Here is a 288,358-nt window from a genome sequence, read left to right on the forward strand (position 1 = left end):
AATGTACATTGAGTCTTACCAACCAAAGGTTAAACCATATTTAGCATTTTAGAGCATTTGTTATTATTGTTCTGAATATTTATACCTTATACCCAATATTATACAGTAATTATTTGCTTAACATTAAAATATATTATTCATATTGTTAAAAGTTCACAGAACTGTAATTTTAATAGCCTCTTAAATATTTTATTATGTACCTGTATTCTAATTTTCTTACTTCATCTGTTGGTGTCAGACATTTAGGAAGCTTCTATTTATTCACATTAGCAATCATTGTGAAAAATGGTTTATAAAATATTTCAGAGTTTGTTTTTAAGAGGGAGTCTCTGAAATGAAATTAAGACATCAATAGAAAAGAACTAAATGGCTTATTTTTAACTGGAATTGTGTATCTTTTGATTTAATAGTTTTAAAAATCATTTTAAACCATAGCTGTAATCAGATTATATATATAAATACAGTCTTGTAGCCTGTTTTTAAATCTACATTGTAAGCAGTGTTGCCTATCATTACATGTATTTAACAACACCTCTTTACTATATGCATGGTAACATTTTAATGAACATTGTAGATTGGCTTCCTAGAGATAAAATAACCAGCTTAACGTTCTTCATATTTTTATATATGCTGTTACACTGTGTTTCAAAAAGGGGAGATTATACAGGGCAGGGCAAAAGTAGGCTTATAGTTTGTATGGAAAATAATACACTCATTAATAAATACATAAATAGGGATAGACAGTGTTTTGTGTACTCACAACTGCAAACCTACTTTAGCCCCACCCTGTCTACACTCTCACCAGCAGCCAGTGCATGACCGCACATCTGTAAAAGGCAAAGGGTGACCAGGCTAATGACCATCCAGAGAACCAGTCACGCTGGAAACTACTTAGGCAAATGCATGGAGTCTTTGGGGAAAGAATCTTCCCAGTGCAGGGCTTTGCAACCGGAACCTCCCAGGAAACTGTCGTTTTGCATTTCAAGTCAGTTTATATTGCAATTGTGCAAAGGCTGGTTGGGAGAGAAATGCAAACAACACAGGCCTCCCCCACAGAGGTGTCTGTCATTCCAGGCCATCTGTCATTGCAGACCATCTTGGCTAAATCTCAGGCGGAGGTTTAAAGGCGCCAATGGCTCATTGTCATACACCTGTAGGAGTCGGTTACTGCTCGAGCATTGATTTATCCACTTTGGAATTCCTTCCTATTGATTTATTAGGCCCATACATCTTCTGCTGGCTAGCTTCTGTCTATAAAAGGTGGCTGAAATAAGCGTTTCTCTTGCATGTATTTTATAGCTCACTGACATTCATTTACTGACTCCCTTATTTGCCCAGTGTTGGTATTAATGCTAGCGGGTGCTACAGCCTGGCCTCCTCTTTGTGCATTTTGGGCCCTGCTAAGTATAATATAGAAATGAAAATAAAATAGTATTATCAAACTCGTACCAGAATAGAGAACATGCTGAGCAAAATAGTTTCCACATCCCTTGAAACAAAGGAAGGACAGGGATAGAAATGGGTTCACACAAGAAATAGAATACATTGCTCAAAAGCGTTTGCCATAAAAACATTCCGTGTTGTTTTTACTAAAATAGTGGGAAATCTGGGGTAGGTGATGGAGGCTGAGGAGGAAGTTAAGACAGAATATCCTGTTCATAGTCATGGCAGAGATTTGTGAGAAAATCCAATCAGTGGCAGGATTGATGTTGCTTAGCTCACGTAGAGGAATCTGAGAAGCTGCTTCAGGGAGAAAAGAGGAAATCTAAGGGGTGTTCGTTTCTATTTACTGATCTTCGGTCTGTGCAGCCGGTGACTTGACTGCAGCAGGGACTCTTTGTTCGTTACCAGCATGAGGTGGTAGAGCTCTTGCAAGCAAATTGAAATTCAGAATCTAGAAATCGTATGACTTTGTGCAACTGATTCCTCCTCCCTGCTGCCCAGTTTCCAAATTTCTTAAATGAGAGAAAGAAGAACGATTTTGGAAGAGGGAACAGAAGCACCCTGAATAATGTACCCAAGTTGCTTCCATTCAAAATGCCAACCACCACTTATTGCTTGGCCTGGAAGGGAACATTCAAATATTAGAACACAGTGAACAGTGGTGGCCCCACTGTTCCAGAGAGGTGGCCCCGTGTCCCCACTGCCCTGCCTCCCCGACACTGTGCAGAGGTCTTTTGTTGGTGCCTGTTACAGTGTTTTTCCCCCCTGGCTTTGCTTGGACTAGTGGCCGAAGAAATGGGTGGGGATAAAACTCTGTGTGATGAGAGCTGACATCTGCGAGTTGAGGTGGAGAAAAACAGAAGGTCTTTTCCCTTCTTGGGTTGCGATACCACCCAGTGGAGAACAAAGGGGCCAAAGCCCTCAGGGACAGTCCTGTGGCCTCCCGGCCACCAGCAGGCCAAATTGTGTCTATTCTCACTCTGAAGCCGGGTAATACCGTGTAACCCAGTCTTTCAGCAGGGTTCCGGAGCTCAACAAACTCTGCTAATCCTTCTTCCACCTCAGGAGGCAAGGCTTGCTTTGTGCTGAAATGTGTGTGCTGCAGAAATGTAAATACGCTGAGGCAGGTCTGCAAAGGCTTCCACGTTCTCACGGAGGCTGGATGCTCTGAGACCACATCAGGCAGCCCTGCAGTGTCGGAATTTTCTCACAAGGGCTGAAGTCATGCAGAGCCCTTCCCAGCAGGCTGAGTCTGGAGCCTTTTCAGAACATCCTGAGCTCTCCGGCTGCATCCACATGCTAAATAAAGGACAGAGAGCCAGGGAGCTTTCTCCGCCACTCACCTGTATGAGCTGGGGCCAGCCCCTTGTCCTCTGACGTTTCTCTCCCTCAAGGTGAAAGCAGTAACGTGTCTCATTAAGGATGATGCTATGGTGCTTTAAAATCATTCAGCAAGGTGTTAAAAATCCAGCTTGTATCTTATTTGTCCCGCATCCAGTTAAACACTTAGTACTAGGGCACATCACACCAGGTAGGAGGGTTTAGGTAAAAGCGTCCTGCTCTGGCCACACCCCACCCTACTCCAGGGGAGGGGCCTCTGACATCACCCAAAGATCATGCCCTCCCTCTGGACTGGTTCAGGCACTGGAGAACCCGGCATCAGCCCCCCAAATGACCTTGAGTCAACTTGAAGGACCTGCCTGGACCTGCCTGGGCTTTTTCTTGGGGTCCAGCCTCCTGAGGGTGAGCTGTAGCTCTGAAGTACACCCCCCTGGGCCCAGGTGGCACTGTTTGTGTTGTCCCAGCACAGGCTCCTGGGGCCGCTCCCAGAGCAACTCTGAGCTGGGATGGGAAGGGAAGGGCAACAAGCCACAGGCTGGGGGTCAGGGGCTGGGGTTAGCGTTCCCCCTGTTTCCATATTGTGGCTAAACTTCAAGAAGCCTGAGAATGCTACATTTGAAATCGTCCTTCCACATTGTTATGAAGGGATACCTGTAAAAGGCAGAGAATGCGTGGTATTATTTTAAACCATTTTTAGATTTATTTATACAGTTTTTGCAGATTGGTTTCTAAATGTGGCATGTGAGCTTCCATTTGTGTCCTTACACCTGGAACAGCAAGTATAAAGGAGGGATGTTAGGACAGGTTGCATGAAAAGTTAAAACAGTGGTTCTCAGACTTTACTGTACATAAAAATCACCCAGGGTACTCCTAAAACATCTAATTCCAGGCCAAAACCCTCCAGATACTCAGGTTCAGTTAGCCTGAGGTAGGGCTCAAGAAAGCGCATTTTTTACTAAATTCACAAGGGTTTTGATCGAGGGGGTTCAACGACCACCTCTTGGGGAGTCACGGAGCTTCTGGGTGGAGTCAAGGATTTCACTGACTAAACACCCAAGAGAAACAGCTAAAGGGCAATTTTAACTCATTATCTGAGCAAAGTAAAAAACCGACTTTTCTACAAAACCAGAATCGAATTATCCAGAGGAGGGTTGTCCCATACAAAGTCGTTCCCCTGGGAGGTGAGACACTTATCTTAAGCAGGCGGCCGTCGGCCACAACATCATGACACTGATATCATAAAATTGCCTGTGGAGGTGGATTAGAGCCACATCTGAAAGCCAATCTCATTACTTCACATCACAGTTTGCATGTGGCAAAAAAAGCATTACCCAGAAGGATGATGCATATTACTTAGCAGATTTAGTTCCTATGTTTTCCAAGTCAAATACGTAATAAAGGAAGATCTATTATGTAAACACACCTGTTTATGTCAGCCTCCTCCTGACACTGTACTACAGTGGCGATGAAGAAGGGAAGCAGGCATAAATCTGCCCAGGCGAAGAGAGCAAGAGAGAAGGTTCGAGAGAGAACGGGAGTTGATATTTTGAAAACTGGAAAATGGATGGGGAAGTGGCCATGGACGTGGCAGACCCAAGAAAGCTGGAACCTGAGTCTGTCCTGAGGAGAGCTGGTTGGCAGGGGGTGGGGTGGGGGGGGGTGGGCGGCAGGCACTGATTTTACTGAGACCCCTGCCCCAGGAATGAGGGGCATCAACCAGCTCAGAGTCAAGGGTGCTGGAGGGGGTGACCAACAGGGGATTTGTTGGAAGCATCTTTCAGGAGCAATTAGACCCCAGGTCCTGCCCCCAGCTGGGCAACAACCTCCCCCAACCCCAGAAGAAGATGTGAGGGTCATTCTCTGAAACCCTTATCTGGAGAGACCCTGTGTTCCAGAAGATGAGTCAAGGCAAGGGTGGAATTCCTCCCTAAATGGGCTGACACATGAAAGGACGCTGGATACAGAGACCCCCACTCCCTTTGGCTTGATGGCAAAATGCAGACTTAGGTCTGCCAGGTGGGAAGTTGAGGAGTATGAACCATCCAAAGGAAAGGGCCAGAAAGATCTGCAATGGAGGATCCCCAGAGAAGTGCGCTAGTCCCCACTTTACCCTGTGGGAAAGCCTACCAGTCAGCAAGGCCGCAAGGCTTCCGATGGGCTTCCTACTGACTCATTCTGACGTGTGAAGAGATCGCTAAAGGGTACCTGACGTATGAAGAAAGTTTACCGGGAAGGACAGAGACTAATAACAAGGGAAGTGGGGAGAAGGTAGGCAATGCAGAGAATGGATAAAAAGTGATAAAACTTATGAAAACAGTTTTAAAATTCTGTAGTTAATATCCTCAGAAAGGCCAGAGAGGATATTAAAACTACACACGTGCACACACACAGACAAGAGCAGGATGCTGTGGAAAGAAGAACAGCTCTCGGAAACATAGTTGGTCTCTAACCCTTCACCTGGCTTCCGAGACACTGTTCCTCCTCCTTCACTGGTCATGTGTTTGCAAGCTTCTTCGCTAGTGTTTTTTTTTTTTTAATTTCTCACACCTCTCTTATGTTTTATATCTCAGTCCTTGCCACTTTTTCCCTTTCTATCTTCAACTAACACCCTTGGTGATGACCCCATACTTCCCACGGGGGCTGGGCCAGGCGGCCTGCTGTGCACGGCGAGGCAGAGAAGATTTAGGTAGGGCCTTGAACAACACAGGGGTGAGCACAGCGAGACTGGAATATAGGATCTGCTAACAGAAGGCAGCCATGAAGCGTCGAGCCCTGGGGCCTGGCTGAGTAGCTCACTTGGTTAGAGCATCGTCCCGATGTGCCAAGATTGTGGGTTCAATGCTTGGTCAAGGCACATACAAGAAGTAACCAATGAATGCATAAATGAGTGGAACAACCGATCAATGCTTCTCTCTCTAGCAAGTCAATTAAAAAAAAAAAAAAGAATGGAGTGATGAACTCAGCATTGTCTACTCCATGGTGGGAGACTAACCTTGTACATTAAAATTCAACAATTCAGCTTACTGTTTGACGTGGAGGTAATTTTAGGATGTACTGCAAATTTTTATGGAATTTTGAAGGACCCATTATTACACAATTCCAGTTTGAACAATTTCTAAGCCATTGTTTCTCGGCCACTGCTTAACTCATTTATAATTTTTCTTTTCCTTTGCTGTGATCCTTGCCTACTGAAGCTTTCAAAAATCGCACGTAGCATAGAGGCTAAACCCTCGTGAACTCCCATTTTGCCCCCCACAGTCCCACCAACGCCAGTGATTTGTGGGCACAAAGATGGCATCGGCAATAGATGCTGAAGTAATTAAAACATGTCAATGGTCCAGGCGGTAGGAATCAGTTCAAGCCCCACTGGAGCATTTAGCTGTTTTACTGCTGCTTCCTGTTAGGCCTCTTTCAGCTTATAAATATTAATTTAAATACTACCAACAAGGACAGTAAACGGATTTAGGCATAAAACTTCCTGTCCGGGGTGATTTATATCCCATAAAAGGGGAGCAGGATGGAGAAAGCCTGCTTGGCTAAGTTTACGAGAGACAGTGAAACAGTACCATCAAAACAGAAAGGCTTTCAGCCTGCTATCGGCGGTGTGGGCGTCGCCCTTCCGAACAAGCAGCCGCCAGCAAGATGCTGTTCGCCTTTGTCAGGCCCTTGTGCTGTGGAGGAAGAGTTCCACCACACTGCTAATTGAACTTGTCCAGATTTATAGGCTCAAGGCCTGTGCACGAGAGAGATTATTAGGACTTAAAAGATAATAGCGCCGGTGAGAAAATTAAAACTGCTTTCACCACTTATATTTCAATAGTGCATAACTTCCCCTCTTTATACATCCTGAGATGTGCTGAGAATTTGTGTGAAAGGAGATCTGTCGGAAGAGCCTATGCAGGGGTGGTTATATACCGGGGACTCCAGTGCCAGGTTACCATGCGTACAGCCAGGACTGCGGTGCAGTGGGCTACCCGTGTGAGTCGGAAAGTGACGTCTCCCTGAAACCGCTTTCTAGGTGAAAGGTTATCCACCTGGCACTTCTAGACGATTGCAGTTGGGAGACATTTCTCCATGGGCCTTTCACCTGTTTCTACCTCCTGCAAGGGAAGCTTTGACTTAGCTCCAATCTCTTCATATTGTCTGTAGAGCCAACAGCCTTGGAAGAGAGGGATGGGAGCAAAGGGCACATCTGAAGCTCAGAATATTTCTCCCATAACGTAACCCTCTGTGTGTACAGGTGCCACTTGGCCACATTCATCTTGCCTTGTGGGAACTGGGGCTCAGGGAACTGGCTGAATGCTAGTACCCTGCCTACTGTTCTTGCTGTAAGTCATAGACTCCTTTGTCCCTGACCCGGGAGCCTCATGTCTTCTTCTAGCATCCATGAACAAGCTAGCTTAACTTACGAATAGGTAAAATCTGAGACCCTTCACAACCCATAAGAGTCATCAGTACTGTAGACTTAGAAAAACAGTTTGTGTAATTTTTCAAATGAAAAGACTAGCACCTACCTTAAGCCATGTGTCACTATTGCCCCAAACTCCCACACCTCAGAGAGCACAATTTTCCATTGGCCATAACCAATCTGAAGTTAGGATCATAATGGTTGTTGGGAACAGTTATCCAGGAAACTCTTCTCTTCTTGAATCTTGGGGGTGAAAAATCCTCAGCCTTCTGACAAAAAACAAGATAAACTAAATGATCAGGTGACCAATGAAGTCCCTTTCAGCTCTTCAGTTTGTGAGTTTACTTAAATATTAAATATTTATGGTAAATAGAAACACCAGCAGATTAGTATATATACAAAAAATTAGAAATATATGTTCATACAGTAGCATATAACTCAAGAATACTTTTAACACAATTTCCTGAAGTTTATGTACTTTCTAACTTACTACAGCTGAGACCTTTGACAATGTCTTCTTTCTCCTCCTTTTTATTTTTCCTTTGCTTATTTTTCAAAGCACTGTTGAAGTGCTAGTGGGTGGAGGAACAAGAAATTGAATGATCTGTGCCCCCCATCTAGCTGACTATACAGTAACAAGAAGGACTCACACACTCCCAAGACAAAGGAGTGAAGGAGGAGGAGGGGAGAGGTGCCAGGTGAGAGCGTCCCGTGCACACAGCTGGCCATGGGATGTTGAGTGAGCATGTCTGTGTGGAACATGTTACTTGACAATTGTACGCCAGTGTCTGGTTGGTGTGGGGTGAGGTCCAAGATATATGAAGTTCCTTCCTTATATCTTGATAACTAGAAAAAAAAAATGGATTTGCACCTGGCTAATTTTACATCTGTTGGAAGTCACCTAACACTATCCGTTTAAGTTCTTTTAATTTCCAGCATTAATGTAATCTGATTTTTTTTAACAGTTGCTGAGTTGGTTATATTATAAAACTTTACCCTTGCCTCTCACAATCTAGCTTTGGCTCTGTCCTAAAATCCAGTGGGGTTATTAGGATCCAATCTGTTCAACCTATTGTCTGGTGGCAGATTCCATGGCCCCATTTAAAAAGCTGGAGGTCACACCAAGGGACAGATGAACCATTATGCCCACTCTCCACTTGTCCCCGCATGAAAAGAGTGAGCCTTCCCATAACAAAAGATAAGGCCCAAATTTTCTCCCATGGCATCTTCAGAGATCACAGCATTATTCCTTTTAGATCTCTAAGGGGAGAGGTAAGCTGAACATGATCTCTTTTCAACAGGCAAGGATGGGATTTCTGCAAGGCCTGAGACTGGTAGAGCCCAGGGTTAAAAAAAAAAAAAAAGATGAGGTGACCTGAGGTTCCACAGGGAGATAACGCCAAGACTTTAAAGTTGTGGGGATGTACATGTGGCAGAAGCCCCTGGTGAGGACAGACACTCCTAAGGGGACAGTGTGGCTGAACAAAGCTGCAGTGATGGAATTAACATGAAACAAAGGCCCTCTGAGAAAGATCAGTCTGAAAAGAAATGAAGAACACATAAAACTTTGTTTAATTTATGGGATTTATATGCTGCTGACCAGTAAGTATAAAGTCCCATTCCCTGGGTCCTCACTATCACTCATGTATCACTTGTCAGTAAATGCGATGCACTTGGAACATAACAGCTCCGGTAATATCTCTGCTCCCAGCGCAGCTTTACTGCACCCATGAAACTCTGTAATCTTTAAATTCCCTCACTGTTAACATCTGCTGGAACATTATTGGTCCCAGCATAGCCAAGCTGCTCTGAAATTACATTTAGCAGAGTAGTTAATGCTAACAGTATCGTTCTTGACGCAACCGTGTTTGAAAAGAGCTTTATAACTGGCATAACGGTTGTACATCCTGTAGGTTTTATTCCTTTCATACCTGTTTTGTACCACAGTCTCATGGCTTGGAGCATGCCATTTGAGAAAGAGCATATTTTATATTTATTGTTCAGTAAACACCATATTATATCCTGATTTCTTTTCATTCCATAGCCTAAAATCGCTTTTTCTAGTGCCTTTTTAATGAAATGAAATTCCATTGCAAGATATGATTATAAGCATTTAGAGATTTGAGGTAGGAAATTAATCACATCTTCTGTAAAATGAAGATATTTTATCACCCTGTTAAGGTGCTGTGAATGTTTTAAGTCCAAATGATCCTATACATAAGCAAGATAAATAGGTTGCTTATGGCTTTTGTTAATGAGGGTGTATTCATCCTGTGATGATGAAGTAGTTAACATTAAAAAAAACTTTTCCCTGAAAAACTATCTTTGTTATAACCCAAAGAATATAAAATTGCACTGACATTACTTTAACATAAATATCTCAATGTATTTATTATCAATGTATTTTATATCAATGTAATTATTTATATTAATATTATAAAACATGCTATTTAAACTTGTTTAAATGTAGGCATTTATATGATTGATTTAATGCTAAACAGTAAATAGCTTGGTAAATATTAAGGATTGTTCTTCCCCAAAGAATGTTCTCTCTAAAATTAAAATACTAAATTTTTATTGAATTTCACAATTAAGTAAAACTGTATATTAATAATTTAGTGTTAAGCAAAATCAGATGAATTATAAAGTTCTAAGCTTTTTGAGGACAGGAAACACATCTTGCTGGCAAAGTGTGGAGAGAGGTATTTTTAAACAAGTTAGTCAAATGTCTGGGTAAATGAAGAAAGACCGCTCAGGAATGTTCACACTGTTAACTTTAACAAGCTCTCATATAACTTTCTTCCAATGAACAACATGTTTACCAAAGTGGTGCCATAAAACCTATTATAGTCCAAGATAATAATTACATAAAAGTTATTACTATATATAGGTTGGCTGTTGAATATGTCAATATTTGTGTCATGTGTAACTGACAGTCAGTCTGTATCAGAGAGCAGATTACATTCTTCTCCGTTTTTGCAGGGTTTATGCCAGGATATAAGCAAGATTAAGTCTTTTCTAATAAAAAGGTGTTGGTCTTCTCTCTCTCTCTACCCCCCACCCCCAGCAATAATACCTGAATCTTTCCTCATTCCCCATGCCAAAAACAGTTACAACCTTGACTCAGAATATCTGGGGCCAGAAAATCTTTGCTTTGCGCTAGTGCCCTCTACTTGCTAGCCAGACTTTTTGCTTGGGTTCCAAGATTACTCTTTAGTCAGTACCTCTTTGGCTGGATTTCTGGGTGCCCCCACAGTCCAGGCCTGTGGTTTGTGTGTGACCTGAGGCGTCCCTTCTTCAAGCAGCAATGCCCACTGAGCACATGCGTGCAGGGTATGGGCCAGCAGTATCTTGAGTAGTCCAACTGCGCTCTGTCTCGATTCTAGACTCCAGATTGTCCTTTGATCATCGGCTTCCCTTCCTGATCCTAAAACATCCCCTCGCCAGCTTTTATTCTCGCTCTGTTTCTTACTTTTAGCTCCCCCCACACAAAACTCTTTCCCTGCATTGACTCTTCAAGGTCAATGGGATCAAAATATTATTTCTTTTGTATTATTTGGCTGCCTTTCATGGCATATACACCAATTTATAATAAAAGATCTACACAGAGAGAAACAAAACAAAAAGTCTTAGGTTTTAAAACACATTCACAGAGAAATGTACCGATGTAAAATTTTATGTTATCGTTGAATGCTTACCTTTATTATGCTTAGACTATGCCAGTAGGACTTTGCCATTTGTTTCTTCCTCACTCCTTTTTCTTGCCCTCTCTCCAATAAAGATGCTCAAACACTAAAACTAACATGCCATGTAGAGTTGAGGTCACACAGGGACCCCTAACAAACCAGAATATGACAGGTTAAGGATGCAAAACCGAAGCTTTGTGTGAGACATTCAAATGACATAAAATCAGTGGATTCAGGTAGCAAGGGTTGTCTAGCCTTCTATTTAGGGGAGCAAGATGAATAAAATTTGAAAACCACTTGTCAAAACTACACTTTGGCCTGGGAAATGTTATTGCTATTTTACCAATGAGGAAATTGAAGCTATTAGAGATTAAATAATTCGCCTTGGCTAAAATCTTCTGTTGGTTGAGAGAGGGTAGAAATACAATAGCTGAGAACTCCTGGGAGGTCCCCAGGTAGCATCTGCAGGGACTGGGCATGGTGCCCAGAGCTCTCGTAGGGAGGCCTCTTCCCGAGTCCCATCACCACAGGCTGTAAGCACTGCTATGTGTATGAGTTGTTGCCCCACAAGGACTCTCTGTCTCCCGGATCACTTCGAAGGCCCATACAAAATTAAAGGAATGGAAAAAATTATCCTCAGTTCAACATCGTAGTCATGCTTGGCATTTGTGTGCGTATCAGACTGTACAGAAGTTTGAGATATGGAGAGATGTCCGTTGCAACAAAACAAATAGCTAGAGCTTGAACATGACAAATCTCTTCTATTAACAGCCTCTTAGTCATATCGTTTGCAATGCTTGGCCTTCACTCACATTTTCTCACTCTCTTCATCCCGCCTCAGACCTGCCCTCTATTTTTTGATCGCCATATTTGCTCCTTCTTGTACAAAGTGCTTTGGCTCTTTTCATCTCCTACCCCCAACATTTGGAAAAAGTTCCAGTGCTAATTACTTTCATTCTTCTCTTTCTCTGTTGCTTCCTCTTCAGTGTTTTCCTTCAATCCTTCCCTTAGAGAAGGAACTGGGTCATGGGGGAAAAGAACAACATTGAGATGAAGGCGTTTTTCCAGACTAATCATACTGATCAAGTGTGGCAAGGCAGTTATTTTAATCTGATAATAATTTGGGAGTCACTTGTGGATTTGAGTTATTCATGTTATCTCGAAGTGTGAATTATCTTTACTCATTTGAAGTTTACTACATTTGCTCAGGTCTATTTGACTGTGTAAAATTAATCATTTAGTGAAATCGCCTTGGGACAAAATACAGAATCCAAACATTCATTAATAAACTAATACAAATACAGTTGAGACAAAAATAGCATAGGGATAAAATACTCTGCAAAATAAGTTCTGTCAGTGAAGGTGATATTGAATAAAGAGGGAGAATTTCTGGTACTCAGACTTAGGATAACATTGGTCAGAAGGAAGCAGAGCTTCCATGTGCTCCTCTCATCTCTTTCCACAGGCACGTGGTATGAGTTTCTCAGTGTTTTTTCCTAAACAAGATTTTGAATGCAATGAACAAGAGGATCCAATTTTAAGAATCTTGATTCTTTATTAATCACTGATTAAATAAAAGTTCCCCAGAAGGAGGAAAGCTGGCAATTCCCACTCTATCACTCTTACTTCTATTCCATTATTATGTCATTATTGACAGACTACTCGGTGGCATATTTTTTATTCAAAAGATACTTGAGTACCTGTTCAAAGAAGGAAGGAAGGAAGGAAGCGAGGGAGGGAGGAAGGCAGGCAGGCCGGCAGGCAAAGAGAATACTTTCCTTGCCTCTAAGAACCCCAGTCTCATTGGTAAATAATCAGTCTCCCTTCAGTAGGTAAAATCTGCTTGACTCCATATCCCTCTTTTACTATAACCTTCGCAGTGAAGGAAACCAGTGGCTCTTCCTGAGAATGCTGGAATAGTTCTGCCTTTAGTCAGAGACGATTTAGAAAGACCTACCAGTTGTTCAAAGGTAACACATCCAATTGTGGTGGTGACTTGCCGCGCTGCTGTCCCTCCAAGTGTTGGAGCCTCGCCCAGTCCCAGCCCTGACTGCAGGATCACAGCTCTTGCTGCCAGCGCCCCCCGCAGGCTTTCTGCATCTGCTGATTGCCTGCTCTTCTGTTTTCCTGGTTCTGGCTTCAGCCTTGCTGGGCTGCCTTCCTCATGAACCTCCCTTTCCCTGTCTGTCTCTGGAATTTTCCAGACCAGCACCCTGACCAGAGTCTCTCTGGTCTGAGGGTACATAGGGCCAGGCCTTCCTTTAGTGAGAAAAAGAATGCAAACAGTCCTACAGATCACCCGGGCTGGTCACTGGTTCTGCTGACGGGACACCACGTGTTACCAAGACATGACCGATTCCCTACAAGAGCAGGAATTTGAGGCATCCAGTGCAGGTCTTTGTTCCCCAGTGCTCTTGGCCTGCCCTGAATCCCAGTCCTCGTCCAGGTACCTTACCGCTCCTGTGCGTGTGTGGAAGGGCGACCGAGAGAAAAATGGATGACAGTCAGAAAGAAACCATCTGACAAAGCTGAGGACCACTTGCTTCTCCAAGGCAGCTTGCCTCTCCCTGCCTGGGCTGCCAAGTGAAGGGTGTGATTAATGAAGAGATGTCAGAGAGATAATTCTTCCTAGCCAGGGAGAGTGGCAAACCATTTTTTTTTTTTTTAGAATTATTAGAGGTTGAGTGGAAAGAAAACAAGAAAAAGGAGCTTGTCATGGTTTTAAAGGGGCCAAGAAAAAAGAGCGGTGCTGCCGCCCACCAAAGTCTGGACCCCACTCCACCTGTACCCTCAGGACCTACCCCTTCTTGCTCTTCGAGTTGCTGCGAGCTACCTCCCTTGTTATAAATAGCAGCACAGATGTTGACAGAAAAATGCTCCCTTAATTACCATACAAACTGCTTTACTTGAGTGAACCATTTAAGTCAGCCTCCAAAGGAAGTTCACTCAAGCAATTCCACAGATTACAGCTAATGAACAATATTTCCTCGCACCTATTTAGTGCTCATTAAAATGTAAAAGCCTTTCATTTTAAACAGACGCACAATAAATAATTCCTTTCTCCCTCTCGGTCTCTGGATAAAAGCAGGGAGGAGAGGGGGCTGAGGGAACCCGGCTGGCGGGGGTGGGGACAGGAAGGGATTCAAGGAGCAGAGAAGGGGGATGGGCAAATGGAAACCCAATAAATGGCGGAGGGCTCATGAGTCTCCCAGGAAGCCACAGCTTGTCTGGTGGGAGGATGTCTGCATTTGGAGCTCAACACACAGAGCCCAAGACCCATTCACCCAGGAGAGCCGGCCAGCCAGCCGTGAACAGGGACGGCAGGCAACAGTGACTATGGGCAGCGCTGGGAGGCACAGAGAGGCCAAGTCAGGATAGAGCTGGGGGTGGGAAGAGCCCTTCCAAAGTCATACATTGCTGGTACTGTGTGTCCTTAGACTGTCCTGTGTTTGTTTTTGTCTTCATTTATTTTTAGGGCTGAGGTTAAAAGATGAATTATCAGAGAAACCTCGAGAGGCTACTTGTTGCAAATGGGAAACAACGAGAACATAGAAAATGTTTTCTTGTTCCTGTAGGACCTTAGTACTTGGATCACCTAACACATGTAGCATAAAAGATGGAGGCATTCTTGTTGTTGTTGTTGTTGTAATTTAAAAAATATGTTTATTGATTTTAGAGAGATGGGTAGGGAGAGAAAGAGAGAAACATCACTGTGAGAGAGAAACATCAGTTGGCTGCCTCCCATACACTTCCCTGCTGGGGATTAAACCTGCACCCTAGGTACGTGCCCTGACCAGGAATCGAACCTTCAACCCCTCGGGGTACAGGATGACACTCCAGGCAGCTGAGGCACACCAGCCAGGTCTAGAAGCTTTCTTTGTGTGTCTGAGTGAGCTGAAAGGGGAGGATGGTGGAAAACAGGTGGATTTCTAGAGGACCGTGTTTGTTTCTTTGAAGACAGCACAGGAAAGTGAACCAGGGAGTTGGCGAAGTGTAGGCGTTGGATGGATTTAAGAAACCTCTGCTATATACTGAAAATGCTTTCCCTTTTAACAGAGCTGTTAACTCCAGATGTTGGTGGGATTTCCAAATGATGAAATGTGTTAGTGGTGGTGCATATATAGGTCGGGAAAAGCCAAGAGGAGACTGTCACCAAATCAACAGACACAAATGAAATCTACAGGACTAGTGTGTAATGAACTGTCTCAAACGTCAGTCAGCTTGCTGGATTGTGTGTATAACATTACGTTGGCATAATGGTCAGCAACAATCAAGATATTTCTTTTCTCCCCTTAGTTCTTTTTTCTCTTATTTCTTTCCCCTTTCTTTCTTTCTTTCTTACTTTCTTTTTCTTTCTTTCTTTCTTTCTTTCTTTCTTTCTTTCTTTCTTCCCTCCCTCCCTCCCTCCCTCCCTCCCTCCCTCCCTCCTTCCCTTCCTCCCTTCCTCCCTCCCTTCCTCCCTTCCTCCCTTCCTTCCTTCCTTCCTTTTTCTTTCTTTTCTTTCTTTCCAAGGGATCTTGATTCTATTAAGGAACATTGTCTTTCCAGCCAAATTTGACAGGATACCTTTTGACTCAGGGTGACTGGAAACCACCATTTCTTGTTCAAGATGGTATCCAGTTATTACACAGGTCTTGAGTGACAGATATTATACCATGTGCAGAGGATACAGAAATGAATAAGAGATGTCCCCGTAAGGAACCCACAGACATACAGAGTCATCATGCTGCTGTCATCATAGGGACAAAGAGTGCTGGAGAAGCTGGGACAGGTGGGAGTTTTAGGAGAGTTCACATGGAAACTTAACGTTCTGTAGTGCAGCAGCAACGTGGTTGTGGTCCTATTCCAGAGCTCCGCAAGTGCTTGTAGAGTCTTTGTACAGTTTTATTCACAAAAGCTAAATGTTGGTTAGGGAGTGGCCGGCAGGCCCCGGGGGCATGTGTGCACGAGGGACCAGTCCCGTGACAGTAGATGGCACTGGGAAAGAGGAGGGACGTCTGTACAAATCACCTGTCTCAGGGCAGAATAAAGAGCACCCAGAAATTTTTTGCAGCTGGAGACTTTTCATCATTATTTTATATAAACATGGGCACAATCTTAAAGTCTGAGAGTATATAGAGGAGTTAATGTGGATATTATTAAAGTTGACAAGAGTTATTTAGCCCTCTTGAATATTTATGGTTTATTTCCCATTAGGACAAATTCATTTCCAAAGGATGAATCAATTTTTCATATTTTTCTGCACTACTGATTTAAACAGAGCGTTTTCACTTTTCTTCTCATCCAGAGCTATAAAAATGTGGGAAACATATTGTAATAAAGTACAATACTTGCTTAAAGCTATGTTATGGCTTAAAACAAAGTAAAATGAGAGGATAATAATATTTCTGGGAATCAAAGATATTTCCTCAGTTAAGAGTACAATCACATTATGCTACTTTTTAAAAAAGCCCAGAAACTCAATTTCCTACATGTCAGACCATTATATATATTTTTTCTTCACATGTATATATGATTAATTAACTTTAAGTTTTACTATGATACTGCTTCCTTGATAAATCCTTTAAAGAATTTTAGGAAAATACTCCATATTTTGTCATGTATAATGTGCACTTTTTTGCCCAAATTTTTGAGTTAAAAATAAGGATGTGCATTATACATGGGTATAATGATTGCATGCCATGGGTCTAATAATGGATATAATAATCCCATGTATATTGTGCAAAAAATGTGGGGGTGCAGTTTGCACAGGAGTGCATTATACACAGGAAAATATGGTAAGTAGTACATGTTACTTCTTAATTTCTGTCTTTAAGCAAGGAAAATTATGTCAGTGTAGTCTGTACTGTCGATAGTAAACAGAAGATGAGAACTTCTTGGGGGCTTTTTCACTTACATTTTTAGTTATCTTCTATATATTACTCTACCATTTACATAATTAACAGATTTCTTTTTCCTAACAAATATCAATGCAGCAAAAAAGTATAATAATTAGTGAGAACCCCCAAAATACAAAATATTATTGATCTAACTTTTTACCGACAAAATATATCTTCAATGTAAAATGTTTTTTTAAATTAAGTTATGAACTACGATGATATGTTGCTGATGACATTGCCTTAGGACAGTGGACACTTTCAATACTAACATGTCATAGGGCATTTTAGCATCATCTGTGTCTCTAACTTAAAATGTCGTTTTGCCTCTTTGAGCTAGTGCACATTTTTGTGAATCCTATCTCAGCAGATTACCTGAAACAGTGCACAAAGTATTTCCTCAGACGAAAGAGCTCTTAGACTGATCATGGGAACAGAAAAAAGGCCGATCGATGGTAAGCAAAAACACAAAACAGTCCACTGAACTCCACACTACAGTCCTTATTCGAATGGTTTCAGCCTCTTGTTTTCCAGTAATAAAGTGAGCCATGGTTAGAAAGGGAAATATATATCTTCATATAGATATAGATATAGATATAGATCTCTTCATACATAGTTTAGCTGATGCAAATCAATAGTCTATAGCCAAAATTTTGTTGTTAAATTGTCCAGGTAAGGACCTACTAATGGTAAATGACATCATATCAAAAACTCTGGGATATTGCCTCAGTCACCTGTAAATTCCTCCAAATGCCTACGTTTGGAAAGAAAGTATATTTCATTGATTTACAAAGGCCATATAATTATAGATATGGTTGGGCTCGGGAGCTGTAGGCTGAGTCCCCAGTGGCCTTCATTTTCCGCCTGAAATGAATCTGCAGAGAGAGGGAGACTCTGGTTGTCGCCAGTTCAGGGGCTCGAGGGGAAGTTTGTCAGAGATCATCTGAAAGGCAGCCTTGCCTGAAAATACCCCCCAAACCTCCAAAAATAAAATCTCACCCCACATCTTGTTCACATGATTTCCCCCCTCAAACACCGCCACTTTAGTTTACTCTTTCTCATATTCGCCCTTCCTCCTGCCTTGTGGGCTTTCAGAAGAGCCGTGTGCAGCCACTCAGAGTTACGGTTTTCTGCCTGTGACGCGGATGGCAGGACTACAGGCCACCCTCGCTGTGTTGGATGGAACGCGAGAAACAGAAACGGGCGGCCAGTCTTACTTGCCTCGTTCGCCTGGCCCGTCACAAAAAAGCCCACGCGTTGTTTCTCCCAGCGCGGGGTGCAGAGGCGCGCGGGGCCTCGCCGGGCCCGCGCTAGATGGATGATACCGATGGCGAGGGAACACACACATCCTGCCTGAATATGAACAACAGATTTGTCAGCGGGTGACAGGCTGACAGCCCCGCTCCCGGCTGCTTGTCCACTGTTGTTATATCAGTACCTTGTCTGAGGAGTCAGCACACAGGCAATCTGCTTCCTCCGTTTGCGGGAGGCAGGTTGCCAGTTAAAAACAAGTATTGGCTTCAGGCTGCCATGCCAGAATGCATTGAAAAGATGCAATTTAAGCCCTCGTGTGCTCCTCTGGCGACGGATCACAGGCCTTGGAGGCTCAGTCCTCCAGATTAGGTTTGTAAAACAAAGACGGTGACTCAAAATGAGATCCATGCTGGCAAAACATTGCAATTTAGCCTCCATAAGCGTCTCCGCAGGACTCGGTTATGAAAGAAAAACCATGCTTGATTTGAGCACCGTGAGGGAGAGACTCCAGTGAAAGTTTGCCCTGCGTGCCTCCTATTGTGGTTATTTCGAAGGTAGTTAAAAATGTGTCAGTAAAATACCCTGTAGCCCATAACACCTCCAAGTCAACAATAAGGACTAAAAGGTCCCATTTTCACTAGTTGGGCTCTGTTGATATGGATGAAAATCAATAATGAAATGTTTAACAACATAGAAATGGCAAGAATACATTTTTCAGACTTTGTTGCAGTCATTGTAAAGACTATCAAGTAGCCAAGTTTTTCCGGTAGTTTTAAAATATATAGAAATAGGTTAGGCAAAGTAGAGAGGAAGCTAATGAGAAACTGTTGTATACACTATTTTTAAATGTCTAAGAGAATGAATTAAATACGTTACTTACAGAGAGGTAAGTGGGAGAAGCCGTGAACTTCAGAAAACACTGCGGCTTGCCTCTGCGTGCTGGGGATGTATCACTCAGAGGGCAGAGCGTCACTCAGTGCTGTGAGCTGCTTCATTCGGGCCCGCATGGCAGTCTCTGACAGGTGGAGCTAAACGCATGAGAACCCAAAAAGGCTTATACCATGGTCTTTAATGGCTCTTTTGGAGATGATAAGCCTGTCAAATCATTAAGAAACAGTATTTAAGGGTCCCTATGTACACATTTGTACAACAGTCCCCAGGGATTTAGGGAAAGCTATTAGAATTTGTTGGATCAATAAATATCATCATTTCATTCAAGTCCACAGCAAAATAAAGTGCTGGCTGTGGGGTCTTCTAGGATTCTGTTCCCGCGTCACAACGTGGTAGTTCCAGGGACCTTGCGTTCTAGCATCGCCGGAGGCCCAGCCCCCACACACCATCTATATGCATTTGTTCTGCCATGTGGGCAACTCGGGAGGTGCCAACATCCTTGCCAAACACAATCTTTAATTGGCTGGGAAAATTCATGTTTACAAAAAAAAACCCCCAAAACAACAAAACTGAAAAAGTAGTAACAGCACTGCATTAGAAAGCAATCATAAGAATTTGAGTAGAAGTTCTGAACCTATTTTATTGCTGCCAAAGCTTAACAGCCCAAATATCTAGTCATAAATGATTAAATAAGTTATCCTACATGTAATCAGAGCAATGCTCTGTGGCTACGAACAGTGGCATTGTGGGAGACAGAAGGAAAAAGTTCCTGCTATTCTGAAGTGCAAAAAAGCGGTTTACAAAACTTTATGTGAATTTTGGTGACTTAAAAAAATGTGTACGATTAGTTAGATAATAGATAGAGGTATAAATATACATGTGGATGGAGGCCTGGAAGGATATGTAAATTATACTATAAAAAAATGGATGTAAAAAGTAGGGTAAAGGAAATTTATGTGGTTTTCTTTGTGCTTTTCTGTATTACTGAGATTTTGCTGCATGATAATGTGCCTTTTCTATTAGCGGAAACGTGCTATTAAAATAAAAAGCTATCAACAGTAAAGATGCACATTTAAATGAAAGAATTGTGGCACTTGGTTAATTGTTACTTTTTAACATTCTGTTAGATATTTGTGAAAGGCATAATGTAATGCTATTAAACAAAATAATGTGAAACCTCACAAATTACAAACTACCAGGCTAAAATTGTGATGTTAAGACAGGTTCTTTGATCCCATTTCAGTCCTCCATTTTTTTTTCCCTTGAAACCATCAACTAATTTGAATTTTTAAGAACTGTAATGAATTCTCTTTTTCCAAATGTGTTTTGGGTGACAGAAGCTAATGCCTTTTGTGTCATTCTTGGTCTTGTCGGCCCCACCTGAGATAATAGAGGTTGCCAGTTCCTTCCCCTTGGTTCCCCATGTTCATTCACATACACATACAGATAGAAGGTCTTTCTTTATAAAACCAAAATGAGCTTCTAATATGAATAGTACTCTGCACAAGAGTGTCATTCGCTCATTATAGCACTCACAGCTTTCTGAACCCTGTGAGATGGACCCTGCTATTATTCCCATTTTACAGAATCCATGCCCTTGACCAGCATACTCTATTTATTCCAGCTTGGCTTTCTCTTCATGCCGGGCTCTCCCCTCCCCTGGCAGTGACCCCTGGTTGCTCATTTCTAAGTGTTGGTGAGAGCAGGGAGCAGGTAAGGCTCTGCTCAGAGCTGTGCACAGCATGCGCCTTGAGGGCTCTGTGTCCGTGGGTTGGGCACTGAGAGAGGTGGGTCCCCAATTCTGCGGAGCAGGCGGGTCAGTGGCGGCTTCCGTCTCAGGAGGTGGGCTGTGGAATCTCAGCCTGTACTCTGAGAACCCTCACCAGAAACTGTGTCACTTGCTCTAGGTCAGAGCAAAATACGCTGCTGTTCAGGAAGGACAACTAGTCTCTTTCAAAAGGTAGTTTGTAAGTGACTTACCCTGCCTGTTGGCTGCAGCTCACTCCACTCCTCATGATCCTTGGCTCAGGCCTCAAGGCCTGTCCAGTGCTCGCCAGGAAGACCGTACTTTTCCCAATGATTTCCAGTGTCTTCTGCAAACCTGTCTATTGGATCGCTTCTCATTTACTGCAGCAGGTGGCTCTCCAAGGTGCTGCCAGCAAGGGCCTCTGTTCGCACTGTTACAGTTTTCATTGTCATTTGCTAACATCTTTTTGTGTTCATTTCAATGGGATCTGAGGTGGATGCATGTGCCTGGTCTACTGTCCTGAGCTGAAGGCCAGGCGCCATGTCTGTCCTGCTCAGCACTGGGTCCCTGTGCTGGGCCCTGTCTTTGACCTCCCTGAACATGGAACTAGCACGTGTTGGTGTTATTAACGCAGTGTGCATTGGTGCATTATAATCTCAGGATTACTTGTTTTGGCAAGGGAGGGTATAGAATGGCACAAAAATGTTTTTAAATATTTGCTTAATAAGACTTAGAAAGGCTCTCTGGACCTGTATTCCCGTTAAGATGTCCCAAAGGTACCTTCATTTCTGAAAGTCTTTGTCTTTCTCCTAAACTGACCTTGCTTTCCATGGACCTCATTATGCAACCAGTGGGCCACTTTAGGAAATGCAGTCTTCTTGGATTTCCACCTCACTGTCCTTGCTCATTTTTCCTATGTCACCAAAGCCTGTCCAGTTATGCTCCTAAATACCTCTTAATAGGGTCCCCTATCCTTGCTATGACATAACTTAGTTTAGTCATTCATGAGAAGTGGGACATTATCTTATCCACTGCTTTTATCTCCAGTTTCTAAGTTAGAGATGGACAAACTGTAGGCACTGGACGTGGTGACTGAATGAATGAATGCACAGCTTCCCACACGTGTTCATTCTGGTTCCCCCTGAATCTGTCCTCCAGGCCGCTGCCAGGTTTACCCTAAAACATGTGGGGATGCGTGATGGCCTCATGGTTATAAGCATGGGCCCTGGACTGCCGGGCTTAAATCACAGGCCTGCCACTCACCTTAAGGTTCTGTGCCTCCGTTTTCCCATCCGTAGGATAGGCACGTTGCAGTACCAGTCTGACGGAATTGTTACGGGGCATGGCCATGCGGATGGATCACGTTTTACTCCGTGCTTTGTGAATGTTAGTCATTTGCAGCGTCATGCTCACCATTGTGCTCAGCCTGCCATCCCTCTGCTGGGAAACCTTCATTGACTCCCACTCCCTGCTGTCTGCAGGTGAGAGGATGAAGCCCCATCTTCTTAGGAGGGAGACACTGGTCCTCTCTGTCCGGCCCCGCTGTGCCTCCAGTGTCACCTCCTGCCGCTGCTGCCCACACTGCTTCGCTCCACTCCCTTTGCTCCAAAATTCCTATCCTTCCTAAGAACAGACCGCGCTCTCCCAGCTCCATGCTCCCTTTCCTTGGATAAGTGGTTGTCCTCCTCCCTATTTGCCATGGCCCCCCCCGAGTCCTTTAGGATGCAACCTCCATATCCCACATGAAGAAGAGTGGGTGGTCCCCACTGCATACTTAGGGGATGCTTTGTACAAGCCTATCTCATACTTGGGATCAAATTCAATTACAAGCATTTGTTTGTGTATTTGGTTCTTCCATTATTATTTGAGGTTATCTAAGGCAAGCGATGTGGTTTATTTAGTTTCATTTTTTTGCCTTTCCTGCTCAGCTCCTGGCATTATGGCGGGCACATGGTAGTGGGCAAGATATGCTTCTTGAATGTCAACATCAACTACAATAACAGATACCATCACTAAGGTGATAAAAACCAATGAAAGTAACATTCTGAGTTGTTTGCTATCCACAGTAGTGTCTCTTCTAAAGACAAAATAATTACTTTTTGTTTATACCACATTTTCTTTTGCGATGTCATCTCAATTTAGGATTATCCTATTTGCTACAACCTCAATGTTATGAAGTTCCAGCCAACTGTTAGGAATTAACCCTGCAACGCACATTAAAAAATAAAAGGTTGAAATTGTCACATATATTTCTAATGTAAGTATTTCCATTTGAAAGAGGGTTTAACAAACTTAAAAGTTTATTTTAAAATAGCAACCTCTTTCATGCTTGTATTTTCATGATTCAGTGGTTAAGAATAAATAAGTATTTTTTGAAATTCAGAGCAGTGGATAGATTATAAAGCTCTTTATAACATAAGATAAAAGAAAGATAAATGTTTTAATTATACAAAATTAGCTAAGATTTCAGGGACAGATTGTATGTTACTTCAATGTTACCTTGGTACATTTGTGTATATTTTACTTTCATGAAGAAAAACAAGCATTAGAAACTTTGCTGTTTTGAACATCCTAGCTTTTATGGAGGTATTCTGTAAGCTGATATGAAGCCTATTTAAGTATATTTAAGATCTCTCATTTAGAGTTAAGTGGAAGAAGAAAAGGCAGAATTGTCTTTGCAGATGTTGAGAAGGAATTCATTGCAGGCAATCATCGTTTAATATCCAGTGCTGACTGTTTGAACAAGTGCTTTCTCTCAACGATAGATCAAAAGAGTTGGCACTAACAATAATCTCTTAGAATGCAAACGAGGAAAGCAAGGATATTAAAACAATGGAAACATTAACATAAAAAATCAGCCATTATAGCAAAGAACAGCAAAGGGAGTTGAGAAATTATTTTTGAATTTTTTTTTTGTGGTTGATGTTAACAGTGTCTACAGAGGGACTATTGTGTTAAAAAAAAAAAAAGGTAGAATACAGCTTGAGCTGTAAATATTTACCCATTTCGATGTGACATGTGGCACATGAGTTGTTGGTATTGCTGTAACTACCATTTGAAATGAAAGAATGGGAAATTTTGCCATTTAAATGCTCGACACTCAAAACAACAATTTTCTTAGTACTGGATGTCCCATATTCTCAACAAATGAGACGGCTTTTTAGATTTTGAACAACCCATACATGTATTTTCACCTTTATTTAGACTCTGTTCCCTCCGTCTGTAACAGCAGCCTCCACCTCTGTGTCTGGAAGCCTTGCTTTTCTTTAAGGATCAGCAGAAAACCAACCTGTCTTAATCACCTCTGTAAGCACGTATCTGTAATTTTTGAACATCTGTAGCTTTACATGAATTATTTGGGTGCTTGACATGAACTCTTCTGCACAGTTCCATAGCATTTCAATTTTTAAAATTTTTATATGTGATGTTATTTCTTTGATCTTTATTATCATCCATTAGGAAAGCAGGGGCCAGAAATAAAGAAAAATTAAGCTTGAGCAATTTCAGGTTGCCCCAAACAACCCAGCGCGTGCCAAGGCCAGGGCTCCTACCATGAGCCACTGCATCTCAGCTCTTACTCGCATCTTGTCTTCTGAGGCTGAGCGTCACGTGAGGCCAGGCAGAAAACCCAGTAAACCAGCTGCTCTCAGAGTTTCCAAATGCTGTCAGGTTTTACACTGACATAGAGCCCCAAATGCCTCCCCCCACCCCAGTTTTATAAACATACTGAATTTTATCATTGTTTCCATGACACATGTATTCAAATCCAGTCATGATTAATCAATATTCCATAAAAGTGACTGCAGCCTCCTGAAATAGACAGGTTGCTAAATCATAAAGTGCCTGGGAACATAGTGAAGAGCAAAGCACTTTGGTTGACAAAATTCAATGAGCACTTGCTGCCAAGCAGGGTCAGCATGGATGCCGCTATGCAAAGAACCCTGTTCCACCCGTATTTTTGTTGTGTAGAATTGCTTCTCCTGTAAGAGACACTGGAAATCACTCAGTGCCCACTCTAGCAGAGGAGGTGAACATAGTGGGCTCTTCTCTAGGGGGGTGACGGATGGTTTCTGGTTTTGAAATTTCTTCTTCTTCCTTCCTCTCCTACAGGCAAGCATGATGGAGACGTGGCTTTGATCCCTCTTTACATTAATTCTTTTTTTTAAAACAGAGATAAGCCTTTTTGTACCCAGCTTTGGTTTTATTTGTATTCCTATTATTAAAGTGGTCTTTTGGCAACCAGCAGTTTCTTTTCAGCATTTATGAGGATTTGGCTGTTATTTCTATTTATTTATTTTACTTCAGTGGTGGGGAGTCCAGAGTTCAGCTATAGCTCAGGGTCCATCAGACAGTATTTTCTGGGTTGATTATGCATGAGGCTGACCCACACCTTGGCTCTGATACCAGCTTTATGGGCCTCCTCTTGTCTCTGAGCCTGTGGAAAGCCGCATCACTGATACCTCCCAGAGTGGGTGTATGTAGCGGGAGAGACTAAGGCTTTGGGTGAAATTGCCAAATCCTATATTTGTACACCAGCAGGCAATAAGTGAAGGAGCTTAAGCATTGCATTCCTAGGGTCTGAAGCCTGCAGACCCTGCAATCAAACACCGAGACCATATTCCAAAACAATTGGATCCGATGACAGCTTATGGGCAGAGTCAGTTTCACGAAGGATGCTTGCCAGTAACACAAAGTGAAAAACAGGATCTCGTCGTAATTTCTGCTCGATGAGTCACAATTTTGTTGATGATAGCTGAGCTCTTATTCAGATTTCGGAAACCACTTTGTGGACTTAGGCACCACTCGTTCCCACCGGGCACCCTCGGAGGGCAGCTGGCAGCCTCCCCAGAGAGCGTGCAGCCCGGCGCTGGTTCAGCGCGTCCAGGAGCCTGCCCAGCCGCCTCCCCCGGCCACACTGACAACCTGAAGATTGAGTTAAGCATGAGGTCCGAGCAGCAGCCGGGGCTAATGGGTCACCTCCCATTTTGGTGTTAAAGTTGGGATTTATCATCCTCCCGGGTGATTGCAGAGACACCTCGGAGTCAATCCTTTATTTCTAAATCAGGACAACGCCGTTACCAGCAGGCCTGACACCAGGTAAATGCTCATAAAATGCCAGCTGGCCTCGCGAAGAGATTATGCGCGCTGGAGGGAACGCGATTTCATGTTTTCCTGTCACCTCTGGCAGGCTATTTGTTTACACGTTTCTGTGAACTTTCCCTCTTAGTTAAGAAAATCGGCCAGAGGCAGCCCTGTGTGAAATATTGACACTCATTTCTACTTGTATTTAAGTATTTTCCTTTAAATACAGTTGTCAGGCAGCTATTTTGATTTGGCATTCTCAAGAATTTGAGGCAATTTTAAACATTCCTAACTTTTGTGCATAGCCTTTGGGCCTGTAAAATTTCTTTTCTTTGTTCATTCGTTTATTCAGTCAGTCAATCAAATTTCAATTATGGGTCCATTATTATTGTGTAGGATGCAACCAAAAGCAGATCCATACCTTTTGTGCTGATTAAATATTACCTTTACTCTGTGTTTAGAAAGGGATAAAAAAATTATAAGGCTAAGGTTGGTAGAAAGAGATGAGATTCAACCTGATTCTAAATGGACACTGATTACTTTTTCAGATGTAAGTAAGGCTGGTACTCACCACACGCCCCGTTATGATATGTCAGTTGTTCATAGCTGGCATCCATTCAGATAAGATGGGTATCCACCCTCACTGGCCAATGCCTATGCCCATCTTGTTATGAAATATTTAAATATTATTCCTGACTATATATCAGGTGTCTCTGAAAAGATTCTAAGTCCCTTGTGGACAGTAAGTACACTCTGCAATTCTTATCAAGTCTCCCAATGACCAGCTCAGTGATAAGCCTATGGCTGATGCCCATAAGTACTTAGCAAGGGGCACTTAATTTGGCGGTCAAAGGTAAACACAGTCTGCACATGCAGAACATGACCATCGTTGGTCTCGTTTTGCTCTGTAATAAGCAGTTTACCTAATGACCTGTGATGCACTTGGGTTATTTTCACAGCTGCAAAAGTCAAATTAAAAAATAGACCCAGAAAGGGCCACAAGCAAACCCTAGGCTACTCATTAACAAAAGAATGGACAGAACGGCCATGGCCAGTGTGAAGGCGCCCCAAACCTGCCCTGGCCCAGCCTACTGCCAGCCTGGTCTGGCAGTGCGGCCAGGTCGGACTCTCAGGCGTGTTAGAACATGCCTGCCCACCATCCCAGATCTGGGCCGGACTGTTTCCTTCAACAGATTCACAGAGGGACTCAATTTATTCAGATTGAGGTTTAATAACAGCCCTACTTTGATTAGTTCAATGTTTTCCATTAAAATAAATGCTTTTCTGTGTATCTTTTACTCAGTCACCATTTTCCTTTAAATTTTTTTAAACCAATCAATCCATACTTTTCCCATTCTGGAAATAAACGGTAATTCTTGAAATAATTCTATTCTTTCTGGATGTTTGTGTCTTTAAAATATTCTCGGGATTCTTAAACCCTTTCTGTGGTCATTCCATGGCAAACTCTACATTATTCATTGTCTATATTTTTCATAAAGTCAGTCCCTTTAGCCTTTAATCATTTGTCTTGATTTTTTCTGAATCTGATCCAGTTCTTCACACTATATATGGAGTTAAGGTCACAACCCTGGACCTCAGTTTTTTAAAAGAAAAAACGATTACTTTCTTCTTCCTTGTTCTGGGAAATCATGCCTGGGCTCTTGCCTGTAGTCACACTGTCAGGTTAGTGTTGTCCTGTGCCTGCCATCAGGAGCCTCATAGTCATGAACGCATACCAGGGGACGCTGTCCACTATAAGTTCTGTGACCCCCCCAAAGTTTGAATTTGTGGTGATTAAGACATGGCGTGGGCTTGTATGGCTGTGCATTGTAATGATAGAAAATTAACAGCAGGAACAAGTTACAGGGAGATAAAGTACTTAGGAAAAATAAAAATTTCAAAGTTCTTGATATACAAATGTTATTTGCATACAAACACTGATTTGAATGTTAGTTTAAATAAAATTTTATTCAACAGTAAATTAAATGATTAGTAATTTACCTGTAAACAATAACATTGTATGCCCCTGGTAAGTAATGTAGGCTTTCTGCTAGTTTAGAATAATTTTTCCCCAATTAGTCTGCATTATCAAAGTTAAGTGTTACCTAGTCTTTTAGTTAACTTAAAAGTTAAAAGTAAAATCTCTGTGAAGCTCATGAGAAAATTATGTGTGAAATCCCTGCACAGAGGAAGCACTCAGAAACACCCCGTCTTTTCCTGTCCAGCTGCTTCACCTTGTAAACCTGTGCACAGAAACCTGAATAGCCAGATGAGGATGCTGAGCCGGTGAGAGATGGGCCAAACTTAAAGCCAGGTCTCCCAGTCCTAGCGCAAGGCTCCTTCTGCTGTAACTCACTGCCTCCACATCCCAGATGTATAGTGAAAGGAAAGCAAACCATTGGAACTAGAGCTGCTCTTTGCTCTCCACAGTTTTCTTCCCTTTTCTGGTCACTTCCTTCCTGCACAGGGGCCCAGGGATTCGGGGGGTGGGGGCTGGGCGAGCAGAGCCACTGCCAATCCTGGGGAGCCATCATGGCAGGGACCGCTTACCAAGCAACTGCAGCAGAACTCAGGAGCCCAAGACTGATGAGCGCGCAGCTCTGAGGAGGGCTAGAAGGAAGGAAGTGACTTCTAGTCATATTTTACGGATTCACCATGCTCACCTCTACTCTGGGATACATAAAAGTTGTTAAACAGCTCAAGGAAAACCATTGTGTTGTATATTCATGGACATACTCAGAAAATGAAGTAACAAATACTCAGAACTCTTCAGTCTTACGAGAGTCCCTTGAAGGAATGGGTCTCCATATAGATAGGGTTCCCTGGGTAAGAATTTGATAGAGTTGGGCTCTATTTAAGAAAAAATAAAAGTGAGTTTGAGTCATTTCAAATACTCCATTGCCACAAGGTGGAATTTTATTAAAGTATGACAAGGTGTAAAAAATAGCTCCTTTAAAACAATAAGCTCTTCGATGATTGTAAAGAGAAAATTCAGTTGGTCAGGTTACAATAGTACTTTCTCAGTGTTTTATAACATATTTAAATATTAGCCAACATCCAGCAAAATATTAGTACTCTATGGAAATAACAGAAAGCTTAAGTTAACTTGTACCAAAGAGGAACATTAATTATAATGAAAAAGGGTATTTTATGGGACTGAAAATAAGCCTCAGAAAAGAATTATAACCACGGTGGAACATTTTCAGGATTCCTCCATGAGCCTGGGCAGACTGTTACTTTAGCTCCCGGTCTGCTAACATAGAAATCTAAAACCTGGACCATTACCTGTCATTATGATTTTAGATTTGCTTTATCTGAATCTGTGATGGATATTTAATAAATACTGGCTTAAGCACTTCAGCTTTTACTTGTCCCTCTGTGAAGTATTTAATGACCTGTAAATAAGCACTCGAGAGAACGTTACCTGAAGGGCCTTGTGATCCTCGATAGCATGAGAAACCTCTGTGTAGGGGAAAGAGATGTCATGCTCTCCTACAGAAAAGTGTCACTTTCTCTTTACACCAAAGCAGGGGACCTCCCAGTGATGGTTTCTGGTCTTGTGCAGAGAGAACATCTGGCAACCTTCACCCAAGCTCCAGGGCCATAGGAAACCCAGGCATTTTCTTCCCATCTTCGTTCTCTGCTCCGTCCATGACCTGTTCATACTGACTTTCTCTGCTTTCCAGTCTAGTTTAAGAGACAAGGCACACCAAAGTCAGAATGAAATCTCTTCCTTTGAATTCCAAATTCCTGAGCATTGTCTTAGGGAGACGGTGAAGGGAGGTGGCAGATGACCCCCTGGGGCCCACCATAGAACACTGGGCATGGATGTGGGCCAGCATTTGGAGACTCTCTCATGGGGTTCTTCTAGGACCATCTTTCTCAGGTGCATACTGATCCTCAAGTGCCTCTTTTAGAGTGGAGTTAGAGAATCTCATTTCTTTAAGGGCTCCCTGGTTATTCCTAGGGACTCTGCTATTTAGTCAGTACTGTTCTAGAATAGAGTCTTGAAAAGATACTGTGAAAAGACAAAATTTCAACCTAAGTGTCTTATATAAGCAGCCTACTGAGGATTAGCATTAATCCTGGGCCAACTGCCCTTCCAGTGGGCTCTCTGTCATCCCTTCCACAGAGATAGTAGCCATGGGCGAGGCCAAACACCCTGGTGGGTGTGGCCAGTGGTCCCAGAATGGTTTCCAGTCAGCTAGGAAGGAATTACTGAGAGTAAATGGTTGAATTCTGTACTTAATTGTTTTAATAGGTTTTGGTTGAGCAGATTTTTAAAAACCTAATTTTTGGAGTCATAGCAGAAGTTTATTATTAAGGCTAAGTCCATCAATGGCTATGATAAGAGGAAGATCCTAATATCACTGACTTCATTGAGAACTGTTAGCAAAGTACTAAAAATGTATGAATGTCTCTCTCTGACCTTCTCCCAACCAGAACAGTAAAAAAATAAGAACAGTTTACCATTTCATTAGAACCAGGAAAAGAGAAGTAACACAATTTAAAATACCTACTATGTACCAGATACAGTGCTAGGGTATTGTATGTTTATTATTACATTTAACCCTCATAACTCAATGAAGTAGCTACTATTTCTAACTTCAGCAAAGGAGCCTGAAACTTGCAAGATAACCCCCAAATCATTTACAGAGCATGAGGGCTGGGCATTGAATTCCTCCTGGAGAATCCCAGTGCTTATGCCATTTATATCATACAATGTCAACATCCACAGTGGTAGCTGTTGGTAAAAATACACTTTTTTCTAGTCAGACCCCATCATTCCTCTAGGAGCAGCTACAGTCTCACTTATTCATGTAGCTTTCCCTGACATTCCTTAGATTTTTTCCTCTCTGCACCATCCATTTGATGCTTATGAACATGTTTTATCATTTTTTCTACATTTTAGTATTTGTAAAATGAGAGTGCATCTTACATAAGTGGTAGATTATAGTCTTTCTTCCTTTCTTTTCTCTTTTCCTTTCTTTCCTAATAGTACATAAAATTAAGGTGTATCTTAACATTGTTGGCATCCTAGAGTCAATGAAATACAGTAGATCTCCTTCGATATTTAGCAGTCCAATGTGTCACATCAACACTGTGCAGAGACAGTGTGATTACGGCACCAATAACGATGGCAGGAATGGTTCATGCTCACAAATAGCCATGAGCTCCTCTGCCATCTGCAGCTTCTGTGAAATCCCATTGGGCCCATGTGACCAGTGCAGGCCATTGGGTCCTGAACAGAAGTAACACGTGACACCCTTGGGCCAAGGCAGGTAAGTGCTGTGTGCCCCTTCCCTCTGTCCCTGCCACAGCAAAGTTGGGGGCCAACAGGAATTACATCCTCATTGTTACACAGAATTACAGGGGCATACACTCACCTGTAGAGTGGACCATGAAGGCTCCTTCTGCTGGGTTCCTACTAAGCAAAGACCCATTACTTTTCACACCTGACACTACGGAGCAGCTCTGGGAGCTGGGTTCGTTCCTTTTTATGTCTGTTTTCTGTTACCTGCGTGTTTGGCCAAACTCCACAGGCAACACTCTTTACCCCATTGGGAACGAGGGATGGGGGCAGTGATCTTTGAAAGAGGAACACAAGAGAAAGCATTTGATTTCTAGCATCCGGATGTTTGGTGAGGTTGGGGGAGTGACCAGGAACACAAGCCACCAAACACAGGGCTGCTCCTCCACAATGGAACAGTTTCACCTCCTGCGGGCCCCTTGCTTTCTGAGAAGCAGTGAGGACACTCTAATTTCCAGAACCAGACAGCTCTCCAGCTTCCCTCCAAGTTCTGCTTCTTTTCAGACTGCAGTTCTGAATTTGCTTTTTGTATTGTCTCAGGAAAACCCTGTTCGTGAAAATGCCTTACAGTATCTCCGAAATTCCGGGATCTGAAAAAGTGAAGAGAAAGACTATTTGCTTTTAGATAATCAGATTCTCTGAAATTTAATCCTATATCCTATTTATGGCTGTGCTAGCCATTCAAAATTAAAATGAACCTTTCATTCCTGTGTATCATAAATGGGCATTTATCAGGATTATATGATTTTGCAATCCATCGGAATACGGAACCAGAATTTGTTTTCTTTCCGTTTCACTATGTAATTACCAGGCAACAATAACAAAAGTGACATGTTTGAAGAACAGATAAAATGCTGTAAATTGGCCAGTAATGGTGATATTTCCTCATCTTCTGAAAAACCCATTTATTCTCTCTCACAACAAATCAAGGCGTTGTCAGCCGCACTCGTCCGGCGGCCAGAGGGCCCCTGCCAATTTCTGGCCTGAGCAGGGCCTGCATGCAGATGAGGCCCGAATGGAGGCCTGCCACGCTGGCAGCCGGCCTCGCCGCGATTTCTACATCACCCGTAATGGGGCCGAGCCCTCCCAGGCACTGAGAGGGGCGAGCTGACATGCTGGACAAACTGTTAATTTTTTCCTGAAGAAGCTGCTCCATTGCACATCTGTCACTGAGGCGCAGACAATTACTCGCCGAGCAGAGTGGGGGGTCATGTGCTCGTTTCCAGCTGTGTGTGCTGTTAGAGGACCTCGCGGAGAAGGACAGTGGCCTGAGAGTCAGCATGGGCCAGTTTCCTGTGTGCTTGGCGGGGTCGGGGGGGGGCTCATTTGGGAAGGCTTTCCCGTGGTAATAAGTGGCGGGGGACGAAGATGTGTGTGGGCAGGGGGGGTGGTGGTTAGAAGTGGTCCCCGAAAAGGACAGGTCTTTAAAAATGCAGAGGGCCAAGAACCAAGCCTTCAGGACCGGACCACTACACTTGGGAATGAGAACCTGAAGACACCAGAGCCACTGTATGGGAGTATTGTGACTTCACACCTTGCACGGCTGCTTGCAAGTGCTTTGCGTCCATTTGAAGAATTATGTTGTGAATTCCGTACCTCATACATGCAACATGCATTATATGTTGTTTCCATAGTGAGTGAAAGCCATCAACCAAGAACTTGAGAATTATAGGTTAGCCACACAACCTCTGCACAGAACCTTACCTTTCTCCCTAAGCTCATTAGCTCATTATAACTATGGAATTCTGGCATTGGAAGAAATAAGGGATGTAAGAATTGGTTTGCTTTTTGGAAAGCATCTTTTTAAGTATATAATGAGTGAGTAAACTGTTTCTCATTCTTTCTGTTTTTATTAAAGAATGCTGTCTTCAGAAAGAAATGATCATTTCTTCGAAATGTAATAGGAAGTGGAAAACAGGTAGACAGTAGTTTTGGCTGTCCTTTTTACTTAGGATGTTAGCATGACATAGTCCTGTTTCCATCATGGCATAGCTGCAAAATCAAGTGTTAGACTCGCATTGAAAATGCCAGTAATTTATTTTGAAAATTCAAACTAAAAAAAAAAAAAACCCACCTAAAATAGCCTTTAATTGTTACCTAACTTCATCTTTGAAAAATTAAGGGGTAAACACAGGATATTCTGCGAGTGCAACGGGAACAGGGTCTGTGAATGAGAGGAAGATTTAAACTGACGATTCAGAGAGAGGAGGCAGCTCTAATGCACAGATCAAACTGAAAGTGGCAACAGTCCATCATACTCCTGGCAGTCGATGGCACTAACGCGCAAGAGACAGATCTGGATCTACTTACAACGTCAGGTGTGCTAAGTAATGAGTCTTTGCTTAGTAGGAACCCGGCAGAAGGAACCTTCATGGTCCACTTGTCAGTTGAGTATACATTACTGCAAGCCTGTTAAAGAAATGAGTATTTAATACCTATTGGATTAAAAAGAAGTCCACTTACAGCAAGACCTACTTGGTTTTTAGGGAGAAAAGATCAAATTTTATCCACATAATGAGATGCTTCTTAGAGCAAATAAATTCAACGCTTTAATGAGTATTATAAAATATTTAAAATATCCAGGCATATTTATGAGAAATATAATTTCCGAGAAGGAAATGGAGTGGCTGAGATATTTCAAGTGGGAATATCTCAAGAGAGAGAGACCTGTACTCGATGCTTTTGAACCCTAGAGTCTCTGAGTGGAAAGAGACCTTAAGGCAGTTAGTCTGGCCCAGTTTCAGAGAAAACAAACAAAAACAGGAAAAAGCGGTAGAAAAAGTCACAAAAAGCTGAGAATCAATGTAAATCAAAAATTTGTTTAGCAATTTTTTTCTTTAAAATTTTTTTGGAAAATACCTTTTTCAGGGCTTAAAGTAACAATGAATTTAAATGCACTGCTAAATGTTAATCGTAAATGGTTAGCACTTTAAAAATAATTTTTAAGTATTTTCAACTTTTATTAGTTTTAGAGGAAAACATTTAAAGCACAAAGACAATAATTGCTTATAAATAACATTCTTAAAAATTCAGTTTATACTTGCATTCTGTTTTGTATCATTAATACAGCTTTCTACCAAAAAAATAATGAAACAAAAACATCTCAAATATTCCTTGCTAAACAACTTCATTTAACAATACCAATTTAGATCACTTTTTGTTTTACAGAAAGGCAAAGTCCAGAAAGAAATGGTTTTAAAATGCATGTCACCTTTTATGAAATATCGCTTAAAGTGAAAATATATTGAAGCAATTGTCAGTTCAATTAATTATGAGAATTATCAATTCACAATGTTAAAATAGATGATAATATGTAATAATTTGCAATTATGTCTGTAATTGCATACTGATGAGGTCTGTAAACATACCTATATTTGTACATTGTTTATCTTTAATCCTTTCTTCTCTTTGATAGCCACAATTCAAATAATTTTTTTAAAAAATAGTATTCAAAAGCTGAGACCAATTGGTAAATTTTAGTTAGCAGTGGATTTTCTTTTAAAAGAGTACCATATAATTTAACAATAAAAGCTAACAAATCTAAGGGAAACATAGCCCTAACAACCATATTCGAGGAGAAGAAAGAAGGAAAGAAGAGAGGGAGGGAAGAAAGGAGGGAGGGAGGGAGGAAATGACCTGAGCACACAAGTGGGTCAATTTCAAGTATAAGGAGTATATAAAGACAAAAAAATTGATTCGCTAATTCATGCTCAGCCTTTCTTGGCTATTGCTGGGGAACGGATGATTTGGATAGTCTGGAAGAGACTTACGTACTCTAAAATTTTTAGCGCAACCAATTAACTTGATATGAGACTTTAGATACTGTAGAAGAATGGTTTTATGAAAGAGCAGAGAAAAACCTTACCTTTTCAAGGAGATATGAATGATACATTCTTAATTATAAATTGCTTTGGATGCTTTGGGTTCTATGGGCATAGTAACTGGTAAAACTTAACTGTAACTATATATAACAAATAAATTAGTGGATTTCATATATTAAGAGATACATAGTTTGCATTAAAAATTCCATTTTTCAGTTGTGCTCACTTCTCTGATTAAGATCAGATACGAACAGAAGATTGGGTCTGCGTTGACTTTTCTTAAGAACTGGATGGAGCAGGTTGTGTGTGCCTCTTGTGTGTCTGTACACGGCATGGGGGAGCGTGGCGTTGCCACTACCCGGCTTTGAGTATTGATTCATACATTAAGTCCTCTGTGAGCTACACACCGGGCTCTAGGTGTATCGGTTAAGACCTTTCTTCTATTAGTGGAAACTACAAAGTTGCACTTTTATGGGGGTGGTATGTTAAGAGGACAATAGCCAAGTGCAGTGAGCTACTTGCTGCTTCAGAAGATTGGTACCCAGTACCCATTTAGAAGGACAATGAGGAAAAGCATTGATGGGAACAGCAGCATTTAATGGTGGAGTCTCCCTGTGCCATTTGGTGTCTGCTCTGCTCTTTTTTCCTTGGCAGTGCTAGAACCTGGAGAAGTCAGAAAGCAGCCGCGTGGTCAGGAGTTTGGGGTCAGCCTCACAACAACCTCATTGTGTATTATCAGTGGCTCTGGATGTGGCTTTTCAAAATTCCAGAATCTTAGAAGATCTCCAGAACTTAAGGGAAAAAAAATTCTTAGGGACAGACCCCAGAACACTATAAACTACCATGAAGAAGTTTTAAACAGGTATACAGACGATCTTTCTCATCTTTTCCCCTTACACCAAGAGACCATTTAACAAAAGGCAACTTTTTTAAACGGCAAATTTCTAAGCAATCACACAGCAGAGTTACTTTATCCAATAAGAATGCTTCGAAAGATTAACACAGCTGGTAGTTTGCACTTCCTTTAATCAACCTCTTACCACTATACCCCTAAGAAAGAAGATCATGCTTAAAAGAAATGTATACATTTGGCAAGTGATTAAGGCTTTCCAACAGGAGTCTGTCCTTCCTCTCCTGCTTGGCGGTATTTTCTTCAGAGGGGCCACCTGCGAAAGGTCTATTACATGCACAAACCCCTCTCCCTTCTTTAAACCGCTCTTGTGGGTTTACAAATTTTCAAAAACCTATTAAAGTGGAGTACAGAGGAATTTCAGGGCAGTGAAACTACTCTGTATGATATTATAATGGTGCTTACATGTCATTATACGTTTGTCCAAATTCATAGCATGTGCAATGCCAACATAATGTAAACTATGGACTTTGGGTGACAATGATGTGTCAGTGTAAACTCATAAAGTGTAACACGTACCGCTCTGGTGGGGGACATTGTGAGAAATCTCTGTACCTTTGCCTTAGTTTTGTGGTGAGCCTAAAACTGCTCCCAAAAATCAAACCTTAAAAAGCCCACTGTCAAGGCGATTCATATGTGTTATCCTGGCCTTTACTCAACCAAGAAAAGTCATTACAAATAGAATATTATTATTAGTCCTTAATAATGAAGGTGATAATAAATCAACATGTAAACTAGAGAATTTAGAATCTCTGACATAATGAAGCAGACGGTTCAAAAAAAGCAATAGTAGGCACATAATAAGAGTGACTTGCTTTGCGTGGTTTTAAAGCAACTGCTAAGATGTTAGGAAGGGCAAGTCAGTTCCATTCATTTCTGTTCACCTCGTAAATGGGTTGGATCATTGCCAGAAATCTGAATTCTTGGGAGAGCCATTTAAATCGTCAAATAAATTGATTCAGCATTCTAACTTACAGCAATGGTTACAATTTAAAATCAGTTTACTACAGTTGAGTTGATCTTAAAAAAAAAATCAACCTTTGGGAAGAGAGAGGTAGAAGACAGTCTTGATAATAGAATTTATACTTCAGTCATGATGAATTTAAAAAATACATTTTTCTTTCAATAATTATTTTATGTTCTAAATGAGGTAAAATGTATAAAATATGCACTAAAGTAACATTGAGGGCACTCTGGTGATAGCAGTGATGAGGTTTATTTTTGTCAAAACGTCAGAAGGAAACATTAGCTGTGGTTGGTCACCTGTGAACTTCACACTACATTGTCCAAGGTTAGGGTAATGGGTGACTCTCCCTGTTACAGACTCCATACACCCACACACTCTCTCTCTCTCTCTCTCTCTCTCGCACGCACGTACGCCAAACTCAACAGATGTAAAATCGACAAACCTTGCAATCAAAGATTTGCTGAGGACTTCATTGAAGCAATGATGGGTCTTTTGAGTCACCCTCCATGTGGATGACATGACACACAACCTTTCCGACCTATCCCACTTTAGAAACCCATGGGTGTGCTCACATTTGCCGGGGTACCACACGCACACGTGTGCATGAATCAGGCTAAAAGCATTAGACATTATTGACATACAAGACCAAAATAAATAAGAAAAATGACCTATTTATACCTAGAGCAGCTCAAAATTGCTGAAAAAATTGGAAAGGGAAGGTGTGTACTTTAGCACCATGAACTGTGATGAAATTGCATTTCTATCACTGTGGTAGGAAGGTATGTAGTTAGGAAGTTAGAGTGACAAGTCTGTGGCCACGTATAAAGATTTCTGCTTCAAGAGCAGCAGCTATGTTATAATTTTAGAACAATGGGATGGAGAGAGAACAAGTAAAAACTGTGGACCGTTTCTTCTTTGCTTTTCTTAGGCGGATTTTCCCGAGGTGGCGACGGTGGGGGTGGGGGCTGCAGGGCTGCCCTTCGGTAGAGGAAATCCAAGTCCTAATCCTTTCGGCCTCTGCATGGCTTGAATCGGCTCAGCAAGACCCTTGCCGTCGCGTCCGAGGCCGGAGCCAGGTGTCCACCCCATACTCTGGAGCATCCGGTTCCCGACGTTGTTTTCTGAGATGGGCGGGGCGTTTTCTCCCACAAATCCTGAAATTATAAAGTGACAGAAGAAGTTAGCACAGGTAGGGAGCATCTCGGGCTAAGAAAGCCATGTTCTCTTACAGTTTTTCTTTCAACAAGATACCCAGGACGGGGGTGGCTTGTTGTAGTTGAGAGATCCACAAAAAAAAGAGAACTTGGTCAGAGTGTCAGCTCTACCACTTAGTAGCTGATTAAGTTTGCCCCGACCCAGCAATTACTAAGGGTTTATTAAATGGATAAAGAAAAATGAAGCTTGGCTATACCCTTAACAATAGTCACAGTCCTGTTAATGTTGCTGTTTTAAAAGAACTTTGTTTTATTTTTCAATTACAGTTTACATTCAGTATTATTTTATATGCAGGGGTGTCCAACCCGGGGCCTCTGGGCCACATGTGGCCCAGGATGGCTGTGAATGTGGCCCAACACAAAATTGTGAATTTACTTAATTATTATGAGACTTTTTTTGTGATTATGTGTTGCAGTGTATCTAATATATGGCCCAAGACAACTCTTCTTCTTCCAGGGTGGCCCAGTGATGCCAAAAGGTTGGACCCCTGCAGCGTAGTGGTTGGACAATCACACACTTCATAGAGTGTTCCCTCTGATTTTCCCAGTTTCCACCTGGTGCCATAGAAACAGATTCACAGACACAGAGAGCAGACTGGTGGTTGCCATGGGGAGGGGGCTGGGGGATGGGTATAAAAGGTGAATCCATGAAGAAGTACAGACTGATATATAAAACGTAAAACAGGAAACTTTTACTTATCAAAAAAATAAAATAAGTAAAAGCCTTGCATCAAAATACTTCCTTAATATACTAACACAAAAAGCCATTAAATTTTTATTTTGAAATTATTATGGTGGTGACCAAGATAGACCTCCAAGGTATCTAATTTTCAACTGAACAGCTACTGATCAGCTACAGTAGGTTAAACAGGGTGCTTGCATTCGGTCCCACATCCCTGATTTTTAGTGATTGCTGTGAATTAATTGATTTCTACTCTATAAACTAAAATCAGATCAGGGTTCTAATGCTGTTCTAGGCTACAGATCCATTTAATCATATTTATGATACACAGGCTTGCAGAAGTTCAGATTTAAAATTTAATATTTAGGAAAAATACAAGACCCATTTAAAACATTCCTGCAAAAACTGCATAAGTGTGAGAAATGTTCAGTTCTACAGGGAACAGCAAATGGCAATGGACTCACTAGCACGATTTTAAAATGTTGATACTTCAGGTGCGGTGGCTTAGGAGAGTTGTGTTTTTATGTAGACAGGAAAGAATCCACCATCTCTGTTAAAAAAAAAAATGCTGGTTTCGCTTCTCTTTTTAATGAAAAGAAAATGAAGCATTATCTTGTACTTTGAAGAGAAACAAAATAGGAGAAACATTAAATTTCTCAAATGCGAAGTCTTTCCATAGAAACACTGATTCATGAAAAAGCAAAATGGAACAAAAAAAAAGGCAGTGGGTTTTGTATACAACCTTAAAAGAAAAACTTCACTTTTCATGGAAAAAGACTCTAAAATGAAACATACTGCTGGTCTCCCATCCTCCCTTTCTTCTCTTTTATGAGATTAAGACACGGGAGGGAACACCTCCGCTTCCGCACCACCCACTCCGAGCACAGTTTCCTGTCTTGCGCTCCTGGCAGCGCTAAATCCTCCAAGTCCTTCCCTGGAAGGCGCTCCTCCCGCGCCGGCAATTTGAGCAGTAACCTTGCGCAGGCCCCTGCTCGCAGCCCTCTCTCCATGCTGGGATCTCTTATATTGACTATGGTAGCAGAGTCTGTCCTTCCTCTCCAATCTTCCAAAACCTACTGTGGATGGCAATTCACTTGCGTAATTGGCTCAAGAGATGAAAATCTTGTATCAGCCTCTCTTAGCTGCTAATCTGTCCAGCTGACTGCAAGCCTAATTGGCAGCTTGTTTAGTAATTTGGCTGCTAAAGTGTTGTATTGATGTTGGATAAACAGCCCGTGGAAGGGGAGAGGAGTCCCTGCCCCGCTCAGAAGGCCTCACGCGGGCCAGGCTTCCTCTGTGTTCCCTCCCTCTTCCCCCCCCCCCCCCCCCCTGCACCGGTAGCTGAGGGGCAGGGCTGCTGTTATTGGTGGTGGTGCCATTCAACTTGCAAGTCATAACACTGTCCTCTGTTCTCAGCAACTAATTTAGGAACATGGCTTTTCCTTACTGTCAAAAAAAAAAAAAAAAAAAAAGAAAGAAAGAAACAGCAATAAGCACAGAAAGTGGTAGGTGTCACTACTCTGTCAAATTTATTTTTTTATTATTTCATTAGTTACTATAGTTAAGCCTTACTAATTCAGACCATTCTACATTTTATCAGCAATATTGCAGGTGTTTTTCATGTGAATTTTGTTAATTAAAATCAATTCAAATAGTTAATTGCTTAAAAATTCAAGGCAATTTTAAAATAGTAAAAATTTAATGTAAAACTAGGTATTTTTTTCTGAAGTGATAAAAATTTGGTACAGAATGAAAGACATGATCTATATTGACATGTTTGGAGAAGGGAATGTTTTTATTAACAGATGTTTTGGTTATTCAGAAATACATTTCATATGAAATGATTATGTATCAAAAAATAAGGTTTTCAAAAAACTAAAAAACAAATCTCAAAATAAAACTGCGTTGGTTCTGAAGGTGCACAGGGATGTTCATTTGCTATAATGTAGTCCGGGCCAGTTAGGGTCTGTCTACCACGCACCCAGCGGGGCAGTAACAGACCTCAGAGAGACGGGGTGCCTTGACCGCTGCACAGCGACCCGTGTACACAGCGAGTACATTGCCCAGATTCAGCCTTTGGTTGAGCTTACCCTAAAAGCATACATACACTTTCCTTTACCTGCATTGCCTTGCTATGAGAATTAATGACAAATAAACAGTTTTGGTAGAGGTGCTGATTCAAATCATTTTTAAAAATTGGATTATGTGTGAATTGTAACATGAACTTCCCTGCATTTGCATAAGGACAGTATCCAGCATACACACATCGGAAGGTTGGTTTAACTTAGAATATAATAATGCCTGTAGCTCTTCGAGATTACCAATGTTTCCAGCATCGCTATTTCTTCCAGTCTTCCTTCTCAGACTGAAATGTTATTGATTCTGCTAATACATATGACTACATATACATATACATATACATATGACTTTATAGATGAACTTAGGACAGCCGAGTCTAAGTGTTTAGTGTTTCACTGACATTTGAACCTAAAATACATCACCAAAATTTTTAACTGTCATTTCTTCTGCCGCATTTTTCCCAAATGACTGAGACTTTATTCTCTTCACACATTTCAAACTCCTGTAAGAATTGCCAGACTGAACTAGAAGAGCAAGTCTGTCTGAAGAGCGTATTTCAACTCTCCTGAACTACTACAGGATTCACTTTGATTTAAATCCAGCTACTCTAGCTTTCTTTGGCTGGTGTATAAATTACAACTTATGTTTTAGTTGCACTTATTGTAAACAGCATATACTGAGTTTTTGTGTCTTATTCATTATGGTAATCCCTAAATTTAACTGACTCATTTACTTCATTTATATTTATTGTGATTACTGATATATCAGTATTTATTTTTGTTATGTTACTTAATGCCATTTACATTGCTTTTTCTATACATTTTTGCTTCTTTGTTTCCATCTGACTTTTATACATCCAAATAAATCATCTTCATCATTATTTTTATTTATTCAGTATTAGTTTAGCTTTATGCACATTGAACAACCTCTTTGATCCCAATTCTTTCTTGATATATTTATTTTAATGTATTGTTTCCTTTTTTCTATCCGAGGTATTAAATTTAGTAATAATCAGTCTACCTGACAACGTCTTTATTTCATCCCCATGCCTGGAAGTAGTTTAACTGGATATACAACATGAGGTTGATCCTGTTCTTTCCCCTCAGCCCTTTGAAAACATGACCTCACCTTCTGGACCATACTCCTCTTTCTAAGGCTGCTGCCAGTGCAACCTCATTCCTTGCTAGGTTATACCTTTTCTCCCTGGCTGCTCTTCAGCTCTGCTCTTTGGAGTTCTGAAGTTTTATTACAATGTATCTAAGTATGACTTCATTTATATTTACTGTTTCTTAATAAAAAAAAACCAACAAAACCTTTGTACTTTTTGCAGAGGAGAGTTCATGTTTTTCTTCAGTTATAAAAACTGCTGATACCATTGAAATCTATCAATGTTTTTCTAAATAGTACATGCCCTTATTCTTTCTACTCTTTCTGGAAGTTCTGTTAAGCAGATATTGAACTGCAGTCTCCTTCAGGTCTCCCAGTGTTCTTTTATATTTTCATAGTTTTATCCCTCTGTGTCCTTTCTAGGTTTTTTCTTAAGATCCCTCTTAAAAATCACTGTTTTCCCCCCAGCTGTATCTAATCTGCTGTTTAACCCATCCAGTGAGTTTAAATTGTCAAGAATTTTTCATAATAAATAAAAATACTCTTAAATGTCTTTTCATTTTGCAATTATTCCCATTTGTTTTTGAATTTTTAAAAAAATAACCAATTTCTTCAGTTTTGGTTTATGGGATCACCTTCAGTAGGTTTCATCTGCGGTGAATTCTGGAAGTGTGGGGTCCAGGCCATGTACCTGTAGAGTGGTTTTGCATTTGCCTCCAAGGCCAATCTTTATGTTACTTTTCTGGCCTGCTGGAGTTTTAAACTAGCAGCTCACATGAGGGTGGGCTCCTGGTTATAAAGCTTCCGTGTTCTACTTGAAGCCCAGGTGGCAGGCAGGTTCATCACTTGCTGAGCCTGTGGGTGAGTTTCATTTCTTGTCTGCCCTGTTCCAAGTATTGAGCTCTCCCAAGGTTCTCGCACGATGAGGCCAGCTCCCCAGCTCGGCTCCCTTCCCGTGGGGCGGGTGCGCTAACCCACCTGCCTCGAGGTTTCTGGCACTGACAACACTGGGCATGGGGGAGGGGCTGCTTAGGACCATTTTTGGTCTTGAACATTCCCCTTCCTGCATTCTCAGCTGTGCCTCTAAAAAGAAGGCTTTCCACCCTGTTAAGCCGTGTGCAGGCAGCATGTGGTATGAGGACTTTCTCATCATTTAGTGTTTCTGTTGGCAGGAGCAGCAATCGTTTTCTATTGAGTGCATGTGTTTACTCTTTCCTTAAGTGTCTCCTGTACCGAATGGTCGTGGAGAGCTGTTCAAGACTCTCCTAAACATGTATCTGAAGGCAGTTTGGTGATCCATGTAGTAAGTTCAGAGATAGCTTGGTCTCCAAATTAATGACAACCATCGCCCCCAAAAACTACCTGTTTTAAAATTCTGGAAGAGATAAAATAATTTACAGTGGTCATAGAGATCCAGTGATTAAAAAAAAAATGAAAGTGTAATTATTGGTGAGATACGTTTGGGCAACTGAAGACATAATAGCACCTTGAAAAGGAGGTTGGCGGCACCAAACGATTCCTTATTATGTTCAGTGTGACTTTTAATTAAAAGCACCCTGCTAAAAATCTTTACTTGTTATCATAATTTAAAACCTGCATTTAATGCCATAAGTAATCACAAATACTCTTTTATTATTAGAATTTCAGGAGAACGTGGGGGAAAAAGCTGAAAAGTCATAAAAGGCTGCAATGCAGCCTCTTGCCAAGAACTTGCATGTTCAAGTAAGCACAGTTACCTTGGAGTAATATCTATACTGAGGTATTAACCTTCAATAGTTATCTTTTTGTATAATTTAAAATGTAGAGAAAAGATTGCCTCCTACAGTATTTTCCCTATGATATTATTTCACTAGAAAGCAAATGATACTAGCAAGTACTAATTTTGGATAACAATGAGTTTAGTAACATATAGTAGACAAAAGGTTTTTTTTAAAAAATGTAATTGCCACAATAGGAATATATATTTAAACCTTTTTATTATCAATTCTCAGTAAGCCATGACTTCGACCGAAAAGACAGACCATACCAACATTGCTGACTGCCTTTTAAAAATGTGTTAATATCCCTCCTATTTTGTTCACTGCTCTTCTTCACCTTTACAGATGACATTTTTCAAACAATAAAATGCACTCTGCTGGCAAACCTTCTGGCTTCAACAGTTCTCAATTTTAAAATAGTAAATCTACATCCCTTGCTACTAAGACATCCACTATCTCTGGCTCTGTGACTTTGAATGAGGCAGGGAACAAGCCATACATTTAAAAATCGATATCTAACCTTATCAATATTCATTTTACTTTGTCAATACAAAATACAAAGGTGAAAGAGCAGTAAATAAGCTAAAGCACTGAAATAAATTTGGTGTTCCTGTCACAATTAATAAATGTTCGAGCAGTAACGCTGCTGGCTGGCCCGTGGCCTTATCAAGTGGCTTTACTTCTGCTTCATGCTGCTACTAAACTGCGGTGAGCAAAATTTTCAGCATGTTAGCAGGTAAAGATCATCAAATTCTGGGTTATTAATTTCATAGGAGACTAAGTGTCCTATTTTAAAAATAGTATTATGCATACAACATAATCATAATATTATGCATACAACATAAAAGAGTATTTATTATGCATAACTTTATCTTCAGGGTCTTAAATGATTGTATAAACCCAGTTTGGAATTAGGAAGTGAAAGTGCCTTTTTATAATTTTCTGACAATTCTTTTGTTAAGTCTTTTCTTAACCTGCTGTTGGACTGCATAATAGTTCACATATAAATCAGAGGGGATCATCAAACAATATTCAAGCTGTCAGCCTTTTAACACCTTTTCCATATTTTAAATGAGAGTTATCTTCACCTGAATTTTTCCTGCTTAGATTGAATATTGACTTAAAGGCTGAAGGAGTTATGGAAATATATCTCAATTCAGTGTGTTTTGGGGGGAGGTCTACAAAGGGACTATAAAAAGGTGAAAAAATTCTCTTTATTTCTACTTGCTAGCTCAACTTTGGCAGCTTACAAATATAACTGACTATTATGTGATTGACAATACCAGAATTTGAAAATTATAATTTCAGAGACAAGATGATCTAGGATTCATAACCTCATTATCAAAGTGTATTTATGCAAAAGCATTTCTTACTTGAATCTGAATAATAAGCTTCAATTTAGAGTTGATTCATTAGTATTAGAAGATATTCTTTTAAAAGCTGAGGTCTTTTAAATAATCTCATTCTCTTCCTCTTTGAGAGGAACAGTTATGCATGGATTTTTAAAATGTACTGGAAATGAAGAACATAATTTCCCTGCTCCACAATTTTTTGAGGAATTATAAAAATGCATTAAACTTCTATGAATCTTATTCCTTGAAGCAAAAAAAAAAAAAAAAAAAAAAAAAAAAAAAAATCTGGTAATGTCATCACAATCCTGAATCTTAAGAAAACCACAGCAGATTTGAGATAAAATGCATGGACTATGCTGGTACAAGTTCCTGAATGCTTTAGGCTAAAGTCTAATTTTATACCTACACTCCATATAAATGATTTTCTCTGAGGCTGCTGAGGTGTAACATCAGGACCACCTTGTAGAAATAGCTGTATCATTGCCCTGGACGACCCCACGCTTTCCCTCTGGCGCTGGGCGGGGCGCGGGTGCAGCCGCGGGGCCTGGCGTGTTCTCGGCCTGACTGCGGCACACGGGCGCTTTGGTCATGTTCCCTAGACTGTGCTGTTTCTGCCACTAACGCTGGACTCATCGAGAGAGAAGAGAATCCAGGGCACCGTTCGATTGGAACAAGGACATGCGTGAACCCTACACCTGCCTTGTAAAAGACTGAAATTGAAGAACTTAATGACATGCATTTGATCTGAAAGTGGCAACCTGTTCCCATATAAAGAGATATGTTAGAAGGATTCTAATTAATATCCTGTATCTCTGCATAGCAATGATCAGTCTTCCATGAAACTTAAGATATACAATCGTGTGTTCAGGTGAACATATGCCAAGCGATAGGCTTTGCATATGTATTCTTACAAAAAGGCCACAGGTAAGCTGTCATGGGTTTGAGGGCCGTGCAGACAGAGATCTGAAACATCCTCAGCCGTTTGATATTATAGGGGGATACGAAGATCCTGACACTTGTTGGAATTTTGACTTTGTGGTATAAAGTGAAAATAATAATAACAACCAGTTCATAAAGTTTTTGCAAAGGTAAAATAATAAAGTTTCTAGTACATTGTAGGTACCCAATGAGTGGTAAATACAGTTATTTTATATAGAAAGACACACATTCTACAAACAGGTGATTCTAACTTCCAATTTCTGAAAATTCAGTCCAGCTGGAAAATCAGATATTAAGTAACCTTCATAATTTCATAATGTAGCCCTTTATATGGATGAAAAAAACTGGGTTGTGAGTGCTGCAATTTTAAATTACTCTACAATTTTTGAGTGTTGAGCTATGGACTAGGTCCCCTAAACAGAGAACTTGAGCTTCATATCTTTTATTTCCTTTGAAATCCCCATGTCAGGAGTGTGTGTATGTGTGTGTGTGTGTGTGTGTGTGTGTGTGTGTGTGTATGTAAACTTTATTTTCCTTTCTTGCTGCTGCTTTCCTGTGACATGAACCTTATTTTTATATTCTATACTTAATCATGGAAAAAATAACTTTTCCTACAAACTTGTCCCCAATGAAGAGGATGCTTAAAAATAGGAATGGTTAAGGATTCCATGCAAGAGACCAAGGCTGTTCTTCTTTGTAACTGACCAGGTATCTCACAGAAAACATTTTCTCCTTAGTCATTTTCCTGTATCACAAATCCTTTTAATTGTTGTGCATTCCTCTGTGGGCATCTTTTGTTAATAATACCCAGTTCAGCTTTCCCTCACCACAGGTTCCCCCATCTCTGCCTCCCTGACCCTTGCTCTTGCATGAGATCTTGGCAATACACATGAATCTTATCCATCTCCTTCACAGCCAAGCTGTCTGTGCCCTTCTAGGAAGGCTTTCTGTCCCCTCTGGTCCAGTGACTTCTCTCTGTCAGCACTTGTGGTTTTCTCTATGCCACACTCATTGGAATAACATGCTCTTCCCCAGTGACTGGTTTTCGAGGTGGAAATGCTGAGAGATTTTTCATTCTAATGCTAACATTGTCCGGGAAGGAAGGGCGACTCTAAGATCGCTGCAGAGCTGGGACATTGCCGGCCAGCTTTCCAGCCGCTACACACAGGCGTGTCCAACCTTCGGGTGTCTCTGGGCCACACTGAAAGAAGAGTCTCTTGGGCCACAAGTTAAATACACTGTAACACATAATCAGAAAAAAATCTCATAATGTTTTAAGTAAATTTACGAATTGGTGTTGGGCCGCGTTCACAGCCGTCCTGGGCTGCATACGGCCCATGGGCTACAGGTTGGACATCCCTGTGTGGCTACAACATGAGGCCTGCGTTTTGAGGTTGATCCTAAACTTTGGTATTCATGACTATTTAATTTCTTCTCAGGTTGTTTGCCTTTTCATCGATGTATGCCTTCCCACCCCCGTGCAATTCTGTACATTTCTTGAGGCCAAAAACACAGCCTTTGAAGTCTCTGTGCTCTTTGATACCTTGCACAAAGTCTTGCATTGGGGCAGGTGTGTAGCAAATATTTTATTGATCAGCTGCCTCAAAAATCAACAGAAGGAACGTGTAATCCATCCTGACACCAAATGCAAATAATTGAACAGTTGCTTGTAACTGTGCCTCTTCTTTGGCGCAAGTGATGAAGAATTACCTGTATTTTACTCTGGCTGATTTATGAACTTCACATGTGTGCTCAGCCCTGAACCCTTTTCCTTTTACCTGCTGCCGGAGGTCCAGGCAGAGGTGCGGCTTTCCTCCTCCGTTTGACATCTCCCGTGCACAAGGATCCTAAATGCATGCTTGTTTGCCTACGAGTAATTATCAGAAAAAAGTATTAGCAAAGGAGGAAAAGAATGATAGATAAATACACAGCTTGTATAATCGGAACCTAAATCAAAACATTCTCAACAAAGATGGAGCAGCATCGTAAAACCACCAATCTTGTTTATATCGAAACATAATTACGTTTGTTGACAAGCGTTCAGCGGCTAAATGCGCCATCATAAATTGTTACTGGAATGAATAATATAAAAGGAATGCTTTTTAATTTTCAAAACTGGCAATCTTTCTGGCTCAACATAAAATCAAGCACTGTTGCTTCTGACAGGAAAATAGCTAAGATTAATTATCTAAAGAGATCACAATATTGTTGCTAGGTTATCAATTGGTTACTAATGCTTTACTGTCAGAACAACATTTATTACAGGAAAAGTATGATCAATTTCTTTTAGGATATTATGCAGCAGTGAATTCTCTTAAAACATTTTAAATAGGAAGAAGGAAACAGTGATGTGCTCCCTTATAATTCATATGATTAGAATTCTTCAGTTAATTATCAGTTAGGTGAAGAAACGTAATTTGAATGAATGCATTAATGCCGGTCTGCTGCTGTTGAACAGGCTAATGTGATACTGGATTATATTTGTAAAGACATGGTATATAAGAGCCTTCTGCTATTCTTGGAACTGGTTAGAATTAGATTATTCTGTCTAATCATGTATTCCTAAATTAGAGATTTTTGGAAAAATTAGAAATGGCTCATTGGAACTCAAGACAAAGTAATGCAAACATTGAAAGGAGTTTAAAATCTTCAAATTTTTCAAGCTATGAAGGACTCTGTTCATTCCTTGGATCACAGTCCCTGACATGGGGCTGAGACAGTGTCTGGCAGTCATGAAGCTGAAATAAATGAGTCGTGTTCTTTCAGTATTTCATAGAGATATGTGGTATTATCCTCAAGTTTTATAGGGCCCAATTGGAAAACATCCATATTACGAGAGAAAAATTTAAAAGGAAAAATTAGCCCAGGCTGGTGTGGGTCAGTGGATCGAGTGCCGGCCTGTGCACCAAATGGTTGCTGGTTTGATTCCCAACCAGGGCATATGCCTGGGTTGTGAGCCAGGTCCCCAGTAGGAGGCGTGTGAAAGCAATCACACACTGATATTTCTATCCCTCTCTCTAAAAATAAATAAATAAAAGGAAAAATTAACTCAGGTAAGAACCCAAATATATGTTTATACACATGCACTCAGGTATTTAAATATTATAAAAAACTGGAGCTGTGATATAAAATTACTCTAAATCTAAATTCTATTTATAAGGCACAAACTAAAGTACAGTTAATGATCAGATAATTCAAGGGGTATACACAACCAAAGATACACCGTGAAAATCTATCAATATAGGTTAAGAGCAAATGGCCATTTGTCCAGTATTCTCTTCCCCTGGTATTGAGTACATAGTGTTTTCCTGTTACAGAATAAATATTTATAATTATTTAAGTATTCTTTAAAATTATTTCATTCCATCACTAACTTTACAGAAATACGTGTGTGTATACATATCACATATATATGTTGAAATGGTCATTAACATGCCTAACTGTGACATTTTCAATGGATTTTGTGGTGTGGTCTTGACTCACCACAAAATGCCAAGGAAAATCAGTGGTTATGATGATCACATCTTTTAAAACTAAAAATAGATATTAAAAATAAAATTGAAATAAAATCAGAAAAGACACATCTTTTTAATCCAAAATGAATGAATTCACTCATTCCGCAAGCATCTATTGGTATCTACTGCTGACTTATTAGCGTAAGACCCGATGGTGGTGGTATAAATTGGGGCCCTGGAGGGAGAAGACAGAAAGACACAGCAAGTGAAATGTTCGGGTCCTGTCATGGGAAGGCCGTGAGGCCTGGGTGGGGAGACAGAGCCCTGAGGTCTGGAAGCAGTCAGAGAGGTGGGTGGCTGTGGTGGGCACACCCCACATTAGCAACTGTTACAAGAGATGGTACTTTTTTAGTCTTTGTAACAGTTCTACATATGTTGCATTGGATGTAACTTTTTCCCTTTGGTTGGGGGAAAAAATGTGTGCTTCAATGGAAAACGATATTTTTAGAATATACCCTTCCAGTCGCGGGAGCTTTTCCACAGCCCTAAGTTATAGACAGTGGAAAGCGAAGGAAGATCACTCGCCTCCAGAAATGCAGGTGCACTGTTTCCTGGGGAAGGAGGACAATCCTTTCTCCTGCAGAAAAGCCAGTTTTGCATTCATTTGCTCATATAATTTCAGTATTTCTTACTCCACAGAAATCTGTGCTTGACTTCTCCTTTGAACCCCTTATAACATCTGCCTGGTTCCCTCATTAATTAATGAGTTAAATAAAATCTCAAACACACATTCATTTTACATCTGCCTAAGAGTCAGGGTTTTACCTTTTTGTACAAAAGCATCCTTTAAAATTCTCATCCGGCTTGCAGCCTCCCCCTGGCTGGGGTCAAGCGTCCCTTTGCGAGGCACACCAGGCAGGGTTGGGGAGAGGCCCAGCTACATTCTGAAAACAGGAGTAAAGTGGGGATCTGGACTCTGAAGCACCAGCTCCTTTCGTTACTGAGCTGCGGAAGCCGACCCAGGGAGTTGTCTACTTTCCCATCCTCCTCTTCAAACACAGTGAATATTCTTGGAGCTGAAGCCACTGCTGGTGGGTTTTCTACACTCATTGCTGAAGGTATTTCTAAATGATGAGTGCATTCTGTCAAAATTGTGAATAGTTCAGGATGTCTGGGGAGCAGTGATTACAGAAGGGCTACAGTTGACCCTAGAACTTGTGGGTCTTAGGGGCGCTGACCCCCGCAAAGTCGAAAATTCATGTATAATTTTTGACTCCCCCAAACCCTTGACTACTAATAGACTGGAAGTCTTATCAATAACATAAACAGTTTATTAACCCCTACTTTGTATGACAAATATCATATATTGTATTCTTACAGTAAACTAAAGAAAAGAAAATGTTAAGGAAATCATAACGATGAGGAAGTACATGAACTGTTTTTATTGGGGAAAAACATCTGTGTATAAATGGCCCTGTGTAGTTCAAACCCGTGCTGTTGAAGGGTCACCAGAGAGTGTCACTGAGGGGTAACGCCAGAGCTGGGTCCTGGGCCGCATACACCACGCATGCCCCGTGAAGGGGTCTGGATTTTATAGCTGATGTGGGCCCACTGAAGGTCAGTTTGTGGGAGAGAAAGATGACCAACTCCTGGGATGCTGGCAGAGGTGAGGCTGATGGAAGGGAAGGTGACCAGGTTTGTCACATTATGGACACACGCCCTCCTGGGATCTTCCTCTCAGGTATAATAATGAAATAGCAACACCAAGTCACCACACAACGAAACTCCTCTGCATTCCGGGATCCTACCGAGCTGCTGCACAGGGGCGGAGAGGCCATCCAGCAAGGGGCAAAGCTAACGATTATTTAAGCAAAAGAAAACAAAGCCTGCTTTTATTCCTATCAGATACATTTAAAGCTCAATCTGAGCTCAAAAAGTTAGTCCAGATTGTCCTTAAGAAATACATTTTAAAGAAATACTTAGAAAAAAATACTTGAGTGTCTGACACATAGTAGCTGCTCATTGTGGCCATTAATACTACTGGTTGTATGTAACTGGAGTCTTCTAATTGCTTTAAAATCACTCTCCCAAGTCAATAGCCTTTAAAACTGTATATTTTACATTATTTATTATTACCATTTACTATTTAATATTTGTAGTACTGTTTACAGACTCCAGGAATACATCCTCTTCTAAACCTCTTTCTCATCTGCTGGACTAAGAATTTCCTTTTGGGCATCTTTACACAACAAACTGAATATGACATTTTTATTCAACTCCTCTCCCTCATCCCCAACAAAACTACATAAAGGAAAAGAGAAAAACGTTCAAAGGAAATAAAGTTTAAAGTTAATAAAGTCAGTACATTGAACCTGAAGGCCCGAACCATAAGAAAAACAGCTAGCTGTATTTCAGTAATTCTATCAAGAACTAACTGCCTCGGTGCATTGAGAGCTCTGGGTTATTGATCAGCACGAGCACCGCATTCAGGCTCACCCTCCGTCCCCCACCCCCCACCTGCCACTGCCTTTCCTCTCGGCCCGGTGCGATGGAGCTGCTGCAGATAACACTGAGTATGGTCTACTCTGTTACTTAGTTGTCACTCTTAATGTAAAACATAGCAGTTATTTTTTAATTTAAAATCAATGAATGTCTCAAAGTCAGCCTTGTTGCTTCAGTCTAAATGAGTCATTTGTCTTTGCAAAGCAGAACACCTGGATTACTATTCAAGGTGATAGTCGGCAATTTTTGTTTGTTTGTTTGCCGTGGTGCTCAGGAGACTGACAATGCGGTCTGATGAACAGACCCAAGTTAGTAAGGAACAACGCTAAGACCCTTCTGTACGGAGCCATGTGGGAATCAACTCGCTCAGCGTGCTTGCTTCAGTCAGAGTATCCGCCGGTGGCAGAGGCAGGGTGGACAGGGCAAAGCCTGGTAACTTTGTGCCCACTGACACCTTTAACACCAGGGGTGGACAAACACATGCATTTAAGTGAAAAGGATACAGATATAATGCTGTTTCACTATTAACATGCACTGGCACTTAGTTACGATTTGAAACATGGTTTCCCATCATCCATTTAGATGGGGTGGTGGTAGGAAACTGGACATTTTATCCAAAGGGGGGAAAAATTTTAAAAAATAAACTTCAAAAAACTAAAAGCAGGAAGAAAAGAACCTGAGCGAGAAGTACCTTGCCTGACAGCGTGGCTTCCGGCGTGGGCTGACAGGGACGCAGGCAGGCGCGTCAAACACAGTCACATGCGAGAGAAGACAATGGGAGTGTGTGTCTTCAGTCTGTGCCTTTACAACCCGGGGCTTTTCAAGGGATGAGGCCCAGTTAAAGCTGCGCCCTGGATACAGGGTGCTCCCGGCAGCCTCAGGCAAGCTGCAGAGGACAGACGAGCAGATGGGACTGCAGCCCCGGCATGTGGCGCGAACACTCAGTGTCAGACAGATACGAGCCTGGACAGGGCCTCGGCTAGGCAGAGAGGATGCAGGCAGGCCTGTGGTGTCACCAGGGAGGGGCGGCGGGGCTGGGAAAGCCCGGCCTGTGTCTGCGTCCTCTTCTAGCTCCAAGCTCCCCTCTCCTGCCCTGTATTCCGGCTACTAGGTTTCAACATGAAAGAAATCACTCGTATCGAGCTCTTTCCCTTTCGCACCAAAATGCAAATTAGGTATCAAGGACCCTCAAACAATCATTTCTTAATTCCTAGGATCACAGCAAGTCCTTGTTTCTAATGGTGTTTTCTTCCCAAGCCCCTTCTTGTGCAAGAAGAACCCTTTGCACCTGGGGTTGTCGATCACATACTGACCAGTTCTTGGTTTTGGAGCCTTTTCTTGCTGGGGTTTTGGTCTCACATGCTACCACCAGAGCAACGTACTCGACCTCCTTCAGAAGATGTCCTTTCTGTGTTTCCTGACCTGGCCTGTCTTTGGAAATCTGCTCTTTGTCCCTTCAAAGTTCTCGCCAATAGAAACGTTTTTCTCTTCTTTAAACTTTCCTAACCTCACGACCGTCCCAAGTGCTTTTGCTCTGTTTCATGTCAATCTACACGCCTCTCTGTTGTCGCACCGGTCATCGTAGAGGATGGCTTCACGTCATTTTCAGAATAGAGGGGTTCGTTGCATACAGACTGCAGACATCTTGAGGCCCAGAACCATGTTCAAGTCACAGAGCCTAGCTTTGCACCTGCCGCATGTTAGGAGCACAAGAAATGTTTGTTGAGCTAAAGTGTAACTACTGTTCATTTGGTAATCCGTCATGCATTTTTTTTTTATAACACTTATACTTTCTTGAACTGTTATTACAGTTCACTCAAAAACATTCATTTAACAATGAACAAGACCTGACCGCAAATCCGGCATTCTACTAGACGTTAAATGAACACAGGGAGTAAGACAGCTCCTACCATCCAGGGCTCAGAGCTGAAGGGAGGAAACCCACGTGGATGAGGAGTTACTACACAATGTCACAAATCCACAGACCACCTTTTTGGGGAAATTGAGGAAAATTCATTTCGCCTGAGTTGAAGTTCGTGTACTGTGTCTCCAAGCAGAAGCTAAGATATTTGAGGCATCTTGGGGTATTCCCTTATTCTTCACACCATGGCACCTAGGAAACAGTAGGCACTTAGTACACTAATGCTAATTGAATTTACCTGATCCCTAGCTATAACTACACGTTATTGGAATCTCTATATCACTGATATTTAGTTTAACACTAAGCTTACTTTAATTTCCTTAAAAGTGATAAATCTAGTGTTGGCTCTTTGGATAAAAAATTACTCAAAATGAACATGATTCTTTTGGATAGCTCCATTAGATGCAAGAAGATTTGTGTCTACATTTAAAATATGGGATGTTGATCCTGAGAACATCTTGAATTTTATGTAAAAAACCAAAATTATCCAGTCTGACTGTAGGTTCATATGTAATCTCACATTCCCTCTCTGCTACTGGACTAAGAAATTCTCTAGACTGGTATAGTTGCCATAATATCTATTAATAAAATTATGTCCTAATATTCTTAACTCTTCTGAGTAAAGCCTATGTATCACTCATTTTAATATCTATTTCATACATCACAGTATATAATATTTTAATGTTTGCTGAACTGAATTTTTACTGTAGTCTTCTATTTGATATTTCTGACACTAAACCAAGATTTAAGTTCAGTCCTGAGGTAGCATTTGGAATAGAGGTAGTGTTTTTCTTTGTTTCAACCAGCTTCAGGGAATGGAGGAGTTAAACGGTCACAAGAGAATATAGTTTATTTTTTTATCATTTTGAACACATGTTGGCTTCTTAAGTCTTAGAGTTGATCATCTGAATTACCAGGAACATCCAAACTCATTGAGTGCTAACTCTGAATGAGGTATTATGTTAAATATTTTCTCATACTTTCTCTTGTTTAATCCTCACAATAACCCCTTACAGTTCTGAGGAAGCTGAGATCCAGAGAAACAGTCATTTGTCAAAAAAAAAATCACATAAACAAAATGAAGTTACTGTATTTGAACCAAAGATTGCTTGCTTCAAAAGAATCACATTTTCTTTATTCTATACTACATCATTCAACTTAGCTCATTATACTCCACTTAATAATGTCTTCTGAAAATAAAATATGTGCTATAAAACAGGACTGAGAAATAAAGAAGACATGGCTTTCATTTCCTAGGGATGAAAGTCTGCCGATCACGTGGGACAATGATTCCCACTCAGTATGCAAGGGGAGTCCCAAACCAGCACCACGAGGGGCCCCCGGCCCCCAGGTGCAGGCACACGCCCTGCCCGAGGAGGCACAGGTGCCTTGCAGGACATGCATGATGTGACATGTCTGGGGCTGTCAACAGCTCAGTATGACGGGACCTGGGACATACAGGCATGAGAAGAGATGATGCCTCCTTGCACGCATTGCGTCATGTCAATAAACTCAACAATTCTGCCCATTCACAATTACTTTAAATTCTCTGAAAAGCCAAGAATGAAGCTGCCTGTTTGACTCAATTAATCATTTTATGTACTAAACTGATCGTTGAACTCAGTGGAAAAAAGCCTGCCCCCAGTTCTTGGTAGGTGCGGTTCTGGGTTTTGCTGCAGCTGCCATCGGAAAGGTACTGTTTTAGTGAAGAGATGGGACCAAATGCAGATCCACCTCCAGGCAGCTCTCCACGTTGACAGGCTTTGCTCATTCCACAGTGTCTGCAGTGACTGTAGACTGAACTGGTAGACACAGGCTCTGGACTGAGCTCAGCTTTGCTTTTCTGTGAAGTGTCCCACAGCTGTCCTTATTGAGAGGGGGCTTACTTTAAAGTCATAATTCTATGTGCCGTAATGTACATTTGCTGAGTATGGCTATTTATGTATATCTCCATATTGAGGAAGCAATTAACACAGGATATTTTAATCATACGCCAGAGTGTCTAAAAGATGTGACAGATATAAGGAGCTATTTCCACCCTGGAATATGTCAGACGGCGCTACCATTTGGTGTAAACATACTTGAATTTAGGTTATATTATTGTTGGTGGATGGGATTCAGTTGGGAATCTATGACCCAGTTGAAATGTCACCTCCTTAAGAGAGCCCTCCCTGATTGCTATTGCCAGAATAAATCACATTCACCATGTTTCCTACCTCAAACTATACAGGAACATGAACTGATATTCTGGCTACAGTGTATATTCCTCGAAGACTGTGGGGCCCACATCTGATTTATTTTTTTAAGTAAATTCCTTTTAGCATTGACAAACCTTGCCAATACAGGCACTTACTAAATAGGTATTGAATGAAACTTATCAAGGCATGCTTGGGTTTTTTATATTAATTTGTTTTTATGATGGTACTTTAATTGAAGTTCCAATTTCAATAGTAAGTAAATGATTCCTTATGGAAATAGAAAACCACAAAACATATTCAGGCCACACCTTAGGCTTCAGGTGAGAAACATCTATAAAATCAAGTTTGAACACCTAAACCAGCAAGCGCCTTAGTCCTCTTTCTAGGGAATTTGGCATTTTACCAAATGTTATTTTATGAAGAGAATGCTTTCAGTTCCTCCCTTTCCATGATAGGTTTTTGGCAGACAAATGAACATTATGTCTGTAAAACGTTTACAGACTTGTTAGCAAATGTTGACTAGCCTCATGAAATAAACCCTAACAGCCAGGAGGCTGTGATGGCTAAAGACCACGGTGCTCAGTGACCGGGAGGAAGAGGACTTCAGGAGCCTCCTCATCCCTCGCAGCTGAAGTACTAGCAAAGGTGGAGTGCGCCAGCTTACATTCGAGGATGGTGTTGCCATCAAGGTCTTTGAACAAGACGTCCTTTGTAATTTAATTAATTCAAGTCTGTTACTGTCCGTGTTTGGTTAGTCTATTGCCTTGAAATGTCTGTGGGGAAATACTCTAGAAAAATTAATTTCAATTATAAACTGAGTATTTCCTCATTTTTTTAATATAATGCTTTTCTTTAGAAAAAACATGCATATTCCTATTTTTTAAAAATTTCAGCAACTAAATGCCAAGCGATCAAACAGCAATCACATAGTTGTTATGACTAATATGTCCCAAAAGGAGACATGAAAGTGAGCGAGGTGTGCAATAACACCACAGGAAAGTCTAAACAAAACAAAACTGGACTGGACTTGGATCAGTTCTCTGGATCTAAATACCAATCAGAGGAAACACAAGGGACAGAGGAACATGTTAAATGGCAGCATGTGGAAAAAAGCAGCAGCATTCCTGAGGTGGCGGAAATTTCACGGGATGCATCTGACTTCTTCAACTGCAAACTTCCAAGGAAAAAACAAGGCAGGAGATAAGGGAGAGGGTGGAGAATGTATAAATCAAAGGGAACTTAACAGGAAGAGTTCATTTGGGTCCCAACTCAAACATTGTATAAAAGGTTTTAAAATAACCAGGAATGTGAATATCATATATCTACATACAGACACATATACACAGTAACATGTATACATACATACATACATTAAGAAATTACTCCTTTTTTGAATAGATGTGATAATGGCACTGGCTTTTAAAAAAAATAAGAGGTTGCTATTTTTACAGAAATGTATTAATATATTTCAGTTGAAATAATATCATAGAGGGGCTTCGGGATTAGAGGAAGGAGTGGGTAGGGATGTAGAAGAAACAACACTGGCCACACATTGATAATTATCTAAGCCAATTGGTAGATACATTGAGTTCATATTTTTCTCTATTCTACATGATGAATTTTTTTAACAATAGTAAGATATTGTTAAAAATTGCTTTTATCATCCTCTCTTCACAAGTGAAAAGGCATCTTTTCAACTCATAAGACTGACAATATAAAGTCATTATAGGTTTTTTAAATCTTACCGAGACTCTCCATAATTTTAAATGATCAAAATTGAAATTAAGTTATCCATGAAGTCTATGTCTTCTGGTCTGAATATACCCCTGGACTATAACTTGATGTAAAAAGATTACAGAACTCCCTATCTGAGGTTTATTGTCCTTAGAAAGGATAATGCATAGTTTTTATTCCATCTTTCTAATTAGTAATTTAAGCATATGTTCAGCATTTAACTCTAAATGTTTGCCTTTTCCCCAAGCTCGGAGACAGCTGTCCAAGAAGTGAATGCCAGAAAACATTTAAATATCAACATCTGTTGAATTATGTTAATTTAGTGTAATATAATTGGGCATGAGTTGGAACTGATCGGAAGTATATGAAATAAACAAAGGTAAATTCCCAAAAATATCTTGGTATACAAACAAATCACTATGGAGTGATGAAAAAATATTTCTAACCAGAAAGGACAAAGTGAAACACCGATCATGAAGAGACTGACTCTTTTAGAAACATAGTTCTAACTCTGAGACATTATTTTGTGATTTTTAAAGTTTATTTTACTATTGTCTCATAACTGAAGGGTAATGAAAATTCGCTAAAATGAGCAACAGTTAAAAGTAATATTTGAATATTCTTGATCACTCACTTTAACATTGAAGCATCCTAATTACACTTACATATGCAGTAAACTTTTTCGATGCAAGGCTGACGCATGTTATGTCATGAGCAGTTAGATACCGCCACATTGGATCTGTCTCGTAGATACGACACATACTCTTTTAAAATGAAGGTGTTTACAAGTGGCAGGTGAACTGAACTTGATTTATTCCGGGGACTGTAAGGTACAAATGATCATGGAGCAGCTGTTGCTTATTGTGTTGCTGATTTAAAATATTAATTTTTACAGCAACTCCTTTACAAGGAGATTAGGAATGCCTGTGGTCTGGGGAGGCGTCTCGCACGCACTCACCGCGGATGAGCGGATCCCCAGGCGTCCCCGTAATGACGTGGTGACCAGGCAGCAGGAGTGACGCCAGCTGCTGTGCTGTGGCCCTGCGGGCGCGCCTGCACCACGTCCTCGGGGAGCCGGCTCTGGGAGGAAAGGTCAGCCTGTGCCCGTGCCCATTTAATCACAGGACCAATTGGGAGCGTGCCAACTGTGAAACAGACACCTGTCCTTAAGGAGATGGACTTCAGGCGACACATTCATTGCGGCCACAGGTCACTGCAACAGCTTTCACAATCTAACCGTTCTCCATTATTCGTGACGATGGCCAAATCTCACTGCTGTTCTAGGGGTGACAGACTGAGCATACATACTCTTAAGTCACTAGAAAATAATCTCGTTCATTGGCCAGATTTCAAGAAAGAGTGTTTCACTGGGGAGCCCATGGTGGTTTTTTATTTACCACACACTGGACACATTGCACATCTCCAAATGGCAAATCCCTGTCTTTCTGTAGGGCTAGTTCATATCAAACTGAAAGGCAACCTTGCAAAATTTGAATTGGCTAATAACTAATTTTATATATAATCATACTAAATGCAATGTAAAGTAACACACTAATCATTAGCTTAAAGTTTGGGCGAGGAAGGCTAAAATTTCAGGAGGGCGGAGAGCGGAGGTGGGAACAGTGTCTTTTCAAGTGCAGTAATGTGGTCGTGTGGAGTGAAATGGATTCATGAAATGCCCTAGAAGCTGTTTTATGTTGTATACATGACATGTTTCCAATTATCGTAGTCTAAGGGCCTCTATACCTAGAATCTCTTCAACTTTTTAAAAAATTAGAACACATATGCAATTAAATATACTCCAATTTCAAAAAGTAGGGAATGTATACATTTTAATTAAAGGGAATATGTGACTTTCTTTTTGTTCATTGACGCATGCATATAAATACATTAAATTAACCTAAAAGATGCTTTTCTCTCTGAAGGACTGGATACACTTTTATAAAACAATGAAATTTAATGCTAATTTTAGGTCTGGGAAGAAACTATGGGAAAGTACTAGATGTTTTATTGTTAAAATTAGTATTGAAAAGTAGATTCAAGCAGTTATTTTGGACATATAAATATAGAATACCTAAAATATAAAAAGTTAATGATATAGCTTGCTTTAAAGTATGGTGTTGAGTCATTAGTTTCAGTATGACAAAGGATTTAAGAATTCTAAATTTATTAACATAGGACAGTTAACTTCTCATCTTAAATAAATAAAATAATGCATCAATTACTTTTGTTGATACATTTAATTTTGTTAATACGTGTCTGTGAAAAGCAACACTAAACAAATTCGTCCTGTCATTAACCAGTGCTCTAATGAATGCGTATCCTATCCCAATTAACAGCTGCTCAAAAATGTAGTAATTAATAGTTTCATTTATTGTTGGCAAAGCTGCAAAATGACAAATAGTTTTGTATCTGTTGCAAATTAGGCCTCCTTCCCAAATAACAGATGACACTATGGGGAACACTGAGCAAAGTGAACCCTCAAACATCTTTGGAGCTGGAGAAGCTCAAATAAAGCACAGCTGTAAGTCTGTCCGCTGTATCTGCAACAAAAGCCAGCGATTTGCATCATGGGATGAAAACGAGCGCGCTCCGTATCAGCGGGAGTGGACGTGGCCCTCCTCCCGGATGAAAGAGGGCTGACTTGTGCATGGGGGCGGGGCGCGGGGGCGGGGCGCGGGGGCGGGGGAGATGTGATGGCTTTCTGGTTGGCTCTCTGAGTAAGTCTATCATAGTTTTCAGAAAAATTTTATAAGACTCTTTTTACTACTAACCAGACAATGTGACAGGAAAAAGCAGTTATTTATAAGAAACTACAGCACACACAGATCCAGAGGTTATCAAAACTTTTCACACTAACTAGATAAATGCAATGCTTGTAAGAACAAAGTAAAACGAATTAACACATTTGAAAGTATCAAGTAGAATTGAGTAATAATGGCAATAACATGTTTTTACTTGATTTTAAATTATATATCAGGTGCTAAGATGATTTAGCTTGCGTGCTTCACAATAGTAAATGACAAAAATCAGGGAAGGGAGGAAGCAGGCTAATTAAAAAAAAAAAAAAAAAAATCCCAGATATAAAAGGAAAGGCCCTGACATGATCTAAATAATTCAGTAGAGTTGCCGTAAACCATCAATCTTTTGGTATAGATTCTTAGAACAATAAAGACTAATCATTAAAATGTGTTAAGAACACTACATTGCTTGGTATTAGGCATTGCTTACTATGTGTTTTTACTGGCTTTCAGTTTGGGAAGCCCACGTTTAACGTTCTGGTGCTAAGCAAAGGTTGCATCATGAGAAACACTATGTACTTATTTATTCGTAGTTTCAAATGAGGTGAAGGCAGAGAGAAAGATCTTCCTAATTTTGAGAAACATAAAATTATATTTGAATACTGAAATAAAAAGAAAAGCTAGGATGTCAAGTCTGGAATTTAAGAGAAAGATATGGGTTGAAGAAATAAATCTTGATGACTGTCACTAGTATTTCTATAAAACCCTTACATGCATTGCCCTAAGGTTTGGCTGAGTGTATATGCATGTGCTTTGGGTGTACATTTGTGTGTGTGTGTGAGTGTTTCGTTGCAGCTAATCATCTTTTGAAGGCAGTGCTCAATCAGACACCATGCCTGTTAATTATTAGTTATTGACAGTGACAGATAATAGGTAGAGCTTTTTAAAAATAACAAGCGTCTGTGCTTTCATGCACTTATTTATTGAATGAATTTCATGTTTTGCTGAGTTTCTGTTTTCAAAGGGTTTGAGGTGTATAAAGCTGAAAGAAAGGCGTGCCCAAAACTCTAAGACCCTCGTTCAGTGTGAGGTAAGCGGTAACACACAGCAAGATGATGCTGGAACCGCACAGTGGGGCAAGGGACAGAGCAAGGAGGAAGCAGGAGCCTGAGCAGAAAACCAAACCCAACAGGCTGATCAAACGGAAGGACCAGAAGGGAGCGATGAGGACAGAGGCCACGCGGAGGAATGTAGGACAGGAAGCATGCAACTTCAAGGGCTGCAGAGCAAAACCTAAGCGTACACGGCAGATGAATACAGTAGATGAAGATACCATGGTGGAGAATTTTCACATCACTCAACATCTGGCACATGTACTCTATGATGAGGACTCCCACAGGGAACAAAAAATAAAGCAACAAACTGAACAGAAGATGTGTAAGACTAATCACTGGAATCAATTGATACCAGTGATACTAAATGATACCTCTGTTGATGGCGTTTGTTTAAATGTGTTTCCATTACACCTATGTTAAGGATCAAAAGTTTGATTAGGGGGCCAAAAAAGTATCCTATCTGAGAAGAAGGAGAATGTTTATTATGTTTACAACAGACGTATGAACAAACAAATGCATTAACATCTGAGTAATAACTATTTGCACACACATGAAGGACGAGTCCCGAGCAGCCCCAACGATGGTGGGAGCAAACATGAGGTGTGGAGGGGAGAAGCGAGGGGAGAAACCCAAGGGCTTGCTGTAAGGGGGAGGGGAATGGGAAACCTGGGAAACCGAGGTCATTGTCGATGAGGCGGAACTTCCTGAGAGAATGCTGCTCAAAGGAGACCTTACTAGGCTGTCGCCCCTTTGGGACTGTGGGACAGAGGTAGGACCTGGGAAAGACTCATCATTGACTTAAAGAGCCTAGATGAACAGTGAAGTGGACGTGGAGGGGAAAAAAGGAAGGGAAGACATGCCACAAACTGGACACCTGGAAAACTACCAAATTGCATGATAGTTGGTGGCGTTGGGAACAATGTCTCTGAAGCCCCTCTACAAGGTCCTGAACATTGCCCTGAGGAGCTGGGGGTGAGGTGCACTGCGTGGGCAAGCTCTCCCCGCAGGGCCGGATTAAATCGGAGCCTCGTGCAGCGAGGAGGCCCATCCCGGAGCTTGTGGTTGCCATGCAATTCCCAGACCTCTCCTTCGAGTCGTTAGCCACGGACCTGCCTGGTATTTGGGGGACTCAGTGATCCTAAAATTTACTGATGTAACGCATTCCAGTTCTGTTCTCTAACCTTTAGATTTTCCACAAGCTGAGAAAGCAAAGTGCAGTCACTCATCCAAAAGGAGTAAGAAAAGTCAAGACAATCTTAAACATACTAAGAAAGAGTGACTTTTAAGGGAGAAACAGAGAATAGTGCATATAAATAAAAAAGTGAAGAGCTGCTGTCTTGCAATTAATAAAAAGTGTTGCAAAAGTTAAATGAGTAAGTCTTTCTGTCCTGGTATTTGGCCTCTACAAAGTGCCCCGCACCTAGCACACCTGCTCTCTCACAGAGAGGAGGGAATACACTGTATCCACGAACAGGACAAAGAGGATACACAAAGAAATGATCAAAGAAGCAAGGCCAGCCCTTAGAAATGAAAAGTATCAGAGAATATTTTTAAGCAATAAAAGATTTGGGACCTGAAATTGCCCATAAATCTTTAAAGATGGCAATATACAAAAGGAAAGTTTTAAAAAAAAATTGGAGAATCATTTGAGGGTGCTCCAAAACCCAAATAATGGCAGAAGAGAAAAAAAGGCGACCATTGAAAACCAGACATTGGAAAGAATGCCTTCAAATTCCTAGTCATAATGGTTCCCGAGCCAGAGTTCAATTCCCAGCTAAGTCAAGCCCTGTGAGCCTAGAAGAAAGGCTTTCAGGCAAGCGGAGCCCCTGGAGTTTAACGCTGCCGGCTCTCTTCACAGAGAACTCAGGACAAATAATGGCAGGGGGCCCAGGAAGCAGGACACCCCACAAGGAGAGGAAGGGAACCCCGGGAGAGCAGTGAGGAGAGACCCCAGAACATCGGGAGTGCAGCAGGTCGGGACAGCAAACCGTCCCTAAAGGGCCTGGAGGACAGAAGGCTCCTAGAGGGTCGCCCCGCAGACAGGAAGGAGGGCGGTGGCTCTTCTGGATAGAGGGGGCTACGGAGAAAGCAAAGCATGTGCAGAAAAATTACACGCCTATGGAAACCACCTACATACATATAAACATGTTAATGCAAACAATGGCCACTGATTTGATCTGATTATGACATAACTGGCAGGGGGAGAGAGAAGGTGCAGGTATGGGATGTGTGTGTGTGTATGTGTCTGTGTAGGACGCACAACAGTAGCTCAAGAACAGTAGCTCAGCAAAACCAAAGACCTTCAAGAAAAAGTAATATGAGCATGTAATTTAGGTCAATACCAGAATAAACAGCTAAAAAAAACTGAAGTGGTTTTCCATGGAGCATAAAGTTAGGGAAAGGGGAAGGATAGGGCTGGGGCTGCTATACCTTGTTCTGTCTTAAACTGTACAAGAAAAAGTACGATAGAAATAGAAATTTAACAAGTGCTTAGGAAACACACAGATAGAAATTACAACACCATACTTTCAATAACAGCTTACATTTAGGCACTTACATTTTAAATGCCTTATAGGTATTAACTCATATATTCCTTACAACAGTGTCATGAGGCAGGGACTGGAATTTCCTCTGTTTTACAAAGAAGTGGCCTGAGGGACAGAAAGGCTGAGTGCTTTGCTCAGGACCCCTCGGCTAGTAAACGGGGAGACCAGGATGAGAAGTCAGATGCTAGTGTCCGAGGCTGCACACAGGGGCTAAGAAAAGGTCTCAATCCACGCGCGGGGCTGACTGAGAATCCACTTTAAAGCCACCCTACAGATCTGTTATGCACAAGTATTCACTGCCCACGTGCCAGATACTGTTTTCAGGGCTGGACCTGCACCAGTGAGTAAGGCGACGGCTTTGTTGTCACAGGGCTCCCAGAGAGGGTCCGCAGGGTCCAGGAGAAGGTCACGTAAGGCGGAGTCCCAGGGCTCTGCCCTATCATTTCCTGTGCGGATTTGCCATCCACGTGTCTTCTCTGGCAAGCTATCTCCATTGCTTGCTTTTAATTGAATTAATGTTTTATTATTGGGTTTTTAGAGTTCTTTATAAATTCTTGACATGGGTATTTTATCAGACATATGATTTGCAAATATTTCCTTCCCGTCTGTGACTTGCCTTTTCATTCTCTTCAAGGTGGCTTTTGAAGAGCACACGTTTTCAATTCTGATGGAGTCCAATTTATCAATTTGTTCTCTCATGGACGTGTTTTGGGGTTCCATCCAAAACTCTTTTCCCCCAAGGTCACAAAGATTGTATCTCAAGTTTCCTAGGAGTTTGTATGTTTTCAGGTTTTGTATTAAGTTTGCTGTATGGTGTGAGGTATGGATCTAAGTTCATTTTTTTGCACATGGATATCCAGTGGTTCCAGTACCATTTGTTGAAACTGCTGTTTTTCCTCCGCTGGACTGCCTTTGCGCCTTCCCAGGGCTCCTTGTATCTGGGGGAGCGGGCTTCTTGACTCAGCGTCCTGCTCCACGGGTCTGTTTCCCTGTGTTTGCACCAGCGCCACACTCACCATTACTGCAGCTTTATAATAAAGTCTTGAAATCAGGGACTGTTAGCCTGTCAACTTTCTTCTTTTTTACTTTTTTTAAAGTTTGGCTATTCCAAGTCCTTCGCATTTCCATATGAACTTTGGAATTAACTTGTCAATTTCTATAAAAGAGCCTGATAAGATTTTTGTTTGGATTGCATTAAATCTACAGATCAATTTTGGGAGAGCTGACATCTTAAGAGTATTGAGCCTCCTGACCCAGACACAAGGCATATCTCTCCAATTATGTAGGTCTTCTTTAACTCCTCTCAGCAATGTTTTCATAATCCCCCAAAATTGATGCAATGCTTAGGGATAAATCTGATAAAATATGTGTAAGACTGATATGATAAAAACTATAAAACACTGCTGAGAAAAATTAAAAACCACCTACATATTTGGTTCTTAATTATACTCCATTTTTCACCTCACATCGTTAATATCTTTCTGTATCTTATTTAGTTAATATACATCATGCTAATTTCAAATTTGTTGGACTTGCTTATTCTAATATGTCTGCTTCTGTTGGAATCAGCAAGCCAACATACTGTTTTTCTCTTGAAGAGCCTGTTCTCAAATGCCTTATTCTCTGTCCCCCAGGTACTGCTTTGGGGAAAGGCCAGTCGTCGGCATCAGCCCCAAGTCCTTCGGTGACTGGGATCGAACGACGCTCAGAGAGGCCCGGAAAACCAGAGCCATCACGCCTCACCTCACAAAATAACTCCTCTGGTAAGGAAGCTGTCCCCCACTGCCCCCCGCAAGCGAATGAGAACGTCATTCTGCAGGTCTGCAGGGTGGAGCAAGACACAGGGATCTCTGACCGAGTCCCCTCAGGGGTTCCTGCACCTCTTCACAAACACGGGCCCTGGGAGCCCCCCTGTAGACCTGCACCCTTTCTCTCTGGAATCTCTTCAGAGCTCCGTTTGCGGCGGGCGTGCTACCACGTACCACCAGGCACACGCTTCTTTACTTGGTGTTCGCCGGTTTGGGGGATGTTTAGCATCTCTTCCAATGTCATGTTTTCTCAGCCCTTCTAGACTCTCCATCAAGGGCTGTTAGTAAACATATCTTAGACCTTTTCTGTGTCTCTGAGCCGCTCTGTCATTTTTCCAACTCCTTGTATTATTTTCATGCTACAGTCTGGCCTGTTTTGTCAGCTGTATCTCCACGTCACTAATTCTCTTTACGAATCATATTTCTCATTTCTAACAGTTATATTTTTATTCAATCCTTTATCGACCTCTGCCTCATTAATTCTAATAGTGATCTGTTCTATAAACATTTCATCTACAGTTATCTATAATCCATATAAATTTATACAGAATATATACCATTTATACAGAGTATATATAATTACATGTAATTATATACATACTTGTATATATAATTACATAATTGTTGGTAATTTATAATTTCAAGATCTGACATTCTCAGGGATAAATATATTGGTTTTATGTTGACTGTCACTGATGGTCAACCCCTTTGTGTGCAGTTTAGACATTAGGTGTGTAAGATAGAATTGCCACTTGCTTCTGCAGGTATCTGATGGGCTCTCAGGTGGGGGTAGTTTCGATGGCGTGGTACCTGGGAGCTGTGGCGTCTGCGTGGGGGTATTAATACAGGGGCTGGCACGGCCGCGATGGGAGGCCGTGGGATGAGGGGATGCAACGGTGGCTGCTGACGTCAGTAACCTGGTTAAAAACTGAGTGAGGGTTAATCTCAGGGCAGTAGTTTAGGTCAATATTGGGATCGCCATTTTCATATGAACAAAAATTAAGTCTTCAGAATCACCACGCATAAACTTTGAAAATACATCATCTAAAACAATATATTGGGGCAAATTCTTTGCATTAAAGACAAAAAGGAACATCAACTCAGTAACAAAAAATGAGCAAGAACCTAGAAGCATTTTTTAAAGACTATATTTTCTATATACTCATTTACATATAAGAATAAATAAATATGTTGCTTTCTTATGACATCTAAGTACCATTTAAATTTGGGGGAAAAATTCTACTTTTTTAAATTATAAAATAAAATAATTATTCTAAATCCTGATTAGGTATGGAAGACAGAAATTTTCTTTTAGAAATTTATCCTTTGTTCTTCATCAGCTTTTACAAATAGACATAAAATGGTATCTCACTATGCATGACTAGTAATCATAAATATATTCTTATAACCAATACATAAAATATTTTAAGTCGGCGCTTTAGAACCAAAGGCCACCCAACTAAACTCACCGCGTTCACACTGCTATGGAAAACAACGGCACACAACTTAGGGATCAGAATCAAAAGTGACTTTGAACGGCTTACCTGCTGGCTGTTTTCGCAGAGCAGTTTTTCTTGTGTCCTCTTTCAGCTCGGTTATCTCTCAGAAGCTGATGTCATCCAAAGTGTTCAGAAAAAGTGGTAGAAACAAAAACATGTTCATTATATTATTTTGTGAGTAGAAAAGTACTCTTCTACTTTCAAAGGGACACTATTTGTTCATGTGCATGACCTGTTTCCCCCTCCTGATTTCTCATCAAACAACAACTGCTCCTTTTGCTGCAGATGCCATTGCAACTCTTGTAACAACGTGCAAGCAGGCCACCTGGGGCTTCCTGGGCAGCCTGGAGCTGGAGGCCCACAACTCCGCCTTGACCCTGGCTCTGGGGAGGGGCTTGGGGACGGTCACGCCCTGTACCAAACAAGTCTCCAGATTTTAATAACAGACCTACCATTTACAAGCCGTGTAACCTTAGGCCAAGCACTTAACCTCTCCAAGTCCCAGTGTCCACCTGTTCAAGGGAGACACAATCACATCCACCTGGAAGGCTGCCGCGTTAAACAAGATAACCCACATGAGACGCTTAGCATTATGACCAGAACGCTATTCGGACGTGCTGAGAAAATGGCACAAATGCCACAGTTATGATTACCATCAATGAGCCTGTCTGTCCGTACATGTTGCCTCACCAGTATCGAGGACTTTTAATGAAGTCAACACTTTGAACTGGTTAATGGTGTCCTTTAGAATCAGTGATTAGCAACATGTGGTCATGTTTGAAAAGGAACAGACTGTCATTAGATCACCAGCAATGTCTTCAGTAAGTAAACGTGTATTCCATTCCTCTTCACAGTCTACTTCTTCCCAGCCCGCGGCCACCGCCATGGCCCAGACCATTTCCGGTCACCTGTGACAGCCTCCCGCATGCCTCCCAGCCCCCAGCCTTGCCCCTGCCTGATCCATTCTCCAAGGCAGCCAGTCATTCTGGAAGCGGAGAAACCCCACAGGCTCATACAAAACCTGCACAACTGCATCGCATTCCTGAACTCATAATTTATCTTACTCCCTCCTACCCGCTACCTGACCTCCTTACTCATACATTATATATCCCAGCCACACTGAACATTTTAGGTTGGCGTGTGGATCCTGTTCTTGCTCACCATTGGTCCCCTGCTCAGTTATTCAATCTGCCTGCATATCCAGGGTCCAGCACAGTGTCTAAGGTTTTGTTTGTTTGTTTATTTTATTGCTCAATATATATTTGTTGAATGAATGAATAAATAAATGAGATAAAGACATAAAGAGTGAGATCTAGTATCTGATATATAGCTGAAGCCGTATCTCATTATTACTACTTAAAGAAAATAGCAACCATTTATCTTAAATCCATTAATCTGAAAGTGTTTCCATTTAGGAACACTCTGTACCATGAAAACTTAATTGTTTTTGAAAATTAAAACAAATTAATTACTTTGGCATTTCTAAGTCCAGTGCCTTTTAAAAACATGTATACATAAACCAACATTTGTGACATAGATAGCTAGAGGCGGCGTGATGAAATCTCTATCTCCGCCGTAAATTAATGGTAGTAGGTAACTAACTTTTCTAATTTTAAGATAAAAGGCAGACATTTGAACATGATACCTGAAGTTGGTGTTAAGAGTTAAAACAAAGAACTCAAATTCCCAATGCAATGGTCTGAGATAAGAATTCTATAGTTTCGTTTTTTACAGTGTAGCTGCAATGACAAAATACATACTAGGCTGCACCTGGGGAGTCTGGCCATTCTCAAGGAGGCCGCCACCAGGGCGAACTTAGATGGAACAGCACCTTCTCTACGCTTCCCGACATTAGGGCTCCTTCCTTTAAATTCATATGGGGATTTCCTTTCTTCCTCAAATTTATGGTTTCGATGGGCTTTGTATATAAAAAGAAACGGTGGAATTATTTAATACAGTGAACCTATATTAGGAAGCCATCACAAAAACTATCTCACTTTAACAATAAAACGATAAGTTTGGGTATAACTTACGAATTTACAACCTAGCTCGGGTTAAAAAACAATATAGACTCAGAGCTTTGAGTCATGAATTTAAGAAGTTAACATGGGAAACTACATCTTTAAAGGGGCAAAGATGAAAAAACTTATCCAGAATATTACCAGAATGAAACAACAACAACAACAACATGGATTTGTATGTGAAAGATCCCCAACATGTTTCTGCTATTCCCTGAAGAGCAAACACCAGGGGTGAGAAGGACCGGTCAGGAGCTCACAGTAAAAGCCAAGAATCCTCGAGCTCTGCAATGCATTCTCTGTGCTTTGAGAAGCTTTTCATCCTCCCTACGGGTAACTTTTCTGTGTCCCTGGACTCCTATCAGTGTCACAAGTAAGGTCACTTTTCAGGGTTCTGACTCAACAATGTCAGCTCTGAGGGAAAGTAGAATTTCTCGGTGTAGTACGAAGTACTTCTTACTGTCCAGCTTTCAGATTGCTGGACTTGGGCCAAACGGAGACACAGGTCCCTTATTAGTGGCCCGTAGGTGTATATTAAAGATGACTCATATAAGAATTACATTAACATTCATAAGCACAAAAGCAACACAATCTCAAAAGTTGCAGAATCAAACAAGGAAGAGATGTGTTCCTGGACAACGGGTCTTACCGCCATAGACGGGGGAGAGGATTTCCTGTGGGTACGCATGGTAATTTTACAAGATTATTATAAGCGGCAAATCCCTTACGCAAGAGGAAGAAGCAAAGAGGAGAATTCTTATTCCCCAGCAGCCCTCTCATTGCTCCCTGATACTCAGAAGGCATTCAGGCTCAGGAGTGCTTATATTGGCAGGTACCTCCTCAAACGTCTACAGAAAAATTTCATGTCTTGTCCTACTCGGCATCTCGGTGTCCTCAACCTTAAAAAGGAGAACTGAGCAATATCTCAACTATGATCTGTGACTCATTAAGAGACTGGTAAACTGAGTCAGAATGTCAAACCGTAAGATGTTCAAGGAGGAAAAGTCTCGGGGGAGGGTGGCAAGGGGGCTTTATGTAGATGCCTTTGCCTCCTGACTTCAAAGTCTGGACGGATTTGGGTATTTTCCCTCTGTGGCCTTTTCCATGTTTATGGTGCCCTCCCTGTGGCTTTCTCAAGCATCTGTCATCACACTGGACCTATTCCTTCCTGCCCCAGATTAGAATCACCTGAAGGGAAAAGCTGCGTTGTTTTTGTTTTTGTACAAATATTTCTTTTTATGAAAATCATAAGATGGGAGAAAGCAGTGAGAAGTGGGATTTCAAAATAGGTGGGGTTAACATCATTGTCACTTCTTGTTTATTACTTGGAATGAAAAAAATAAAAGGTGACCACAAGTCACCTAACATGCTAACAGTCATTCACTCAACAATAGATCGAAGGATTTTATACTTCATGGTCTTGCATGTCGTTGCATGTGCCTAGGTTTAGTCAATAGTTGACTATGCTATAGTTTTTACTGGTCTAAGTTGAACTAAGAAAATGTTATCCCTTAAAATGTGGTTGGTCTCTATGTGTATTTGGATACACACAAATAAGTCTACACTTATTTGCAGATTTCATATCTGTGAATTTGGCTACAAATAGGTCAGCTAATGACACTGTTGTGACCAGAGGCTCTCAGGAAGCTAACCTTGTATTGTCCCTAGGAACTATGTTTCAGTATCTGCCACTGCTGTGTTCACATTGCCTTGATAGAACATAGCTACTACAGATGACAAGAATCAACTGTATGTATTAATTGATAACCTGTCTAGACAAGATTGAAATCTAGAGTAGTATATCCACATTTGAGCAAAAGGCCAATTCAAAAATTGATCAGAAAGATTCTAAAAACTAAAAGAAAAGGAATTGGTTAATTTTCTTATCTATATATTATTTATTAGCTATTAGTTAATTTTTAACTGCAGAAATAAAGGCTGGCTGGAAGCAACCAGTTATGCTGTAATCTAAAACATGAATTTATAACATCATTTGAGTATTTCTCACATTCTAAAAGGCAGCCATTTCTCAGGTAACTCCTCAAACATCTACAAAATCATTTCAAGTCTCATCCTACTTGGCATCTCAGCTTAAAAAATTGTATTTTGGAATAAAGGATATCCTGATGCAACTTACTAGTAGGAGCAGTAGTAAAAGGCAAATTTACAAAACAAAAAAATCATTACAACTGAATTTGCAACATATTTTTCTCTAGTTAGGTTCATGTGTGTCAAGGAATACAGTCTAGTTTATAATGAAGTACATGGCACCTTCCTTTTATAAATGAAAGGAGCCATGGCATATGCAGCCCAGCTTAGAAAAGAAAACACGACCAACACAGCAATGTTTCCAGTTACCATAACCAAGCCCGAGCCCCTCCCTACCTACTTCTCTACTATTTACCAAGCCCTCAGAAGAAACGAGCTCGTGTGTTGGGGATTTGTTATTCCCATGTATTTCTAACATACCACAGTTTTGACCCACTTAAAAAATAGCTTTTATAGTCAATAATGAAAAAAAAGCTTAGCAAGGATGCCAAGCCTAAGAGATACATGTTTTATAAATAAGCCCTAAATTATCTTAGCATGCTGCGGAGAAAGAACTAATGAGTCAAGGGACAAAGAATGTAAACTACTTTATATATAAACTTTATATGCGAAGTTAACCAAAATGGATATCAAGTTCTTGCTAAATCACCTAATCACTGTGTAGTCATGTATACTAATAAGAGAATTAAGGAAAAGAAAAACACATCTAGAAATATAAACCTGTAAGAAACTATTGCCACCTTCTAAACTTCAAAGGTAAAAATGTTCTCTTGCTGGCTGATTTCATGTTTAATACAAATTAATTATTTAAACATATGTACTATTGGCTGCTTTAACTTTGCAAAAAAAAGAACAACCCCACAAAAACGAATTCCAGAGTCTTTCGTGTGACATGAGTGGGGAAGGTGGCAGGGGAACTCGGGCGCTCCCTGAGGGTTGTGCAGTTGGTCACTAACTCCTCTTCCCATAAACTGGGCTTCTCATCTTTTCTCATGAAGCTGATCCACTGCCCCGAAGGGCCACAGGTCAGTACCTGAAGCAGGCTGAGTAGCGTCCTTTGGATTAGAAGGTCCCTTACCTGGCTGTGCTCCGTCCTAGCCCCAGGGCCAAACCAGTGGCTGTGGAGGAAGGAGAGAAGGCGTTAGCTAGCATGGACCTCACCACAAGCAGCACGTACTCTCCCGTGATCAATCTGCATAAGTTTTAAGACACGTATTTGCCACCCGCCACAGAGCCTTAAATATGCTTTATTTTAATGGATATTTCATGTAATTCTAGACTTAGAGCAATTTTGACAGAAATGTAACAGTGCTCACAACCCAGTAATTTTCAATTTAATAAGCAAACTCAGTTAGAATTAAATTTCCATTTAATTATGTTAACATAAACTGCTGGGACTGTATTCTTTTTATGAATCAATTCTGGTTATAAAATCTACAAATGCTATCATTTAGTACAACTTAATTATGGCATCATTACAACAAATTATGATCTTTTGATTGTTGGGAGTCTTAAAAAACATGAAAAATACAAGAATATTATATCCACTGGCTGTGTTCCACAAGGCCGTTGATGTGAATCTGGGAGCATCAGCTGAACGTACCTTGAACCTATTTGTTCCACAGTTAGGACCCTGCCACCCAACACCATGCTAACGGTCACACATAGACTATCTCATTTAAACCTCACAACAGCCTTCTGGTTGTCCAGTTCAGTTCTCCCTCCGATACAGATGCGGCTTGGGCATGTCTGGGAACAAAGCTTGACACACACAAAACAAAATTAACCCCGTCTCCCTTGGAGTATTGGGAGGCTTAAACAAGACTAAGAATCTGGCACATAATTGTTTAAATATTAATTTTCTTCCCCCACTGTACACAGTGAACATAGCAATAATGTGAACTGTCATTCGGTGACTTTTTATCTCTAAATGTCATCAGAGACGCCAGGGCTCATAGGTAGTATTTGTAGGACTCCCCAACAGGTGTGACGTGCTGCCAAACATGTAAGGGATGCTTCTGGCGTTGCTTCTCCAGTTGGCTTTTGGGTCAGCGCAGTGTATGACTGTAGAGGCATCAGACTGTCCATGACACGGGGTGAAGCAGCAAACATGTCAACAAGAGCGGCGCTTACAAAAATGCTCTAAAAATGCACTATCCAAATAAAGCATCCTCCTCATCATCTTGAAATGCAGTTTAATAACCGCTCTGTATTTCTCATCAGTATGTGGTGACAATGGCTTCTGTAAGGAGAAACCGTTATTATCCTTCCTCCATAACTAAAAATTAAGACCTACGTGAGCTCGATGACTTACCCAGGGAAGTACAGTGAATCAGCGGAGGAACTGATCCAGGACATCTTACTTATCTCAACACAGAGTTAAAGCCACTTTTACTATAAAGCCATTTATGCTAAATTTCAAAGTGTGAAAGTATTCCCAATGAACGTAACCTTTAATCCAGGCAAATCTTGCTTTAAGCAAACTCAATATTTGCACAAAAGATAAAATAAAGGGTGAATATTTGCTTTATAAAGGAATTCATCGTGGGATTCTAAGTAGTTACCCATGAGCATTTAAAATAAATTTTAACGTATATGTAGTCCCTCAGGTAATATCCTATCCTTAAAATGAAACACAAGCACAATATAAATATCAATTTTAAAATCAATTAATAAATTGCATTTATTCAGTTTAAAAATGAGCACCTCAGAAGTGATTGGGAAAAAGTGTGAAAAAGTTCTGGAACCATCTAGGACCAGTATGTAAAGGGAAATGGAGGGAATAAAAAGTAACCTCATTTGATGTTCAAAATACGTTTTAATAATAGGTAGTCATATATCAATTTTATTTCCCACATTTTAATATATGTATTTTCAGAAAGTCAACATTATATTTTCTCAGAAATCGGATGCTAATTTCTCTGTTGTAGCATATGCTATACGTCTTAAGAAACTTAAAGAAAAGCAGGACACAGTTCCTATGGGAGAACATCAAAGGTGTGGAGAGTTGCTTGGGGGAGCTTGGGGCAAACCTCCCCAGGCCCCTTAAAAAGGGGGCAGAGGCCGACGCGGGCCCTGCCTGCCGGGCTTCTCTGCACAGTCAACAACACCGCTGTTCGGTCAAGGCATCGTCTATAGGGGTTTCTGGGAGTGCGCTTTGTGTTCCTTGAAGAGTGATGGTCACATCTTCCCCACACACTCTCCTGTTGCCATCTGAAGTTTTTCACCAGAAATTTAAATATTTACAAAGCATTAGTTTTCTATCAATTATAGATAGGTAGGTAGGTAGGTAGGTAGGTAGATAGCTTTTAAAACCATACACCACCTTTTTAAACACACATATAGGCATCCAAATATCACTGTGATTAGATATTAAAAAACAAGACAAGCACTTCTTTAAAAGTTAAACATTTTGCATGTGTTTTTCTTCCCTTTGGACCCCTTAAATTTCTAACTGACTGACTCACAGTTTATCTGAATGTAATAGACTTTCATGCTCAAAGCCTTTCAGTAGTAACTCAATCATACTGCTCTGAGTCAAAAATGAGTGCATGTATATATCTATCTGTACCAGAGCATACATACACACATATATATGATTCTCTTAAATTTCTATGACTATAAAACTAGAGCTAAAAATTATCTGGAAAAGTTGACCAGTCAATACTGATAACAACTGTTAGTTGATAACAATCAGTTATTTCAAACTGAAAGAGTTATCATAGTATTCAATTAATTAAACGAGCAGAAATAACAAAATTTGATAATACCATAAAAAATAAAATTTTATTAGAATGGCATCATGAATAGCTTTTCCCCCCAAAATAGTTCATGTACCCCTTGATGAATATTACCTTCAGCATCATCAGTTCTATTCATAATTTGTGTTTTCATTGATCTGAGTGCCTAGAAACCTTGTTCAAACAAACTGGTAAATGAACTTGGTTAGAGCAGTCTCTTGATTATTGAACTCCTTCAGAGCTGTTCTGTTACTTACACCTCGCACCTTCTAATAAGCAGATGGTTTTTAATCAGTTTTGAATTAGAAATAGGATGTTGATAGATATGGGTAGGAGGCAATGTGTGAGCACAGTCACAGGCTACAGCGGGCAGCGAGGCGGGGGTTATATGCGGGGAACAGAGGCCGACCAGGCAGCCGGACCCCAAGCGTTGGGAGGGACAGAGAATGGCTGGGGTGATCAGGTGATGGCGGCCTGGCTGTGGAGGGTGCCGAGTGACACGCTAGGGAGCTCTCCCCACCAGCAGGAGGCAACTGGGTTTTAAGTAAGAGAATCAAAGGGGCAGAACCGGACTTGAGTGGTGTTCAGTACCATGGACTGAAATTGAGAGAACAGAGACAGAAAGGCCCGCCAGCCTGAACATGAAAGCTAACAGAGCTTCAATGAAGGCCATGAAGCAGGGAGTGGGGAAGATGGGTCAGCATGGGATGCGGAAGAAGCTGGACCAGCAGCACGTGGGATGCGAGGTCACCAAGTGAGTCCATCTCCATCCCAAGTGCTGAGGGGATGGTAATAAAGCACTTTGGGGTAACCTGGGAAACTCGAAAAACAGTGACACCTGAGGTCCCCCCCAGAGAATCTTATTTGATGGGGAACCCCTGGGGAGACTGGAGTGGAAGGGGTGTCAGGAGGGTACAGCCAGGGTTGTACCAGCTCATCTGACAAGCGACACTGAGCTGCCATCACCTAATGTGCCCCATTTCAAACCCACACCCCCTGTCTCATTCCCTCGGTAACCACTGACTCCCGCCAGGCACTGCGGGCCAGGGGTGACAGCGGGAGAGCGAGGTCCAGCCCGGTCTGCCCACAGAGCGTGGCGGTCGTCACCACACACAGTCTGCGGCTTAGGAGCAGCTCCAAGTACGCCTGCTGTAGTTTCTGTTTTACGTCAGAACAGTCCGTTAAGAAGAAAATATACAAGCCTTTTGGTTGCCATTCTCAGATAATAAATGTTTTGCTCTGCTTGCCCCCCCTTCTGTTCAAGGAACAATAGAGAGGAGATCTTATGGAATAATAAAAATGAAGGAAATAAGCTATTAAAATGAATATCTATATAAAATCACATCTACATAAATAGCATTTTATATTATATAAATAATAGTTAACCTATATAAAATAAGCTATCTCTAAACTATAATTTTTGTTTTTATATTTATTAAGGAATGAATTTTAGAAATAGGATCTAATGGATCCTAATATGATTGCCTGCTAGAAAAAAATCATTCAGTGATTAATTCAAGTCTTTCCACATGTTATGGCTTTTCTCAAGTTCAACCAACTTCAAAGGGGACATATGGTATTGAGCCAAAATATATAATGTATTTAAGCTTTCCCAAACAAAGATGTATTTAGAAATAGAATTAGCACCTAGAAATTAGCCCAAGAATTCATCACAGTCAAAGCTCAATGACTTAATTTTTGGAATTATGTAGTAAATCCGCTTCTTCCCTTTGTTGCTAAATGGACATACATACGGTCCCTCACACCTTATGCTGGACAGGAGAGAGCACAGAAGTGTCCTCAGAACAAGTCACTGACTCTTCATGTCAATCACTTTGAAAGAGTTGGGGGAGGAAGGATGTGAGACTGCAGAAGAACTAGAAGCTACTTAATGTAATAACATTTAAATGTTTAAAGATAATACATGAATTTCAAATTATATCATGGATTAAAGAACGGCAGTATTTTAAAACCCTTATTTAAATTTCTACCATGGGACTCATGGAAATGGTTCTTATACAATGGTCATCGGCCTAAAATATTTACTCTTTCCGAGGCTGGATACAAATTAAACCACCGTTACTGGCAACAGCTCCGGATTTCCCCCAAACAGGACACGGCCCGACCCCAGCGAGCCACAGAAGTCAGCGCGTACTCACTCGTGGTGGCAGTCCGGAGAGAAGTGGACCATCCTCTTGTTGCTGACAGGGCCAGGGGCGCCGCCCTGGGGGGAGAATTAAAACAAGAAGTAAGCCAGGGGTGAGTCTCCGGAACGGGAGTGAGTCACAGAGACATTTCCATTTGAAGACGTCCACTCTGCATTGGAGCCTATAATATTAAACCTCAAAATCTAAGCACAGTTTCACCGCAGATGGCATTTCCAAGACCAATGAGTTTGCAATGAATCCCTAAATACAAACAATGTACATTCAAAGGCACACATTGAAACGCACACAAACACTGAAGGAAGTGCCTATACTAGGCCTTTCTCCAGCTTCCCCATCAAGGTAGGAATTACCTGTGTATTCGCGTGCAACAACTGTTAGGTTCACCTAAAAGAACAATATATTATTTCTTTATGTCTAAATTACATGACAAGTCTGATAATGAATTAAAGTTTCAAAAGTATTTCCATCATGAAACCTACTCCCATTAAAAAAAGAATTCACAACTCTCCTGCCTTACCAGGGGCTCTCAAAGAGAAGGCAGGCAGCACTAGACAAAAAGGAACGCACCGTGACCATCCGCCTGATGCAAACTTAATGACCGCAGGTCTTGCTATACTCTGTCATAATAAAAGAAAATCCCTCTGCAATTGCACAAGTGCCGTTGAGAGTACAGACTTTTAAAAAGGCATGTTGAAGCAGAAGGGTACCGGGGGTGGGGGAAACTAACATTTTCAAACATGCATTTCTTCTCGTGTCCCTGAGGTAACAAGGATGCCGGTGTGCAGTCAGAAACCCCAAGAAATGCAGATGTTGCCCATGGGCACAGATGACATTAATAACCCCGGGTCTGGGCACCACGGGTCAATGTGCAGCTCAGCCCCAGGGCTACACCATGCATCCGTCTCCAAATGAGGTGTCCACACTCCTTCAGCGGGCATCCCTGGCACGCGGTAATCCATTTTCCCCACTGTGGCTCTGAGAAAAGCCGACTGTGCCCACGTCACGCTTTGTTAGAGGTTCATGATCACATTATCTCATGGTGGACCTGACACTTTTATTCAGTTTACAGTATGTTCCATGTTCAGGCAACTTATTTCCTTTGCCAGGGCTGCTGACAACCTTTTCCACACTATATTAATCTTGTTTACTGACTTTATCTCGGTACAAATATCAGAAAACTGAACTTTTTATCTCAGAGAAAGAATAAACAACGTGTTGACAGAAGCAGAAGCTATTTTCAGGGCTAAAATTGCTTGTTTACCTGCAGCTATACTTATGGAAAAATGTTTAAAGTCTTGCTCTGGCTTGAAATATGTAATCTGGAATTTAATAAATGAAGAAATTTCACATACATCCATGTGATAAATTGCCTGATGAAAACAATGCAACTGAATACAATAAAACAGGATTTATAACTAATTTATACCACAATACAAATGTAAGCTTTCAATATAGTCAGAAATAATCATAGTAGGTATTTCTCAGAAATCATACACATATATAAAGTATACGCTCAATTCAATTGCTGCAAATAACTTACAAAAGATTTACAGTTGCCAACGAAGATATTTAAATGACTTTACCCGGTTTACCTAGTACATGGCCTTTTTAAGAAGAAGAGAAGCAAATATCCTTTACTGTTATTTCAAGCCAATGTTCGTTTTACTTTTAGAGGTACGCAAACAGGTATAGTTTAGAATTTTTTTAAAAAAATGAAATTAAGCGTGAAGGTCTCAGGGTCAATGTCACTGGTCTGCCCCAGGAGTAAAAGGTTCTATATGGGAATCTTGTGCCACTTCCGTGACTGGACACCCTTATAGAAAATCTGACACTATGATCTTAGCGCAGCATTCAGCTCACAGGAGGTTGCACTATAATGAAGTTCCAGTGTGTTTTAAACTTGAACACGTGTACTTATTGTGAATGCTTATTAATAGATATTTCACAGGATTAGAAAGTGTCAGGAAACATTCATACAGAATTCTTTCTAAAAACTTACAATTCAGGGTACGATATAATCTTTATAAAAATACAGTGAAGCAATTTTAAACATTGGACCAAACTGCTGATTTCTAGCAAACAATCAAGTATGGTGGTTATTAATTCCCCCCACGCTATGGCTTCCAGTTATTCCAGATACATTTTAGAAAGAAATCACAAATTTAAAAAAATATTCAGATCTCTTTGAATACACAATAAAATGTTCACATGGTAAAGTTTATTTGTTAGAAAATGTAGCTTCTATTCCACAGGATCAGATAGGGAGCCAGTAGCCTGTTCTTCTTGAGAAACATATCTCCACAATCCAATTCCTGTTATTTGTTAAAACGCAGGAGACAGTCATTTGTGTAATTAGCCAATATTTACTGATGATGATCTTAGACATCACACTATATGCCCTGAATTCTTATGATTCACTTGTTAAATGTTACTACATCAGTAGTGACTACAATGCTAAATAAACTAGGTATATTTCTTTGTATTATCTATGTTTATTACACAAATTATTAAATAAGAAAAAATATACTCAAAGCTAGGGAGGAATGGATGGTCCCTAGATAACATAACATTTGGGTCATCTTCTGGCCTTTTCAGGCTGTGAAATAAACCAGCGTGTTAAAAGACAACATGGGCCTTAGTTGTTGCTACTGTTTTTAACAATCAAGTTGCCAACCTCAAAAAATGGGAATGTAGTAGTGAAAGGTAAAAACCAAATAGCAGTGGTACAAGCACCATCAAAATTCGTAAGTTCCACAAGTACCAAAATATAGGAAATTTAGCTAAATGATATCAATGACAAAATATCTATTTTTCCAATTTTGTTAGCTCCATGAAAAGCAATATCTTATTCTTTCTACCACTAATTTATTGACTGCAATTTTAGGCTTTTCCTCGAAAGAGAAACAGAACAGTTGCCTTTATAACATCTCATTTTCACTTTGTTACTACTGAACCCACTGCACCCCAGCCCAAAGCGGGGAAGGTTATCTGAAATGCAGTGGTCCCCCGGGCTTAGGACAGAGGGCATTTGGCAGGGGTGATACTCTCCCCATGTTCCCAGCAGCTGGGATGCCCCATGTGCACTGACGGAGGCTCCTGTCCCTTCGGGCGTGCAGTGGGCCACCATCCTTCTGCTCTCCCTTGAGGACGGCCCTTTCCTTTCAACTCCGCTCTCATTTCCAGCTGGGTTTCATGCTGCTTCAGGGTGTACACCGACAAAGCCGTCGGTGGCGGGCTGCCATTCAAAAGGAAGCCTTTCAGTTTTGTGGGGCCCGGCCCGTCAAACCTGCCGGGGCTGCAGGCGGGAGGCAGGCCCGGCCGGAGACTCCCTGCCAGTTCGTCAAGACCCAGGAGTCTCTGGCTTCTGAAGGACCATTATTACTTTGACTTAGCTTCTTTGAAGAGAGAAACAAGCCTTTAAAGTTCAGTAGGCTCTGCAGTGAAGGCCCCTTGGCACATTCAACAAATGTGTCAGTCAAATGCATGTGACAGATATTAAGGAAAACAACTCAACAATAATGGTCTTAAAAATAGGACTTTGAACCCTGGGGGTAGGAAATAAGGGGAGGGTAAAGATGTGGAAGAAAACTTATAGTTGCTTGTCTGTATAGTTCTCTTCATTAAAAAACACACCTCAGAAAATGATACCGTAAATATTTTGCAGTAATTGATTTTAATTAATAGGTGTTAAAATGAATGCATGAAATAGTTACCTTTTAACCCCACACAGAAGGAGAGAGAACCTCCAAAAGTATTTCAAATGAGAGTACCTGAGTTTTATAAATTGGTGGAAAAGTTCTGTTACAAGATAGGAGAATGAATAAAATATTTCCTGTGTCATCTACCCTCACATAAAATATTACAGAATGGTCACAATTCACAAAAGGTACAATCTATATGGCGATGGAAAACGTCCAAGAAAATAACATTAGAATTACTTATAAAGCAATGTCCAAAAAAGTAAAAATTACTTTGGAATTACTTTTAAGGCAAACGCAAAGAAAATGACAATTCAGGTCGCATAAAGGGATATCATTTATGAGGTTAAAGGGAAACAAAGCGGTTACCTGATTTAAGAGGAATAAGGGGACAAAAATCATGTCTGAGAAGGGAGTTGTATGCAATTTATCTCTCCCTGCTCCAATCCATCATAACCAACTTGCCACATCCAACTCTAAATCGCTGCTTTTCACATGTCAATTTCCTCATTCCAGAGCCATCCACAGCTCTACACTGAAAGTAAAATTAAAACTAATGAGAAATATATTCCAAGCACTCTCTAATCGGGTCCTCACTTGCCAGTGCAGTTCTCTCTCTAGCTCTTCAGGCAGTAACTGCCCCTTGTTCTAACCCCAAAACTGCTCCACTTGATAGAACTCAGCAAATTTACTAGTTACCTACTGTGCGTATAAAACTACATTTAAATTTACCATCTTGTAAGTGATACAAGGTAATGGGGTAACTGTAGTTACATCATTACTATGAACTAATCTTTTTGATGCCATGATCATTTTAAGTTAAAGAACCCATCTAATTCCAAGGTTTTTTTTTTATTTTAAAGAAAAATATCAGTAAGGCATTCATATGGTAATTCATATTTTAACTTCATTTGTCTAGATTTCTATTAAACTAAAATGCGGGTTTGTCCAGTGCACTAGGGAGAATCCTCTTCACTAGCCTCAAGAAACTAAAAAGTCATAGGTGGGTGCCGGGTGCTGATGAGGGCCTGGGAAGATGCCAGATGCCAGGGAAAGCCCACTACTGTCCTTCCTGACCAGGAGTCTTAGCATCAGACAACGTCTTCCTAGGAGGAACATTCAGGAAGGAAGAATCAATTTCTGCAGACAGCGGAATTTGCTGCGATTTCAAGAAGCGTCTTATCAATTACTAAAGTTATATGCTATAAGTTGGTTTTCCAACTAGTGCCTCAACATTTGACATTTTATAAAATCGAATAACATTACAAAAAGGCATACGAAGTTTTCATCATCTTTCACGTTTTTTAACGTGCCTGCGTTCACCAACAACCTTGCTCTTACCAGCAGAGCTCCCACGGGCAAGACTTCAAGAGGAAAGACCCCTCTTACTAGGCTCTCTGCAGCATCATGTGTTCACGGCCCTCATGTGATCTAAACAACATAACGCAGTGGCTGTTAACACAGTGGGCCAGTCTGAGGATGTTGTCACCCATGTGTCAGGGTTAAGGGTTCCGAATCGTCTATATTTTTATTAAGCAATTTTTATTCCTCCCTGGAGGGATGGCAGCATAAATGAACCAACAACGAAAGGTGGGACCATGACCACCCATGACCATCAAGAATTAATATAATTAGTAGACATGTTATTGTCATTAATGAGAATGACACTGCTGCTCTTTATAGTTCCTACCTACTGACAAGGTGGCTAAAGTGAATGGATTCTGTCCTCAAATACATGAAACAGGCTCACTGGGCGGAGGGCACAGGCCCAGGCCACAAAGTCAAAGCAGAGCTGCACTGGAACCTAAGCTGCCTATTCCCAGCCTAGTGCCTCTCCCTCAACAGGGGACTACACCCAAGAGACAACACCCGAAACAAATGTTGCCCATATTTGGGGCCTGGCCTGAATCTAGAACACCAGAGTCTCTCCTTCAACTGCCGGTTCACTGTCTGCAGGTGTAGTTACCCACGGTCAACCACGGTCCAAAAACGTTACAGGAAAATCCTAGAAATAAGCAATTCACAAGTGGTAAATTGCGCCCCAGTGTGAGCAGCACGATGAGACCTCGGGCCTGCCCGTCCAGGTGGACGTGAGTCACCCCTTGGCCAGATGGCCTGTCGGGGGCTCTGGGTGCTTGTGTTCCTGCCACCCTTATAGCAGCCTACGTCACAACACCTTTGTCATTTCCATCCCTTCAGCTCATCACTAGATATTGTAGCATCTCACATAATCACAAGAAAAAGGGTGAGTACAGGAGAGTCGATAGAGCATATTCACATCACTTTTATTACAGTATATTGTTATAATTGTTCCTATTTTATTATTAGTTATTGTTGTCAGTTTCTCACTGTGCCTGATTTATAAGTTAGACTTTGTAGTAGGCGTGTGTGGGTGTAGGGTTTGATGCTATCTGCAGTTTCAGGCATCCACTGGAGCCTGAGAACATGGGCCTTGTGGACAAGCGGGGGCTCTCGTACGCTCTGGGAAAACCTTCCACCTAGAATTATACACCCAAGGACGCTATGGTCCTTATTTGTAACTTTAGGGTAAGCCACGGGCGACTGTAAGTACAGTGAGCTTGGTGGCTCAGACCAGGGTGTCAAGCACGAGTCACGGACAGACTAATGAGAATGACAAATGGCACCATGACGAGCCATTACAGCCGAAGCAGTAAAACACTGAAAAGCCGTGCACAAGGGGAGTGAACATTTTCCTAATGAGAATATGTGAGGGAACGTGGACGATGCAAGAACTCGGACCGTTTTTCCCTTCAAAAGCAGATCTCAATGTAAATGGGAGATTACACCTTTAAACCAGAAAGGTTTTATAAAGAACTAAAAGGAAAAATCAGAAGGAATCAGGCACAGAGAGCACAAAGCTTTCCTTTCAGCTGGGGATAAGCCTTCCTAGCACGACCCAGGCATGCTAACCTTTGAGCTGCCAGCCTCCCGCGAAACAGCGGTGTGGGCAGACGTCAGGTGATCTGGAAGTGGTCTTAGTACCTTTTCACCTAACAGCAGCACCTATATTTCTCTAAAAAAATTGTTGAAATGCAAACTAGACAAAACCGGTGAAGGTTTAGAAATATATATACATGCATATATAACATTAGCAGTTATGTATTTTAATTTAAAACTAAACAATATATTTTAAACCTTCACTTTAAACCATCTTTTTCCTAGTTAAAATAAGTCAGCATTGATAATTAAGAATTTAGAATTGCTGGCCCATTAGAACAATAATACTTCTAGTAAGTACATAAATTGTCATTTTTGGTATACACGAATAATCTACATACTTTTATAGAAAAGAATAATCTACATAACACAGCAACACCTTTTTGCAATACCGCATAATAGAATTTTTCTTTGAGTAAGAAATTACAAACTAACCAGCTCGGGATGACGGCCAACAGTGATTGAAGAAGGCTCTCCGTGCCGCCGGCCAGTGCGAGCAGCAAGCTGTGAGTGGCCCCTGCTGGCTGTGACCAAAGGCTTCCCCAGTCACTCGCCCGCCTGCTGGCCGGCCTGCCGGCACCCGGGGAGCAAGTGTACGTCCACCGGTGTTTACGCGAAATCCGCGGCGCCTGAGGGACTGCCTTTTTCAGAAGTAAATGCCAAAGTAATAAACACAATGGGTCTGCTGTACGACGGCATAAAAAGCATTGTAATTTCATCCCACTGCAACGTACTTCATTACACTCCAAATCTATACCCCTTCATGAGGTGATTTACATGCCGTGACAGTGTAGAAGTGCGTTATTTCAGTCAATTGATATCAAGCAATTCACATCTACATTTAAAAATAAACATTTTCTTGAAGTCCAGTATACACACACACACACACACACACACACACACACACACACACTTTTTCTCAAAATCAAGGGTATGTTTAGGTTGGGTAAACTGACTTGGCAGGAAAATACAAAGACTAAGTTAAAAATATTTTAAAGAATGTGTGACTTTAAAAAGGCATGCGTGAGTAATGGTTTATGAAGATACTATCCTGGAAACACAAGAGAGCAAAGCAATTTAAAGACTTCTGTATTATTGCACCTGTGTTTGGGGAGGAGTAATTTTATGTTTAAAACTTAAAATAGCAATTAAGAACTTGAAACTATAGTAGTAAGTAATGTTAATTCAGTCATCATAATAGAGAAGAGAAAAAATTTCTACCTAAACACAGGTTTCCATTTTTGCTCAGTAGCTTTTTTTAATAAAAATCTTGTGATAGAATTTGTATTTTTTTACTTATCTATTTAAGCCTAAAATGATAGGACTCACTTTATGCACTGCCCGATCTAGCCACTTAAAATATATCCCATTGAAAGTTATCAAATATGCCTAATGATGTCAAAGGGTGACTACATTTATTTTAAAAAGTTATTGTTCTCACATGTGGCAACTTCCAGGATATTTCAACCCCCATTTCAGCCTTCAGTCCCATTATCTTGCCTGCTCAAAACTGTTCGCAGGGTTAGCCCGCTGACATGTGAGATAACCCTCTGTCTCACGAGACACCTCTGGGATATGACACACTGACCTGCAGGAAGCCCTTATTATTAGCTTGAAATATAGAGCACGCAACATAGCTCCTGTCGGGGAATTTGTTTATAAAAATCCTTTTCCCTCTCTGGACATTCAAAAATGGTTTTAAAAATAATGTTCAACTGTTTAAAGGGATTTCAGGCAATTAAACGTTCTAATGAGGGTTTTGGAGCCTTCCCTTCAATTTTTCCCAATTCTGCAGAAGTTAAAAAAAAGAAAAAAGAGCTGTCACATATATAGAAAACAGAGTCTAGAAAATGTTTTCTTCTTGGAGCTTAGCTTATTTAGAGTCTATTATATTAAGGATGAAACTTAAAAAGAGAAAAGATATTCAATGGTTCTCATTCCTAATGAGATCTTCAACATACTACAAAGCTTGGTGCATGTGGGTTTTGGGGGGTTTTTTTTTAGTCCAAGAGGTCAGGGGGTAGCATGGCAGTGAGGATAATTATGATGTTCAGCAGGCCCCTCCCCTATGTTGCTTTGGGGTGCCTATAGCAGAGCTGGGGGGAGGCAGGCACACTTCACATACAGCGTGGGGGGCAGCCCTTCGGCCCACCAGGCCAGGCGCCAAGCTTCCCGCCCACCTCACTCCTGTGGAGCACGGGAAGGGAACCTGAGGCTGGAGTCGAGGGCGTCAGTTAGAAACCAATGTTCTTAATTGCCCCTCACTGCTGTGGGGCAAAGTGAGGTGCAGATCCGAGAGGTGTGTGGAAACCAAGGCACCGCTGCAGAGGAGGCGAGTCTCTGGGAGGGGCCCCACATTGGAGCCCACGTCGGCCGCCCACTCCAACAGACACAGGAGGGACGCGGCTGCATCATGGAAGGAGCAGGCCACACAGAGAGCCTGAGAGGTGACTTCTGGTACCCTGCGGCCTGCGTGTGCTTCACAGCTGATCCAGGGGTCTCTGTGGCCTAACACGGGGACCCGTGGGAGAGCACAGTCTGTGGACCCCAAGGAGCACAGGCACTTGGAGATCAGAGGCAAACAATGAATCCACGGACTTCAGTGATGGGCACCAGCAAAATTCCTTCAAAGGCCAAGCAAAACCAGACTCACTCACACGAATGCAGCACCAAAGCCGGGACCGGAGCAGCCAGCCAGATGTCAACAAAGACAAATGCTGGCTTGGACAGGAGGCCGGTGCAGAGGTCTGAGGCCATCCCCTTCGTCCGCCGGCCACAGGAGCTCCCTGCTGTCTGTCCTCTTGGAGAGGAGCAGTCGGGCCCGGGGAGGAAGGCATGGAGACCAAGCATTTGTTAGAAGGTGGCTATGTTGCCCAGAGAAACGCTTCACGTTGAGATACGGTGATTGGCAAAGACTCTTGCACTGCATTCCCTGCACTCCTTCCCTGCTCTGAGGAAGTTCATGGGAAGCATTAGAATGTAGTCAACAAAGAGGCCAAGTTTTCTTTTGCCTCACTACATTTACAAACTGACATTGACCCTTCAAAAGATATTCATGTATGTAAGAGTTATCTTTACATTGGAATAGATGAGAATCTTTCTGTTTGACCCACAAGTAAGAAGTAAAGCATTAAGTACTGTACTAATTTAAGCTTTTCCACTGTTGTACAGCAAAATTCCACATAATGCATATCATATTTTTTCAATCTGCAGGTTGTAAAATCAATTGTGACAAAGAGTAATTGTTACGGGAAGGTTAGATAACACGGTGATACAGAATCTAGCAATAATTCTCGCCGTTAGGTGCCGGGACTAGAGGTGGGATAGACCACCCACCAGGTCTAACAAAGTAAATGAGAATTCAGGAAGTTCCTCAGTTTTCTCCAGTATAATGTTATCCTTAGGAACAGCATGGCAATTAAAAGTGTGGGTATTGGGGCTGAATTGCCTGGATCCAAATCCTGATCCATCTGCATTCCAGTTCTATGACAGACTCAACTTCCTCATCTATAGAAAGAGGATAAAAATAACACCTATTTTGTAGTTACTATGAGAATTAAATGAGATAATCTATAATGTACATGGATCAGTGTCTTTCAACTATCACCAGTTGTATTAACTGTCTTCAAGTCTAATGCGAGATACAATCTCAATAATAAGAGGACACAGAAAATGTTACAGTAGGTGTGAGCAAGAAGACGAGGCTCTGATCAGGCTGGTGGATCCTGGAGATGCGGAGGACATGCACACAGAGGAACAGTGCCGCTGGGGAAGCTTATTCCCAGGGCCATTGTCTCTCTGTTCAGCGAATGACTTGACGCAGTCTTGGGTAGGGCTGATAAAAATCAGATGAGCAGTTGTTCCTCATGGGCATATTAGAAATGCAGACACTTAGTTAATATTCAAAACACACTGGATTACAGAGAAGAGTTACTTTACACATTAAGCTGAAACTACACGGTGGCCAGTCTAAATCACAAAACTTAACTCAGTAATTTCCACAAAGACATTATTAGTGACTACATAGGCTGGTGCTTTTCTGATGCTTTTCAATTAGTGTAAAGGTCATGAGTTTAAATAAAATAGAGTTAAGTATCTTATCTATGAAAATGGCCTCTAAATTGAATGTTTTACAGCTGATTTGCCAATTCTAAGAGCCTAAAAGAAACTTGAGTTAGCAGACCACTTGAATACGTGGCATTGAAGTAATAAAGAGAATATACCTCATCCCATGCCCAAACACACACAGTGGCTTCCTTTGATTTCACACACAATTATGATGAGAAAACCTTGAAGACTTCTATGACCACACACAGCAGAAGCGCTCTCTCCACTCTGAATTCCTGTTTCTCTTATATCACTTCACAGCCTGCCTCATGACAGAGTTAGACTTCTCTCCTCTACAAGAACGTGCATTTCCCAAAAGCAGTGGCTATGGTCTAACTCACTGCTGAGTCACCTTCTGAGTTCTGAGGTACAACAGAACTTGGTGTGTTTGCCTGCACTGAGCCGTGCCTTGCGGTGGCCAAAAGCACAGATACTGTTCGCCATGGCTGATTATCATTTTGCAGTGGTCATAAAGCAACTCAGTACACACCCAGTTAACTCACCGACAGGCCAAACACTACAGTCTTTTGAAAGTCTGGATATGTTGTTTTAGAAGTCATGTTGCCATCTGTAGAGTAAAACCACTCTAATACCAGTTTTGTAAAATTAAATAGTACAAAATATAAAGCTTGGACATGTGCAGAGAATAAACTGTGTGCATGAGTATCATTTACTAAGTGTTTTACATAAAGAGCAGTTCACAATTTTTAAAATATAGTACATGAAAGAGATGCTATACTATCTTTAATGAATTCCTCACTTTCACTAAAGTTGGTCGAAAGTAATAGGAAAAAAAGGAGTACAAGAGAAAAGAAGAAAAATCTGGGTTATCCCTCGGGAGCAGCACACTATTAAAGGGATTCGGGAGGGAAAACAGGCTGTGAGTACTGGCAGGCACTCCGAGGATGCGGCGGGGTGTCCCATGTTCTTAAAATCCATTCTAGGAGAAGCTATCCCTGAAGCGCCCATGGTGTCTAAACATCAACACAGCTGGAGACCAGAGAGCGTCAGGTGCTCTTGGAGCATCTCAGAAGCGTCACCTGGGGGCTCCGCAGCCATGCGGTCTGGAGCGGAGACCATCGGGCACTATCGCCTGTGAAACACTGAAGCGTGGCGCCCAGCTCTACAGGACTCGGTGCACAGACCCAATGCACACCCCACTGCCTTCAGCTGCTGCTTCTGTCGATTAAATTGCTCAGAATCTGTGAAAAGAATTCAGGATATCTACAGAGAATACAAGATCACAACAGGTACCCTCTGAAGCCAGTTGCCTGGACTAAGAAACAATCAATTGTCTCCTTTAAGTCTGGACCCTTTCAGTTCTCATCCAATGCTTACAGGGAAACTGGATGTCACATGACCACATCATGGGTTAGGGCACAACACTTGCTGTTCCAGGTTCAGATTCATGCATTGCCACTTTCTAGCTATATGGGTTATTTTACTTCTCTTGCCTTACATGTTGGAAAAGGGCAATGGCAGACACAGTGGCCCCTCATTCACAGGTCTCTAAGACAATCACACTGGTCAGTACATGCCAAAAGCTTGGAAGACTGCCCAGCACACAGTAAGAGCTCAATAAATGCTAGCTGTTGTCAGTCGTAGCACATCCACATTTTATAGCCCCAATGTGCTGTGCCAACAAGACGGGCATTTTGCTTCTGACCCCATTGTTAGGGCTATTCATTCCTCTGTTGCTGGTGTTTCGTTTCTATCACTTGACTTAATCCAAAGGAAAAAATAACTTCTTCTGTATGAGACTATCACCTCATTGTCAAGTGTCTGCCTCCTCAACTTGAGTGGGTGGGTTCTGGACATTGAGGTGACAATGTTATTGTTTTCTTCTTAGGTTAATGTACAAAATTAAGTCAAAGCCAAAAAGAAAAGACTGTTCAAAGATGCACCTTATGTACCTACAGTAGCACCTACAGTATTTGTTGACTGAACGAATGGACCAGACTTCAGTTTCTGGTGGGTGTCCAGTGTCCTGGGAACTGGAACTAAACACCCACAAGGAAGGAAGGAGTGGCTGACCACAAACTCCAGCCGTAGACTCACTGCATGGTCTCTACTGATTTCAGATTTCCAAAGTGGTTTCAGATTTTTTATTCCTTATCACTTGACCCGCCTTTCTTCCTTCTCCAAATCACTTTCCTTTTTCCTTTTTGTGCTCTGCACCGTTTAATGCAGACCCTGAGGAACTTTCTGTTTGTGCAGTTAATCACTGCGACTCCTTGTGCAACTGTAGTTAGCACGACTGCAAACCCACATGTGTGTCAACATGCAGGAGGAACCTTCTGGACTCTAGAGCAAATCAGACCTAGTTCAAATACACATGAAATTTGATAATTCATAACAATTGATGCATTAGTATTTAATTTAAAAAACCCTGCCAAATATTACAGGTAAGGCAAAGTCACTTACTTATCTCTTCCAATTTAAACTACTTTTACTCTGCCCTTCTATAACATTTTGATGCTACTCAAAAGACTAAAATACAAGTGAAAAAAATCATTATTACAATAAAGGAAGCCAAATTTATACACAAATGATGGTGGAACAAAAGAGTCAAATTCATCAAAGTATTCAGGACTTCAATGCCCACTTAAACTAAATAAGAAAAAAAAAAGAAACATTTAAATTAATTTGGTCAATACAACCTTCCTGTTCAATAACGTAGATTATTCCAGGAAGCTCAGTTGAGGATACAGGCATTTCCTCCTGTATCATCCTTTGGGGTACTAAAATAATATCGTTACGTTGTATGGAGTTTATTTGAGGCGCTGATTTCATTTTAATAGCTTTCCAAATACTTTGGTCTTGTGTTTATAGAATCACTAATGGCCTGAACAGTCACTTAATTGTTATAGTTTTACTTTATTTGATTTATGGGGGAAAATAATATACTATGTTACCTTTTCCAATTTGGAGCACATGAATGTCTCAAGACAAATCTGTCGCAAATGTCAGGGGGCTACTGTAGTGGTTTCTGGTCTGCCCTGGCAAAGGGGTAACAGCCTGGCCTCCCCACTCAAGACCGCGGCTTGGGCTGGAGGGTTAATCACCACAAGGAACAGAGGGGCTGAGCCCTAAGAGTCAAGATGGGCATACATCCTAACCCGCAATGGACACTCTAGGCCAAGTTTGTGTCCCTCATCTCGTTACTTCACAGTGCTGGACCCTAATTTTTTGCATTGTTGGGAATGCTCTACTATCAAAAAAGCATGGCTGTTGAGGGGTAGATTCATGGTGATGACTTGCACTGACTGCCATCGACCCTCGCTGTACCAAATCACTTTCTAGATCTCTCTGCCCCTAGAACTCATCTCAGGGAAGATGAGAAGGTTTATCAATGTGGACGAAAAATGCAGTCTTGGGGGATAGATGTGGATATAGCTTAAGGGTTTATATTTAGAATTTCTGTGTGGTGAAAACTGAATAGTTCAATAGGTGAAAGTTCACTAAATCAGTAATTCTACATAGGAAGATATTACTCCAAGCAGTATTTTTTCCTTAGTAATTCAGGGGGGGAAAAAATCATGGACAAGCATGAGTTCAAGTGTAATATAAAGGCTAATTTCATTCCAGAATGAGAAGGGTTTCAATAGTCCTCCAAAATGTAAATTCTAGGTTGAAAATGTTTATTTTCTCTGTAAAAGAAGGACCATTAATTTTAAATCAAAGGACGGTTTATATTTTTAAAACGGTCTATATCTGCTCAACTGAATACCTGAGAGTAACAAGATGGAAACAGACTGACTACTTGAGATTGGAACAGGGCGATGTCTACGTGGGTCCCCTGGCGCGCCACAGTGGCAGGTCAGCCTTCGGCTCCTCTTGTCCTACAAACAATTTTCAGGCCCGCGCTCAATAAATAAATTGGGTCTCAGCAGTCCCGGTCAGGGCTGCACACCCCCTCGGTAGCAGACCTATGATAAATGGACTTATTTTCCCAAATCAAACACTTGAATTTAAATTCAGATGAGTTAATGCAAAGGTCAACATTGTAATCAGTTCTTTTGATCTTTATAGAATTTCTGGAGTAATACATAATAAATCTGAAACAAGGCAATTTGCAGCTCTGTATGTGTGGCTGGCAATAAAAATCTTAACGATCAGAGCCTTTATGTACTTAGGGAGCGTTTTATCGTAATGGCCATGGTAGGAGCCTCAATGCACAGGAAACAATGGCAGTAGGTAACCCTGAAAGATCTGACTTCTTGATTGTTTCTACAATTTCCTTAGAAATGTATTTATACAAAAACTAAATGAATACGCATCTGTGCCGTCTGTATTTTTGAAATAGTCACTACTTTCATTACGGTCACCTCGTTTTGGCTGATAGGTTGAACATAAAAATAGCTTAGGATAAATATTAGCATATCAGAGACAAAGTAAAGTTTTTCAGTACTTAAACTGAAATGACATTCCTTTGGAGTTTTTTTTTATTTTTAATTAAAAAGTTTCTGGAGGTTAAACTGTTTAAAAGTTACTGGTAAATAGTTTGCTTCAACTTCATGACTGATAAGGGAAGCACGGTTGATTACGGCACAATCCCAAAGAGGTTCCAGAGCTGTTTAAAACGACATTCAAGGGAGGAAAGAAGGAAAGGGGAAAGGAGGGAAGAGGAGGACGGGGGAGAGAAGCAGAAGGAAACCAGATGAACGGGAGGTGAGCAGGGGCTCTCAGCGGGCTTCCAGGTGTCCCGCGTGGCACAGCCAGCCTCAGGCGGCCCCTCCCTTTCCCAAGGAAGTGCCCAAGGAAGGGGTATTTGTCCTAACATGTCAGAGTCCCTGCTTTGTCGAGAAAACACTCCGTGACTGTGGGGGGAATAAAATGGATTTTTATATTGATAGCTGTGATGAAGAATAGCCTGTCAGTTCTTTTAAAAAATGTAGACTCTTTTTTTTAAGTGACATGGCAGTGATTACTCCTTTGTACATAAGCAGTAAGACCATGGTTTTGTCTTTGTTACTCTGACCGGCACGGAGCTTGCTGCTCTTTGGTCAGTTCTAATTCCCATGTGTGAGAACTCTTTCAACCATTCCAGTGGTAAACTGGTTTCAACAAATACTCTGATTTAACATTCAAGATACGCCTTTAATGAAATTAACAGTAGGAAAAAGCATTCAGATTTCTAGCAGTGAGGAATCAAGCACCCACAAATTTTGAGGTTGTTGCTAGGATTATGTAGCTGAAGGTGAAAAGAAGGAAAGGGAAAAAAAGCCTCTTAAGTGTCCTCTAGAATCTGTGCTTTCGCAGCCTCTCCCTTCGGACCCACTCCAGGGGTGATTTACCCCGAAATATACCCTTGTCATTGTTCTAACCATGAAGATAAAATAGAACCTCCTATAAAGGTTTACTGTAACTCGATTTTTAGAGACAATGTTTGGATCCAACTGGATCCACAGGGTTTGGCCACAAAGCTAGACATGTCAGAGCAATTCTCGGACAAAACTGTTCCTCTGCATCTTCTGAAGTAAGTTCCTCGACAGGCAAATTGGAATACGTTCCTTAACTCCTTTTGCACCACCACTATAATGCTAGGGCTTCTACCATTCTAAGGTTTGCTCTTTTAGGACAAAGAAAAGATCAACATGACTCAGACTGAAAACCCTGTCGACTTCTTGTAAACTGTGACTTTATGTCCCTAACAAACCTGTGCTGCTTCGTAGATCGCTGACTCCACGGAACCCACGGAAACTCCACAGTGGGAACTGCTCGGGCCCCTGTGCCTCCGAAGGCACGGCAGCAGTGCTCTCGTTTCTTCCCCCCCCCCGGCCGCAATGTGCCCTGTGCAGGTGTCCTGTCATCGCAGTTAAAAAGCGCAGCCTTGTGAGCCACTAGGGGTCTGACAAGTCAAGTCTCTCAAAGCCTGATACAAAAAGTCCTTGATGGGAAGAAAAGGATCTTTCCTTTTTTTTTTTTAGCAAGTTCTACAGTGCAGCCTATATTTTTTTTAAAAAGGAGCAGACAAAATCATAAACTCTTAGCTTCCACAATCTGTTCAACCTCGTAAGTACTCTAAAAACTGGCAATAGTTGAAAGCACAGCCCTGGCCAGCTGGTTGGAGCAACATCCGGTAGACCAGGAGGTCGCGGGTTCAATTCCCAGTCAAGGCACGGACCCAGGCTGCGGGTTTGACCCCTGGTCTGGGTGCATATGAGAGGCAACCTATTGTTTCACTCTCACATCGATACTCTCTCCCTCTCTCTCTCTCTCCCTTCCTCTCTCTAGATGCAATGAAAAAAATGTCCTCATGTGAGGATAAAAAAAATAAATAAATGAAAGCTCATATATAAAAGAAAAAAATCCAATTTTTTTCTTAATTCACGCAAATATTTATTTATCACTACTGCGTGCAGGACAGTGGGTTGAGTGGCTCACTCCATCTCACAGCAACCTCATCTGCAGGTTCATAACACAGGCCTTCCCCTGTGGAAGGTGCGGGCATCCAAGTTCAACCTGAAATAAGTGTGAAAACCGCTTACATGAATTAGCTCGTAGGCACCCCAGCTGGGCAGAGCGGAGTTTCCCACATGAAGACCAAACCTCCCTCTTTCCTTATCAGCACGCTCTGTGATCGAACTATGTCATTCATGCTCAAAAGTGATGTAACAGCAGAGGAGATGTAATTGGCAGGCACAGACAAGCATTGGTGTTTGTGTACAGTCAGCTTGTTCTTTTTCAGCCTCTATACAAGCTTTGTCTGCCAGCACCCAAACACCTTCTTTTCAAAATTCTTAACTTTGGCTTAGTCTCCCCAGGTCTCCCCGACTCTGAGTTCAGTTACACTGAGCACCTATTGTGGACAAGGCACCATGTGAGATTTATTTTGATTAATCTCAATTAATGACCGAATGATAACTGATAACTCAGATAAATACTTCAAGGTATTTTTCCAATTTGATACGAATTCATATTTCCCTTCAGGCTATGGACTCTCCCGCCCCACTTTTCTTGCCTCAAATATTAGCCTACGGATTTGCAGGCTGTCAGTCATTCCTAACGTCTGGGAAATGAGGATGGTAAATGCTGCTTTGGGATGAGAATGCTCCAGAAGCATTTACAATATTCTGGCTGCTGTGTATAGGAAGATCAGCATCCCACGAGAAGTTTACTTGATTTGATATCTTCCTTTTCCATCTTCGACCTAATGATACAAATGAATGGTTCCGTTGCTTCTGAGCTATACGACATCATTCAAAGAGAAATCACGAAATGCTTATGGCCTCCAGTCATTGGTTTGCTAATTTGTTCATTCATTCTTCATTCAGTCAACATTTACTGGTCACTCACATTCCTGTGGAAGAAAAATCTACTCAGCTAGAGCCACGTATGGAATAGACAGAGGGCCAATTTAGAGGAATCATTAAGGAAAGGAATATATATAATCATGGCAAGTGGATCTAAAAACTAACTTGTCCTATGCAGATTCGTGGGAATTAGAAAACAGGGAAAGCGTAAAGACTGAAAACATTCCCTGCACTTAGGTACACAGGTTGGTTGGGTCGCAAAAATCATGCTGTACTTGAATGCCAACTGCTTTAAATGATGTGCAAATAAAATCAAACCTTATTTCCTCTTGATCACTTCTTTCAAGGGAGAACTCTGCAAGGAATACCTGTCTCTTTGCCAGGGTCCGCTGCCCATCTCCTGAAATGCCAGCCTTATGAGCGTTCCGTTCTTCTCTCCCTGAATATTACATATGCTCCTAGCTTACCCCCCAGAATATGAGCCTGAGAGGCAGCATGGTTCAGTGGCAAGGCCTGGCTCAATGGCCAAGACAAGGGCCGGCCACTGAGCTGAGGCCCTGGGTAGGCTTCTGATCTCCCCAAGCTCCAGGTTCCTCCGTGAGTAAGAATATGCACTTTAAACACTGTGATGAGGAGCGAAGACAAACATAAATATGTAGCAAAGTGCCTGCCATATCCTAGATGCTCAATAAAAAGCAACAGCAACAATAGTTCCTATTATTCATTTAGTCACCAAATATTTATAGATACCTCTTGAGTGCTGGATAGTGGTTTGACCATGGTGACATAATCATGATAATTGGACAGTCATTGGCCTCATGGTTGTCATTGCCGTGAAGAAAGACCAACTATCGTCACATGAAAAAAATAAAGCCATCTAATACAGCGTTAAAGGCAAACTGATGAAGTTACCATCATTAATTGTGAATTTTTTTTTTTTTTTTTTTTAGTGAAGGATACTCCTCTATACTAGGTTAAATTTTCTCGTTACTTTCTGGGTTAAAAAAAAAAAGACTGGACAAAAAAAATCTATAGATAAAAAGTGTTTAAAATTTGCTTCAGAAACAGAAACTCATACAGTAAAATTTACTTCCAAAAATAAAGTAGCTGACTTTGAACTAGAAATAAAGTAATTTTTTAAATGTGATTTTTAAAGCCACTTTTTACTTCTGTTATCCAGTAAAAATGACTTGTCTGTTTTATGTAATCTTAATGAACAAATATTTTCAGTATAAGCAATAAATGTGTGAAAATGAACAGTATTTTTAGAGTTATATATTATATTAATATAATACTGAAGTCCATGTAGGGGTGCAAGGAGAAGGTGTGATAATCAGTAGGCCATTGCAGGGCTGGTTGGGTGTAAGTAACCACACAGTATACAATCAGACTTTATGGAGAATTTCTGCTGGCCTGGAGAGAGGATGTTTCACACACATACATTATACCAAAACTCTCTAAAAAGTTCATATTTTGAAATTATTATTTTAATCAAACTCATCCCAGATCCCCCATCTTATTCACAGTTTAATTCATTAATCATGAATAAGACAGAGAAACGCCTGGCCCAGCCTGGAGTACAAATCCGGTCAGGCAAGACACAGAAAACGATTTCTGATCCATAAACAACAACTCCGTGCTCTGGAGGTGGCCTGAACATGCTGCTTGGTGCCAGTGTCACCAAACAGTAAACGGAGGGTGTCATGAACGGGTTCGTTTCACTCTGTGTCAGTTGAGGAAAGAGTCCCGCTAGATCAGGGTTCCTGGAAGCATGAGCGTCCCTTGGGATCTTGCTGGAACGGAAACTCCTCAGACCCCAGCCCAGGCGCTCTGCAGGAGACCTTCTGGGAGAGGGGAGCCCAGCAACATGCAGCGTACGAAGCCCCGCAGGGGACGTGCATGCACAGAGAGAATTACTCCCACTGCTCTAGGTGAACGCGCTCAGAGGTTCAAGGCTGCTGCTCCTTCCCCTGTGATCCGTGAAAAGAGCACCCCAGAAGTTCCCTCTGCCTACCACGCTGGCCATCTGGACTGTAAACTGAGAGACAGAAACACAAATGTTGTATTTGAACAATGCTGTCTGATACTTCTTGAAAACATTGTGCCAGAAATCATGTACCAGTTTACATTCATTAACACAATAAAAGGCTACAACAAGTGGGGTACTGTTGTTAACCCATTTTACAAGGGGAAAATTGGGATTTAGTTAGGAGTTATGCAACTTGTATAGAGTTAAATGGAGAGTAAGTAAAATACCTTGAATGCTTGAAGCTTACAAAATAACTACGATCACTTAGTATCATCCAATTTCACTTAAATTAGTTTTCAGTCATCTCTTAGATGGCACTAGTAATATTTCTCAGCATTAAATGCCAAGAGCTTCATTAAGAGATTCAGATGAATTGTTTAAAAATAGCTCATTCCAACATAAGTCATATGTCTAGATGTGAAATACCTAGAGAAAAATACTGAGATACTAATAGCTCAGCCTAATGTATATGAATAAAACTTCATACATAGATCTCTCTCTCTCACTCTCTATATATACATATGTATATGTATATATATATTTTTTGCTACTGAAACAACCATAATAAGAAGTCAGCCTTTACATATACAGGAGACACTTCAACAAATTGCTGTTCATTAGATTCTTGAGCAGGTTCATATGACATATCCACAAACATATGGATACTATTCAACATGTAACTATATCATTGCATTTAATAACGTATCTGGCCAAAGGTATCTGTGGCCTAATACAAATTTTGCACTGGTCTATCTGCTCCAGAGGCAGGAGCGTCAGTGAAGGAGCCACCGAGGGCACGGGGAGAGTCTGCGCACACCAAGGATTTCAGCTGGACAGGGACGGGGAGTCCAGATGCTCCAGTGCCACCATAAATTATGTGAGAACGGATGGTCAGGCCACAGAGGGGTTCCAAAAATAGGTTGAAACTGCCCAGGTCCGAAAACAAATTGCCTCCGTTCCAATATGAGAAAACAGTGTTCTTGACATGTATTTTCATGTGGCCACAACTAGGTCTGCAGAGAGGAAACACAATATGCTTTGGCTTTGACACTGGAAGTTATTATTCTATCAAGACACTAAAATGCAAAGGAATCTGCATGAGCCCGGTGCCTCAAGGCTTAAAGATGTATCAGGAAGGAAAGACAAATGTACGAGGACATGTCAGACGCACCTTGGAGAAATAGAAGCCTCAGAAGTCTTACCTTTAAACTTCTCAGGGTCAAAGTGAACTTGAATGATATAATTATTGGTTTATCTAAAAATATATGTTGACATAATAATAACAAAAAGAGTATCATAAATCAAAAGCAAAAATGATCAAAGGGTTCCACTGTCTATTGTTAATGAGTTCATTTTTCTTAAAGGACAACACCAGATCTAAAGCGTTAAGAATTATATGATCTCTTTCTTTAAAAGATGGAAAATAGGAAAAAAAGGTAACAAAAACACACTAAGAGAATGTTTATAATCTTTATTAAAGATGTCTGTGGTTAATAGAGAAAGAAATTGATCACCTATCAGCTACTAAATTTTTATTTTAAAATCATAATTACAATAAAGACAACATACAAATACATCATTATATGGTCATGATAAATGAATGTTCTGACTGTTTTTTAAAAAAATGTGATATGCTTCTAAGGGGGAGAACAATCACTTCAAGAATTATATTGATTAATCTTATTACAGCCATTCAAGTGAATGTGGCTTTATTTTAAATCACACAGTTTTCAATTAAATTTGTTAGAAATGTCACAGGCACATTATTGTCAAGAGTGTGTGTGTGTGTGTGTGTGTGTGTGTGTGTGTGTGAACAATAGTAAAGTATTTGGGAAATTTAGGTAATACTTTATAAATAATTATAAAGTTCCAACAAATTGTGTATTGTCTACATGACTGTTTCAAAATCAATATGTTATATTATACTGAATAATATACATTATTCAGCCTAACCTCGTATGATTCAAGGCACAGATTTCAACTGTGGTTCAGGTTGTATTAAAATTATGTTCTCATCTGAGAAGTCATTTGTCAACAATGGAAAATATCATTACTCCGTTTTGTAAACAGAACTGCATTTTTACGTAACTGAGAAGTAACCAAGAGCCTTCAGACAGGGTGAAAATGTTATATTGCACTACCAAGTGAGAACCAAGCAGTGGAAAGCCATATTGTCCCACAGCATGAAGTGGTCAGATACCTGCCTGCAATGATGGACAGCTCTGGCCTAGTGAGCAGGCAAAAAAATCCCATTTACTCTCGTCCAGATGGGACCAACTGGACGCTTCAGCGCAAACAACTCATCCTTCTTCGGACCTTCTTGTCCAGCTCTTGAGCTAGCTCGGGCTGATAATGATGGATATCAAGGCTACAGTAAAGTGGGTGACAACAGAAGCCTTGTTATAGCTGCCAGTCTTTCCGTCTTGTCATTATTACACATTGAAGATTTATTTGAGTTTATTGTTGTGCACAGGGTCTAGCCATTTGCAATTCATCACTTACTACAGAAAGTTCAAGATAGTGGCCGAAGCTATAATTGCCACCTCCACCTGCTTCTGGAAATTATGAGGTCACTAGCGGGGGCAGCCCAGTCTTCCCTGAGCCCCAAGTCACAGCAGCCTCTGGTATAAAATACTCAGGCCCTACCTTCTCCTGCGCATCTTTGAGGTCGCATTAATAATGCTACATTGGCTGGCAATTGATGAAATTGTATCTACGGCACAGCTGCTCTATGGCAAACATGGAAAGGTTAAAACCACAGGAGAGAAAGAATGAAACTATTACAACCATCACCATCTGAGCATTATTGTTATTATTGTAGATGCTAAACATATAAACCCATTAACAAGGCACATTTCTCTTATTTCATCTGATACAATCTTCTACTCTTCAGAAGTCAAACTCGTCCGACTGCAAATCAGTTTGGGAAGCAGGTGAAATATAAACCCTACCAAAAAAAAAAAAAGAAAAGAAAAAAAAAGAAAAGCTACCTCAGTACTTTGGTAGAACTGATAGGATAGTTATAGCAAATGTAGAGACCTCATTTTGTTTCTATTCCAGACATTTAAAAATATCCGCATCTATTTGGCGGGGGTGGGGGTGGGGGAGGGGGTGTCACTATCAGTATAGTACATAAGTCTGACTCAGAAAAAGTCAAGAATCAAAACAAGCATTCTTTTTGAAAAAGTCTTTTCTCCTACATTTCTCAGTTTTATTTTTTGAGCTACAAACATTTTTATTTTCCATCTAAAGAAGTTAGAAAAAAACTTGAGAGCTTTCGCCTGTACCACTGAGCATTCAAGGTTTTACAGCCCACTACAAAGAGCAGGAGCTTCTGAGCTTTCCACTCATCTAAGATGTATGACTCACTCATCACTGTACTTAGTGTACAGATGGCCTGGAAATTTATAATACCTGATCTTTCCCTACTTGGTATTATGCCATTGCTTGGTTTCTGCATCCTCACTGTTAATAGATTTCTAAAACCAAGATTTACTGAGATAGGCTTTTTTTTCCTGTTCCAGGTCCCCTTTATAAAGTCAACGTGGCAAGTCCTGCAGAAAAAAGGTAAGCCAGCCTCAGAATTCAGTCTGAAACCCCAACTATTTATACAGCTTGTCTACCAGAGTCTAAGGATATTCAGTGATGCCATCTGATAAGGTTATAGAAGAATCAAAGTTCTAAGTGCAAAGTTTCAGTCTGCAGATTCTTTACAAGGGGTTTCATGTGCATAGTGCTGTAGCTTCCTGCCACCCTGACCCATGTCAGCCCGAGAGGACACAGTCCTGCTTTGTTGCTGCCTATGCATTAGGGTCTAAAGGTTTGGATGGCATCATGCATTTCTCCTGTCAGAGGTGCGGGCCCATTTCGCGTCTCACCTTGACTCGCCTCAAGAACACTGGGAGGTAAGGGATGGATATGCCCATGGGCCTCCCGAGTGGACCTGTCTCTCCAAACAGCTCAGTAATGTACTTTAACCCCACGCTTGCCAGGAGCCTGCAGAAGCCAGGGGGCGCCGAGGGCCCTTCTCCTCCTCAGGGTCCCTCAAAAGCAAATAAGTGTAGCAACTACTCAGTACCCGTAGTGACGGCTGACAGGGAAAAGTCCTGCTGACCTCGGGGGACAAGTGCACAAACTAAGACACTTCTACAAGAGTGACAGCAGACAGAACAACGAACTGAGGCTGTGTGTCCCCATTTGCCCCCGCTTAGGGAATCTTCACGGTTCCAAAGAGAGTCACTTACAATCTCCAAAGCAGATCCGGCCAATACGACTCCTGTTTTGGTTACGGGTGCAGGGGAGGGCGCCCAGGGATTCTAACCTCACACACAGGCTTTTATCTCACACCCGCGCTTCATCCTCCAGTTCATGACCGTCGTACACTGTCCCACAGCCACCTGTGAGCCAGGGGCTACTATTATAGCCGTTTTATAGAAGGAGAGGCTGAGGCTCGGAGAGGGAAGGCAATGGCTGAGGGGCAGAGTGGGTCTGCAGGTCCCAAGTCTAGAGACCAGGCCTTTACTTTGTGCTAAACCACAGGCAGAGTGAAAAGCACCTCGATTTGAAAATCATTTAGAATTGCTCTTTCGTTCCAAATGCTGATAACATTTTTGAGATTATGTAACGAATGAATTTACATTTCTGGATTTTCCGCAAGAAAGCATATCTTTTTTTTTTTTTAGAACATAAATCTAAACTATTAATGGGACAGAAACAAAAACATAGAAGAAAACAACATGCATTGTTTCGCCCCTTTTTTATTGACAACAGTGAGGTATAGTTTACATAGTTAAGACCGTGAGAAAACACATGAGCAGTTTATAGAACAGTGACCCAGGCCAAGAACTAGGAGGCCGACGAATCGCAGACGCCCCAACCGCGCGGTTCGGCCACAGTTACACCTTCCCTCTTCCCCTCTCCTCCTGCGGCACCTGACCCCGAATTCCGAGCTAGTCGTCGTTTTTTTTTTTAATTTGGTAGTTTTGCCACCAGATTATACATCTGTAAAACAATACTGTTTAGTTTTGCCAATCTTTGAACTTTGTATAAATGGAATTACTATATACATCTGCAACTCACTTTTTTCTTCTCATACTGTGTTTTCAGATTCATTAATGGTGACTCAGGTAGCCAGAGCTGATTATTTTTTACTACTGACATACTGTTACACTCAATAAATACTCTACCGTTTATCCATTCTCCTGCTAATACACGCTGTGCAGGGAAGGTTCTGCCCAGTTTTTCACTCTTACAGAGGTTTCTGCTACGAGTGTTTTTGAACGTGACTCCAACACAAAGGTGTAAAAGCTCCTCCAGCCATACCCCTGCAGACAGCCGCAAATCCGCGAGGCGTGCACGCTGTACTGGCCATCGCCCTTGTCCAAAACGGGCAGTGCAGCGCACGCTCCGAAGCCATTTTCAGGGACCCCGCCACCCTGACCCTGCTAACAATTTGTATCGTGTGGCTAAACCCCCCACGCCGCAGAGTGACAAAGCATATCCCATCGTGACTTCAGTGACATTTCTCTAATTTCTAATCAAGCTGAACATCGTTCATGATTATAGGCCATTTTCATTCCCTTTTTTTAAATGAAATATCTGTTTTTTCCATTTGCCCATCTGTCTATCAGGTGTTTGTTTTTCACTTACTAATTTACATTCAGATCCTGAATTTGGACTGTGACCTGTGTCCCTAAAAGCTTCTCCCAGTCTGTGGCCTGGGCGCATGTGTGTGCATGTGCCCACGTGTAGCTTTTCACTCTCACAAATGTCCGGCCCTTCCCTGTAATGTGGTTGGATTTCTCAAGCTTTTCCTTTATGGTTCACACTTCTGCCTTCTTCAAGAAACCTGAGGTCTAGGAGTTGTTCTGCACTATTCGTTCTGAGAATATAGCACCTCTGCCCTTCCACTTAGGTGTTCAATCCTCTTGGGATCAATTTGCAGGGGGGAATCCCAATCCCATCCCCTACCCCCCTATGGATAACTCATTGCCTCCTCATCACTGATTAAAAAGCCCATCCTCCCCCACTGATCTCTAATATCACCTCTGTCATATGTCAAATGCCATTATTTGTGTGGCTTTGTTTTAGACTCCGTGTTCGGTTGCATGTGTTAATCTTTCTATTGCTGCATCAAGTCCCAACTGTCCATTAATGCGCCTTTCGTAAGATATTATTTTGAATTCCTAAAAATTTTCAGTACATGATATTCATACTATAAAACAGGCAGAAGTCAAACTTTATTACCATTTAACAAGTTAATAAGCTGAAGACACAAGTTAATCTGTAAAATGCTTCTGAATCATGATCCACATCTTATAATTCACAAACGGATGATTTTCTACCCCACTGACTTTTTCAAAGCATTTCCATGTTATCTCATTAATCTCAAACTTAAAGTGATACTAATTATACAGAATGGCTTAATATTATTGTGGGAAAAGCAGAGGCTTTGGAGTCACACAAAAATGATTAGAAACCGGGCTCTCTTAAGACTGGGTCCAGGCATAACCTTAGGCGTGTCATCTACCTTTCTGAGGCTCAAGTCACCACATCTGTCACCTCATCCGTACAGTGTTGATATCCACTATCTCTAAAGGGTTTTTGATGCGGGAGGTAATAAACTCTTAGCACTGACATATAGTGAGCATTGAATAAATTCCATATATTTTGACAGTGGATACATATGAACTCAGGTATCTTTTACTAATAGGACTGAGCCTATAAGATTAAACAAGAGTGGAATCAGATATCAAATGCAGATTTATTACCTGCTGTTGTACCTCAGTGTGGGCTTAAAAAGTCAGTAACAAACCCAAAAAGTTTATCAGCTTTCCTGCCACCAGATCCCTGCTCTTTAGACCTAGTTTTAAACTTAAACTCCAATATCTTCCCTGTGTAGAGTTCCCATGCCCCACCCATCAAACCCAGAGAAGTAGTGAATTACCATGAAAAGAAAACAAAAGGCCACAATTAGTCGCAGCCCAAAGGCCTCGAAGTCACCCCTGACACCTCCTTCCTTGCACCCCGTCCAAGTATATTTGGCGGGACTCAAACCCTGTTCACCGAACCCACTAAATCTCTCTGGGGCCAACGTCTCCCCCTCAGCCCCTTGTGCCCTACACGGCCCCACAGCAGCGTGTGCGGTCATACTGATCCGCACAGATCGCTTAACACTCCACCAAAGTTTCTGGAATGTTTCAGCCAAATCCTATGAAAACCATGCAGTCGTTTAGTGCTGAGGACACTGAGGCACAAACACTTCAATGACAATGACACGTCTGAGCCCCATGCACTAGACCTCGAATTCGAACCAGACCAGGGAGCAATGCCGCTCCGCTCCCACGCTACGCCTGGCCGTGCACCGCAGTCCTGGGCGGTGCACTCACATCACCTCCCTGCTAGAAACCCTTTACAAGGTGTTAAGAAATGATTAATTCTGGACACATATTGAATGTCGATCCTTCAATGGCTCCTCAGCACCTATGACCCAAAAACCAAACTCCTTTTTCTGAAGCCCCCCGGAGAGCTGGCCTCGCCGCCCTGCCTGAGCCCTGCCTCTCCCTGCCACCCTCTCTACCCTTCCCTCCGCCCTCACAAGGCACGGTACCTACTGTTATCTCTACAGCGCACACACGCAAACTGGGTTAAGGGAATGGGGAAAAAAGGGTGAAAGCAACCCAGCGGAGAGGGAGCCAGAGGGCGTGCAGTCCCAGGGGCCCGGGGTGCAGCCGGGGTGAGCGGGGCAGGGAAGCAGGAGGCTGAGAGCCGGCCAGCCCGCACCACCGGGTGGCTCAGGGAGGAGCCAGAAACTGGGCTTGGCCGGACAGTGGAGGAGCCCCAAGCGAGGGAGAGCCAGGGAGTCGTGAAGCTGTTAGCGCGCACTGCAGGGAGAGTGAGGGACCCAGAGACACGGAAACCCAGAGACCGGGGGAGTGTCGTGTGCGTGGCCTCCCTCCGCCTCCCTCCAGGTCCTGGTCACTCCACTTGTCCTTCAGGGCCCGGCTCAGTGACCTTCTACTGCAGAGTCCCCCACCCCCACAGGGCGAGGGTGTCACCGGCCCACCTCCTTCCTCCTGCGCCGCACGGGGTCCAGTCCTTACCCCCTCACAGCACTTAGCGCACGGTTTGGGAAGTTTCTCTCTGACTTCCTTCATCATTCAACTGCCAATCCCTTGGAAGCACTTCCCCCTCTTTAATCACCAGTGTCTTGCATATAGTGGGGTTCAGTAAATGCTGAAGGAATGAAAGACCCCGGGTTTTCAACTTCTCCAACAAACATTTTCCAAACTGAAGGAAGAAACTCGCTGTCCCCCCCAATCTCACCCCTCTGTCTCTTTCTCTCTCTCATTCTCTCTCTCTCACACACAAACACCCACACTTTCTTAAACATATTTTTTAATTATGGTCAAACGTTATCAGATAAAATATTAAAGGAATATAGAAAACTCAACTTTCTGAACCACGACTTTTGTACATGCCTCCGTTAGAGCAGAGGCTCTCCATGTGGCAGTGCGGTCACGCGGGGACGCTCCTCTGTCGCGGGCGCTGTCCTGTGCCCTGCAGGCATCCCTGGCCTCTACCCGCGCATGCCCACAGTCCCCCGCCCCACGTGCTGACAGTCACGCTGGCTGGTCTCCACGCTCTCTCTCTCCATTAGGACTGTCCCATTTTAAGACAGACACAGGCTGTGGTAAGAGCGGGCAGGGTAGGGAAAGCAAAGCTCAATCAGTCCAGAGTTCCTTTCAAAACACAAGAGAACACCACTGCTTCAAAAAGGAGGTTTTAAATGTGTAACTATGTGTGACAATGGATGTTAACTACACTTACCGTGATAATCATTTTGCTATATATATATATCACATCACTGTAAAACTAATATATCTCAATAGAAAAAAAGGTGAGCTTTGATAACACGAATAATTCCATTCTCTTTGCAAAAAGAAAAACAAATACCATGTGCACATGATTTATACCTTTCGTGGAATGCTGCAGTTTTCAAAGTTATTTCTGCAATACACTTGTTTTTTCCTTGTAGGCAGAATCAAAGCAGACATTTAAAATTACAACTCAGAGCAGGGGTGGTTAGCAGCATCTGCCACAGAACTTAATAAAATAATCACAGACGGCCCCCTCCATTGCCAGGAGTGCGGACGGCGCTAGAACTGAGAAAAGGTTTACCTCAAAGAACACACAGCAGTCGCTGCAATGAATTAAACTTGGAGAGTAAAAAACAACAAAAAAAAAATGTGGCACTTCTAGCAGCGAGAAGATTTATGAGGATGTTGGTCACTGCGGAGGGGGTGGTTTAGTTACTGCGTCGCATGCAAGTCCACCACCCTCGGTGGCAGCTCCTTCTCTTTCCTTTTGAACAGCGTAGGATGACCCCATGACTTCTAATTTTGATCTCTGCTAACTTCATTTCAAAGCTGGCCCTTTGCGCGTTGATTTTTACTTTCTCTTCTGCCAATGGTCTTCCGCCACTTTCTCCTGAGACAACTGTCGTCATCTGGACGGTCAGTGGGGGGTCTGTGTGGCCCACCTGCAGACGAGGCTCCCATCAACTAGACCGCCACCATTATTCTCTCCCCCTGGCAGGTGCAGGGAATAAAGCAGAGGGACAGGAAGGAGTGCACAGGTCAAAGACACCCCTCTTTTTGCAGCGTATGCCTAGGTATTTGCTTTGCTTTTCAGCTGACCCAACAGATCTTTTCTGATGGACAGGTAGTTCCCCTCTGAACTTTCCTGGATTAGGATTCTCCAAGCACACACATTGGAACCCAACCCCGAGAATAGTACCCCTCCTCTGCCAGGCATGCTGAGCTCCTGCCCTCCCTGAGCACGTGCCCGTTCTCCTTCCCACAGGGGCCAGGGAGCAGGAAAACTGCAGCCACACGTGCCCCAGGTAGCAGGCTCGCCTGCAGCGACTCCAGGGACCCAAACAGTGCTCCAGTGTTTTGGGAGGAGGGGGGCAAATGCTCGGATAAGTGGCATCCAAGCAGGCCTCCCCCTCCTTCAGTATGCATGTTGCACCGCCTTCGGAGCAGGCTCAAACAGAGTCCTAGTACGTGACATGCGACAGCGCATATTATTTTATAACGTTTTAGGTGGTGGAAATGTCCCTAACAAACTCTTGCTTAAAATTGGAGGCGGAATGAGTTCCTCTGACTGAGGGCAGGCTGGGTACCGCTTCCTGACACCTTCACCGGGCCTACGGCCACTTATGGAGTCTAGGCCTCCGTGCACCGTCCTTGGGGCACTACTAGGACAGAAAACTCCGATCAAGAAAACCTAAGGCCTGGTCTTGAGAAGGCTAAGGGAAAACAACAAAGGCAAGAGCAACCGCACAACTCGAGGGTCAAAAGTTTGGCATGTGAACCGCAGGTGGGCATATGCTAGTTGTCTTGGTGGTTCAGTTCATCGAGTTCCCGCTTTCTCGTTAATGAACTGGAGATAGATGTGTGTGTCCAAACTACAGCACGGGATTAGTACTAAATGAGTCATCTACTAGAAGCGTGACCCTGATAAGGTAATTAATCTCATTATATTTTGGTTTCTTAAACTGTTAAAAATGTATACTATCTATATCACATGGTTATTGTAAAGATTATCTGAGATACTTGACATATAAAAATACAAAGGTGAGCTATTTGAAAATATAAAAGTGCTATAAAATATTTGGTTACACACTAGTGTTGTTCCATCATTAGCCTTTTGTTGCTATTGCTGTTATTAATAATGATCTTGGTGAAGTAGCTAAGTTGCTATGGGTTTTCTATTGAGTTCCAGCCTACCCTTCGACTCCAAAGAATCAACACTTGTCTATACTTGTCTGACCTTTGTTGTCAAACTTAAGCTCTCCCACAAGTAGGGAAATCCCCCTTCCTACTACCCTTGTTGAGCAATTTCAACCTGAATTCCTATTCAGAATTTTACACTAAAGTAAGAAATTCTCCAACAGGGCAACCCTCTGCCCATGCATGCGAACTACAATTATACAGCCACTATTAATTAGCCTTTTTCTTGAGATAATGAATTTTGTCTAGTGTTTAGTCAGAATCATCAACAGCCATAACAACTGGTTACATCATTCAATCCTTCAGAAAGTTTCACTGTAGAAAATGCTGCCTCCTCATGGACTGAGCCACAGCTAATGAGGCCGGATAAACTGAACAAACAACTTTATTTCTGTGAAGTCTGACAGTAGGAAAAAGGGAAATTCTCAGGCCCCACCAGGGGCCTCTCAGGACACTCTGGGAGGCAGGGGCCCCAGAAGTCGGTGCTTCACCACGCCTGTCAGACGGCTCTGACGCAGTTGAAGAGTCACTGAGCCACTGGATTCCCGAGGCTCCCTGACTACTACCAGGCCCCAGGGACTTTGGGATGAGACTTAGTTTAACCCATGTCATACCGGCTTCCTTTTATCACTTGAAAAATAAAGCAGTATGTCTTTTCACCTTTAAAACAAACAGAAACCTACCGTGGTAGTGAGATAGAAAAGACTTACAAGACTAATAAAGAGTACAGTCCTAGATATCTAAAAGAAAGAAATCTGAATTTAAATTCAATTGACTTTGATGAACAAAGCACTTTTTCCCTATTATTTGAACTTCTGACATTTTGTTTTCAATACCTAAAAAAGCCTAAGTTCCCAGAAATAAAAAAAAATAGAACACAAATAAATGTCACATGACCATAACTATAATGTTCTACAAATCAAGACGTAAACTGGTACTGTTATCTCCTATAACTACCGTGTATGAGCAGGTCAGAAGATCAAGGAGAAAGTGTTAAAGTGTATGTGACAAAGACAATTTATTCCAGAATAATTCACAGATAAAAAAGAATGTTGCTAACTACTCCCACAGTTCAAAAAGTTTCTTTAATACCTTCAAGCCTGACAAGAACCCTCACTTAAAAAAGGGTAATGCTATTTGCAAATCAAGCAAGAGGACCCAAAGATGATGATGATGGCCATATATAATCAGTTGTCACCTTGCAGCTCAATTAGCCCTCATGTAAAAACGAGGCTTGTAAGGAGAAATGAGGTTTTGACATTATCTCTGCCAGCAAGATAATTACACAGCCTTCATTTAACAGTAGGGCAACACTACTGTAGCAACAAATTAACTCAGCTCCATTTGCAATTCATGGTGTGTTTTCTCATTTAATACCATTTGTCTTACCCCAAGTGAATGTTTCCATTAGTTTTCTCTAGCACAGCGAACTCTCAGTTTGACTCCACATATTACATCACTGCGCAGTGCTCACCCCCCAGCAACTCCTCGAAAGCACGTTCAGAATGTCCCGATTTCCCATTTCAGCTACAACCTTTCTCTGGTTTATGGATAAGTGCTACAGCGGGTGTATCTGTGCTGAACAATCGAGGACATGAAATTCCCTGTTGCCTACCATCGATTTCAGACGAGTTGCCTCTTTTCATGAAGAAAAATCAAGAAAGAAACAAATATCAGCCAAGTCCTAAACTGGGCACAATTACATAATATGTTACTAATCTATTCAGGTTATTAACCTATTTCCAATTGACATTTTACAAAAGAAATGTTTTTAAAAATGTGCTGGCTGTAAGTGTTAAGTGTTTATTCCTAAGAGCCTAGACAGATGAGTCTGCAACCTCATTGATTTGCCTTTCCCCATTTCACATTAAAACTTTGTCGTAGCTTGGATTTAAAAGCCACTCCAGCCCCCTAAGACTAGGGGGCTGCTTGAAGGGAATTTGAAAAGGGTGAGCAGACGAGTACAGGGTCGGGGCACAAACAACAGGCGCCAGGCTGAGGGGGGCGGGGGGCGGGGGGCTGGCCCCTGTGCTGTTATGTCTGGGCATGTCGTTCAAGTTTATGTTCGACCCTAAAAATGCCCATGTGTGGTGTCCTGGAACAACGGGTGAATCACATTTATTTAGATACTACTATTAAGTTGTCATAAGACAACTGGATTTAAATATTTAAGAATACCTACAGTCTTCAAAAAAGGAACTCTATTCAAGTATGGGGGAAATAACTAGAAAGCTAGAAAGAAAAAAACAAACCCTAATTTCTAAGACCATGATTATATAAGAGAAAGAACATAAGCTCTGGAGCCAGACTTTGCAGGTTTGAATTTTGGGTCTGGAACTTAGCCAGTTATGTTATTTTAAATAAATTATTTAATCTCTCTAGGCTTCACTCTCTTCAGTAAATGTACGGGTAACATTATTTACCTTAAAAAGGTGTTTTGAGCAATAAATCAGATTAAAAAAATACAACTCAGAGAAGGTACTTGAAAGGGCTATGTGTCCCTTCCTGCTCCCTGAGCCCGCTCATAAAAAGAGAGGAATTTGATTTATTCTGTGTAATCCAGAGGGTAGAACTAGAACCAATTACACAGGAATGCCAGGTAAGGAAGATATAAAAAACAACTTAAAACCTTCTATCATGCTTTTTAAGAACTTCCAGAAGTCTGGACACACAGGCTGTATGCAATGTTCCCGAGAACCACTTCAGTCTGTGAACATTTGTTATGTGTTTCCAGAGTTCATGGGCACCTCGTATTTGCTGAGCAACTCTTTTGCCAGGGGTCCCATAAGCTCTAATCTGCATACCAACCCCAGCTCCAACCCCAGAAGGCAGGACCTTCTTCCACACTAAAATAACTTGTCCACCGTCTCGAAGCACATAAATTAAGAACCAGACTCAATCACAGTTCTTCCTGGTTCACTCTTCTTTAGTTCCCTTGCCTTGGCCGCACGTTAAAAATCACCCAAATGATCACTTAAAGTATCTATGTCTGGGTTCCACTTCCAGAAGTTCTGGTCTAATTGGTCTGAGCCGATGCCCATTGTTAAGACCTGGATATGACTTCCCAGAAAAACTGGGTCCGGTCATGGCCACACAAGAAAGAAAAACTGCTTTTCCGGAGGAAGGGAGGGGTAACAGCAATGGCGCTCAAGCATCTTTATCAAAATAAACTTGAAATGCAATTTTTTACCTACTTAAGATACATGAAAACAAAACCCAGACACCCCAAGAGCCAAAACATAAGAGAGCGAGAAGAAACGCAGTTCTGGCACGGAAGTTCACAGCCCGCCCATCGAAAATATGCTTTTGAAACAAATAAAATGACACTTTTAAAGTCAAATGCTGTAAAAGATGACTCATCTCCTGCACAGGTGACAGATCCGTTATCACTGCCATCATATTGAAAGCTTATCCGGCAGATGCCCTCGGTACCCTCCGATAGCTCTTTGTGCGCTCAAAATTAACCCCCGCCGCCGCGAGCCTGGCTTCACCGCGTGCGACGTGTGAAGAGCGCCTTTGTTGTTGTCAAATGAGAAAAGGTGCATTAGAAGCATTAAAATAATTGTGGTCGCTTGGGAAAAAATCCACAAAATACAGTGCCAGCATTTTGTGTGGGCCATTCCTTGCAAACAACCACTACAGTTTTCAGCTCTTTAATTAAAGAGATATTCTTTAAAATTGGGGAGAAATGTTCAGTTGAATGTCATCTCCTTCCTCCTAGAATGAGTGACCTCTGATAAGAATCTGAACCATTTAAACACAGACACACATAAAATGTATTTTTTTTAATTCAACAAACATGAACTTTGGAGTGGCTGAGAAAAAGCAAGAACTATTTTCTAAATTTAATGGAACAGGAAAAAAAACCCCCAAAAACCTATAGCTGACAGGCAGATGAGTTGTCTAAATAAACTTTACAAGCTAGACATTAAGAAAAGAAGTGTCATTTTGTGTTATAAGAGCTCAAGGTGACTGCTTATGTTTTGAACTGCTAGTTAATTCTAGCCGGAGCACAAATCTGTCTTCTCTCTTATAATTAATTTTCAGTGTCAAAACTGGTAGATGTCCTTTTCAGAATCAACCTATCTTGGCTGTTAATTATATTACAGAAATATGTTCAAATAACGTTAACGGCCCGATTCTAATGCTCACAGAACAAGTTATAGGTAAAGCTCAATTAATGACTTAACTAAAATGTTTACTTAATTATTTTGCAGAGGACATGGGAATGATTTGCTTTTCACAAAAATGATACCTGAGAAGATGATACTTAAGAGGAAAAACAAAACAAAACAAAATGTGCAGTCTTGGCATGAATACAGGATAGGAACCACTGCTTGACATATGCACTAAAATATTTCTTAGAGGGCTTCCCAAATGCTCAGAAAATGGGCAAAGAAAAGAAACGCAGTGACCGAGAAAAACTCTTTTGAAGGGTAGTGTACCTTTTTAACATTTTTATGCATTCAGCTACAATGGCCTTATTTTCTCGCGGTCCCCACTTCCCCTAGCCCCCCTCCCCCCGCCCCAGACCTTGCCCCAGAAGCTGCTGTGGAAACCTAGCCTGAAACCCAGAAACCGTTCCCAGCCCCAGGGAGAGCTGGGGTTGAGGAGCTCGCTGGGAGTCCCCCGGAGCTCCAAGACTGCCCAAGGCCAGGACGTGCCCGACGCCCAGGATGTGGAATGGCACCCAGGGACTGCATCTGGCTCTGTGGGGCTGGCCTGCAATCTATCCAAGTGAGGCAAAATGGGAAATGGAGCAGCCGCAGACCTAAAAAGAGGGAAGGGGAAAAACCCAACATTTCCAAGCACCTATCGTGGGCTGTATGTTGTATGCATTCACCCTGTCTTGTCCCAAAAGCCCTCTCTGGTAAACATTATTGCCATTTGCAAAAGGAGAAACAGAGGTGCAGAAAGGCTACATAAGTTGTCCAAAATCACTCGGTGGAGAAGTGGCAGGTCCAACCACGATCCGAGTCTGGGTCTAAAGGCTCCAAAGAGCATGCTTTCCTAGTAAACTATAAGGAAAAGCAAAATGCAAAGTACGAAGGTAAGAAAAAGATAACGTTGTCTCGAACACTCAGACTTGAAATGTGAAATAGCACTGTGTTCCCTTTAATTCCTGATAAATTTACATTCAGGTTTGGGAATCTTGTATTTCTGTTTTTTCTAGGCCTGAGGACTGATTTGGGCCTACAGTGATCTTTGCACTTACAATCATAACATTTGTTCTTAAAAAAAAAAAAATGCATTAAGGCTTCTTGATTCTTACAAATGAGGAAACAAAGACATCGCATGCTTAAATTTAAGTCTTGTCCAAAGTCACAGTGAGAGGCTGCTGCAAAGCTGGGATGAGGCCTCTGATCTTACCCACGACCTACTGTTCTTTCCGTGACAAAATGCTGGCGTCCCCCCGCCCCCTCCCCAGACCCAGCTTCTCGAGAAGGTGGTAGCTGTTAGTTATCATAAGCACATGAAAATCTGTTAAAAAATGAGCACATTCAATTGTTACTTTAAACAGGATACCAATTATGTGGGTTTATATCAATTTTGTTTTAAAAAACAAATCACATGGCATTAAGAAAAAGTCAAAACTAGGTAAGCTTATTTAAGCAAAATAAAATTTGGATTTGTCAGTCAAAATTCCAGGTGGTTCAGGTTTAAAACATATCTGATGTAAAAGATCAATACATCATGACATGAGAAAACTGTTACTGATTCTTTATGTGCTTCCAATTTGATTGCTTCGGCCTCCCAAACAAATAAATGGATGTACCAGAAACCTATTAGTATGATAATAAAGCCTTGCTCCTGGATGTGTACAATCTCTGCATTTGGAGGGTAACAAGCAAACAAACAAACATCAGTGTTAAGATCTTCTCTACATTTCAATAAAAGATAATTTGAACTAATTTTAAAATGTAAAATTTTAAAGAATTTTAGAATGATCGGATTGCCTTTTGGCTTCCCTCTACAGAAATCCTTTTCTAAACATCTTAAAAGCTGATCGCTTCCATCTTTTAACCCACTGTCCCTCTTTTACTCTGTTTTTATTCAATATTCCAATTTTTAAAAAAAAATCTAAACCTAATTAGCTTCCGGTTATTATCTTCTATAACCATCTAAAACACAGTGAGTACAGTGGGTTCTTTTATATATAGAAAATAGTACAGTTGATAGAAATATGTTTATTAAGCAGAGAATATGAAATATATAAAAGACTGATTTATACACAAATGAACACACACACATGCATACACATATACATTCATATCCATACTTCAATATCTGAAATGCTTTTGCCTGCATTATATATCTCGCATCCCCCAAAATCAAGGTAGTTTAATAATTTTAAAAGGCATTTTCTTACTATGAATACAGACTGGTGCTGTAGCAAGTAATGAAATAAAACTGGAACAGTGATAACAAACTGGCTGGTAATAACTCTATAATCCATCTAAAGTGAAAGTATACTTCCCTAGAACTTAGTACTACAAAATCATTCAGGTTTCATTACCACAAATTATACAAAATACTGACTGCAAAAAAAAAAAGAAAAGAAAATGGCTAAGAGTTTTCTGATTTTTGTTCAAGCTGTGTAACTTTAAAAAAGAAACACATGTATATGCCCATGCAAATGGGGCTCCCAGGTTTTTATTTCCTCTATTTACTCAGTTGTAGCCAGGCACGTAATTCAGAGGCAGAACTCTCCCTTTGAACTAAATGAATTCTGGTATAATGGCGAGTCGAGACGTGAAAAAATTGCTTACAATTGCACATGCAGGTGACGAAGAGAGCTAAGTCTGAATTAAGATGTTGGCTACGAGGTTTCCAATAGGACCTTGACGTGACGGTTGACCTACTCATGACATGATCGCACCGGCACGGATTTGGAATTCTATTAGTATTACCAGAGGAAAAAAAGTCAAGGAGTCATCAAGAAAACAAATCTATATCTTCTACTCTATCAGCCAATTACTGTTGTTAAAGTGGAATGCCATGGGCATTGACACAGCGAGGGGACCAGGAGGGAGCAGGGGCCGGATGTATCGCGAGCCGCCGCGGTCACAGCCCGGGTTTTCAGTGTTGCTTTGTTTTATGCTGCACAGAATTTCTAAAAATTCTGAAAGAGAAATGTGCAAAGATTAACTTTGCACATGCCTGAGAAGATGCAAATTATAATCTATTTGCTAATTGGACAATGCACAAATATTTTAAACGTAAGGTGCTATTTTATACCAGTATATACTCAGCAGCTTAGCAAAGATTTAATAGAAACCAGCACCTGTCTATAAATAAAAGCCCACTGGATGATTAAATAAAAGATTTTTTTTTAAATCGTTATTATTTTAAGGCAGAAGATTCCCTAATTGCACTTTGAAAACAATATCTTAAAAAGTAAAAATAATAAAACTCAACTGATCGTGAAACTAAAACACTTCTCTCGCACGAGGAGGAAGTACAATGATATAGTTAGGGGCATCACCTTTGACTTCAGAGAGAACTAGTTTCAAGGCTGGGCTCTGCCACTCACTATAGCTCTGTGACCTTGAGGAAATTACTTAACCTCTGTCTTAATTTCCCAATCTGTAAAACTGAGATATGACACCCACGTCATATGGTTCTATGTTGAGGAAACGAGAGTGCTTGTGAGAGAAACTTAGCATAGTATTCAATTATTGGCTTTGGCTATTGTAAAATAGTAGTGTTATATTTTTATTGAAGTGAGCAGTTATTTTGCCTACAGATAAAAATTCAGTTTTGTTACATGGTGATTTGGAGGTGCTAAGTGGTCAAAGTCAAGGACCCAATAAAAGTACCTGTTATCATGCCCAAGTATTATGTAACAGCTGGCTTTACTTTATACTACAACCCTCCCTCTTCCCAGAAAAAATGATTACAAAGCATCAGGCAGATTTGATTTAATGGTGGGAGGATTACCAGCCAACACATGATACCATCAAGACACAATGAAAGAGCTCTGATGTTTAAAATAGAAATATTTCCTCCATAGCTTGATTAGTTCATCAAATTCTGGTTAAAGTTTCTGGTACCATATTTCACCATTTTCTTCTGGTTTCAAACTTTCTATCCATTTACACATTTCTTATGTTTGAACAGCATAGTCACCTTCTTCTTATCACAATTCACATACTTTGATATTAAATATATTCATTACAGCCTTCGTCTTTTAAAGTGAACTTTAAATGGTATACAACAGACATGAGTATACTTATGCCTGTCTAAAATATCTATGTGAAATTATAATCTAATGAGTATATCAATGAACCTGGATTAGCATCACCTGGCACTACTAATTTCTGTACTCTTAGCATGTGAATGTAGACGTCCGTCCTGTGTACATGGTAACTGATAGTCTGGGAAAGTCAAGAATTGGAAAGTTCACCTATAAGATCAGAAAGTAAGTGCTTTCTTCATATGCACCCTTTAAAATTACAGTGAATTATACCTAAAGTTTTTAAACCCTTATGGGATTTTTTAATTTCCAATTAACCAAGTTGACTTGCTTCACGTCTGATTTTTTAAAAGGTTTAAGTTCTCCTCAACTTAAAATTTACAAAAACAAAAGTACACAAAAGAATATGACTTTGCTTTGTGATTCAAGTAAAATTCAGGCAATTACATATTTTATAATAATATAAAAAAAACTAAAAATAATATTGTTTTGAAAAACAAGAGCAAAAGATGCCAAGGTAATGACAAGGTTTCTAAAAATGACAGTTCATTCAAGAGAAAAATCACAAATACTAAGAGGTATGAAAATGTGTTATTAACATTTTAGTGCAATTTTTAAAGTAAAATTTTAACCAACAACGGAAAAGCAGATGCCCAAACACAGACAAGAAAATACCTCCAGCAAATCTAATAAATTTAACTTGCCCTGCCAGATCTTTTCAACTTATTGAAAAATTCACTTGACTTAATATTGACACAGAGATGTGTAAATCAATACAATCAGAATGAAAGATATATTTTAATTTAAAAATGTTCAGGCTGCAGCAGTAAATCTATGCCTCTAGCACATAAAAATCATCAAGAGTTTGAATGTCGAAGCATAATATTGGGGCTAACCAACATCTAAAGGTGAGTGTCAAAACACTAAATTTTTACTTTTTATGGCACACATAAGGCAATCTTGACAAAATTTACTGAGATATATATATTTATAAGCACCAGATAAGCTGAATTTCATTGTGAATCCATTAAAGTCTGCAGCCAGGGCACCACCTATCTGTTGTTTATTAAAAGTCCTATTTTTACATACAACTAGCAAGCAGTTGTGACCTTTCCAAATGCGATGAGAAAAATATAAGAAATAAAAGTACCTCCTAATCTCAGAGCCTTTCCATCCAGTCAAAAGCTCTCACTGTGCCATCCAATATGGTAGCCATCAGCCATACATGGCTATTAAATTCAGATATGTTCAAAATAGAAAACACACAAAAGATGTGCAGTATAAAAAAGTGCAAAATATGTCAATCATTTTTGCTACAATAATTTTACTATCACACACACATTTTCAACGTATAAAACCAGAAAGAACCATGTGTTTCATTTAGAAATGTATTCCATAAGAAAGCCAGACTTCCACAGGCAAGCACAAGAATACAGTTTAACTTTATCTCCTTAAATACATTTATTACATGCATATAGGTTTGATTTGGTAGGTCACCCCATAAATCTAAACAATCCTGAGTTGAAGTAAATTAGGGATGTCCCCACTCCCCCATCTTCCACATACTGCCTATTATACTATAAAAATGAGAAAAAACCAATGATCATAACTTTGATGATACAAATTTGAAAGCTAATAGGGAAATGTTATACTTCTAAAAAAATTCTGTATTAAACAAAAAAGGGTTAGAAAGTGTTTATTATTTCAGCCAAATTTTCCCAGTAATCTAAAAATCCCAGCAAAGAGAGCTGCTCCTCACAACCTGCTACCGCTTCTTTATAATTGGAGTATCACTTCCCTTTAGTGATCGCTCCTTTTACTCCTATCTCCCTTCTCCACTGTAACCTCTTCCCCGACTATCCTCTTGCTGCTCAAGAGCAGGCCTCAGGGCACCAGCAGCAGCATTACCTAGGAGCTTGTTAGAAAGGCAAACTCCCAAGCCCACCCAGGAATTCTGACTCAGAAGAGAATCAATCACTTCATAAATGAACAAACACTCTAAAAGAGAGTCTAAGAAAATACAGAAAAAATTTTGAAGGGAAGTTTTTTTTTTTAACAAAGTTGTGCCAAGCAACTTGCTGAGCAGTGGTTTTTACTTATCTCAGTGATAACTCCTCATAGAAAAGGTATCCTTTCCTTATTAGATATTCTAGGGAAGTCAGATAAGGTCCAAAGATTATACCTTTCGGTCCTGATGTAAGCACTGTACGATTCAGATCATAAATATCATACAGACAAAGCTTTCCTTTATTTGTATTCAATTATTCTAATAGTTAAGTTTACACTAGCAAGTACTACAGTTAAGTTTGTGTCTGACTTAGTTTTACAAAATAGCAAATTAGTTTTGGTGACTCTATTGGTGGTCACGTGACACCAGCTTTTCATACAGTAACTGCAGAGATGGTCATTTCACTGGTAAATATGAGAAAACTACAAAGAAAAAAGTACGAACACATTAGAGTCCTTTGGGTCTCTGGTTTTTACTTTAACACTGAATTAAGTCGATATTACTTCCCTTTAAAGATACAAGAATTAATTATACCTAAACGTGAGTTTCAAAGGTGGCTTCTAACACATGGGATATGATATAGTTAAGTCTCTAAAGATGAGAAAAATCTACAGCACCTATTTTCCCGATTGCAGGGAAAAGAATCACTAACTCTCAAGCACTAGGGCGTTTTCTTTAGCCAGCTGTCCAAGGCAAGAAGGAAAAGCAACTGAATGGCAAAGGCACTAGACTCGCTGCTGTGTCCCCTGGGCCAGAGCTCACCAGTGCAGAGGACAAAGGAAGTAACACCTTCGCGGCCTGAATTCTCCCATGAATTAGCTCCAGTAGTGTTTCTGTGGTCAACGGTGTTTGCAAAGGAGTTGAGACAAACCGTGCACAGGATGGACAGAGAAGGTTCTCACTAGAGACCCAAAGAGGAAACTATGGTCCGCAGAAGGCCTGCTTTCCACCCGCTGCTGGCCTGTCAGGAAACACCCATCCGAAAATGCCAACGGGCCATTCCCTCAGCTCGGGCCTGGGCCTGGGCCGGGACGATGGTGGGTCTGGCGGGTGGGGTGGGCAGCAGTAGCTGGCCGGGAAACAGCGTTGTTGTTACTGTGTTTTTCTTTCCCTTTTGGCCACCGCAGTACCTTAAAATGTTTTGAATTTGAATACCTGCAGCTCGGGAACGCCCCTCCGGTGGGCAGCTGCACCCCCAGCATCACGGCGTTCCCCTCGAGCGCAGGGCCCTCTGCCTGGCCCGGGGGGAAGGCAGCGGCGCTCTGGGCCGCTGAAGCGAAGGAGTAATACCCATTCCTTGGCGGTTCACGAAGTCCTCCTCCATACCTGATTCCGTCTCCTCTTTCATGAGCCCTACTCTAGCGATGAGGAAACGGAAGCTCAGAAGGCGATTCCTCCAGGGCCCGCAGCCAGCGAATCCAGGCGTAGGAGGAGTGGTTCTGGTTTTCCGGCTCCGCGCGCTTTGCCTGCGCTGCAGCCGGGCTGGCCACGGCGGGGTGGGGGCCGGGGGGCGGCCGCTGAATGAGGGCCGAGAGGCCGTCCGGCAGGGGAGTGCCCCGACAGGGCGCGAGCTAAAGTGCATCCTGATCGGCGGTGGGCAAGATCGCACAGACCAACGCGAAGTGTGAGGTCTGAAATGGTAACAACCTTGGGAGCAACCGGGCAGAATCGGGAAGCGCCAGGCACCCTGGGGGCCCTTAACCAGGGGCGTGGGGACAAGAGATGGGAGAAAAAGAGAACCCCGAGGGCGAAGGCCTGGAACAGGAAGAAACAGTTTCCACTTTATTTGCCAACTGAGTGAAAGCGTGAACAGATGGAAAGTTAGAAGACAAGTGGGTGCCAGGAACGACATTAGAATTTGAGGACAGTTGGTGACGGTGTGCAAGAGAGTGGAGAAGGAAAGGCTGCGCAAGGAGCCTTGCTCAGTTAGGTCCACAGCCAGAAGTGTGAACTAGAGGGTTAGGGGAAATAGGTAGATCACTAACTGACCCCATTCAAAATGCCCGCTTTGACTGACAATTGTAAAATTTACCTGGCGACCCCTAGAACTCATGTGAAAAACATTAACAAGAATTCCGTCTCTAGGATGAATTCACATTCAACTAGAAAGATGAGAGAGAAGCAGGTGGGGAAATAGGGAGGAAGGCCAGGAATGGGCAGACTGACCCCAGCTCAGCCTCTAACGAGTCGGGCCAGTTACTCATCCTGTCAGACCCGAACCTCCTCCTCTGAAAGGCGGGTGTGGCAGACCTGCTGTCCTTCACAAAACTGAACACTGTGTCCTGCAGAGGTGACAACGGGGACATCAGAGTTACTGTTAAAAAGTCTTCATAAGTGACGGTAATAGTGAAAACCTTAAACGCTTAAGCACTAGGTCGACTGTATCATTAACCAATGTTTTATAATCAGAGGAATAACACTGAAGTGTTTTACCAGTATTTAAAAGAAAGGCATAAGCATTCAGTTTATCTTTTCTTTTTTATTTAAAAGAGCATAATCTGATTCACCTTTATGTTTAATGTTACAGGAAAATCAAAATAAGAAATACATGTCAGAGATTAAAGTTTTTATAGCTAACTAAATTGATCAGAAAACTACAATTTGTTAATATAGAAATTAATTTGATAAGTACAAATGAGAAATACACATTATATTAAAGAATCCATAGATCAAAAAATTAGTGACTTCACAATTTCAAAAAAAAGAAACACTATTTTCAGATGAATAAGTGAGACCTGGATTCATATCTTATCTTTGCCTTAGAAAACATCTGTTTTCTTCACTGTGCAGTTGGCCCAATTAATGCGTTCTACATTGGATATTCTAGCTCTATAGATCCATTTTAGCTGCTAAATTAATCATTTGGTCTCCTATATTAGCAGCAACACAAATTTGCCTATGAGTTACAGATTTGATTCAAATTAATGTCACTTTCATTTCTAAGAGTATCTATTCTGAAAATCAATTTTCGTTGATGTAATATAAAGAGTATAGATTTAAAACCAAATCTTAGAACATGTTAATTGCAAACACATTTTTATCAAATTTGTGGTCAATGAAGCTGCTTGTCACTTTTATTCTTAAATTTTATATGAAAGCACAGTTGAGGTAGAGACAGAAAAAAACCAATTTGACTTCAATGTGGAGTAAGTAAAGAAAGGTATAAAATTAAGGTGACAGGAGTTTGTCCTCATCATACAATGCGATGAGTCTGTCCTCATCATACAATGTGATTTAAGTCTAATGGCAATATTAAGAGTAAAGAAATGGTCATGTATCATGTATTATATTAAAAAATAATAATGACTACATTCTAAGTCATACAGTGTGTGAAAAACCAATCTTATCTCACAGTTAGGATACACTTAAAAGGAACAATCTGAAAATGAATATAGAGAGATTTAAAAAGTATATCTGGAGATTAGTAAAGGGAAAATCTTTGTGTAGGACATAGACTAGAACTGATTATCTGAGCTTCCTTTGAATGCCACTTCCGGGTTAGTGCTATCAACAGAAAACAAAAGCAGGCTCCCAATATAGTCAATATCTCATCCTAATTTAAATGGGTATTTACTCTTCTTTATGATAAATACATGTATCTCTCCCCCACCTTTTTTGTATCAAAAATGGATCTATGGCAATAATCATGTAACAATCTCCTAAGTGCTTGTTTTGTGAATCTGGCCCTTACTCAAGAAGGTACACAGAAAAGTCTTTTAATCCCCTTCTGAAAAGAATTTACTGGATTGCACTTAAGTTCAAGTTCAAGGGTATTAAAATGTACAAAGGAGAGTGACAAAGGTGCGAGGTTATAGATTTTAACTTCTTAACTAGAAAACTGACTCAAAATAGATTTTCTAATTTACAATGAATCAAAAGAGAAAACATTAGACCATAGCAAAAGTGGCCCAAATGTATCAAAAACCAAATGAATAAACATTTGAGGAGATTTATTATTAGAAATTGCAATAAATTTTGGAAAGATGAATTGATTTTAGTTAAAAGGTATAACTGACAATTTATTGGGCGGGAAGATGCATTATTTTCCAATTGTTATCCATCTACAGTAAAACTGATTTGTGTCCCATTGTATTTTATGGAAAAGGAGAGTGCAGCTTTCAGTGATTTAGATTAAATGTAGTAATCGTAACCAGGCACTGTGAACTATATATCTACTATTAAAGAAGATTTTTGACATTTAATTCTGTAGCAATATTTTGGCTCTGTCCCACTCTTCCTAAATCCAATTCCTGCTACAGTTGGCAGATTTCTCCCTTTTAATTTTATGAGGCTTAAAGTAGCATTTAACCACCCATGCGGTAAATAATGCAGGATTAGAAATATTTAGTGTTTTGTTTCCCTTTCAAGAGTGGCAATCCATCAAATCCAAAAATGTTCTCTAAAATTTTTCTATATTTTTGGCAATCTCTAATATATGATATCATAAAAACTATAAAATTAAATAAAATACATTACATAGCTAGAATAGATCTGCTTTTCTAAGGAACTGTGTTAACCTGAAAGAGCAGGTAAAAATTACTTTGAATCAGAAGCATGCAATCCTTATTGAAAAACAAACCAAAGTAAATTTAAAAATATGGACTAAAACATGATAATTAGAATCTTTTAATTTTATTCCTTTGGGTAACAAATATTAATAAGTGTGCAAATAATTTCTAAGGTTTAATATCCATCTAAACCACACACTACTAGAAGACAAAAAATTAGAATTATATAGGAAAACAATTGTTGAACATAGGAATTGTGCTAGGTATTTGGCCAAGTGCTCCATAAATTTTAAAAAGTTTAAGTTTAGTACCTCATGTGATGAACACTTGCTCCTACAACAAATTTAACTCATAATTTTTCCATAAAGTGGGGCACAAGACAAAATGAATTGATTAACCTACAGAAATTAATATTTCTAACTATAATTTAGAATAATTAAAAAACATTTTGCTATTTACATGAGCTTAAGAATAATTAAAAACTGTAATTAAAAAGTACATTGTTATTAAATCAAAATAACTACCAGAAAACTGACTTCAAACAAAATCAAATTTCAAGTTTTTTAATTTTAATGTATAAGAAATGTTCATCTTAGATATTAATGAATTCAAATCATTACAATAATCACACTATAACTGCATGTGGTACTCTTATATCAAAGTAATAAAGTAACCTGTCAAATGAGTAATTATCTATATATTTAATCTATATATAAAACAAATGGCCCAGAAATGAGTCAAGTCTGTAAGTCACTCAAGACACAGTGATGCCTCACATTCATGGTTAGAACATCTAATTGCTTCACACATATCCATATCTTAATTCACTTTTAACAAAGTTTATGGTTACACTTGTTATGAAAATAAGTGTGTATGTGTTCAGAGTGTCTAAAGGAAATCAAGGTTAACCGCCAGGAGTAAAATAATCCAAAAAGCACATGCGCCTCAAGGCCCCTCTTTCCGTCCACTGTCCGCTCTGCCCAGACAGGGCCACCCTGTGGGGCTGAGGGTCACATGCTGGGAAAACAGGAAGAAAGGATGCGAATCCTGGCAGACAGACAGCGCCTTTAGGAAGCACGCCAATGGCAAGTAAAGGCGTTTCAGTAACGAGCACAGCATATACTGCACAGTAATGGGTAAATAATGCATTAGTGATATATACAACACATACAGCAATTTTTTAAGGAAACAGGATGCCTCTGAAATTATGTTCAATCAAGGAATGAGTTAGATTAAAGTATACTTCCTAAAAACAGTCAAATACCAAAGCTGAGCACATACTGGTATTTTAAGATGCTATATGAATAGGATTAGGAAGAAGCTGTAATATTAATAAATATTTTAAAAGGCCAATGCTAAATTTGTATCATGGATTATGTTTCTCAATGCAATTTTCAAAAAATTAAAAAGGGTGAAGAAGTGAACAATAAAAAATCCTGAATCTTTCCTCAAAATGAGGACTCAATATTTTGAAATGAACAACTTTTTAAGTTGACAAGAAATTTAAATTTCAAGTCTCATGGTATTTTCAGAAGTTAACATTTCATGAAGCAAAACTGCTGTGGCTCCAGCTGAAAATACAGAAGAATATAGCTTCTGAAAATTCCCATTTATAAAAGGACTGTGGCTCAGAAGACCAGACTCTGATCCTTCTTAATGAAGCTACTTCTTTGAAAACCTTCGTGAATTCATAAAATAGTAATTGCAATAATACTTTTATCACAGATGGATGGAGACTATAAAGATTCTCTTTACAAAACACTAACTGCTGTTTAAATATTTACCACTGTCATTACTAACCTTTTTGGATACAAAGAAAACCTAACTGATAGGTAGCAGAAAATTTACCTTCTATAAATTTGAGAAAGAAAAGTTTTAATGTCATCAGGGCCTAAAAAGTTAAATTAACAGGTACCAAAGTGTAGGAGAGAAAACACATGTGAGGTGGAACTGGAAAGCTGACAGCAGGGATGAACAGTTTTACACCGTGAAAACAATTGCACTGAACAGGAAAACACATCCAATTCAATGGCTTCAACTAGATCTACCAAACAGAATAATGATTTGCCCAATATATCCGTTAAGTTGACCGAACTATCTTACTGAGGCAAAATATTCTGCAGGGCCATTAGATTTATCCAATTTTTGACAATTTAAAAATTAAGTGGAAATATAATTTTTACCCTTGAAGAGAAGGTTGAATAGCTTAATGGTTAAGTCCTTGAGGAGTGGATCACAGAGCCAGAGTTTAAATCCTGACACCAAGTACTAGCTATGACCTTGAACAAGTCATTTAAGCCACTTGTCTGTGTCCTGGTTTGTAAGACAGAGAGGAGAATAATACTGACCTGAGTAGGCTCCTTTTGAACGTTAAATGAATTAACATACATAAAGAGATTACAACACCACCTGGCAAATAATAAGAACTCAATAAATGTTAGCTAGCATAATTAATAGTAATCAAATACGTCTGTCCTTCAATACTAGTTCCATAAGATAAAAGCTGATATGAGAAGTGAATTATTTAATAATAAACCACAATAAAATATTATGCAGCCAAACAAATGAATGAACAAATATTTACAGCCTCTCAGATACTTTTAAAGTGTAAAAACCAAGGTGCTGGGGAACAGGTGCTATATTTGCATAGATGAGTATGAAATGAAAGTGAAAAGGACACTGGTTAGGACTTCCCAGTAAACACAACCCACGGATCATACCTATTTCTGCTCCCACTGAAAGCCTCATTTTAGTGGCAACAAACGGACAGCAGCTCCAAAGTTATTATATGATAATGTGAAACTAGAAAGGGCTCATGCCTCTGGGCCACATAATGTAGCTTGACGAAAGTCAAGGGAATGCAGTGAACGCCCGCACACTGAGCGCTCCCTGTCCTTGGCTCTGTCTGCTGGTGCGCTCAAACAGCATCCCGCCCGCCACCCCACGTGCCTGGAGGCAGGAAATTGGTCTCTAGATCACTGCAAGGGAACCCCCTGTAGATAGCAACGTTTAAGGATCTCCCAATCCCTAGGTGTCCAATCGGCTTGTTAGTGCAACCCTACCTGCTCTGACATCATGAGATGCTTAGAAAAGAACAAATTAAAAGCAATGAAGAACGTGGATACGGATACTGGTCAGAAAGGATGGCACCTCGTGTTGTCTTGGCAACATGACAGCGGCAGCGAACTGCCTGTGGATCAGAGTAAACCCAGGAAATTCCTAGTCACAGTTTAAAAACAACTGAGCAGAGCTGGACTCCTGCCACTGAGTGCCACGTGTGCTTGGGGATGCAACAGACACGAAAGCAGAGAGATAACAACATCAAATAGAAAGGTTCCTCATCCGTGAGGACAAGAAAGTCAGAGACAGCAGATGCAAGGCCGCTTCAAGATGTGTCAGGATCCGGGGAAGGTTTTGAAGAAAAGGTGCAGGACTTGACCTGTTCCTTGAAGGACGTGAATCTAGCAGTAGGGGAGGGGCGCGCTGCGAGAGGGTGGGGGGCTGAGAACATCGGGACCCCTGGAAGGGACTGGGCGCCAGAGCGTCTCGGTGAGCAGTGGAGGCAGGGAGGCGCCGACCTGCATTTTCCGGTAAAAGCAGTGAAAACTCATGGTTGGCATGTTTTAGAAGTGCTCGCTTGGAGTTAACGTATGACAGGGATTACAGGAAAACCACACAGAAGAGAGACCAAGGAGGATACTATTGTCCTATCAGAATGTAAGCTTCATGAGTAACTACACGAGGGCAGTGACAAAAGAAATTGGAAAGAGGGGGCGAAGAGGACAGATGCGGAAAGAAATGAGATCCAGAGCGGAGGCGGGCAGAGGGGCCCCACGAAGCCAAACTGCACTGAAGAGTGAAAACCCACTTGGGGCCAGTGCCTCCCTTAACAAACTTTGGGTCTCCTTTCTCTCTCCCTTTCCCATTTACCGTTTTACTAGCCAAACTGAAAGGTACTACAGGACAAAGACACACCTTACGCAGGTCGTGTTCCCAGCCTTTCCTGCAAGGAAGACATTGTAAGCCACACCACAGTGTGTGGGACACTGAACCCTGAAATCCATGGCTGAAAACACAATGTAGCAAGACATCAAGTTTCTGAGTCAAATGTATCATATCTATTTACCCGCCTACCAAGTGAGGTAACATGATCCTTTAAAATCTTTTTGTGGATCCAAAAATTGGAAGAGCCTATCAAAATGTATATAAATGATATAGAATGAATGAGAAGAAACCTAAGTGATTCTGCTTAGTTTTTAAAGACTATTTCTAGACTATACATTTTAAGATCTACACAAATTTGAAAGACCTCATAAAGGCAAAATACATACTATCAAATAGTCCTACAATAATATTGCAGCTTAAAGATAAATACACCTGCAAGTTCAGAAACACTATAATGGTGACCTGCCTATCACCAATTACTGGATTTCAATGTGAAGTTCTAAGAGAAAGATGATACGTTAACAGCCTAAGTCATCACTTCTTCGATATACAAAGAAATCATCGGACGTCCACCTTGTTCCCCCATTAAGTACCAGTCAACGTTTTAGACAATTGTGACTTAACAACAAAAACTCTACAAGTTGTATTGGCTTAAAATATTTATAAATACCTGTTGGCAGGAATCCCCAGTTTGTTGGAACTCCGCTGCCTGGATGACAGGCAACAGATACCTGGCTGGCCTTTGCTAGCCCTGGTGCAGTACAGAGAGCCCTGCCCATTTATGACTTCGTTGTGAATTCTCAGTGGTTCAACCTGACCTTCAGCTGGAGGATTTGCAGGTGACTTCAATAGAGAAAGCACTTGTTAATAAGTATTATTTGGAAGTGTTCCACTCATCATTGATTTTGAACTTTCCTGATATGAGATCTCTGACATATCTGAAGGCAAATTAGAAAGCGGAGTTTTACAGATCATCAGAGTAATTCTATCAGCAACATAAAAGGCAGAAAACCAGAGCGGAACCTTCGAAGAAAGTGAAATGCTTGCAACATTTCTGTTTCCTCTATTTTGGTGGGAAAAGAAAGAAGAAAAACAAGGGGGCATCTAGAGATGTCACCAGCTTTTTAAAGCACAGAAAGGAAAAGCGGTCAGTATTCCACCTGTGGAGTCAACTGCTTACCAATCAGCAGTCTTAATTTCTTTAAAAAAAAAAAAAAGAAGCATTTTAGAACATATTTCAAAGGTTTATTAGCATACAAAAGTGTTAAAATAATAAGCATACTCGTTACTAGAAGTATATTTAGAAACCTTGAATGTTTACACATTCAGTGTTTCTAAAGAGATTCATCAAAAAGTCCACAGGTCATTTCCTAAAAAACAAAAAACTAAAAACTAAAAACAAGGTCTTTCTGTACCAGTAAAGTGAATGACCTAAAAATTTGCATTAAAATACCAAGGTGAATGAAAATAAAAATAAGCATGGCATTTCATGCACTTTAAAAAATGTCATAGACTTGTTCTCCTACACGATATTTAAGTTGTCATGAAAGCAGAAGGACTGTTACAATGTTCTAACCTTAATTTCAGAACATACAGTATGATAAAATATAAAGGGGAAAATGAAAACAGTATTAAATATTTAGCACCTGCAAACTTCCTTTTATTTAAAAAAAATAAAAAACACCAGTAGTAATACTGTACTTGGTAAACAACAGTGACACCCTTTTGCTGAAAATAGATTCCTATTTTCAAATATCAACTATGGCATTAAATATCTATATAATATAAACTATGAAGTTGTGCATGAGAACAAAAGAGAATTTTAAATAAAATAAGAGACTATTAAAATGCCTTTTGTAAAACAAATATTTATTATCATTCTAATAAGCAGTACTTTTCTATGATATAAAAATCTACTTTATCTCAATTGAGTCATAGAAAAAAATATCAGCTTCTAGTGTGAAATTGGGATCTCAAGGTGCCCTCAAGGTAAGAAAAAAACTAAACTATATACAACATACACAGTAATAGAATAGAATATATATGATATATATTTAGAATTAAGCAATTCTATATTCTTATAGTCTTCAATGTATCAATAATGCCTTAAGGATACAAACAAATACCAATTCATAGAGATAGTAATTAAGCATTTAGTTATTGAATTCTATTGAAAAATATTAGATCACTAGCTAGCACATGGTCATTGAGGACATATGCTATGTGTAGTTTTACAAACCATTTCAGATTTGTTTTCTGTTATAAAAATTTCTCCTTTATCTTAGAATAGTCTAGGAGAAAAGTCTATGTAGTTCCCTTATTTAAACCAAATCCATTTAAAATGGCCCTTCTGTTGTAAAAGGCTATAAATCAGACTAAATATTCCTACTTGAGTATCCTAAGAAAAAATAAGATACAGGTTGAGCAAGACATACAGAGTAAATCATTATAGTATCATTATCATGATCAATATACCACTTGTGAAATCAGGCCTCCCATGACTTCATAGTAAAAGAAAAAATATAGAAAATCCCTTTTCTCCCTAAGAATGAACTGACTCCAGATTCTGAACAGATGCAAGCCCCTGGACTGTTGAATAGAAACTGTCTGCTTACACGTGTGGCGTGACAATTTACGTTAAGGGTTGACATTCACATCATTTTTTTCAGATACTTAAACTTGATAAACGTGTAAATAAGAGTCAGGTGAACTTTTTTCTTTTTCTTTTTCTTTTTTTTTACACAAAATCACCACCACCACCCCCTCCATCCTTTTCTTTGTTCTGATCATATGAAAAACTAGAAACAGTTTATAAAACTTTGAGATAGAATCCAATTTTATAAAACTTTCAGATAGAATCCAGTAACTCTTATGTAATATTTACATTGGATTTCAGGTATTGAATTTTAAATGGACCCATTTAATTTCTAATCTTTCAACAGACTTCTATACGAATGCTAACAAATAAAAAGTAACACCTGTTGAAAGAACATCAGTTTTAAAAAAAGAATAAAAACAACCTCTACAGAAAGCATGGACTACTTAGGGTACTCAGGAGCCGGGTGTCCTGGCTAGCTGAAATACTGTGCTTAAGTCAGGTTAACCAGAGTCACTTAGTAAACACGGTATCTCCAAACTGGTTCTGGGATGGATCATTTTCCTGAAGATTATTGTTCTGAATTGTACTTGAGCACAAATTCTGGATGATAGCCCCAGAATATCCTTTGGGATTATCATTTGCTTAATTCTCCTAAAAAAAGGTGAAGATTAAGGGCTGGTTATCTGCACTTCGGTAAACTTCTGTTTTATTCTAACAGAAAGACCACAGTAGTTAATTCCTCTCAACTTAAATTCTCAGGACTGTCTGCATTAACCCTTCATGTACAGGGACAAAGTTATTCTTAAAAGTCAGATAACTCTGGGCCCAAAACTCCTAAACAGTATGGACTTTCTTACAAATGAATAACTTAATAATTGGGGGTAGGAAAAAAGAAGTGATTAGAACAGTTTTTTAGTTTGTAATTAAGTTTTGATATTTAATGCAATAGCTGTAAATCCAAAAATAAATCAAAATTGTTCTTCACAGACCATATTAAAGACAATGGACAACTCAACTATAAATGAGGTATAAAAAATCAAAAAGGCTGTAACATATAGCACTGTAAATATTGAGGTATATTATGTATAAACTATGAACAGAGAAGTTTTAAAGTCTGAAGTTCTGCACTTTGACCCTTGATACAGATGTTTTCTCAGTCAGGAGCTTCTGTGTTTAATGTATCCAACCATAACAGTAACAATCATTTATTTAATCTACACTATGTGACAGAGTTGATGCTAGACCCTCTATGTAAACAGAATCTCATTCAGTCCTGATAACACTTTGGCACAAAAATTCTTGTCTTTGTCCAGGAGAAAGATAAAGTAAGGTTCAAACTGTAATTACAAGTAAAAAAGAAAAACTACAGGGGAGATTCACAAAGGTCTGACTTCAAAACCTGTATGTGTTCTACAAAACCACCTGGCTTTCTACAAAACCAAGTAGCGTGGATGCTCATTCCTACGTCCAGGCTCCATGTGTGTGAGCTTGCATACTGGCTAAAATTCGTCTGTAACCCCAAATCAGCACTCGCCGCCTTCCAAATCAGCTCATTCGCAGACGGATGCGTGCACAGCAAGGGGAGCCTGGGTCCCGATGGGCAGGCACACTCCCCACGGGGGCAAAGAAGGCACTGCTCTACCTGCGTGCTTAGCTCTCATGCTCTAAGCTAGTGACTTCTTTGTGGTTTTAATGTCCCCTTTCTCACGCTACTGTGCTTTTTGTTTGTGACTGACTCACTGCTTTTAAATGTCCCCCAGCCACAAGGCTGTAGTATTGTCTACTGTCCTCAACCCCTTGAGGCTGTGATGGGCCTTATGGGGAAAATACCTGTGCTAGGTTTGCTTTGGTCAAACATGAGTTACAGGGTGTGGGCCATAAATTACATGTTAATGAATCAACAACATATTAAATAAGGTGTCTTTAAAACACAAACATACGTAAGACAGGATTATGTATTGATTAACTGAGGAAAATGTCAGGATCACTGGCTCACAGGAACCTAACCCTGCTTTTCCCTTAGGAGCAAGTTCAGTATTTGCCAACTCAGTGTCTGCAGAACAAAATTATGGTGAAGAGTGAAAATGCCAATAGAAAACTCTGCCCCCCCCCTAATATCTGTAGTCACATTTCAGCAAAAGATTCTCCTTCTGTCACTTCCTTCAAAGACCATCATTATATTTGTGCGGTTATCACTCAGCAGCTTAAAACAAAAAACCTTTTGTTACCATTCTTTTTAGTAGTTGCAGATTCATGTGTCTCTCTGTGCCCAGAGAGTTAATCTCCCTTAAAAGCAATGTGGCTTTCCAATGTGAAAAATCTAAGGAATTAAACTTCATTTATTATTGCTGGATGTCATGGGTACTGTTCAGTGATGACTATTTTGTGAGATTATGACTTTAAAAACTAAATTGTTCGAAATGACACGGCACGAGCAGCAACAAAAACAAAAGCGTGGCACAGGAATTTTAAAATATCAGCACAAATCGGAACTCTTACCTTTCTTGTCCAAGCAAGATATTTTATTGAAAAAAAAATTACAGTACTTAAAAATCCAAACAAGGACAATTCAGGGTTGAGAAAAAGAAACCTGAAAAAGCCCATTGTCTTCAGTAAAATTCTGAATACAAAAAACGTAAACCAGGAAAACAGTTTATGGCCCAATGCACTGGTTTCATGATAAACACACACATATATAGTATATCTCCATCAAGTGAGACTTAATCACCTTTTTACAATTTAGAGAGGAAAGGCAGCTTTTACTATGGTTAAGCCATGTATCATCAATACCATGAAGCTAGCCTATCAGTTGTAATAGCTTCTATAAAATACCACAGCGAGATTGCAATAAGCCTAGAAAATGGGCTACAAATCCCAGCTATGCTCAAGCAAGCAGTGAACCAAAAATAAAAGTAGGTAAAACTGAACCAAGAACTAGACAGCATACATCTAGATTCATGATTGGTAAGGCAAAGTTCATAGGCCAAGGTTTTAAAGTGACTTGTTCAGATCCAAAAGACAGTCATTATACAAAATAAAAGCATTTGTATAATTCAAGGGGGGAAATCATGAATTTTCACTGCAAAAGACATAGCACAGAAAAGCTCACTTACAATTACGAAACACCACATTATTGTACCTCTAAAAAATCACTTTAAATATGCAAAGGTAAAGAGACTCAAAGTTGCACTTTACCTTTTTCAACTCTCCAGTTTTTGAGAAGCAATCTAAAAGATGTCACATATTCCCACTTAACACCTTTGCTGAAATCTTTCAGATTTGATAAGTCTGTGTAAGGAAAATGTCAACTTTGAGTTTCTTTTCCAAGCTTCATATTTAAGTTAGCCATTAAATGACGAATTAACAATCCATACAATAATATAAAAATACATGTATTAAATCACAGTTTTCATCCATTATTGGAACTTAATAAAAATATTGATCATTTTAATATAACCATTCTGCAAAACTCCAATGGCCTGCACGCAGCATAGCGTCTAAATTGTACTATCAACAGAAATGTGACGTTTCCCTCTGCTTGGTGAAAATGAGCTCACACCAGCACTCCTGACTCAGTGACACATGCGGTCGGTCACTCCAAGAAGGAGCACACAGCTCTCACTTTTAAACACGACAATGTGATTCAGAGTTATACAGTGTTTGTTGCAATATCTGGTTTCACATGAGTTCAGTAAGCTCTACACCAAAGTGATCATCTTGATTGGTTTCAGGTCTCAGACAAAACACATAATTTAAAGATAATAGTAAATGATTATACTAGCACAGACTAGTTACCACGGTGGCTAGTTTAAAAGTCGGCTGCTGTTGGCAGTACAATGAATACTATAGAATAAAATACAATGAGTTTGCAATACAGAGCAGATTATCCAAGTAGAAAGCAAACTTAAACAAAATACAAACTCTAGCAAAAATGATCAACCTTACCTACTACTCATCTTAGCCCTTGTTAAAATACCCTGAGTAAAATGCAAATATTTTAAATAACGCTGGTTATATAAGATTTCTCTAAAAATGAACCATAAATGTTAATGCATTGCATTTTTTATTTACAACAGTCAGATAAGGTAAAAATTAGCTCTTAACCAGTCACAATATAAACATTAAGGAATACTTTTATATGGTATCTGGACGGTTTTAATTTTCTAGCTTTTGTTAGCAGTTTGGCAAAGCAAGTGATACATAAATGGTTTCAATGTAAAAAAAATCATAAAAGAGAAAAATATATAAAATGTACAGTAGTTCCTACCCACCCTGGGCCAACCTAGGTCCCTAGAAAGCTCCCCAACCAGATGCGCGTCTGACTAGAGGAAGAATACCAGTCCTCCAGCAAAAACAGCCCCATCTTTCAGTTCAGTGACATTCCTCCGGGGGCAGAGGACAGGAGCCAGGTTCCCTCGAGTGCCATTCCCCAGATGTTCAAAACGTAACTAATTTATTAGCATTAGAAGATTTGGTTTATAGGGGAATCTCACGGGTCCAGTGTGTAGCCTACAAAAAAATGGATTGTTTTTAAGTATAACATTAGCATAGGAATCAAGGATGAGGATGTGGCTTTTTATTCCATAGAAATGGATACATTTCCAAACATGACAAAAATCAAGTAAAAAAGCATGCCTACCATTGAAGTGGGGGTCCCTCCAGATTTTTTAATATTCTTGGAAGACATCCCATGAAGGCGGCTGAGTCTAGCTTGGAAACCTGGAAAAATCAAAGAACCTGGATCAGGAGATTCTAGGATCTGGAGCACAGAATAAGATGCTATCAATTGCAGCTTCAAAAAGTAAGTGGCAGGAGGGAAAACACGCCCAATAGCAGTGGGGAAGAGGTGAAGCTCATACTCATTAATAAAAAATCAGACTCGATGCCAGGCAGGGTTCTAAACGTGGTCAGCACACAGCCACTGGTTATTTAAGCATCAGGGTTTTCTTTCCTCCCGACTCCTCCCCTTTCTGTCAGAGTGGGCCTGGCGGGAATGCAAGTCAACCTTCCTGAGAGTTCGAAAGCACAGCCAGTGCAGGCTTGGGCTCCTCGTTTCCATCTCAGCCGTTCCGCCCTCCGTGGCTGCGACCACTCCTAGGCTGGCCACGAGCCCCCGGCACCCAGCCGTCAGGACGCACTACTGACCTCTTCTCCCGGGATGCGACATGAGTGGGAAAGAGCCCGTTAAGATACTCTCAAAGACGGGGTCCGGTAAGTTCTTGTCTAGCTCGGCTGGGTCCTCCTTCTCCCACCAGGGCACGACTCCCGTGATGCCGCATGCGCCGCCCGACTCCTTTTCGTAAAACCAGTCACTCTGCTCGTCGTCCCCTGCGCAGACACACGAGAAACCCCGCCGTGGGTCAGCTTGGCCGTCCCGGGGAGCAGGGCCGTTGGGTCAGATACAAAAAGCACAGGACATCAATTAAATCTGAATTCAGATAAACAGTTCATTCTTAACATAAAGACGGGGTGGGACTCAAGTAGGGTTGCAGTGGTTTATATGGAAAAAGATACAATACTGAATAAATAATAATACAAGAACAAACTCTGTGTTTCATGAACTAACAACTGTAAACCTACTTTTGCCCCATCCTGTATATAGTACTGAAAATTTTTAGTCTAAGCACGTCAAAATACTGTGTGGAACATAGTTAAAAAATAATTTCTTATTTTTCTAAAGTTCCAATTTAACTGGGAACCTTATATTTTACCTGGCAATGTTATATGTAGTCTATTAAACAAAACAAAAACAACTTTTTATTCTATCCCACAGCTTCACTTAAGAAATGTTTGGGTTTTGTTTATTTTTAGAGAGTGGGGAAGGGAGGGAAAAAGAGGGGAAGAGAAACATCGATGTGTGAGAGAAACATCTCTTAGTGGCCTTGTATGCACACCCCAACGGACCAGGGACGAAACCTGCAACCCAGGCATGTGCTTTGACCAGGAATCCAGCCGCTGAACTTTTGGTTTGCGGGACAACACCCAACCAATTGAGCTACAATGCTCAGAGCAAGAAATGTTTTTTAACACTATAACAAGAACTGCCATCAACAAAATCATTAACTGTTATGTTTTAATAAACTGGTTAATCTTTTGGCAAAAACTGTAGAGAAATCCATTTAAGTTACTACCTTTTCCACATTAAGGAAAAACGAGCCTGAATCTCCTACTGGGAATTAAAAGGTGTAACACTGTAGAACGTGTTCTTTGCAGCTGATAATGGTGTGTATTAGCTTAATTTCATGATTTCTATGGAGTGTAAAAGGGGAAACAATCATGAACAGATGTGACTAAATGCAATTAATCTGATTAAGTTCATTAAGAAGTGGTTGTGAAGAAGCTGATCTTAAATGAAAAGTGACAATGCCACAGAGCTTGCAAAGAGACGGTCCCGGACTAGAGCAAGGTGCGTCCCCGAGGGAACACCGCCGACAGCGGCCTGAGCGCCTGGCCCAGCGGCCGCACCCTGAGGCTGGACCAGCAGCGCCCACGCGGGGAGCCAGCGTGTTTTGTGGTTTTAAAAAAGGAATAATAAAGAGATGGATAATGAGGCAAAAATACAGAAGGCAGATGGCTTTTAGAAATGAGAAAAATGGCATTTTGAATAGGATGTGATATTCATTAAAGTCTTCTTTGTGGTTCTTAGAAAACTACAAATTCTAGTTTCTGAGATGCCACCACAACTTCCACAAATGTTTTTCTTTAAAAAAAAAAGAGTTCTGATTTCCAAAATCTCTCATCACAAATATTATAAAATGCAAACTAAAACAAACCTTAAGCTTTGATTGAAAATGGTTTTATGGGAAGTAGCTGTATTTCAAATTATGAGGGAGCAAAAAATTGAAAACAGTTGGAAAACTGGAATCACCAACTTATTTCAATTGAGGATTTAATAAAAATTAGCAAAAAAGCACATAAATATCAGTACTTTTACTGATTTTTGTTTTCTTTTTTAAGAATTTTTGTTGAATTATTGGTGTGACATTGGTTAATAAAATTGTATATTGATTAGTAAAATTATACGAGTATACAGCCCTATAACACATCATCTGTATGTTGCATCATGCACTCACCACCCAAAGTCAGGTCTCTTTCCACACCGTGACTGATTATTAAATAATTAATAATTAAATATTAAAATTTCACAGATTAGGTATAAGAGTAGAAAAAGAAAGGGAGTCCCTTGAAACTGACTACCTTAAATCTTAATTCCAATTAAGACAGCATTGTAATAGAAAAACAGTGTTATTTTATTTTTGATGTGATACACAACTTTATTCTTAATAGGGAAATCAATTAGCCAAAGATTAAAAACGTGGGCTCTTAAGTCAGACAGACCAATGAGAATTCTGGTGTTTTCCAGTATTGGGACATTACTTGAAACCTTGTTAGCTTAGGTTTTACCATCGTAAAAAAAACAACTCTCATAGGGATGTTTTAGGAATTAAATAAGAACTTAAAGTAATTTGATATTTAAAAAAAGCACTTATTAATGTAAAATATAACAAACTCACAAGAAACATTAGCATATTCTTCTGAGGTACTCAATGTTTTTCAAAGACTGATAAGCTTAACAAATTGTTATTTTTTTAAAGTATTTTCATTTATAACTTTAGGGAGACATGTATTTTAACAAGAATTTAGGTATATCTTAACCTTAGGTTTTTACCATATTTCAGCAAAGTCTCAAGTTCAAAAAGTCTATGGCCATTAAAAAAAGTTATGCATCTGTTTATATGTGACAAATCATTCATAGGTAAGATAAACATGATTATTTAATAATTGAATACAATAAATTTTGTTGTTTCCCTTAAAATTTACTAATTCCCTCTCAAGACTCTTGAGAAATGAAGTTAACATTTATGATTAAGTATCTGCATGTAGATCTGCTGCCCCCTTGTTAGTGTCTATATTTTCTTCCAGAACAGATAGTTTCAAAATAATGCCATGCAAAAGTAGGAAATCCTTCAGGAAATGTCAAAGATAAAAAAGATCGAAGTTGCCAAACATCACTGTTTAACAGTTTACAATATTGAACTTAGGAAAATTGTCTAATCATAAACTGGATAGGATAGCTAAATGTCACAACGAAATGAAAATGACAAATGACTTGTAAATCCAACTTTATAAATGCTTAAATGAAATTAAATACATTTGAAATCAGGTGGAGACAGAGAACCAGTGTCTTGGGATCTTACTAAAAGAATCAAAACTGCAAAAACTGAGGTACGAAAGCTTTCTCAAGGAAGATAATCCTTCCTGAACATTATTAGCTCCACATACCAGCTTTTGGAGATAATCAATTACTTCAGATTGTGAAGACAGGATGCTTTCCCAGTACATCAGAAAACTAAACCCCAGTCCACTGAGAAGTGTGTGTAAGGTAAACGGATTGCGGTCGTCAGCTTAGGAAATAATGGGCAATAAGTGCACTTTACAATGAAGACGTTTTTCCAAAGAGAGAACAAAATGACAGGTCAGTACCTTGCCTTCCCTCGTCATTGGTAAACAACCCAGCGTCAGTGCTGCTGAGACTGCTGGAATCGCTGCAATGAGGGAAAAGAAGAAAAAGAGATCAAAACAACAATTGATCTCTCGGCCGTAACATTTTCAAGAGACGTGGCAGCTCTCGGATGGGACTTAAGCCTGACAAAGATCTGAAAGAAAACAAGACGATTTTAAAAAAATCTAACTGCAAATATCCTGGTTCCACTCACTACAGAGTGTATTACTTTTGGCACAGAAAACTGTGGGGCTCTAATGGGACGCTGACAGTAAGCCAGAGGCGGCTGCCACGGTGCGGACAGAATGGATGCGTCTCCTCCTCCGCTCTCATCAAGTGCTCACCGCTCCTTCCTCGTGCGGTCCGCTGCTCAAGGAGCCTGGGAAGCCTCAGTCAAGGGCGGCTTAAGCCTGCCTGCCTTCAGTGCACGGCATACTAGGGCCTGGGGTGAGATCACCCTTCACAAGCACATTCGCAAACGTTCTGGCAGAGGCGTTACTGAAGAATTCACAACCACTGTATTCCTTGGCAAGGAAGAAAAAAGGTTGATACGTTAAGTCCAAAGTGAAGGTCCTTCTGCGCAAAAACTGAGCAAAAAAGAATGTTACCAATATGAAGGAAGGAGCATGCAAAAGTAATAGGTTTTCATTACTTTCACTGAAGTTCAAACAGTAAATAGCCAAATGACATGAATAAACTGTCACTATACGTTCTAATAGAAGCAATGCTTGTTTTAACAGAAGCAAAACTTATGTGATAATAGAGTTAGTTAAAAAGCCACAAGGACAAGTCATGTAATAGTAAGTTTGGCCTGTAAAGAAAATTGATGTTCTTTAAAATTTCTCATGTACTCTCTTTTTTACTATAATTCTTAATTTACCAATCAGAATATTGCCCCAGCTGATTTTTTATATTATAATACATTTTCCATTAATATGGAGAACTCTGTAACCTATCTTATTTTTTTAATCCCAAACTAGTTTAAATATTTAAATTGAGAGTTTAGGATTAAAATTGTAGGTGACATCTAAACACATATACATTTTCTGAATATAAAATATTGCGGTTTTTCTTGGATTTTTAAAAAAATAAGTATAAACAAAAACTATAAGGAATTTGAGTGACACCTTTCCAAAGGAATTCTGAATTACTACCTTCTCCTCTTTCTTCAAATTAAGAGACTCTAGGAAGCTCCCTATAGTGCACAAGTATTAATGGAAGAGAATACTTTCTAAGAGCACCAAATTCACATTTTCTTATTTACTAGCACGTCATACATGCTCTTCTCTACATAGTGGCATTAAGAGTATTTATTAAAAACACTTCACAAACTTTATCTTTTTGCTACTTAATTGTCCAAACTACTCATGACCTCTTGTCTGTGACTGAGCAGTGCTTTCCTGTCTGCCGCCATCAACATAACCCTAATAAAGGACAGACCTTAGCATCCAAAGGTGGGGTCACAATTCTTCTCCTAAAACCCTTGAATCAAAATTTACTTAAAATTCAGAATTCTTCTAACTTTAGAAAAGTATGTACTAAAATGCCTAAGATGGGTTAAAGGTAGTCGTCCATAATCAAACATATTAATATACTTTTTCAATTAAATGAATGAATATCCATGTTAAATATAGGTCAAATTAGGTCTGGCCATAAATAAATTAGTTTTTCACAGCTTTCAGAATTCAGATTTGTGCGTAAATGATTATGAATCTATGCACTATTCATTTATTTTTGGTATTTATTTATTTTTGCCTCCTCTATGATATTCTACATAACAGCCAGGTTCATCTTTTCAAAATATAACTTGTTGACTAAAAATCCTGTGATATCCTGAATAGGATCATGGAACAGAAAAAAGGATATTAAATAAAAACAAAGGGAATTCTAATAATGTGTCGACCCTGGCCCATCAAGTCTGACGGATGGGCCAGTGTAAGGTCCGATGCTAATAACGGGGAAAACTGGGTGCGGGGTATGCGGGAACAGACGGCACAGGCGCTGGGCGCTGCCTCTGCGACTTCTTCATAAATCTGAAAAGTCTTCATAGTCTTCTGTTAAAAATCTAAAATTACTTCCCCATACTTGCAGGATTCGATTGAGATTTCAAGGCTCTCTGTGGGCGGGTCCCCACCTACATTCTTTTATCCCCATCTCTGGTCCTTTTGTTTCTTTTTTCTTCTAGGGGGTATCCCTGTCTCCTCTGCCATCTCTGTCTGCCTTGCCCCCTCCCCTCTTCTTAAAGAAAGCAGGAAATCAGGATCCCCTGAGTCCAGCTCTTAGTACTTAATGAGCCTTGTCCTAATTTGAGATATTTTATGTGTGTTTTAAATGACACGGTTTCCCATTTACATTTCACTTCATAACATCTTGCTAGTTGCTCCAAACATCATGTTGCCATTTCGGTGTTCAGGAGGTCAAGACAAAAACTTAGATGAAAGGGAGACTTCTCATTTTCAGCATCTGATGACCGCTACGGCTTATCCACAGGGACACCTCTTCTCAGGTTTCTGAGTGTGACTTTTATAACGCAGTATTCAAAGATGTTCCACGAAGGCTTGCCGAATTAGTATGTGGACACTAATCCCAACCTCCTGCCACCAATCTGTTCATTTCCTGTGTTTTCTCCTGTTGAAACCTGGACCTCTTTGGAGAGTCCCCTTCCTCTTCCACCCTCCCAGGCAACCATCCATTGGCTCTAGCTCTTACAAATGCCCCTCTGCTGTCACAGCCAAAACTCCTCCCACTTAAGGACACACCAGAAGTCAACTGAAAGCTGAACAAAACGCTGTCCTCTGGATCACTTGTGCTATCTTGATAAAATGTTAATCTAATTGATAACATGGAAATCCAACTGAGTTTCTTCACAGACTTCCCCTCACTTATGTGACAAAATGCAAGCCCTTTACCACACACAGCACAGGAGGCCTTTGGGACCTGCTCATTGCCTGGTCTCAACCCCACTCTCTATTCCAGTGACAGTGAACTCTGTGTACCTTCCCAAACCCTTGTGTCACAGGCCACACCTGTGCACGGCGTCCCCTCTGCGCAGGAATATGCTACTTCCCTCCGCCAGCGTCCCACGGGGCCAGTGCCGCGTGAGCTCAGGGCCCCTCGCAGAGGCCTCCCTCACGGCGCCTTCCTCTGAACCCCCTGCGGTCTCCACATCTGCTGTCGCACTTGCTGTCGGCTGCTCCAGAAGACGGGGCTGCAGAGAACTGCTCTGCCCTAGCACTGGTCTTGGTACCATGGGAAGAGTAAATGGTTCCTCGAGGCTTATTCAACCAAACTCACGGAGTGAAGTAGTTCAGTTATTTCTCCATCAGCTCCAAAGAAATACGTAGCTTTTTATAGTAGAAAAGCTTTGGAAGTAGTCTCAAACAACTTAACTTGGATAAATACCTTAAATATTTAGCAGTCTTCCTGTAGAAGGAATATGTGACTAACTTTTAAGTAACAAGAAAAAGTTACATAGGTTACGTTTTAAAATAAGAGAAAAAGAATTGTTTTAGTATATTTGCCAGTGAAAACATCCTCTGTGGAAATGTGTACCTGGTCTGTGGATAGCTGGGTAGACTGATCATATCTTAGGTATTCAAATGCTTTTTACAATGAAGAGAAATAGTTTCATCTCATTTCTCTTCCAGGGTAGAAGTCTGTCAATAAAAAGCAGGCATCAATAAAAGCAGGGGGCAGGGGGTGGCTTGGACAATCAATCCAGAAAGCAGGTGATCTTTGAATAATCCAGAATTGAGTACTTATCTCCGCTGCCACAGGCCCTCCCTCCCAGCAAGTGAGCAAGATAATTACTCTCAAGTCCGGCTGAGTGCTCCCCATCACAGTGGCCTAATACTAGCACAGGCAAATCATTCTCGTATAAAAACGACAACTTCCCTGGAAGAAAAGCAGACACTGTAAACTTTTCAAAGACTTCCTAATACGTCTGCTAAGTAATTTTTACCTCTTTAGAAAAGTTGCATAAAAAGTAAGCCATCTCTAATAAAAGGTCCATTCTATAAAATTTTACCAGGTCCTACTCATATCTGCAATCAGAATCATACATACAAGAACCACCAAAAATGTGTCAATAGTTTATATACACATACATGTATATATGTATATATGTTTGATATATAGGGTCTGGCAGAAGTAACGCCTGCTTGAGTGTGGTTGGTAGAGTAATAATATGGGTGTAATAATTTATAGTTTTAACTTGACCATCTCACCGAACATGTCCTATGGTGTGCTTGAATGTGATATTATTATGTTACAGAATGACATGCTTATGATTTTGTAATGAAAGAGTTGGCAATAAAAAACGGGGCATTATTTGTGCCAGAAACTGTACATGTACACATCTATAAATATGTGTATATATTCCATAGATCACATTTGATTAAATGTGATTAAAATGTAAGTCCTACAAATAAATATCAAATACCCTTTCCCAGACCATTTCTAAGCAATGTTTTTCAGCATCGCAGCTCTGCATTTGGCTTTGAGGACACCTAAAAGGATGAAGAGAGTCAACGCTTTCTTATTTCCTTCGAGTAGCATTAGTTTTGTATGAAAGAAAAATCACCATTTACCTTTTTGATGCTGTTAAAATAGTACCGAGTATCGCTGTGGTCCACCTGCCTTCCAGAACAGACAGAGTAGACTGACTAACTGCTCAAGGGCCCTTGCTGTCATTTGTCTCTTGACAAGACCAGGTGTTCTAGACTGTAAATTGGGTTTTACAATTCATGAGTGATCAGAATTCCGAGCAAGCTACACACTGAAAATATCAAGCCACACATGTTGAAGTGGTATCAACTTTCGATTCTCAGTAATCACAATAAACTGATAAATTGTGAAACTAAAAAGAACCAAACAGTAAAACTCTATAATTAACCACATAATTATAAACACAATTCTAAGAGTTACAGTTGTGTTATTCAAATGCACATCCTTTCTCAATGAAAATCTATTTCTTTTTCTCTTTGTAGCTGAAAATTAAGTCATTACACAATCAAAAGACTTTGTGCAAATCAAATAAGCAATTTTCCTTTGTGCTAAACATCATAAATTATAAGGAAATATGACCATGGTTAAACAGTAATAGCACTACCACTTTTATAATTCATAATTATTTCGAAACAATTAATTAAAATACCAAACATTTTCAACCACCGAACTATCGACACGCATCTTAATAGGAAATGGAGAAGTCACCTTTCGCTCATGAGCTCGTCGGAGACCTTCTGCTCTTCGTACTCCATTTTGTCCTTACTGGTCTGGCTCATCTCCTCACTTTCTAAGACCACGCCTTCATCTTGGACTTTGGGGCCCGGCCTGACGACCCGCAGTTTCCTCTTCTTGACCTTGCTCCGGGTAAACTCCTGGTACTGGCAAGCCCTGTCGTGGTCCATGTCCTGGTCCCGGCAGCCGTCGGGCGGCTGCGTCATGGTGCGCTTGCTGGAGAAGTCGTGCGGCAGGTCCACGGCCATGCGCTTGACCTTGCGCCGGCGGCGCAGGGTCCGGTTGCCCAGGCCGTCCACGGCGAGGTCCGACTCGAGCCACAGCGGCCTCTTCCCCCGCGCGTTGTTGTTCAGGTTCGACGAGGGCCTGCGCTTGGCCACGAGCATCTGGTCGTCGGAGTCGCTGTGATCCTTCTTGCTGCTGTTGGGATTCTCCCTGTAGTCCTTGCTCGGCTCTTCCAGGCTGGAGTCAGAGCCCTCGCTGAGGCAGTGGCCGGCCTCCCACGGGTGGTGCGCGTTGTAGGACCTGCGCTTCCGCCCGCGCCTCTTCCGCGCCTGGCGCTTCAGCGGGCAGGACAGGCTGCGCGCGTGGTCGCCGGCCTCGGCAAAGCCGCCGCGGGCCTGCTCCGAGCTCTCCTCCAGCGCGGAGACGAGGTCGTGCACCAGCTCCTCCATGGTCCGACTGAAATGCCTGCGTCGTGCACAGAAGGAAAAGCATTTAAAGGGCACAGCCGGTGCAGACCTTACCACCCCGGCTGAGTGCAGCCCACAGCTCACTCTAACTAAAAACAGTAGGCATGGCCAAGAAATTTCCAAAACTACTTAATCTTCCTCTCCAAGATACTCGAGTGTCAAATATTCTGACTTATTTTCAGCTCCTCCTTCTTATATGTTCATTGATTAAACGTAGGAGTTAGGTCAAGATACAATGCGCATAATACCAGCAATGGAAGGTCTCGGTGAGGAAGGTTTGGTTTTACTGTGTGATTACGGAAAAGTTATTTCTGCTTACAAAACTGTTCTTTAGTCTATTCCTGTCTTTTCCCGGGAGCCTCTTTTCCGAGATGAAACACAGAACTTTCTCAATCCCCTGGCCCACTTCTAAGAAGGCTGCGGATACACCCCTCTACTCATACCCCACCCCCCACCCCCGCCGCCCCGGTCACACCAGGATGTGCCGGCGGAAGGAGACTGACAGGCCCATACGTCAGAGTTGTGATGTATGTGAAAAGGGCTTAACCAAACACACGGCACAAATCTACACCACACTAACCTGGTAACCCAGTGACACAGAAACCAAGTTCAAGGTCAAACCGGAGCCTTACTGTTCTACAATGGCCCGTTATTTCTCTCATAGTTCACCTGAAGCAGACTCTGGGCTGTTTTGTTTTTCTTTCTTTTTTTTTTAATTGAATGTATTGGGGTGACATTGGCTAATACAGTTACACAGGTTTGGGGCATACAATTCTAAAATACATCATCTGCACACTCTATTGTGTGTTCATCATCTTGCTTGGCCTTTTTTTTTTTTTAAATAGAAATAAACAGAAACCATTGACCTATAAAAAGTATCTACTAGTCAGTCAGCAAGGACAAACATCAGTATTCTTTGGGAACTTTAATAAATTATCCTGGACCCTTCCAAGCCCAATTCTCAAAGATTTGAAATCAGTTGATGTGCTAGAGGGCCCAGGATTCAATTTTATTTTTTGAACATTATAGGTGATTCAAATAGGCACCCTTCTCAGGAAGATCATGAGCAGTCATTTCTCAAACTGAGTCCTAGAAGCACTCAGGGGTCACAATATTCTAATTATAGAGGGTTACGTAATTTCTATAGTCTATAGCAGAAATAGGCACACTTTTCTATAAGGGGCCAAAGAGGAAGCATTTTAGGTTCTGCAGGTCATTGGGTCTCCATCAAAACTACTCAACTTTCACCCTCCTAAGGGGGGAAATGCCTTGAGCAATACATAAATGAATGGGTATGGCTGCGTTCCAATGAAATTTTATTTACAAAACCAAGTGATGGGAAGCCACAGTTTGCTGACTCCTGCTTGGCATATATCGTTATAATTTCAGACATTTGCAGGTTCCCAATAACTTTCAGCTTTGTTTTTCATTTTAATGATGACCTGAAAACAAACACATTGTGATTCAACTGGATTTACCACTTGCAAGGTAATGCACCTGGAACAGCTTCTAACCCTTGCGTGTTTACTATGCGCCAGGCCCATGTCTAAGTGTTTCATGTGCATTGCCTGACTTCTTTCTCACACAGTAACCCCATGGGGTGGTGAGTGAAGTACACAGGGACAGAGATTAAGGGCAGCTTGCCCAAAGAGGCACATCTAAGAAGCAGTGGGAACAGATTCAAACTCCAGCAGCCTGGGTCCAGAGCCTGAGTGCTTGCCCAGCTAGAGCCAGAAATCAAGTACACGGTTCCAGTGCCCAGTCCGCACTTTTGTTGATGGTTGATTAAGCTGCAGGTGGTGGATTTTAATTGCTGAGACAGACCGGATACATGCAAGTGACTCACACTTAGGTACTATATTCCTTGGAACAGAAAAAGAGGCGGGAGACCTGCACCAACAGTAGGCAGAGGGCAGTGTGGGCGCTGAGAGGCAGTTGAGTTCAAAGGACCAGGGCTGTTGTGGGCAGCCACGCATGCACTGTGAGCCGTCGGGAGCAAGGTGTTGTCTTTCAGTGACCGCGGTCTGTGTTTTCCAGATCTGTCTCTTTTGACATTCAAAACAAGGAGCCCACAGGGACACATTATTTTTAAAAAAACAAAGTGAATAGTGTGTGTACACACACACACACACACACACACACACACACACATTTTTGTAAATGGACTCTTGAGGGCCACTGAAATGTGTTTTTCCCTTGAAAAGTTTTCTGTATATCACTCACGTTGAGAACAGGTCATTGAGGAGCCAAATGGGTCTTGTCTTCGTTACCTCTACACCAGCCATTACCTTTCTGTTTTTCCTTTACTACAATAAATAGTTAGTTATTTTCCCTTGCCACTATTTCTTTGGAAAAAATGTACTCTGAGAGACCTGTTATCTTTGAATATAAGAAATGTACTTTAAAAATTAACTGAAAGCCCGTTTAACAAGTATTAGGATAAGGGTTCTTTGTCCAAAAGAAGACTCAGCCCCCCCCCCCCCCAGTTCTGGAGTAACTAACAGCATCGCTGGCCTCCCAGAAATAAAGCCACACTAAGAGGCCATCACGTGACTGGTAGCTCATTTATTTCCTTGGCCCTCACAGTTGTACCGACAGCCACTGCACTGTAACACTTTACCCTACGGATATCCTCTCAAACAAGGCCTTTCCTATTGAAGGGGAACCCGGAAAATATATAGCTTTCCTCTATGCTGATTAAGCATCCACCGGTTAAAAGTTTGTAAATAGTAAAATTCAGTGAGTTACCACTTTGCTAATTTTAAAGTTTTCTATTCACATTCATAAAACAAATTCTCTTTGAAATTCATTCCTTGTCATTGGGAAATGAAGTCTTTTGGGAATAGTTTGTAATGGTTATCATGTCTAACATAACATTTCATTGACAGCTGTTGATGGTACAAGGGAAATGAGTAGATATGCATTTTGTTTTTCTCAGGTGGTATTAGACTATGCTGAGTAATGAAAATGTGCATTCAACTCAAACTTCGATGTGCCAGTTGTAGGTAACAATTTTTGGTCAGAGGTCAGGTTCATCTGTTGCCCTCCACCAGGCAGTACTCAACATCCCTGACATTGAGTGTCAGTACTCGGGCTGGCTAGAGACTCCTTGACCTGACTACTTAGATCATTACTGGAATAACCTTTCCTCTCCTTTTGAAAAAGGTAGCATCAGGGTGGGGGCACCTGTGTTATTCTGAAATATGTAAATAATTGCTTGTAACATTACATTAACGTTGGGCAATACATGTGGAATAAAATTCCCTAGGGGAAAAAAATGCTGAGGAAATTGTAGAGAACATGAGTGCTGCATGGAACCTTGAACAAATTACTTACTTTCTGATTATTTATTCATTATAAAAATGGGTATAATTTCTACCTTGAAGGGATTCTTTGTGGATGAGAGTGGGACCTTCATATGTGAGAGCAGTTATTTCAGCTTTCAGCAGAGATGGTGGTTAGAGGTTATTGCTAAAGAAGAGAAACTGGCCACTGAACTATCAAATCAGCCTAATTTAAATGTATAACCATATTATAGAGGCGGAGGACACCATAGGAAATCAAAGGCCTGCAGCCTCTCTGAGTCTTGAAGCACTCTGACTGTTGGCGGAAGTGCAGAAAGCAGACATTTGCAAAAATCTTGCATACAATTTCAAGAAATTCAGGGACTTCTTAAAGACTCCAAAGATCTTAAAGATCTTTAAAAAAATCCCAAGTTAAACAAATTAATGCTTTGTATCTAGACCTACTTCTATCTTAATAATATGCAGATATAAGAAAAAAACTTAAAAGAAAATCATCCTTCCAAATTAAGAGTCACGCAGTTCCCCACTGCACAAAACCCCACTTTTCCCATCCTGGAAGCCAAAGCTCCAGCCACCTGCACTCAGTGGAGGTGCTGCTGGCAGCTGCTGCTGTGACTTTTGTCACCACAGGACACTCAGAAACCTTGTTTTCCTCCTCACCCTAGCAACTCAGTGAACAACAAACCACAAGTGGCTTTAAAAGAAAGTCTAATTCTACTTTCCAAATAGTGATCTACTAAGGCAAATTCAATGATTATTTAAATTTGAAGAGCATACTTTTGATTTGTTGTTACTTCATTTAATGACTACAAGAGTCATTCACAACTTTTTTCCTTATACTCTAATCGCTTTCAAAATATAAACTATGGAATAAAAAAACTGCCTGAATCAATGTCCAACTAAAAAAAAAAAAAAGAGTAGAATCTAAAAGATAATTCATCGTAATTCCTGTTACCATGAATATATTACAGAGCATCTAAGCAGGTTCTATATGTAGGAAATTAGTCTCATTCATTGCTTATTCATGGTCACTGCTTAATATGTATTGAATATATAATATATTCTGAAGTCCTAGACTAGCAATGAAAATGAAGACAATTGAATATTAATTACAAGCACCTAGCACAATGCTTGACACATCACAGACATTTCAAAAAAAATATGCTGGATAAACAAATTAATGAATAACTAAGTAAATGAACAGTAGCCCAGGAAAAGTGATAATTAAAAATTTAGACAACCCAGATTTCAAAATTTCTGTCATACTGACAAGGGAGATACTCTAAATTTTTAGTTAGGTGAATGTGTCAGTTAAGGGCAAATTACTGAAGATGGTTTAAAGGTTTCCAACGTGCCATAAATGAGGATGCTAAGGAGCTACAGCAGGATTAATGATTTATATGCCCAAAATCAGAGTAGCCATTGCTTTGATTCCTAACTGTTGAAACAGAAACTTGTCTCAGACAAATGGGACAAGATGGATCTAAGGTCAAGACAACAAAACAAAGAACTGTTATTAAAAAATGCTAATTTTCCATTATGTAGTATTCCAGACCTAAAAAAAAACCTCAAAATACCAAATAGGAATGAAACTGTAGGAAAAAAGGTCCACAACCAACACAAATTTGTTTAGTTCAATCTTTAAAAATACTTCTCCCAAAACCCCAGAAATTGAATTTAAACAAATTATTAATAATGTAAAAATAAAGAAAAATATGTATAAATACAAAATGTTATTTGTCCATCCAATAAATCAAGTTTTAAAAGGTTAACATCAGATGTACCAAGATAGATAATTTTGGATCCTAATTTCAAAAATTTATGTGTGTGATGAGTCAGGGAGTGACGGACACTTTATAAAAACATATGAATCACTTATATGGTTAACTTGAACAAAACATATATTAATTTCCTGACACACAAAGCAATCATAGGATCTTTATTGATTAATTGTATAAAACTTTTCTTACTTAGGCTTCTTAACGATAAAATATAGTATCAGTTCTACTTTGCAAAATGTTAAAAGATAAAACATCTACATTTCCCCAATTGCTTCCTGCACATTAGAGAACAAGTTGTAGCTAAGATGAGTGAAGATACATCAGGAATTCCAGGTTAGTTAACAAATCCAGGCATATACTTTCCAGTTCACATATCCGTTAAGATAGTATGTATTATTCAGACATCATAGGCAGTATACAAAGATGGTTAATAATTTTTGTAAAATATACTGGAATCATACTACAAATATGACACTTGGTAAAGTTACTTAAACTCTATCTGCCACCCCTCTCGCCATCTCTACAATCCAAAAAAATAAATAAATAAATAACCTACCTCAATTGAGTTTACATAAGATGATATGTATATAAAACCTGCCATCAAGTAACAACTTGGTGGTAGCTTGTTACTTAGTAGTAGCTTCCCCAGGGCCACTGGGATCTGCCACTGAGGTGAAACATACATGCATAGTATTGTGAATGTCCCAAGAGTGAATGAAAAAATCCCATTAAGAAAGGCTGAATGACAGGATGGTTGTGGAGATGAACTAGAAAATAAGGGTTCCAGTCATCCGGAACACATTCATTCTGCCAAATCAGGCATAATTTTAAGAATTCAATTCAAAAACACTGATTCAGCCCTGGCCAGAGAGGGCAATTGGCTATAGCGTCATGGTCCTGATACACCAAGAAACAGCAAACCGATGTCTCTCTCCCTCCCCACCTCCTCTCTCTCTAAAAATCAATTTAAAAAAAAACAAAACTGTTTTAGTGCTAGACACTATTTTATGGTCGGGTGTCCTAAGGGTGATATGTTTGCTGCCACATGAAACTCGATAGGCTCTTCAAAAGAGAACTGTATTATAAAGTTGTACCTTACCGTGATTTAGGTGGAAGGGAGAGGAAGGAATTCAAAGAGTTATATATGTATTTTTTAATTAAGTAGTCTCCTGTCCTATAAACAAATTAATGAATAACTAAATAAATGAACAATAGCTCATTTATCAATATCAACACAAGAACAGCCCAATCTACACAGCATATTTTGCCTCCCTCCCTTAACAAGATACTGAACAGTGAAACACTAAGGCAGGCACCCTGGAGACAGAACTCCAGGGCGATGGGAATGTCTCATGTCTTGTTTGGTGCGGTGGTTACACAGTGTATCCACCGCCAAGTCGAAAAATACTAAACACTTAAGAGATACGTGTTTTATTCTATACTAATCACATCATCATTTTTAAAAAAAAATGTGTTCCCTGCTTTTCTGAATGGAAAATGTGAGAATTTAAAAAGGAGCATAACCAATTTATCATCATTATAAAATAAATTAACTACAGAATGATTTGGTCACTTTTAAAACATTTTAAACAAAATACTCTTTTAACGTTTCAGTGATAGGTGATGCAAAATAAATTCCTGGAGGTCAGAGACTACTAGAATCCCCCCTGTTCTCACTTGCTACTGGATCTAGGAATGGATATACTTTTTTTTTTTTTTTAGCCACATTTCACCTGCTGTTCAACATTTATGTTTGAGAATTAATTGTCAGTGGAAAAATCTGCTTGTTTGTTTCATTGCTTGTCTTGTGTGCGGTTGGTGGAAAAGAGCTTAGGAGGAAACTGGACGGGCGGCATTTTCCGCTAGAAACCCGTCACCAAGCTCCCAGCTCTAGGACTAAAATCGGCCTGGCCATTTTGGACAAATCACTTAGTATTCTGTGCCTGTCATAATCTCCTGTCACAGGGCTGTCAGGAGGATAAAGTGAAAGCACTTTGAAAAGTCAGAGCAATATATTATTCTAAAGTGCCACTGGTTGGTACGTCACTGCAGACCAGTGAAACCCCAGACTTAATCCTGGCATTTGCTTGTCCTTAGGAAACTCCCATACCTATCACATTTGGACAATAATGAAACGTTCCTTCTAGTTCAGAACTGAAATAGGTTGGTTACTCCCACTCCAAAAAAGGAAAAAGGGTGCGGTGGGGTGGGGTGGGGTGGGATGGGAAGGTGAGGTCGCTTCCACCGCCAAACTTCCAGAACGCTAGAGCTCTGGGATTTGACCTTCCAAGACACCTGCTAGGATCTAGGCGGCTTTAAAAGGGAAACGCGGGGTTCAGAGGCCTTCTTCCTGCCCCTAATCTTGTCAACCATCGCGAGGAAGTGAACTGCCCCGGCAGCACAGACAGCTTTGCTCCTAAAATCCTGCGGAGTGTTCGGCAAGCGATCAGCCAGCGTCCGCTGTCTTCCTTCGCAGATCTTTTGCGCACACCTGAGATCGCGAGCATCCCAGGCACGCGTGGGAGCAAGGCCCGTGTCCAGGTCGTCCGCCACCTCTCCCTCCCCCTGCCAGGCCAGGTACAGCGGCCTCCGGCCAGCACCCCGGTCCTGCTCGCCCATCCCCAGGGCAGCCAGCCTCACCAGCTGTTCCCGGCGGCGGGAGCTCCGATCGGTTGGCGCCCGGCGGCCCCGAACATTAACGACACCCGGGAGCCTGGCCTCGAGGCTCAGGCCCGAGAACAGACTCCAGCCACCACCGCACCAGCGACTTGCAAAGAGCAGTTCAGCATTTTGAGCGGAGCTTCCGGAAGCAGACGGGAGGCGGAAGCCGGATGTCGGGAGCAACCACCCGCCCCACTACCCCCGCAGCGCGCACGCCTCGAGTCTCCTGCTTTTACGCTCAGAGGCAAAGGAATGAAACTTTCTTCCTGCTCAAAATGTATTATGTTTTTGTAATGTTTTATAAACTGAAACGGTGAAAATAACGCGGAGGAAACGAAAAGTGGGTCCCCCCTCGGAACCTGCCTCGTGGTTTGGCCCGGTTGCCGTGGAGACCGATAGCAACAGCGGTGGGCAAGCGGAGGCGGGAGGCGATGGCCACGCTGGCCCGGCTGCAGGCGCGGGCCAAGACCCTAGCGCAGCAGTACTACTTCAGGAACAGGTAAGCCACCCGCGCGGCGGTCGCGCAGGGGGCTGGCTTCACTGTAGGCACTTGCTCCTCGGCAGGAGTCTCCTACTAACAAATTTCCTAACCCCATAATTACAAATCTCCCCGCTCATTTGTGGGCTGCAAAGAGAGTCACAAGTTTCAAAGCAGGATCACCATACAGGGGGTTGGTTATACATGGTGGGGGGCATAGATGCCGGCCGAGATGATTTAAGGAAAAGCCCAGCGTAGATAGCATTGTGAAATGAAGTGTTTTCCTTTGACATCATCGTTCCACAATTTGCTGAAAGAAGGTTTAGGAATCTGATCGGGGTCACCTGGGCTCCCTTACCTGGGCGAGCCAGTGTGTCCGCCGTCCACTTGGGAATCCGTGCCTCCTTTATTTCACGAACATCGTTGAACTCTGTCCTATGACTCATTTGTGTCCCTGAATTGATAGCATCTCACCGTTTCGTGAACAGTAGCATCGGTAGATTAATTGATAGAAGAGGGTTAAGGAAGGCACTAGCTTTCTTGTCCACCTGCCTGCACCCAAACTCTCGTCTCAGGAAGAGAGGTTCCGTTTCCCCAGGGCCTGCTGGAAGCCACGCCCCGGGAGGTTTTCCAACTCAAGAGAAATGCCGAAACAGTGAAGTAGAATGCAGTGGCAAGGCGGACCCGTGGAAAATAAGTCACTAAGGCAAGATCTCCCTGAGCCGGTCTTTTTCTAACGTTTGTCTCACCTACCCCCCATTCTTAAGGTGCACTCCATGCCCCTCTCTTCCAACACGCAATCACCGTTCAGCTCTACGTTCTGCTGTGAGATACTATGTATCGTCCCTCTTAAGCTACAAGTGGAGAGTGCCGTTTTTTTGGTCATCATTATTCCGGTCTCCCATGTCTATCATAGTTTCTGACACATAATAGCTGCGCAATAATTATTGCTCTAAGAAATGAATCTTTCCATCACTCCTCAGTCCTGGTTTAAGTAAACATACTAAAAATAGCTAAAGATAAAAATTATCTATTATCTATAATTATTTTTTTATTTAATGACTTCAAGAGTCATTCAACCGAGGAGAACACGATTTAGAAAGTGTAAATTGCGTGCCAAACACGGATCTAGCGAAGTTTGATCCATCTTAGCCCAGAGCTTGTGTCTGGGGTAGGGGGATCCAAGTCGTCAAATCTCTGCATGAAGTAAGGCCGGCTGCTCCACGTGCCAGCCTCATTCTGGAACCCATCGTCCCGGTGAACTTGGTCAATTTGTCTCTGACTCCAATGTAAGCAACAGTTCCCGATGGCATTCTTGGTCTAATTAGACAAGTCACCTAATTGGACAATCATCTCAGTCTTATTCACCTAAAAAAATGACAGCTTACAGGATAAATATGAGTCCCATCTGATTCTAATTAACTGCTGATTTTTCTATTACTCATGATACTCAGTTCAGACTGGCAAAATTTAGCAAGGCTTCTGCCAGACATCCAAGGATGACTTTGGTCTATACACTGGGTCCTTTGTAATTAGTAGGCACTTTTTAAAGCAGGTAATTTGAAGCCATGAATGCATCCTTTTCCCCCAGCCTCTACCTCCCAGGCTGAATTCCCACCTGCTCGCCAATGGGGATTCCCTTCCCATCACTCTTGGGTTCTGATTCCCCACTGCTGGCTGCCCTTCCGCGGGGAAGCTTCCCTCGCCCTTCCTGGACGCCCTAGAGCCAGGCCTTCTCCCGGCCATGGGAACACCCTCCTTCCTGGGCCATCCTCCCCGCAGGTGGCCGCCCACCTGAGCCTGCACAGGCTCTGACACCTGAGCTGAGCCCTGCAGCGCCCTCCCCACCCCCCCCCAGCACCCACACCCTACTGCCCTCGCCCATATGTCAATTTCTTTGGGACTCAATAGTTCAGGAAATAAAGTGAAGAGAAGTGAAAAGGAAAAAAGTAGAAAAGCGAATAGTAAAGCATTTTAAAAATACACTGTAAATGTATTTGTACCTCATTATCCATTGAGCTGTGAAATAATAATAATGCGGACTGTTAATGAAAACAAAACATGGCTTCTAACCCCTAAAATGTAGCCCTGTTTCTCCTCATCAAGTAGTTATTGACTTCTTACAAGGCACGTGGGTGAAAATCAGAACAGAAAGTTTCAATTAAGCATAGTTTCTGCCTTTCAGGAGGTTGGTATCCTTGAGACCTTAAAGTGAAATGATACTCAAAAAATAATAATTTCACACATCAATATATCTTATAATACAGGGCAGCTAACATTGGAATTCTATTCCTGGAATCTAAAATAGTTGCAAGTTATGTGATAATGAGAAGGAAAACCTGTTGGGTTTTTATTAATCAATAGCTAATACACATAGGGCAGAATAACCACAATATGGTAATGTGTAAAATGCATCGTTTTTGCATATTAGTGAAAAGATAGTCAACCACACTTTTTTTTTTCATTTTCTATATATTGTCGGTTCATTTCTAGCCATTAATGACACACATGAATATAGTGTTATCCAGGGTTTTAGTACTTATTTCTAGTTGATGATGAAATGACTGGAAACTTCCAGCTTTTTCTTGATGTTTTATTACATTCCTGGTAATACTTTGGGTCTTTCATCATTAATAATTCATTTAGTATTCATTGTAATAATACTGATCATAATAAATTTATTTCAAATTCGTGTAGATGTCATATTTTATTCACTGCTATAGGATTTTCATTGTAATTTGGAACTAATTAATATACCATTAAAATAAAGTGTTACCCACATTTTTCATTTTAAACGTAAAATGTCTAGCAGTTCATGACATATTGTAGCAGTATTCAGTATCCCAGCGGTAACCCAAGTATCTGTAAATTTCATTTTTAAGCAGTTAAAAAAAGGGAGCAATAGATAAATGTGTGTAGAAGTCAGATTTCAGCACATAAGTTAAAACTTAGTGGTAAGTTAACTATGAATTATTTTTTAAATGTTTCCCTTTAAAATGTATAGTTCTTATAAGTATAATACAATATGCATGCTTGTATTTTATACATTAGTATTTATAACTCCAAAATAAGACAATTTAATTTTGCTTTGCAATTATATGTTAGCATCATTACCAGGAGAGATTAGAAAGAATGAACTCAAAGCAGATATTTTTATTGCTCATCTTCTTCATGTCTAATAACAATTGTAAGTAAAGGGTAAGTTAAAGCTATACGTTAGTTCAAAAGACGTGTCAGTTGTATCTGTATACTTTATTCGTATTTGCTCTTCCTCTTCTGTGAAGGTAGTCAGTTGTTGATTTTGGTGGGAAAGAAGGGCCAGATGTGCTCAGTAATTTAGATAGAGCATAGTAAGGAGAAGGCGAATAGACCTGCCGTAACACTGAATGTCAGTGGCGAAAATAGGTTAGGTAAACAAGGAATCATTTTATCCCATTATAATGAATTTCACTTCTCCTCAGCCTTATCGAATGAAATTAGATATTCTTTCTTTCTCTTTTTCATACTCTCCTTTGAATTGCTGGCTCTGCTGGACAGTGCACTGCTGCATCTTTTCTGTTTTTGCCATAACTGACATTTTGTTTCCTGCGCTATGGCAGCTTAGTGTGGGCTAGGATAACGTTTCAAAGAAAGAGTGACCGACCCCCCTCACCCCGCCACCGCTTGGAACGCTGACGCTGCCTTCCTGGCTTCTCCATAGCACCTGCCGCTGCTCAGTTGCGGGCCCCCTGTCCGAGGGTGTCCATCAACTTCTGGGACACGGCAGAGTGCTTGTCTCTTACAATTGGGCCTTCTCCTTTGAAATTCCATTCCTTAAATATGGCCACTTTTAATAAACTCATTTGTACAAAATCGGGTTTTTTCTGTTATTCATTCACATATACAAAGTTAAAATTATTTTACAAATATGAAAACTTATAACACTGCACTAGGTTACCTTTTTTCACATTATAACATGTTGTATCTCTCTGTGTGAAGACATATTGATCCACTGAATTTTTTGTAAGGATGGGGAGTCAGGGTAGACTCCCTGGAGGAAAGGACTTGAAGCTGTTCTATCTCCCATATGGAGAACGTAATGTGAGTCAAGAGCCCTGGCCAGGTGGCTCAGTTGGTTGGAGCATCCTCCTGTACACCAAAAGGTTGTGGGGCGATCCCCGGTCAGAGCACATACCTAGGTTGCAGGTTCAATGCCTGGTCAGGGTATATATGCAAGGCAACCGATCAATGCTTCTTTCCCTTTCTCCTTCAACTGAAATGGACTTTCTGAGAATTCTATCTAGAATTGGCATCCTGTGATATATTTATTTAATGGAGAAGTAATTCATTGAACTGATGCATTGAATGAAATATGCAAGAATTTTAATCTTGGGTGATGTGTGTATAGTTGTATTTAAATAGTAAATTCAAATAATATAGTTTTCAAAAAATGACAAACTAACACAGTACTTTTTTAATTTCCTTATAACATCACTTGGAAATTAATTAGTAGCAAAATAAGTGATTATGAAACTAAAAAGTAAAGCTGTTGAAAGCACATGGCCCCTCAGAGAAAGGTTAATTTATAAAACATAGCTCATGATTTCTGAAATGCTTTTTTCTATTTAGTATTTAATTTTATTTAAAATGACAGTTGAATTATAATTATCATTTTGGAAGAAATTAAGGATTAAGTTCAACAGATTGATTTGCTTAAGAATTATATTAGTCGTTAATGAAATACTTTATTTTTTTTTTAAAGTGCTGTGGATATATTTAGGAAAAAGGAGAATGATGCAGCAGTTAAAATTCAGAGCTGGTTTCGAGGATGTCAAGTTCGGTCATATATCAGGTATATTGATTTTGTCATGGAAAATTTAGATACTCATAAAAATGTGCTCCTTACAAAATGTAATTTGTGCATGTAGTCCTCATTTCAAACAATCATTTATGTTACTTGTAATTAAGTTAATAAATTATATGATATCCTTTTAAATAATATAATTCTTTTTTGCTCATCTTTTCTTACATATCAAAAAACTGAATTATATTGACCATTTTTTGACATTTAGCAATTCTCAATATTACAAACATACTTGATAAAATTCTTCTCTTTAAATTCCGTAGAATGTGACAAATAACTGGGCTTGTATTTTTAGCAAGTAGTTCATTGACTGGTAAGCAAAATAAAAAGAAAGCTGTTTCAATTTTTTCCAACAAGTTGGTAGGTAAATGTAAACGATACCAGAATAATACTATTCCTACTGCAAAGAGATCGAAGATGATCCTTAACATTCTACTTTTTCTTCAGTGCCCAAACTTTCCTTCAGTTTTCCTTTAATTTTGAAAAAAAAAATTTCCTGGTTAAGGTGGAGGAAGAGTATGCCTCACTGTAATAATTCAGAATGTGGGCTGTGGATTATACTGTAGATGGCCTTATATTCTTAGCTAGTAGGAGCCAGACATCAGATTAGAGTGTGAAGGTATTGCCTTTGTTCACAATAAATGAGAAACATGGCAGCAAAAAGAGTCCTTCTGAATTCAGCAGACTGAGTAATATAAGGAAAAGACAAAGAAGGGAAAGGTTTCTTGACCTCGAGAATTATTTCTAAATTCTTAAAGTGATTCACATCAATAGTTCCTGGCTTATTTCTCAGCATGTCACAGTGACCTGTTTTAAAGCCTTAACATCAAGAAATATTTTAGAGAGTAAGTATTGAAGAAAAATTGAAAAAAAGTTTTTTAAATGACTTAATCAATAACCCAAAGAAATATTGAATAGTTATCTATGCCTTTTTCCTACTTCCAGGAATTAAGAATTTTATCCCACAATGATAACTCTCCACTTTTTGAAAGTACACATACATTTGGCTTTGAATTTTATTTTTTGAATCTCAAGAAGTTATATTCTGAACCAAGTTTAAAAGATATTTTTGTTTCAATGAAAGCATACTAATAAGCATATTTTTCACTCAGGTATTTACACAGAATAGCAAACATAATTCAGAAATGGTGGAGAGGTTACTTAGGAAGACAACATTATCAACTCATTGTGGAGGTAAATATTATAAAATTTATATATGTTAGCATTAAGATTATGCAGTATACCGTAACCTACTTATTTCGGGCCCTATTTATATACATAATTTTAAAGTTATTTGTGGTAAATATATAAGAACAAAATTAGACTTATTTTTAATATGAGACCTCTTCTGAGAAGCCTTTTCTGACTTTGCCATGGAGAACCAATGACTTGTTTCTTTGCGCCCAAACTACACCAGAGGTTTTATATTTGTTAAAGGACTCTTCACAGTGTATATTTTCTAGATGGTGACTAGACACTGCAGCTTGTTCATTTTTGGATAACCAGCATTTAGGCTAATCCGGGGCCCAGAGCGTAGTCAATAAACATCAGTTGAACCAAAGTGCCCAAAAATTCTACAAAATATAGCAATTTTTCTCTCTGCTATTTACCATTCTCTGTTACTGACTGTTGGGATATTTTGAAGATTTGCATTAAGAAATGTAGCATACCACAAATATCTATAACCACTAATAGACTTGCAGAAATGTACAGTAGCATGACAACTAATAGCTCGGCCAACTAATAGCTCAGTTGAGTTTTAGGAAGTTAAGAAAGAAAAGGTAATTTTCTTGATACGACATGGAAAGGCTTCTTATCATTGACCCACTTCATTAATCTTCTGGTTCTTTTCTATTTTCTAATCTAATAGTTTGAATTTATTCTTCCCTTATTCTTGATTAGTTTTATTGAAGTGAAACTAAAACATAGAGAGAGGATAAAGAAAAATTAGAAGTAGGTAACTAATTGATAAGAGTTCTCCTTTAGTGAGAAAATTTTTAAAACATATTACTAAAGTGCAGGGACTGCTTGGAGGAAGAGCCCAGTGTTTTAGACTTAATTAAATAAATAGAGAATTCAAACAATAATGCTGGCATAAACTTTATAAGTGTACCCCAAATGTGCTCCTCCTTATGTATCTATTCCTTTACTCAGGTAAACAGTACAACCACGTAACTAGAAATCTAAGCCTGAGAATCACTTAGCCTAGACTACCCACAACCTCCTTCTTCCTAACCTCTGTGTTCTGTGGGTCAGGAAATCCTTTCCACTTTTGCTCACAAAGTCCCAATTGCCCTCTAAACTTCATCATCTTACTCCCATGCCTGCTGCCGACCTCGCCATTAGCCTACAGCATCAAGTTCACACTTCAGCACGACATGTCCTGTTGGTTGTCACCTGACCTCTCTTCTTGCCACACCTGTATAAATGCACTTTGGATGCGTTAAGCCATTTGCCGTTGTCACCACACACAGCGTCCTGCAGGATTTCTGCAGATACTGTTAACTCTGCCTGGAATGCCCTTCTTCCCTCCAACTTGCGGCCCGTTGGTCTGAATCCCTGCCTATCATTGAAGACTCTCCTTCACCACGAGCCTTCCCTGATCTAAAGCTGAGTACGATGGGAGGCGTGTCTTAGGAACGCTCTGCTCCTGCGCCAGCCGTCAGCGCAGTCCCTTTGTTTAGTTAGACCCCTCATCCGAATGGCAGCAACTGTCCGCTTCAGTCCGTCCCAGACGCTCCACAGTAAACGTCACACGGGCAGCCTGCAGCAGCGTTTGTTAACTGGACCAGTGAATGGTTCACAGGGATACAAGTGGGAAGACTTTTGTTATGGTCATCGTGGCGGATGATTAGTAGCAACATGTGTTAAAAGTATTCACTTCCTCTTCCTCATAAAACATAAATGATTCATCCCCAACCCATCGACTTGGGGCTTGGCCATATATTGTGGACGGAAGGGACAGGTGTTACCGCCTAGGGGAGGCTTGAAGTGACTTTTTCTCTCTTTCCTGGGTGAAGATGAAGAGACCCGTGGAGCCTCGGGACAGGGGACCTTAGCCCACAGCAATGTCAGGGAGACATCAACTTTCTGTTTTATAAGCTACTGCAGTAGCTGCCCTTTTATCTGAGCAAAGCTGATTAGTGGTTACAATGACCACAAAGTCGTGCGTGTGGGTAAGAGACCTTCCGGAAGGTGCACTCAGTGAAGCTCACACGGAGCTGTGCGCTCGGAGTCGGTGGTGGCGGCGGCGTCTTGGAAGCAGATGTGGCCAGCTCTGCAGAGTGCCTGGAGCAGGGTGGGCGAGCTGGCAGCAGCTGCTGATGGGAGTGAGCTCCTGAAAGGGAGCTCAGACCAGGAGCCCTCGCTGGCGGGGCCCTCGGAGCCGTCATTGCGGGAGGACAGGGTTTTCTCCCGCTCTTTCCTGAGCAGGGGGCGGAGGGCCCAGAACTGAGGCTCGTGGAATGCGTGCGGTCCGACTTGGGCCGAAGAGAGGGAACTGCAGGGAGGCGATGCTAGACAGGCAGAGACGCAGCAGCAGCAGCAGCGCAGGGAGCAGAGGAGACGAGCCTTCGAAGGAGGAGTTGTGGACAGCCTGCCCTGCGGCAAAGATCAACGGCGAGTGCGCAGTGAGGAGACGGAAGTCCCGGGTCCCCCTAGGTGGGTTCTGTATTTTTAGGCAGGCTCCCTTTAAACTCCACTGCAGCCACGGGTGTCTGTCCAGCCTTCCATAACTCTCACGGCGACAGGAACTCGCTTAGCCAGCCTCGACGTGGCTCACGGTCCCCAGGACGGTGCCCCTGTTGACATGCCCTGCTCCCGTCTCTCCGGACGTGCCTCGTTCTTGCTCCCTGCACGGCTGCTCTTCGGCCTCCGGGCCCGCAGGCCTGCGGGCCCTCCGTCTCGGGCCTTCCTGCGGCCGTCCACGCGGCTCTGCGCGGGAGCGTGGCCCGGACGCGTGCATCGAGTCACAGCCTTGCAAATCGTCTCCTCTCGGGGAGGGCGTGCTCTGCTCCTTCTCTTTTATGAACAAAGAGCGAGTGGCCGCCTGGCGCGTGTGCTCACGCACCGGCACATCCCGCCTGTGAACGCCGACTGTCATTTGGCCGCCTCCTGCCCTGCCCCTTGGACACCGCCGCGGTCCCGCCGTTTCGGGACCCTTGTTCTCACTTGCGTGCTGTTCTGGGCGGTGTGTCGCTTCCACCCCCGGCTTTACTTCATGAACGACGACGTGAAAACAGCCGTGCCAGCAGGTGACCGCACACCAGAGACAGGTGAAATACTCCTTCCCCTCCTTTCTGGGAGCATTGGTACTCGAGCCAGCAGGTGGCCGCACACCAGAGACAGGTGAAATACTCCTTCCCCTCCTTTCTGGGAGCACTGGTACTCGAGCCAGCAGGTGGCCGCACACCAGAGACAGGTGAAATACTCCTTCCCCTCCTTTCTGGGAGCACTGGTACTCGAGCCAGCAGGTGGCCGCACACCAGAGACAGGTGAAATACTCCTTCCCCTCCTTTCTGGGAGCACTGGTACTCGAGCGCGTTCCCTGGGGGGATTAACCAGCATAACCTGCGCAGGGCGGTTATAGTCTCTCTTTATTTTTCCTTCTCTTTTTTATACTTTATTGTTATATATTTTGTTTACATTATATAACATTGTATATATATATTGTTTACATTATGTTTAATATCAAATACACTGTGTTCTTTAATCACCACACTCCTGAGAGCAGCTAAGTATAAACAGTACCCTAATGTACATGATTAGTTCTAGGTGCCTCATCATGAAGTAAATATATCGAACCATAGTCCAAAACTGCTCACTGTTGTGTTTTTAAATTGAGGTCAGTGTGTAACATACATATGACAACCCCATTGATAGAATTTAATTTTAAAACTTTTAGGTGCATTAACAGCCTTATAGTAGAACCATTCAATTTATAAAGAATTGTTATTTAAAAAGATTAGTTTTTTAAATTACAAAAGTAATTCACTTTATTGTTAAAAATCAAGGCTCACAACATTTATACTCTGCCTAGCATTTTACTGCTGCTTACAAAGGTTTTTATTTGATTAGCGTTTGAAAGAGGGATGATGGAAAGGGCTTTTATTAACTTTAAATGGGACAACGGGTGCCATCCACTATCAAATGCTATTGCACGTCGCCATGATAAATACCATCAGGGTTTTTACTATGGTTTGTAAAAGTAAATAAATTTTGGTCACTGTTTTTAAAACTGATGAGATTGACATGACTGTGTCGACAGACATTTTTTATCTCCCTTTATTAGATTAATAAATGTTTTTTTCATAGGTGAGAAAATGCCCAACTCCTTTTATAAATTTCTTTATAGGACTTCCAAATCATTTATAGGTAAATAAGGTAACATTTGTCACCCTTTAGTGTCAGAGCCTAAAACTGAAACATAATATATTTTTTTCTTTGGGGTCTTCCTTTTAAATAAACACCAAACTTTTTGAATAACTTAAAACTCTAACTTACTAATATTAATTTACAACTTTATCAACATATTTTCATTATAATTATGAAATGATTATATTAATCACTTGCTTTTAAAGATTATATTAATAGTAACTGTGAGAAATAATATACGTGGCTTTTAATTTTTTGTGGGAAAATAAAGGTTATGTTAAAAATCAGCTGATGATAATGACCAGATTGTTATCGGCTTCCAGCAAACAAGGCCAAGCATATGCACAAAATACTCATGATTATTTGATAATGGATCGTTTTAACAATTGTACTCAAGCTTATGAAATGAGGACGACACTGATAGGGAGGTGACAGAGGCTCGGGTTCACAGGCCTGCGATCCACAGTGCAGGGCTTCCGAAGTTTCCATTGTCATCACCTTAATAAAGATATGTCTTCTGCATCACCCGATGTAGCAAACAAGGCCAGTTAATTTGGTCAAGGTTATATAGACAAATTACTTAAACAGGCCTCACACACGGGTTTAGGTTCTTTTTTTGTTTGCTTGTTTGTTTGTTTGGCACTTTCAAAAGCAGCTGGGCTAGAGAATTGAGAAAGATGTAACATCAATTACTGGTTTACATGAGACTGCAACATTGGAATCAAAGCGCTCTCCCACCCATCAACTAAAACATTCAGAATCTTGAGGCTTACAACTGTATCTCTTTTTCCTCTTCATTCAGAATAAAATTGAACCCCTCAAACATTTTGCATTTTATTTAGAGTTAAATTCTTACTTCTAACAACACTAGGGATAAGCCCTCTTGTAATGGCATCACTATGTCCCAAGCCCCTTTATCATTTTAATCTTCACAACCACTCTAGGAAGTATGTGATGACCCACTGAGTAAGGATGGAAATAAAGGCTGGGAGACCTTAAGGAACTTGTTCAAAGCCGCGCAGCTGCTAAAAGCAGCGCCAGGAATTGAACCCAGGTCTGTGGCTTGAATGCTCACATATTCACTGGTGCTGACTGAACAGCAATGTGATAAAAATAATCTTTTTCTGAACGCAAATTTTTTCAAGTATGTAATTTCCAATATGCTTCTTTTGTATAAAAATATTTAATGTGTATCCCTGCCTTGATATGACTTGAAGAAATATGATTTTAAAGTAAATATTTTGAATTCACCTCAAACACCAAGAATTATGCCTTGATTGTTATAACAAAGAAAGAGAATTTAAAATGAAGTAACATCATTGTGTTCATTTGTAAATAACATATTGCAGCCAACTGTTTCTTAATTGCTCAGACTGTTGATAAATAATCCAGCCCTGCTGCTCTGCACAGACAATTTGCTTTGGATCAGACCAGGCAATACAAACAATACTAATTACAGTGAATTTCTTTCATATAAATTCCTGTTTGTTGTAGGGAAGAAAACTGCTATATAAGAGGTTAAGGTCCTCCTCTCTGATTTTGCCTGAAACATAATACCTATTACCTGGGCTAAAGTTACAATAGTCGAATGAGTTTTGATTGAGTAAAAAGGGATAAATTTGTATTTTGGGTTGAAAAACATATGTATATCCTTCCTTTACTGTTTATTGTCCTGTCATGAATTCTGTTAATTTTACATTTTTAATTAAAAGGTGGGACAGATATAAAAGCTTCGCTTAAAACAATATTTCATTGAAATAACTTATGTTCCCAAATGATGATTTGCTATAAGAGAGCTGTGTGTATTAATAGACAAATGTGTCTCTACTAGAAAGAAAACAAGACTTCAGGAAGTCTTCACTATATCAGGGGATTTGCTGTAACATGATGTCATTGTATTTATGATTTTATGGCATTAAAATGAAAGTTAAATGAAACAAAATTCCCAAGGATTACTCAGGAGGCTGCTAAGTATGTAACATTTTGTACAGATGGTTGGAAGGCACAATTTTGCTCCATCACTGCATACATATCCTTGAACGATTTCGACTGAAGACAGCATTTCTTTGAATTTTTCATTAAACCAGACGTCTTGAAATATGAATTCCTTTTATGTTTCTGTGAGTTTTGGCTAAAAGAACCCCAGTGAATAAATCATACAATACTGCATGTCACCAGCACTTGTGAATATTTCTGCTTTGTTATTCTATTCTCAGTAGAGCACCATTGATTATCAAACTCAGCGGAGAGCATTTTATGATCATATATCTCCATTAGCTCCTAGTTTGACTACCATAGATTTTTCTGGTTAAGCCTGCATTATGTATTAGGAAGCCTATCTCTTCAACACAAAGTTTGATTTCATTTTTCTAAGCCTAGAGCTCTTATTATGTATTATGTATAAAGATTCTTATCTTTTATATGTAAAAATAGGCTGCACTGTCTTTGTGTAACTGAAATATATGCCATCTTTTTTTTTCTTGATTCACAGTTAGCATATTATACTATGAAGATGAATATCTACAATGCAATGGCTGTCAGGGTAAATATTTCTTCACTTGTTAAACAAATGAAAAGTCAATTGTGCCTTGAATTCGCTTTTAATAAAATGAGCAAACCAGAATAATGCAAATTTGATTGATATGCTAATAGTAAAGAGAGAAAAGAGAACATAGTTAAAAAGTTAGCTATACCAAATAATCTTGGCAATATTAAAAATTAGAGTAAAATGTAAAACATGTAATTATCAATGCTTATGTTTTAGAATGTTAAATATCTCTCAGCCATGACTGGGGAAAGACCGTAAATATTAATGAAGTAATGTATTAGTTTCCATGTCATAGAGAATATTGTGATAAATAGATGAACATGGTTCTGGAATATAAGATTCCAGCCCAATACAAATCAATTAGAAATCATTCACATGATTGAACAGTAATCAAGTCAGTTTCCAGCTTAGAAGTTTTATTTCTATCATTTCTATGTTCATTTTTATGTGTTATTTTCCTAATGGAAAGCTGAACTTTGTGATTATGGGGCTGGCTTGTTTTTGTATAGATTTTGGGAATGGGCACGCATGGCAAAAATACTTCTTTTGTTTCAGAAAATATGGTAATAGTTTAATTGTGAAACTATTATAAATGCAGAAGGTACTTAAGCAAATTCCATTAACGTCCTTAAAACCTACGTTTCCTTATATTTTCTTTCATCAATCAATTAGTTCTTCTAATCATGGATTTTACTTGGGGTGAAAAAACCTTCTGAAGGTCCTGCGTCACACTATGGCAGGTGAACTGACCTTGTTTTGGTTGTTTACACTGCTTCGGGGAGGGTGCCCTTCTCTACAGGCCTGAGTGCGCTGGGGCCCTGGCTTGGGGACAGCCCCCGGTGTCTCTCTGTCCACCTTCACACTCTGTGGTTGAAAGGAAAAAGAATCCAGAGGAAGTAGATCTTCCTGCTTCTTTTCCTGAGCCCCAGGCAGATACTCCAGCCGCAGCGGGCTCTTGGCCTTTCTTAGTGATATGGCAACACAGGAAAACAATTTGGTTTTCCTCTTTCATGTCCAGATTGCTGCAGTATGGGAATTTAGGAGATTTTGATTCTCTGCAAAAGACTTAACCTCTGAACCTAAAAGACTGTTGGATTCTTTCATCCTCCTTACCTCCTGTCAGATGTGTCTGCAAAGTAAAAAGCAACACATAACTGAGCCCCTGAAGCAGCTGATGAGCAAGGACTTAGGTGTCTTCGTAAGTCACCAGAGGAGGTACAGGCACAGACAGCAAGGTCAGAGAAATGCATTCCCTAGTTTATTTTTTAGCCCCAAATCTTCATTTGAATTCCGATCTACTTCCATCGTTAAGGTTCCTTTAACTTAGACCAAGAAACTCTAGGAAATCTCTATCAATGCAAGCCACTTGGAAGGCAGAACATATGACTTATTCCCATATCATACTGAAGCTATGTTTTCTAACAGTATTGTCCCAGGTCAATTTATCTTTGATTAATGTCAAGGCCCAAATTGAACTTAACCTGACACCTATGACCCTAGACAATGGCACACTTTAAAAGATCCCCCGACCCTTTTGTGTTCCAGAAACAACTTAATGCAAAAAGAAAAAAAGAAAAATAACATCAAGTGTACTAACATTCGCATCATTGGGGACCCAGAAGAAGCAGAGAGAGAGAAAAGGAGGGAAAACCTATTTGAAGAAATGATAGCTGAAAGCTCCCCTAACCTGGCAAAGGAAACAGACCTGCAAGTCCAGGGCACACAGAGCCCCAAACAAGATGATCCCAAAGAGACTCACACCAGGACACACACACACACACACACCCCACACACACACACTGGCATACCACCCAGCCCTGAAGAGGAATGAGGTCTTGTCATTTGAGACAACACATGCAGACCTAGAGGGTATCATGCTAAACAGAGTCAGTCAGGGAAACACAAATACTGTATCATTTCATTTATATGTGGAATCTAAAAAACTAAACAAATGAACAAACAAAATAAACAGACTCGTAGCTACAGAAAAACTGAGTTGCCAGAAGGCTGGAGAGATGGGCAAGAAGGTGAAGGGAGAAAGAGATACAAACTTCGAGTTGTAGCATACGTTATGGGCGTGTCAAGTACAGTGGAGGGAATATAGCCAATAGCACCACCGTGACTTTGTACCGCAATGCGTGGATACGTGACATTTTGTGGTGATTATGTTGTAAGGTGTATAAATGTCATCACTGTGTCACACACCTCAAACTAATATAATATTGTATGTCAACTATAATTTAAAAAGAGCTTTACAGTCCAGAGTGAAAAAAGCTCTTTCCCCACTTACCGTAGGTAAGAAGCGCAGACTCCCCACCCCCGCATCCCTTTTACCTTTGGCAGGGCCAGACACAGCCCCAACCTGATTTCCATTCTTTACCTCGTACACGATTCACTGAACTGCCTGTCCCCTTCGATCAACTGGAAAAAGATGTTTGTTGATCGAGCTCTGGTTAAGCTCCTCTCTGCCTCCCAGGGCCCCGCAGTTCAGCCGGCAGGGAGCATTTCCTGAGTCCCTCCTCCTGAGACGGGGCTGGCTTCCGAGTCAAACCTGTGCTCTTACTATCTGACATGCTGCCCTTTTATTGCACGTCCCCACACAGGTTCTTTCTAACCTTTGTTTGGTCCTTCCTGGAAAAGAAAAAGTCTAATTCTTGTAACCGTCGACAGGCTAGCAGATGCTGTGGTCACAGCATCCTCTCTGCTGCCTACAGCTGCAGCCACTCAGCCCTTGCCCCTTGCAGTACTTCTTCCAAACAAAGCCTCTCCTTGCTCTGGCTGGACTGCTCACTTACCTGGCACGTTCCAAGAGAGCAGAATAGAGGTTGGAACGATCCCCCGAAGGCATTCAGGAATTTTCATGGGGCTGCTGGAATATGTAAATACCACTCTGGGAAATTTATAACAGAAACACTTCTCTAGGGGAGATGTTTATAGACTTCCTTCTGAGGCTTGAATGAATTAGCTTGGTCATACGCTTTATGTCCCCAGGGTGAGAGATCAGGAGTGAGGCTCACATGCTTGGAGGCCAAAGTGGTTGACCGACAATGACTCACACTCAGCATTGGTTGGTCCTAGGGACCAGAACTGAATCCATTTGTAAGTGGACTTGGATAGATTTCTCTGTAAGTGAGTTTTTACAAGATGGCGTTCTGAAAGTTTTGCTCTCTGAAGAGACCAATGTGTAGTCCACACACCTTCATGTTGTGAACATTTGAAGATTACAACCACAATTGGACACCAGCAGCTGAAATTTTATTTCTCATATCTACAGTTTTGCCTTTTCAGTTCATAAGCTTCCAAGCAACTTTGGTCAAAATAACTATCCTTTAACTGATTTAAATATGAGTGGTTGTTAGTGTCCAAGAGGAAGAATTTCTAAGAGTAACAGAAGAAATCTATATAGTAAGTAATGTTCAGACAGATACGTATGAACCCAGATCATAGGTAGGATCTTCACGTGCAATAGAAAAGAAAAAAAGCTTCTGTTTTAATTTGCTTCATATACTGAGCCAATGGCAAATTATATATTGACTGTTGATTCCTAGCCTGACAAATAAATCATATTCAATTTTTAAGAAGGCTAGTGGAACATTTCCAAAAAGAGACAAATTTTAAAAGTTTAATTTTAGGCTATCCATCTCTAAATAGATGTCATTTTTATAATGAATAAATTATAGGTTGTGATTTTTTTATGTTGTAATAGAGATTCATATTCTGATTTGCTGCATTTAGTTTTTAAAAGGTCACCTTTTCTCTAAAGACTTTATGATCCCCCTACCCATGTGGAATTGATTGCTCTCTCTTTTTATGTCCCTATTTTACCATTGACATACTTCTGTTATAGAACTTGTAACATTTTATTATCCTTACTAATTTACGTGCCTGTATCCACCCCCCACACACTGTAAGTCTCTTGGGGCCTGGGTCCTATCTTCCTAGTCTTTGTATCTACATTTCTTCACTTATAGTAGCTGGTTAAGTAGATATCCCCAAATAAATTAATAAATATTGGCTTTTTCTTCTTAGAGCTCTGGATCTGTGGGGAAAAAATGATGCTTTGATAAAAACTAATCCAACTTTTAACATCAAGTACCCATTTTCTTTTATTTCCCCCTTGTGTCTAAAATACTAAAAAAATATGAGAAAAGATTACATGGTGGCTTTAATTAAAACTGCTAAATCCTTCAGATATATAAGGCTCCATCTCAGTCTCCTAAGTTATTTATAATCCTATTTTTATATGTATAATGCTATGAAGGATTTATGTTTACAATAATAACTCCAAGATTAGATAAATATAAATAGGTAAAATAATTCATGAAAAAATATTGTCAGTCCCTTATATACTAAGCAATATGTTGGGTTAAAGGAATACAAAATGAGTAAGACACAGTCTCATTCACACAAAAAAGGTGTGCCAAAGTATTAGCCTAAGGAATAGAGGGGAAGGGACCATCTAGACAGCCATGAGCTTTTGCCTGGTGATGGTCAGGTATTTAAATGTCCTGTCATCATGCAAAATAATATTTCTTTTTCCCTCCTACTCCTTCTAATACCAAACCATTGTGAAATGGTTGGGTAGGTTTGTAGAAAAAGTTGGGAGTCAGGTAGAGTGAAGAAACAGGCTATTAAAGAGAAGAAACTGCAGAGAGTATAATTATCCAGAATATCTTCAACCAGCCAAAAATATCTAGTGTGTAGTATATATATTTGACACGCTAATGCAGTGACACCTAGGATGAAAACTTGGATATTACAATTTTTTTAACCATTTTATCTTTGAAAATTTAGGAAACCCACTCTTCCTGTGTTCACTGTATAGTCTTTAGGTGTTGTGTATTCTAATTTTTAAAAAGTGTAATTATGAATAAGGGTTCTATTTGTATGCTCTCATATACATTTAGAGCATCACTGGGTAGGTTATTAGTGAATTTCTTGTCCATGTCTTCATTTTAATTTTAGGTGAGAAGGCATTATTTTTCTCTCTTCTAATAACATTAAGGTTACTATTAATTTTGAGGAATAAAAGTAAACCCAATGGAGGGAAGATCTTTTTCCATGAGCAGATAACTTTTGATAACTCAACATTTTGCCATTTGTTTTAGTGCTTAAAATAAACATTATTTATAAGACCACTTACATTTTGATGTGACTTAATGGGGAATATGCATCATTGATTTGACTAGCTGAAGAGGTCGTTTGGAAGTTGCCTGTTAACAAGCTGTAACCTGCTGAGCACACAATGACTTTGTTTAAAATTATCTATTCAGAGCTGATCAATGACAATAATTGTTTTATACCAATCACTTCAGAAAGTTGCTAATTACTTTGAAGGACATGAACACTAGCTTTTTTTTTTTTTTTTGGAAGTTGCCACCTATTCACCTTAAAATTACAAAAACACATTATCAAAAGTCATCTTGCCTCTTAAAAGTACTTTTATTAAAAATTAAAAAGTTTATTCATTATACTGGGATATCAACTGGAAATTTAGGCAAAATTCAAGCTGTCTGGGCTTCACAGTAATAGAGGCTGGGTTTGTATCCAGATTTTGCCTTTACTTTTTCCTGGTGATGTGATCTTGAGCAAGTTGCTGAACCTCAGTTTCTTCTTATCTTACATGGATCTCATGCCCTGTTCACAAGGCTGTCGTGGGAAAACCTGTGAAGCAGTGAGCAGAACACCTGGCACATTCCAGGAGTTCAGTCAGTTCTCTTCCCTGGACGACAGAGCCTTCACCTGCTCGAATGCTCAGTTTTTTCCAGTTCTCTTTTCACACTTCTGACAAAGCCACTTAAAGATTGATTGGTTATACTTTCATGTGGATAAGTTTAATTTTTTAACCATCACTTACTTATTATTCGCTTTAATAGCCAATTGTGAATAAAAGGGTTTATCTTGGAAAGGAGTTTCATCCTGCCTTGGGCGGGGAGCAGGGATACCTACGCAGTGAGGGTATAAGAGGCTGGCTGAGGACACCCCCATTGCAGGCTTTCCGGGCGTGGGAAGGAGCCCCTTCCACTGGCTTCCGTCAGCACCCTTCCTACTGGTGCAGATTTTTCCGCCAATTTTAGTTGTTGCCCTTCCAGTTTTCTCTTCCCTACTGCGGTCCAATCTAACCACAGATCACCACGGCACTTCTTCCCTTCTCAGCGCTCCAGCATGCATCTTCTGTGTTTTCTGCTGCTCGGTCTCACTCAGAACGCAGTGCTGTTTTCGAGCGATAATCAGCCCCTCCCTTGGCGCTATTTGAGATCCTAAAATTTTCCCGTGTGTCCTGAGTTACTGCTCTATCTGATGGTGGCTTTCCTGTCAGTGTTTGTTTACAAGTATTCTCTCCTTTAATACAGTTGATGCTGTGCGTGCAATAAAAGTACACCAAACATTTGAAGATGTCCAACCAGCTGTATAACCCTAGACAACTATTTAACCTGAGTATCAATTTCCTCTTCTATTAAATGAGGCTGATAATCTCTACCTCAGAATGATACTATAATGATTAAATTAGGTAAATCGGGGAAAATATTCACTTATTTGCATTTATGATTTATATATGTATGCATATTCCAAATGGTTATTAATTTTTCATTAGGAAAGTGGTTTGTATTAATTCCTCCCTTTCTTTGTTATTTTGTTAGTAGTAATACGGTTCTGGTTAAATTGGAAGGATATTGTTTCTAAATTGAGTATATAATTTAAAAATTAATTTTTCTTTATTTAAAGAATTAATTTATAAAATAAGGTTGAAAGACATTTGTAAAGACATCTACAACATTGTTACATTAACTTGCTCTTCTACATAAATTTTACTTTCTAGAATTGCCTCTGATTTAATTGTTCTTAGAAGCTGTTTGCATATCTTCAATTATTTTTCATCATATTAAAACATTCCTTTACAATCTTCCCATTTAATATCTCAGATTGTAAAATGCCTTTTAAATGGCCAATTTTAAAACAAAAATATAAACCAGAATTTAAGTAAAACATTTTTCTTGTTTATTCCTAACAGTTTTCTCATCTATAAATAAAATGATAAGAATATTTATCTTATAGGAACCTTCTAAAGATTAAATGCGTAAATACAAGCAAAACTTCAGAATAGTGCCTCTCACCTAATAAGAATTCAACAAATGTTAGCTACTGCTACTGTTAAAGAAGTATTAAAATAGCATGATGAAAATACAAGACATTTTGTTTAAAAATTGATAGCACTAAATTTAAAAAGCCCTTTTTAAAAACTGACTTCAATGAGACCAAATACAATCTTCAAGTCAGTTGGATATGTAAAATCAAAAACCTGTTCTGGTGAATTTTTAATCTTTCAGTAGTTAATTTTATATTTAGTGTTTGTGAAACAATTATAAATGTTTTAAAACATATTTCCGAAGTATGTTTTGTCATTATACATTTTATATAAACCTGCGATTACAACCTGCATTTGAAACTATATGTAGTTATATTAGTAGAAAAGCCTTCAATTTAATGAGTTATCATCCATCGCTATTTTATTTTGAAGAACTATTAATGCTTTCACTAAAAATACTCACTGACGTATTTTATCTTTTTATTTACTTCAATAGATTCAGAGGCAGTGGCGAGGCTATAGGATTCGAAAAGTCTGCTTTAACTATTTTTACTTGAAGGCATATCTGAAAGCCGTGGAAGAGACCAATGACGCAGTTAGGTGAGTAGCGCAATCACTAGTCTGCCAGTGAAAATTCTAGAAAACTGCCTCAGGAGATGTTGGTCATTACCATAATGAGAAATAGTTTCTCAAACTCAGTGATATTTTAAACAGCAATTTATTGATAAGGTAGAGATATGATTCTATTTAACTTAAAATTTATTGTTCTATATTTAAATTTCTTGCACTCTTTATTATAAATTAGATTATATTATGCCCTGGTTCTATGAAAAATAGTTTAGTTACAGTAAAATCATTTCTTTTAAAATGAATTTATCTAGAAAATGATTCTATTAGATATGAAGCCTTAAGTAGAAGACTCAGATGTATTTTGAGAAACATGTTGAATAGCAAGAACTTGCATCTCAAAGAAGAAAATAAAATATCATGGAACATAATACAACAGACTGCTTGACTGCCAGTGTTTATTCCCCCAAACTCGTACAGAAGCGCATTATAAACTGCCAGTGCACAGTGAGCACTTACAGGATACAACACATTGTGCTGCCCTTTATCCTCAATGTCACCTTGAACATTTTCACAACCTGCACAGCAGGTATTACTACATACTCTACAATTCAAATGGAAAAAATTTAGTTTTGTTTTATTATGTTTAACACTTCCCTCTAAGTAGTAATTTCCATTAGGTCCTTAATTGAGCTAGAAATACTTGTGTAGATATTTGATAAAGAATGAAGAGTTATCTTCAAGTAAGGCTAAGCATAGAATATAGACAATGAACTATTACTAATTAATTATTTGGTCAAATTAAGTGAAACTCATTCAGAGTCAATATTAAGAGTAATTTCTGTATTGTATTAATTTTCTTTAATAAAACCCATTTAATTACTTTTGAAAGATGTTATAATGCTACTCAGTAAGACCATTTATTGTTACTCAACGGTAGATTTTCCGTTTTGATACATGAAGAATATCCGAATCCCAAACAAGTGGCCGTTTAGTAGATTCATTTGGCAGGTGAAGTGTCAGGTAGCCTCCACCGGTGCGCTGCTGTGTCATTCCATTCATTTTTATTATTTGAACACGAATTCACTTCCCGGTGTATCCGTGGCGAATCTGCGCGGAGCGGCAGGACCGCGGACAAGGCACAGCCCCAGGAAGCGCCGCCGCATCAGCGGCTGTCAGGTCGGCCTTGCTATGCTGTCCATCCTCATTTAACTGTCCCACAAGATCTCTTAATGAAGTTAAGCCCCAAGTTCACTGCAATAATTCTGTGGCAAGAGTTTGTGCAATGTAACAATTCATCACTTGTCAGGAAGGCACTTTTAGTTTATACATTTAATAAGGGCATCCTCGAGCTTGGTTAATTAGAAGTGAACAGTTTGCATATTTACTAAATGCAAAGTGTCATTGCCACCACGGCCTATTGCCTGCATGAATTATTTCTCTATCTGCAATAAACAGCTGGGTAATTATTACCGCCATAATCAGATAAATTCCTTCTGTAAGGCTTTTCTTAACATGGCAATTCTTTGAACTCATCCAAAGCTGAACAAAATTTATGAACTCCAGCAGCGAGGCCACTTTTTCATACTCCGCTGTCCCTGTTCCCTATTTCAAGGACATAAGTGGAGCACCATAGATACTGTGTAAACAGGGACAATAAATATGATTACCTAAAGATAACATTTCATAAACTGCATTTAAAAAATAGAATATTCTGATCTCCGCCAACGAGATGACAGCAGCTGGCTTTCTCTAATTGCACCCAGATGATGGGCTCTTCTGCTTAGGGCTCCTTGTGATGTGAAGGAGAGAACACTTTACCCTCCCAGAGCCGAATCAGTCTGTGATGTTAAGTACACATGTGAACTTTTTCCTGTGGCATCATTTTATATGTGAAGAAGCAACAATTACGGCAATGACCTTGATAGTATTTGGGTAACATAGCAGAGTGTCTAACTTAAAATACAGCATATGTTCTTTGCTTTGAAAACAGTCTGTAACTTATCCATAATTAGTAATTAATGATATAACCCATATATTCACTTTAACAGATGGAATGATATGAACCATGTGATCAAAGCCTTTTCAATTTCATATACTCTATTTTTAACAAGAACCCACTACCTTTTAATAATTTGCTATTTTCAACAAAATGTAAAGCAAAACATATAAAAAGGAAAAAGAGTTTCATTCCCAAGATAGAATTAACAAAAGGAAAAAGCTGTATTATACTGGGTATAATTTCTTTACATGTGTATTAATTACTTTCAAGTTTAACTCTTGACACAGTGAATTTCAAGTAGGAAAATGCAGACTGATGGCTCTAATGGTGTGAATGAAATGTAATTAGTTAAATACATCCCATTGTGAAAATGGAGAGGCCGTAACTGCATATGCCAAGAAACAGCTTTTTCTAGCACTACCTGTGAACCTTTACTAGGAGACACTGAGTAATGTAATGAGCAGTGACTTCTGTAACTTTTTTTTAAACAGCAAAAAGACCATCTGAATTGTGTATCTTTCTTTTTTTTCTTTTTGTGGAGATGTTTGGGGTGGCGGGTGCGGGGGGCAGAGTATCACATTAAATTGTTGCTCATTTGAAAGGAAGGGACTAAGATATGTTGGTTGATGGATTTAGCCTTGTGGTTGTCCAGTTTGGTGGAATGGATGGATGGAAAGTCTGTATCTCTCATTTAGTGTAGCTGATCTTTTGACAGGAGTGGATGGAAGAGAGTTCCTTATTTGTTTTCCTTTCTAATTCTGTGATAAGGACTGGTAATGCTATTTTTGATATTGCTGATTGAGAGTAAATTTATATAGCGGAAATCTGATTCAGGTACTTGATAGATTAATATTATACAAACTTTTCAGTCATACTCAAAGACATGTTTACATTATTGTGAAAGTGTATTGAGAAAATGTAACTATTGCTAAAAAGTCATTTATGATACTATCCAGTAGGCTATTTGGCCTTCATCTTCTCTGGCCTCTTTGAAGCATATAGTGCTGTTGATCACTTTTCTATTCCAAGCTCTCTTGTAACCTGAATTATTTGACACCGTTCTCTCTGGTTTCCTTTTTAAAGTTTCTTCTCCATGGCCTTTGTGGGCTCATCTTTATTCACCGGATCAAAATACCAGGGTTCCCTCTGTGACACACTTCCATTGTCACCCTGTATGCCCTGGACAGTCTCAGACGCTCCGGTGACTTCTGCTGCCACTTGCATGCTGGTGATTCATGAATCTGGATATTCTCCAGCCCGGAATTTTCTTCTGATTATTCTAACCATCCGTTCCTAGGCCTGCTAACGTGGCCCCTTGGACATCCACAGATACCTCAAGCTAAGGTGTCTTACACCTTTATATGTTTGCATATAAAATAATCATTCTCCCAAACCTAGTGTTTCTTTTCCTAGTTCTCTTTCTTCCTCTATCTATTCTCCCTACTGATGCCTGAAAGATTCTTCTAAAATACAAACCTGATCAATGTAATTTGTTATACTTCCTTCCTTTTAAGGGTTCCGTAGTAAAAGATGACTTAGAGGTCTTAGAAACATGGCTAATATAAATACTGGGACTGGATTTTAGAGTATCTCCTTAACATAAGAATTAAGCAAACTCAAAATAAATACTTGCATTATTTTTTGCAAGTATTTAGCTAAATTTATATAGCGGAAATCTGATTCAGGTATTTTTGCAAGTATTAATAGTCATAATGCTTTAATAGTATTTAAGTAGTCATAATATGTAAAAACATGGCTCTTGAGGAAAAAATGTTAACATGTATCTTCATCAAAATGCTATTGCAGAATGAGAATTTCTAGTGTTTACATAAACCTAAAAAAACAGAAATGATGTGATAAAGAGGAAATGTATGTAGTGGTATCAAACTACAAAAGCAGTGAATTACTAAAACATTACTTACTTAAAAATACTTTTTATTGCCACTTTGTAATGCTTTTCAGCTTTTTCTCCCTCATTTTCTTTCTCGTCTCTCTATTTCCTCTCTCAGGAGCGACATGGAAGAGAACAGAGAAGAAAATCGCTCCAGTCCAGTTTGTTTCTCTCTCTCTCTGTTCTTTGTATGACATGTTTGTAATCTTTTCTCACCCTGCCTGACAATAAATACGATGAGGTTCTGTTTGGCATTCACATGGAATAGACTTCTAGGACCAATTATAAAACAACTGTTTGATAAGTAGTTTTATAAAACTCATTAGATAATTTTCTTGAAATTACATGTGGTATACTGCCTTAAAATATGTCGGTGTCATCCTATGGTGCATTTTCACTGTATGACAGCATCAGGATTAGTTTGGGGAAGCCCTTTGTCTGTGTTGAGTGGATTCCATGCAAAAGCAGCAGCAATTATTCTTGCTTTAAAATGAAGCTAACAGATTTTAAATGAGAGACAGTGTGCAATTGTTGAGCACACACACAATAAATAAGACTTTGTGATTCTTTTCCTATGAAATGGGAACTTGAGCTACTCAACTCTGAACTCTACCCCAAACAGAACTCCAGTAGCTTGATGCTCCCCCTCCACAGCTGAAGCGCTGGGAGGACAGCGGGGAAGCCCGCTCTGTCTCCCTGGCCACCTGTAAAGCCTCTTCATCTCACGAAGAACAGGAGTCTCATTAGTAATACCTGCCCCTTCCCAACCTCAGCGGGATGCGGTGAGGATGAATTAATGTCTGTGAAGCCCGCGGAGCTCCTGAAAATAATGTCCAATGTAAATACATGTCGTTATTATGCCTATTACTGTACTTAGCTCAACGCAGCTCTCAATTATTTGACATCGTATATATTATATAAAATTTTACTTCCGTTTGGAGAAACTATCCAGAATAGTAAAAAGAAAATAATTGTACAGTGAAATATGTGCATATTTTCAAAAAGAATACTGTACAAAAGATTTCCTTTCAAGGAAGTTTATTCAAAAGAGCCAGAAGAAGAAAAAAAATTGATTTTCATGAATGATCTTTGAATGGAGTCTTATTGCTTTTTAAAAATCATGCAAAGTAGGCAAATGAGATAATGGAGCAATTGGACGATCCCTTTTTATGATCAGAGTGGAGTCATGGTATTGTAATTTTATAACATCCACCATTATCATCTTTTTTACTTTTTTCCCTTCTCAAAATATCTAGTCTATAGAGGCAGACTTGCCAGCATTACCCTGAGAGAGCCCATTCACACTTCTCCGGAAGCCTTTCTCCTACTCTCGTGCATTCCCCCACTTTGCGGTTGATGGCTCCTGCCTCCCAAAGACCGGGGAGATGCCTGGGACCCTTTGGGCCCCGTTCCCTTGCACTCCGTCCCAGCTCCATGCTCAGCCCCAGCTCCAGTGCCACCACATCCCTGAGGCCTCTTCCGGTCCCTGTCATCAGAAGCGAGTTCTCTGAGCTTAGGCATGCCTGTGCTTCTCTTCGTAGACTTTTTCTGTCTGTGGTCTAGTTATTAGCTATTTTATTTGCAAGGTATGTGAAGGCAGGGACTGGACTTTCCACATCTTTATTTCTTTTAATATTTTAAACATAACTTGTGTCTATCTGACTGGATCAATAAATAACTATCAATTTCCTCATGATACTTACCCTTCAGATAGCTTAGACACTTTGAAGAGAAGTTGATCTATACTGCAGCACACAAATTTTCAGGAGTAACTAAAAAGGAGAATGTATCTGCACGGCTCTCTTCCATCTCCTGTGTTCCACCGGTCAAAGTTCACCCTGGGCCCCATGACTCTTAGGAAGCCAGAGCCCACGCTCTGCATTGTGGAATTGCACCCACAAAATGCACCCTGATCGGGAGAGAGGAAAGAGGAGATCATGGAGGGAATCTGAGAAAGTGTAAAAGATTCATAATCCAGTTGAGTAGATCAAGCAAAGAGCCTGGTACCTGGCATAGAATAAACATTCAAAAATAGCTAACATGTTATTACCAATGCGCCAACCCTACTCTGAATACTTTACATAGATTAATTTACTTGACTCTCATAATAGCTTGATGAGGAAGATACTGGTACTAAGGTATTTGCATCTACAGGTAAGGATATTAAGACTCAGACTCAACAACAGAGATTTTATAACCAGGTGTCATTTCAGAGTCTGTGCTGTACCCGTCCAATGACACTGCTTCCAAGTGGCTATTATTTTATTATTTCTATCATTATTGCTATATGTAAGTATCTTATTATAGATATTATTAGCAAAACATATTCAAATATGTAAGGCTTTACAAAAGTTTTAGTAATTTTTACCTTCATTTTTAAATAAAGTGCTGTCGCAAAGTGCTTTATATAAAGTATGGTAAGAAGTCCTGGGAACCCAAGTGCCTCTAACTCTATGGTAGGAAGTAGAATCATAAGAGAAAATGTGAGTGGTTCATTCAATAGAAGTATCTTCTGCATAGTATTGCTTGTATCAGGAAAACGACAGCTTGGTGTGGAGCTGGCGAATCTGCAAATCTAAGGATTCTAATTCCCTTTCTGCCACTAACTAATTTGTTATTGAGTGGCCATTTCATCACTTTACAAATCTGTATTTCCAGATTTGTAAAATATTGTAATTAGTAACACCTATCCCATACACTTCGCATGATAGTTTTTTGAGAATAGAAAAAAGGCTATACATCTGAAATGAAAAAAAAATATATGAAATTTGGAAAAATTTGAAGTATTTTAAAAGTAAAAGGATTTAAAACTGCCTGCATAAGAAAATAGATAGTTTTCATAATTTTGTAGGAATTCCTAGTTAGAATGGTTTTCATCATTTAATCTTAAATGGGATCGTACTTTTTATTACGTCCTTTACACTGAGCCATATCTTCATCCCTGTGGATGTAACAAAAACCTGTATATCAGGGACGAATAATTTATTCCACTCTTCCCACTGGGGTCATTGAACAAAGACTGTTTGACAGAGACATAACTGTGGTGCTCAGTATATCTGTACACTCTCAAGTTTGGCGATAAATCGATTAGGAATGCAAGATCGATTCTTTTCAAGAATTGTATGAATTTATTAAATTAATTACTTTATGTTTTGCAATTGCCCAAGTTAGATTTTCTACTGCATTGTCACATGTCTTGAATTTATTTTTAAAGAAATCCTTCTGGGTTTGCTGTGTGCTTTCTTTATGTACCAGAATCTGACAGTCTTTTACATCTTTCCCGGTTTTAGCTTCCCTTGCAAGTACACACTGTTTGTATTTTACGTTTCCATACCCTGAAGATGGACTGTTTTTTCCCCTTCCAATAATTTACAGTTTTGATTTTGTGTCAAGTCCTGTGTACTTCTTTGTATCTTACTTGTTCATGTATGTGTTCATTAGAGCGGGCCTCTTTTCTTTCTTAGGTAAAGATCTCATATTCATTAAATCGTTCATAAAGCACAAGCATCTTTGTAGACACATTTAAAAAAAATTCTGATTGCTCAGAAAATCACTATGCTTACCTTGGAGGGACATAATTTGTATAGCTGCATGTCTGAGTAATTATTGTGGTAATTTATTGGTTATTTTAAATTACCTTAAAGACTTATATGAGGAAATATAGAAGGAATACTTATTTTTTCCATAATATAAAAAGTAAAGATGACAATTTAAAATCTGTTCCATTTTTTATGTAACATATGATTGCTATTTTTCCTGGTAAAAATTCTCATTTATTCATAAGGGACTGCCTTGAAATTTGTACCGTAAGGACAAAGAAAGGTCAGCAGTCCCTCTAAGTCCTGGTTCTTTGTCAAAAATGGACACAGTTAATGAGGTTTGTTTGGTACAGAACAAATTCCCAGACACAGATAGAGATCCTTTCAATGGAAACAAATTTGTTTGGCTTTACCAGGTTACTTAGCGATTAATAATAGCCTCTCGACGCAGGCCAGACAGGTCGTGGTACCTGCCTGCCTACACAATCTAAGTGAGCAGCCAGTCTGGCTGTGTGGGCACCGAAGCCCCCAAAATACTATGCATCGAGTAAAACAGGTTATTTTCGGACTCCTTTTTTCATATTAATAAGCAATTTTCAAGAGAAGGGTAGCAAAATGAGGGCCATGCCACTCCAAGTAATTCATTTATTTTGCAATTTAATCTTATGTTGAAAAGAATTGCTCGGCTGCAGGAGCATAGCATGGTGATTTTTAACCGTCAGTATGTTTCATAAGTAACCTTGGATGAAGTATCGGATTAGTAGCCTTTAACAGAAAATTGAAACAAAAATAGTTCCAGATGTCAAAGTAGAAATGAAAATCTTTTTTTTTTTTTTAATTTTTGGCATTTTCCTCTCTACTTTCCCACGATATATTTCAGGTAAAGACTCAGATGATTTGCTTAATATTTTACTTATAGAACTAGGCAGTACATTACATATCTTTTTTTAAAAAAGAATAAAGTCCAATTACCAAACATTATCTTAATATGAGTAGTTAAATTTGTTCTATTAAAATAAAGGAACTGATACTCACAGAAGCTGTTTATTTTTCCATATTTGATAACATATTCTATTTAGCGGCATTTTTCACATTGTATAGTTCAAAATCTTATTTTTTGTTTTAATTTCCTAGATGATTAAAACATAAATGATTAAAAAGTTTCATTATTTTAATGGAATGTATTATACTTAGAAAGCCATGAAATTATTCACTTATTCATAATTTAGCTTTTATTCTGATTATCTCTATAATTGGACAAAATGTCAACCTTTCAAGTGCAGGATAATATTTGTAGTCATGTTGGTATTATCTGAACTGTTAACAGAAATAAACTTACAATGAATTAAGCATATGTATAAAAGCCCATCACACTTTTAAAATTAGCGCATTGGTTAATATGCAAAATAAGTAATTAGAGATTTATAAATAGAAAAACAAAATTTACAGGAAATCAGTAGATCAAATGTTTTTTTAGGATATTGAAGTATGTTCAAAATAGTTAACCTCCAACCAAAGACGTTAATATAGTAATTCACTTACTTTGCATTTGACATAGCTCCTCAATTATTGGATTAATTATAAGATATATTTGATTTAAAAAGTTTAACCACAGAAAAAAATCACTTTAAAGGCTTGTTAAAGATTGCAAGGATCCCCCTAGAATGTGCAGCTAAGATAGATCACACTGCCGATTTTGATGAATGTGGACGCTGGTTGCCCCTCAAAACCATACTCGATTATCACTAGTGAAAGAATTAAAACATAAGCAGGTTGTTAGCATCCCGAGTAATCGCAGGCTGCTTTGGTGCAGGGAGGCCCTGGACGAGTTTGCCGAGATCAAAGAAAGAGAGGAGAAGAAGGCCGACCTGGAAAGGGAGGAGAAGAAAAGAGATTACCAAGCCCGAAAGATGCATTACCTCCTCAGCACGAAGCAGGTGGGTCTACCTGTGCCTGACAGCTCCCGTAGGCCGCTGGGGCCTCTGGTCTGACAGAGATAAACTAGCAGCCTGAACGGGACACGACTTGTTGAAAGATACCACAAAGACGCGACTTCGAGTGCAAGCGCGTGCTGCTGCGCAGGCGCACGCAGGCCCCTGAGTCTGACGGAGGCCGCCGGGAGTCCGGGCCCCGCGCAGGCGGGAGGGCGCGAGTCAGCAGCGGCGCGCTCCCGGGGTGGTACCCCACGCGGAGGGCACAACCAGCCGGCTCTCCAAGTCCCCCTGGGGTGGCCCCTTGTGCTAGGAACTGATCGAGAACAAGTTACGCAGCTGAGAGAGCTTTCGGGCTTCTTTGCACCCTTTCCAAATTCTGGTGCCCACTTTCAGGTGCAGCTTTTAACAATAGTCCTTGGGCAATTCCATCTTCGCGTAGGAAAAGAAGTGTGGAATTTGGAGTACTTAGAAATTCATTTTCTTATAGTTGGTAAAATTTCAAGGCTTTGGATCCTATTATGTTTGCTAAGAAAAAAACAGACTGTATGTAGACTATTCTGCCCACAGATATGGTTCTAAAACGCGTGAATTTGACCTTTAGGAAGGAAATAGTCATTTGTTTTTACTTTTTCTTTTAGACTTCCAGTCTGGTCTCATAATTCTAGCTAGAGTCGCATATGTAAATGTTTTCGGACATGGGCACGTCAAGTCGCAGTAAAGGGGGGTGAGGTCTGAAACTCAGCGTCACCCATAGAGGCCTCCGGCTTCAAAAGCACATTAAGCGCTGGGCTCCCAACCCCCGCATCTCCAGCCTCTATCGGGCTGGCTCAGCACCACGTTCCCATACTCGTGAGTGTCTCCGTGTTTACCCGGATAGATGTCCGTAGCTCGGTTATCTTCATTTAACAGGCAAAAAAACTGAAACTCAGAGATAATTTTAAAATAATTTAGAAGTCAAAAGTCAAAGTATTGCAACTTTTTATTATAAAATCCATAACAATGTAAAAAGTTTAGCTGTAGGATTGGTGAGCTACATTTTTTTAATTATAGAACTACAAATCAAGAATTCTTTTTACCAAAGGTTTTTCAACTTCAGCTACTTGTAATTTCAATTTTGATGGAATTAAATGGGTTATAAATATATTCTTTCTTTAAATCTGATAGTAATTCTTAGGTAGAGTTGTTTATTTTGATAACCCTTAACTCTCTTTATATTGGGTTGGCCAAAAGTCTGTTTAGTTTTTTCTGTAAAATAAAAGACACATTTTTTCATTTTCACCAATAACTTTATTGTTTTGGATATTTTGAGTATGTCGCTATCTCCCGATATTGGTTTCTCGTGGGTAGAGGCCAGGGGTGCTGCTAACCATCTTCCAATGCATAAGGCAGCCCCACAGCAAAGGATTATTTGGCCAAAATTTTAATAGTACCAAGAAACTTTACAAACTTCAGTACTTTTGACATGTTTGGTCAGTCACAGCAACTTCACCATATACTGCACAAAACTTTTCATTCATTTCAGTTGTGTTTTTATCTTTCTTGAAATAATACAGCATAATATGCCAAAATGTTAGGTATTTTCTTCGATCTTCAATATTAAAATAGCTGCACAAAAATTCACCCATGTTGATAAGTTTTTTTTTAATGCAGGCTGATACAACAGCTGTCACAATACAGTCTAGCAAAACTGTTTTGAATGAAGTTAAAGACAACTAAGCACTACTAGAGCCGTTGTACAGGAAAACCTAAACAAACTTTTTGGCCAACCCAAAGCTTGGAATCTTTCTTAATCTGAGTTCTAATTGTTTTCTTTATATTTACGATGGGTAGTTTAACTGAAACATTTACTCATTTTGTTTTAACCAGGGTGACCTAGACAGTGAGTATGTAGTGGAATAACTGAAAAAGTTCATAAAGAATTAGTTGAATGTGGGACATGGGGGTGGGTAGGGCGGGGGGGGGAGGAATGGGGGCAAAACGGGGACAACCGTAACTGAACACCAATAAAAAAAAGAATTGGTTGTTTTGCCAATGCAAATAACGAAATAGGCAATATCCACGGCATGATTACCATGTGCCAGAGACGGTGACAGACACTTTGTATGCATTCTTTTTCAACTATTTTGATTTCATTTTAGTTTTAAAACGAAGGGCTTGATTTCACAAATTATTTCACAGGAGACTCAACTCATGGGTCTTAATGAATTTTCATATAGCACAACCATTGTGTTTTAGGTGTGTGAGTGTTAACAAACGCAAGCAGTCAAGGCTCTATACCTTTTTCCTCCTTGTTTGTACCGTGCTGATAATACCAATGTAGGCAGACTTCAGCTGAGTGATCGCTTGCCTCTAGACCTGCTTAGCATCCAATAATGGTTCTCCCTTTCTCTCTGTCTCCCCCACCCCTCCCTTACTTCCTCTCTCTCTAAAATCAATAAGTACAATTTTTTTTTAAAAAAGAAGTAGGATAAGAACTCCTTTGTTAAGCCTGCTTAAAACAATAATTCTAATAGCATTTTAGCAAGGAGAGGAACACCTTTTTTGGATGGTTTCAATAATTTAGAAATGATTTTAATCTAGTTTGTAGAAAACTAACTTTATATTAAACTTTCGTAGTTCTAATATAATTTAACTTAGATGAGTAGAAATGATGCATTAATTTAGACAAATTGTGCTTCAGAAAAAGTGAACATTTTTGTAAGCCAAAATTGTATTTGTAAATTCAGACATAGAATATAAACAAAATCATGTATTATTTAATATATTAATAATTTTAGGACAGTTGTATTGATATAATCATATTGATAGCATAGTTTTCTAGTCAGTTTTAAGCTCATTTTTAGTACAAATCCAATGTATATCTTAAAGGTTCTAAAATATATTACTTATTTTTACTGATATTAATTATCTCATCTTTATGCAAGCAAAATGTTAGTACAAATATAAATTATACAACTAAATAACTAATATAACAATGAACGAATTAATAGACCCCTCAGGGTTTTATTAATTAAAAAGTTCAAGTCATATTAAAACCCTTTTTGTATATGTTTACTTCAATCAGAAAGCTGAACGTGGAAACTTATTTGCATAAATAATCAATCACGATTTACTAGTAGTAATAAGGTTAATTTGTTGCTACAGACATAATAGGATTAGTCAATTATATTTCCCAGAAAATACTCTTTGCTATGCACCCCATCACCTGTAAAACAGCGTTGGGTTTAGCGCCCTTATTAAGTGAGCACATCAAACAGTCTTTGTCCCTGTAAAAGTTTTATGAAAAGAAGGCTAATTTTAGTTGATTTGAATAAGTAAAATGCAAACATTGCCTTCATTTGTAAATTTAATTTATCTTTCTGCAAAGATTGATTATTTAATAAAGTTATTTATTTTGATTCAGTAACCAGTCAAACTGAATCTAACATATATCAGACATACTTCCTTTGAAGAAAATCTCATTTGCAGATTTGTTTTATTCCAAATAAACGGGCTTTCATTCCGCTGTCCTTGTTCTCGGGTGATAAATTATGTTGTCTGCTCCACCTACTGGTAGACAGAAGCAAAGGCCTGCTGCTGGACCCACCAAAAGAGGCGGCCTCCAGAACGTCGCCAGGATTTCAAGAGATCCTCCTGAATTTGTCAGCAAAGTGACAGGTGCAAACGCGGAACTCATGACCGAAGTCAGAAGGAGCTACTACTTAGAAATATAGGCTACTGCATAGGATTACACACATTAAGAGTTTCCCGATTTGTGAAAATAATATTATTTTTAACTGTCATCTGTTCATAAAAGAGATAAATCAACACAAAACATATTAACTCCATATGTTATAACTATGGATATTTTATTTAGTTATGACATTTAATAGTTTATGCATATTCAAGGTAAAACTAAAATGGAAGTTTTTAAGTTTAATTACAATTTGTATACATATTTTATGGAAATAATTTTCACGTTATCCCTTATATAATAATATATGTTCAATACCTTCCTTTTAGTGAGCAAGAGAAATTTTTATATGGGCTCTGAGAGAACAATTTCCATTATTTATGATTCTTTAAATGGTTGATATTTAGTAAACTTTATTTCAAATTACTTTATTTTTGAGAGAAACAAGTAGTTTCAACTACCCTTTTTACAAATTCATATAACATCTACATACCAAATGAAAATATGATAAATATAAAAGATACACTTGATATGCCCAAAGTTAATTGGTAGCCTGTTGATATGGACAACATGTTCATAAGACAATTCTTGTAAGGTGAGAAAAGGTGAAAGTTAAGAAATACGGTAATTCCTCCAAAGGATTCATTGCTTTCAACTCTGTCTTCCAAGTATTGTAAGTGGAGTGATCCCATGTCCTACGTATATTAAGGATGCAGAATGTGATAGCTCACTTTTAATTTGAGGGGATGGCATCACAGAAGGATGGCAGCCTGTCGGTACGCACCTGCCTCTGGGTGTGCATGTGTGTGTGTGTGATATGTGCGTGTGTGTGTGTGATATGTGTCATTGTATGTGTGGTGTAACTGGAAAGTATCCTCGGAGGGCCTTCTCATAAGACACTGTCCTCTGGCAGCGGTACCCGCGGCAACAGCGGGGGACTCACATGTGGTGGTCAAACGGGACCCTGTCCTCACTCTCTGGAGCACACTTCTAGGCATCTTGATCTTTAGTGCAAAACCATTTCTTTAACATCAAAACAGTAATTTGATCTTGTTTTGACACAGCCTGATTTGGGGCATTGGCATGGTTCTTTGCTTCAGCTTCCTGGCTTTTCCCCCCTCTGTTCTGTCTTATGCCTTTTGGCCCATTTAATAAACCTTCAAAAATTCCCTATTGTCTAGAGAAGAAAAGCCCAACATTTTCAGCATAAGCATTCAAACACTGTCCTGACTCCTCGCTGACTATTCAGTCTTACCTGCCTTTGCTCTTCATTGTGACTATCATGACACGGTCTCACTTTATAGACTAGAGAAATTCATCACGAAGTGCCCTTTGTAGACGTGAGGCAGGTGACTTCTTGATTCAGAAGCTCCCCCTTTGTTCTCCGCAGGAAGGAAGCACCATCTCACAGAGTTTCCACTAAATACTTTGACGTTGCCATTATTGTACCATTTAAGTTGCATTCCTTTTCCCCCCTTCAATTAAAATACTTTTAGATGGAGGCAGCCGTTAGGTTCCTTCTTAGCATAGCTTGGGGCAGATGAATAGCTATAAATAGGCTGGGGGAAGAACAGGGAAGGGACGCACACCCCGAGCGGTGTCACTGCCCAGCTGCCAAGGCCCAGATGGGCGCAGGGCTGGTAATACGGGGGTCGAGGGAGGCCGAGGAGCGTAACGACTCCGTGGGAGGCCTGGGGAGGAAAGTGGGTATTGGTGGCACTGAAAAGGAAATGAGCAGGATGTGCAAGAGAAATGTGTCAAGTGTCTCATGTTGCTCAGGGTCACTGCTACTTAATACCACCTATTAACGCTATCACTCGCCTCTTCCTTCTTTCGTACCTCACACAGCATTCTGACCAACGGATTCTTACTTCTTGCGCGACCGACCCCTCGTTACGGCAGCCTTCTACCGACGGTGAGGCCGCCTGACACTAAAACAGAATTATGGACCCTCAGAGTGGGAGACGGGTTCACGCGTTGTGTACGAAGGATCTTAGATTGGAATTTTGCTGACTTCTCAATAGTTTGTATGAATGTTTCCAGGGAGAAAATGTAACGGCAGGAGCTCGCACAGACGCAGGATGCCTCTCCACAGTGCACCGGGGGAGCCAGGGTTCTTTGGAGGGGACTTTTCCAGCCCTTTCTGTCAACAAGTTAAAGACAGCAGGTCTGGAAGATGAGGTGACTTGTCTGAGGTTGCATAACTGGTCTAAATAAACCCTGCGATGCTGGGGCGCTGTAAATACTCGCGGTGCAAATGGGAGGTCGTGGGCTACGTCTGTGTTCCACATCGGATTCACCTAAATAAACTCTACTTGGAAGGGATTTTATCCTGGGTTCATGACAACCCAATTATCTTTTTTCAAAACCTAAAAATACCAGCATTCCAGTTATGCCCTGCTCCTTGAGTTAGCCTCAACCCACTGAACTCTCTTCTTAACCTTTTCTCTGAAATGGATTCGTAATTATAAGAAACATTGATTCTGCGTGAGTTCATGTACAAAAATAGAGAAAAACTAAGGCCTGAACATAAAAGAGTGAAGCAAGCGAGACCATAACTTAGATTTCCATGATGCCCTCCTGAGACTCAAAGCACTTATATTATATTAATCCCCACAGTATGGGAGGAAGGGAAGGGAGGGAGGGAGGGCGGGAGGGAAGGAGGGAAAGAAAGGAAAGGAAGGGAGGGAAGGAGGGAGGAAGGGAGAGAGGAAGGAAGGAAAGGAAAGAAAAGAAAAGAAAAGAAAAGAAAAGAAAAGAAAAGAAAAGAAAAGAAAAGAAAAGAAAAGAAAAGAAAAGAAAGAAGCAGCCATCTTCCCAGGGACTGAAATGCTATTGTTTGGTACTCACTCTTCCTCTGGACACTTGGCCATTTGTTCTTTCCAGATGTTTCTGTAGTGAATAAAGATCCTCACCTATGATCTTTGGGTCTATAGTGTAAGAGGCAGGTCTTCAAGTATGATCTTGGTCCCACGTGAACAGTCCAGATTGCAAAATCATCACGTAATTTGTTGCTATTGGCAGTCTCTATTCCGAAAAGGCCAAGGACTGAACCAGCATGGAGAATGAATTAGCTATTACCTTTCCCATTTTATTTCTTCCCTTTTTAACATTGTAGCTTTTATTATCCTGTAATATATGAAACGGATGGAATTATTATCCATTGTCCGTCCTCTTGGAAGAGACAGAGTGAGGCGGTTTAGACACCGTTTTGTCATGGCCCCAGGTGAGCCCCTTTCCGATGCCCATCAACCAACCAGCATGCGTCTGAGAAGCAGGGGCAAAAGTGCTGACAGAAGCAAAAACTGAATCCAAATTAACTGAGAGCCCACTTAGGTAGAAAAGTCCCGCAGCTCCTTTTCTTACAGATATATTTTATTTTCAATATGTTACATTCTAAAAGTTATTTTTAAGAATGTTCTTTGAATAAAACAGACTATAAACCTGCTCTATACGTGTGACTGGGGGCAGGTTCATATTCTGTGGGGCCTGAAGCACATGCAATCCTGAGATCTATTTTCTTTTTTAGAAGAAAGTATAAAAAGTTAGAAAATCAAGAAGGTGAATATTTTTATAATGAGCAAAAGGTTATTTCAAACATATTACAAATTTTAACATTTCACAATACGACAACTCAAAATCTAAAAATATAACAGTAATTTATAAGCTGCATAACAGCTCTATAATATGTATTCTCCACATCTGGTGTCATACTCTTTGATTATGTCAGTATTTGCCACTACTTTTGTTATATTTTCTAGAGGGAGAAAGGAAGTTTGCTCACTCTATTCTCTAGGACTATTGACCTAAATTTTTCATCACTATAAAAAAATTTAATGATGCATTTCTGTTTGTATATGCTGCATCAGTGAGTCTATTTTTGAAAAGAGAGATCTATTTTTTACAGGAAGTGATGAGAATCCAATTCACCAATTGTAATTTACACGTGTGAATTTTGGAATAAGTTTCCATAGCCTCGCTGCTGGCTATATGCTTTTCACACCCCTCTTCTCTCTCCCTACCGACCTGCGCTCAAGGCCAGACCCCCGGAGGCTCATAAAACAATGCCGCCTCTGGCCTGGCACCCGGCCCTTGATGCTCGGTGGGTCTGCGCAGAAGGTGCAGGAAGATTCCTGGGAGGTATTCTTACATTGGAATTGCTAACAAATTTTAACTCTGCTTGGCAGTAACAAAGTTTAACTCTGCTTACTTTCTCTTTATGGGACAGTTTGAAGAGAGCTGAGAAGGGTCTTATCTCATGAATATGTTCCTGGATGATGGCTGAAATCATATCCTTAAATTTCTATTTGAAATTAGATAGCACATACGACATTACTAGCCTTTAATGCCGTGTGTGAATTAGCTCATCAGTTCTTTCGACCATCCAGCGATGAGTGGCAGACGTCTAAGCTGCAGGACGCTCTCCCGGGAAGGCACGCAAGCCTCACGGGCTCTTCTGGAGAGGCCGATAGGCAACGTGTTGGTCTTGCTCAGAAAAGAGGCATGAAGGGCGGAATAGGCTGACGCTGGTCATCTAGGAAGTGTTTTTATCTTTGAGCAATCAGCCGAAATTCTGATACAACAGGAACTCCATTCCACACTGAGATACATAGTGTCCTGTCATTATTTTATTTGAGATGAAGAGATATTATCTGTAAGAATCCAAACGTCTCTGACATCTCACTTTTGAGCCAACTAGTAAAGCGTCTTTTAATTAACGCATATTCACGTCAGTGGAAGGACTGGGCTTGTCCCAAATGGTAAAATGGGAAGTGTTTATGGGCGTATTCTGCACCATCTGAGATGTCGAAAGCAGAAGCGCGACATGCTATTTGCCAAAGCACTATTGTAGAAAGCCAGCGCGAAAACCTGGCTGAGAAGGGAAAGGGTCCACTACATATACCCCCCTTTTCCCTACATGGGTTCAAGAAGGTGAAGAAATGATAGAAGAGATAGACAGATGGAGCTCAAAAGCATTAGTTTTATTAGTAGTGAAATCTGGAATGGCAATTTACATCTGAAGCAATAATGAGCTTGCTTCCACTTAATTCTGCAATGAACTCTATCTCTCGGTCCATAGGCAAAGCAGGATGGCCAAGTCTGTCCTTGCGAATCGTAAAGCGAATGGGAGCTAAGGGCATTTATTTCCCATAGGAAGAAATCACTAAGAAAGCAGGGGCCCAGAAAAGGTGGGAGAGGGTGTAAAGAGCTTCAGGTGGGAGGTTTAACCAGGCAGAAAGCAACCTTAACCTCTAAGTCAGGAATGAAATGAGTGTAGGATCACGTGTGGATATTCATCTGTAGGGAAGGCTGGAGGTTGCAGTAATGTATGTTTGAGGACCTCATAATTCTGGCTAATCTTGTACAATAATCCTGAGAAGGAGGGTGCTCAGGGGCCCTGTGGCCCGGCTGGCGCGACGTCCGCAGTGTGCGGTGCCTCCAGTCTGCCTCGTTGCGTGACTGATTCCAGCAGTAATCAGTAGCTGGGGCTTGGAGGCGCGCAGAGCGAGAATAGGAACAACACCTAACGTTTATTGACTGCTTACTGGGAACCAGGTATTATTCTAACTGCTTCCTGTGAGTTCCCTCCCTTAATGCTCATATACCACCCTGTAAGTGGACTGTTATTATCCCCAACTTGGGAACGAGGCACAAAAAGATTAAGCAGGGAGCCCAAGGTCAGCGTTCATATGGTCTAGTTCCAAGACCACATTCACAAGGACTACGCGATACTACCTTTTAAAAAGTTTGCATTTATGGAGTACTGACTCTGTGTTAGGCACTCACTATTCAAAGTGCTTTAGCTGTATGAAGTCTCCCTCAGCCTGTTGAGGTAGTTCCTTCTTTTCGGAGGAGAAAACCACGAGACAGTGAGGTTAATTTACGTGGGTTAAGGGTGTAGTGGTGCTAAGAGGTGGGGTTGGCGATTCAGATTCAATTCATTAACCACTAAGCTGTGCTGCGTAGTTGAATGGGTTCTGGTTTGGGGCATGGCCAGGTAGATATGGCGGGATGGCGGATGCTGGGGAACGGGAGTAATTAAGATAATCAAACAGGTGACTCCGATAAGTAAGGAGGAACGTGATGGCCAAAAGGAGGTGATAGATTAGAAAAAACTTGAGGGATTGATCACCTTGAGATCTTCAGGCAATGAATTTCATGGTTAGCAAGGATAAGGCTGTGAGGAAAGGAGTGGACTAGAAAATTGCGGTCAGAGTGTAAGATACTGGCATTTAAGGTTAGGGAATTACTAACACAGAGCAGTTCTGGACAACTGGGGTGCAGGGGGTGTGGCTAACATTGCGTAAAAGTGGAGGCCAGTGAAGAGGGAGCTGTGACACAGCACTATTGGGATGGATCGCCCCTCTCTCTGTCCACAAACTCACCTAAAATTGCCCCAGAGCACGCGGTAGGAAGGACCACTGAGCTGAGTGCCTGAGGCTGGCGTGAACGTGGCGGAGGAGGAGCGAAGCTGTGTGTGACAACCATAGTACCCTGGGGAGCTGAGATAACACGGGTCCACCCCCGGTCACCGTGATACAGGGCGTGCTGAGACGCTACGCTCAGTAGGGCCGCAGGGGAAGTGGTGTCCTAGAGGAGAAGGAAGCTTCGATGAGGACAAGGATGATGATAATGCTAGGTAAAGGATGTCTTCACCAAGAAGTTTGGGGGCACAGGGAAGTTGTTGAGCGTAGGTGGGAGATGGGCAGAGGGGATAGGATTATAAACCAGGGAAAAGTCATCGGGGAGTTGAGGATGAGTTAACCAAAGAATGTAAAGGAGAGCTGTGATTAATTGGTTACAAAATTATTTGGCCGTAAGCAATTTGATCAAAAAGCAAGCGGAGGGTGGCTCTATCAGGCGAGCTCCTAGTGTTGGGCAGTTTAAGTAGCTGTGCCTATGCCTCGTTTCAGGTAGCGCAGTGAAAGTGAATTGTAGACTGAAAAGTACAAGGGAAATACCATTTCTTCAAATTCTTAAAAATGAAAAAAGAAATTAAAACACATAAAAACTCGTGAAACAACCCTGTAGACCACACAAAAAGCCAGACACTCAGCTTTGGGTCATGTTAGACCAAATCAGTTTTTCGATCAAAATATTTTATTGACCATCTTTTTTTTAAAAAAAATTGCTTTCCCTCTAACTATTCTATGGCCAAATTATGTTACCACTAGAGGGGCTTACAGTTTGAATGGAGACAAAAGATGACAGGATTGTGAAGCATACGTGGAATTTCCTGGACTCCCCACCATCAGGGAGATCAGAGCAAAATGGGAAAATCAGAAAATAACCTAAAACAAGAAGATTTAAAAAATATTTTGAAGGATAACACAGAAAAGCGTGAAAATCCTAATCCCTCAGCTCAGTGACCACACAGTGGCAGGTGTAATCCACACCTAAAGGGTGCTCATTAATGGTTGCCACGCACGGAGCCGCAGCTCTGCAGAACAGGCCCGTGGGAAGCGCAGAGTCCACCCCTGGGGCGCTCCTGTTGTCACGTCTGGACTCGGGATGACGGCCCACTGGGTGAAGGCGGCACAGCGCTGCCCCGCGCGCAGGCAGTCCTGCACGGTGATAAAACTTTAAATGGTTTCCTCCTGTTTGGGGGGAGAGGGGAAAGTCCCTCTTCAGAGACTCTCAGGAAACCAGCGCCTTGCAGAGTCCCACGCAACGCTGGGCGTCAAGCTCGACAAATGCTCCCTCCGGCTGGTACGTTTTCTTTCACAAAAGAAAATTGTCATTCAGTTGCCTGTTTCTGTAATGCTAAGTATTTTTCTTTTTGCCATTAATTGTCCTGGAAGTCATCTTTTAAACCCAACTATGACATCATTTGCAAATCAAACATCTGTGAAAGGATCCAAGCAAGAGAGAGCGCTAGGTTTCCAGGGGGTTGGAAAAGGTGTGTCATGGAAGGTTTTTAGGGGGATGGGAGTCATAAAAACATGTTTCACTGTTTTTCTTCCATTTTTCTTGGGGTGTGTGGGCGCCATTCATAGGCACGATCAGCCAGCTCGGAACGTGGGGAATTGTGGGGTAGGGGAGTCAGGACAGGGAGTGTTTTAATCCCTGCGGAGGGACTGGGGTTCACAGCGGCTGCTCTACTGAAAATGACGCTTGAATCTCCTAACTAGAAACCCAGGGGACTGCTGGGACGTTGGCACACTGTCCATCACGCCTTGGGTACAGAAACCTGTGGCCTGGGCGGTCCTCTGGTCAGTTCTTCTCAGTCTCCTTCAATAATTCTCATGTATCTTGTTTACTCTGATTCCACATGGGGCTATTTAGAGTTCAGTAATGTCAAGGTTATTTGAAGTTGCTGTTTCTCTGCACACCTTGCCATTGTTTCCTGGGAACATCTCCTCCTGCCTCACACACCAGACAAACCCCTTCTCTTCCTTCATGATGCTGCTTGGACACCAGGCACCCGAACTGCACAGAAAAGTCTATTCCCCTCAGGGGAGGGGGTATGCATCCATATCGGCCCTAATTTCAGTATTGTATAATTCCTTAAACACTATCAAGGCCCTGCGTCCAATGGACAAGCAGGAATCAAAGCCAGATCTGGAGAAAGTGCTGAGGTGGCAGACGGAGGGTGAGGTCAATGAGACTCTACTGGTGGCCCAGGCCTGGGGAAGTTGCCTAAGCAAGAAGACAGGCGACTTCCATTCCGTTCTCGGAGAGGTCACTAAAACAGTGACCTGACATTTACGAGAAAGAGATAAAGGGATTGTCTAGTGGGGAAGATTTCCCAGAGAGTCTCTTATGTGCAATATTTCTCAGAAAATCTTCCAAAATGCAATATGGTTCAAGGGTAGTCCTGAGTGAAAATTGTAAAAAAAAAAAAAAGAAAAGAAAAGATATTCTTTCTTTCCCAAGATTTTCTGAGTCATCATGGCATTGCCATATTTTGGAAGACTCAAACCAGCCCCTACTTCCCTTTCCCCCCTCACATTGTGGGAGTTGTATTGTGATGTCTGCCACAAGAACAGACCCTGCTCCTGCCGAGGTCACCTGTCACCTTCTAATTACCATCCCGGGGCTGCGTTCTCGGTCCCACGCTGCCCCACCTCTCCCTGGCTCCTGACACCGCTGACCTCCCCTGTGAAGCTGTCTTCGCTGCATCCCTCATCCCCTCCCTCGCCGTTTGCTCTCTGAGTGTCCTTCATGGCTTTTCTGCTTCCACTGATTTCTTACACAGGCAGGTCTGGCTGTTATTGCACTTCATGGATACTGTGGGGTTTGGGGGGTTTTTTGGTTATTGTTGTTGTTGTTGTTTACAAATTGAAGGTTTGTGGCAACCAGCAGCAAAAAGGTTATGCCTCGCTGAAGGCTCTGGAGATGGTGAGAATTTTGTAACAAGAAAATATTTTTAATTAAGGCATGTACATTGTGTTTGCATTCAGAATGCTTTTGCACACTTAATAGGCTGCACTATGACATCAACATAGCTTTTATATTAATGGGGAAACCAGAACATTCCTGTGAGTCAAGCAGTTGCAATATTCGCCTCCTTGTGGGGACCTGGAACTGAACCTGAAATATCTCGGAGGTCTGCCTGTTCACACATGCTCCTAAGGATTTTTCCTGTGTCCCTACATTCTCTTCCTGGGTGACCCATCCATTTTTCACACCTTCCGCTGTCTTTCTCTGAAAACAGCCATCGCTAGCCTTGACCTCTCTCCCAAGTGGCAGGCCTGCTCTCCCAACTACACACTGGACCTTTCCACCTCAATGGTTTGTGGGGAGTTCAATTTTAATAATGCCAAAATGGACAGTGATATTCCTACGTAACTGCTCCCCTTCCCCCCTTCTCTGCCTCGTGCTAAACTGCAGCTTCTCTGCAACTGCACATCCTCTTACACCCTTCGGAACACCCCACCGTCGCTGTCTTCTGCTCCCGCTCCTGCAGAGCGCCCTGACCCCCGTTCCACCTCCGTTCCCTGCCGCCCACGCCGTCTCCACCTCCCTTCCAGCCCCCGGTCTAGACATCACTTACTCAGATGATCACGGGCCGGTTGTCTGCTTGGAGCCAGGGACCCAGGCAGACGAGAAGTCAGGGCTCTCCCCTCTTGCTGTGTCTCAGCTTTAAGAGACAAAACTGAGCTCACGCCCCGACGCGCGCCTCCGAGACTCTGACCGAGTCGATCCCGGGCAGGGGCTGGGCAACGGGCTGTTTCCCATTCCCCGCCCAACTCTCCTGTGCAGCCAGAGAGGGGACGAGGCTCAGCATGTGCAGCGGGAGTGGCCGCTACTGTCGCCCTGAGGGAGCTTAGATTCACGTTCGGGGGACAGGCATCTAAAAACAAGCAAGCACATGTACGTAATCAAAGTTCCAAGTGCCATGAGAAAGTGAACAGGGGCTTTGAGAGAAAGAATAGGGCAATGCATACGGGGCCCCAAAACGGCGTTCTGCAGGAGCCGTTGGACGGGAACGCGTCCAGACGCGTATAATTCGGCCAGGCACATAAGCAGATGGGAATTTTTTTTTCTTTTTCCCATATATCCACACCTCTATACATTTCTTTGTCTAGATTTGCCTTCTCTGGGCGTTCTCTATAAATGGAATGATACCGTATATGTTACTGCAGCTCACTTCTTTTATGTAGTGTCTTGTTTTTCAGGTTTTTCTATGTTACAGCATGTATCTACTTCATTTCTCTGTATTGTTCCGTAGTGTGTCCCATTCTATGGATAACCACATTCAGTGAATTTATTCCCCTGTTGGTAAATATTTGGGCAGACTCCAGTTTTCGGCATCTACGAATAATGCCGCTATAAACATTTGCATGCAAATTTTTGCGTGGACATATATTTTCATCTCTCTCACGCAGAGTCCCAGGAATGACACTGCTATTTGCTAAGTACATGTTTAACATTTTTTTTTAACTAGGCTTTATTTTTTTTTGAGCCATTTTGGGTTAACAGCAAATCTGAGTGGGATGGTGCCATCTATTCTCTACCCTCCACACACCATTACCCCCCACAGCCCACAGTTCACGTTAGAATCCACGCTGGCCGGTGTACTGTGCTCCCCGCCCATCTTGCTGGCGAGCTTTTGGAGGGACGGCTGGCTGTAGTTCTTATCTCAGCCCCTCTGTAGATACGGTGCGCATCCCCTCTACTGCTGAAACGTGTTTCCATCTTTGGATTTCTAAAGTGTGAATATGCTATGCCTAGGTGCCATTGTCTTTTTATTGTCTTTTACTTTCTTTTTCATTTTTTTCTTTTTTGTTCCCCGGGCTTCCTGGATTTGTGATTTGGTGTCTGACATTAATTTGGGAGAGTTCTCAGTCATCCTTCCTTGGCATGTTTCCTCCTGTACCTCTCTCCCTTCCTCTCTCCTGTATTCCCATTACATCTATGGTTTACCTTCTTTGTAGTTGCCTCGCCATTCTTGGCCCTTCTGATATGTTTTGATCAGACTTTCTGTTCTTTGCCTTTCCATTTTGGAAGTCTCTGTTGGTGTATCCTCAAGTTCAGAGATTCTTTCCTCAGCCATATCCAGTTTCCATGTAAATCCAGCAAAGACATTCTTCATGTCTGTTCCGCTGTTTTGGATCCCCAGCATTTCCCTTTGATTCCAGCTTAGAACTGCCCGTCTGTTCCTGTGTGCTATCTACTTCGTCCATTAGACCCCTTAGCCTGTTAATCATAGTTGATTTAAATTCCCAGTCTGCTAATTCCCACACCCCCGCCATACCTGAGTCTGATTCTGATGCCTGTCCTGCCTCTTCAAGCTGTGGTTTTCACCTGTGTTTCTACAGAGTCTCTTTCTGTAGGCCTCGTGCAATAGCAGGGCCAGCCTCGGACTTCCTCCTGAGTTCACCTCCTGATTAAATGCAATCCTGCCGCCTTCCAAGGTTTGGCCCCAATTTATCTCTACAAGCTCATCTGGCTTTTTTAGCCTCAGGCTTAAACTGGTCAACCTGATGTTCCCTGAACAGCAGCCCTAGGCTTTCCCATTTATATGTCTTTAATCTTGTCCTTCCCTTTACCTGGAATGCCCTTCTCCTTTTTTTTTTTTATGGTCAACGTTCTACCTATCTTTAGTGCAAATTCAGATACTTCTCCCGGAGTTTTCTAAAGGATACTTTTCCCACAGCCTCTGGTGTCTACCTCTTTGCAACAGTTGTTAGGAGACACTTGCGAGGGGCTGGTTATGCCGTTGTTGGTCACAAAGTCATCCTCTTCATGCCACCCTCACCCACCGCTGAGAAGGGCGTGATGGGCTGACCCCTCTTCGTTCACCTCTGCACCCATCTCAGAGCAAGCAAAGCCTTTCCAAGGTAGTAGATGCTCAATAGTATTGGATTGAATTAGGATATGGAGGATGGTATCTTACCTAAATTCCTCCATTTCAATCGACATCTCATGGGAATACTTTAATAGATGATAGTAATGGTTAAGCTATCAAAAGGAGTTATAAAAAATCACTTATTCACCTAAAGAAGCCAGCTACGTCTGGGGTCTACATACAATGCGGCCCCTCTAGAATTTGACCCTAACCACCTAAAAATCTGATTTCTTAACTGAAATAAAAGAAAAAGCATTTGTGGCCAGTAATCATTTTTGGTTTTGTTTTTGTTTTTATTTTGATTCTTGCTTGACATAGACCTGTTTCGTTCCAAATACCGTCCCGTGAGTCCCTACCGTTCCCCTGAGTCCGTGTTGCTCCCCGCGAGCCGCAGCTGAGGGTTTACATGACTATTGTCTGAAACGCGTGTGCAGGCGTAACTGCTGTGACTGAGAAATGGCTGTGTTTCCTTGCAGTCCTCAGCAAGAGTAATTGAATGTAGAATATCTTACTAAACGCTGGACTGTGACAGTGTGTTAACTCTCTGACTGTCCCCTAACAGCAGGACAATTATTCGCTGAGTGGGGTTTTTATAAATCCCCTGGCACTGCTGCGTCCTGATCATGGTGATGAAGTGCACTGGTCAGCATGGACTCAGCAGCCCCCACCCCGGCAAATACTCCATTCATACTCCTCTGGCCCACTTTACCTTTCCCGGTTGGTTATTAGGGACCTTTACTATCATCTGGGCTTGCTTACTGTCTCGTTTCTTTAAAGCACCGTTTAATGAAAACTTAGGACCCAAACATACGTAGAGCTCGCTGCTTTTTAGAACTGCTTCTCTACTCACAACCTGTGAATCGTGGAGCAACACAATCATTTAATTTTGTTCCATTTGTTATGCAATCAGTGACTCCTGTTTGCTGTGTAATTGCCATTTGCAGAAGTAAAAGTTGCTTTCTCCCAGAATGAGCAGTGACTATAAAATCAGGAGAAACTAGTATTTCTCATATGGTAAAATATGACATTGAAACACTAATAAATGTGCTTTGGGAATTATAGGCGTACACAATCCTGTTTCAGGATTTTTTTATTTCACGGAAACTTGTTTTAAAAGTAAACCTCAATAACAAAGAGAAAGGGAAAAAAAATTAGGCATGGCTTCCCTCAGGCAATTACAAAATAAAGGTCAGTGTAAGAGAGGAAAATGACCATAAAAACATTCTATGTGAAATAAAGCTGTAGATGCTCCAAATACAAAATGTACATCCATTTGTTTTCATATCAGTTGCTTTTTCAAAGTACTTTCCCATATAATACTGAAGGATAAGAGTAAAAGCTGGAAAGAAGAGAGCCAGCTGATAGATTGTTAGAAATACGGAATAGTTCAAAATATTAATGTAACGCTAAGGGTGACTGGGTGACAAATGGCACATGTGCTCGCGGCTCAACCTGACGTAATTAATATTCTAGGTCATGCTTAAGTTCCCATGATGGAGGGTCTGAAGGGGGGAATTCAAGAAAAATATATATCTATTATATAACTCATTGCCTTTTTTTCCCCCTTTTGACGAGTCAGAATCATAGCCTTTAAAAAAAATCAGTGCTTTCACACCTCATTTGCCGTACTCACCGCTGGGCCGCCAGTCAGCAGCCGGGCTTGATGCAGGGAGGTCAGTAAGAAGCTATTAGCAAAGTCCTCTCCCGAGATTTCCTGGGTCTTATTGAGTTGAATGTTAGCATGACAGTACTGCAAATAACTCAGTTGTAGGCTTTTTTTTTTTAAACAGTTAGCACAGATTTCCCCATAGTGTTGGTCACTCTAGAAAATTGTGGCAAAGAATGAAGTCCCACAAGCGAGCTTGGCAGCAGCACTTCTAAGCTGTGAAAAATGTGAAAACTGAAAAATATGTCACAGTCCCTTAGGATTAACGTGGTCTTTTGTGACTCATAGTAATATTTTTAAAAATCAACAACAAGCCGTTTTTCACAACTGGCTTACAAATTATGAAATATAGCAACTGAGATAATAGTAAGTTAAGGTTGTCTTACTTAAAGAATAATAATTAAGCGGATACTGTCTCAATCTAAATAAATAGGGTATTTGCTTGCTGTAGGGATCGTGGGAGGGCTGGGCTGTGTTCATTGATGTTATTAGCAAATGCATTCAATTAATTTCTTAAATATTGACACCTTGGAGATTTTAAATGATACATTTTAAATTCAATTAAAATATATTTTCTGTCTATATTTGATTTAAATTGCAAAGAGAATACACATGAGGAGGTCTCCATATAGGTTGCAAAATATAATTTGAGGAAGCTATCATGCCTGTGGATCTATTTGCATTTCCCATCTAGCCTCGTATACACGTGCATGCAGATGTGGAAGGGGATCAAAGAAGATTTCTAATGGGGGTAAAGTTAATAGCTGGTAGCAGTTACTCAGGTAGAGAGAGATTTTAAAGCATGTATTATAATCTAGTTAAACTATGTATTTTACTGTTTTAATCTGTAAGTTTGTGGAAATACACCAACAGAGTTCTTTCAGTTACATTGTCACTAAACAGAATGGCATTTTCTTATGTCTCCATAATAAACTTACATAGGTTTAATTATATTTTATGTCAGAATAATCTCTCAATGTAATATTTGCTGTTTTTCTTCATTACAATTGATACAGTCTCATCATAGAAAATCACCCTAGAAATCACCTTGGAAATTGCCATCCACTTAAAAGTTACTGTCCACTGAAAGCTATTTTTGAATATATATGTGTATATAAATAAATTAATTAATTAAAAATTTTATTTATTTATTTGTTTATTCATTTATTTTATCAAGATCCTTTAACTGTCTGTTTGTATGTCCACCTTGGCCTATAGCCAGTGTTCCAGAGAGAGAACGTTAACATGACATTACAACATAGGAGAAGCTGACTTGAAGGTGACTCAAATGTGTCTGTGACAAGTTAGTTCTACATCACAATGTGCTCGAAAGTGAATTAAAATTGACATGTTAAGAAAGAAAAAAAGAGTATAATTTATTACTTATTTGAAAGAAGCCAAGAGGGTTTTGAAATAAACTTCAAGCTTTTTACTAAGACTACGTGGCTTTGGAAAACAACAGTGAAATCGAGGCTGCATGAGCCTTTCTGAACGGTACTCTGTTAATCCAGATCAGCATTTAGCATCATTTTTAGTGTCTGCTATGCACTGGGGATGCAAAACCGCCCAACACAGAATCCCAGTACTCCAGCTGCTTGTCTGGGGAAGGCAGACACACACAAAAATAATTGTGGGACAGGACATTGAATCTAGCCTGAGCTGCCAGTATTAGAGAGAGGTTAGAACTTATTTAAGAGTTAGGCTGGAAATAGAAAATTTTCTAGGATAGCTTTTCAAAGACAGCTATCCTAGTTAACCTTAATATTTTGAAACCCTGATTCCATGAGGAAAATATAGCAAGCAGAAATATTTATGGATATGGGGGCAGCATAAGAGAAAAGCACATTTTCAAGAAAAACAGATAGGTTCAGTGGGTACATTGTTTACATTAGAGTGCCTACAAAGCAACCAAACAAGTCATACTGTCCTCTAAAATGTAACTTTTCCTTATGAATATGCACTCGTGTATATGAGAAGAGTTTCAAAGTACAGTTCTATACTCAAATACCGTTGAATTTTCAGAAAATGGACATCTGCTCAACTTGAATTTATTTGTCATTCATACATCTGTTGAACCTCTATTGCATAGCAGGTGCTATGCTAAGTAAGTCTTGACTATTTTGATGCAGTGTGACAAGGTCAATGATAAACAGCAAGGGTAATGTGACACCGCAGAAATACAGCACTGAACCACATGAGTCCCAAATACAGGACGCTATTTTGAATGAACATACGTATACACACACGGACATATATACATCCACTTTGATTGTTATTTTAAAGAACTTCAAGTAACTGCCATTATGTAATGTTAGATAGTGAGTAATCACTCAAAAAATCAAAATGGTTATTGACTACCTGCTTTGCACCTGAAACCGGTTCAAGCATCGTGTTTTTGGGTTTGTATGAGTGAATGCATGACTTAGAGATATGGGTACATATACATACCCATAATTAATGGTTAGAACACAAAAAGAAAGACGTTACAGCCTTCTGGTTTTTTCATAAATACAATTATATAAAATATACCCTGTGTGTCAGATAGAATCTAGAGCTCAGTGGTTTTTAGCATGTTTTTTGTCTTCAACCATGAATGATTCTGAAATGGCTGACCTGGAGTAGAGACGAATCAAGGTTCTGTTTTCTGTAGATTCCAGGTATATACAATTCACCGTTTAGGAAGGACCCAGACCCCTGGGAACTGCGGCTGCAGAAGGCAAAGCCTTTGGCGCATCGGAGACTGGAAGTGCAGCCGCGGCGCCCCGCCAGCCTGAGCAGCTGGCTGGCGTGCACGAGCACCCGGTCCTTCCCTCGCTCCGGAAGCCTGCCGCCCATTGACAGAAAGCGGTGCCAGGTACGCCCTGGCCCTTTATGAGAATCCTCTCCGTGAGGTTCTTTCTGGTTCTTTCAAGTTATTGTTGTTTTGTCTTTGTGGCCAAAAAAGAAAATTGTTTTGTTGTAGGATCTAACGTTAAGTAACATATATAAAGTACGATTAAAGTATAGACCAAGGAAGTAATCGAATGTTTCTTTGGTATTGAACTTTCATGTTTTGAGTAGGAAGTTAACATGCAGACTTTGGGGCTAGGATCTAGCTCTTTTATGTAAAAATATTGTCATAGCAGTACTTATTATAACCCGCCATTGCTAGGAAGATCTTATTACTATGTTATTTCCTTTAGCCTGTCGTCTGATGACCTATCTCTTTCTATACAATTGTAAACATAATTTAGGTTTGAGTAATTTTTATGGTAGAAGTTGGAGAACTAGGGAGGGCCAGAAACAATGCAAGATTCAAGTGGACACAGACACACGGTCTTCCCTGTGGATGGGGACAGAGCAGGATCAGCAAAGGACTTCCTAGCGCTAATGGGTGGAAAGCGATGTACTGGGTGACAGTTGTACTGTCCTGAAAGTCACAGGCAGCAATAGCTCTGTCATCCCTGCCAACATTTAAACTGGCATAGACAAGTGCCCATGGGTAGCGCCAGCCCAGAATGGGATTTACCTTGGCTCGCGCTGCCGAGCTCCCGGAGCTCCTACCTGTCAGTCCTCTGCCGGGCTTGCCTCCGTTTACCTTTCTCTGTATAACAAATGCCTCCGAAACCTGATGGGGTAGCCAACACACATTTCTTACCTCTCGGTTTCCGCGGATCTGCATGGTGGATACAGCGTGGGTGACCGCCTCTGACTCGGGGTCTCTCAGGGAGTTGCAGTCAAGGTGACAGACAGGGCTGTGATGTCACATGAAAGAGGGGGATGGGGGATCCCCATCCAAGGTCATTTGTATGATTGCTTGTCTTCATGTCGCAGTCCCTTCTCCTGTGGGCCTCTCTGCAGGGCAGAGAGAGAGCTGTCGGAACCGAAGCCACAGCCCTTTTATGACCTGATGCCACAAGTGGCATCCCATTGCTTCTCCCACATTCTCTCCGTTAGGAGTGACCAATGCAGTCCATGTGGGGGTGTGAATGCCCAGGAGTGTGGTGCCTTTCACAGCCCGCCATTCCATCCACATTGCAGTGAGACCACCTGCATTCTATGCCATAAAAAATAATCATTGCTGCCTGTAATTATCGGTGATGTTTTGTGTTTACATTCTCCATTATTGGGTCCTTGATTTCTTTTACTTGTGTATTTTGGGTCTCTAAAAACTACCAATAGATAATTAATACTATTAACTGATCATTTATACTATATTATAGAAAGAGCTATAAGAAATAAGTGAAAATCTATGAAGGTGATTTTCCCTGGGCCACTTTCTCTTTTTCTTCATCCTTGCTTCATTTTATAAGGAAATCTATTTATATCAATATTCTTAAATACCTTTACACTAATCTCTTTATCTAAAAATCCACATATGCTAAAAATTCTTCTTATTTCTGAAATACGGTGGCAGGCAGGGCAGACTTGAGCAAGGAGCAGAGACATCATGGGAAATATGTATTTCAGGACATGTTCTCAGAGTGTGGTTCTTTCATTCTTTTCAAAATATGGGTTATACTAATGTTATAATGAATGCATTGAATATATTTATAGACAGGTATAAAATGAATTGTATGAGTAACTGAATTTTTACCGTTTCAGTTGTACGTATTCCTATTAAGGCAAGCAATGGTTGTCTATAACACCATTGAGTGAGCAATTCATTTATTAGTTATTCTACAAAGAAAATAATTCTAGTATCTCCATTGCATTTGCATTAAGTGTTCAATGGTTGCTAAGGTATCAGAGATAACATTGTGTATTTTAATATTTAATAATCCATATTTTATACTGTATTCACTGGGATAGGTACTGGTACTACATGGAATTCATAGAGTAGTTCTTCATGCAACCTCTTAGGAAATAGGAAAATTATCTGATATTAATAAGATGTGGATATATAAATGTTTCTGAGTTTGAAACCAGGACAGAGACCATATATATTTGTTATTATATTACAGTGGTGTATATATGATGTTACAGAATATGTCAAGTAAGATATCTATAGCTTAGTCAGGGACACACATACACACATACACACACACACGTATACATATACATCTTAATAGTGAACTTGGAATCATGTTACTGTATCTTTAAAAGCAAAGTTCCAATAAAAATTCATTAACTCCTTTCAAATATAGCAATCCTCCTGTCCAGCTGTGAAAAGTACTAGATGATACTTATTTGCCATTTGTGTTATTTACGGTCCATGACTTTTATGGTAACTGGTTCCTATTATTGGTTTCTATTAATGTAAAACATAAGTGAACATAAATGAGGCGTGAATCCTTTCCTTTTATTAGCCCACAGTCTTCACTCAGGGTTGGCAGTAACTCCAGCTGTGTCTTGTTAGTGATAACCTATCTAAAGAAGGATAAGGAGTATGATTAGAAATCTTTGTTCATTTTATATCACTTCTCTCCTGCACAATAGTGGTGAAAAAAGAAAACAATATGTAATCGATGGCACAGTGGAACCTCGAGCCACCCCTGATTTGTACTGTGCTTTATATGATACTAATGAATTCACTAACCAGTGGGTTCTAGTACCTAGTGTAAGTACCTACTAATTTAAAGGTAGGCTATGTTGTAAATCCCTTTTCACAGTTGTGGCTTTAGATTTTGCTATTTTTTTGTGTGATTAAATGGTTGCTATATTATCAAAGTTATTAAGCAATAAAATTTAGAATTTTAAATAAAGAACACAACAAAAAACAGCCCTTCTGTGTTTGGGGGGACCAACAATTAAATAGAAGATTTGGCATTCACCTAAAAGGCTTATTTTAATGAAAACACACTTGCTATCCTTCTATTTATAGACATGCTCTTTGAAAACTATACTCAGAATTGTTTCTAATATTTTTACTTTAAAAGGGAGAGAATTCTTTTAAAATGATATTAGAAGAAACATGCTTTTTAAAATTTCAAAGTATAGAGCAACCTAGAACTGCAAGTTTGCCAGTTCAAGCATAAAAACTCTTTCGATGTGAGGAAATTTCTGCTTAATCTAAAACATTTTTAATACAGGGTCCAGCACAAATAGCTCCCCTTTTTCATTACAAAATCTTTTATTACAAAATCATAAGCATGTAATTCTGTAACATAACAATGTCACACTGAAGCATACCGTATGACATTTCAGGTGAAATGTTCAAATTAAAACTATAAATTTTACACCCATATTATTACCCTGCCAACCACACTCCAGCAGGCCTCACTTCTGCGGGACCCTGTATGAACACTTGTACTGCATGAACATTTCTTGAAGATGTGATATTCGTATGTCATATATTTTCAAATTTGGAGAAGAACAAATTGTCCCTTAAAAAATAATTTCATAAACTTGCTCTCCTGTGTAGATATGCAGTAGCCTTGGTCACCAATAACATGGTAAAGAAATCCTCCATAACGGAACAGTGACCCCGCCCTGTCTTGCCAGGGACCGTTCCGTGACATCGCCGAAGTACTGGAACAGCGCTACAAGCCTTTGGAGCCAACATTGCGGGTGGCTGAGCCAGTCAATGGGGTAAAAGAGGCCAGAGAGGAATTCAGAAGACAAGAACAGGCAAGAAACATTCACGACAACATGTGAGTTCTCAGTTTACAACATAGCTGTGTCGTGTTTGGGGCCTGAAGTTAACTAACGTTTTCTATTTCTAATATTGTCAAAAGTCTTTTATTTGTGAGAAAAAGTAAAGTCACCCTTGACCTATTCAGAAGCAATTATTCTCAACACGCCAATGGTTTAGACAGGTCAATATTGATGACAACATTGGTATGACACCAATCAAATTGGATCAGAGTCCCACCAGACTATGGTGTGACCACATCCTAACTTACTACACGTACAAAGGCCATATTTGCAAATAAGGTCACAGTCTTTAACATGTTCTTTAACATAAGCGTAGGAAGTGAGGCAATAAATACTATTTTACACAGAGAATGTATTTTACAGTGGGTTTTTTCAGAAGTCACTTCACAGCTTTGATAGTTTGTTCTTGATTCTAAAAAAGCTCATCCCACTTCCTCATGCCTTCTTGAAGGAAATGATTCCCTCACCATATGTATATCTTTATAAAGCCAGGATATTACATAAGCAATTAGTAAATAAATGCCAAGTAATTTTTATGTGAGGAGCTCTGGCATTTATTGATTCAGCAAATGTTCCATGTCAGGAATAGTTCCAGGCCCTAGGGAGTTGGCACTGAGGAAATGAGACTCTCCGTTCTCATGGATCTTCTGTACTTCTAGACTTTTTTTTTTTTTTTAAGTAGAGTTCGCTCTGGTCTCTGATGATCCAGGTTTTGATAGGGAAAGGAAAAGGTAAAAACAAGTTGATCTTCTGGAAATGAAAAAAGAAATGATGGCAGGAAAAGTTCACAGAACATTGAGACGACCAACTTGGCAGAAACTAATTCTTATATGAGAAGCAGTAGAAAGAAAAACGTGTGCAAGGCTTCAAGGCCAAGGATTAGAGTGTTTATTGGCAGACAATGGAGAATTATTTAAGGCTCTTGAGTAGGAGAATGTTATAAAAAAATGAATTTGTTGATTGCGAGACAGATGCATTTCAGAAGAAGCATGCTGGAGGAACGGGAACCCATTCGGAGACTATTGCAGCGATTTCAGTGAAAGGCAGTGGGACAGAACCGAGACGATGGCAGGACTCACTATCCACTCTTTTTCTCGACTTCCTCCTTCTGTCATTTCTTATTTCTTTCCACAATCTCTTTTGTCTCTTCTGTTGAAAAGACTTCAGCCACCGCCTCTATGCCAATGGTTCCCACTCTCTCAGTCTCTAAGATCATACTCCGACATCCCAGATTTATATTTCCAACGGTCACCTTGGTTTGCATCTCCGTTGTATGTCCCAAATTCAGAATGTCCCACACTGACCTATTCTTCTTCTCTTGCGTGTGAATTGCAGGTCCAGCAATCTGCCCAGAACTCACCCTCTGTGAGCTCTCCTGTCCTCCTTTCTCCAGCGTTGTGCTGGTCCTCAGATCTGGCCTTGCTGCCTTTTAAGTGTCTCCCTGGCTCAGCTCCCATTTCTCTGTCTACCACTGTTCTTACTGAGGCCCTTAGAATCTCTGCCTTTAATTGCTGCAAAAGCCCAGTGGCTTTGACCATCTTCCTCCCATTTAGCCCTTTGCCACAGCAACACCGAGAAAGTGAAGCAGTTATTCGGCCAAATGCTCTTTAATGGCTTTGCGTCAACTCTGGGATAAGCCTGAATTCTGGTTGCAAGACACAAGCCTCCCAGGGGGTGATGCAGGCGTCTTTCTCTCGCTGATCTCATGCCACGTTCTTGGGGATCCGCGCTCCAGAGGCGCGGCGCTGTTGTCCCCCTTAGAGCCCATGGTCCCTCTGCATCCATGAAGGAATTTCCCACCTCCCTGCTTGGCTCAATCTGCCCAAATCCACTTCAGCAAACGAAAGCGTACCGCTTGTTTAAACTCTTTGAAAAACGGGAAAAGCCACACATACTTATTGTGAAAGCTTGAGCCATCATGAGGCAGGAGACCCCCAGTTCTGCTTTGCTGAGGCTCCTATAAATGTTTAGTGGCAAAGCAGTAATAGAAACTCAAAGATTTTCAGCTCCCCCGTTTGATCGTGTGCATGAGAAACATTCAATAGCAATGATTCTTACGTATCTGCCTTCATTTCCCTCAAATTTGCCATCACGCTTAGAAGCCTTGGTAAATAGTAGATGACTCATTTTTAAGCCTTTTAAATATTTTCTAATTAAGGATCATTTCATGGACAGTACTGTAGGAAAAGTTAAGCAAGATCCTCAATAACAGCTTTTTTTAAAGGGCATTTGGAAGAATGTGGGGTACAGAGATGAAATCTGGTTCTGCTTATCACTACAGAATAGTGATGGGGAAATTTAACCAATCTCAAAACTTTTTTTGACTTTTGTGATTTTTTTAAACACTTCAGACCTTTGCAATTTGCATATGTTCTGAACTGTTACTGTATTATGATAAATAGGGATTATCATATATTTGCAGCGAGTGTTTTCTTAGCAATTCAACTTTTATTTGTAACTCTTCCATTTATTTTAATTACCAGCACAGTGTGCAACATTTATTAATCAGCAGAGCCTTTTTAAGTTAAAATACTAGATTAGCTAACCCCATTAACACAGAGTCCTCCAAACAAGCAGTGATGGGCGAGGTAGTTGCTGCTTGCAAATCGTATTATACATGTGGTGCTCCAGGGCACGGTTAAGCGTGATTACCCCCTTTTGATCCACCCTTCCTCTGCCTTTCCTAGCTAATTTCCAGTGGAAATTTACAAAGTGCTGCCTTCATTTTTCCAGCTTCATTTTTCTAATGAAGTTCTGGCGCTTTATAACGCTGGGGATACAGATAATAAGCTTGTGTATAATTAACAAGTTCTAGAATTTGTCTACAAAAGAGCCCTTTATTCATTCGGCTGTGCAATGGAGACTCTGTTCCCTTTTTGTCTACTGTTTCCTGAAAAACACATGTTTTTCTAAACAAATAAATGACCACAGAACCCTGGAATTTCACCATTATAGACACTGAAGAAGTTTAAGATTTATAATATCAACATAATGGCCAATTTGGAGTACTTTTAGTGATATGCCTGAAAATATTACATATGCTTTAATTGTATGCAATCTGGCCTATCATAAAAGGGCACTTTTTGGTCTTTTTAGTTAGATTTTATCATTTTCTGAGCCCTCTTCCTAATGTGACACTCAACATAGGCTAACTAAAGGTTTGCCATTCGACTTTTAGTCCATTTGTGAGGCATGTGGATTTTTCGTTGTTGAGAAAGGCAGTCATTTTGTGCCCTCCTTATATTGGTGTGGCATTTGTATATCCAGGACTGTGCTGTTCCAATTTTGGGTTTAAAGGCTGGGGTCTGAAGAGACTCAAAGGCTGAACAGAGGTCTGCCAGGCTGGGCGAGGAGAGTGGCAGAAACGAGGTGGTCTGGATAAAGCCATGTCTGGTGCAAAAGTGTGTGGCTCGTGGGAACTTCAGTTTGCCGTGCGAGGTACCCAGAGGAGCTTAGCTCATGAGTTTGGCCCCGCAAGCTACGTGGCAGCAATGAGATGGAAGGTGTAGTTGGAGCCAGGGAATGAAGGGCCACGTGCACCAGGAGAAAGGATTTGCGCTTGACCGTGCGGAGACAGTGTGAATGCATCTCAGTGCCTTAATGCCTGGGAAAGAACAGATCGCTTAGAAATGCCCCCTGAGCAGCCATGTCCACCGTGAAGGGATGGGGGTCACTGGGGATGGAGAGCAGTCCAGAGACGCTGCCCTGAGCTGGCTCAGAGGCACACAGACCTGCCAGAGGACAAGGACATTGCAGGGGGTTTTGCTGAGGGACCTACGCCACTGGCCAGGTTACACCCAAAGCAGATCACAATGTCAGATGCTCTGTGAGAGCTTATATGGACCTTACCAGTTTGAGCTCTTACGTTGGTCAGAGTTAATGCTTAAAAGTGCGATGACAGCACGATGAGCACTTCCCCAACAAGCCCCTTCTGCTTCAGCACCCACTTTTAGCGCCCCTGCTACTTCCTGGGCCCTGGGCCTCTCTGTCCTCCATGTTCACCTTTACTAATATGAAGCTGGTCATGCCTTAGCACCGCTCCATGTGGGAGTAGGGTCTCAAAGAGATCAAGTATCTGGCCCGAGGGCACACAGCCCGCGGGCAAAGCCGAGAGGTCAGGGCGGGCCAGGGCGGGCCTGGCTCACGCGAAAGCCCGCTGTGCATAACCGCTCCCCAAAGCGCCCCCATCACTGGACGACAGTAAGATGTGAGGACAACCCGTTCGGATGAGAATCGCCTGTCCTGGCCGTCCTTTTCATCTCAGGATACCATTTTATTATTTTTTAATAGTTTATATTTTTATTGTATTTTTTGCCATTTGGCATACCATTTTAAATTCAGGAACGTTTGTGCTTGCATGATGAATTTGACTGATTTGGTATCATTAATTAATGAATTTATTATTGAACTGTTTCTGCATTTACAAAATACTTGAGACTCAAGGATTCTTTGATGAGTTTTAGGGTCACCACTTGCAGAATAAGAAAGGAGGGTCCACAGAAGTTGGTAACAGCGACAGTCAGTGACAGAGGCTGGCATGTGACGCAGGTCCTCCGACCCAAAGCCGCATGTTATTTCCACTATACTTGACTACTTCTCTAAAGCTTTATTTTTTTCATCAAATATCTCCAGAAATCAAAGAATATCACCTTGATGTCCTTCCAGGTTTTTGCCCTTCTCCTCCTACCATAAGAATAAAAAGTATGTTCCGTCGATGCATTTATCAAGCAAGTATGGCTCTGATGCTTACGGATGTCAACATTTCAGAGATGAAAATCCTAAGAAGTGGGTCTCCAACAAGGTGAGCTAATCAACATTAAAAAATGGTCTCCCTTTTAAAAAGCTAAAATTAGACACCGATTATAGCAAATATAAATGTTCTCATTATAATCAATACCTTCATGGTTACAAAATTGTTTTCAGCCATTTTATGTAAAGATGGTGCTGCTGACCTATGTTGGTAAGAGATTAATCTTTCTCTAATCTTACGTAAAATTGATTAATATATCAAATATTTTAAAATATTTTTGCTTTATTTTTAATGCTATTAATATGAAGAACACTATACAAAGATCACAATGTCAGCAAGTTGAGAGCAAATAATATTTTCTGCTGGAAGTATAAAAATCATAACAAAAAAATAACATATCATTTCTCTTGAGAGTATAGAATTCACTAATAAAATAATGTGACTATTATATAACTTACTCATATTCCTTTGTTCTATTTATGAAATGCCCAAGTTAAATTGTTTTGATTCTAGCTTGGTGTTAAATGGTAAAACGTCTTAAGTGCAGGGATTTACTTCGTATTTATAAATTCCTCATGTGCTGATTTCAGTGTTTAAAGTAGAAATGAAACTTAGTAAGGGGAATATACTAGTCACTCTTAACTTAATTGATTCGGCTAGAGTTAGACAATTAAAAATTCAGTATGTTAAAAACATTCTTTTGGTTGCCAAAACGTTTACCTATGTCCACATTAACCAAAGCAGAAATGATGGTCTAAGCCTTTTATCTTAATTGGAATTAGTTTTCATATTCACTTTAGACAACTGACTTTAATGGGACAATTTATGTTTTCCCCTGTTTGCAAAATTCAAGAAGAGGCTACTAAGACAGTTCATGTTAACAAGACCTCTCCTCACCTGCCTTATTATAAGTGAGTTACACCAATAGAACAGCCTTTTTTTTTTTTTCCATGTGCATTTTTGTCCAAAACAATATTTGGGAAGCTATACAGCGTAACAAGATCTAGTACGCCAAAGAATTAACTGAAAGAACCTAAGCATATCGCATAGAACGTAAAGTTGACCTTTGCCGTCTGCGGCTTTTGGAATGGAGTGGGACGTGGGACAGATCAGGGGCTCAATGTGGCGCATCGCTGTGCGCAGAAACTTGGGTGGGACTGCGACGGTTCGCCCATTGCACCGGCGATTGAATCTGCTGTCACCAGGATCCTGGTCATAATGAACACTCAGCTGAACGACCGTGATTAAGATGGTCATAATTGATGTGCCTGTGCGGCGTGCGGGGATCGTTAGGGCTAAATCGCACGGCAGAGAAGCATGCCTCAGTTAGGGGTGATTTTACTTTCATGCGTTGATTGGGATAAAATATGCCTTTCAATTTCAACAGACCAGCTTCATATAATTTTTAGAATCCTTCTATACGTGTTGATTGATGATTGCGCACTTGCTGAAAAACATCCCCTTGCAGTTGTTTGTTTTGCGGTGTTTCATTTCATTAGTAAATGTAAACAATTAAATAATTAGGTGTAATTGAGGGAAAATATTTTGCTTATGAGGATGGCCTGCAATAATCAAATCTTCAGTTAAAAGGCTCTTTTTCTTTTTTTTTCCTCACAATATATCAAGGACTGAAATCCTTCCGTTTTCTCCCTTTTATTATTCTTGAGGTCAGTAGGCTTCCAGAAAAGCATGAGCTTATATAATTTATATCATATATCTATAGGTGCATTTGTATTTGCATATAATATTTATATCTGCTCTAGTTCATTATGCACATCAGAAAATCGGACAGAGCCAAATGCTATTATATTGTTTATTGAAATAATATCTAACCTCCTATAAAATATTTTAAGTGTGTAAGGTTGAGATGTATATGTTTACACAACCTTTGCTTTTTAATCACTGTCTTACTTCTGATAGATTTATTACATTGTGTAATAATTTTCAGTTATAGTTTTAAAAGTGACTTCGAGAGTTTCTGGTTTGAATTTTAACTTATGGATGGAATTACTATGTGCAATGATGTGTCCAAGATTTTCAGTAGATTACATCAGACCATAAGCATTAACAGGGCTCAATTTGCATTTGAGTCTAAAATACTACATTTGAGTTATGAGCAAACAGAAGGGAATGCATTTTTATATGGTACAGTAAGCCATTTTAAAAAATTTATTTTGTAACTGCAGTAAAATCTGAGATTGAGGCACCTCTGTATCCGTTTATTACTAACTGTTCAGCTCTAAGGAGACCATGGCAAATGTTTCCCTCTGCGGTCTGCAAATTTGACAGACCCCGCGGCAGGACTCTCGCTCTCGATGCAGGGCAGGCTCTTCGTTTGACAGCGAGGAGTTTTGTAGCTTGCCCATAAAGTTTTCCTTCTCAAAGTCTTGATACCCAATGTGATTCCTGAACTTTATGAAGAGTTTTGCGTGACGTTTGACTCTAAAAATTCAACATAGGCTAATCTTCTCGGCATTGCTGCTAACCCAGCATAACGAGAGTTCAATTCTTCATCTGACAAAGATCGTGGAACATGTTATCTTCACTTCTCTGCAATTTAACTCTTAATTTGACTTAATTTACAGGCCTCAATTTACGTTGTTGTTGTTGTTGTTGTTGTTGTTGTTGTTGGGAGCTAGGTTTACCTATCAGTGGGAACTGGAGAGGCCTGAGCATGAGATGACTTTAATTTATATGAGTAGAGAGATCAGAGAGACAGCTGAATATTCAAATCTGTTGCTTGGAACAACAGTCTGGACCAGAGTACATGTGGTTCATAAGTAAAATTTGGAACATTGGAATTATAAATAATATTCATTGAAACCATGAAAGAGAATGAAATAGTCAAGCGTAAACATACAGACTAAGGAGAGAGGAGAGCTAGAATTTTTGAAGAATGCTCACACTTCGTGACCGTTTGGAGGAGGATGAGCCCGTTAAAAAGATAGATAAATTGAAGAAAACAAGAGAGTATGCTTATCAAAGAAGCTGAGGAAGGATAATGCAATCCAAAGAAAGGGGTGATGAGCCATGGCAAACGGTGCTGCGAAGGTAAAGGAGGTGAGGTCCGGAAAAGTCCCTGTGACTGGGCAAAATGGAAGTCATTGGTCACTTAGCAAGAGATGATTCAGTAACAACATGGGGGACTAAGCCAGACCAGAGTAGATGGAAGAGAGAATGAAAAAAGGGGGGAGAAGGGAATATACTAAGTATAGGTAATAATTCAAATACGTTTGACTGTGAAAAGGAGAAGAGGAATTGATAAGGCAATACTTGTAGGGAGATACATGGTAAAGTTGGGGTTTTTTTTAATCGAAGAAGTTTTTGTTTGTTTCTCCTTTTTATTGTCTTAAAATGTTTTATTGTGGGTTTTTGTTCCATGGGACTTTATATATGGGAAGTCTTTGACATCTGATTTAAAGTGCATCACTTCACAGAAGGTTTTTGGTTTGATGACCAAACTTACATATCTGAGTACATGGTTAGGAACTTGTAGGAAATACTTTTGGTTTGTTGGTCTGTTTGTTTGTTTTCTTTCTTTTTTCACTCCTGTCCACTCAACCTGGAACCGAGAATGAGATGCGTGCTCAGGTCTCTGTGATTGGGCCCTTTACTTTTTCTAGTTCACTTGCTGCAAACATTATTTTTCAGGAGTGCTAGTTTCTTAACCTCCGTTACAGCCACAGGTGCCACTTCTTGACCATGTGCCATGTCACACCCAGGCATGGGGATTCCAGAGATGAGTTCTTGGGATGGTGTATTTTGATCACTTGTAATGATATCCTAAATCTCTAATGCTCTCTGTAGCTATCATTTAAAATTCATCATTAACCCCATTTTCATGTAGTAACATTATAATAATAATGTAGTAACATTATTTAGAAAGTAATAATATAATCACATCAATAAATTGACCAAGTTCAAGATGATTAAAAAATTAATTGCTTTATTAATTTAAATTTATTTTCACACTACAGTTTAATATTATAAAAGTTTAATGTTGAAATTTAAATATGTCAAACATCTAACTTGTGTTAATCTTAGTGCAAATATGGGAAAGCTTGCCATCAAGTCAAATTTTAATTTATGTATAACACTTTATATCCCTTTGTATCATTCCATTGATTTTATATCGGAATATAAAAACAGCACTTTAAAAATTATTGTTGGTAAATTTCTAAGTTGTTATTTAAAACTTTTTAAAACCTACAGAAAGGCGAAGGAAACCAGTAGTGACACAGACCATAAAAATAATGCACAAGTCAATACTGCTCTGTGTTTGGCATTACCTTGTTTACTGCTATATAACGTGCACCAAGAAATACCCATAATGCCACTCAGTTCGCACCATGGGCTTCCTACTTGAAACTCCATTTGAAGAAATGGTTCCATTGTGAAAATTAATATTGTAGATTTAATTTATTTTAACATACTTAAATGAAGTATCTTCCAAATTATGCTAAATGCAATATCTTCTCTTAAAGGCATTCCTGACAGAGTTATTTAACTAAACACTCATATTCATCTTATTAAGATGCTGAAGCCTTATTACCAGCCTGATTTTGAGAATGCTACAATTTATAATTTCTGTTTTACAAGTGACAGATTGATATTTGCATAATTAACTCTGGGTTAATATACAAGTTACTTTTCATGTGGCTGTTATAAGGTTATAAGCTATAAGGAAAATGTTAAACCTGCTGGCATGTTAAAAGTCTAACAGATTTGAAATATTAGATAACTAAACAGTGATAACTTGATCTAGGCAACAACTGAATTTAAGGATATTGATTAAATACTATAAAGGTACAAAAGTAGTCAAAATATTTCACAATGTTGACTGTAAGGATACAAATATTGACCTTACTTTCTCATCAAACCTATTCCAAGAGCCATTTGCAACGAGTTTGCTCACCACAATCAGAATATTTAATAAAATCTAATTTTCCTCCTCTGTAATTCCTCAGTTGAAAAATGTGGTCCCTTGATGATGATCTAGGGCTTTGAAGAATAAATGGATTTTAAAGAGAAAATTAGATGGTACTTATTATGCTGTCTAACTAGCAATGCATTGTCATTTGTCCGCTGTGTTACAAATCTCTTGCTTTGCCTGCCTTCCTCATGTGACGGTGTAACTTGCCTGTGAGCGGCATTGGAGGGAAAAAACGTTGGCGTGTTGCTCTTTGGATTGATTTCTTTGCTCATTCCAGAGACAGCTCACCCTGATTGCACTCACTACAGAGCTCAGCTCCCCGCTGATGCCTAGGGTCTTCCAGGTTCCCTCCGTCCACACAGCCTCTCCCTTACGCCGACATGTGGAGACAGACCAGGGTCCCCTCCTTCCGCTGGACAGCTTTTCCTAACGCAGCCCCTGCTCCCAAGTGAAGCTACATACGGCTGGCGAGTGTAGTAGTTAAAAAAATTAAATGCTGATATAAAAATGGCATCCTAGTCCAAAATTAATTTTTCTTAGGGCACATAAAATGTAATTTCTGCGTATTCACTCAACGTTTTATTATTTTAGCTATATATTCTTTCTGTGCATGTTTCACGATGACCCTCATGATTTGTCATTAGGAGACTGGGCTGAAAGTGTGTCTGTGTTTCTTTTTAGCTCACCAACATGATGCCATGGGTCAGGATGACATTTATGGTAGCAAACGCGAAGAACAAATAGTGTTTGCCATATACTTTCTCCCTTCACTCTTATGTCATCGTACTGTTTGTGAAAATGGCTTTCATTGTATTTGTTAACACATTCAGTAGAAGTTCATTAGTATTGCTAAAGCCAAAAAGCCATTAAAAAAAGCTAAAAGCATTTTCTTCAAAATAGTATTTTTTAAAAGAAGTAAGTGGAATTTGAAACTATTCCTGTTTGGACCTGAAGCTTTTTTTTTTTTTTAAGTATAACCTGTACGGTAGTTCTTCCATTGCCATTTAGTCGCCTGAGCGCGCCGCCCAGCAATCCCCACGCTGTTGTCCCTGCCCGCGAGTCCCTTTTATTTTCCTCAATCCCTCCCCCCACAACCTCCCCTCCGAAGCTTTGCTGACTTTCTCCGTATATGATTCTTGAGACACTGCACATTGTTTCATTGTTTTTCTAATTGAATGCAGAAATCATCTGTCATTTTCGTGTTGACATTTAATATACATAAATAATGTCCAAAGGGTAGAAGCAATCCAAGCTGCAAGTATGAACATACTTTCTAGTTCTAATAGCATAATTAGGGAAGTACAAAATATGATATATAAAATGTACACTCAGAGTTCGGAAAGTAAGTTTTCATATTCATGGCTAGTATGACCTAAATTTCAAAGCACAGTAAAAATTCTAAAAATATCCTAGAAAAACAAAACATGATAGGATATATTAGATATATTTCTAGCTAACATATATACTTATCAGTACCCAAAGTAGTACTGATAAAAATTTTCATGATTTAACTTTCTCTCATCTTACTGATATATTCTAAATGTAAATGCTGATAATAAAATTAAAGGACCTGAAGTTGCATGATTTTTTATCGATTGGGAGTTGTTCAAATATCAAATGTTAAGTATTTGGTATTCTATGAAGAAAATCATCTCAGAATGTAGCTCATGTATTAATATAAAGTTATCGCTAAGTAGCATTAAAATAATCATTGGTAGATTTAAGTGGTATTTCTTATGAGTAGCATTGAAATAATCATTGGTTTTTGATGACACTAATATAAAATCCACTTTTAAGAAATCTTCCTACTACTATGGGGTACAACATAGCTTAAAATACCAACTCAGTAAAATCTGTTATTCCAAAGCAAAGAAAGAAACTTCTTTTAAAGTTTTTCTTCTTTCCAATATGTATTTTTAAATTTTTGGTAAATAAATACTCATTTTCATCATGACGATGTACCATGTCCTAGGAGGACAATGTACTTGTTTTCATTTGTAAACATTATAGTCAAAAAGCTAGTGACTTTTGGACCACGCTGCCCGAAGTGCGTCTGTCTGCTGCACGGACTCGAGGCGTGTCTGCCTTTGCCCCGTGAGCCCACTTGTCCTCTCCTGCCCAGCTGTGAACCCTCCCGGGTACAGGAAAGCCGCCACTGGATGACGTGGAACGGAGAAATGTACATTGAAATGCACATATCAAGGTGATATTCTACTTTATGCTTATTCTCTCCGTGGGAGTGTAGTTACCAAGAGTGACGGAAGACAAAGGCGCCATGACAGGTTCATGTTCCCTGCTCGTGGGCGTGGACGCTTGTGGTCAAGGCCTGTCCTCCCGCACAGGCTCACGAGATCACTGATGAAAGTCAAGTCACTACCTTTCTTCCACTTAGCCGTGTGGCTTTACTTGCCTTTGACAACTTCGTTTCTTGTCCTTATTTTCTGTGAGAAATTGGATTTAAAATATGGAGTGGCAATGTGGGTTTTCAGTTCAAATCAGGAGATTGCTGTTTTTCTTCAGAAATAATGTTAACACTTCAAATTAATAATTTGATACCTTTTTTGACATCTGACTCTTGAGAGAATCTAATTGAACACATGGACGTTCTCTTCAGAAAAAAAGAAAAGCAAATCTACAGACATTAAATGCCATCCATTTTATTTTATTGGAAAATAATTTCCTTCAGAGGTAAAATATAACAATCTTTTTCAAGTTATTTTTATAATTATTACTTGCAAGTGTTTCCTTTATAAAAATATGGAAATGAATCCAAACTCAGCAAGTAAAGGAATTAAATATATAAAAATAAATTTCAATGAAAACACTACGGTGGCTGCACTTGAGCAAGAAGTTGAAATGTTGGGATAGCCTTTTAACACAGCAACGCACCTACCTTTGACATTAATTTGACTGTGACTTTTTGTTCTAATGGCAACAAAAGTGAAAAATAACAATTTACCAGGGTATGTAGCATCAAATGGAATTAGAACTCCAATAAGTTGCTTAGACAGAGAGCAGAGGTTGAAGTAAGGGAATATAAAAGTTATCTACAAATCTCCAGATTGAATTCATGTCATTTTATTTTTTTTGTCCCTAAGCCATTGAGGTTATGTGTTTTGGAGTCTGCATTATTGATCAGCATGTGACAGCAGGGACTTGTAAATCCATGCATCATGTTAGGGACATGGAAGCAGAAGCAAACTTCAGCAGAGATTTCTGCCTGTACAGAAATAAACAAATTGTCATTTTCCACTTCAGCCTGCAAAAGCACTTCCTCCAGAATTAAAGAGTTGGTTTAATTATCTTCCACTAATCGTATTTTCCAGAGTAAGAGCTTGTTCAAAAGGATTCATGACTTTTCAGCACCATGCATAACATGGTTATAGTGCGTTGAATAATAACAATACAATTCTAAAGTAATCCAATCTATGAATGAACTCCTTATTGTATTGTTCTAACCAGGGTTCACATTTCTCTCAAGTATTTTGAAACTTCTACTTAAAGTTGACTCCTTATCTTCAGGATTTTTCATTTCATAATCTGCTCTCATTTTCTCTCAAGAATTCTCTGCAAAGGCACCTGAGGCTGGCCATTGTAATGGCGCACCTCCATTCAGGGGTTTGGAACAGCGCCTTTGGCAGTAATTCATGCTAATTGCAAAAGAAATGATCAAGATGACATGTGAGACTTTTTTCATTTGACAGTAAAACCAGATGTGTTTCCAAAGATTGCAGACACTCTACCTAGTCATAGAGTTTTGAGATTTTTCTTCCAGTTGAAGTTATGTTCAACAAAAAACTTTTAAGCATTTAGAAGACTGGAGAACGGCTTGTACTGTTTCCAAAAAATGGGCTCAAAAATAGGAATTTCTCAATTAGCATGATGTTAGTAGGAACATACCAGACCAGACCCATGAGTTGGCTGCTTACTTTCTGTTATATCCTGGGACATGCTGAAGGGAAATGTTTGTTCTGCCACTTACTCAATAACATGTTAGAAAATACCAAGTATTTGGGACAGAATAAAGGATTTCTTCTATTTTATTGTTCTGTTCTAAATCACAGGTTAACTTTAACATTTATTTTAATAGCACATGATTTTTCCTGTAGGATATGTGGCTTCTTCTATTTGCATTATGAGATATTTCCAGACAAAGGTCCTCGGATAGGGCAAATCAGACTTTGATTCATTTCCAGCCTTCTCAAATCAGCCACTTTTTGTGACAAAGAGCCACATTCTCTCTAGTACTCTCACAAAGGACAGAAGTTCTCCGGCTGCATTTACTTTATGTTTTCAGTGGTGAAATCTTTATCACTCAAGAAGTTGTTTATTTCATTATCTAAGTCTCAAGATTTTCCTTTTTTGTGTTACAAATTAAGATGAATGATTCAACACAAGTTTGAATATTATGTAGAACTATTTGGGGTATCTCCTCCACTGTTCAAAATTAAATCAAAAATGAATAGTAGAGATGTAGAATTATGGAGGAAAAATCTCATCCGATGAGAAATAATCTCTCTAATATTTTTGAATAACAAATGACAGACTCGAGTGATAGTAGATTCTCTATGCCTTTTGTATGGCTGTTTAGACCTACTACATATAGACATCTTGATTCTGAGCATACTTCTTGACATTTTAGGACAAAGCAATTTGATGAGATCAAAAACAACAACATGGCTAAATTAACCACAGACTTACCAGGTAATTAACTCTGGTCAATATGCCAAGCTAATTATATGTATATGTTAGGCATTAGTAATATTAGAATTATTCACTAACTATGCTGCGCAGGTACTAAATAGTCAGAATGAACAATGACCCCGGGGCTCCCGCTGGGATATATAGTATCTATCTAACTACTGGAACGAGGGGGGTGTGGAGGGGGCTGCTTAGGTGAGCGGTTATTTATTGAGAGAGATGAAAATAATGAAAGCCTCCCCACCTATTAATAACCGGTATGACCACCCAGGTGCGTGCTGGCTGGATGTCAGCTCTGATCAGTGTGGATCTAGTTTCACTCACGCGCCTGCGTAGCAGTCGGCACCGTGCCCCTGGCCCTGAGGGTGGCTGTTCTCAGTCTCTGGGCGGCCCACGGCCTGTTGATTTCGCAAATCTTATCTTCACTGATTGTTGCGATTCTTACAATTATTTGCATTTCATCAGCGTCCACTTATTAAGAGAGAAGGACTCGGGCCCTTGATTGGGAAGGGCTGATTTGGTGGCTATTGCATCTGTTCCCATAGGTCCCCTTGTTGGGCGTGCAGCGCCGCGGAATTCCAGAATTGCTCTGGTCACTGAGCAGCGGAACACCGCTCCCCGAGAAAGCGGGCCCAGTGTTCTCTGAGCGCGCGTGTGTGGTTCTGTGTGACAGTCACGCAGCCGCCGGCACCTGAGATGCGGCTTCTCTCAGCTGAGATGAGCTGCGTGAAATGCCGCTGGATTCCGAAGACTTGGTCCAGAAAATAAAGGAACATATTCATATTTATTAATCACACATTACACTGACCATACGTTACACTTACTGAGGTAAAATAGTTAGTAACCTTACAATTAATTTCACCTATTTCTCGTTAGTGTTTCTAATATGACTGCTAGAAAATTAAAATTCCATATGGGCCCACGTTGTAATATTTTCATTGCACAGTTGTCTGAGAACAAAAGAACTCGATTTTGATGGAACCTATGGAAAGTTGCCCTCTGGAAACTCAGACAAGCATTTCCCTCTGATGTTGATGTTTTCCCATGGCAGAACTTTTTTTCTGCTATGTAGTGAATTTGAAAATACCACCAGTTTCTTCGGCTGTGGCTCCTCCTGCCACATGTCACCAAATTACTGCTTCCACTTCACTCATTACAGGTCGCCACAAGGAATGAGTTTGTTTTGTTTTGATTTTTTAAACATACTTAAAGTTTTGGCTTAACAATAATCTTAATGCAAATAATTAAATAGCTATAAAGCCATGGGGATTAAAAATTAAGAGTTTTGTAAAAGTTTTAATGACACTGTCTATAAGTATTTACTATTGATTTTGGATAAGCTTAGCCTATAACCCAAGCACTAAAAGAAATCTCTTTTGTTCTAAGAAAACTAAGTAGAAGTCCCTTTTCTACCATCCCCTTTAATTAGATTTCATGAAGTTACACTGTGGAAAATCGAAGTATATCCTCTTAATCCAGGCTTAGGATTACAAAGCTATATTTATAAATACAGGTGAAATTAATGTAGTTTCAAAAATTGGTTAAAACATCTATTCGTTGAAGATTTATAAGCATATTTGAAAGATGCCACAATCATAGAAATATATGAAACCACTCTTTCGCTGATCTATAAAGTGGAAGAAGGAAGATATGACTTGAGATATAAAGTACAGTAACCAAACTTCTCAATGTTTTAGAAGCTGGTTGAAAATTCTGATATAAAGAAATGGGTGTGAGTCTTGGACCCTGAAAATGGGAAGGAAAATCACTCCTAAGCACCCTGGATAGGACAAGCATCCTGTGCTCCAACGTGAGGCTGCTCGACTGAGCAGTGTGGCGTCGCCGATGTCTTTCTCCCGACGCCCCAAGTGACGCATGCAGACAGAGTGACAGTCACCGCCCAGCCTCCCATCAGCGATAATTAATCTTTCAGTTACCGGAGGCTGGGAAGCCTCTCGCCGGCCTCTTCTCAAGTCTGGGGGCCCCTGTTTTTTGATGTTTGCATTCGGAGGAAAATTGTCCCCACCAGTTCCAACAAATTGAAACACCAGGCTAATTATGGCAGCTAATGAAGTGTGTGGAATGGTCACAGCTTGTCGTGAAACTGTTCCTTCGGTTTGGATTAGAGTTTCATCCATCACTTTTTTAAACTGATCCAGAATTGCTCCTGCCCGGCGCTTGGCATTTTTAATGCTGTTTCTGTAATTGGTTTTTTCCCTAAAGCTTAGGCTGTTTTTTGAAATATTACAGTCTTGGGACAGGACTTGCAAACTCTAGTTTATAAAAAAAAATTTATTATTAGTGATATCAGGTGATCAAGTGGTAGAAAGCTAATAAAAGGTCCACCAAAATAAAATTTGATATACTGTTTCAATCCTGCTAAAGGTAGCAGTAAAGCATATCTGTGTATAACAGTATTTTATTTCAAATGCAGGTATAATACAACATAGGATAATCATCATTGGTGGTTAGTGACTAAAATCCCAGCCAGGTTTCTATGACATAAATACATAGGTGGTAGTTTATTATTAAAGGAGGACAGTTCCCCATTTATCATTCAACCTCATTTTAAAAGGTGCTACATTTTGCATTGAGCCAAACATCTGGAACCATTAAGACCAAAATTCTGTATATTCCCAGTTAAATTATTCTGTATAGACCTGAAGTTCAATGCAGAAAACCTGGTTTAAAGGTTGTTATCTTATGTAAAAAAGGGACTCAGTCACTTTGCAGGCACAGGCACGGCTGCAGTCTCTAAGTAAATCTTGTTTCCATCCTAAGAGCGCATCCAGAATCTCTGTGCAGCACACACCCGCTGTGCGCAGAGCAGCGCCTCAGCCTGCAGGGCAATCCCACGGAGCAGGCGTTACATTCCGCTTGCCTGGCCTGGGCCCCCTAACGCCAGATCAAGCCCAGTTCCTGCGCCCTCATTTCCTAGCTCTCCAACACTAAGAACAGGGCGCGAGGAGAGGTGAACACGTATCGTCCCAGGCTGCAGGCACCTCTCAGGACCTCTCTGTGTGGCATAGAGGCCCCCAAATGCCGTCCCTGCGGGCGCCCGGCCTCCAGCTTGCTCTCCGCAGCCCAACCATTTTGTGTTTTCTGCTCATTATGCTGAACTCTCCAGGACAGCTAGGAATTTCTCTTGAAAAAATAATGACCAAAAGACAAATCCAACTTTAATGCTTGTGAGAAAGTAGAGAGTATGTAAGGAGGTTGCCTTAAGCTGTGTATGGTGTTGGGGAGGTGCTAGACTTATTGGGGGGGGGTCATATTATAAGGGATGTAAATGTCTAACTGCTCTGATGTACATCTGAAGCTAATGTAATATGGAATACCATCTTTAATTGACATTTTTTTTTTAAATTAGGCAAGTAAGGAGGAATTTCAGAGGAATTTACGTAGCCTGAAAATTATCCGCTATTCTGAACACCTGCTGGTATAACTGAGCGCCAGGTCATTTTGTGGTAACTTCTTCAGTTCTACCCAGGAAGATGAAGATACTAGTAATTGTTGTTCGCAATTTTCCTCCCACGTCCTAGGCCAGTTCTTCCATGGGCTATTGATGGTAGAGATGAGAGAGTGTTTTCCTGAGGACTCTAAATATGTGATTTCTTGGAAGAAAAGAAAGTCTTCCTGTAGGCTAATTAACTAGCCCCCATGATGGATAAGAGCTTAATGGAACATTGTGTGAGGTTAATATCCACTAAATCACATTAACAGTTTTGAAAATTTGGATAAGCCCTAACCATGGAGTTGGAGAGCAGACAAAACGAATTGAAATACCTTTGCCATTAATTTCCAAGCTCTTGGAAACTAATGGGTTTCTAAAAATATCATTAATGATGACTAACACCTATAACATAATCTATATTAGCTAAACATATGTCAACATAAGAGATATATAAAGTATTACTCATTAATATCCTAAACTACATTGCTAAATAATGTTTGCTTAAAGAATCTACACCTCATAATTATTTCAGTCTAGCATATTAATATTACATTCAGGATAAAATAGAGTTTTAATGTGGCTTTTCAATATGAAACAATTCTTTTTCTTTTCTTAAGTAAAGTGAAGATACACTTGTCAAAATTTTACTCAGTAACATTGAATGAAATCAAGAGTATTCTGGTTATTATTTGATAAAAAAAGGAACTATGAATTACCTATGCAAGATTTTCATTTATTTAGAACACCTTTAATCTATGAAGCTTAAATCAGAGATGTGCTCTATTAATCATTTTTATTAACCTTCAAATTGCTAATGGACATAAGGCATGCTAATACACAATACATGCTTTCAGCCTGTGTGTATCAGAGACAACTCTGAACTACTTAGAACTTGCTACTTTTACACTAGTTTTCTTCTTATATTGAATTTATTTTACATTTCTTATGAAAAGGGTTTATTAAATAGAATAGTAAATGAAGCAACATTACAGGAGTGGTTAACCTATTTAATAGGTCAAATTTTCTCAAGTATTTTTAAGTATTAATTGCATGTTAATTCATTAACTAAGCATATAACATTTTAATGGTTTAGTTTCAAAGTACAATTTAAAAAGAGTTATCAACTAAGTATATTATATATTGGTGATGATAAGATATACTTTGTTTCTGATAAATTTCTATCTGCAGAGCAAAGGTGTTATAAGTCAAGACTATGCATACCCAGTTGAATTTAACTTTATTTAAGAGTTATTTCTGTATGGTGTGACCCTGCCAAACCTAGAATTTCAAAGGCCATAATCACTTAAATTCTCCTCTTTTTATATCCTCTTAATCTTTACATAATTTTATATTATTCCAAATAATGAATAATGTATTAAATATTGAGATTAAATTCTTATACATCAATGTTCTTGAATGTAACAACCTTTCATTTGTAAAGATTAAATAAACTAGAAGTTATATTTAAATGTTCTGCAATAAATAGTGCTCTTAATGATGACAACAAATAAACATTTCTTAATATTTAGAATACCAAAGCGTTTTACCTACACATTTGTGAGTTTAGACTCAGTAAAGTTCAAGGGCATCCGTGTGAGAAATAGCTTGTGAGGACATCCTCATTGCTTTCTTAATTTGATTTAGTTTGGGAAAAGGACACAAGTTCAGAAAATAGATCACCATCTTTAGTAATTTTGGTTCACTTATAGACATTAAGTATTGTGCATAGACTAGTAAATGTGTATATAATTTTCCCAAAGCTTGTAAAGGGAGTTGGCATTATAAAATACATTAATTTCTGTTGATTATCTCATCTGCATTTTTATATGTTTTATTATGTAGACTTGCATATGGGAAATGTTTAAAAATGTAAAATGTCAGAAAATGAAAGGAAATTATAAAAAAATAACAAATGAGAAATATGTTTAGGTATTTTATAAAAGCAATAAAAAGTGAGGCATCAGTTACTGAGAGGAATGCAGTTAATAAAAGTGTCCAAGTTGAAAGGAAACTTAACCCTTTGCAATAGTATGAATAGGCCTACAGAACATTATGCTAAGTGAAATAAGCCAGTCAGAGAAAGACAAGTACCATATGATTTCACTCCTATGTGGCATCTAAGGGGCAAACTGAACTAACAAGCAAGATAGAGACAGACCTATAGATGGAGAGCAGGATGACAGCTAAGTGCGGGGGCGGGAGGGGCGGTTAGGGGAGCAGGGATTGAGCAAAAAGGACAAAGGACTCATGGACAAGGACAACAGTGTGGTGATTGCTGGCGGGAGGGGGAATAAGGGGACTAAATGGTAATGGAAAAAATAAAATAAAAATAAATGAATCAAGAAAAGAAAGGAAACTTTAAGAGGAATAGTAAACACTTCAGTGCACTATCATTTCTCTTTTCCTTTATGTTTATCAAGTACGACACATGCATAGATAGAGTAAGCTCAGAGAGTTGCCATGCTAAGAGCACACTCGGGACCTACCCTCCCGTCGTTCAGGTACGGTCCTCCTTGGCAAGAGCCAGCTTCATCTCCCGTCTGCTGGTTCGTCCCACAGCTGCCCGTCCTGGGCTTAGGTAGGAAGAACAGGATGGGATGTCCTCAGGTCTGGCATGGTAGCCGCAGCTGGCTCTCTGCATGAATGAGGACTTGGGCTCACCGCCGTCTCTTGGTTTTACTGAATATGCAGTTTTGTAGATGTTTATAACCCTTTATGTTTTAGGGGGTAGGCATTTCTGAGAGGATAGGCAGGAAATTACTTGCTCTGCCACCTTAAAACTAGAAGTCTTCCCAATGAATAGTTTTCAAATGCGGGCCTATGTAGAATAACTTCTCTAGAGAAGGTGTTGAAATAATAGTGACATTTCCCAAACCATAGCATCCGGAACACCTTATCCGTTCCCAAGGCTGTCCGGTGGTGGTAGGCAGTGGGCAGAAGCACAGAAGACTGGGGTCCTGTCCCCAGGGGCCTGATCTTCTGGGAGGGGCCGGCACCTGGAAGGAATCACTGACACGGAGCAGAACCGGAAAGCACCTTGAGAAGGGAGGCATGGCTACCAGAGACGTCGGGGCGGAGGGGTGTCATTCACATCCGGAGAGAGGAGCAGGTCCAGGTGGAGGTGGCCTTCTTATGTGAGACCGAATGTTTGGGAAGGATTTGCATCCAGGAAGAGCTTAATATATTTTTGCTGCGTGTAATTACTCCTGTTCAGCTTCGGCGCTTTGGCATTTTTCTTTCTGCTTCTGTTCATGGTTAATATTCTTTTCCTCAGTTCAGTGTATTGGCAGCAATCAGTTTCACTTATTCTTGTGTTAGCTTTCCTGAGCAGAATTAACAAAAACATTTCTATAGAGGAAATTCGCCATTCAATGACAGTTCCTGATATATCCTATAATTATGAAAAAGAAATCCTTCCTGGGAGAATTCCATCATGTTAATGATGCATGTATATTATTAAGAATTATAAACATTGAGTAATAAAGCTTCAAGTTCCCATGTTCCCAGATGTTATTTTGGGGCTACTAGATTAGCAATTTTTCAAAAACGTAAGCAGTAATTAGAAATCTTTCATCATTTCTTTCAGAAACAGCGTCTGATTTTAATTCTTTCACTTAAAAAAAACTTGTAAGAAAACACTTGTCAGAACTATTGACATTCTTATAGCTTGACAAACATTAAGCATAATTAAAATGAAATATTTGTTGCATAAATTAAACTGCAATTAATATGTTTTCTGCCAACGCTTGAAGGATACGATTAAAATGGTGTTGTTAGCAGACTCCCTGCTGCGAGACTAATTTCTTGATTTTTATACCAAACATTATCATACATATTTTCACAGTGAAAGAGTAAACCAACAAGTAGAAAACAGCATTTGATGAAAATGATAGACTACAGAGGAAACACACAGACTTTCATGAAGGCAAGGCAATATTACTGTCTATTTTAAGATCTGATGACTAGTTGATTCCAAGGGTAAGATTCACCCTTTTAAAGCCATTTAAATAAGTAGAAAATCATCCTTCATTTTAGGTAGCTCTGCTGTTTAAATTATCCAATGTTTGGTTTCAGGATCTTTGCTTCTTCAGGGGGTAATTAGGAAAAGAACAAGACATGGTATGTCAAGTCCTCCCCTCCAGCCAATCAGGAAATTATACTAAACCCCATCACACAATCTTGGATGTAGACAGCCTGAAGAAGAGCCGAGGGCAGGTGCGGTCTGTCAGTAGCTCTGCCAGAGGGCCGCTCTTTCTCCCAGGGTCCCACGACCGTGGCAAGCAAGCCCAGCCCGGGCAAGGCTGGTTATTGCTCTCTGAAAAAGGAAAGGCCTGCCGCCGCTGCTCGCCCGGAGCACCACAGCAAGTGTTAGTTCCGCGCGAATCTTGTTTCTAGCTAATTACATTTTGCCATTAGATACCGTATGTGGGCTCAAGGAAAGAAACAGGTGACCATTATTAACAGTCCTATTTCTTTCTCCAGTTGCGTCTCCTGAGCCATGCTGCTTTAAAGAATGGATGCCGCGGTGGGAGTGAGAGGTCACGGAATAGATCCCCTCGCTCACTGAACCTTCTCCTCGGGGGCTGGGGTGGTGTCCCTGATTGTGTGTGGTGACCATAACATTGGGTATGACGGTGCCTGTTGAAGTGGAAGGGATGGAGCTCTATTCACGGCCAACGCCGCCGTGCCCCGGTCACGCTGGCTGCAGAGGAAGGATGATGCCTCTTTCTTGCTTGATGCTTCCCTACATTCCTCGCTGCAAGAGCAACTGCACTAACAGGTTCCAGATGTTGGAAAAGGTTTGCCTCCAAAACTCTTAGAGAAGATAAAGCGATCATCTAGGGGAGCTTCATGGGTTTTGGTTACTTGCAGTGGCTCGAGAGGGGCAGTGACAAAGCTGTTGGCTGTAGTTACCATTGTAGTTTGCATGGTGACGCCCTCACCTCATTCAAGTCAGTGCGCGCAGGACCTCACAGCAGCCCCTCCCGACCACCGGATCCGAAGTCGCAAGCCCTTTCCCCAATTCCCTCAGACCTACGCCTCTACCCTGTCTTATTTCCCTTCACAGCGCTTATTATTATTGGACATGTATTTGCTTATTGTCTATCTCTGCGCACTAGAAACGTAACCTCCATGAAGACTGTTTTAAACTAAATTATTTTTTGCTGTATCCCAGAATAGTACTTGGCATAAGCAGGCACATGATTAATATTTTTAGGAGGGGAGGGAGGGAGGGAGGGAGGAAGGAAGGAAGGAAGGAAGGAAGGAAGGAAGGAAGGAAGGAAGGAAGGAAGGACAGAAAGTTATAAACCAATTCTTTAAAATGAGCAGAAAGAAAATAAACAGGATAATTCCTGATAACATGAAAATTTATGTTTAGTATAGGGTTGTGAGAATTCTGTTTATTAAAGCTTCATGTATACTTTATCTTACTTTAGAGAAACCTATGTCTCATAAAACGAGAACTTCAGATTATTACCTATATCTAGTCCATGTTCACAAAGAGTTATTTACTTCCCACCACCTAAAGAGTAGCAAATGGTATTTTGAATCTGTTCATTCATTTTACGTATTCAGGTTCTCATTCATTCATTGGTCTGTTCAGTGCTGCTTGTGCACCAAGAGGCAGGGGCACCTGAGCTATTCTGGGAGAACACACAAGCTCACGCAGCAGTGTGCTGTGGTCGCCCCCGACGCCACTGTGGACACGCAGCTGACTCTTATGTTGCAGCCTTCACTCTTCTCCAGCATCACTCTGGACACTGACTTAGTGCCTACTGAACGTTGCTCCTAGGGGAAATGTAGCGGTGGGTTCCTGCACACCTCTGGTCAGCTAATCAATATATGACATTGTTTTGTGCATGTTTTGTTTAAAGGCTCCTTATTTAATATGTATCATTGATTAGCATTGACTATGTTGCGAAAGCCCCAATAACCTTTGCCCCAATGAAGCCTGTCTAACATGCACACATTCTCTGGAAGGCGCATGTCAGCCTCCTTCCACTCAGGAGCCCCGGGCAGCGCTTCAGCAGGGCTCCTGCTGAAGAGCGATTAAGAGCGTTAAAGAGCGATATTGCCAAAAATGATGGTATGTATTAGAGCCAAGACAGCAGGCTTTAGCTGGACGTGTGTGTGTGCCAGGTGACTCAAATTTTTTGCCCCTCTACTCATATCTATAAATGACTATGCAAGTGCTGTATTGATTTTGGGATTACAAGTAAATTTTAGCAAGCAGGAGAACTTGCACTTGAGAAATCTGAGTAATGAGGATCAATGGTAACATCTCTATGTCTGGATCTATTACTTCTGATATATCTTTATGTCTAGTGTCCCTTTTATTATGGCAATAAGACCTAACCACCAGGATGCGATGAGTTTACATGTCTCAGTTTACCTGCCTGGCCTGCTGCCTCCCAGCTGTGCATTTACTGCCAAGGCTATAAAGATGGAGGCAGAACAGGAACTAAACAAGGGAAGGACAGATGAAGCTAGTCAGAAGAAAGATGTATAAAAGTGTTTAAAAAAAAATCAATAGAAATTCAAATATATAACTTTAAAACTTAGGTGTACCCACACTGAAATAAGAGTGGGAATGTGATACCAAAGCCTTAAATAAGCGACACGCAGGGCAGCTGTCAACCTGGAGCAATCGAACATGGAGGCGGCACATGGCCCCAGAAAGGTGCTCTTTGTCCTTTTGACTTGGGTTCAGAAATGGCCCTGGGCAGCATTCCAGCTCAAAGAGCCACCCCCTGCTCGACTCCTAAGCTGTCCGAAGGGGCTCGTCTGGGCAGCGGTCACTCGCATTTGGCTGCACAGGCTGAGAGCAGAGCCTGTGCGCTCTTGCGAACAGCGGCCACGGCCAGGTTCAGAATCACCTTATGAAGAGCGTTTGGTCTTCATGGGGCTCTTTTTCAGAAAAGCAACCCCTAGCCCCTCATTTAAAACGTGATACTGCACACGGGTTATCTAGGAGCCTCTCTCGAGCTCAGCAGCAGCTTCCCATGGCAGGGTGGCCTATTTTCTGGATAAGAGTCCAATTTTATGCAAATGCGAGTCAGCCCTAGATACTTTCTAACACCAAAGCTATCTCTATGGCATTTCACCTCTCGCCATATCGGAGTAAGTAACAGTTATTGGTTGAATGTGGGATTTTAAATTAAAAAATAAGAGTGATAACCAGACTCTGATTTTCTTTGAGGGAATGAAGACTCAACCCTTGTTTATCGACACAACTATAATCACTTGTTGTCTTACTCTCCCACTCGTGGAGGGCAGGGCTAAGTTTCAGTTACCAAAATTAGTTGAAAACTGGCTAGGATAGTCCTGACACACAGTAGGTGCTCAAATGTTAATGGAGCACCAGATCCAAGTGTAACAGAATTCACGGATGCTTTGTTCATTATATTAGAGGAGTTCAAAATGTAGTACACAAGAAAATCCACAGGAATATATGCAGAAAATATAAAAATTTCCTTTTATTTTATCTCATTCATCTCTTTACTTAACATTCCATTATACTACCACAGTGTTACACATCTATAATTTAACACAAATAACTAGACATATTTGAGAGCACTTGTGAGCACTTGTTCAAAATATTTTTAATAATGGTGGATATGATCAAAATCCTTTGAGCCCTGTTTCACTGCATTAATTCACTATAATTAGTCTCCCATTGGTACCAATAAAATTTACTGAGTTTGGTTTTTAAAAGAACATTGTGGGTAGAATATGAATAGACTTCTACCATTGAAGGGGAGAGGGAGGAACATACCAGTATTAACTGCCAGGTGTCTTATCCCATTTCCATTTGATCCTCACAACCCACAAAGCTGATATCTCCATTTTATAGATGACAAAACAGTAAGTTAGGAAGTGGTTCCTAAAGAAAGCTTCTGTTTTCTGGAACCGTATCATCTCTTCCTTGTATGGTAGAATTCACCAGAAATAATCTAGGCCTGTTTGGGAAGGTTATTAATTATTGATTTGATTATTAAAATAGATATAGACCATTCAGATTATTTCTTTCTCCTTATGTGAGTTTTGGTAGGTTGTGTCTTTTAGAGAAATTGGTCCATGTCATCTTGGTTATCAATTTGTGGTCACCTGTTTGTAATAACTTCTGTGGTATCAGGAGGGATCACCCATCTCTCTCAGTAATTATTAGTAGTTTGTGTCTTCTTTCTTTTTATGTAGCCTGGTTAGGTGTATATTACCTTTATTGATCTTTGCAAAGAACAAGCTTTGGTGTTGTTGATTTTCAATTTCATGATCTTTGCTCTGATTTTGTCTTTTTCTTGCTCAGTTTTTCCTATTTTCCTAAAACGGAAGCTTAAATTATTAATTTTTAGATCTTTCTTCTTTTCTACTATATGTATCCAATGCATTTAAAGTATATGCCGTCTGCCCTGACTGGTGTGGCTCAGTGGATTGAGTGCTGCCAGCCTGCAAACCAAAGGGTCACTGGTTCAACTCCCAGTCAAGGCACATGCCTGTGTTGTGGGTCAGGATCCCAGTAGGGGACATGTGAGAGGCAACCAAACATTGATGTTCTCTTCCTCCCTTTCCCTCTGTCTAAAAATAAATAAATTAAATCTTTTTAAAAAATTTTAAAACATGGGAGAATCAAGATGGTGGAGGAGGGAGTGGAAGTCACACTGACCTCCTCACAGGACCAACCTAGAATTACAACTAAATTGTGGAGAAATCATCTGGAACAAACAACTGAACAATAGCAAGAGAGGAGCCTTGTAACCTCAGGCAGACAGAATAATCAGCTTTAGCACAACCTGACTGGTAAAGAGTATGGTAGAAACTCAAGAAGGCAGGTGGGGCGCCCATAGGTGGCACCACCAGAAGGATATTGAAATGCCAATTGGATCCCCCTGAGATGAGTGAGGTCTAAACCATAAGCAGGGATCTCCAGCCTACAGCACCAGAGCCCAAAAAGTACACAGAAAACAGCCAGTTGTGAAAAGCAGCCAGATTGCTCTCTGCCAGAGACAGGCAGCTGGAGACACAAAGAGCTGTTTGAAGGGCCAACACATACATTTTTGTTTGCAGCCAGTTACCTTGGGCTCCAGCAAAGGCAGGGGCAGAGGGCATTGGAAATGCCTGAGGAGAGACTGGGGAAGGAGGCTTTGGGGAGAGAACTGAGAGAGTAGCTGGAGGGATCCCGGTGCTGACTCATCCCCCATGCGGCAGCAGCCATCTTTCTCAGGGAGACCGCTCCCCTGAGCAGCAGAAGCATGAGAGGACCCAATAACCCTGCCCCCAGGAGGGACTCTGTCCCGCCCTGTGGTGTCTCTAAGTCTGACTGCTGAGTGCAGAGTGACTAGATTAACAGCTGAAAGAGATAGCCACAGACAGTAGATTCTTGGAAGTCTCAAACAGACTGCCTACGGTCAGACAGGGCCAACATCTGACATCATCAGAGGCAGATCCAGAAAGAAAAAAAACAACAACAACAGTGGTTTCCTACCACAGAAGTTCACACCACAAAGTTGGGAAATCAAGACAGATCAATTTAAGAAGCAGCAAAAAGAAAAAAAGTCTCACAAATAATGGGAAGAGAAAGAAACACCTCCCAGCTCAAGGGAAAGGAGAAATACCCAGAAAGAGAAACAAATGAAATAGAAGCAAGTAAACTATCAGATATTGAATTCCAAACAATGGTCCTAAGGAAGCTCAATGAGCTAAGAGAGAATTACAAAAAACTAAAAGGAAACTATGAGGAACTTACTGCAAACTATATCAGCATGAAAAAGGACATAGAATCTATCAATGGGAGACAAGAGGAAATGAAGAATACAATTTCTGAATTGAAGAACACAGTAGAAGGAACCAAAAGCACGCTAGATAAAGCAGAGGATCAAATCAGCGAGCTGGAGGATAAGGTAGAAAAAAGCTCCCAGAAAGAGCAAGAAAATGAAAAAAGACTCAAAAAGAATGAAGAGGCATTGAGGGAAATGCAGACAACCGGAAACGTAATAATATTCATTTAATAGGGATACCGGAAGGAGGAGAAGAAAAGCAAGGGATAGAGAAGCTGTTTGAAAAAGTAATAATGGAATACTTCCCTAATTTGAGGAGAGAAAAAGTCACACAAGTCCAGGAAGCACAGAGGGTCCAATTCAAGAGGAACCCAATGAGGCCCACTCCAAGACATATCATCATTAAAATGGCAAATATTGAATACAGACAGAGAATCCTAAAGGAAGCAAGGGAGAAACAGGCAGTAACATATAAGAGAGTCCCAATATGGCTAGCAGGTGACTCCTCAACAGAAACACTACAAGCCATAAGGGAATGGCAGGAAATATTCCAAGTGAAGAAAAGCAAAGGCCTGCAACCAAGACTGCTTTACCCAGCAAGGCTCTCAATTAAAATGGAAGGCGAAATAAGGATCTTCTCAGACAAAAGAAGGCTAAAAGAATACACCTCCACCAAACCAGCACTGCAAAATATGCTAAAGAGACTGCTTTAAGAAGATGAAGAAAAAGAGTCTATGAATACCCAGTTCCTTTCACAGTCACCAATACTTGATATTACCAATATTTTTAATACTTATTAATCTTACTGTGACAATGATGTGTTATTTTAATTTTTATTAAATTTAATACAACTTTATTATTAAAAATATTTTTATTATTTGTTGAAATTAAACCTGTTTTTGTATATTTCTTGCCTATTTTTATTATTTTTTTAAAAAGCTTTAAATGACTTTTTGGTACTCTTTATCCATTTTTTGATTAAATGTAGAATTTTTTCCCTAAAAACAAAAACAATTATTAACCCTTTTATAGATGTGTTGCAAATACTTTCTTATCGTATCACTTGTCCTTTAACTTTTTTTACATGAATATTACTGTATAGTCTTAAATGTTTAATATAGTCATATTGTCAATATTTTACTTTATAGCTTCTGGGTTTGAATATGTTACTTCAGGGTAAGAAAAATACTATTTTTTATTTTTGCCTAAAACTCCTTAGATTTTACATATCGATTTTTAACTCACCTGAATATTTCTTGTATAATGTGTGAAATAGGGCTCTATATTTGTTTTATTTCAAGTAATAGTGATCCATACACCTTATATGTTGAATGAGCCTTATTTTCCCCATTGACATGAAATATCAATTTAATCATATATTACATTGTTAGAAAGATACATATGGTTGTTTCTAGAATGCTAATTTTATTTCATTGATCTACTTGATTATTTCTGTGCAGCTGTCATGATTGCTGAGACTTTATAATGGATTTAAATTTTTTAATATTTTATGATCTTGACATTAAAAAAATAAATAAATAAAATCGATATGCATTTTTAAAAAAAAGAAAGAAGGAACTCCTTTTGCAACAACATGGATGGAACTGGAGACTATTATGCTAAGTGAAATAAGCCAGTCAGTGAAAGACAAATACTATATGATCTCACCTATAAGTGAAATCTATTCAACAAAATAAACTAATGAACAAAATAAACCACAGGCAAGGAAACATGAAGCAGACTGAAAGTGACCAGAGGGGATGGGGAAGGAGGACAATGGTAGAAAGAAGGAGAAGGAACTAAACAAAGAACATGTATGAATGACCCACGGACATGGACAACAGAGTGGGAATTGACTGTGGGAGAGGGGGCGGGGTAGGATGGGTGGAGGAGGGCAAAGGGGGAAAAATTGAGACAACTGTAATAAAATAAACATTTAAAAATTAAAAAAATAAATACAATGTTAAAAAATGTTAAAAATAATAAAGTGTATGCAATTTGAATATGTTTTTATCCAAAGTAAATTGAAGTAAATGTAAAAAACAAAAATCAAAATATGCATTTAAAAATAAGTAATTTTATATATTCAAAATTATCTGTTATATTAAAATAAAAATTAAATATAATTAATATATCAAAAAGTTTAAACTAAGATCATTTAAATAAAACTATTTTCACTTCTTTTTTTACAATTAAATTAATTATTGTTATATATATTTAAAGCCAATAATAATAATACAATGTCAGTAAGAGATATGTGGTAATCTTCACTCTTTTTCCTTCTAGGATTTCCAAACTGTCTTACCATCATTTGATCTCTTCTCCAAGTATGGAAAATCATATTCAAAAGCTGGACAAATTTTATAAAGGTATGCATTTTTGCTAAGTACTTCAAATAGTATTTTCAGTAACAAAAAAATCAAATGGGATTGACTTAACTCATTTTAAAAGCCCTGTTATAATATCAATGTATAACAAAACCAGACACTTCTTTTATTCTAGTCTAGTGGTTTTTAACACTCAAAAATCATGGGTTTTGTTTTCCAAATCTCCAAAATGTACTCAAAAATACATTAAGAAATAGAACTAACAAAAATCAGAAGTACTTTTTTTATATTAATTAATACAATAAAACAATAATTTATGCAATACAATGGAATAATATTGATGGTGTCAAAAAGCTAAAACATTTCTCAGTACTGTATTGATTCAGTTAGTTCAAAATGCCATATTCAAAATATGCATTATTTGAAGTACCAGGTGTGTCTATGGAATTCCAAAGAAAGAGTGTCTGGAGTCTCCGATTATCAAAGTTTACAGAATGGAGAGGGAAAAAAGACCTACATAAAATTCAAGATCACAGAGTAAGCTCTCACTGAGTACTCTATTTAATTGCAAAAACAAAAACAAAAAACAGGGGGTGTTTAAAACTAGAGATGTGATCACAGAGTGAGACTTTTTGGAAGTATTCTGGCATTTTGAGCCAAATTAAAAGAGATCTCAGATGCGGACAAAATGGATGACTACAGTCAAGGAAAAGGGCAGGAACGGGAAATCACGCTGTTAGAACCGCAGGTGCCCTCCTGCGCCCAGGGCCGAGGGGAGCTCTGGGCCGTGGGGAGAGGCAGAGAGGATTGAAGCACCTTACGTGTCTTAGATTCAGCATCAGTGTCTCCTGTCCCTCACCCGTAACTCTGGATGCATCGATGTAGAAGTCAGTACATTAAATACAGACACCACTCTCTACTTCTAATGACTCCAAAGGAATATATGAAGGGAAATATTAAATATTCATATGTAATGCTCAGTGGAATTGTGGTTTTAAAGGTTTATAAAGCATTATAAACCCATTGCGGCATTTATCTGGTATTTCTAACTCACACTATGAAACAGTCTAAATAAAATCTTTCATATTTGTGTGTGACTTAGATTTTGATTCAAAGGTATAGTCTGTTTGTAATGCTGAAAGGGTGAAAATAAATTATACTTAATAATACAGGGTGGGGCAAAAATAGGTTTATAGTTCATATGGAAAATAATATAATAATTAACAAGTAATTATACAAGAATAAACTCTGTTTTGCATACTCACCACTGTGACCCTACTTTTGCCCCACCCTGTATATGCTAAGTTAAATAATGAGATATACATCCTTAATTTGATAAAAAATTCCATTTTTAAGAAAAGGCAAGGAACCTGTGTAGCTTAATTCCATTAAAATATCTGTACATGTATACACACAAATATATAATGTATATTCTATGAAAAACACTTGCATGAACTTTTATGTTACATATATAGGTATACATTTTTATATTGCAAAAATATGAATGGTAGTAAGATTATAGATACCTTTTTGGGAGATATGCCTTTGTATTATTACTTTTTAAAATTTTTATCTAATCAAAGTGTTAGACAAAAGAAAAGTGTTAAAACAAAATAATCCAGTAGGAATTATTTGCTCTTCTCTACCAATTACAAAAACAGCTTGACTTTATTCTAGTCAATCATAATAATTTAGAGACAATTATCTTCTTTTCCAAAGACAAAATAATTACTTGCTAAATTATTTATAAGAAAGACAAGGATGAGTAACAAATGTTTCACATTACTTTTAATTAAAAAGTGCACAATGAGCAAATACAAATCTGGAGTGGAAAAATTTTTTTAAATGCTTCGTACTCTGCTCTCGGATTTTAACTGTTTTTGTGAATTGAAAATATTACCAAGATGTCATGTCCTCATCTTAGAAAGGAAATGATTGTCTAGTGTTTAATTTTGGTAAGTGAAGGGTAGCAGTCTTAGCTAAAGCTCTCCTATTAAGATTAAATTTCAGCAAATATGACAAAGTGCTTCCGCTCTTTGTAAAGAAGGCCAAGGCAGGGAGAGAGGGGCCACAGTGTTGACGGAAGATGCCGTAGCCATTTTTAGAGCTATCTATTTGATTGCTTCAGCTTCACGGTAGTCCATCACTTGACGATAATTCACCCATACTGCGTTTTCCCATCAGTCTGATTAGAAACAGTGATGCCTTTATCAGATTAATCTTTCTTCCCTTTAGCATGTCTCAGTTTAGGATAAACAGAGCCTGCATCTACCCATTTGATTAATCTACTAGGATTTCAGCTGCTGAAACTGCTCAGAATGAATTAGATTTTAAACACAGACATATTTTAAAATCTGCTCTCTGAGTAAGACAATCACACTCCTTTTAATGTCTCAAGTTTTTCTGTATAAATGCGTCACTCTGGTAGCCTTGGACAGTCTCCCAGCAGCAGCTTGGTCCAAATCCGAGTGGACTGCATCCTGTCAGACCGTTCTGCCATCTTGTAGCTCCATCCGTCTCTCCAGGCAGAGTCTCTCTGAAGATCAGGGTGGAGAAAAAGTAGCAGGACAAGGGCAGGTCGTTCATCGGTCCTCGCGGGCGTGGGTTGTCCTGCCTTGTGTGCTTCTCAATTTCCCAGATTCTTCTTTGCTGTGGGATTTGGTCCATGTTCTCTTTCTGCTGAAAAGTGTTTAATATAGAGGCCAGATGAGATGAGTTGTGATTAAATTATTTGTTTTGCATGAAAAGCAATGTACTTTCTTCCTTCTTCATGGAGTTTGGCGTGTGAATGCCTGGAATAGCTGAGGAAAACAAATAAAATGAGAAATTAAGTTTGGTTAGCACCCGAATTTGGGTGGGGATGAAATTCCGTTGTCTTTTTTTAGAGGAGATAAGGTCTTAGCAACTGCGTAAGGAAAGAAAAGGGATCTGAGGGAAGAGTCACAATCAGGCAAGTAAGGTGCATATGCAGGTGCTCGTCGGGGGTTAAACTCCTGATTCAACAAGAAAACTTGTTCAGCGTGGCAGCGAGGCTGGCACTGTGTGAATTTACAGCCCTTTCAATTCCATGCGAGTGAATTGGCAAAAGACAAAACAAAACAAAACAAAGTCAAGCTCCTGTTAGTATCTTTCTCTTGGTCAAATTGCCCTTCGCATAAAGGTCACGTAACAGCCGCCCGGCCTGGAGGAAGGCGTCTGGTCGCGGGGTTTCTCCCCGCTCAGGGCCACGGCCTGGAACTCTGTGTGTGTGTCCACGCAGGTGCACGCGCTGCCTGTCAGGACCCGGGAGTCGTGGTCCCAGTAGGGCAGGGTAGGGGCCAGCGCGGCCTGCACGCTCCCGGGCTTGCTTCTGAGCTAGCGCTCAACGAGGAAGGTTTGAGAACTCTATGGTCTTGGGCTCTCTTTCTTTTCTCACTTTTGTGTTTGTTTTTAGAAAATGTCTTCTCTCACTTTACTGTTTTGTTTTTAGAAAACAAAAGAAGACAAAGTGTAAAAATGAGGTTAAGGTGTGAAGTGATTGTGGAGTAGAAGACCCCCCGCCTGGCTGAGTAACCTCCACACAAGTGTCTTAGCCTTTTGAGCCCCTTTCTCTTCTCTCCCCTTCCCTTTCTCTCCGTTCTCTCTGCTCCTTTTTCTCCCCCTTCCCTCTCTCCGCTCTCTCCTCTCTCCTTTCTCGCTCTGTCTCCTCCCTCCTCTCTCCTCTCTGTCTCTTTCCCTTTCTCTCTGTTTTCTGCTCTCCCTCCCCCCACCCTCTTTCTCTCTCTCCTCTGTTCAAAGAAGAAAGGGGAACCATCTCTGGTTCATTCAAAAACTCCGCAGTTCTAAAAGGAAAATACGCATGAAGATCCTACAGAAAATACACTTAAACCATACTTCTTATGATTGAATAAACTATAATATTTTGCAGACGGCTAGTTTGATATAGTGTGTGAAGAGTGGTTTTTTTACCTCCAAGAATAGCTGTCACAACCGCAGCCCCTGGTGACCAAAAGTGCCATAAAATTGGTTCCCCCAAAGTGGCCACATTCTGGCCCCATCATCCAAGTCACACACGATGAGGCCAGTGTGGGGCACCCAAGTTGAGGGCAGCCAGCGTGTAGGTGCGAGTGGTTTGAGGTATGAATGGTGTGACGCTTTGACCCAAGAGAAACAGTGATGCATCAAACCAATTAGAAACGCCCCTCGGGACAGTGAACCTGAGGCGCCCAGACACAGACCAGTGGCTGTGGGAGCAGAGGCATGGGCACCCTCAAACAGAGCAGACAGTTCCGGGGCTCTGCTCCAGAGGGCAAAGAGGGAGCCCGGTGACAAGGCTTGCACTAGCGTGGTGTGTTCACTTGTGAGTGGTTTCTGAGTGAAAAACAAGTGTACGCGTGACTTGACTGTGCCTTTTAGGGTGTACCCTTTGAATGACGGTGAGCAAGCAATTAGGTGTTTCGTTGATCGTGGGTAAATATTTGTTGATTCTGACCTTAGCATAAACTTGTAAGCCAATTAACTGGAGTTAGAATCTGAACATAGCCAACTTCAAAACTACATGACCGGTTTTGTGACTAAGTCTACAATCATGCCCTGGTCAGTCTGAACTAGAGTTTCTAAAACTGTTTGATACGTCCTGACCGCTGTGGCTCAGTTGGTTGGGCATTGTTCTGCAAAGCAAAAGGTCACCAGTTTGATTCCCGGTCAGGGCGCTTGCCTGAGTTGCAGGTTCTATCCCCATTTGGGGCGCATGCGAGAAGGCAACCCATCAATGTATTTCTCTCACATAGATGTTTCTCTCCCTCTCTTTCTACCTCCCTTCCCCTCTCTTTAAAAATAAATAAATAAAATATTTTTTAAACTGTAATGTAATGAATTATTATGCAAGGGGGTTATAATTTATGAAGTGCTATATGAAAAGCATTGATTTTTAAAACATCTTTAATGTTACTTTTTAAAAAACAGTTAACATTCATTTAGAGCCAAATTTGGTAAATATGGTGGGAGTTATAGTAAGAATGGCTTTAGAGAAAATTCAAATAAAGAAGCAAGTGCTTTTCTTAATAAGACAACATTTATTGCAGGTAGGAATTTGCTGGCATTTGGAGTAGGGGAAATAAAATAGAAAAATATGCTATATTGAGTATTATGTAAAATAATAGAAGAGGATAAAGGATTGTTTTATATTGTAAACTGTAAGAAGTTAGTTGAAATAGCTGGATTCAGAACAGAGCAGATTCCTTTGAATCATCATACATTGAATCTAACCCACATGACAGTTCAACAATCACACTACATTTACTATAGAAACAATGAAAGAAGAAAACCAAGGTGACCTTCGGGAGGAATGGGGAGTTTATAACCCAGCCTCTTATTCTAATGCTTCCCAACTCTACTAAGCTGAGTTTCTCCCTTCCTAACTTATTTTTATTTTGTTATAGGCTGTAATACTTTATAGTGAAGCAATCCATAATTCCTGTTATTTTATAATAATCATCTCAGGAGACTAGAATCTTCCCTAATGCCCCTGCAGTGCTCTCAGTATTTTGAGAACTCGCGCTTTTAAAGCAGCTGTTGGCATTAGTTTCTAAGTTACTGCCTAGGCTCAGTGCTCCGGAGTCACTGCCCTTGGGGATTCCAAAGCAAAAGTGATGGTGAGTGGCACCTGACTGCTCTGCTCTTTTTTCTTTTGTTTTTGGTAAAAAGAGTTTTGTCCAACATCCAGCGGAGTAAAATATCCATTGAATAAATGTTAAAGCTCCAAAAATATCTCAAGGAATAAAAGTTACTATATAGCAGGTAGTTCCCTAAGATACTGCCTATAAAGACATCATTGCTCATTTGAACACACAACATGGTGGACGGTTACTTTTAACTAGTCTTGTTAATTTATAGTTATGTTGTATAGGGTTCTGAATGTAGATGTTGGTGTACAGTAAGTGGGTGGATCCTGAGGTCAGGTTATAATCGCTGCTCCTTCTGGGAATTGATCTTTCATATCTGTAAATTTTTGAGTAATTATCCTTGTTTCTGCACTGTATCATTTTGGTTGTAAAGTCAAGATTGCATTCTTTTCTTAGGGGCCCTATGAATCTTGTTATCGATTGTATCCCCTTTTGCCTCTGGTCCCTCTCACAACCACATGGTGTCTATGTCTATTCTACGTGCTAATCTTCAATCTCATTTTTTACCCTTGTAATTTTGCCCTGATTCAACTTTCATGTAATTTTCTTTTCCATTGCAAAATGATTCAAAACCTTTTAGGAACAAAGTGAGATATTAATAAAATCACAAAATTGTATGTGCAATTTGTCTAAGACCACAGTGATGCCCGAAAACAGCAGAAGTTTGTACCCCTTGATGTGTCTGCCTTCGCCCATTCGCCCACCCCCACCAGTGTTCTCTATCTGAGCCTCTTTCTGTTCTGTTTCTTTTGTATTTTAGATTCCACATATATAGTATTTGCCTCTCTCTGACTTATTTCACTTAGCATAATACCCTCTACATCCATTCATGTTGTTGCAAGTGGCAAATTTTCATTTTTTATGGCTGAGTAATATTCCATTATATATATATGTATAGGTACGTGTGTGTGTGTGTGTGTGCGCATATACACACCCTTCTTTAAACATTATTTGCATGGTATAGTTCATAATTGTTCTAATTAGTATTTCCAGAGTCATGTGAGGTTAGAATTTACTTTCCCCATATTCAGATTAGGCAATTCAGACAAGATAAGTAACTCAACCGATGTGCTATGGCAAATAGCAAAATTGGGACTGGACTCAGGTCTAGCGGGTCGTCAACTCTGGAGATGAGCGGTCACACTCGAATGGTGCCCTGAGGATCCTGGTCTTGTTAATGGTCGTCCGGGGGCCATGCCTTTGTCTCCTTGGCAGGAAACAGCATTCTGGAAACCAAGAAGCGACCAATTCCATCTTTTTAGTGACTAATTCCACACTTTGGCTCAGATCAGGGTGGTGGTGTCTTTTGCTCTATTTTCCAAGGTCCCCCAGAGCTCGCCCTTTTCCTTGTGCCACTGTGAAGAGGGAAGAAAGTTATTTTTCTCATCATAATGAACTGTTTCATTCTGGCCAAACAGAGTGAAAGAAAGACGGTGAGAAAGGAAACATGAAATCTCATTTTCAGGTGAAGAAAACAATTATTTCAAATAGTATATTATTGTGTCTAAGTAAATGTGTCTGTGTATAATAAAAAATGTAGAGTGTCATTAAAACATTTGAAACATCTCTGCAAAAATTACACCTAGGAATGCTGTTCCCATATGTTCTCTACCACCCTCTCTCAGGCTGCTGGCTTATTGTACCAACGTACCCCTCTTTGTAAAGAAAAACAAGCAGAACTAAAGAGAGCAGTTCAGCAGCAAGAAGAGAAGAAGGTGAGAATAACATATTGGCAAAGGAAACCGCAGTCTAACCAGCACCTCCCCACCTTCATTACCATCCTTCCAAATAAATCTCCCCGCTCCTCTTGAGCTGACAAATAAAAAAATCCAGCCACAAGATATATGTGCGCGCTCCTCCTGATGAGCATCGCCATCCATCTGCGGCGTGTCCCCCGTGCCGGTGCGGAGACGGGCGGGCGGCAGAATTAAAGACTTCAGGAGGCCCGCCGCTTAATCAAGAAGGCTTTTCTCTTCCGACTTACACAGCTTTCATCTCTGTCTCGTGTGATTTTCTCCCCATCTCCTTCACTCTGTGGCAAACACGCTGATGGCTGATGGGACGATAACTGATCATAGACCTAACCTTCCAGGGCAACCAATTGGTTTCAAATGGATGGCACGCGGGCTCCTGATAAGTTTCTTTTTGGCGAGGACTGTTATTTCAAGTATATCCACCTTCATACATTAGAGTCCTGAATTCTGAGATTCTAAAGAACGATGCCCAATTTCAACGTTAATTTCAAATTAAAAGGATCTCTATATGGGCATTCACCAGGAGTGGCCATTGCTTCAAATCGGGGTGAAATTTTCAGTGGAAATATTAAATATATTTATCTGAAGCAGGTAGATTCTTTTCTTCATTTTTATCTCAATAGAACCCCACTCTGGAAGGTAATGATTTTCATCGTTTGAGGTCTGATGGCATGTCGTAAGATCCCTGAGAAATCATTTATACTGACTTTCCACACCTGCCGGAACCTGTTGTACAATACCCATACCCCTGCTTGGCTGCTTCTAAGTCTTGGGGATAACTCTCCTTCTCAAGAGAATATGTTCCATTTTGGACTTTTCTAATTAAAAATTCATTGTTATATGAATTTTGTGATTTCATTTACTGGTACGAATTTGGTGCCTGAGAATAAGTTGGTTCCCTTTCCCATAGAGCTGTTCGTCAGGCATGGGACTAAGACACCGTGGCTCACCTGAGATTTCTTTTCTCTGCTCACTATCCTTCGGTTCCTGACCTTCATCGTCCACTTGAGTCTACCACTCTCCCTCCATGGCAGACATCATTGCTAGTAACCATCGCCATTTCTCCCGACCTGAGCTCAGAATCCCTCTCTCTGGGCTCTCTACGCGGCCACTCTGCCACTTGGATTGGACTGCGAGTTGAAACCCATTTACCATCCTTGGTATTTTGGGTTCAATATAATAAAGCTCAGTGAAGATGGGGAATGGATTTAAGCTCTTTAATAATTTGAGCATGCTTCAGTTTGGGGACTGGTCCAAGGTTGACATCAGTGTTTCCTCAACTTCAAATTAAATTAAGGAATTATGTAAGATGCCAACTCCAACCTTGATCATGCAGATTTCATTAAAAAGAGCTGTTTCTGAGGAGATCATTGGGACCAAAATACCCATATTTGGCAAGACCCTCAGTGCTAGATTATTAAGAGAATAGACACTAAAAGTGAAAGACTGAGTGATATCTGTAAATATTATGTCGGAATGCTGATTTGGCTTATGTTAAGAAATGACTAATTAGCTTTTTATTCAAGTTCACATATTTCGTGACTTGTTTGACAGCAATATATACCTAAAGTTCCTGGCAGGTTTCATTTAGGAGTGCTCTTTCCTTGTAAAAGACTGACAGAAGATTTTAGATGAAAATATTGCTTAGAAAATATTGTTCAGTTTTCTTTTACACTCCTTGTTATCTTCTGCCAAGAGAACTGGAGAATGTCCGGTCTTTGTAACATGAGGCCATGCGCATTCATGGCCCAGCTTCAGAGAGGCCGCCAAGAGGTGTCCTCCTCCATCTGACAGCACCAGGAAACCACTGGAATTTATGAACGAATAATCATCAATACGACTTTGTGGCTCTTTGCGTGCAGGTTTTTGTAAAGAAGTCAGGCCTACAAATATAGTGCCCATCTGAGATAAATAGGTATTACACTTGTTAGGTCTGATTATTTTTTAATAGTATAGTTGTTTTCCAACAAGAACAGAGCACGTCCCTTCTTCCCACTTGACCTCTATATTCTATAAATGCTGGTGGCACAGACTAAATAAACATCAAACACCTCTGCCTGTGGTGGGAGTTCAGTGTAATACTAGTTTACTTAGAATCGCAGCCCAAATGCCTTTGTTTAATAAAAATGGAAAAACTGTTACTTAAATGAATCTCTTGGTGAAAATATTTTAAAAAATGAATGCTAGGTAGGTGATTGGGTGGATAACAGAAGGTCTTGGTGGCAAAATGGGTAAGAACCCCGGAGGAAGAGTCCGAATGACTTAGAGAGTTTTGGTATCATGTAAATCTCGGACAAGAGCCTAGTATTGGAGGAATATGATTTGGTCTGAGATATATTTACTTAAAGTGACTGTGATATTTAGGTAAAAGGCTCCCGTAGAATGTGAAATTAAGAAGCTGTAGTTCTGGTGAAAAATCAGGTCAAAAAATAGAAATGTAGGCATCAGTCAGGACATAGGTTATATCTGAATCAATGACAGATGATTCATTCGCTGAAGTGGTTAAATGTAAACAGAGAGTCTGGGAATTCAGCATCAGAGGAGAGAATGCAAAGGGAAAAGAAGTGAAGCAAGAACAGAAATCTTTTTGACTGTCACAGAAGCTTAAGGAAGGGATCATTCAAAGAGGCAGCGATCATCAGCTCCAGATGCTGCTCATGATGGCAATATCCAATAGTTAGGAAAAGTTCAGTTGAACCAATTGTCCTTATCATTATTCCTTCCAGTTGCTCTGGATTCCGTTTAGTAACCAAAACATTCTCACTGAGCTTTGCAGTGTGCTGCTCTTCATGGTGACAATTCTTCCAGATCACCGTCACTAGAACATGAACTTAGAGGTACTTTTTGTTGAATAAATGTTATGAATTGCATCATCTCTATCTCCTGTTAGTTGGCATCTGTTAGCTACTTAGCTACAGATAGGATGGAGCCCTGGCTACAGAATGAAGTCTATTCCTGTACATCACTAAGCTGACTGTTTAACAGTAAAGTTTAGGACTTGTGCATCATTGATAGATATACCACCATCAACTGAGCTAACTTGTCCAGACATTTGGTTCCTATTGCATTGTATATTGTTGGATGGACTCAACACTTAAATAGACAGGTTATTTCATTTGAATAAATGCATATTTAAGCAGAAAGAATACAGTTTGTTTTAAACAATTGGTTGCTACCAAAGAGGAAGAAAAGAAAGGCAAATATGTGAGACATGATTTCTTCCAAGTGACCAAATGAAACTTTGTTCATTGGTTATGATCCATCTTGTGGATATTGTGGTCGTGTATGAAATAAAAGACCCAATAAACTCTTCACTTTTCTACTCACCATCTTGGCTCTTCAGTCTTGCACTTGACTTTCTGCTCATCACAAAGAGCTCAACTAAACTCCCAGAAACAGATGGTGTTCCCATTACTGTCAACTTATCCTCTGCAGTTCTGCAGTTGGCAAGGCCAGATGGATTAACATCCTGAAATGAAACTTTTCACCAAATTCTTATAAGTAAACAGACGTTTTATTAATATGGACTTCCAGACATGGAACAATACACAGAGATGACTGATTAGAGAATCTAATTAAAGGCAACAGTGTGGAAGAACTGAAAAGCAGAGGGTTTATTCAGAAAATAAGCAACATGTTTCTATCTTGCACTCTTTGAGTAACAAAACTGAACCAAGAATATATTTTAGAGTGGCTGGCCAAATGAACATTGCTTGTTCAAGACTTGCATTTATCCTCAGACATCTTGATAAATCCAACAAAAATAGTTTATAACCTATTGGGTCTTAGGAGTATTTTGTATTTTGAGAGAGAAAGTCGAGGCACCACTCAAATTCCTAACTTCTCTTACATCTATTGATGTTCTTTCACCAAAAATTCACTTAACAAAAACAAATCTAATGATGTGCCTTATTTTGCAAGAATTGGAGGTGTTTAGTAAGGGCCTTTCTGTAGAGGAATTAGGAAGGAAATATATCATCCCTACAGATCAAACTGTAAAACCAACACAAATATGCAGAAATACACAAAGCTGCAGGTTAGCTCCATCTCAGTTATTCAAGTCACAATTTAAATATTATTTTATCATAAAGACCTTCCTTGATCACCAAACCTAGTATCTCTACCCCAGCAGCAGCAAATACTTCAAGCCTGTTTTTTTTTTTACCTTCATAGTTTTTGCTACTACCTGATGTTCATTTGTTTACTAAATATATTCTCCCCACAGTGTGTGCTTCCTAAGAACTGAGATGTACCACTAATGGAGTCTCAACACCTCACACAATATCTGACACACAGTGGGAACTCATTAATATTTGTTGAATGAATGAATGGAGAGGAGGTAGATGAGTCCTTGAGCACTATGTCTTCCCTATAATGAGGTTTAATGGATTCATGTGTCTGAAAGAAGGTCAATCATAGATTAGGTTTAGATGAATACAAGGCACAGAGGCAAAGGCTTGTGGTGCCCATCTGGGAATTATCCAGAGGAGAGATCACTTAGTCACCATACCTCTCATGCTCTTACTGTGAATGATAAGAATCAAGTAGCTTTGCTTTGGCCCTTTCTCTCCACCTTTCCTCCCTCAGGCTCTTGCTTCCTCCTTCTCTCCTTCCCTTCCTTCCAGGCAACACTCAAAAGAGAGAACTTAATTTCCTGGGTTTCATGTGACTCTGCCACTTAGAAGGTGACCTTGGGCAAGTGCCTCCATCTCTCTGCTCGACATTACACAAATACAAAATAAGAATGATAATGGCCCCTAGAATATGTTTTGAATATTGAATGAGCAATTACATCTAAATCATTTAGAGGAGCGCCTGGCTGCTTGAGCCATTGTAAGCACTCAGTAAATGCTAACTATTATTATTACTTTATCTCCTGTTGATTTCTGCTTTTGACGTATACTAGGAACTCAAATATTTGATCTACTGAAATTGGGCCTGTTGTTCCTGAGGCCAGGCCTGCCACCTTTTGCCTTGATGAGTTTTCTGTTGATCTTCATCTTGTATAAATGTATTCTATACTTACTTTTCTTCCTTTTAGTCTCAGGAGGCACCCTCTGGTTCTATTGTTCTAGTATGTGAACAACCCTGATCAACTGCATCCATGCTTGTATTTATTTCTAACTCAAATGCATCTCCCCACTGCCCTCCTCCTTTGAATCTTAGTTCACAAAGAAGCGGCTCGAAGTCTTTTTTTTTTTTTTTTTTTTTTTTGCCTAACTCTTTGCCATCTGAGACGTGTGTGGTGGGCAGAATTCTAACAAAACCCCCCAAACTCTCTGCTCCCCGGGTGTGCATACCCTGCACAAGCTTGGGAGTTGAATTACGTGAGAGTGCAGTGTTATATGGCACAATATGCAGGTTATCCAGATGGGCCTCACCCAATCACAGGAGCCCATTAAAGCAGAGCTCAATCTGGCTGGTCACAGAGGTGAGTCATAGTCAAAGCATGAGAAGAGCTGGATGCATTGTTGCAGCCTTCAAGATACAGGGAACCATATGGCGAGGAATGTGGGTGGCCTCTTGGATCTGATAGAGGCCTGAGACTGAAAGCCAGCAAGGAAATTAGGGCCCAAAGTCCTATAACCGCAAGGAACTAAGTCCTGCCAACAGCAAGAATGAGCTTGGAAGTGGAAACTCAGGAAGAAAACTCAGACCAGCCAAGACCTTGATCTTCCTGTGATTCCGAGCAGAGAACACACACTCCTATACCAGACACTGAACCTACAGAACCGAGAGCTACTGAGCAGGTGTTGTCCTAAGCCCCTAAATGTGCGGTGATTTGTTACGCAGTAAAAGAAAATGAATACCACGTGTTTCCCTTGAGGTATGCCTACAAGTCTGTATTGATTATTACAGAGGCAGCCAAATCATGATTACATACCAGAAATACCCTCAGCCTAAACTAGCATCAATCCAAGTTATGGAGAGAGAGGAAACTAGCTCTCAGATCGGGCTCTTGGACAGTAAAAAAATCGACTTCAAAGTCATTTACATCCTTTTAGATGGCAGTATACCTACATTTCAAATTACTTCTGGGATTTTAAACATGTAATATCTACACTATAATTTCTTGAATAACATGATACGAACACAACCATGTACTCTGTTTAGAGCAGTAAATTATGGAGTAGGTCCAAAAGCTGGCATTAATTTCTCCTCATAAAATAAGCTACTGAACAAGGCAGTAGATAGTCAAAATAATATCTGATCAAATGAGCTATGTATTCACATAGCCATTTATAAATAAACAATATATAAAGCCATTGAAGGAGGTTTCAGATTAACCAAGGTTTGGAAGATGCCATCTATCTCTTTTCTTGGGGAGGTGACTACATTTCAGACTGTTTTATAAGGTCCCTAAGGCACAAGTTCTTAGAAGTTGACTAATAAGATGCTTTGGAGGAATGTGACCAGATCATTTCTGCTATTTCCACTTCCTCAAACATTTATTCCTGATGTCAAGGAAATTTGAAGATTTTTTTTTCCCAATGTCTAATCTGTCATATTTAGACCTGAAGACGGTAAATTTAGACACCTTAGTTCACCCTATAATTTGCTCAAGGCATGGATGCTACCCCAGGGAGGCAGAAGACCGACTTGGGCAGTGAAGAGTTCTCCTAGAATATGTCTAGGTGAGCGCAGTTAAAGGAGAAGGGAGAAGGAAATGAGATCACCTTCCCGAAGCTTGCTGTGCTTCCTGACAGGATGCTCCCCAAAGAGGCATGGCTGGTGAAGTCATTCTGGCTTTGGTATCCTGTCTGTGAGAGCTGTGGATCTGAAGGAGCTCTCCAAATAAAGCTCTATAGCAATATATCAATAAATTGAACCTATCATTGAGAGTAACATTTCTAATAGCAGGCCTGGAGAGGGGAAAAAATTACAAATCACATGGCTGCTTTATTCCACAGGACAAAAAATAAATAAAAGCAATTATGCAAACCCTAATCCCTCTGCCATAAATTACTTTGCAATGACTCACAGATACCGGAATATTATTAGTCAGGATCTAATCAGGATACAAAACCACACAGTAATTTGAAGGGAGAAAGTTTAATATAGAGAATTAGGGACTGTAACATAAGATTGAGCACCAAGGGATTGGCTAGTAAGATGCGGAGAGGCCTCTGACACACTCAGGAGTAGCAGAGAGAGGGGTCGCCGCTGGCCCTGGGCTGGTGTCCAGCATCAGGCAGGGCTCCCGGGTGCCAGGCCCACTGGTGGGCATGGCTTTGGCTCTCTGGGTGTCAGAGAAGTCGCTGGGGTGCTGCACCCATGAAACCTACCGTAAATCTACTCTCTGGGGAAAGTTCTTCACCAGAGATGTCTCTCTCTAGCCGCTCTACTGCAATGCTGGACAACGCGTGAGTGTGCCAACCAGGGAAACTCACCGAGCCTTGGTGTCCAGAGTTTTTACTGGGAGTCAGGTACACACACATGACCGAACCCCACCCCCCATCACATGGCTGGCTTTAGTCTCCAGCCCCCTAGGGGTCAGCTGGATACTATGGGCCAAATCCCCACCATAAACGACAGTGTTAGCATAGACTCTCTCATGGACCAAAGTCCCCAGGTACATAAGGACAGTCTTACCTAGCAAGACATTCCAAGGGCCCACAGGTTACCTCTCAGAGTCTGGCAAGGCCCGAACCTTTCTCTGAGATGTTCAATGTGGACAACCCTGAGTTAGCCTGTTACTGTGCATCATTTGACCTCTGTCTTCGCCTGGCTGTCTTCATCTATAAGGTCAAGGCTACATGGACCAAGATAACTCCTAGCTCTAAAACGCTAGGATGCTGATGTAGATTTTTAACTAAGCCACACAGAAGTAGAGTAAGCTTTCAAAACCATGGTAATCCAGCAAATGGTTTAAGAAACACCAGTGTGCAAAGCAAGGTATACAAAGAGCAAGGATGCATTTTTGTATATTTCTTACAGTGAGGTGACAGTTCTCTTTGTCTGTGCATTCACAACTGGGCATGTTCTTTTTTTAACAACAGTCACATTTCCTGTAGTGTACCCAGAAATAAAGTTTCTGGTCTTTCTGACTATTGTCATCAAATAGTCATATTTGTCTGTGCATGCAGAGACAACTGGTGGGCATTTTTCCATCGAGGCCCTTGCCATCGCCCCGGCTCTGGCCCCTCCACTCTCCTTGGAACACCACCCCCGCCCACCAACCAAATCCCTGGAAAATAGGAGTCTCCCAGGAAACTTTGAAGATTAGTTCAGGCTAATTGCTGCCAGATAAGTAGTGCCTAGCAGCTGTTTAAAAGAAGAAAGACAAAAAAAAAAGGAGATAGGTCTTTTGAGGCAAGAAGACTTTAGATTCAACTTAAGGACAATTTGCTAACTAAGGAGAACATGGAAAACAAATATTGTTATGGCATCTCCTTATCCAGGGGGAAAAAAACAGAAAGTGTTTCTCTTTATTTGTGGAGCAATTTAAGTTTAGATCTGACTTTACAAAGTTTCCTTTGTTGTTGCTGAAACACTCCTAAGCCCAGAAGCTAACCCATATCAAAAACAAACTCGGCAAATCAGGCCCAAGAAGCAGCACACGCTGTCTGAGCAGACAGGGCCTATTTATGGCACCTCCCATTTCAGGTGAAGGTGCATTAATTTTGGAGGATTGTACTGAGGTCGTTTGTGATGACAATAGTCAGAAAGACCAGAAACTTTATTTCTGGGTACACTACAGGAAATGTGACTGTTGTTAAAAAAAGAACATGCCCATAGAAGAGGACTTCTGTCCCCCAGGGAGGCACATGGTACGTGATGGCTTTGCATCCATTCTGCAGCCCGCACTTGTCCTGAAGCTCTTCAGAGACCATGTCAGATCAGATCCACCACCTCATCAGCATTTATGAATATGTATTATTTGTTAGCCACCAATATACAAAAAAAAAAAAAAAAAAAAAAAGCTTTATTCCAAACAATGTTGACATGAACTCGGGCTCATGACTTCTTCCAGACACCAAATGTTCTGGGCAGCCAGATGGTACCCTGATCTTAAGGCTGCAAAAAAATTGATGGGCTTTCATGTCCACGTCCCTTTTTTGCCTGGGAGTCCATAGACGACTTTGAGGATGATTTCACTGTGAGGAAGGACTCTAGAGAGGAAAAACGAAACAGAGTGTCTCTACGTCCTGACATGGAAGCAGCAGCTGGTCTACTGTCCTAAATGCTTAGCATCCACCACCAGTGGAAGTCAAATCCTCATGTTTAGCATTGAAGACATTTATTATAGGACCATTCAGTGCAAGGACTTGAGGATTATGAACTAAATAGCCTTACCCTCTGCCTCAGTGAGATTGCTCTAGAAGAGATCATGCATTTATTACATTCATAAGTATTTCTTGAGTGCTTCCTATGCTGGGCTCTGTTCTATGAGCTAGGGTTATAGGAGAGATGAAAGTAACCCAAATCCCTGAGCTTACGTTTGCGTGGGGGAGAGATAACAGAGAATAAGAACAATGTGTGGTGTGTTAGAGGAGTCTAAATGGTAAGAAGAGGTTTGGGGAGAACGCTGGAGTTTGACATAGGGTGGCCAGCAAAGGCCCGCCTGAGACGTGAGGGCCTGGAGCCTGCCATCGAAGACCTCACGGTGAGGTGGCTGATTCAGGAAGGGGCAGGTCTTGAGCTTGTCTGGCCCGTGGATATGAGAACAGCCAAGAATGGGGGGCAGTGCCTCAGGCATTGGCACCGTGTGCTGACATCAGTGTCTGCGTTGAGCTGAATTGTGAGGGGGTCCTAGCGGGCAGAGGGTTGGAGGAGCTCCTGGAAGGAGAAGGCTATGTCATCCGACCACGTTGCAGAGCTTCTCTGGAATAATAAATTATTCCGGACAAACAGACTGCCCTTTCCATGGAAGATGTTAGGTAAGACTTTTCCAAAGGCAGCAAAGTAAAGGCCTAGAAGCCAGTTCGCCTTCCCCACCCCCTCCAGTTCCTTTACTCTCTCTGCCCCTCACTGCCTGCATTCAGCCCCATCAGGGCCTTGGGGACTAAGCAGAGCCCCTCTCAGGCCAGTCCCATGCATCCTGGGTGGGGGAGGGGAGCAGGCAGAAGTCCTGGGCAATGCCAGGGCAGCTGAGCCAGAAAATAAACAGTACAAACAGCTTGTAACGTCAGGTGCTCTTAGTTTTCATTCTGTAGCGCGAAAAGGGCCACACCACTTGCCCCTTTCACAGCACATGCAGCTCTGCATTCTCCGCTGGGATTAGCCGGGTGCCACTCCTGTTCCCTGGTGCTGGGAGGCACTGCTGGCCGTGTGGCTGAGACCCTACAAAGCACCCAGTACATTCTTCTTTATGAGCAGCTTCTGCTTAATTAAGGGACGCGCCGTGCTCCATCAATCAGCTCTGTGCTTCCAGTCATCCCGCGTCACTCCACTGCTAGTAGAAGTAGTTGTGGCGCTTTAGGAAGAAGAAAAGATCCGGGCCATCCTGGCCCCCCAAGCCCCGGGGGAATGCCTGGCAGCCACGCCCCTGCCCCCCTGCCGCGGGAAATCCTTTAGCAGGAGGCAGCGGCTGCTGAGCCAGGTAGCGGGTGTTTGAAGACCTTTATCCCCCAAAGGCGGGAACTGCGATTCTTTGGACCGGATGCCTGTTAGGTGTGCAGTGCTCAACATATTTATATTAGATACTTGATGGTATACGATAGAGAGAACTGTAATTTCTCATTATTTAGGAAAACCTCATCGTGGAAGGTGTGTGGAATCCCATGAGGCAAAGTCGGTGGACATTGTTTATTCATAGTTACTTTTTTCTTTAGCTGTGCAGTGTCCGGTCCAACACCATTGTTCCAGTGTCACTTAGATGGGCGCCCTCTCCTCTGCACCCCACTGTTACTGTGCCATGCACGCTTTACTAGGTGAAAGCTCCTTTCAGCACCACCTGGAGATCTCAGCATCATGGTTGGGTTTTTCTTTTTTAATGTGCACACAGAGAGGCTTACCTTTTGTTACACACAATTTTGCGGGTTTTAATGAATCCGGGGTTGTGTCTCCAGAAACACGGTACCACACGGAAGAGTTCCATCCTGCCCCCAAATTCCCCTGTGTCTGCTTTGCATTGTATCAGTCTTCTGCCCCCTGTTCCTTGGCAACCGCCCATCTGTTTTCCGTCCCTATAATTTACCTCTTCCCTGGTGTCGTATACAGTGGGACTAATGACACACTATGTAGCCCTTTAATTCTGCCCTCTTTCACTTAGCAAAACACATCTGAGATTCTCCCGTGCTGCCGCATGGATCAGTTACTCATCTTTTTATTGCTCAGTAGTCTCTGTCCCATGCATGTCCACCCCTTCACCTGTCGAAGGACACCTTGGTTACTCTGGTCCGTAAGTTCTTTTTTCTCCTAAGAGGATGGGTTATCCATTCTGAAACTAATCTGCATGTATACCGAGGCCTGAACAAGTAGGTAAATAAATTGTAAATAATGGGTGCCAGCTTTTTCAATGTGAGAGAAACAAGTTACAAATAAGGAGGCAGAAGTGGGGGAAAGGCTAGAATAATTCCTGGGGTGGTGGCTTAGAGTTGGAGACATCAGTACGATTTATGTTTGCTTTTTTTGCATATTTAAAAATTTTATATACTTTATGTTTTATATTTTTGCATATATAAAAATAGATAAATACAGAAATAGAGATATGTATTTGTAAGTGGATTAATATGCATAATGTATTCCAGCCCTGTCTTCCAAGACAGCCTAGAAGCAACGATGCCTCAGTAGCAGTGAGCACACCTACTGTCTATTTCATGGTTTCTAAACACCATCCACAAATAGCAGGACAGAGGTATCCTTGCAGAAATGAGGAACAGGTGATTCTGGGCATGAACCAAAGAAATACAGAATGGCCCTAGAGCTTTTTGCAGCTTTGTGGTGTTGTACTAAAATAAGGAAGTGCTCCAAAAAGTAGGTAAATAAAAAGGATTCGGCCACATCAAAAACTGTGGGAGTCAACCCGAAATAGCTCTTGGGCGCCAAAACTAAAATGATTTGAGAAACAAAGTAATGATGATAGCACTGCCATACAGATACATGAGTGCACCCTGACATAAATACATACATGAGGAAGAACAAAGAAATCTTTTTAACAGACGAATCTGCAATAATATAGGTAGAAAGTGCTAGGAGATGAAGCGTCACTCCCCTCTCTTGTGTTGGTCAACTTAGAGACCCACTTCCAAAGAACAGAACATGGAAAGAGAAAAATCATCCTTTCATATTGAGAGACCTGGCTGAGACCTCCTAAACCGGATAATCCAGGTCAGTGCCGGTTGTGATCAGACATATTGATGGCATGTACTCCCTAAGAGGATGGGCAGTTTGCCTCCTTTTTTTTTTTTTCCCCAAAACCCTTAACCCTGTTATAAAATACAATTAAGGGACAGTGTATAATATTCCTGACCTGCACGCTTCAAAACGGTCAAGGTTATAAAGAAGAAAGAAGAGGGGATGCTCACAGATTAGAGGAGACAAAGGAGACATCACAAATTGATGCAATGCGGGGTCCTGAATTAGATCTTGGAATGGGAGAAGGACATTAGTGGAAAAGCTAGTGACCTCCAGAGGATCTGAAGCAAAGTGAGTGGGATCCTACCGGTGTTCATTTCTTAGTTCTGGCAAATGCAGCACAGTTATGCCAGGCGTGACCGTGAGAGGAAGCTGGAGGGATGGCCACTCCCTGTCCCATCTTTGTGGCTTTTCCGGAAATCTAAAACTTGTTCCGAAATAGAGAGCTAAAGCAAACGGATGCATACACACATGTGTGCATACCTACCTAAGTAAAGCATATAAGATGTTCTTCCAAATGATTTATTTTTCAAGCACAACAAACAAGTAGTTGTGTGATGCCATGCAGAATTAGAGTAGGGGGGAAAAGAATATTGTTGCTCCTAATCTACAAGCCCCATGCATTTAGCTTCCACTTTAGATTTTCTAGAGGCAGGTGAGAAACAGATGTAAAAAGGGTGATGAGGATGGAGGAGAAAAAGGAGAAATGACAAATGAGAATGTAAACATAATGAAAACGTCCAAACCTGTCCCAGCCATCAGCAATTCTTCCTAACAGCTTGCTTGTCAATATGGTTCAGAAAAAAATCAGAAACAATGAAGGTCAACCAGACCACGAGTGGGTCAGAAGCTGTCCGGAAGCTGCAACTCTAAACTTGACCTTCGACAGTCCTGCTTGAGGTACCTGGGCCGGCCTCCCAAGGACCGTCTCTTCACGGAACAATCGCTGTGCTTACCTCCCAGAGGAGATACTTGAGGTCAGAATGGCTGTTTTCATTTTGTTTTGTTACTATTTAATTACAAACAGTGATGTTCAGCTCCTTTCAGGGCAAAACAAGTCCCCTAAAGAAACAGCGAACAATGGAATAGAAAGTCTGCCCAAGAGAACGTGTCCAGGGTTCCGTTTCGGCTTCGATGCGTTGGACCCAGGCAGCCATGACTGCAGGGCCCCCAGTTCAATACCCGCCTCTGCTGAGCGGTGCTGAGCCCTGTTCACGGTGTAGCGTCACTGCAAGGCCTGCTGGGAAAGCCGCTCAGTGCAGCCCGACATACTGTTCATTTGAGAGGAAAAGCAAATTCTCTTGCAGTCCCAGAGAGGTGAAAAAGTGGCGCATTGACCCCTGCCTTCTTTCCATAACGAGGGAAAGTAAATCTGAGTAACACCCTGCAATGGATAGGTGGCGACGCCCGTCAGAAACACGCGGGTCTGGGTTTCTTCCCAGCTCTTCCTCACAGTCGCTTCATTTCCATGCATTTTACGATGAGGATGGTTATTAAAGGTCTGAGGCACTTTGTCAAACGTGTGAGCAGTAGCAGCCAAACATAGGGTATATGTATTTTTGTAATAGAAACGAAGGTGTGTTGTGTTGTTTTATGGGGTTTTTTCCCTTTTTTTTCTTTTCCCCTGTCCCATCCTCCCTCTGTTTTATGTTTATTCTATACATTCATTTCTACAATAAATACATGAAGGAAGCTTTATACCAGTAGGGTGTATCTACGCCACCCCCCGCCCCGCATCCTTAGATTTTCTCCCTCAGGCACTGTAGCAAGATGCTTATGACTCTGGGGGAAGAATGTATAGGTGGTTTGGGTGGCCTCAAGCTTCGTCCATGTGCCACTCTTTGTGAATTGATTTGGATCATGTCATTTCTTTGGATGCTTGCAATGCAGCCTTAAGAATAATGACCCTGCAACGTGGCTGTGCTGAAAACAGCTTTTTCAGTGCCAGAAAAAGATGATTCATACTTGGCATAGGAGCCGTTTCTGGAAACTGTCGGAACAAAGGACCGGGGTGATTCACTAAGCGGTTCCATCATCATCCCCCTCGATTTGGAAAGGATGGCGCGTCCCTAAATGCACTCAATTGACATAGTTACATATATCTGGGTGTGCCATGTACCCATCTGTTTTGTAGGTACGTATCTATACCACAGATGTACCTATCCATGCACACGTACAGTGCGTGTGCCTTAGTTTTAGGGGCAGAGGTATATCACATTGTAAGCTGTAGTTGTTCCTCTTCCCTGGGTTTTATTGATGTGGTCTCAGATAGTTTGAACGACCCCGACCTGAAAATGGGAGTTTGGTTGGAATCCAAACTCTGCCACCCTCTGTAACCTTTTCCCAGAAATTGCTAAAAATCACACTAGGGAAAAACAAAACAAAACAAAACAAAACCATGTATGACCATGTTGTCCACTTCTGCCCACCACCAAATTCTGCCACCAGGAAGCTTCTGGCCACTGGAGTCATCAGCACGGCCGGCGGCGGGGCCCCCCAGCACTTCCTGGAGAAAACTGTACCCTCAGAGACCAGCGGGGGCGTCCCCACCGCCCTAAAGAGCGCCTTCTGGGCGGGGCGCCTTATTTGACCAGCCAGTTATCATATTCCTCCTTGACTCTGTGTCACACTGCACCTGCATGTCTCTTAATCTTTTCTCAAAAATCAATTCTCTCAGTCCCTTAATCATTTTCATTGATCTCTGTTGAATTTTCTCTAATGCGATGGCACCTATCCGCTCCTGAACTACCTGACTCATCTGTACCGCTCAGCACTCAGCCTTGGCTGGGTATCACTGCGCGAAGCTTCAAGCACAGCACAGTGACAACCTGCCAACGTGCTGCTTGCCCAGGTGCACTGGCTCCTGCGATTTTCTTTCTAGATCAGGTTCTGCTACGAACATGACTCCCCATTCCTGAGTGTTTGGTGTATTTTCCAGGTCACGGCTCTGAATGCCTAAGGCCACATGTCTAACTTTCCATCCATAATCCTGCTTCCTGTCTTCTTACTAAACTGCACTGCACATCAGCTCAAATTTTAAAAACTGCATTAGAAGGGGTATAAAGTAGAGATATTTTTTCCCCAATGGAAAGGTCTGTTTTGCAGAGATGATGAGCTCGTTGTCCACGTGAGACTTTACCTGAGGAGTTGCAGGGAACAGCTGGGAAGCAACACAGGGATCCAGGTTCATGGCTAACTCACTGGGCTCCAAGGGCAGAGCCAGGGGCGACTGAAGGTGGCAGCCCCACCCGCAGGGGCGGGCCGGGCGAGGGGCTGTGCGTGGCGGTAGTCGCCGCCATTTGCGAGCACTTCCCATGGGCCAGCCACTGTGTTAGGGTTTTTCCACAGCTCTCCTTTAAACTCAAAGCAAATATTTGTGAGGGACACAATTATTATGGCCATTTTTTGTTTTTAGAAACACAGAAACTAAGGTATAAAACACTCAAAATGTGCTCACAGTCAGTCTAGTTATTTACCTACTACTAAGTGGTCCGTGTGCGGGACTCGCTCCCAGACAGCCTGCACAAAGACATGCAGGACTAGTCACTTTGTGTTACAAGCACGCAGCTGGAAAGTGGACGTAATAGACTGAGGTAAGGGATATTTGAGGTATCTTCCCTGGCCTTGGTTACCAAAAATATACGTGCAGAACTTTCTTTGAGACTCAACTTTCCAATGATGTTATGTCAACTAAGCATGGTTCAGGGAAGTAAAAAAATTCTGCTTAGAAAATGCTGCTATTTATATGTTACCTTTTTCTTAAAAGCTTTTTAAAAATTAGTGCTTTATTGAGGCCTTTTTAAAAATTGTTTGCCTGATGATTGACAGACTGATTATCATCTAAAAGAATATTCTTAAAACCTGGATCGTAAAATCTTTCTTTATGAAATTTGCTTCATACACTTGGGTTTCTTCACCACTTGTTTGTGCAAATCTAACTGGAAAAGATTAATTCAGAAGAAAAAGTGTTGTTCATTAGGTGTTTCCCAACCTACAGTGCTCCTTTGGCCTTCACCAGAAAAGAAAAACGAGACTCCAACCTGTTTGTGAGGGAGGCCAGCTCAGCTCAGCTAAAATCAAATCTATATTCTTCAAATTTCCCTGTTTGCATCCCTTGTTATGTTAAAATGAAAAGTAGTATTTCAAAAAGATTCGATTTATGTTCCAAGGGACCTGCGAACCATTCTTTAAATATGAACAATCCTCGCAATGAATTATCAGTGGCAACCTCTGGTCAGGTCTCTTAGAACTGTTCCAAGGAACCGAAGATGAATTTCCCATTTCTCATCCCTGGAGCTCGGAGGCCTACAATGAGGTTTTTCATCTATAACTTACTGCCTGTTACTAAGTGATTCTGGCTATGTCAATAAATTTGTTCACAGCTCTAATTGTGTTAATGAATTGAACATAATTAAACTTACAACATGCCACGACTTTCTTCTGGCAGAACTCAGTGGATTTTTCAGAAAAGATCTCTGTGGGAAAACAAATAAACTTACTGCGTGACTCTTGTCTTCACTATATAAAGTCCACGGAGAAGTGACTGAAATAAGAGGTGCCGAAATTAAGGTTTTGAAGAACATTCCTCTCCAAATAAAGTCCTGCTCAATATGTCATGGCCTATGATCTGTGCTTTGAGTCCATTCACTAGGTTTCAAGCTCCTTTAGGACAGAAAGTGTATGCTATTTTTTAAAAAGATTTCTTTATTTATTTTTAGAGAGAGGGGAAAGTAGGAAGAGAAATGTGGTTGTGAGAGAGAGATGTCAATCGGTTGCCTCTCTCACGCCCCCTGCTGGGGACAGAACCTGTAACTCAGGCATGTGCCCTGACTGGGAATCAAACTGGCGACCTTTCAGTTCACAGGCCGGCACTCAGTTCACTGAGCCACACCGGCCAGGGCAGTATATATACTATTTTATCTTTAGCCCCAGTACTTAGTGAGAGCCTAGTACAAAAAAAAAAAAAAAAAAAAAGTAAGTAAATGTGACCCTGTGGACAAAGTCATTCTGAATAGTTCCATTTGGGGCTGACAGAGGGAAGGGAACCGGTCATTTTTTGGCCATCTCCTGGGGTCAGGCCACTCGTCTCGGAACTCTCCCATGCAAAGTTGTATTTAATTCTCCCAAACCTACTGAAGCAGATACAATGCTCCCCCTTTCATGGTGAGGAAGCTCAAGTTCAACGAGGCTGAGCGACCCATGTGAGCTCACACTTCAGTCAGTAAGAAGCTTGGGACCCGGCCCCATCTGGATGACTCCAACACTTGTTCTCCTTCATGACCCTACCCTGTCCTTAAACACCCTGTTTGGAGGGGGGCTGGGAGGTGTACATATCAGCTACTGGTCAGCAAAAACACACTAGGAAATTTATCAGGAGTGCCCTAGGCACCCAAAACTTTGCTCAAATAATTCTTCTGTCTAAATCATCTTTAAAAATAAAGTTAGTGGACAATTAAGAAGTGTTTGCAACTTTTCTCAAGATCTTCTACTGGCATGTCGTTTTCGAAGTTGAGGATCGCGACACTTCTATCCACTGCCAGGCAAGGCCTGGGCCTTACACACTGCAAGTGTGTAAGTGCTTGTGGTGACCGATTTCCACTTGAATTGCTGTTTTATGATATGCTGCTGCCATAAGAGTGCTGCTTGTAACTTACAAGACCTAAGAGCTTGTTTGACAAATAAGGGGTAAAAGTAAGGACCCAGGCAATATTCATTGCTTACGGCATGGTAAGGGGAAAAATCTCCCAACCTCGGGCTCAGTCGGGAGGATTATATGCACTTCTACTTGGCTATTCAGAAAATAATTTCAAGGTCATAGAGCTTTAGCTCCTTTTCTAAGGTTGAAAATCCTCAGACACAGGGAGAAAGGAGTAAGAGAAGAAGCAAAGAGTCCAGATAAGTTTAATAACCTAATTATTTACTTACAATTCATAAACACCTCCAATACACTCTATCTAATTCCAGCCTAAGAAGAGCAGCCCACGAGGAGGGAGGCAGTTAACATCATCCCTACTTCGTACATACAGAAATAAATTAACATTATCCTTAAAAAAAAACCCCAAAAAGGCAGGCTGGGCTTACTCACCGCCCTGCGGTAGCTCATCGCCCTGGTGAGATGAGTTCGCCCTGGTGGATTCTGGGAAAGCACTGCCTTCCAGGCAGGCTGGGACCATGGGGTACGAAGGCATGGGCTGGGCAGTGAGTCCAAGTTCTTCCAGCAGAACCACCCCGAGGAAACTAGGGCAGGTTGGAATGAGCTTAGGGACCTCTGTGCATTGGGAGAGCCTAAAAGAATGAGACCGTAAAATGCATAATTGAGGGCAGATCAGATGGCAAAACAGCTCAATTTGTCCACGGAGCCAAGAGAAATGATACAAATTAGACAAGTAATCAATAGCCTTCAGATATACAAGTGAATATTGCTGAACCCAGATATCCAGCATATTTGATTCTGTCTCTGAAAAGGTTTCTTTCTGCAGAAACACAAATGATACCTTTTTACCACTGCTTTAAAAAACAAATAACAAAGTATTACACTTGGAGGCCCCTGTGACAACATGGCCTCTTAATTTTTCAGCCACGTCTTTTTATGTAAAGTGCAGTCGGTCCTCATTATTCATGGATTCTGTATTTGCAAATTCACGTACTCACTAAAATTTATTTGTAACCCCCAACTTGATTCCTATGGTGTCGTGTGAGCATTTGAGGACATGCGCAGAGTGGTGAGAAATTAGTCACTTGAAGTTGGACTACATGATTTTTGTCTTCTGGTTTCTGTTCTTGTGTACGTTCAACAAGTGTTCTTTTCATGGTCTAGTGAGTGCTACCTTTTTCATAGCTTTGTTCTTTTTCTTAGTGAATTCGCTGCTTGGAATGGATCCCAAGTGTAGTGCTGAAGTGCTATCTGGTGTCCCCAAGCACAAGAAGGCAAAGTGATGTGCCACACAGAAAAAAACACATACTAGATGGGCGTGTTCAGGCTTAAGTAATAGGGCTGGTGGCTGTGAGCTCCATGATAATGAACCAGCAACATTCCGAAAGGTGCTTTTAAACAGAACCCATACAAAACAAGGTTGAAAATGTTGTGACCAGAGGCTCGCAGGAACCTAACCTTGTATTTCCCCTAGAAGCAAAGGTTCTGTATTTACCAATTCAGTGTTCCCAGGGACAAGAAAAGTCTGACCCCCAAGACCTCCTCCAGCTGAGACTAAAGAAGAGAAATTACAGTTTGGGCTCAATCCTGGATGAGATCTCTCTCTCTCTCTCTCTCTCTCTCTCTCTCTCTCTCTCTCTGTCCCAGGACTGGGTCATAGTAACACTTACCCTGGGGCTACCCAGGCCAACCCCACAGGCAGGGGACACTAGAGGAGGAACTGGTGCTGGGGGCTGGGGCGGAGGCAGGGAGCTGGGAGTGATAGTAGTAGATGCCAGGGCTCCGACCGCCAGCCTTTCATCTCGATAAGTGACACTCAGCCCACCACTCATTTCTCAGAGTTCTGTTGTCCTGCAAACACACTGGCAAGTACAATGAATAAAATAAGCCTTTTCTACTTGTGTAGAGTTGCTTAGTGGCCTCTGATCTGTGAGTGAATGGCAATGCGTAAGCCTCAATGAGGTGGACAGCGGAGATGGTCCAGGTCAATGCTAAGCTTTGGCAATGATGACTCAGCAGGTGTCTCTGGTGCCCAGTCATCTGCAACGATAGCAACAGCAATGTCTAGGGGAGGTGACTGGTGAGTAACTTGCCACATGCGGAGACTGAGCCCTGAGGGTCAGGCGCGTGCCTCTGAGACTTCTCAGCCACCTCATTCCTCTGCAGCCACACGCGTTCTTGGGAGATATATTTTGACCGTGGTGAGAATAAATAAGGCACAAATGGTTTCTGCTTAGGAGCCATGTCCAGCAATTTGCTGGAGTTTCCTCAGTGAGTTCAGTCTTCAAAACCTCCATCCACCCACCTGCTCTCAAACGTCACATTGTTACCTAACATTAGAACAGCTTTTTCAGCATTTTCTCTTGTGTAAGAGATAGAATTACATGGGGATCTCGAACAGTAGGTTTTTCAGAGCGAAGACTAGGCGAGAGGGTCAGGGATGGAAAGAAGTTCCTGGCAGAGGCAGTAAGAGGGATGCTCGGCATGTATTTGGCGACCAGCATAGTCCTTGGAGAGACACCTGTCCCATCAGAAAGAGGACCCTTCCTGATGATGTTCTACTAGTTTCTGTGACCTGAACTCAAGAAGGCAGGCTGAAACCGGAGCTGGCCACGGGGTCGGGGAGACAGGGGTCTGAGACCGCCTCTACCCGCGGGACGCTGCGGGGGTCCGCGGAGGGGGCGCGTGTGAAGGCGCTGGCCAGGCGTTCTGCAGATGTGCCCAGTGGTCATGCCCCACATTCCGTGGCTCCTCTCGGGAGCCCCTGAAAGCCTGGGGGGACGATGGGCACAGGCGTAGACTGTTCTCCTCCTTGGGGGAGGGGGGAGGAGGTGGCAGCAGGGAACATCTGCCAAGTGGCCAGCAGCCTGAAAATGGGCCCAATTTGTGGCCATTATTTCACTTGTGTCTACTCCAAGGGAAGTTTCTCTCCCTGCGAGTGAGAGCCAGTCTGTCACCTTCCCGCGCGCGCCGCCGTGCCCGTCACACATATGGCGCCTGGCAGGGAGCGCCTCCGCCCCGCGGCCCTCGCCGGAGAACATCTGCTCGCCCTGCCAGCCTGGCGCCGCCACCCCCGGCCTCACCTTTTCCCAGGTTTCTTGCTGAATCAACCAATTAGCCCACATCCTCTCTTGACTGCTTTGAACTATGTCTTGTTAAAACATGGGGGGATGGGGACCTGGTGAAGTCCGAACCCACTCCACGAGATCCAAGCGTCCGCCTAGAGCCCCGATGCCGAAATTTCTCTCTTCCCCTTCGGGTAGTTACAGGTTTTAGAGCTCAAGCTGCGAACTTGACTCCCGGAAAAATCTTGGTAGGGATTCCTAGCCACACCTTCACTGAAGCATTTCTTACATTTCCTCCAGGATCTTTCCACAACCGAAATGCTAAACCACACGATTTATTATTATTGTTATTTTTATTAATAATGGACTTGGAGCTCAGATACTGAATGACAGGCCACAGGTTATCTTTCCTGGGTCAGCTGCACCTCAGCTCGGGGTGTCACGGTGACAGTCCCAATGCCATCGCCCCTAGGAGTCCAATTGTCACCCTGAAGTGTCCCCAGCTCTGTGTCTGCTTGCTAATAGAACCAAGCACTCCCTAGGACAAGGGCTCTCTCTCAGCTTCCCAAGGAAGGCTGCCAGTGAAGGTCCCTTGCCCTTCTGCGAGCCAGGTCACGTGGGGAGCAGAGGCGTCCGGTCATTCTCGGGAAATCTATCTGGTGACCTGGCATTTTGCCTTCGTTAGAGTTGTTGTCTTGCCTTGGTTCTGAATACTTATTTCAGTTCCTAAGATTCTAATGAGGAAAGTGCAAAAGCTAAGTGGGAACTTAACATTAAGGAGAGCCAATGGAAGCATGCTCTTTGTAGCCCATAAAACACTTCCCCACGCTCTAAAGTGGTCCTTCATAGGCTCTTTATTCTTTATAACTGAAGTATTTCCATTACTCGATTACCCTTCGCTGCCACTGGTGTTTATCCTTCCGCGTGAGAGCTACGCTGGGTTTTACATGCACGGTGTGTTCATAGGGAGTCCCTAGCAAGCCTTCCAGTCAATTCCTCACGCCGGCTCCTGAAACGTCTGCCAATGAAAACTTCCACCAACGCAACACCACCAAAACCTTCTTTTCAAAGATAATGTCTACCGTAATCATTTGCAAATTGCTTTGCTATCACAGTTGACATCCTTAAAATACGCACAAACCAAGCTTTTCTCTCTATTTGAACTCTTTCTTCTGACCAAATGAATTATTTTAGGTTTGCGTGCTCCGTGTAATTAGTGCATATGGTCCAGCTGTGAAGAAATAGCTGAGGACTCCTAACTTATTATTAATTAGGCTCATTAAAATGCAAGTAAGAGAACGTTGCCTAGGTAAACAATACATTATGTCAAAAAGTCATTACTTGACAAGAGCTAGTCATCCTAACTCCAGTCATTACGGATATTTTGTGGAGGGTTTTTTTCGAAGGCGCCGTGGGTGCCAGTTAACTACCTTGACTGACATCAAGGACAGACACGCAGGCCTGGAAGCGGCAGTAGTCCCACACAGCAATTCTTTTCACTTCATTTCCAAATGCGTCTGGGGGAGGTTAAAGGTTGACAGCCCAATGACAGGCCTTCTTCAACCGCCATGGTGTCACAGCGGGAGTGTGTCAGGAAAATTTCCTCGGCCCCTCTGAATTTCTTCCATGGTCACATTTCTTTTCCTGTCTCACAAGAAGGGAGGGATTGGCAGCTTGGTGACAAACACCTGGGAAAGAGCAATGTGCACGATGCCTGTGAGGACCCAGGGGCTGGGGAGGGGAGAGGACGCCTGAGCTCCAATGGGGAGCCCCTCCTGGTGTCTTGCCAAATTGGAGGGGAGAGAGAGCAGGCTGGACCAGACCAGAGGGACACTGCGCCCTGGCCCCGTATGCTATGTTGCGGGGCACTTTTCCCAGGGACCCTCTAGGTCAGCTGTGGGCTCTTGCCCCTGTAAACATGCCTCCACAGCCCCGTAGCTCAGGAGTTCGATCGGCGAGCCTGGTAGAGGCCTTCCTGGTTCAAGGAGTGTGAGACCACAGGCTGCACAAGAGCTGCTGAGTAAACCCTGGGCTTCCATCCTCCAGCCCCTTCTATACCGCAGCTTCCAGGCCTGACGTTATGGCCAGGGCCTTTGAAGGCCTTGGGTATTATTATTCCCCAGGTATCATCTTCCCTCTTTGTCTGTTTGTCTGAAGGCAACAGAAGCAGCCATACACGCAGCAGCTGATTTCTGGAGTTCTGCGAATGTTCCTCTGTCTTTGAAAGTCCATGCACGTGTCGGTATAAATCACCACAGGGATGCAGGCTCCGGTCTAAATGGATCAAAAGAGAGTATTGACAGATGCTGAAATGAGTGTCTACCCTTAACACCGGGTCAATTGATAAGTGTCTGACCTAGACTTTTGACTGACGTGAAGAGCTGTCAGGAAGAAATTGTGTTTTTCCATGAGGACAGTGAGGAAACAGGGGAGGAGGGACAGGAACAGGAAGCCCAGGGAAGGTCCTCACTTCCTGGTGGACACATCTGTGGCCCTGCAGGTGCACCCCCGGCACCTGCACGCCGGACGAGTACATTCTGCACCTGTTTTGGATAAAGGGTTGGGAGAGTCCAGTGGTGACTCTGAGTTCCATGAGTGAAACTTGGAAGAAATTCAAGTTCATCTCAATCGAATAGAATATTATCACTGATATTGTGGTTAATCCCTATTTCAAAATGGCTAATAGGAAAACATCAAATTTCAAGCAAACTTTTCCCATGTGCTCATAGAGGAAAATCTGCAGCCTTGAGCATCAATGTGCATGGGAGGGTGAGAGGGGGCAGGGCACTAAATCTGTGCTGTCCTCCTTTTAGCATTTGGGTGTAGGACTCTCCAAGGGGAGTGTTGCTCCGTGTATCATTTATTTTCATTTTGGTCCAACGAGTATCAGCAAAGGTATTTGAATCTGGTGCCTCCACGTGTTCAGAAGCTGTCATTGTAGAGTTCAGCTCTTCCCTTTTGAGTTGTGAGGGGGTGTCCTGAGAGGTAGCAGCACTCCGCTGTGAAACCACCTGACTCCCCAGACCCCGAGTGCCCTTTGAGTGGTGGCCATCAATGAAGTTCCAAAGAGCTGCATCTTCCCCAGCCCGACCCTGTGATTCTTAGTGGATCTCTAGTGGTCCCCACAACCCATCACCCTTTATGATTAATCTCTTTGCAAATGTCCTTATTTGGGCAAACCATCTGTTGGGACCCTGCCTCTACTGGGCTCTAGTATATACATCTCCTCCCTGTATTCCCAAGAAATCAACCGTATCTCCACTAGAAAATCAGGCAGGTCCTCAATGTTGAGTGAGTTCTGGAGGTAAAAATGTCCCGGCACTTACCTCTAATAGTGCAGGCATCAACAAAAGCCCCGATTTTCCTACTGTCCAAGAGCATAATCCAATATTCCCTTTTATTTTATGACTACCGCTCTCTCTATATTATTATATCTCACATGATTCTTACTCTTACAAAACTATTCTAAGACAGGTATGGTTTTCATCCCATTTTATGGATGAGGAAACTGAGGCTAATGTCAATGAAGAACTTGCCTGTAGCTGAACATTTAGCAGCAGAAGCTGAAAGCGCCAGGGGCAATGGACCCGCAGTTCTTGACCAGCCGGCAGTCTGCGAAAAGCGCCGGGGCTGGCAGGGCTCACGGTGCATTCTGAAGGCATCTCGTACTTTTGGTTTCCCCAGAACGCAAAGAGCTTTAAAACATCCCATTCTGCATGAAATGAGTCCGTGATGACCCCAAAGCTAGCTGCTTGGGGAGACTTGCGCGTATCCAGTCACTGACTTGACGTCTCCATTGCGCATCTAAGGTTTCTCACATTTTCTGTGACCCAAAGGACGCTCTTCGGAACACGCCTTCTGTGCAACTGCTCCTCCTTCCGCCCTCCCTCCCCAGCAAATGGCAGCTCCTTCTTCCAGCTGCTCAGGCCGAACTCCTGGGGAACATCTTTGATGTCTTTCTGTCACTCACCGCCCTCACTCCTCTGGTCTGGAAACTGTTGGCTGTCCGGGGTGGGCTGAATAGCCTTGCCCAAAATTCACACCCACCAAGAACCTCAGCGTGGGAACTTATTTGGAAATGGAGTCTTTGTAGGTGTCGTTAGTGAAGGAGAGAGGTGACATCGCACAGCACCAGCGCCCTGCATCCAGTGACTGCTGGGTAGGCCTGCAGACCAGCGGGGACCACACAGAGGCGCAGAGAAGGCGATGAGGAGGTGGGGGCATAGAGTATATAATCTCCAAGAACCTGTATGTTTGCTTTAGGGGTGAGAACTAACTAATTAGTTTAGAAGTACGACAAAGAGATGACAAATGTAGGAACCATTCACAGAACTGGTAACCAAACCCTCAGGACACATGAAGAGCGCCTGACTTCATTTGTCATCAGAAGGGTTCAAACAGTGGTTTAGAGGAAAGAGCATTTGACTTCTGCACCTCGGCGACATGCGGCAGCCCGGCTGGCTCTCCCTCCTCTGCTCCCCAGCAATGATCATTTTAAGACAGTCCCGCATCCGGCCAGAGCAATGTGGTGCAGGGACCGAGAGCGCCTTCAGCCGCAGCGGACGTTTTTTTCCATTTGAGCCTTTACCCCAGAGTGGGGAGCGTTACCTTGGAAAGGCTTCATCTGACTCTCCTCTGAGCTCAAAGGGTCCATTTTCCCCGGAGCTAAAAGGTACATCTCCAGGAGAATTTGTTCACGTTTTCCTCTCGGGTTCGGCGCTGCAAATTTGTTACCCAAATGCTTCCCTGACCTTCCCCTTCCCTCTCCATCACACACGGACACATCGGGCCTCCGTTTGCGCCTTGCATCACCTCGGGAAACTCATGGCTAATTTCATTATTTGGGAGAGAAAAATGCAAATGAAGCCAGACAGCTGGTGCTCTCCTCGGGCTGAGCGTGGCGGATGGGCCGGCCCCTCGTCAGAGACCCCCACACCCTCCTGCTCAGACAGGCCCTGGCGCGGGTGGGCGGAGAGGCTGTCGGAGCAGCGGGAACAGATGGCTAGGAGGGGAAAGATAGAGGTGCCCAACGCGCTGCAGAGGCCGGGGAAGTCAGACGGAGCCGCGGGACGGGGGCGGGGCCGCGGGGCGGGGGCGGGGCCTGCGCCACCGAGGTCGGGGCCGGGATCCGCGAGCCGCTCCGCTCCCTTGGGGGCACAGGGAGCTGGGGATGCAGAGTGACAAAGTCTTCATCTGTCATTGGCAACCAGGTTGCTCTGCACTGGCCTGCACAGCCGGCCCACGTTTCACTTGCTCTTTTTGAATACTCAGTGCCTGCTTTGTGACAAAAAGATGTCGATAGAGATGGAGACAAAGAGAAAGGCACGGGGACGGGGAGCCCACTTCTTCCCCCCCACGGAATCTCCGTTTGCAAACCCAAGTGCGCGTGATGCCTGACTTTATTTTCCTGTAACCAGACTGACTTCCATACTCTGGTCGTGCCCTGCTGGAGGGATGGAAATTTGATGTCACTCAGCATCTTCCCTTCCTCTAGCGTTCAAGGGAGTAGGGGAGGCTTAGAAAGTTTCCACGGGAGGGGCCTGAACTCCTCCTGTCCCCTGCCGGCCTTGCTCTCCGCGGAGGAGCCCATCACCCTTCAGCGCCTGGTCAGGGGTCCATGCAGGGTGCCCTGTGGGTCTCCAGGGCTGCTCCTGTTTTTCTTCCTTCCGGGCCCTTCCTGCACACTCTGCTCTCAGTCAAGCGTGCCCGGGCTGGGCGCGGCTGGGCCAGGCTGGGAGGCCCCGTAGGCCATCGCGGGATCCATGGAGCCTTTTGACGCCCAGGTTCGCAGGGACCATTCTGTTCCTGTCCCTTTCCCTCAAGAGTGCCAGGCAGGGGGCAGGTCCCACCAGCACCCACATACCCTCCACTTCCCTGCTAAGTCTCCTTAGAGAGTCTTCATCTCTTCTGGCCCCTAAACCCAGTTCTTGCTCGTTCTGCAGTCTCCCAAGATTTCAACAAAACACCTGGGCTCAAGGTCAAAACAAGAGCCCCCCAGCCCCCAAATGGTGATGAGTATTTCACAGATATTTATTGACCATACAGAAAAGAAGAAAAGATGAGCCTGGAAAATGGGGGCCTCCAGCCAAATGCAGTTGAGGTGCATCTAGGTCTCAGGTGTCCTTGAACTAATGCATTAGTGGGTGTATGTTTTAGGTTGGATAAGACCACCGTTGTGCACCCTACAGTCTCCGGCACCGTAACCTGTCTCCGAGGTCCCTCAGGCCTCCTGGGGGAGTTAAATGGCTTCCTGGTCTTAGGGTGTGATTCCTGTGATCCAGTTTATATGAGGGCGGGTGCCTAAAATCCTGGAAACATTGAACGCAGCCTAATCTCCAAGGTCAATGTTGTTGGGAAACTCAGGAGAAGGGAAGGGAGGAGGGGCTTGATGCATAGACTTAATCGTGGCCTTGAAACCAGCCCACTGGAGCCCCTAGAAAGGGCGTTGGGGAGACCCATAATCACTCCTCTTTCATTGTTTTGCTTTGTACTCACATTACCTCTGTAGAATAGGGTTGTGTAGAGTCCAGGAACAAAGCAAAGGTGTTATAAAATGCAGACGGTCCAGTGCCAGTCATAGGGGCTCAGCCAAGTTTCCCCAACCCCTCCATTTCCACTGGGTTCTCTTCTGTCTCCTTGTTCCCACCCTACACCACAAGGCCTGGCAAGCTCCCCTCTGATCCCATTCTCTTGGTTTGTTTGTACCTAACTGTGTTGACAGGACCCTATCTATCCCGTGACTAGTCGAGTGATGAAGTCCTTCCTGGTCCCTGATCCATGGGATGCGACTAGGACTGTACCCGTGTGAAATCTTGCAGTGACCTTCGTTCCTCCCATCTACTAAAGGTCTCTGAGTGTCTCTGGTCTTTGAGAAGCTGCCCCAGCTCCTGGACATGGGCACCATTCTGTCTTCTGTAGGAACGATATAGAAATCACCTGATTTTTAAATTCCTCCTGGAGCATATACAGAGCATAGATGGAGGCTGATGTGCTTCTCTGCTTCCTGTGGTTTCTCCAAATTTATTCCCCATAGAAAAAATGCAAAAGTTTTTCATCTCTATTAATTCTCATAATATCCAGGAGAAAGGAGAAACTGAGGCAGGACAGATGTTTTGGCTCAAAGTCATGAGTCATGGAAAGAAACCAGGGCTTTCAAATCCAATTATGTTAGTTTATATACCTTTTGGCTTTGAAATGCTTTTCCCTTTTTCACACCTCTCTGCCCTGTAGGCCGTGATGCACGCTGGCATGTGTTCTTGCACCATCATCTTTCTCTCCTTCCGAGCGGGAACAGAGGAGCTCGGAAAGGTTAGGTCACTTGGACGAGCCCACGGGGCCTTCTCGGTCTCCCTCCCGCCTGGGCTCCAGGGGTGGAACCCCGGTTCTGAGCTCTGCCGCTGCGGGGGAGTTCCGGAAGTGCGGGAATGGGATTTGTTAAGCACTTGCACAGGCTTTGGAACGTGAATGTCACAGCGCATTGCAGCAGCGAACTGACAACGCGTTAGCGGCTCGCGTCCTCCGTTAACTCACTTTCCCAGCGCTGAGGTTACGGGGACGCGGGCGAGGACCGCCGCGCTCGGTGATTCACTCAGTGGCTGGGCCGCTTATTTCCTCGCTTCTCCTCCGCTGCCTCCCTGGCCGGTTTTCGGAGTTTAGTTAGTGCCACACTTTCTCTCGCGCGGCTGTCTCAGCGAGTATGTAGCAGTGGGTTTAGGAAGCAGTCAAACTGCACGTTCGGGCCGCAGAGGTGACAGGCGGCCGCACTCTGGCCCGGCCACTCAGGAGCCCTCGGGCACTTGGGCCGCCGCTGGACCCACACGCCGAACGGGAAGCACAGGCTCGCCCTGTCTGAGACTGTTATGGGTTGAACCTGCCCCCACCACCACCAAATTCGTACGTTGAAGGCCTAACCCCCAGAACCTCAGAATGCGACCTTATTTAGAAAAAGAGTCATTAACAGATGTAATCAGTTAAGATGAACTTCTAATAGAGTAGAGGGAGGGACCTGACACTGAATAAGGCTATTGTCCTTAGGAAAAGGGGAAACGTGGACAGAGAGAGGGAGCATGCCCTGTGAACACTGGGGCCAGGCTTCCGTGAGCCCAGGAAAGGCCTGTGCTGGGGGGCGGGGGAGACCCCGCCTTCTGGAGACAGGGAGTCTGGCCTTGCTCACACCCTGGCCTCGCCCCTCTAGCACCCAGGACCGTGAGGCGGTGCATTTCTGCTGTCTGAGCAGCTCAGTGTGTGGTGCTTTTGATGGCAGCCCTAGGAAACTAGAGATGCCTTGACCTGACCCACGCTCTGCCCCGTCTCCCCTCCCCAAAAATGCCTCCAAAGGAGCCCTGAGCAGCCAGGGAACTCCCAGGGATCTGGAGTCCTGTGGTGACTTCAAAAGATTGGCTTTCGCCTTCCTAGCCAGCGGCCAGTGTCAGAGACGCTTGAAGCGGGAGAACCCCAGGGTCCCCTGTGGAGTTCTGGGGAGAAGTGTGTCGAGGAGCATCGTGTTGGCCACATTATACCCACACTGGCCGGTCACGGACACCATCACCGTCCCTGCACACTTAGACAGTGGGCTCTGCTGTCCCCAGTCCAGAGGGACGCGGGCTTCCAGTTAGGGGTGTGCAGTAGCGACATCAGCGGTACATCGCTTCCCCGGGCCATCATTTTAGGCTCTGTTCGTCTAATAGTCCGCCCATGCACTTGACGGCACCTGCATCTCCGTGATGACCACGACTAGTTCATTTCGGATTGTGCCCAGCAGGTAACCACGTGCTAGTCGATACACAGTCTGGATCCAAAGCTTCACTGAACCCCACCCCCAGCTTCCTGCCATGCACCGCCAGGTACTTGACCTCCTGCACCCAGCGATGCCCAAGTATCCTCTTGACTTAGAAGCTCATTCCCCTCCACTCCACAGGCCTAAACTATTCTCATCTATTTCAGATTCCATCTGCCCCTGGATCATCTCTGAGTGTCCCCACATGAACTCAAGCACTTTGTCTGAGCTCTGTGTCCTGTTAGCTTTCTGACGGGCCTTTCTCCCCATCTCCATCCTCCCAGGCTTTCAGGCCCCACCTCTGCGCTCGCTTCCTGCCGCCTCCCCCTGGCTGCGTCACCGCCACGCAGAACTGCGCAGGGCCCTGACCGCGCCCGGCGGGTCGACACCCATGTCCTGTGCACGTGCCCTCCTGATCTGACAGTGAGCCGTCCCCTCTCCTTATTGTGATGAGGCATTTTCCTTCAAAGCCACTCAAGCCTCGCTCCTACAGGAGGCCACTCCTGATCCCCACGCGGCGATGCCGCCCCCGCACCCGGCAGCACCCTGCACACCTTCCCTCTTTGTGGCCCTGGTTCTGTAATTGCTCGAATCCTCTTCTCTGTCTCACGTCGGACCAGGATAGATAGACAGGCAGGCAGGCAGGCAGATAGATATGTGTACACATGCGTATGATACGGCTGGCAGAAACACAGAATGCTTGCTTTGTCACATGTGATTTTGGCGCTTCTTTTTTTCCTTTTAGTTAACGGAAGGCAATAAAGGACAATAGTTAAAAGCCTTAGAATCTTCACAAAAATATGTGGTGATGCAGCTTTCTTTTTTAAAGGTTCCCTTTCCACATTTCCCAAGGAATCATTGCCTTGGTTTTAAAAATAGAGGGCTCCTTGCAAATGCTCACAGCCAGGCTCAGGACGGGCTCCATTTCTGGAGACTCGCTGCACGGCAGCGCTGAGCGAGCTGAGTCAGCCTCGGGTCGGCTGCGTCCCCGAGCCCCTGCGTCCCCTGCCCGCCCACAGGTCCGGCTCACGCTGCCCAGCCGCACGGGCTCGGTGCCAATCTCCGGCTCCCCGCCGCGAGCGCCAGCAAGGGCACCAATGAGTGCGAGCTGTGATGTGGAAGTGGGCCCTCCGAGGACCAAAGCCCCTTCCTGCCCTCTTGGCGGGGGCCACTGGAGGGGCCTCCCGACGCCCGCAGCTTTCCATCACTCCCGCCCGGCCCGGGGGGCTTCCCGGGCGCTGGGCCCAAGGTCAGCCCGGCTCCTGCCACTGCTCACGCGGGTCCCCACCACCCTCGCGCTGCACAGTTCTTCCGGCTCCTTCTGGGACGTAGGACCGGTTGGATACGGGTACAGCTGTCTCTTTTGATCCAAGGCAGGACTCCAGAGTGAAGGGAAGCACTTTAAAAAAAAATAAGCCTATGGCTTTCTGTCCATTCTGTAGAACTAGAAAATACCCTTGACATCATCTCAAGTTTCTTGCGTGAGGACATCTGAATGAAAGAAGGCACGTGTTTTAGGCTTGTCCTTGCACTCATTTATTGCATAGATTTTTAACAACTTCTCTATAACTCTCCCAGCATGGGTAGGTAATCAGGTACTGCAGAATTTTTTGTGAGTTACAGAGTACAATGGGAGATAGTCAATATTTTACACACATAAAGATTGTTTTCAGGAGGACTCACTTTGTACAAAAAAACCCCAAAACTTTGTGTAGTACTTTCCAACAGATAAATAACTGGATGACTAATGATTTTCTCTTTCTCTCTCTCTCTCCCCACCTTTCTCTCTCTCTCTCTTTTAACTTGAATCAACTCTTAATTTTGTTAGGTTCAAATGAGAAATGGATGTATAATCCAACAAAACCATTAATTCAGCCTCCTTCTCTCAAGTTCAAGAATATGTTACATGATTTTGGCACATGACAAACTCCTTTCCCAACTTTGATTTGATTCAACCAACAATAAACGTAGGAATGCATTTCACCCTGCAGGGAGGTGAGGCAGCTTAGAAACCAAAGGAAGTCAAACCAGGGTTGTGCTATGGAGTGAACCTTTTGAACATACTATAAAGGAGGGAAAGAGGTACTTCAGTTGTTGGTTGTCCAAATACAATGTTGCAGTTTGCAACTTGGAATGCAGTATTTATGGCTTTTTTTTTCTCCCTGGCAATATATAGGTACATAGAAAGATAGATAAAATCGTGTGTGTGTGTGTGTGTGTGTGTGTGTGTGTGTGTGTGTGTATTCCTCTGGATGACAAGAAGAGGCATATTTCCTCACCCCAAGGAAAAGGACTCTCTTTAACTCCCTAGCTCACATGAAATGACACCAACTATGCAAGAAATGACAAGTTTTAAAAGTACGAGTGAATGTAATTGGTGGCCTAGGAGTTAGGTAATAAATCACGTAGGTTCAAAATCCAGGGCAATTCCAACTTTCTGTTTTTCTAACCTAATACCTCTCAGCCTTTACCTCCCCTCCAATTCAGGAACCCACTTTGCCTGAAATACTCAGAATGTTCCCATCTTAGGAGAGTTAATTAAAATCCATCATTCTCTGAGTACAACTTCTGGTCCCTCGACTTGCCTTCTTTGCTTCTGTGTAGCCCACACTACTCTTAAGGAGACCTTCCTATTTCAGTAACTGCATCTCCTTCCATCTGTCTTCATGCCTTTCTCTCTCCAACCAAGTTATTTTCCTTTATTCAACTACCCCCTCACCCACGGCCTTGTGTCCTGTCTAATGGATGCACAGAACATGAACCTACACCTAAAATATTTCATTGACGTGCTTGTCCGTGGCCTTCCCCAATTTAGGTACATGGGCACCACTGCATTAGAAAGCTGTTGTGGATGAAAACACCCCACTCTTACCTTCCTCATTCAAAAGCCTCAATCTGGGTATCAGAGAGGAAAGGCTGGAAAAGATGCCTGATGATTTAGAGTTCGTTTTTTCTTGAGGACCCTTAAGGAAAAACAATCCAGCTGGCGGGGAGAGAGGAGGAGGATGGGGAAGGAGGGAAGTGAGATGTGCGTCCTGGTGGAGGCAGGTGGCCACCCCCCTGCTTCAGGTGCATGGGATCTGGGAGAAGAGAGTAAGTGCCCAGTTTCCATCGGGAGCCTCGGGAGGCAGCGAGCCTTGCGGAGGTGCCCCGCAACCGGAATGGTCATCGCTGAGGGCTTACTAGGCAGGAGCAAGAGGGTGGAGAATTCCACAGCCCTGATTAGCAAAGACAGCACTTTAAAGTCCCCATGCCGGGGCTAGCCCCAGAGGGAGCGGTGGAACTTAGCTGTGAGCTGGCTGGGAGACGTGCAGGGATGTATGTTTGCAGCCAGTGTGAGGGGCTAAAAAGGGAGAAACAGCGCGGCCCAGGAGAAGTCAGTCACTCTCTCTCAATAGAAGCCACACAGAGATGACACACCTAAAAAACAGACGGGGCAGGAGGACAAATAGGTGGGGCACAAAGGATGTTTTGAGGGCAGTGAAAATACTCATGGTATTATAATGATGGATAAATGGCATTATATCTTTGTCCAAGTCCATAGAATATACAACACTGAGAATGACCTGCAGTGGTAAGGAGATTTCGGGCGATGACGACGTGGCAGTGCAGTAGGGTCATCGGTTGTGACAAACACACCGCCCGGGTTGGGGAACGTTGACGTGACGGTGCATGTGTGGGGGCCGGAGGTATAAGGGAAACCTTTGTACTTTTCCCCGTAATATCGCTGTAATTTAAAACTGCCCTAAAAAGTTTTTTAAAAAGAGAGCCCACTGGGAAGCGCTCCCTCTCCGGGGAGGGCAACGCCAAGCTGAAGACCTCAGCGGTCGACCAGGCACCCCACCTCCGCTGGGGGCTGCCGTGACGCTGAGGGGGAAGGCGGACTGAGACGCTCCCTCGTTTGCCTGCAGTGAGAGCTGAATGGGCAAGGAAAAGGAATGGGAAGCTCAAGATACCGATTGAACTTAGAGGAAAGAAAATACAGACCTAGTCACATGCTGGCTTTGGGGGACTCAACTCTGTCTTAGCGCGCTTCATTGTCATTCTGACATGCTGGCCCCTCCAAACACCTGTCTCCTCAGTTCTCCATTTCTGCCCCCAGGCTGCCGGGCCCTGCTGAAGAAAAGCACCTGCAACGCAGGAGGTCGCAGAACCCGCAGGTGAGACAGGCTGGCTCTACGTCCCCCTTCATTTGATGGACAGGTGTAGGCAGGTGAAGGAAGGAGAGGGAATATAAGAACTAATTGCTCTATATAGAAAGTTCCAGTTTGCAAAAAAAAAAGCCATTTTTCTATGCATTATCATGCTCAATGCTCTCAGTAATCTAGAAGCGGGAGACACATGCTTTTTGCTATCAAAGACCTGCAGCCAATCAGCAGCAGAACTAGATTCGATTTTGCTTTTCTGACTCTAAATCTTAGGTTCTTTCTGCCGTCTCATACTCAGAACCCTTCCCTGGTGTCCAGAGTTTGCCTTTGGTAGATGCAAGTGCTCTTTGGCCATTTGGTGAAGAGTTAGCTTTCAGAGTCTCATTTGATCTCATTACTGTTATTCCCATTTTACAAATGAGCACACTGAGGCTCCCTCATTCATCAAGGTCACAGATCTGTGAAGACGCTGAGCCTGGTCTGAAAGCAGTTTTTCTGCTTCGTGATTCAATGGCCTACTCATTGTATCCTGCTTGATGTTAAGCTGCAATAGTATAGTATTAATGTTATCTTTTTAGAGAAGCAAAATACTGCCTTATTCATGGAGAAAAATGGATGGCCAGTTGATCTTTTTTGCTTGAAGTCTTACGAACGTCATATATATATATATATATATATATATATATAGCACAATATGAAACAGAGTTTTATAGTTGATTAGATTTCCATTTCCTTTCAATGAGCTTCACTAAAATTACATATTTTAATCTGAAAAACTGAGAAATACAAATGTAATTTCTGGGAAAATGCCTAGAGTCAGAGAATCGTTATTCTCCAAGTAGGAAATGTTTCAAGTCAAATGCTTATTATTTTTAACCAAACCAATTTCTTAATATTAACTTTGAAATCAGCAGCACATTTGTCTGTTTGGGGGGGGGGTCGGGGGGGGTGTTTAAATCACACCACACTGGTTTTCTCCTCTTTTGATCATTTTGCTGCACTTGCAATTTGATATCTCATTCCTGGCTCCCCTGTCTGCAAACTCTGTTTAGTGCAAAGCTCTGCAGGGAAAAAAAAAAAAAAAATCTCTTATTTGACCATGAACTTTCGATGATCTAGTTAGCGTTCCTGTCAAGCTTCCCGCGGTCTTTTTGAAAAGCAGGACTTGTCCGAGCTGCCCTCTGGCCAACTTCCGTGGGACTAAAACGCTAGCAAGAGCCGTCAAAGTGCCTGACGGCTTGTCACCAGCGAGGCGCTATTAATTTACACACATTTTCCACTGTTTGCCATCTACCATGATAACTCTTTTCTCTTCCAAGCAGCTCCTGTTTGCATTTAACACTTGGGTTAATTTTCATCAGAGTTTAAATTTAGCCATCAGTTATTTCACGGGAGCTGTCAGCCAACATATGGAGAGAGGGAGAAAAAAAAAATCCTTCTGAATTTATAATAAAGTGGGATCTGTTGAATGTGAAACAAAACCAAGTCCAATCTAACAAGGCCCCGGTGGGGAGAGCGGGGTCAGCGCCCGGTTGCAGGCTGGACTCGCGGCTCTATTCACCAGAGCCGCATCTGGGCACCTCTGAGCTTCTTGATCTATCAAAAAATGATGGAAAGACACAGTTCAATTTGTCCCCCTTTTATAAAGGATAATTAACCTGTCAGTCTTGCTACTTTAACAACTTCATTAAATTGGAGGCGAATTGGGTGCTGAGAAGTCTTGTCTTTATCCAAAGGAACACAGGGCGCTTGTATAAATGGTGGGAGAGAAAGGAAAACAGGTCCCCGCACCCCGATAACACCGTCTGGTTCCTGAAAAATGGAACATGCTCCTTCCAATTAGGTAATAATCCTGTCTTCACTATGACCTGCTAAAAGTAATTTTCTTAACTTGGAAGGCAGAGGAAATAATGTCACAGCCCAGCGGGGCCAGAGAGGCACACCATTTAGCAATGGAGCTGATAGGGTTTCAAGGCCTGTTGGGCCAAACCGCCTGAGCCAGAGGGATGGTGACTAGAGGCAGACAACATTTCACAAGTAATAAAAAGAAAGGAAAACAGAGTTCCCTTCGCCCACCCCCGCCCCTGCCCCGCGCCCCGCGTTGGCTTCCAGCATTTGGATCTGGGCAGTAAGTCATCTCTACAAGGATTCCAACCTTTAAAATAAGTTCATTCAAGAGAAAAACAACACAAATCATTTTAGTGTTTGAAATCTTAGATAAGCTTAGCTTTTTATTTCTTGAAGCTAATGCATTGACTATTTTAAGTAATCAAAAATGGTCATTTAATTAAGATTATAGTCATCCCTTTAGAAATGCCTCTCTGGGTAAGTAAGCACAAAGTCACAGTAAAAAATTAATTATAAAATGTTTTTCAAATTGTATTAAAATCAAAATTATGTTATTCTCAGGGGAAAAAGGAAGTGGTTTTTTGAGGTTCGTAACTTAGTCTTATAATATCATGTGATTATTATAAAATAGTAATTTATGATGAAATGATAAATTTCAGCTAAATATAGTAAAGATAAATTCATTATGCTTCTCTTGTCAATAGTGAGGAATTCCGGGTATGATCATGTAATTTTTCAAGAATTTTTTGGGGGTTTTAAAAAATATTTTTGAATGATTATTGGTTAAAAACATGGACTAATTTATGTCTTCCCAATTTCCTTGTTGTTAATGGTTTATCCATAAGATTTTTTTTTAAAAGTTAATATTTGTGAAACTAGTATCAGTCCTTTAAAGTTTACTCTAAATGTATGAGCCTTATGAACCACATTTTTAAATTATTTAAAATATTCATTTTTGATAATTTGTGAACATACTGGTCATCATACTTCTTTCATTTCAATAGATGCCGCATAGATGAAAATCCTTCCATTTTATTACAAGTGATTTTTTATAAAAGAGAGTAGCAGTTATTCACTAAAATATTTACATGCTTTACTTGATGAAGACATCAGAATTCATCTCTCTCTTATTTGAAACAAGACTTGATACAGCTCCTAAATAATCAAGCTACCACAACAGCTATTCAATTCATAATGAACAATATCTCTATGCTTTTTCATACTCTTTATCATGACAATTGCTTAATATCATAGAAATGATTTTTTAAGAAAAGAAAGGAGACACTTCTGAAGATCAGTAGCATTCAGAGATTTTCAGAGCATATTTGGTTTTGCCATATCAATTACAAGCTATTTACTTCTGCTAACTAAGGGTCGTATTTACTATAAAGAAGACAATTCATGGCAGTTACAGTTTTTGGAAAGAAAGCTGGTCTCCAGAGTGACTTTTCTCTTCCTGAGCTCACCTGCCTCTACAGCTAGACAATAATTACGATGATGCCTTTTGTGTTGTTCCAGCTCAGACGTCTGTCTGCACGCATTTGCGGAGAAGACCTTAGAGCCATATCAGCGCTCCCCCCAGTACTGTAAAAACGTGAACCGAGATTCAGAGGAGCAAACATTCATGCCACTGGTGCTTTACCACACTGTGCATGATCTCAAAAATCATCGTGGTGGACACGTAAGACCGTGAGTGCCTTTCCGCAGCGATGACATCCCATGTTTCCACAGATAGAACTTGGCATGTTGGCTTGCTCTGTGTCGTAGGGGAAAGATGCAAGGGCCGTTGAGATTAGCAGGCTCCTCAGCTGCGTCCCCTCTCCAGCTGGTCTGGCACCAGGGGCTCTGCAGGCCGAGGACTAACGGGCTCTGGCTCCACCTGAACCGAGGTCGGGAGCCCGGGGATGCCATGAAAAGGACAGTGGCATCGGTCGGAGCTCACAGGGCACTCCCTCTGTAGGAAGGAAATGGACAGGGACGAGGGAGCCGTCTCTGAGAGATGAAATCCTGCTTTGAGGCTCAGAGGAAGGTTCATTGGTACCTTTGAAGGAAGCCATGGAGTGACCTAAACTTTGATAGTACAAACCACGTGACTCTGCAGGCCCAAATAAAATATGCAAATGGAGCATGATGGTCTTACGTTAATGTGGGTTTGGTAGGAATGGGCTGTCACAGTTTAGAGTGTGCACTGCTCTCTCACCGAATCAAACTTCACTTTGAGTGGAGGAAGTGTTGTTTGACCATGCATAGTCTTCTTGTTTCTTATTCTAAGATGACAAAACACAGCTAGTTTTAGGGAGTTAAGGCAGCCAGGAGCTAAAATGAGCAGCTAGTACCACTAAGCAAACATGGAAAGAAGTGCAATTTCCTGTTGTCATAAAATATTTAAATTGCCTCAGATCTAATCGCAGTAATTGAGTAATTTTGCAGATACAGGTCAGCCATTTGTTGTCAGTAATGTTTTTTATTTAAAGGGCATATATTTTGTTCACTAATAACCTTCAAATTTGAAGTCACCTTATTCCAAATAAAAAAATATCAGTTTTATATAGTAAAAATTTATTTTTATCTATAATTACTATTTTTATCAATAGTAATACAGTAATTTGCATATGACATGTTTCATAGCTTTGGAAACATGAATATGTATTGTTATTTATGACAGCAACTTGAGGGAACTTTATGTTTTATAAAGCTAAAGCTAGATTGTATAGAAATTATGATTAATTCCTACATGCTCATAGTTTGGTTTGGCTAAAAGATAGATTTTTTTTTCAGGGCACTAGGTTCAACCAAGGGTTTGTCTTTGCTTCATTTTGTGACAAATCGCTAAAATTCTCTATGGTAAGATAGAGCCTATCATTTGGGTAAGAATTTTAAATTCTCATATTCTAGGACTCATTCTTTAAATTTCTCATCACTGCAAATGTTTTGTAACTCACTGTCTGTAAGTGCAACCTAGTAAGTGCCATGGGACATTAGTACATGTTTTAGATGAATAAATACTGCCGTCACATCCAGTGCGACTCTGCGCACCTGCTGCTGCCCAGGCAGATGAGGACACAGACACAGTGATCCGAACATTTCAGAACAGCAGTCAGACAGGACCTGCCTTACGGTTCAAACTGTGTCCCCCACCCAGTAGATGCTGAGGCCCTAACCCCCGTATCTGTAAACGCGACCTTATTTGGAAACAGAGTCATTGCAGGTGTAGCCAAGTTGTGACAAAGTCATTAGGCTGCGCTCTAATCCAGGATGACTGACATTTTCATAAAAATGGGAAATTGGAACACAGAGAGGAACATGCACAGAGGGAGGATTCTGTGTGAAGAGGAAGGCAGAGATCAAGGTGCTCCTTCTGCAAACCAAGGCACACCGGTGCGGCCCCGCTGGCTGGAGCATCGGCTGGTAACTGAAAGGTTGCGGGTTTGACTCCTGGTGGGGGCCCATGCCTGCGTGGCAGGTTCAGTCCGCTGTCAGACACACAGGAGAGGCAACAGATTGATGTTTCTCTCTCACATCGATGTTTCTCTCCCTCCCTTCCCCTCTCTCTAAAGTCAAGAGACATGTCCTCAGATGAAGATTGGAAAAAAAAAAAAAAGAAAGAAATTCAAATGTTTGTCAGGGTCTGTGAGGACACAAGAGAATGAATGCATTTCTGATTTACTCAACTCCACGTCCCTCTTTACCCTGGTTCGAAGGCCCTCAGCCCCTGAACATTTCCAACAATTGTTTCTTACAGATTCGGGTAGGTCCGCCTTCTTTCCCTGGTTAGACGACAAACTACGTAAGGGCACGGAACAAGTCCTCTCCTTCCATTCATGAAGCTAACAGTGCTGAGCATGCTGGAGCATTCAGTGAATGCCTGAAAGAGAAAATTGGGTGAAAACTGATTCGAAAGCTTTCAAAAACACAGAAGACACGTCTGTGGTGTTTGTGCTTTCACAGCAAAAGCAGAAGTGATGGTAAAGTCAATTTCAGTGGATATTCTCGACAGGATAATCAAGATGACATTAATGGCGGTATCAGAAATGCGTGTTCCCTGCGGTCTCTAACACAGGCCACTCCCCCAGACTTGTGACCGGTAATAAATCATTCACCTTTGACACACACCATTTGGCAAAGGAGTTTCAGCTTAGAAACTAGAAAGATCCTGAAGGTTGGAAATAGCGTCTCTACCATAAACTTTATCCAATTCTGGGTACCGAGTAGGTATTTAATAAATGCCTGTTAAAAATGAACGGACTAATACAAGTCTAGAGCCACCTCCAATGACAACTGCGTAGAGAGGTGTCATTCATTTCAGTGAGCCAAAGTCTCATTTTTTCCCTGGTACATTTTGCTTTTTCATTTAAAAAAAAAAAAGTAATAAATTGCCTTCTGGGAATAAACAGCTCTCTGAAATATAACTCAGAAAGCTTCAGGAATTTTGTTTAATGTCCTAATCCCAGTCCATGGGTTCCTTTTTGAAAGACAAATTAAAATGCAGCCCCTCGGAAGCAAAGCGCACAGCAGTGTCCGGTCTGAATGCTCCTTTGCAGCTGCAGAGAGGCCCGCGAGTCGATACCGACGTGATTCTCTGAAACAGCTGGCTCTTCACTGTTCCCTCGCTGACGAATGGGTGACAAAGTGACTTCTCTCTAATTACGCGGTACCCGAAGTATATTTATACAGTGCACGGGGCTGACTCCACGTGTTCGGCCTACTGGGTCAGAGGTGTGCATGACGCAAGCCAGACAAACCGGCTGTGAGTTCGCTCCGGTCTTTTAAAGCTCCCTGCTCAGTGCTCGGTGCTTCCTCACTGCTGACTTCGCCTTTCCTTAGTATTTCCCGATTTGGAAAAGGAGATGCTACCTACTCACAGAGCAGCTGCGGTGCCTGTCTCAGTCATTGCACGCTGCCGCGCGCCACCTCGCCAGCGACTGCTTAGGCGACGGGGTGTTGGAGATTCCCGGAATCGAATGCGCTGTGTTCCCAGAACAGTTACCCCGGACCTTCTCACATTCAGGTCTTACATTCTGTTCGCTCGTATCCATGTGGCTTTAGTCAGAGCTCCGTGGTGTTTTTCATGTGTTCCCCCCGACCTTGCCCAAGGGACTCCCGCGCGGCCCAAGAGCCAGAGGGAGTACATTCTTTCCTCCAGAAAACCCTGACAGCGCCGGCACTGCTCCTGCACATTTGGGGAACAGGACTAGGAACAAAGTGGAATGCCTAGGATCTCATTTTTACCATAGGCAGCCCAGGGAAGCAGTCACTTCATTATCATTATTCTCCCCGCACCCCCTCCTCTCTCTCTCTCCGTAACGCACGTGAGTTTACAAATTCTTTAAATCAAGGTACCCTGTCACTTGCTTGCCTGGCACTCAAAGGAATAGCTCTTGCACTTACCCAGGCCAGCATCTTCCTTCTGGGGGCGAAGAAGAAAAAGACAGCGGCCCCTTCTGAGTACAAGGGAGCTGAGGAACCGCACCTGCAGTGGAGGACGCATCTTCTAATGTTTCCGAACCTTTTGGTGAAGGTGAAGGGGGCTTGTTGAAAACATTGCTGTGAGCAGATGGACCCCAGAAACCATCTGCTATGAAGCAACGAAATGTTCAATGATGCATCACGGAATTACTTAGCTCTCAAAGAGCCTGGAAGTAGGCCGCGCCGATGGCATCCGCGCCGAGAGCAAGCAGCCTATTTATATATGATCTATTACTTCATGAACTGTTTGGAGACCCTCACTTCTTAAAGCAGCAGCAGGCATCCTGACGGCAGGTATAGAATCATGATGGGGAAAATTGCGAATCCAAAAAAAAATTGTACATCATAATCCTAAAGTTCACCTCTATTTGCCTCCTTTGGGTTAAGTAAACTTTCTGATGAACCCAATTTTTTCCCATTCCTCAATAAAAGTGTAGTTGACCAAGATGATTTACTATCACCTAAGTCAAAAGGAAATAAAGTAAACTTTCATTTCTGCAAGTTATACCCCTGGATATTTTAACACCCTATAAGTGTATCATCTTTTTCAAAGTCAAAGTTTCCTATATGAAAATGATATGTTCCCTTTATTTTTTTTAAAAAAAACTAAATACATAAAAATAGAACAAAAGAAAAGAAATTACTCACAAAGACAACAAAGACAATCATTATTAATATTTTTGGTGTATTTTCTTCAGGTCATTTTCCATACTTTGTTCAAAAATAAACAACTAAATGTAGTTCCATAATCCCTACAAAATATATTTATATATATTCTCCTAGAAACTTGCTTTTGTGATATACAACTTAATGGCATATTGCCTTTATTCATGGTCTCCTGGAAATATATCAAATTCAAACTGATAGCTACTTATAATGGGATACTATTCAGTAATAAAACAGAACAAACTATTATACACATTGTGACAGAAGCTAAAATGCATTGGGCTAAGAGGAAAGAAGTCAGACCTAAAAGGCTGCACAAAGTATAGTTGCATCTATATGACGTTCTGGAAAAGGCAAAACTGGACAATGGAGAACAGATCAGCGGTTGCCAGGGGTTGAAGATGGGGAAAGGGTTTAACCAGAAAGGGATAACATGAGGGGTTTGGGGGAAGATGATGGAATTATTCTGCATCTTCATGGAGGTAGGATAACTCTGCATGTGTCAAAGGGATAGGACTACACAACAAAAGGCTAAATTTTACCTTATGCACATTAAAATCAAATTTTAAAAATATATTCAAAAGAGTATAGACGACAGACGTTATCAGGTCACAGCTTTGCCCTTGCTTAAGAAAGTGCATTTATTCACCCAGCAATCACTGACTGAGTTCTCTACGTCCCAGGCCCTGGTCGGTCCTGGGGCTAGAGCAGTGAATAGACAAACTGCTTCCAGGCGCTTTCATCCCAAGTTACGGTAGATCATGCTCGGTGCTGCGGAGAAAAGTGAAGCAGAGAAGGGAGAGGGGAGGGCTCCTCGACGAAGGCAACCTTCGCGCCAAGTCTCGCAGGAGACCACTGGGCGAGCCCCGGGGCAGGTGCGGGAAGCCCAAGGACAGGCACTGCAGTCCTGGGGGAGAAATGTGTTTGCTGAATCCAAGAACGAGAGGCGCGCTGCGGCCCAGGCGCTTGGGAGCAGGGCTTTGGAAGGTGAGGCCGGAGGGGCAAGGGAGGCGCGTGTCTGAGGATGGATGGAGAAACCTGGCTTTGCTCTGTGGGAGCAGCCGTGCTATTGGGGGTTCCGAGTGGAGGAGCAGCATGATCTCACGCATACTTAAAAGGAATCAGTCTGGCTACTGTGTGACAATGGCGCAGAGGGTTTGGGTGGGTACGTGGCTTGGTGGTGGATAAAAGGGGGAAACCAATAATCCCTACAGGATTGGTCAGGAGACCAGAGCAATCCATGAAGATGAGGGTGGCGTGGACGAGGGTGGTCGAGTTGGTGAAGAGAGACTTGATCATAGGCGTGTCTGGGATTAAAGACGGCAGGATTTCATCACAGAGTGATGAAGGGATGTAGGGTATGAGGGAAGTCAAGGATGGCTCCAGGTGCGGGGGTTGATCGATTGGAAAGATGGCCTTGCTGTTAACCATCATGGGAAGACTGTTGGAAGATCAGGTTCGGGGGAGAAGATTATGTGTTCAGAATACAAATTCATTTTAAAAGCACGTTTGAAATGTGGATTTCTAAGTGGTAGGCAGTTTGTTCTGCGTGTGTGGAATGCAGGTGATACATCCAAGGAAGAGATCTAAATCCCGGCGGCGTCAGTGTGTAGATGGCCTTAGACCGATGGAACCCCATTCAGATTGTTTTCCCAGCCCAAGGAGTGGCAGGCTCCCACAGGTGCAAAAAGGTGAGAGTCAGCCTCTGCACACTGCCTGCCCTCATCGCTGCCCAGAATCTCAGCAAGAAGCATGAAGCGAGCTTTTCCAAACATTGACCCTGGGAGTGAGAACCTAGCCAGGGAATGACAGCGATAAAATCTTCTCCTGTTGTACCCGGTCCCTGAGCATTCCCCTGTGTAATGATCCCAACTATGCACACATCATATCTTTCCTGTACCAAGGGCGTGCACACAGCGGTGTCCTTATAGCGAGGTCACCTAAGAACTCGATATACAGCGCAAACTCCTAGGGGGCTTGATTTCAGGCAGTTCTCAATGAAAATCATTTTCATGTGGTTATCTATAGAATTATCTAGAGGTAAAATTATAGAGAGATGGTGGAATATGCATCTAAATAAAATTTGTACTGTGTAACTGTACAAAATATATGTTTACATAAATTATGTAGAAGAAAAATTAGCCTTTACTTCTGAATCACTAACAAGAACTCTTCACATTTAACTCGTTTTTATAAATTATGTGTGTTCATAAAAGCTAGGTTTTAAAACTCATTAGTTTTATGTACATACACCCAAAACAATGTTCTGAAGAAAATATTAATTTATACCATCAAAAATATGGAAAGCGTTCTTTATTGAATTAGTGATTTTCATTTCTGCCTCCCCTGAGGTTACCAAATTAAAATGACACTTTATGTTAACACAATTAGAAAGCACTACCTTTCACTGAGATACAGTTGAGACAGTTTTATCTGCTAACAGATCACCTGAATTTAAACATTAAAGATTTTTTCCCAGTTGTGGAAAATAGTTCTGAGTCAATCGATCAGTCAAATACTTACCAAGCAACATCTGATCATTCTGAGATCCCTTGTGTTGCCTTTCACTTCTTGCTTTAAGAAATGTTTGTGACTGATTTTTCTCCTCCTGCATTACCAAACACGGTATCTTTGCATTACCAAATACAACACATTCCTCAGATAATGCCAAGGTGGCCCTTAATTTTGGTTGTGTTCGTTTGACGAACACATTTAATTAAAGTGTTGTAATATAACAAAACATTCTTCTATATACGAACATCTCAGAAATCTTAAGGACTCACCCTTTTTATTTTATTAGAGATAAAGAACTTACGAAACTCAGTTCTTTCATGAAAACCACAAATTTGCGTCATAACTGTAAAGGAAGTATAAAGCAGCAGAGGAATGAGAAACACTATACAACTAGTTTTCTCTCCCTGGCCTGAAACTAAACCTGGACAGCACCCCCTAAACGGAACA

At 41.1% G+C, this 288,358-nt stretch overlaps 2 protein-coding genes across 3 annotated transcripts; one reads left to right on the forward strand and one right to left on the reverse strand.

Moving 5' to 3' along the window:
- Positions 1 to 37,281: 37,281 nt before the first annotated feature.
- On the reverse strand, positions 37,282 to 151,753 carry GPATCH2 (G-patch domain containing 2). 2 transcript variants are annotated; one of them, XM_054576589.1, is made up of 10 exons: positions 151,625 to 151,753; positions 143,180 to 143,896; positions 137,947 to 138,008; positions 134,608 to 134,790; positions 134,102 to 134,181; positions 77,353 to 77,417; positions 72,532 to 72,571; positions 67,432 to 67,496; positions 47,646 to 47,734; positions 37,282 to 37,891 (listed from the first exon to the last, which is right to left on the reverse strand). In XM_054576589.1, the coding sequence occupies exons 1-10, from the start codon at positions 151,678 to 151,680 to the stop codon at positions 37,662 to 37,664; spliced, it is 1,587 nt and encodes a 528-aa protein (XP_054432564.1). In that variant the 5' UTR covers positions 151,681 to 151,753; the 3' UTR covers positions 37,282 to 37,661. The 2 variants fall into 2 exon arrangements, with proteins under 2 accessions (XP_054432564.1, XP_054432565.1); XM_054576590.1 differs by lacking the exons at positions 37,282 to 37,891; positions 47,646 to 47,734; positions 67,432 to 67,496; positions 72,532 to 72,571; positions 77,353 to 77,417 and adding an exon at positions 133,710 to 133,971.
- A 323-nt stretch (positions 151,754 to 152,076) lies between these two features.
- Positions 152,077 to 236,098, forward strand: SPATA17 (spermatogenesis associated 17). Its single transcript, XM_054576591.1, has 10 exons — positions 152,077 to 152,144; positions 156,865 to 156,954; positions 158,079 to 158,160; positions 164,831 to 164,881; positions 172,471 to 172,574; positions 181,787 to 181,910; positions 202,192 to 202,395; positions 205,965 to 206,113; positions 210,783 to 210,918; positions 236,018 to 236,098. Exons 1-10 carry the CDS (start codon positions 152,077 to 152,079, stop codon positions 236,096 to 236,098), a joined length of 1,089 nt encoding a protein of 362 aa, XP_054432566.1.
- The last annotated feature ends 52,260 nt before the right edge of the window (positions 236,099 to 288,358 follow it).

This window comes from Pteronotus mesoamericanus, unplaced genomic scaffold (assembly GCF_021234165.1).
Source record: "Pteronotus mesoamericanus isolate MK-2021 breed Mesoamerican mustached bat unplaced genomic scaffold, CSHL_Meso_final contig_347, whole genome shotgun sequence".
Classification (NCBI taxonomy): Eukaryota; Metazoa; Chordata; class Mammalia; order Chiroptera; family Mormoopidae; genus Pteronotus; species Pteronotus mesoamericanus.

Bases quoted from the DNA above. Each gene is read 5' to 3' on its own strand.
- GPATCH2 (XM_054576589.1), bottom strand. From the start codon at position 151,680: ATGTTCGGGGCCGCCGGGCGCCAACCGATCGGAGCTCCCGCCGCCGGG. The intron at 134,791-137,946 runs GTACTGACCTGT...GTGTCTGCGCAG, and splicing joins CAATGACGAGGGAAGGCAAG to GGGACGACGAGCAGAGTGAC. The intron at 47,735-67,431 runs GTAAGCCGTTCA...AATTACTCGTAG, and splicing joins TCTGCGAAAACAGCCAGCAG to GCAAACAAGCATGCATTTAG.
- SPATA17 (XM_054576591.1), top strand. From the start codon at position 152,077: ATGGCCACGCTGGCCCGGCTGCAGGCGCGGGCCAAGACCCTAGCGCAG. The intron at 158,161-164,830 runs GTAAATATTATA...CTTGATTCACAG, and splicing joins ATTATCAACTCATTGTGGAG to TTAGCATATTATACTATGAA. The intron at 206,114-210,782 runs GTGAGTTCTCAG...ATGTCCTTCCAG, and splicing joins AGAAACATTCACGACAACAT to GTTTTTGCCCTTCTCCTCCT.